At 40.8% G+C, this 288,358-nt stretch overlaps 2 protein-coding genes, 1 non-coding gene and 4 pseudogenes across 6 annotated transcripts; 2 read left to right on the forward strand and 5 right to left on the reverse strand.

The window, feature by feature from the left end:
* Nucleotides 1-25,133: 25,133 nt before the first annotated feature.
* LOC107516869 lies at nucleotides 25,134-25,852 on the reverse strand (annotated as a pseudogene).
* A 4,354-nt stretch (nucleotides 25,853-30,206) lies between these two features.
* UGGT1 (UDP-glucose glycoprotein glucosyltransferase 1) lies at nucleotides 30,207-137,545 on the forward strand. Of its 4 annotated transcripts, none has more exons than XM_036235965.1 (41): nucleotides 30,207-30,373; nucleotides 35,307-35,442; nucleotides 42,262-42,344; nucleotides 44,277-44,407; nucleotides 49,816-49,928; nucleotides 51,501-51,675; nucleotides 52,771-52,867; nucleotides 53,778-53,856; nucleotides 55,945-56,045; nucleotides 56,710-56,809; nucleotides 57,909-57,969; nucleotides 61,486-61,577; nucleotides 62,954-63,104; nucleotides 65,125-65,244; nucleotides 66,270-66,355; nucleotides 70,399-70,534; nucleotides 72,528-72,659; nucleotides 84,611-84,775; nucleotides 89,165-89,285; nucleotides 95,944-96,042; nucleotides 96,812-96,835; nucleotides 97,337-97,431; nucleotides 99,222-99,428; nucleotides 100,523-100,654; nucleotides 101,448-101,578; nucleotides 104,086-104,181; nucleotides 109,237-109,339; nucleotides 110,238-110,317; nucleotides 111,456-111,645; nucleotides 115,369-115,527; nucleotides 116,030-116,115; nucleotides 117,789-117,873; nucleotides 119,202-119,290; nucleotides 119,847-119,951; nucleotides 121,137-121,221; nucleotides 122,246-122,428; nucleotides 123,074-123,234; nucleotides 124,296-124,410; nucleotides 128,248-128,364; nucleotides 128,736-128,904; nucleotides 129,938-137,545. In XM_036235965.1, the coding sequence occupies exons 2-41, from the start codon at nucleotides 35,321-35,323 to the stop codon at nucleotides 129,976-129,978; spliced, it is 4,617 nt and encodes a 1,538-aa protein (XP_036091858.1). In that variant the 5' UTR covers nucleotides 30,207-30,373; nucleotides 35,307-35,320; the 3' UTR covers nucleotides 129,979-137,545. The 4 variants fall into 4 exon arrangements, with proteins under 4 accessions (XP_036091858.1, XP_016012550.1, XP_036091856.1 ...); XM_016157064.2 differs by having other exon boundaries at nucleotides 30,247-30,373; nucleotides 129,953-135,206; XM_036235963.1 differs by having other exon boundaries at nucleotides 30,252-30,366.
* Nucleotides 38,646-38,764, reverse strand: LOC118614761 (annotated as a pseudogene).
* LOC118614397 lies at nucleotides 85,375-85,493 on the reverse strand (annotated as a pseudogene).
* On the forward strand, nucleotides 88,283-88,401 carry LOC118614766. Its single transcript, XR_004956143.1, has one exon. It is a non-coding gene; the product is annotated as a 5S ribosomal RNA (ribosomal RNA).
* A 38,542-nt stretch (nucleotides 137,546-176,087) lies between the features above and the next one.
* HS6ST1 (heparan sulfate 6-O-sulfotransferase 1) lies at nucleotides 176,088-225,275 on the reverse strand. Its single transcript, XM_016157074.2, has 2 exons — nucleotides 224,407-225,275; nucleotides 176,088-179,363 (listed from the first exon to the last, which is right to left on the reverse strand). Exons 1-2 carry the CDS (start codon nucleotides 224,931-224,933, stop codon nucleotides 178,655-178,657), a joined length of 1,236 nt encoding a protein of 411 aa, XP_016012560.1. The 5' UTR covers nucleotides 224,934-225,275; the 3' UTR covers nucleotides 176,088-178,654.
* A 53,011-nt stretch (nucleotides 225,276-278,286) lies between these two features.
* On the reverse strand, nucleotides 278,287-278,405 carry LOC118614691 (annotated as a pseudogene).
* Between the last annotated feature and the right edge of the window lie 9,953 nt (nucleotides 278,406-288,358).

Below are 288,358 nucleotides of genomic sequence, written 5' to 3' on the forward strand. Positions count from 1 at the left end.
AGACTTAAGATGTCCACATTTCCATTGTTGACCATCAGTGGCCATATGGATCATGTCTACTCCCACATCTGCCAGTTTACAATAATTAGGATCATCACTCTCTGTGTTTTCCCCATGCATACAGCATTCTCATTCTGGCTTGTCCACCTGCCGACATTGGGGGAATTCAACATTCCCACAAAGAACAGAAAACCTTCCAGTGGTGGGCAAGAACCACTACTAAATCTCCTCCAATTGCCCCCTTGGTGGGAGAGATTATCCTAAAGAAAACAGTGTGCAGCTCAGCTCCTATGTGACCCATGTGGCAGTGGCACACTCTGGTCTCTAGGGAAATATCCATAATCAAGGAAGAGGAGGAGGCGTAGCTCTGAGCCTTCAGGGAATGCAGGTCTGGGACCTCGAATCACCAGCTGTCCTGGGGAATAGGGCTCATGTCTTGACCACTTATCCTAGGTACACTGATGTTTTTTAACGTCCTTTGGGCAAAAGTGCCCTGCTTGATTTACCCTGTCTGGTATGTCTTCCCATTAGCCTCTGTCCAATACCTATGTTTATCTGCATGGTGGTCACAACATAGATGGATTCTTGACTGCTTAGGCTCAGCCTGGCCTTGCCATCAGCACCCAAGTACTCCCTTCATAGATACTTCAGATGTTGCCAAGCAGGTACAGTGGTGGATCTGGGACAAATGTATATATGTATCTCATGTAGGCTTCTATCTAGGAATAAACAAGGATCTGTATCATTTTGGTTTTGCCCTTTAAGCTTGTTGTTAAAAGCACTTCAGTATATTATTTTTATTTCCTCACCTTTTTATTTAGAAATATTTAAAACACAGAGTTGCATAATAAACAGCTATATTTCATCCATCTAGATTCAACAATTTTAACACTTAGCGCAACAATTTTTTACATCTTGTTTTCTTCGAGCCCTCACACAGACCTTCGCATGTATGTGTGTGATTATGATTGTTTATATACACCCACTTTTTCCTCTTTGGACCATTGGAAATTAAGTTCAGGCTTTAAAAAGCCTCATCCTAAAATACGTCAGTATGCATCTCCTAAGAATAAGAACTTTCTCCTACAAAATTTTAATACCATTAACAGTTGCCCCGATGAGCTCTAAGTCCCAAGAAGACCTGGGCCTTTTGTTATTCATTTGGGAGACTGGACTTCTCAACATGTGTGTCAGCAGTGGCAGGCAGCAGGTGCCAGGCTGTGGCTTTGGGCTGTTCCCAAGGGCCAGACACCAGGGCTGCCTTCAGCTGGTCCGAGTCCTGATTCTGATTGAGAAGCCAGACACTCAGGGTCTGAGCTTCCCAGGCACAATAACCCACTAGTTCATCCATTTTATATTTTAAATTTTGGGTATTTTTTAAATAGGTAATACATTCACACATTATAAAAAGATGTACAGTGCAAAGTCTGTACATCCCATTCCTTTCTCTCTGCCCCTCAGTTCTCCTGCCTAGAGTAAATCAATCTTACTAGCTACCGATGCATCATTTCTGTTCGATTATATGTTTATAATATGTTTACAAACAAATATATGTATATCGATGGTTCCCTTTCATTACAGAAATAATAGCACATTATACACTGTTCTGCATCTATTCCATCAATACTTTAAATATAAATAACTAAAATATAGACAAAAATCTTATATTTGAAAGTGATGCCTAAATTCAGAATGCTGTCTTGTAATAAAGCTTCAGTAGCTAGCTTTATGTCCAAGGGATAGAATTTTTGGTACTTTAAGAGACACAGTCTGGTGGCCACAGAAAGTGGTGTTTGCTGTCTTACAAAAGGGCTTCTCTTGAGACTTCTGCCATAAATTGTCAACTGTCGAATATGAAAGACAACTTTAGGTAATATTAAACATATTCCTAAGTAATATAGCGCTGACACCCTATATTCTCAGCACAATGTTTATCATATTGACAAGTTCCCTTCTAACATGTAACTTAACGTATTAGAAGTAGTAAACAGCCCCTACACCTAGACCTACTGAAATTATTTCAATCTGCCAGTCCTAAACCTTCTTAGCTTACTTTGCCTTGCCCATTCTTTCCCTGGAAACCACAATTAAAGCTCTTGCCCACGTCTTTCTCCTCTTCCCACTCTCTCCTGACTGACCCCAGGGATCCCCATGTGTCCCTGCATGGTGTGGCATGCCCCTTCCTCCTGGAATCTATAAGAAACAAACTATCTTTTCAATGGCACTTTTTTCCTGATCTGCTGGCTTCACCATGGCTGAACAATATTTAAACCTATATTTTAAAAACAATCGTGTGGTTTTTATAATTAAGAGAAGATATGGTAACATCTCGAGTGAATGTTGAACTTAGAAATTATATATCTGTGTAGGTGGAACATGGGAGAATTGCAATGGCCTGTCCAATACTAGATTAGATTAAATTACCTCAAGATAATGGCAAAATGAGATCCAAAATCAATGAATCTAATGCATGCTGATTTATCGGGTAAACTGATCATTTAAAATAGAAAAAACAGAACAACGGTTTGATTTTTTTTTTTTTTTACTCACAAATGGGAAATTTAACTATTTCACTTGCAGTCTTCAGATTGTCTCTCTGTTAAGTTCTGTGAAGCAAATGGCATCTGGTTCCATTTAGAAAAATGTGTAACTTACATATTTAACACAATATCAAAATCTTAGCTGGATTTTTTTTATAGAAATTGATAAACTAAAATCTGTATGGAAATACAAGAATAGCCAAAGCAACTTCATTTTATTTTACCTAATTTTATTTTTATTTATTTTGGTGACATTGGTTAATGAAATACAGTAAGTTTCAAGTATACAATTCAACAGTAAGTCATATATATATGTATATTGCATTGTATGTTTACCGCCCATAGATTTTTTTCTGTCATCACATATTTGGCCCCTTTTACCGCTATCTACCTCCTCCTCCCCTCTCCTCTCTGGTAACCACAAGCCTACTATCCATGTCTGTGAATCTCTGTCCTATTCATTTGTTACTTTTAGGTTTACATCCCACATATAAGTGATATTATATGGTTTTCAACTTTTTCTGTCTAGCTTATTTCACTTAGCATGATTATCTCAAGATCCACTCATGTTGTCACAAATGACAATATTTCATCTCTTCTCATAGCTGAGTAACATTCCATTGTATATATACACCACTGCTTCTTTATCCAATCTATTGTAGGACACTTCAGCTGTTTCCATGTCTTGGCCATTGTGAATAATGCTGCTATGAACATCGGTGTTCAAATATCTTTTTGGATAAATGTTTTCAAGTCCTTCGGGTAAATATCCAGAAGAGGAACATATAGTAGATAAATTCTTAGTTTTTTGAGGAAACTCTATACTGTTTTCCATAGTGGCTGTACCAATTTGCAGTCCCACCAGCAGTGTATGAGGGTTCCTTTTTCTCCACATCCTCTCCAGCATTTGTTATTCCTTGTCCTGTTAATCACAGCTATTCTAACAAGTGTGAGATGGTATCTCATTGTGGTTTTGATTTGCATTTCCCTAATAGCTAGCGATGTTAAGCATCTTTTCATATATTTGTTGGCCATTTGTTTATCTTCTTGGGACAAGCGCAGGTCCTCTGCCCATTTTTAAATTGGATTATTTGTTTTATTTTCTTGTCATTGAGTCATATGAGCTCTTTGTATATTTTGGATATTAGGCCCTTATCAGAGGCGTTGTTCGCAAATCTATTTTCCCATTCAGATGATGTCTCTTTACCTTATTGATGGTTTCTTTTATGTGCAGAGGCTTTTCAGTTTGATGTAGTCCCATTCATTTATTTTTGTTTTTACTTCCCTTGCTTTTAAGGTCAAATTCATAAAAACCTCTTTAAGTCTAAGGTTCATGAGTTTTGTTCCTATGTTTTCTTCTGTGTGTTTTATTGTTTCAGGTCTTATATTTAGGTCCTTAATACATTTTGAGTTAATTTTGGTGTGTAGTGATAGACAACAGTCTAGTTTCATTCTCTTGCAGGTAGCTTTCCAATTTTCCCAGCACTAATTATTGAAGAGGCTTTCCTTTCTGCACTGTATGTTTTCAGCTCTTTTGTCAAAAATTATATGCCCATATAAACAGGGGTTTACTTCTGGACTCTCAATTCTGTTCCACTGTTTCATTGGTTGGTGTATCTGTTTTTCTACCAATACTATGCTGGTCTTTTTAAAAATTAAGTTTATTGGGGTAACATTGGTTAATGCAATTATATAATTTCCAGGTGTACATTACAAATTGACATTTACATATTTTATTGTGTGATTACCACCCAAAGTCCAGTTTCCTTCAGCTACCATGTATTTGATTCCCTTTATACATTAAACCCTCCCCCTAACCCTCTACAGTTGACCCCTTTTACTCCATCTACCTCTTCCCTCCTTCACCACACCCTACCCTCTGGTAACCACTAGTCCATTGTCTATGTCCATGAGTCTCTCTTTGTCTCTCCTGTTCATTTATTCCTTTAGATATATATCACACATATAACTGATACCATGTGATTTTCACCTTTTTCTGTCTGGCTTATTTCACATAGCATGATTATCTCAGGGTCCATCCATGTTTTTGCAAATGGCAGTATTTCATCTCTTCTTAAGGCTGAGTAATATTCCATTGTATATGTATACCACATCTTCTTTAGCCAGTCATCTATCTTAGGACACTTCTGTTGCTTCCATGTCCTAGCCACTGTGAATAACACTGCTATGAACATCGGAGTGTAAATATCTTTTCAGATGCGGGTTTTCAGGTCTTTGGGGTAAATACCCAGTAGAGGGATTGCTGGATCATATGCTAGATCAACTCTTAGTTTTCCGAAGAACCTCCACACTATTTTCCAAAGTGGCTGTTCCAATTTGCAGTCCCACCAGCAGTGTATAAGGGTTCCTTTCTCTCCGCATCATCTCCAACATTTGTTATTATTTATTCTGTTGATTATAGCTATTCTAACAGGTGGGAGATGGTATCTCATTGTGGTTTTGAATTTGCATTTCCCTAATACCTAGTGATGTTGGGCATCTTTTCATATATTTGTTAGCCATGTGTATGTCCTCTAGGGAGAAGTGTCTTCAGGTCCTCTGCCCATTTTTTGATTGGATCATTTGTTTCTTTGTCGTCATTGGGTTATATGAGTTCGTAGCATATTTTGGATATTAAGCCCTTATCAAAGGCGTTGCTTACAAATATATTTTCCCATTCGGATGGTTGTCTCTTTACCTTGTTGATGATTTCTTTTGCTGAGCAGAAGCTTCTTAGTTTTATGTAGTCCCATGCATTTATTTTTGCTCTTACTTCCCTTGCTTTTGAGGTCAAAATCATAAAATCCTCTTTAAGTCCAAGGTCCTTGAGTTTTGCTCCTATGTTTTCTTCTATGCTTTTTGTTTTTTCAGGTCTCATATTTGGGTCCTTAATCCATTTTGAGTTAATTTCAGTGCGTGGTGATAACAACAGTCTAGTTTCATTCTTTTGCAGGTGGCCTTCCAGTTTTCCCAGCACCATTTATTGAACAGGCCTTCCTTTCTACACTGTACGTTTTTAGCTTTTTTTGTCAAAAATTATTTGCCCGTATAAATATGGGTTTACTTCTGGACTGCCAATCTGTTCCAGTGGTCTGTGTGTCTGTTTTGCTGCTAATACCATGCTGTTTGGATTACTGTCACTTTGTAGTATAATTTGAAGTCAGGCAGAGTGATACCTCCAGCCTCATTCTTTTTTTTCAGGATGGCTTTGGCAATTTGTTTTTGTTTAGTTGTTTAGTTTAGTTTAGTTTAGTTTAGTTTAGTTTAGTTTGCTTTGCTTTGCTTTGCTTTGTTTCGTTTTGTTTTGTTTTGTGTGTGTGTGTGCTTCCATGCAAATCTGATTTTTTGTTCCATTTCTTTAAAAAATGCCGATGGGATTTTGATGGGGATTGCATTAAAGCTGTATAATGCTTTAAGTATTATGGTCATTTTAAGTATGTTGAGTCTGCCAGCCCAAGAATATGGACTATCTTTCCATTTCTTTGTATCTTCTTCAATTTTGATAAAGTCTTATAGTTTTCATTATATACGTCCTTCACATGTTTCGTTACGTTGATTCCTAGGCATTTGATTTTTTTTGTTGCAATTGCAAGAGGAATTATTTTTTCCACTTCTTTTTCTGACACTTCATTATTAGAGTATAGGAACGCTATGGATTTTTGAACATTGATTTTGTATCCAGAAACTTTATTTATTGTATTTGCTTATTGTTTCTACTAGTGTTCTTGTGGAATCTTTAGGGTTTTCTATATAGAGAATTGTGTCATCTGCAAATAGCAACAGTTTGACTTCTTCGTTATCTATTTGGATGCCTTTTATGTCATTCTCTTACCTGATTGCACTCGCTAGGACCTCCAATGTTATATTGAATAACAGTGGCGATAGCGGACAGCCTTACCATGTTCCTGATGTTAGAGGGAAGGTTTTTAGTTTTTCACCATTCAGTATAATGTTGGCTGAGGGCTTGTCATATATGGTTTTATGAAATTAAGGTATTGTCCTTCTATACCAATTTTGTTCAATGTTTTGATCATAAATGGGTGCTGTATCTTGTCGAAGGATTTTTCTGCATCTATTAATATGATCGTATGATTTTTATTTTTTAATTTGTTTATGTGGTGTATCACATTAATTGATTTGCATATGTTGAGCCATCCTTGTGCCTTTGGGATGAAGCCCACTTGATTGTAGTGATTAATCTTTTTACTATGTTGCTGTATTCAGTTCACTTGTATCTTATTTAGGATTTTTGTATCCATGTTCATGAGAGACACTGGTCTATAGTTTTCTTTTTTGTCAGTTATCTTTACCAGGTTTTGGTATCAGGGTAATATTGGCCTCATAAAATGAGTTGGGATGCATTGCTTCCTCTTCGATTTTTTGGAAGAGCTTGAAGAGACTAGGCATTAAGTCTTCTTTAAATGTTTGGTAGAATTCACTGGAGAAGCCATCTGGTCCTGGACTTTTACTTTTTGGTAGGGTTTTGATGATTGTTTCATTTTCCAAACTGCTAATCGGCCTAATTAGATTTTCCAGATCTTTTGATTCAGTCTAGGAAGGTTGTATCTTTCTAAGTAGTGGTCCATTTCTTGTAGGTGATTAAATTTGGTGTTATATAAGTTTTCATGGTATTCTTGTATGATCCTTTATATTTCTGTGGTGTCTGTGGTATTTTCCCCTCTTTCATCCCCGATTTTGTTTGTATCCTTTCTCTTTTTTCTTTAGTAAGTCTAGCTAGGGGTGTGTCAATTTTATTAACCTTCTCAAGGAACCAGCTCTTTGTTGCATTTATTTTTTCTGTTTTTTTTTCAATTTAATTTATTTCTGCTCTAATTTTGATTTTTTTTTCTTCTGCTGATTTTAGCCTTCATATGTTCTTCCTTTTCTAGTTTTTTAAGATGAAGCATTGGATTGTTTATTTGGGCTTCTTCTTGTTTTTTGAGATTGGCACGTAATGATATAAAATTTTCTATTATTACCACTTTTGCCATGTCCCAAAAGATTTCTTATGTTGTACTACCCTTGTCTATTGTTTCTATGTATCTCTTGATCTCTCTTTATTTTTTATGAAAGTCATTCTTCAGTAGCATGTTGTTCAATCTCCATGTATGCGGCTCTTCCTGATTTTTTTTGCAGTCGATCTCTAGTTTCAAAGCATTATGATCAGAGAATATGGTTGGTATGATTACAACTCTGATGCAGTATTTTTTTTTTGTGCACACAGTGAGTTTGCATGGCAGCTGAGAAACACTGAGCTTGGGGAGCCTACTATTTTATAGCAAGCAGTATGCAAGCCTGCTCTTTGTCCCAGTGTGAAACACTGTCATATCCCTCAAGGCTGCTTGCTGCAAACACAATCCTGAGAAATGGCCTGGGGAAATGGTGGTCAGGGGACTTGCATTCTTGGCATACCCAACAAGATGTGAAAGACCACGGAGGACTGTCTTTCCATATACGCTACTCCTGTTTCACATGTGTGTTTATCCACCTTAGAGAAACCTGCCCAGTCTCCCGTGAAAATGATCTACCATCCAGGAATTTACTGGATGGCTTTGCTAATGGCAATCGACACCAAGCATAAAAGATAAAACTTTATTAATGCTCACACCAGTGGGCACTCTCAGAAGAGAAGGGGCTTTATCAGCTGGAGTTAAACAGTACAGAATAATGGGAGAGGTTGCAAGATTACAGAGCAAAAGTATTGATGTGTTAATTAGGGTTAGGCTATATTTTCTATGAGTTGTTACCTATGAATTGTTTAGATTTGAGTCTTAAGCAGCTCTTGTGTGTGTGTGTGTGTGTGTGTGTGTGTGTGTGTGTGTGTGTGTGTGTTATGTGCCCTTGAGTCAGCTCTGACTCCTGGCGGCCCTATGAATGACTGATATCCACAAAATCCTGTCCTCAACAGCCCTGCTCAGCTCCTGTAGACTCATGCCTGTTGCTTCTTTTATGGAGTCAATCCATCTCTTTCTCTTTTTCCTGCTGCCTTCTGCTTTTTCCCAGCAATATTGTCTTTTTCAAAGAACCCTGACTTCTTGTGATGTGCCCAGAGTAGGACAGCTTCAGTTTCATCATTTTTGTCTCCCCTGACCTTTCGGGCTTAATTTGCTCTAGAACCCACTTGTTCATCTTTCTGGCGGTCCAGGGTATTTATAGAACTCTCTCCCAACATCATATTTCAAGTGAATCCATTTTTTTTCCTGTCAGCATTCACTGTTCAACTTTAGCATCTGTACATAGTAATTGAGACTATGAGGGTGAGGATGATCTTAGCCTTGATCCCTAATGACATATCGTTGCTTGGTGATTTTTCCTAATTCTTCCATTGCTGCCCTTCTGAGTCTTGGCCTTATCTTAATTTCTTGGCTCTAGTCTCCATTTGAACTGATGATCAAACCAAGGTAAGAAAAATTTTTGATAATTTCAATGTCTTCAATGTCTATGTTAAAGTCATGTATTTCTTCTGCAGTCATAATTTTTGTCTTCTTGATGTTCAAATGCAATCTCGTTTTGGCACTTTCTTTGTTCACTTTCATCAGAAGTCATTTCAAATCATCGCTACCTTCTGCCAGTAAGATGGTGTCATCTGCATATGTTAAGTTATTGATATTTCTTCAAACAATTTCACTCATCCTTCCTCTAAGTCTAGCCCAGTTTTTCATGTGATATATTCTACATACGGATTAAATAAACAGAGAGATAAAATGCACCCCTGTCTGACACCTTCACTTGCTCTGATATTGGCTCCTGCCCACAATACAGGTTATGCATTACAACAATCAAATGCTGAAGCATGTCCATTTCTTTCACAGCAGCCCATAGCTTTTCATGATCTATATAGTCAAGTCTTTACTATAGTCTATAAAACAGACTAACCTTTTGAGATTCTTAGGAGTACTTCAGTATCCAATGAATGTTTGCAGTTAGATCTCAACTATCTCTTTCTTTTCTGAATCTAGCTTCAACACCTGGCTATTTTTTTTCCCTCTGAATAAAGTAAGAAGCCTTTGTCGCATCACCTTGAACATTATTTGCATGGGAAATTAGAGCAATGTTCCTGTAGTCGCTACACTCCTTGGCATCTCCTTTTTTAAAAATTAGGATGTATATTGAATATTCCCCGACTGTAGGCTATTTTGTTTTCTATATTTGTTGACATAGTCTTGTTAGAATTTTGACAGATTCAGTGTCTGTGACCTGAAATAATTCCATCACTATTGCATCTACCTAGTGATTTATTTCTTCCCAATACTTTCAGGGCAGCTTTCACTTCACTTTCTAGAATCGCAGGTTCTCTCCCACAGGAACCTTCTTCGAAGGTTTTTGTAATCCTTTTATCTCTTCTGTATAGATTTTCAGTATACTGTTTCCACATTTCCTTTATTTTCTCCTGGTCAGATAATGTGCTTCCTCCTTGATTGCTCAGGATTCTTAGTCTAGGTTTGAATTTCTTTTTCATTTTTGGAATCTTTTGGTAGAGATCGCTTGTTTTTCTTTTGTTGTTGTTTTCTTATATCTCCTCACATTGACTATTAAAATAGTCCTATTTATCTCTATGTGATAGTCATAAAAAAAAAGTGTTCTGGATTCTAACTCTGCTTTCGTCACCTTTAACTCTGGCCTCTTGCCTGACTTGAATAATTTTTAGTGTTTCTTTTGTCATCCATTGACTTCTCTCATTCCTCCCTAATATTTCTAGTTTCAGTCCACAGTTCTTCTGGTTCTCAGTCAATTAAGTTTAACAGTGCAAATTTGTTTTTATATGGGCTTTAAATCCATCAGGAATGTTATTTACATTTTACTTTGGCACTGTGAATCTTTTGGTGCTCGTCTTCAGCTTTCCTCTGACATTTAATATTAATAGTTTATGGTCAGTACCACAATGTGCTTCTGTTCTTGTTTTGGCAGAGATAATACAGTTTCTCCGTCTCCTGCTTCCAATTACATAGTTTGTTTAATTTCTATATTGACCATTTGGCGATGTTCACATGTATTCTTCTGGTTGGCTGTTTGAAGCATGTGCTTGAAATGCACAAGTTGTTGGCTTCACAGAAAACCAGGAGCTGATCTCCTGGTTTATTTCTGACCCTTAGTCCAAATTTCTCAACAGCATTCAGTTCTACTTTATTTTCTACTTTTGTGGTCCAATCACCTACAGTTGTTAGCATGTCTTGTTTTGGTGTGTGATCCATTTTTTCTTGGATTCTTTCATAAAAGCTTTCAATTTCCTCTTCTTTAGCCTCTGTAGTTGGAGTGTAGACTTGAATAACTGGTTAGTGGGTTTTCCTAGAAGTCTTACTGATGTTATTTGGTCAGACCGTGCAGTGTGGCCCCTAACTGCCTGTGCTACATCTTGCCTCAGAATTAAACCACTTAGTTTCTTCCAAGTCTGTCATTTCTAGAGTAGAACACTTTGTAATTGCCTGACTGAAAAGGTCCATTTCAGCTCACTAACACCAAACTCTGTGATGTTTAGATGTTCCATTTCTCACTTTACGATTGCGAGTTTCCCTTGGTTCATGCTTCTCATGTTCCATGTTTCAATTGTATGTGTTGCACAGCATTGTACTTTCACCTGCCTAGACAGAAAAAAACAAAAGAGCTGGCAGGAGTGCTCAGAAGCCTCACACCTCACACAGAAAGATAAGAGGGCCACTTGGCTTGTGACCATATTTCTCACCACTGTCTATGCTCACAAACCAAATGCTTCTTTATGGCAACTGTGGTTCTCCCTGCTGCTCCCTGTTTTTATAAATGAGATCACAGTTACTGTTGTAAACAGCAAGCATAGATGGACCAGTAACCAGTAATGAGAAAGATTAGTAAGGGTTCTGGACTGGAAGAATGAGGAATGGAGGATCTGGCTTGGAGTCTAAAAGAACTCAAGTGGCCAGAGGCTCTTCCATGGCCCTCTGTCCAAAGTAATGCTGTATTATTTTAATTCCGTGTGACCAAAGCTTCACTCCATCACAGGAGATCCAGAAACTGCATATCATCAATACTGAAAGATCTCAGTGATAGTTACCTGGGGAGAAACTGCAACTGAATGCCAAACCTACACTGCAGATTTGCTGTCTTTTACCTTCAGGTTTCCTTTTCACATTGAACAACTTACAGGTAAAGACTGGCTGAGATTTGTCTTTTTATTTTTGGTATTCTTCTGAGCTTACACCTAAATGTGAGTCCTGTGTGCTATTGTATGTACCCAGATTTATGTAGAAACATTAAACATCATCTGGAAAGGCACATGGTTTTTTGAGGTCTGTGGAGAAAGCACCAGATGGAAGCTTATAAGGTTCTTGTTCCAAAAGCCCTGTGTATAAAACATCTTCAAGAACGATAAAACAAAATTCATTCAGCAATCCTAGGCTTTATTAATAAAATGTACATGTGTAAACATGAGTCTATATGTTTGTATGATCAGCAGAATAACAATCCCTAAAGTTGTCCATGCTCTAATCCCTGAGATCTGTAAATGTTGCCTTACATGGCAAGTGTGACTTTGCCAGTGTGATTAAGGGTATGGTGCTTGAAATGGGAAGAGTCTTCAAGTAGGCACAATCTAATACATGAGTTTTTAAAAGTGGAGAACCTTTCCAAGTTGCAATGGGAGAGATGCAACAACAGAAGGATCAGAGAGAGAAGGTAGCACGAAAAGGATTCAGCGCCTTGGTATTGGCTTTGAGCTGCAGGGAGCTATGTGCACAGACTGAGAAGAAGCCTCTAAGAGCTGAGGGAAGCCTGAGATGACAGCCGGCAAGGAAATGGGGACCTCAAGTCCAACAACCACTGGGAATTAAATTCTGCCAAAGCCTGGATGAGCAAGGTATTGGGTGCTTCTCAGAGAGGAATGCAGCTGGCACTCTGATTTTAGAACAGTGAGATCCATGTTGGGTTTCTGACCTATGGTACCGTAAGATCGTAGATTTGTATTAAGCATGTGGTAATTTGTTATAGCAGCAATAGAAAACTAACACAGGTAGAAAACCACATGTTGCATCTATTTAAAAGGTTAAAGCTTCTAAACCTGCATTTTCAAATCTTTGGATCACAACACATTAATCTGTGGGCCATGACAACTATTAAAAATTTTTGAGGTATACTTGTGAGGTTTACTTATTATACCTGAATTTAAAAAAAACAATAAAAATATCACACTGCATTTCACAGATTCCTACACCCAAACTGTACCTATTTTGATAAATAATGATGCTAATTTTGACAAGTTAGTGAGTGAAACAGTGTAAGGGATGTGCATGTGCTACAAATGATGTTTCAAGCTTTTGTTTACAGGTATCACTTGATTCACTGGTAAATGACAATTGGTTCAACCATTATCAAGATGGAAGGGGTGGATCTGAAGAGTTTAATTTTAATATTTACATAATTCACAGCTGTGAAATGCAGGAGAATTTAAGCTGCAGTTAGAAAGTATGAGATTGTACACTGAGATTTTGTTATGAACATTCACATAAGTCTCAACCAGACATACGCACAGTAGCTTTGTCCTTGCATGTTCTGGGCTGGAATAAATTTGTGAACAGGCATTAAATAAAGTCATTTCTAGTTTTTTGTTTTTGTTTTTTTATTTTGCCCCCCCACAGGTTATATATACACACAAATAGAATAATATTTGATATAAACAATATCATATTTTTAAATAGATTTTTAATTTTTACTCATATTTGGGATACAATATTATATTAGTTTCAGGTGTACAGCATAGTTATTAGAGATCTATATAACTCGTAAAGTGATCACCCCACTAAATCTAGTACCCTTACACACCCATACATATTGCAATATTATTGACTATATTCCTTATGGTATACTTTGTATCCATAACTATTTTGTAACTATCCATTTATACTTCTTAATCCCTTTCCCCTTTTCTGCCAATGCCCCGCAGGCCCCATCCCATATGGTAACCTTCAAAATGTTCTCTGTATCCATGAGTTTGTTTTAGGTTGTTTATTTTGTTCTTTAGATTCCACATGTACGTAAAATCATATGGCATTTGTCTTTTCTACCCGACTTACTCCACTCAGTACAACCCTCTAGGTCTATCGTGCAATATCTTTATCCATCCCCTTAGTTTTAGTCTGTGTGTGTCTTTTATTCTGAAGTGAGTCTCTTGTAGGCAACCTATGTAAGGGTCTTGTTTTCTCATTAATTCAGCCACCCTACCTTTTGATTGGAACACTTAATTCTTTTTCATTTGAAGAACTTGTTGATAGATATGTAGTTATTGCCATTCTTTATATTTTTCTTCTTCTTAAAGAAGTCCTTCCAATATTTCCTGTAATACTGGCTTGGTGGTGATGAGCTCCTTTAGCTTTCTCTTGTCTAGGAAGCTCTTTATCTGTCCTTTGACTCTGAATAATAGCTTTGCTGGGTAGAGCAATCTTGATTGTAGATCCTGAGTTTTCATCATGTTGAATATTTTGTGCCAGGCCCTTCCGTCCTGCAAAGTTTCTTTTGAGAAATCAGCTGCCAGTCTTATGGACATTCCCTTGTAGGTAAGTAATTGCTTTTCTCTTGCTGCTTTTAAGATTCTCTCTTTGTACCTATCCTTTGGCATTTTAATTATGATGTGTCTTTGTGTGGGCCTCTTTGGGTTCATCTTGTTTGGGACTATCCAACCTTCCTGGGCTTGTATGTGTTTCCTTCACCAGGTTAGGGAAGCTTTCCATCATGATTTCTTCAAATAGTTTTTCAACCTCTTGCTCTTTTCTCCATTTGGTATTCTTATGATGTGAATATTGTTATGTTTGATGTTGTCCCATAAACTTCTTAAATTATCTTCAAATTTTTGGATTTTTTTTTCTTGTTGCTGTTCTGATTGGGTGTCCTCCGCTACCCCATCCTCTATATCGGTGGTTCGATCTTCCTTGTCATCACTCTGTTGATTCCCTCTAATACTCTTCATCTCAGATATTATATTCTTCATTCTTAACTGGTTCCCTTTTAAAATTTCCATTTTCATTTTCATGTTTTCTATCTTGTTGTTAAAGTTCTTACTGAGTTCATCTATTCTTATTGAGCATCTTTATACCCAGTGATATGAACTCTGCATCCGTTGGCCTGTTTGACTCCACTTTGTTTAGATCTTTTTCTGGAGCTCTGGTCTGTTCTTTTATGTGAGACATGTATCTTTGTCTCCCTATTTTGGCTGTCTCTATGTACTAGGTAAAGCTCCTAAGTCTCTCAGTCTTAGTCATATAGCTTTGTGGGGCTCAGTGGCACAGTCCTGAGGGGGTTCAGCCACAGGCCGAATATAGCCTCAGCCTGTGCCCCTCCAGAGCAATCTGGTAAAAGTCAGGAAGCAATTCACAGATGGCTGCCACCTGGGCTGTGATTGTAGTTGTGAGAAACCAATTCTGGCTGCCACTAGTGTGGAGCTTGGGGCTGCTCACCAAAGGGGCACAGGGCATGCCCAGGATCCCACCGGATGTGGCTTGTGTGGGGCCGCAAGTAGAAAGGGTGAAGTTTCAGGGAGTTGTCTGGGTGGAGCGACCTCTGTTATCTAGTTTGATGATGTTAGCTATGATGGTGCCTGCATCCACACACTGGGAGTGGTGAGGGCTCCACCAAGGATCAGGGGATACTGCCAGCACTTCTGCCCAGGAGAAGGCCGCCTTTCCAGCCCTCGCCATGAAGCCTTACAACTCAGTGTCTCCCCCCAACTGCCCATATGTCCCTGGCTTCCCACCTCCCCATTATCTGCTCAGGGTGAGTGAGTCCTTCACCATGAAAACCCAGTTGTGGTCATGGCCCCTTTAATAGGAACATCTGCACCTGCCTGCTGCAGCTGCTGTAGGTTCTGTCTTGCTCAGCCTGTGTGGGACCAGGTAGCCTCATGTCTCTGCTCCATCCTGCCCTTCCAAAGTGCTTCCTTATTTCTCTCCCTAGATGTAGCGCCTTTGTTCATCCAGACCCCAGGTGACTCTGCTTTCTATTTGTTCCATGCTTTTGTCATAATTTAGTGTGGTCATAAGAGGAGCTGTACAAAGCCTCTATCCTCCAAGCCATCTTGATCAGTTGTATAAACTTTATTATGTTTTTACTTGATCAAATGTGCAAGAGTATTGTTTCATGAAATTTTTTTTATTTTTATAGATATGTTTATGAGTGTTATGTCACAATGTGAAATGTGTTACTTATTCTGTGTTGCAGTCTCAACGCTGTTCTAGATTGATTTATTAAAATGGAGTTGCCATGGATAAATCTTATCTCATGATCAATCTAAGGTATTGGAGTTTTTTTTTTTCCTACAAGACTGTTTAGAAAGACAAAATATTAAGGAATATCAGTGAGTAGAGGGTTTCTTTTTTAAGGCATTATTGAACTTTAGGCCTCAGAGTTGCATGTGCGGTAGGGATTTCTCAGAATCCATATAAAACAATCAGAGACTCTTCCCCTCCAAACATTTATTTATGGTCAGAGTAATGAGGATATAATTTCCAGCTGCTCCCAGAATGGGGACCTCTTGCTCATCCAACTACAGGTATGCCTGTGCTGGTATACTGAGGCCACTCTGTGCACACTGGCAGAGGACCACACCTTTTGTGACCTTGGGCTATGTAACAAATTAAACTAAAACATAGTTTCATTAAAAAAACAACATCTTACATAGTTTCTTTAACTTAGGAATTGGAGAGTGGCTTAACTGGGTGGTTCTGGTTGAGGGTCTCTCATCAGGTTGCAGTTAACATATGGCAGGAGATTGCAGTCATCTGACAGTGGGAGGAGGATCTACTCACTTGACTGCAAAGTTGGTGATGGCTGTTAGTTGCAAGCTTCATCTGCTCACATTGACCTCAATATGAGGCTGCTTGAGTCTCCATGCCTACATTGCAGTTGGCTTGAGAGAGCAAGTGGCATGAGAGAGCATGATGGAAGGAGCAATGTCTTCTATGACTTAATCTCAAAAGACATACTCCATGCTTTTTACAATATTCTATTGAACTTCAAAACCCTAAGAAGGCTGGCAGTTTTTGCTTTTGCTCTGAGGGTCCACCTTTCTATGAAGGAAAGTCCAAACTAACTTGCTGAAGAAAGAGGCCATGGTTTTAAAGTGCAAGTTGTTAAACATTTACCAGCACTGGAAGGAGATTTTCACTCTATATCCTTTTGTAGCCTTTGAAACATGTAAATATTACTTGTCTAAAAAAAAGTAAATCCTAGAATGACACATGCATAGCATTCTCATGATTAAAGAAAGTCCAAGACCTAGATTTAAGGGGTAAGGAGAAAGACTCTACCTCTTGAGGAAATAAATGGCAAAATTACACTACAATAGGGAGGTGTGATTCACTGGGGACCACCTTACACAAATTGGATGGTACTAGGTGTCACTGTTGCTACTCTGTAGCCCAGGACAAAATACACAGTGAACTTGACAACAGAAGTGAGATTTTCTACAATGTCATCCTATTTGCTAGAAGGCATATGGATCTTCTAAGGGAACTCACTTTGATAAGAGAGCCTGTTTGCCAGGAGTTACCTCTTGTCTCCCTCAAACTCTAGAAATTTCAGGGAACCTGACCTTGCAAGATCTCAGTGAACCATTATCTTGACCTCAGTGATCTATCCATCCCCATCCCCCCTTCTCCCCAAAACAAAACCTCCCTAATAAGGTCATCTCTCCCTCTGGAGTAGACTTTACTTTTCAAGCTGGATAAGTTTCCCTTGGGGTGGGCGAAGTGCAGAGAGTAATATTTTATTGAAAGGAATATTTCGTGTGAGACAGTATTCTGTCTTACAAACTTGGAGTATGAGTGACGGCCTTCTCACCTATCACCTTTGTCATACTGTACCACTGTAACATCTGTTGATTTGTGCTCCTTTTATGTCGAGGAAACAAACATTTAAAAATACAACTTTGCTTTCCACAACCTCAGATTCTCACAGTTCCTAACAAGTTTCACGTGATACCTTCAATTTTATCTAAAGGCACATATAGAGCCTCCTTAGCAGTGAATCCAGTTTTCTGCAGACTTGTATTGCAGGTTCTACAATCTCCCCAACCCTCCCAACCTTACAATAACCTTTTCTCATTTTTGTAAATTGGGTTTATCAGCTATTTCTCCCTTTGGAACCTGGTTTCTGGTTAGGATGCTGTCTGAATGTTATTCCCATCCTTCTTTAAGCATATTCTTTGTTTCACCTTTCTTTTCTGTTGGTCACTGGCAGTTCAATGTTTAATTTATTCCTCTTTTTTAACCAGTCTCATATCATCCTCTGACAGTTGAATAAGATTGAACAGCTATGTGGCACTGTTTAGTAGTAGCTAAATAAGTGGTAGCTAAATTAGTAATAGCTAAGTAAGTGCTAAAGTTCTGAGGACAAGTACAGACTATATTTCCTTAGCAATAAATAGATGTCCCACTGCAGCAGCACGTGTACATTGTAGTGAATGTGTGTTCATATTCTCACGAGGAACCAGTAGTTAGGAAAGGTGGGGGAACAGGGCTGACAAAGGCTTATCATAAAGCAGGGCTGAAACAAGTGATACAGACCCAGACACTGCCTTCAAGTTCTCTGAAGTGGTGAAGTGAGCAACTGAAAAGCCCTTAAGATACTTCAGTTTCTTTATATAAGTAAGGGGAGGCATTATGGTGCCGATCAACAAAGACGAGAGAGTAAGATGCTGGGTGAAAGATATACAATAAGAATTGATTTGATTCTTCTCCAACTAAATCTAATGGGTCTCTGAATATAGCTTAGGAATGCTAGAAACAGGCATTGAAATAATAGTGGTTTACACAAAATAGTTTTTCTCATTCTTGTAAAACTAATTTAGAGGTAGGCAGTGTGGGTCAGCTACGTCCACTACATAAAGACATAAGAGACCCACCCTCGCTCCTTATGGCTTTCTGCATTGCCATCCTAAATGTATACTTCCTAAAGTCATAACATGGTCACTGGGGTTCCAGTTATTGTGTAGGAGTTCCATGTAGGAAAAAATGGAAGGGCGAGAGACCAGAGAGTTTTCCTGGAAGTACTACACAAAGACTAATGCTTATTTTGCATTGGCTCTCATATGCTAGGGAAGCTGGAAATGGAGTTTTCTAGCTGGGCACATTACTTAGTATTTTATTACTGAAGGAAAAAGGAAAAATGGTTGTTGGGTAGACTCAGTCACCATCGGGTACTCAGATGGTCAAAGGCTTTTGCTCAAATAGAAGAAGTGTTCTAGAGCTCATAATTTACAAAATAATAAGCATTAAATGATTCAAAACTAAGGAAATGAACCAAAAATACATATCTATCCAATGATTTGCATTTTCTTCTGCTGAATATTATAATGCTAAAGTGTACAACATTCACTTGATTATGTAAAACGTGTTAAGTAATAAATTAAAAAAAAAGATTTCCTATCATGATACAAATAGATAAATCTTCCAAAGGAAAGATATGCAAATGTAGTCATAGATATAACAGCGTAAGATACTTATAGTTAAGCATTAATGTTTAACTTATATGGCTATTTTTAGATTCCCTCTATTACATATGAACTTGCTTTTGGGAATTTTCTTTTGCCAGAAATTTCTTCATTGGGAACTCTAGTGAGGCACTGGTTGGCTTACAGGGGTTAGGTGGCTTGGGTTTGACTCCTGGGTCAGCACCTCTGCAGGACTTAACTTTCACATTTGGTCTGTATACTCCTGACCCCCCTCTAAAGGAAAAAAGCACACAGAGTCAATAGTAAGCTTTAGTTTTCTAAATGAAAAATAGGGCTTAAAACATGAAGAATTCTATGCTGTGTCTCTCCCAGCAACTAAAGGTGTTCACTAGCTTAAGGCAAGCCCTTTGCCCACAAGCCGACTGAGCGAGATCAGTAGCAGGGAGAGAACATCTCCTTGGCTGAGCGTGTCCTCATGGACATAGAGTGATGCAGCTGGAACACAACACTGAACTATATAATGTCTCTTTCCTCATGGAGTGACATCGAGTAGGGGGATGCAGACTATAAACAAATATAGAATGGAAAAAAGGAGAGTAGGTGAAGGAGAGCAAGGGTAACAGTTTGGGGGACAGATTTTAGATGAGGTAGTTAGGAAAAGCCCTCTGAAAGTGTGATATTGACAGAGCCCTAAATGAAGAGTATGAGCAAACCTGTGGGGAGAGGGGAAAAGGGCCACTCAGGCTTAGGGGAAAGGCACAGTGGTGTGCCTGTGTGTTCGAGAAATAGTCCTGGTGAGGGTGAACTCAGTTTGTTAGTCTTTTTTTTTTTTTTTTTTTTTTTTAGATAAGCGATGGGGTGGGTAGTGAGAGTCTGTGGTGACTGAGCACCTGAAATGACCAAATTAAGATATGCTGTAAGTGTAAAAGCCATACTAGATTTCAAGCACTTAGTACAAAAAAGCAAAATTTAACTTTTAAAAATAATTACATATTTAAATGATATGTATTAGATATATTGAGTTAAATAAAATGTTATTTAATTTCACTTATTTCTGTGTACTTTTTGAAGGTGGTTACTATAAAATTTTAAATTACCTATATGATTCATATTTCATTTCCATTAGAGAGCATTTGTCTTGAGAATTGGGTTCTGCTACCAACTTCTCATGAGTGGTCTGAGTCTTGGACTTCTAATTTCTGCTCTATATGTAAAAAGTTTGAAAGTCATCTTTCTTGCCCTCCAACAAGAAAAATGGAATGAATTAAATATTGAGAGAGAATTAAAGTCAGAGGACAAACCACCCTCCAAAACTGAAGAGGTACACAAATATAGAGAATATATATCAGCTTACCCGAGTCAGAAGCCACTGGAACTGGTAACTGGTAGGAACACTTATCAGGTAATTAGGGTGACTTTCTAGAGCCTGAGTCTAGATGAATGTGAGAGTTAAATAATCCTGAGGAACCAGAGTAAGGTGAGAGGACTTCTACACTTTTGTGGGGTTGCCTCCAGGTTCTCACAGTGAATATTCTAGAAAAACCTCTCATGTTTGGCCATCTTTAGGGAAAAAGCAAAAAAATTGGTTTTTGAAATAAGACCAGAGAATTCTCCATGATAAAGTCCTACTCAGTAAGGAAAAAAGCCATTACCATAGCTTTATCTGACTTGGAAGGAGGAAAATTATCCAACTCCACCCCCGTCTAGTCTTCCTTCCTCACATAAATGGGAAAAACACTTGTGAAAGTCACAGCCCAGGGGAACAGGCCTACTAAAAGACTGAGACCTAGTGTTGACCTTGAGAAAAAATATACCTGTCAAAAAGGATTCCTAGTGGTTAAATGGGCCCAAATTTATAATCAGAGTCTAGCAACCATTGTTTACAGGGCATCTCTCATGCATGCTGTATTTCAGAGAAAAGCCACAGACTGGGCTGCATAGCCCCTGCACTGTGTTCCTTCTGTCTGAGCAGATTCTTATAAAGAAGTTCCTAGAATCATATTTTAATCAATGGGCTGAGATCTTCCCCGTCCAATTGGACTTGCACAGCTTATATCTTCATTTGCATCCATATCTACCAATCAGAGTGGCTTTATAACGACCAGTCAGGATTAGTGACTCCAATTAATCAGGTTAGTGCTATTTGGATCAATTAATTGTGCAAATTTAGATTCCTTCTTTACATAGAAATGGGCCAATCGGGGACCAGAACAGGAACTTCTTCTATGTCAGTGGGCCTCCACATTATCTCAGGGAAGCACATTTTCAGTTTTCTCTGGGGGCTGCTTTTTCTTGGTTTGCAAACTGTTCACCAGAATAAAGTCTCTCCTTTTTCTACATATCAGATTGGGGATTCCTATTGGTATTTGATAGTGGCACTGACCTTTTGTTAACAGTACTAATAGAATTATAGGATGCTTTCCATCCCATCAGCTTTACCACCATATTGACGGTGCTCTTTTATAACAATGTAGCTTATAGATGAAAAAACTGTAATGCTTTGATTTTATTTAAGAAGCTATTTCTAGGGAAACCCAAATACAACAGAGGAGACAAAACTAAGGCCATTAGAGGAAAGTGAGGTCTCTGACACAGCTACAGCAAAAAGTAAACACAGACTAACTCCTGGCCAGAAAACACAAAACTTTACACTAAAATCCACTTATCTCAGTTCCTTTTACATCATGTTTGGGTTTCAAGAAAAATTACAGGCATACTAACAGACAAGAAAAAATAAAATACGAAGAGATAGCCAAAATATCAGAATCAGACTCAGATATGGTAGAGAGTTTGAAATTATCAGGCCGGGATTTTAAAGTAACTGATTAACATACTAAAAATGCAAATAGAAAAGTAAACAACATGCGAGAACATAGGAGTGATGTGATCAGATTTATGGAACCGCTAAGAAAATTAAAAAGTAATGCTAGAAATTAAAAACACTGTAACAAAAATGAATATCTTTGATGGGGTAATCAGTAGATTGGCTATAACCGAGGAAAGGATCAGTGAGCTTGAAAATATGTCAATGGAAACTTCCCAAAATGAAATGCAAAGAGAAAAAAGTAATTTAAAAATCAAAACAGAATTTCGAAAAACTGGAATAATGACAAATGTTTATCATTTTTATAAAGCGAATACTAGAAGAAGAAAGAAAGAGGTAAAGGAGCAGATAAAATATTTGATATAGAAATGGCTAGGAATTTTTCAAAATATGAAAGAAACCAATCTAGGATAATCAGAGAACATGCCACAGGATAAATAATAACAACAATGACAAAAAAACTACACCTAAGCATACCATATTCAAACTTCAGAAGCCAAAGGGAAAGAGAAAATCTTGAACAAAGCCAGAAAGAAAAACAACTTTACCTATAAATGAACAATGATACTAATTACTTCAGACTTCTTTTCACAAATTATGCAGGCAGGAATAGAATGGAAGAAAATATTTGAAGTTATCCTATGAAGTTATCTTTCAAAAGTGAATGAGAAATAGACTTTTTCAGACAAACAAAAACTGAGAGAATATGGCTACAGTAGACCTGCCTTGTAAGAAATGTTCAAAGAAGTTCTTTAGAGAATCAGAAAATGCTATAGTTCAGATGCTTGGATCTATAGAAAGAAAAGAAAAGCATCAGAAAAAAAATAAAGGTAAAATAAAATATTGATTTTTTTCTATTGCTATATGATTTAATAAATAATGTTCTCCAAAGTAATAACAGCAACAATGCATTGGTTGATTATAGCATATGGTGAGTAAAATGAATGGACAGAAGGGAGGAATTGGGAACATTCTGTTGAAAGATAGCAGTACTACCCTGAAGCAGTATGGTGTTATTTGAAAGTGGATATGGATTAGCTGTAAATGTATGTTACATACTCCAGGGACTCCACTAAAATTAAAAAAAAATTTTACTTCTTGTGCTAAGAGAGGATATAAAATGGAATCACATAAAATGTTCAATTGAAACTAGAGATGGAAGAAAAAGAGGGGAAGATTAAAAAGAGAAACAGAGCAAACACAATGACAAAATAATTACAAACATAAAAGAATAAACTGTGGTAGATTCACATAATGGAATATTATTCAGCAATAAAAAGAAATGAGTGCACACAGTACAAAAAAAAAAAACACATGGAGGAAACTTAAGCGAATATACTTGAGGAAACAAGCCTATCTGCAGGCTACATACTGTATGATTCCAACTATATGACATTTTGGAGAAGGTAAAACTATAGAAATGGTATCATAGTCCATTCAGGCTGTTATAAAGAATAGCAGAGTCTGGGTGGCTTATGGACCACAGAAATTTACTTATCATAATTCTGGAGGCTGGAAGGTCTAAAATCAAGGCTTGAGACATTTAGTGTCTGCTGAATGGCCACTTCCTGCTTCATAGTCAGCTGGCTGTCTTCATTGTGTTCTTACATGGTAGGAGGAACATGGAACTCTCTAGGGTCTCTTTTATAAGGGCCCTTAATCCTATTCATAAAACTTCCACCCTCACGACCTCTTAAAGACCCCATCTACAAATATCATTGCATTGGGGATTAGATGTCAACATATGAAACTTGGGGAGGAACATAAACATTCAGTCTATAGCATATGGTGAAAAGGTCAGTGGTTACCAGAGAGGTGACTAAATGAAGCACTGGGGTTTATATGTTTTTATGCACTTGTGAAAACCCGTAAAACTGTGTGATGGTAAGAGTGAACCTTAATGTAAACTATGGACTTTAGTTAATAATAACATAATAATACTATTTCCACAATATTGAGTCTTGACAGTCTTTTATATATTTTTAGATACAAGTCCTTTGGCATATATGTGTTTTGGAAATTATGTCATTTGAAAATTATTTCAAATACTTCATTATATGGATATAACTCTAACGTACCACATTGATGCAAGATATTAGTAATAAGAGAAACTGTATTGGGTGTTGAGTGTTGGGTGTTGGGGTCAGATGGGTAGCTGGTACTGTATGTACTATCTTTTCAATTATTCTGTAAAAATTAAAACTGTACTAAAAATAAAGTATATTAATTATTTTAAAAGTCTGAGTCTCATTTTTCTTCATTTTTCATTGAGGATAGAGGATTTAGTTATCTTTTATGTTTCTTCCATCTTTAATGTTTATGATCTTCCCCTTTTAAATGTTTTTAGTGCTCACTTTGGCAGAATACATACTAAAAATTGGAATGATACAGAGATTTGTATGTCTTCTGCCCAACGATGACACAAATTCATGAAGTGTTCCATACCCTGAAACTGTATCTATACTTTATTTTTTAGTGCAGTTTTAGATTTACAGTAAAATGAGCAAAAGTATGGAGTTCTTAGACATCCTGCCCCACATATCCTCCCTTACTATCAACACCCCAACATTAGAGTGGTACATTTGTTACAATCAATGAACCTACATTATCATCCAAAGTCTACAGTTTATATTAAGGTTCACTGCTGGTGTTGTAGGTTCTATGGATTTGACAAATGAATAACATATTCGCCACTAGAATATCATACAGAGTAGTCTCTGTGCTCCACTTATTTTCCTTTCTTCCCCCTAACTCAACGGGGGACCTTTGTGGTGCTAGAATAGTTCTGCATCTTGATCTTGGTGGTGGTTACACAAATCTACACATGTGATAAAATGACAGAACTATACACGCATTGCACCAATGTCAGTATTCTGATTTTGATATTGTGCTATAGGTGAGTAGTCATTGGGGGAACCCATTGAAGGGTACATGGGAACCCATTGAAGGGTCCATGGGAACTCTCTGCAACATCTTGTGATTCTGTAATTATTTCAAAATAAAAAGTTTAAAATATTAAATCTGTCTTTGTTCAAAGAAAATAGTGGCCGTGGCTAGGATCAGGGAGCCCGATTGTTTCTAGTCTGATTATTCCTCAGCCTGGCTGGGTGAGCTCTTGGATGACTGGCTCAGGCTAGTTTCTTAAATTCTTTGGCCTTTCCAGTGTTCTGCTATGACGAGGGCACTCATTTTGCCAATGGCTAGCCTCTTTGCAGTTGGCGCATTGGTTGTCACAAAGTGGGGGTTTCCTTTTGGTTTCTCTCTTCCGTGAGGGAACAGCAGTCTGCTATGCTGGACCTGGGTTCCCCAACTGGGTCTTTTGACCGTGGTTTACAAACATCTTGTTTGCAACTTCTAGTAACTAGGTGTTGTTCATCCCAGCAAAGCCCTCTAATTTTGAAGCTTGTGCTTCGGGGTCAAAAGGGGTATACACCTGGAATACCTCACATAGTGTCTCATAGAACTCTGTGGGTAACTCCTCTGGCCTCTGGAGTATCTTTGCCATTTTTGTTGTTGGCTTACTAGACCCAGTTTTTACCTTTAATTTGGACTTTTCATGTTTTCCATGTGGTGAGGATCTTACCACCTTTTTAACAAAAGGGATGGGAATCATCCTAACCCAGTCGTCCATGTTCTGGGCACTCCACTGCTGTTCTTCTGGGTTCTTGATTATTACTAGGATATCACCCTTCTTAAAAGGCAGGTCTTCAGCATCATTTCCAGGAAAATCATAGAGAGTTCGTACACATTCCGAAGCACTTAGATACCTGGGCACGGGCTCCTTCAGGGTGGTGGTGTTCAGGTGGTGGATGAGTCTTGTAAAATTCTACCAGGGCTGACAAATGGTCAAATTCCAGGTCCCCATCTTAAAACAGTGGTTGGATAGCTGATGATGTGGGAGACTTGCGCATTCTCGGACATGGACCGTACATAATCCTTGGGGCAGGTGGAAGAGTCGTGGACTAGGAACATGCCATTGAGCTGGCCCTGGAGCCAGGTCTGCACCTTCTCGCAAGACAATGACCTCATATACCAGGCAGAGTGATTTGAGGAGTCGAACTTGAGCCTGACAGAGGGCATGGTGTTGGGCTGGGGCTCTGGGGCAGGTTGGGTTGGCGAAGACACTGATGATGGAGGTTTGTTGGCAATTGTGAGCACAGTGGCTGTGTGGGGACTGACGGTGCTGCTGAGATGTATGGTGGTGGGAAGAAAATAACTCTTCCTCAATTAATTTTGCTGGCACCTTCTCGTTCTTTTCTTGAGTCGGTTGGGCCACAAGTACCTTACTCTGTCCCTGCCTATTCACACTAAACTGGACCCAAGGGAGCATGACAGTAGCGGTATGCAGCCATGTGTCTATGTATGAAAACTGGTCTGAATATCCAGGGGTCCCTTCACTACCCACTATACTGCCCTCACTGTGGGGAGGTCTAGAGTCCCTTTTGGAGGCCAATTTACCCTGAAGGCAAGCCACTCAAACTCACGAAGAGTACGAAGCTTTTTCGAGGTCAGCTTGGCCCCTTATTTTTCTGAGAAACCCTCCTTAAAATTTTCAAATATATAATCTAAGACAGTTGAGTTAGTGGAACCTCCCCCATATTTGCAGGGACCTTCCTTTGAAAACTGGGTGCACAGGCCAGTGTTAGTAGTATATTTTCTAAAGCCCCAGGAGGGGCTTTAGCTGGTTAAGGCAGCATAAAACACTGAAATTATTTTGATGAAGTACAGAATCCTTGTTTTCTACCCAGAAAACCTTTTCATAACATTAGTCTAAAACACAATTATAATTTTTGAATTCCTCTTACTTTTGGCACTTATATTTCCAACCTTATTCCACATAGAATTTCCTCTCAGGATTTCCCCTCATAAACCTTCTTTCACATTTTCTTTATTCCCTCAGTTTGCCTCTTTTCACTCTTTCAGCAATAACCGTCTCTGAGACAAACACCTTTCCTTCAATTACCTTCAAAATAAGTCTCCAGACCTTACACACACACACACACACACACACACACACACACACACACACACCTCAGGAGTACCTCCTGTACCTCCCACGACAGACAACAATCACATGAAGGGTTGGGGGATAGGATCAGGGAAAATGTGGAGGGGATGCCACTTGCTTCACCCATCTCTGGCTACTCCTCCCATGGGGGTTTCAGGTGCTTCTTAGCATTGGTGGGTTGGTATAAGCCCCTGACCCGGATCACTGGAGTAGACTCCTTATGGAGATCCAGTGAGGCCACCGTAAGCTGCATGAAGTTTGCCATGGCACCACAGATTGGGGCTCAACTCTCACTTCATAGCAAGACCACATCTCAATCATTCAGTACTCTCTTTTGTACAACCTTCCACCACCATTCCTTAATCTGTCTGCTGGAGAGCATGCAGTCGCTCCCCCTAACTTGTGGAGGGTGCTTGGTTGCCCTCCAGAGGGTGATGTTATTCTCTGCTTTACTTAGTGTTGAACAAATCCATTCCACCCTACAATGGTGATGCAAAGATAAACAAGGGTGGGGGCCCCTTCCACAGAGGAGACCATTCAGATACACATCTGGCCATGTCCCAAAGGAGCTTAGGTGATGCTTAGCCATAGTGGACTCAGCTTTGTGACTTATGATCATATACTAGTCCAATGCCACCCTGGACCGTATGCCATTCACCATGAAAATGCAGAAAGAACCCACACAATCTTCGTGGACTTTAGGAGACCTTAAAGGTGCCCAGTATGGAGCTACAAACTTGTACCTGACTGATCAAGCTGGCCAAGCCTCTCATTTGTTCACTCATTTATACATCAGGTTAAAATAGTGCCTCTCCCCTTTATGGAAAGCCTAAACCCTAACCTGACACCTTCCCCACTGGGGAGACTCTGGTGTCTCAGCCCCCACTTTTGGAGACTTTGATGTCTTCTCCCTAAAAGGAAGACCCTAACCAATGTCTTCTTACTGAAGACTAGGACGTGATCAAGCTTCTCTTCTGTCTGACAGATGGGACCTTAATGGGGGCTGATCCTGGGATTGATCTTACCTTAGTATCTTTTCTTGTGGACATTTCTGGTGCGTTGTTCCGTCCCTCCTATGAGTCTTGTTGGTGGGCTCAGCCAACCCGGGAGTAGGGGCACCGATCCAAAAGAGAACCTGAAATACTTTGGTGGCACTCCTCCTCAGTCATCTCTTGCTGGAGCCTCCAAAAATGTTGCGGTAAAGCTCCAAAATCAGACCAGCAAAAAACCAAGCAGTAACTCGGAGAATTGGAGAACTCAGGTTTATTATGCATGGTCCCAGAGGAGCTAGTGCTCTGAAGATCTGGCCCTGAGCTCAGTTGCAACATTCCTTATAAACAGGCTTTTTACAGAAGCTGATTGGTTGATTTGAACTCAGACCATTGCAAAGGGTGGGAGTTGCTAGTGTTGTAAGTAGTAACACTGGTAACATTATGTTGAGGAGTTGCTATTGGTTACCAGGAGTTGCAAGTGTTGCAAAGTGTGGGAGCTGTTAAGGGGTACAGTTACATTTGTGCAGCAAAGGGCAAGTGAGCCTTTGCAGCAAGCATATTACAGAAACAGAACAAAAAGCCGATTAGCTTTGAATCAAAACTCCAAAAGTTCCTCTTCAATAGCACTGAATTTTCTAAGACAGGTTTAAAAAAAGAGAAACTTAACTTTCTTGGGAGCTCTGCACTTAGTTTTATGTTATAACTAAGAAAACATTGGTAGCATTAATTAAAGGTCTCTGCCGTCAATTCGGTGCCACCAGTAGTCTCCAACCTAGGATTTGGTTAAGAGAACCTTTATTCCAGTGAAGCAACTCATGTTGCAGCTCCATTGTTACAGCTAACTGGGGACGTGCAGGAGAAAGCAGCCACTGAGACGAAGGGGAGACTGATTTATAGAGAGAGAAGTTCCTGCCCCTGTCCCTGATTAGTCCATTTCCATGCAAAGGAGGACTCCAAATCCAAACAGTTTGACTCAGATAGTACTGTCCTAATTGGTAGGCTCCACATGTTCTGACTGGTTGTTCTGGAGCCACACTAATTGGTCAGTAAAAATGCAAATGAGAATATAGCTACACAGTCCCCAGTGGATGAGTAGGGTCTCAGTCCTATTGGTCAAAATTGGATTCCAAGAACTCCTTTTTAAGGGTCAGCTCAGAAGGCAGGAACACAGTGCAGGAGGCTTGGCAGCCCAAGTCTGTGGCTTTTCACTGCAATGCAGTGTGTATGACAGGCCTGCATTAATAATGCTGCTGGACTTTGGTTATGAATTTGGGCCCAATTAAGGAGAACTTCCAACAGGTACATTTTTGCTCATGATTGACAGTGGTGTTCACGACTCAAGGAGCAGACAGAGGTAAAACAAACACTACCCCCCTCCCAACCCCAACCCTGTAATGTGGTGAATTAAAAAAACATTTCCCTTTTTGTGGAAGTATTGCCTTAAAGAGTGGTAGAGAGCACACATCAGAAGGATACTATTGCAAGTGTTTATTCAATAAATGAATTTTAAAACATTTATTTTCATTCCTTAAAATTATTTTAACTCCATTTGTTCTAGCAAGGAACAGAAGCCAACAGTCAGCTCTGAAGTTCTTAAGCACAGTACAGACGTATAGCTAACTATTAGGTTAATGAAAGTGTTTTCACTCCTTGTTCCGGCATTTTTAGGGGATGAGCTATTTGTGCCATTTAATCAAAAGTCAGTCAAAATTTTACACTTTTTATGTAATTTTTAATGTATTTTTGTTTTTTTAGTACACTTTTACTTAATAGTTAAAAATCGCTTTTAGTTCACGTTCACTCTAAAGACATCTTCATTTTGGGTGGACAGTATGGTCTGTTCAGTGTCACATAGTCTAAAACAATTTTACATAGTGATTTATATTTGCCAGTAAATGAATAATTCGAAGAACAAAGTAATCCTCCAGATTAAATTGCCACCGCTGGTATAAATAAGCAAATTTCCTCATAAAATTTAAAGCTCCCTGGAACAGAAGCTGCTAAAGTTTATGATTCCAAATAAAGTCTAGGATGCTAGAAACATTGTCCTTTATTGTGCAGCAGTGCTTTTAACAGGATTTAAGAACGCAGACTCTGAATTGCCCAGAGTCCAAAACAGAAAGAAGGCTGAAACCTCTGTTTGGCCTCACCATCTGGTAAAGCGCCGGGTCTAAGCTGTCGGTCCCGCACGCCCTACCCCACTGGCAGCACAGACCCTCACCCACGCACCCACGCGGAACCGGCGGGAGAAAGCGGAGAGGCGGGGCGCCCTCGGATGTAAGATGGCACCGCCCTCGCTGTGGCGCTCTGGGCTGCCGCGGCCGAGACTCGGTGGTCGGAAGTCCTCCGGCCCTGTCAATGGGAAGCGGAAGTAAAGGGCGGCCGCTAGGCTCTTACTCCGCGAGGCCGGCTTGTGAGTTGAGCTGCGGAAAGGCGCGTGTCGGTCGCTCACTGGCGCAGCCTCCACCGCCGCCGGCCCTCCCTCCCCCACCCCCGTCCCAGCGTTGTCGCAAGCGCCGTCGCGGACCCTGCGTGGCCCCAGCTTGGGCAGGAAGGGGGACGCAAGCCGCGCGCGTGTCGCGGCTGCACGGCAGGTGACAGGTACCCCTGGGGTGGCGTGGGTGGTCTCGTGGACGGGAAGAGGGTCCGGGGCGCGAGGCGACCCAGCGTCCGGATTTCCTGGGCTTCCGCTTATTCCTTGGCACACTTTCCCCGGCTCAATTTCCCCTCCTGTGCCCCAGCCCTTTTGCGAGTGGCCAGAGTTGTCCCTCAGTGGTCTTCTGTGCAAAGTATCATTTCTGCGAGGTTGGCCGCGGGCTCTCCAGCCGTTCTGAGCCTTTATTGAAGAGCTTTGAGACCCATGTAACCAAGTGCTCTAACATGAATTTAGAGCAAGCCTGACCTTAAGTAGGTTGAGAACCAGCAATTTGCAGGACTATGGAGAACGACTTGATCTTTTTATAGATTTCTGTTTTCCCTAAAATGAGTTCGGTTAGTGCATATTGGCTGCCGTTTTTCATTTAAGAGGATCTGTTGTCTGGAAATTGGATGATCCGGTTTCACTTTTAGTATGGGACCTGCCAGATAATAAGATCGGTCTACATCGCCAGTAAGTTATGAATGTGAACTGTTCTCGTTCCTTTGAAAGAATCTCTAGATTGTTTTGCGTTTCTTGTCAGGTTTGAGAACTAGCATATTTTGTTCATTTGAAGTTCTAGGGTCTTATGCCTTACCGTGCTACATTAACTATTTTGGAAACATTCATCACGCACTTGCCAGCCAATTTTAGCTTGGATTTGAAGACATTTTAAGTAGCTATTTAAGAATACAACAAAGGTCGGGATTATTGTTGTCTTTTTTTGGCTTGTTGATAAACTTAGCTGAAACTCGTTTTTATTAAAGGAAATGAACATTGCTTTGTACAGTAGCATGGCACCTTTACAATGCACATATAACTTGAGGGAAATAAATTGAACTATGGAGAAAATTGTCTTAGATTTTTTCTGCAGTTTCCTGCGATCATTTTCATGTTTGATGTATCAAACATGAAAATGTTTGATTTATGAGGTTCACAGCAAATAGTTTTGTGAAACGTATAAATGTATATCAAGTTTAATTATTTGAGAAGTAAATTTATTTCAAAAGAAGGGTACTTCCTAATATTTTTCTTCACTATTATTCTATATGTTGAAACTCAAATGGTTTTCTATAAACTTGCAGGGTGCAAGTTTTTTAAGAGTTTGTTTGATATTATCTTCGGTTTAAAAATGGAAGAAGAAAAGTTGGTGATGGCTTAGAATTTTATGCCTCTTTGTTTTCCAAAAGGTGGAAAGCATTTTACCTATTATAATTTTTTAACATTTTCAGCATCTTACTCTAGATTAATGAGAAAGAGATAGGCTCTTTAATTTAAATTGTGGAAAATGGCCACAGACTAGATCTTACCAGATGATAACATTTGGGCCTAGACATTTTTAAGGAGTGGTTTTATTTATTCATTATGCCATAAGCATGATGTCTATGATAATGCAAATACCACATTGCAGATTCTGACAGCTATTATTTCTCCAACTATTAATCTGTATAAGCAACATTTAAAGACCACTAGAGTCAGAGTGATAAGGGATCTTGTAAAATGAAGGCATCTGCAAACAAAAGGCCACTTCAGTGATGTTCTTACCTTTGCTTCTCTGGACAGCCTTTTCCCCTGGTAATACCTGTGGAATCAAGGAAGTGAGGTCAGGGTGGGAAAGCTCTTCTTTAATGTGAAGCTCATCTCTAATGGTGCTATATACCATGCCCCAAGAACTCTTTCTATTGTTCTTAAAACAAACAAACAAACAAACAAAAACGGTGCAAAGGTATCTCTGGTAAGTCACAGTGTATAGTTTTCACTTTAGCCTTCTTAAGTTGTAGACTTTTCGTAGTCTCTTTGCTCTTATTACTCTTAGTGCCATGCTTCTTTCCAGTTTCTTTCACTTATCCCTTAATGAACGAAGCCTCTATTTGTTTATTTTGAGAACCTCCTATGTTCCAGGCATTAAGCTAGGCATGTGATGATGACAGACAAAACCCTCTGCTTTTGAGCTCACACTCAGTGTTTAAGGCTAGCTTAATTATGGAAATTTTTCAGGGTAGTTGGATGGTTTGCTTTGGTCCCAACTTCAGACCTGCACCCTTTGGTTTCATGTTGAAATTTTTCCTCTCTCAGTTGCCTGTGTCCCAAAGAGTCTGTTCCCTAGAACATCTTTAGATTTGCCTTAGTTCTCACAAGAAAGCTCTTTGTTTAATCTGGGTTTGCACAGTGTAGGGAATCAAGGGAGTTAGTATGGTATTGCAGAATTTTTAAAAGCAGGCAGATGTGGGGTCCAAGCATGGCTACAGATTAGTTGGTGAAGTTACTCAGCCTCTTTGAGCTTCCATTTTCTTATTTTTAAGCGAGATTGGTAGTGTTTCATCCATTATGCAGCATATTCATGGAATACCTACTGTTTGACTGGCATTGCTGTTTGCTGTGGTGAGCAAAGTAGACCTGTCTGCTACCCACCCTTAAGGAATTGAAGTTCTCGGTGTGGAAGGGCTGGGTAACAGTTGTATACAAAGCACCTGACACAATGCTCTGCCCAGAGTAATTGCTCACTGAATGTTAATGTTTCCTCAGGGGCCTGTCTCACTCAGTTGCCTGTAACTCCACTGTGTGGTAGTACACAGTTTTCTCACCCAGAATCCCTGCTTTTGGAGGATTACACATCTAGGCCTCTTCAGGAAAAATCATAAATGTAACTGTAGTGTAATACTGCTTCAGTATAATTCATATAGTCTCTTCAGTTTAGAAACTTAATTGACTTTGGGGAGGATTTATTTTATTTTATTTTTCCTAGCCACAGAAAGTAAGTTTCCAAGGCAAAATTTTGAGGCATGTAATAGTGATGATGTTATTAGTCTATAGCTTAGAAGATAGTTTTCAGTTTCTGTCCCTTATGATACATTTTACTAGAAGTTAATTTTGGTATAGTACTTGGTATTTTACAAAGTGATTTTCATGTTGCCTTTTCATTTACATAGTGGCCAGGTATGGGAGATACTGTTACTCCTATTTTAGAGTCTAGAGACTAATGCCAGAGAAGTTATTATGTAACATGGTTAAGCTGCTAGTAAGTAGCAAACTCAGGAATTGATCACAGTCAACTCTAAGAGGTTTTCTCTTTTTTGTCAATCATGTTTATTCTATCATGCAGGCAGGTTTCTAAGAGTGTAGTCCATGGACCTATAAGGGAGGGCATCTGTAAATGGTCCTAAGAGAGTTCTTGGGTGGTCTGAAATTGTATGTAAAAGTTTGGGTTCTGGCTGGCACATCTAGGACATGTCAGTAATTTCTGCTAGATTCCAAAAGGGAACTACATCATCAACTGTGCACCCCTTCAGCTCCCAGCAATCTCCCACCCATGATCCCTAAGTCAGGAATTACTGCTAGCAGGTTTCATTGTGAAAAATCTAGTTTGGTTAGCTCTGGTCTTTACAACTGTTGATTTTTAAAAATACTTATAAATGGAATGTTCATATTAATTTTTCTTTCCAGAAAAATTAAAATTAAAATTTTTCTGACAGAGCTTGAGCTTAAAACTCATCTAAAAGCAACTTTTCTATTTGGTGTAATATATTTTGCTTTTGACCATTGTCCTTTAGAGATACTATGTGTTACATGAACAGGATGTTGGCGTAAATGATAATGCTTTTTATAAAAAGAAAATACTGACTGGTTCTTCACAATTTGGACTGTCTCGTCCAACAATAGATTTTATAGCCAGTATTGAGGAATTGGGGTGAGCCTCTCTGGTTGTTAATGTTAAGAAGCACAAGTTTGGTTTAGTGTTTCCCACATATTCACATCCCCTGTGGATTCCCATTCAAATAGGTGGAACTGGGATGTTGACTTTTATATAGCCCAGGGGGATATCTGATTAGGGTTCTGATTCTGGTAGACAGACTTCTGGGATGAAAAATCAAAGAAGTCTATAGCTGGACACCTTTTTTCTGATATGATATGTACACAGAGGACCTCGTTGTGCTTGGTGAGGCTGCTGCTGAGAGTTCAGGAGGCCTGCATTCTATGATCATGCCAATATACCAGTGACCCCAGCGTCTTTATTTTGTAGATGATACTTACTGAGTTCTTAACATTTCCTCATTCCAGAATCCATCTTTGAGTTTTCTTTCCAGGCCCATCATATTTATAGGGCTCCCTTAACAAAGTACCACAAACCAGGTAGCTTAGAACAACAGTTTACACTATAATTTAGGAGGCTAGAAATTCTAAATGAAGTTGTCACAGGACTATGTTCACACTGAAGTCTGTAGGAGAGGGTCTTTCCTGTCTTCTTCTAGCTTCTGGTAGCATCAGGCATTCCTTGGCTTGCAGTATAATTCTAATGTCTACCTCTATCTTTGCCTGGCATTCTGTCTTTTCATATAGTCTTCTCTCTGTGCTTTCCTGACTCTGTGTCCAAATCCCACACCCCCTCCCCCCCACATTTTTTAACACCAGTCATATTGGATTGGTGCCCACCCCCATGACCTTATTTTAAGTTGACTACCCCTGTAAAGACCCTATTTCCAAACAAGTTCATATTCTGAGATCCTGGGGGTAAGGACTTCAACATCTTTTTGGGGGACACAATTCAATCTGTATCACTTACCATTTATGTTTTCATCTGTCTCAGCTTTATTTACTCTGCTGCTTCATAAAGTATGGTTGTATGCAACCAGCTATGCCACCAACTGACTTTTATACCTCCGTGTATTATAGATGCCCAGGAAATGAACTGGAGCCTTTGTAGAAAAGTGTGTATGTAATGAACTCTACACCTTTAGTTATGTGTCCGTCACTCAGCAAATCTGTTGAACTATCTAGATGTTAGGTACTGTTATATTTTGGAAGCATTTATATTTCTATAATATGTTATTTGGTATCTCTAAGTATTAAGATACATGTTTAAACATTTTCTTGTAGCAAACTTTTTTTTTCCTTTTTTAGGGGTTTGCTGTAAAATGGGACTTCTGATTGTATTCACTGGACTGTGGCTGTTTTCCACAGTAAAGGCAGATTCAAAAGCCATTACAACTTCTCTTACTACAAAATGGTTTTCTACTCCATTGTTGTTAGAAGCCAGGTAAGAAGACAGTTTTTCCTTTCACATGTTTGAGCAAGAATGTAGGCTTTACTAGTGATTATTCAGGAGCTTTTTAGGAATAAAGATTACCATCATTAAATGCGTTTAGTAAGAGCCTCTTTTGGCATACACTTTGCTGTTATACACAGAATCTATTAGTAGGATAGGACTGATTGATTCATAGGGATACTTAGGGACTTCTTTAGACAGGTATACTGATTGGTTAAATTATTATGCTACCTTCCAGGAAAAGTATAAATGTGGTAGTAAGGGAAGAGAAGTTGTACTTAAAAGGAAATTTTCTATTTATTTAAAAGGAAGAGAAGAGAGCTTGGCAAGGTGGGGTAAAGAGCACATGTTCCTCCTGAGAACTTAGAAGAAGACCCCAAGATAAGAGAGTAAAGGGGAAAACTGTGGAAATGGCCAGATTTTCATCTGTTTAAGATGTACATGTCCTACATTTTAACATCTCTAAAAATCAAGATGCATTCTAATGAAATTAAGATGTTATCTTACAATTAGAATTGGTAACATCTTTCATTCTTAATATTTCTTAAAACAATGATAAGTCTTAAAATCTAGAGTGTCTTCAAATCAATAAAATACAATATAATCAATGATTTTTTGGGGGGAAATTTTGTATTCCACGTGTACTTATTATATTTATAATATACATGTAACCAAATACTTCTTTTTTAGTCAGTTTTTTAATGTTTTTAGATGGAAACTAATAATTTATAACAAGAACTTGCAGAGAATCTTTCTAAAGCATAAATTAGGGAGGTTGAATGGCAAGTGCTTGGTAAGTCTCAGAATTTGATAGTGCTAGAAATTTGAACTGTTGCATTACTTCAGTTAACTTTGTGGTCTTTAGTTTAGAGTTTCATCTTCTAACATTTTCTCCTTAATCCCTAGAAAAATGTGAATGAAGAGTTTTGTTACTTTGCTTGTATATATGAATAGTTGCATCTCCTAAGGAAAATGAAAGGACAAGTGGGCAAGTGAGCCACTTAGGAGCTGGTCTTGACTTGTCAAGGAGCCCCCACAGACTTTCTTCTATTGCTTCTCTGTGTCTTCCTTCTCTCAGCTATAAATTGGCAAATACACACACACACACACACACACACACACATATGTGTGTGTATATATACACACACATATAATAATAAGAACTACTGCATGTACTTCAAAGTGATGTCACAATAACTAATTTGATAAATAGAGTGAGCTCCTCAAGTGTTAGGACTTTATTAGATGTAGGATAGGTGTAAAAGTGAAGTGACTGAAGGTCTTGAGATCCTAGTCTGCCTAAATCAGAACTCTAATAACTGTTTTCCTTTCCTTTCCTTTCCTTTCCTTTCCTTTCCTTTCCTTTCCTTTCCTTTCCTTTTTTTTTTTTTTTTTGCTAATATTTTTGATGATTTGTTTGATGTAAATATAGGTCATTGAGATTTACTATCATGTTCTAAATATTTTTGAATAGTTAACTCTAATGGATGTTTTATGATATTCTGCTTAATATTCTTAACAGAGTTACATTCCATTACTCTCACACTAATTTCTTGGTTTTTGTATATCATCTTAGAAGATTCTTACGCATATACCTATGGACTTTTGAAAAAGTACGCTAAAATTGTCAGCCTTGATTCGTCAATTTTTTTTAGTTTATTTGATGTTTGTGAAGGATACTTCACCAACTTGCCCATCACAGACATCTCCTTTACATGATATCCTGGCCATTGCCATTTTGGTTCTCTCTTATTAGTCCTCTTCTGTGGCGATTTGCAGATGTTTTGCCAAGATAAACTGGACATATAGGCAACTCAAAAATGAACTGTGCTTTCTTGAAACCACTACATATTCACCTCTAGAGCTAGCTGAGATCATCACTCTTTCCTCTTAGGTTCATGGCAAGCATTGATGGTGGGTTGGAGCACTGTTCATGTGGGTGAAGGTGAAGGGGCAGACTCTCCAAACATCGAGGCATGCAGCTACAACATACCTTTTCCCTTCCTTGCACCTAGACTTTAGGGACTGAAGCTATTCCTGTGTATATTTTAAGACTAGACCTGACACTAATGAAGTTGTAGCTTTGGAGTTATCCATGAAGCGATGTTTGTGTGTGTGTGTATTTGTTTTTGTTTATTTTGTTATTTAGGTTCCACATGTACGTGAAAGCATGCAATATTCACCTTTCTCTATCTGACTTATTTCATTTAGCACAATACCCTCTAGATTCATCAAGGCAATATCTTTTTCCATCCCCTTTCTTTCAGCCTGTGTGTGTCCTTTAATCTGAAGTGAGACTCTTATAGGCAACATATGTAGGGGTCTTGTTTTCTTATCCATTCAGCCACTCTATCTTTTAGTTAGAGCACTTAATTCTTTCCATTTCAAGGACTTGTTGATAGGAATGTGGTTATTACCATTTTTTATTCTCGTTTTTGATACATGTTTTTTCTTAAAGAAGTCCCTCCAACATTTCTTGTAATACTGATTTGGTGTTGATAAATTCCTTTAGCTTATTTTTGTCTGGGAAGCTCTTTATTTGTTCTTTGACTCTAAATGATAGCTTTGCTGGTTAAAGTATTCTTGGTTGTAGATCCTTGGTTTTCATCATGCTGGATATTTTGTACCAAGCCCTTCTGTCCTGCATAGTTTCTCTTGAGAAATCAGATGCCAATTTTACGGATGCTCCCTTGTAGGTAACTAACTGCTTTTCTCTTGCTGCTTTTAAGATTCTCTCTTTGTATTTATTAATCTTTGGCATTTTAATTATGATGTGTCTGTGTGGGCCTCTTTGGGTTCATCTTTCTTGGGACTCTCTGAGCTTCCTGTGATGGTATGTCTAATTCCTTCACTGGGTGAGGGAAGTTTCTCATCATTATTTCTTTAAGGAGCTCTTCAACTTCTTGTTTTCCTTCTGGTACCCCTATGACATGAATATTTTTACCTTTAATTGTGTCCTATAGGCTCCTTAAATTATTATTAAAGTCTTGGCTTCTTTTTTCTTGTCATCCTGATTGAGCATCCTTGGCTTCCCCATCCTCTATATTATATTAGTGGTTTGATCCTCTTCTTCATCCACTCTGTTGATCCCCCCCACTCCTTTTTTTTTTTTTTTTTTTTTTTTAGGTGAGTCAACTCTTGGTTGACCTCAAAGATTACAAGGACCTCGTCAGCTTACAATTCCTTTTTTTTTACTCCTACAGCACTTGGTCTTCCTAGGTGGTCTCCCATCCAAGTACTAACCAGGCCTGACCCTGCTTAGCTTCTGAGATCAGATAGGATTGGGCTTGTTCAGGGTAGCATGGCTGTAGACAGTTGATTTCCTTTAATATACTCTTCATCTCAAATGATGTGTTCTTCATTTCCAACTGGTTCTCTTTTATAATTTACATTTGTGTGTGTGTGTGTGTGTGTTTATCTCTTTGTTAAAGTTCTTCCTGAATTCATCTACACTTGCCCTAAGTGTAGATTGAGCATCTTTATAACTAATGTTTTGAAATCCGCATCTGTTAGATTGCTTGACTCCATTATTCCTGGATCTCTGTTCTGTTCTCTCATATGGTTTCAGCTTCTTTGTTGTCCTATTTTGGCTGTCTTTCTGTGTCTGTTTCTATGTACTAAGCAAAGCTCCTAAGTCTCCTGGTCTCATTAACATGGCTTTGTGTAGTAGGTGTCCAACAATACAGTCCTGAGAGAGGTTTATCTGCAGGCCAAGTTTAGCCCCACTGTTTGCCCCTGCAGGGCCACCTGTTAAGATTCAGCAAGCAATCCATGGATGCTGTGGTTATAGTTGCCTCAAGAGGCCTCACCAGAAACAGAGGTCAGCTGCCACCAGTGTGAGTCCTGGAGTTGGCTCAAAAAGGTGCATTAAACTCTTCAAGGACACACCTGGGTGTGGCTTGTGTGGGTCTGAGACTTGGGGGAGGTGGGGTTTCAGGGAATCCTCTGGGCAGAGTGACCTCTGTTATCTGGTTTGATGACCTCAGGGCTATGGTGGTGCTACCCCCACTGGGAGGGAGGAGCGCTCAACAGAGGAACAATGGATACCACTGGCCCTTCTCCCCGGGAGAGAGCCTCACCCCCAGCCCTTGCTCTGACAACCCAGAGTTTCCCTGTAAGTCCCTCATGCCCTCCACACAGCCAAACCAGCACTGGTGCTCAGAGCGAGCAGGTCTGTCACTTTGAAAGTCCGCTTGTGGATGTGGCCCCTTTAAGAGGTGTCTGCTCGGAAGCTAAGCAGGGTCAGGCCTAGTTAATACTTGGATGGGAGACCGCTTAGGAAGACCAGATGCTATAGGTGTAAAAAATAAAAAATAAGAGATTGTAAGCTGACAAGGTTCTTGCAATCTGTGGGGTCAACAAAGGATTGCCTCGCCTAAAAATTAAATAGAGAGAGAAAGAGAAACAGACACACAGACAGACACACAGACAAACAGACATCTGGCCTCCGTCCTCCTCAGTCGCTGGAGACTGGGCAGCCTCGCGTCTTTGCCCCCTCCTACCTCCAACCATTGCAGGGTGATTATTTCTCTTTCTAGTTGTAGGGCTTCTGTACATCCAGACCTCAGGTGACTCTGCTTGCTGTTTGCTCCATGTTTCTGTCACAACTTTGATGTGGTCTCAGGAGGGATGAGCAAAGCCTCTATCATCTATGCCATTTTTTCCACCTCTCTAAAGTGATATATATTTAAGTGAAGTAAAACTATGGATATGTTTTTAACAGCTGCAGTTACTAACAAATATTGTGTAAAAAAAAAGTACTGTTATTAAAAACAAAACTGATAATTATTTATTGAGTGTTAGATATTATAATGGCCCAAGAATGTAGCATGTTAGAGCTATAAATGAAATAAATTGAAGTTTATATTCCAGATTTTTCATTTATTAACTCTGTGCCTTTAAGCAAGTTAACCTTTCTGAATTGCTGTTTCTTTATTCTAAAAATGATTATAACTCAGAGTTGCTATGAGGTTTTGGGAACATGGGTTACTATGCCGAGCATAGTGTTTGTCATGTAGTAGAATCATTTCTTTTCTGCTTTTAGTTCTGTATAGAGGGGAGACCAGTTCTGATCTCTTATAAGAACTTTGGAAATCTAAGAAAACAAATTTACTACCAGAGTTATGCTGTCCGATGGACATTCAGGTTGTTTCGAGCTTTTTTTTTTCCTTTGCCAAAGATTAAAAACTTTTATTAGTGACATTTCAAAATACTTTTAAGTGGAGAGAATGGTACGATGTTCTCTCCCTGTACCTGTCACCCCGTTTTTACAATTATCAACTCAAGTCCAATAGCCATAACCACTATCACTTTCCTGTCTTCCTCCACTGGAATATTTTAAAACAAACTCCAAACTCCAGAGATTATATAGTTTGATCTGTAAAACTATAGATGTTTTTTTTTTTACTCAATGGAATAGGTATAAGAAGCTAAAAAAACAATCGATATCAAAAAGCAGAGAAAGTTAAGTGTACTGTAAAGAAATGTCAGTGTTCTTTTGAATAGTATCTTATGTTCTTATAGTCCCTGGATTAGTTCAGTGGATCTAGTAATTTTCTTAAGACTTTGAAATTTAGACATTATAATACTTACTTATGCAGTGGTATGAATCAAGCTTTAATTTGTGAATTTAGTGTTTATTTGCATATTACCATTTGCATATTACTATCTGCCTCAAAGCCTGCCTTCTTAGACTATAAACTATTATAAGGTTCATATGAAGTCTATTTTTCTAGAAAGCCTAGAAAAATACTACACTCAAAGAAGCTCCAAATAATTTAATGCATTATGATAATGAGTGTTTTCAGAAATGTATTATTAGAGAAGCTATGTATTACCAAGAAATGTTCTTTGGGTGGGAGACCACCTTGGAATACCATGTGCTGTAGGCATTTATTTTTTTATTTTAAAGAAATGTTCCTTATTTTCCTCATATTTCTGTGTCTAGCTATGGAGTAGAGTGAGAGTTGTGTACTTCAGTGTTGATAAGTAATGGGAAAGTCTTCCTTTGGCTAGGTAAGCTGAGATCCAGGTCTGTAGTTCACTTGAAGACAGTGAAGAATCACCACTACATTAGTAGTATGGCTGGGAGGAGAAGAGAACCAGTTTATGCGAATCATTTAATTAGGATTTGCATTTCCTTTTAGGGATAAATGACTCTTGAATGAAGAGAAATTTAGTGTAGCCGTTGTTTTAGGTCAGTAGTGTAAATTCAAGAAAAAAACTAAGATGGCATTAAGATCTGATTTTATTAGGTCAGTGTTAACTTTAAATTAAAACTTGATCATCTCGAAAATTTGGATTTATGGATATTGAAAGATTACAACACGTTGGCCTTAGTCTCCTAGAAAATTTTCTGGGGTTCATGTTTTCCTTGGGAGATGCTTAGCCAAACATTTTTTGTTCTTTATAAGGTCTTTCAGAAAATAGGTGAGAAGAACTAGTGCTAGAATTATCAATTTCTAATTCTGCTTCTACTACTGATGGCAGTTTCACAAATGGGGTTTCATAAGCCTTCTTTATATTGGGACTTCTCTGTTGTTACATTTTTATTATTCTATATTTTAAGCAATGCTCAATAAGTTATTAAGTGAATAAGCTACTAAGCTAATTAGTTATTAATAGCTAATAAACGAGTAAGACTTGCTTATTATTAAAAATATATATTGTGCATATTAGTTATTATGTTATAAATTAAAAGTCAAACTCTGAACATTTAGAAACTTAAAAACCAGTTTTATTCTCTTATAGAGCTTATATTAGATTTTTATTAAGTTGTTTTATTTCTGATATTTTCCCCTTTTCTCCCAGTGAGTTTTTGGCAGAAGATAGTCAAGAGAAGTTTTGGAATTTTGTAGAAACCAGTCGAAATATTGGATCATCAGATTATCACGGTAAAATTGAAGCAAATGCTTTTTTGACTTTGATGTCTGGGAAAATACTGGAAAAAAATGGTCTCTTTCAGTGAAATTGTAGCATGGTAGTTAATGGGAAACATTTTTATCTGAATGTCTAGAGTTGTGGCGATAACCAGCAGAGCCAATACAGACTAATAATTATTTTTGAGATCGTAAGTACTACTTTTGGCATTTTTCCCCTTTGTTTTTTCTTTTGTGTGTTCTTTTATCAAAGTGTGTGCATATTTTGTAGGAGTCAAATTCATTTAAAATCATTTAGTATTAACATAATACAATGTATATTTTGTCAGTGTTTATTTACAGTTTATGGTTTGTTTTCATAAACATTTTCTAATTCAATTTAAGCTATATAGAGTATAAACATTACTGTCAAAGATGCTGATATATGAGCACCTAAAACTTTAATATTAGTTTGACAAGCATAAGTCCTTATTGAAGAGGAAATGTATGAAAATTATGTGACTACCGCTAATATTAAACTAAATTGATTTTTAACTTTGATTTTTATTAATATATATTTAAAAACTTAGGCCTGAATTTTTTTGTAATGTAAGTACATAAAGATTTTGAACAAGCATCTGTAAATTTTAGTTATATAGAATCAACTAGAATTGTTTGAGTTATCAAAAAAATTATTTTTCTTTTAGTTTATGATTTTGTAAAACAAATTTATTAAAGTTGGTTTGTAATGAATTTGAACCCTGACATTTGAAATGAATTTCTTCAATGTAAATGATAATATGTTCTTGGTTAGATAGAATTAGAAGAATATGAATTCTTGGAAGTGATCATAAAAGTATATTAAACATTTTAATTGAAATACTGTTTTAGTCCCTCTACCCATAGATATTTATCATTAACATTCTGGCAACATTTTGAGGTATTTCTTTCTGATCTTGTTTTGTACTTAGAAGGTGCTAATGCAGTGTACAACCTTTTATATTTTGCTTTTTAAAATGTTAATATTTTTTTTAAGAAAACTATTTTTTGACTAGAAAATACATGATTTAAAAGCCAAACTATATAAAAGGCTATACTTACACAGAAAAATTTTATTGCCTCCCTGTCTCTGTTCCTTTCTGTTTCTCCCCTACTTTTTATAATCATTTAAATTGTGTAGCCTTAAGTGTTTTTTTTTTTTTTTTACAACAAATGCCAATGTATTCTTATTTCTTATTCTTTCTTATAATTAAAAAGATAGCTTACTATATACATTGTTTTGTACCTTGCGCTTTTCTCTTAACAACATGTCCTGGGAAGTTTTTCATATTGGTACATGTGTTTTTATCCCTCAGATATTTCGTGCCAATTGTTTAAATGCTTTGCCCCAAACTACAGTTCCATTGGTATCCTTTAATCCATTGTAAACCTCATTCATACTGCTCAGTTTTATTAAGTTATTTGAGTAGATAACATCTGCTATGCATTGGGACCACAAAAATAATTCATAGGTACTTCCTGTGGGGGCTCAAAGACTATTTGGCGTAAGGTAGACAGTGAATAAATAGTTAATGATGTGATAAGTGAAAGGGGTAAGCAAATATTGTGGGAGCAAAGAAGTGATGTACTTGGTCCAGTGAGGCATGGATAGGGCTTGGGGCTGCCTCCCTGGAGCAGGTGATCTCACAGGCAAATTCTTCCTCAGTAAGTAGGTAGGAATTAGTCATCCCAGGTTAGAGGGAAAATAGCAATTCAGGGGAGGGAAGAGTCAACCAGGGAAGAAGAGAGGAAAAGTCCAGTTGCACTGTGTGCTTCAGGGAATTCTAAGCATCTGACAGCAGTTCAAGACAGTGTAGGGGGAAAATTTTGTGATTGTATGCCTTTGTAACATGTTTTTATACTTTTTAAACTATCTTATTTGGATAATTCTGGTCATATATAATGTTAGTTCATGTTCTTCCTTGACAGGTACTGATTATTCCTATTACCGTGCAATATTGGAAGCTGCGTTTCAGTTTCTGTCACCTCTACAGCAGAATTTGTTGAAATTTTGTCTGTCTCTTCATTCCTACTCGGCTACAATTCAAGCCTTCCAGCAGGTGAGTTCAGTGCTTACACATAACAGTATTTCTTAGGGGTTGTATAACATGATAATTGAATATATTTCAGTTGTCCTGACATTGTGTTACAGAGCTTTAACTTTTCTGCCTGAATTTTTTTAGGATTTATGATTTGTTTATAAATAACAAGCAAAGTCAATGTTAAATCCTCAAAGTACAGATTTAAAAAAATATAATTGCACTTATTTTTATTTAAGAAATAATAAAAAAATATATGCATACAAAGAAGAGACGACCAGAATTCATTTATACAACACAGTCTAGGAGGTGTAGTCTTGCTAACCCAATTGACCCTGAATCTGATCACAGCTTATAGATCTCAGAGCAATTCACAAGAAATACAGAAGGTGGGAAATGTGAAGCAATATCACAGGGATACAGTCAGGAAAATCAAAATGCAGGAAACTTTGTGGTAAAATAATTTCATTTTTTTAACATATAAGTTTTAAAAAAGGAGAAGGAAGAACTTCAAGAGAGACTTTAAAAATGTGTCAACTTAATGTAATTTGTGGATCTTTTTGGATTTTTGAGTTGAACAAACTCCTATTGTAAAAAAAAAGCAGTGAGAAACAAAGATTTGTGTACACTGATTATGTATTTGATATAGAAGATATGTTAATTTAAAACCATTTTTTAATTATAAAAGAGGTATAGAAAACCACTCACAAGAAATATACAGTATAATGATTTATGGTAAAGCAGATATTCTCGTGATTTTCACTCAGGCCAAGAACTAGAACTTAGCTCACCACCCTGCAAGGCCTTCATGTACTCTGTCCCCACATTGCAGTTGATTTTCGCCCTCCTAAAGAAACCACTTTCTCAATTTTTGTTGCAATCATTTGCTTTGTTTTTCATTTTATTGCCCAAGAGTGCATCTCCACACTCTAAACCCTAGAGTTTAGTCTTGCCCATTTAAAAAATTTTTGAAATTTTTTTTTGTGTGTGGAAGTCTTTTAGTTTATAGGTTCTTTTTCTATTCCTTTCTTTTCTGTTGAGTAACTTCAACTGTTTACCTTGTAAATTTTTTCACAATCTGCATTTTATTGATCACATACTCATAATGCAGTTCAGTTTATTCCTCTGTCTTCTATTCCCTGCAAATCGGCAGCTGGATCCAGGGGCTTGATCGTAGCTGTGTTTCATCCCTTTCGCAACTCAGTAGGTAGTGTTGCTGCCATTAGGAGGCATGTAATGTTTGATTTCTTCTCTTTGATTTAGCAGTCATTACTGCTCTATGCTTAATTCATTAATTCTTGGGGATTATAAAGTGATCCTCTGATTCTCTTGTTTCTGTTTTATTTGTTCTTGGAAGATGGGTATAAAGAGGCACATACCCTCCTCATCTGGTACTATTTTGTGGTACCATTCACACAGGATAGGCAGAATACATGTTTGATTTTTTTTCTTTTATTTTCCAGGTTTTGAATGAGTTTGATTTGTTAGCATCCTTTTTTTGACCATGTAGTATTTTTCAACTTTGCTTTTATTGTGGTAAAATATACATAAAATAGAATTTATTATCTCTCCGTTTTTAGGTGTACAGTTCAGTGATGTTTAGTACATTCATATTGTTGTGCATTCATCACCACCATCCTTTTTCAGAACTCCTTTCATCTTGTAAAACTAAGACTCCCTTCTTCTCCCCCCTCAACTACTGGCAACCACCATTCTATTTGTTATCGCTATGAATTTGCTCATTCTAGATACTTCATTAAGTGGAATCATGCAGTGTTTATCCCTTCGTGTCTGGCTTATTTCATGTAGCTTGATGTTGTTGTAGCATGTATCAGAATTTTATTTCTCTTTATGGCTGAATGATAATCCATTGGATACTTATAACATTCTGTTTATCCATTCATCCATTGGTGGATATTTGGATTGTTTCTGCCTTTTCATTATTGTGAATAATGCTGCTATGATACATCGGTGTAAAAGTGTCTGGTTGAATTCCTGCTTTCAGATCGTTTTGGTATGTACATGGCTGTGTAATCATTGGATCACATAGTAATTAAATGTTTAACGTATTGAGGAACTGCCAAGCTGTTTTCCATAGCAGCTGCACCAGGACTCCACTTTCTCTACATTCTTGCCAACACTTGTTGTTTTCTGTTTTTTAAATAATAGCTATAATAATGGGTGGGAAGTGGTATCTTGTGGTTTTGGTTTTTCATTTCCCTAATGACAAATGATGTGGAATATCGTTTTATGTGCTTATTGGCCATCTGTATATTTACTTTGGAGATATGTCTATATGAGACCTTTACCCTTTGTTAAACTGGACTGGTTGTTGTTGTTGTTGAGCTGTAGGAGTTCTTTATATACTTTAGCTATTTATCACTTATCAGATATATGCTTTCCAAAGTTTTCTCCCATCTCGTGGGTTGCCTTTTCACTCTGTTGATAGTGTCCATTTATACACAGAAGTTTTTCATTGTGATGAAGTCCAATTTATTATTCGTCTCCTGTGCTTTTGCTGTCTTACCCAAGTAATCATCACCAAATCCAATGTCATGAAGCTTTCCCCCTATATTTTTTTCTAAGAATTTTATAGTGACAGTATTAGCTCTTAAAATTTAGGTCTTTGATCCATTTTGAATTGATTTTTGACTATGGTATAGAGTAAGAGTCCAACGTTGTTCTTTTACACGTGTATAACCAGTTTTCCCCACACCACTTTTGAAAGACTGTTCTTTCTCCATTGAATGGTTTTGGATGCCCTGTTGAAAATCAATTGACTGTGTATGTGACAGTTTTATTTCTAGGCTATCTATTCCATTCCTTTGGTTTACATATTGTACTTATGTCAGTACTACAGTTTTGATTGCTGTAACTTTGTATTGATTTGAGAAATCAGAAAGTGTGAGTCTTCTACTCAGTTCTTTTGTTGCCACCCTAGTAGTCCTTGATTGCTCCCTTGCTAGTTTACTAGAACATGCTTAACAGTGGTTGTTCTGGGTCAGTATTTTCAGATATACAGTATATTCTTTTAATATAGAGTTTCAAATCATTCTTTATTTCAGGTTCTCTTAAAAACATATAAATATTCTCTTCCCTTGCTTTGGATTTCATATCATCTATATGTTGAATTTTCTTTACCTATCATCATCATTTGTCACTTTCTCTTGAATCTCGAATCTTTCTTTTCTTTATTTCTTTTTTGTTCAAAAATTTTTCCTCCTTTCATCTTGTTTCACTTAATCATTGCTTATGTTTGTGCTTGTGCTCATTCCAGTTTAGGTTTCATTTCTAAAACAATTTTTCTTTTACTTGTAATTTTTCCTTGAGTCTGTCACCTCACTCCTGTGTTTCTCTAATTCTGACTAAGGTTATTTTTTACATTTTATATAATTCTCTTAATGTATTTTTACTTGCTTGAAATAGTAGGTTACATTTTTATCTGTCTTCTGGCTATGTATTTCTGACATGGTTTTATTGACTATACCTATGCTGTTCAGATGTGTGGCTACTTAAATTTAAATCAATTAAAACTAAATGAAATTAAAAATTTAGATTTCAGCTGCCTTAGACACATTCAGGTAGCTACTATATTGGATAGCGCAGATGTAGAAAATTTTTATTATTGCAGCAATTTCTCTTTATAGTGCTCATCTATAAGAATAAGTGTGCTAGTCTGTTTTTCCCCCACCCCTTTTCTTAAAATAGCCTTGGAAAAATAATGGCTAAAAAAAAATGGTGACTTGCTTTATGAAATTTTCTGACTCTGTTCCCCTCCTGCACTTTTATTTGGACTTTCTCTTTCATTGTCTCTATATATCTCTGTCTCCTACTCAAGTTTTATTCTACCCTCAGGAATTTTCCTTAGAGTGGGGCTTCAGCCACTCTAGAGTTAGGCCACTCTGAACTCTCAAACTCACAACCCCCTGAAAGTTAGGGCAGTTCAGCCACCCTGTTCTAAAAGGGAATTCTTAGGTTGTGAGTTTGAGAGTTCAGAGTGGCTGAACTGTCCCAACTCCTTTGAACTCTGCTATGCACCCTTGTGCTCACCCGTAAGATTAAACAAAACCCATTGGGCCATCATACTTTCCAGTGAAACCTGTTGGCCGTTTGGGGTTTTCCTGCTCTCAGGATCATCAGAGTCTCTTGTTTTTCTCAATGTACTTCTCCATGGCATTCTGATAACGGTGGGTCTTGTTTGTGTTTTGTGTGGGGTTTTCCTTCCACCTGGTTTTGTCATAAATGTGGTCCATTGGTTTTTACTTTTTGCAGTCTAGTTGCTCTGTTTTTATGAGGAACTTGGAAAGAGTGAAAAATCATGCAGTCAGTTACCATCTGTGCAGAATTTTTTTACTTTTTAATGATAATGGTATTATTTTTTAAAACTCTTTTATTAAGATATATTGAAATTATGTCTTAATTATGTCTACTGAAGTTAGAAATGAAATAACCTGAACTGTTATTTAGAATTTGTGTCAAAATCGTTCAATGGAGTGTGATAGAAAAGTAGATGCAATAAGATTGGCCATGAATTGATAATTATTGAAGCTAGGTCATGGGTACATGGGTTTTTTTTATATACTATTCTTTGTTCTTTTCTTGTATTTTTAAGGTTTATAATAATTTAGAGAAAAATAAAGAACATAATGAAAAGTTTTAACATCAGTTTTCTAGCAAGTTTTCCATTTCTCCCTTTCTTTTCTTATTTTTTTGTGTTCCATCTATAGAAGAGGACATCTTAATACATTACATAAATGACATCAGTGCATATACCAGTGCTTGTCATTGTCTCCTTTCCTTTTCTCATCTTTTCATACTTGCTCTTCTCATTATGCCTCTCATTAAAGTTGTGGTTGACTTGTCGCATTGTACATTGGCATTAATGCATTTCTCTCTAAACATAAACTTACATTTTGATCAGCCCTTACCTTGACTATCTTACTCTGCTCATTAGATAATCTTACTTTTCCCTCTATACTCTATTTTTTAGACCCTGCTATTTTTTTAGATACTACATTATTATTATTTCAGCAAGGAGCTTCAGATTAATTTGCATCTTATACTTAATTGTGACTGCATCCTTGTACTTTAGCACTTAAAATTGACATTTGTAAGCTTAGTTTTCTACAAAATATACTGTATTCCCTGGATATCTTTTGAGATAGAATTTTTAAAGTTCTATTTTGGAGATAATAATAACATCTTCCTCATGTGGTGTTATTGGGAGGAACTGGATGAAATAGTACAAGGAAAGCAGTGACATTTAAAGCTCTTACTTTCTGTCTCATAATGGGTGTTCAGTAGATGTTAATTTTCGCTTTTATTAATGTTGTTTTAGTATTATTTTATGATCTATTTAGAATATTCATGTCTTTATCTTGTCTTTGGTTAGAAATTATTTTTTAAAAGTCCTGTGTCTTAAATGACAGATAGCAGCTGATGAACCTCCACCAGAAGGATGTAATTCATTTTTTTCAGTGCATGGAAAGAAGACTTGTGATTTTGATACTCTTGAGACTCTTGTGCTAACAGCACCTGAAAGGTAGATTGTGTATTTCTTTTTATAAATGTCATACATTCATTGTGTTTTCTTCTCTGTCTAGTCAAACTTCTGATTTAAAAAAAAAAATTTTTTTTTATCAGTTTTGTAGTCTGTAGATATAGTGATCTAGAGTATGGATTCTGGAACCAGGTTGACTAGATTTGAATTCCACCTCCGTCACTTAAAATGTTTGGTGAACTTATGCAATTTACTTAACCTCTCTTTTCTCTTCTCACTTTAAAATGGAGATAATAAGAGTCCTTGACATTACTGTTATTATTTAGTAATGACTGTGTCTTAGAAATCATGTAGACTTTGTCATCAGCTTAGTAAAGAATATTCTGTGTATTAAAGCCAGTGCCTGAAGTAATGATATTAATGATAATGATCACAGGAGATTATTAGTTTCAGACAAAGTAGACTATTTAAAGGATAATTGCAAGCTTCATTTGGATAGTAGATTAATGGGCTGGCTTTTGCTTAAAGGCCAGTTTCCTGTAGTGGACAAATGTGGTAGCATCTCTTGTTGTCTGGCAAGGGCAATGCCCTTTGCACCCCCTCTAGTGGTCTTAGAAATAAGATAACAATGCTCTCTGTGGTGTTGCTGTGCTGTATCAGAAGTGCTAAAGGTGTTTTAGGTGAGCGTAGTTCTTCTTTGGTGAAATTATCTGCCCAGCACTTGTCCTCTGCCCACCAAATGGCACAAGTGTTACTTAGGGTGCATTCTAGCCATCTCAGGGCTGAGGTGGCTGCATGATTAAGTGGTGATCCTTTGGGAAAAACAAAATTGATTAATTTAAAATACTTTGTTTAATTTTTTATAACAATGATGCAAACTTTGTAAAGAAAAGAGATAGTACAGCCTCTTCTGAGAGGTGATAACTATTTTTAATGGTTTGGCATTTATGCTTTTAGAATTTTGTCTGTACTTATAAATTTATACAGGTTTTTACAAGAGTTATCTTCCTTTAGTATAGATAGGTATACCTCATTAAGAGGGGTTAGTAGGTTAGAAAGTCTATGTGTTAATATCTAGATGCCATTCTTAGAGAATTTTTTTTTTGGGGGGGGAAGAGTAAGTTTGAAAATTTATGAGGAAAACATAGATGTTAAATTTACTAATGGGAAGTTCATAGTAATTGGCTAGTTATATGCTTAAAGAATTTCCGTTTTTTTTTTCCTTCATTTTTTTTGTACTTATGTTTTTAGGTAAAAGGATAATTATATTCTGTCTATAAGATAGAATAATTTATTAAAGTTTTAGTACTGTGAGATCTGGATATGTATTGTTTTTCTGGCTTTTCCCTCTTCTAGGAGTTGGTAACAATTATTTATCAAATTCTGCATTTTATAGTTAGTACTTATGTATTGTACTTTTATTATTATTTTTAATGATGAACAAATAAGACATACGTGATAGCATTCTTACTAACTGAAAATTATTGAAGATTTTGATACTTTTTAAATATTAAGATGCTTATAATCTTTACTTAAATAATCATTGCTGTAGCTGTATTTTGTTTAAAAACTTTTTTAAGTTTACAATTTTAAGCTTTTAATATTCGTTTTCAGACCCAAACCCTTACTGTTCAAAGGCGATCACAGATACCCCTCATCTAATCCTGAAAGTCCGGTGGTGATTTTCTACTCTGAGATTGGCTATGAGGCATTTTATAATTTCCACCGCCAGCTTATATCAAAAAGCAATGCAGGCCAAATCAATTATGTATTCAGACATTATATATCTGTAAGTATTGACTTATTCTGTAACTTTTAAATATTAATATGCCCGGCATGACCTTAACACATAAGCTAATAATTTCCCTGTTTATAAAATTATTCGAATTATTTTTTGAGAAGTGTAGTACTTTACTCAGATCTGTTATTTGCACTTGGAGGTACTTTGGTTGCCTTTCTAAGGAAATGTAAAATAATTATGCTTAAAAAATACCTTAATAAGTTTACATTCTATTTTAAAAAATGAACCATGTAAATTATATTTAATTTAGTCCAGATTTAATGTAGTCATCATACTATGGAACTGATCCTTTAGTTCGGTTCCTTTCTGAACCTTTTATTTTTTTCTTTTTGAAATTTTTTCATTAGATGGAAAAGGAAGGATTTCTAAAGAGGTATAGTCAGGCAGAATTGATTGAAAATTAAGCTTTTAAAACCTTGTGTTACATTTAGCATTTGTATTTTTATGTAAAGATTGTTAGTCTTAAAATCTGTGTTTTAAGTTCGATAAATATTGGATGCTAAGTCCATGCAACTAAAATAAAAACTTTAAATGAAAATCTAAATATAAGCAGAAGCAGATTTATTATTAAGTTTTGATAACTGTTCTTCCCTCTGCCCTGCAAGCTCTATTGCTGGTATTAAAGATTAAAATGTCTAAAGGGCCATCCTCCTTCAGGATGGTGGTAAGCCTGTGACATTTGGTCAGCCTACCCCGACTGAAGACGTTTATTTATATTCAATAAAAACATGCACATTCACAAAATTACACACATATTCCCCACAAAGCACTTATAGGTTTGAAACCTCACTAGTTTTCAACTCTGCTAAGGTGTATAGGTTCTGGAACTTCTTCTCTTCATCTATTTCTTATGTGGTTTGGTTACCTTTTGCCCTTTCAACTGTCCCTTCTGGTTTTGCTTCTGCCTTGGATTCCTCATTCATATACTCATGGCAAATACAAAATCTAAGGGAGGCTAGGATTCCCATGGAAGTTTAAGCGTATTTCGAATGCACCAACATGATCACATACTGTACACTGTACAGTACATTGTAATATGCGAAGAGCTCAGTGGTAATGGTGGAATACTTGCTCTGATTGCAGAATCCCAGGAAGGAGCCTGTTTACCTCTCTGGCTATGGTGTGGAACTGGCCATTAAGAGCACTGAGTACAAGGCCAAGGATGATACTCAGGTGAAAGGTGAATTTATAAATTAGACCAATGCGTTTTCTTTAAATATGAGTTAAAGAGGAACTTGTTTCCTTAATGAAAAAGAGTAGATTTAGGAATATGTTTGAATCCTGGTTCTGTCGCATCTGTGTTGGGTGACATGAAGCAAGTTCTCTGTGTCCTAATTTTTCTTCTGTAAAGTGCAGATAATGATATATGCCTCTTACAGTATTTGTGAGGGGAAAATAAGGTGTATAGGTAAAGAAATTAGTACAGATTTTTGCACACAAATGTTCAATAAGTAGTAGCTATTGTTATTGACAATATATAGTTCATAAATAGCCAGTGTGAAATTATAAACATCCTATAATTAATGAATGATATAATGTTTTTTTATTATTATCTACTCTTGGAACAGTTTACTTTTTATACTTATGTTGTCATACTCTAGAGTTTTGTATTATTTCAACCCCAAGTTTTATGTATAGTTTACAAAAATTTTTTTGAGCTCATTTTAAAAATAAAAATGATTGGCTTGGGTACATGGAAGATAGCCTTGTAACTCATCATTCTGTTCTCAATAATTCTACTTCTTATTAAGTTGCCTGGTTATGATTTCTTCAGAATTTTGATATTAAAAAATCTATTGTTCATAATCTTAAAGGTATCAATTTGGAAAATTTTAACATATAATTCTCCAAAGTTTAAGGGAAAAATATATTCTCACTTTATCCAGGAACATAGGATTTATTAAAAACATATTTGTTCTGCCTGTTTGTTACCAGTGCAGAATGTTAATTGAGGTAGTCAGCATTTTAAATGCTATCACAATTTTAGGTGTTCCTGTTTTATTTTTTTATATTATTCAGACTTTATGAGGTTAATAGTATTTTTATTTCTAATCTGAGTGATTAAACATATATTTTCTGTACTTTTATAGGAACTGAGGTAAACACCACAGTGATTGGTGAAAATGATCCTGTTGACGAAGTTCAGGGATTCCTTTTTGGAAAATTAAGGTATATATGTTCTTTTGGATATTGGTTTTATTCTCTTTAAACCTTCAGACTTACTTGAATTATAAACACCATTGTTCTTATTACCATATCAGTTATAGATCTCACAACAGTATTTTATATATATGATCTGATATGAAGACATTACCACTTAATTTATAGTACAGTTTATGATTTCTAGTCATTCTGAAGCATGTATTCTTAAATGATGCTCTTGTTGGCTGCTTATGTCTTAAATTGATTTCCTTTTCTGGGCCTTGCAGTTGATGGCATAACGGTACATGCCATTTTTGATTGATGTAATAGGAGAAATCTAATTGTTTCACCGAATTTTTTCCCCAAGAAAATCAAATGTATTTTAAGTTAGAGAGGTTATGGTTATTTACTCATGCTAAACATAGTCTGAAAAAAAATGCAGAAGAGATATAGCAAGAGGGGTAGTAGATTTTTTACATGTTCAATTGAAATACATTTTAGTATCTGCTCTATATGAAAGAGGATAGAAAATGGGGTTTTTGAAGAAAATTTCATAATCATTTTATGAAAGCATTATAAGATTTTATAGTTGAAAAGTCTTCTTAGCTGCTCTTTTAAATATTGCAGTTGTTTCTGATATGACTTGAGAATTGTTTAGAGCCCTAAATTCTGCTTAACCTGGAAATCTTAATTAGGACATCTGTAGTATGCTGATTTTCTTCTTCTTCCTCTTCTTCTCCTCTTTCTCCTCTTCCTCTTTCTCTTCCTCCTCTTCCTGCTCTTCCTCTTCTTCCTCCTCTTCCTACTTCCTCCTCCTTTCTTTCTTTTTTAAAGAAAAGGATCATATAGAAATATAAAAATAATATGTGTAGGCCCAGTTTTATATATTTCAGCTTTAACATGCGGCCAAGTGAAATGACTTAACCAGACTAACAGTTTAGCAGAGATGATTTAGTTCATGCTGAATTACCATGGACATGTTAAGTTCGTCCTGTGCATATGTACATGTCTTCGTGTTTAACATCAGCTTTGGTCTCATTAGTATGCAGTCAGGTTCCATTTTTTATGGGCCCTAGGTTTCCAGAATTCCTTTAAATATTCACTTTTTTTATGTTTGCTTTTTGGGTAGCATTATGATCTTAGGTATTTACAGCACAAGGAAGTATGTAGAATATTGAAGACATTTACCTTTTTGAATATTCAGAATAGTTATTTAGCTATCTAAATAATGGGACTTTTTGATATTTTTATCATGAACAGGAGTTTTTAGTAACTGATTGGAAGTGAATTTGTTGGACAGTTAAGGAGCTGAGTAAATATTTTACTTTCTGCATGTTGTATTTAAGAAATTTTGAGTTTCTAGCATTTAAAAGAACAGAATGACTCTACCAGCCATCTGTCTGTCTGATCTAAATGGTGTATGTCTGCTTCTGTTAACTTCTGTTGTACTAGCTTTAAGTAGACTACACTATATTTCAAGATAAAACTAAACAAAACCCATAATCTTGATTAGGTTGAATTATATTCATGTGGCCAAAGGATTTATGAGCATGTAGCTGAAAGAAATTTATTTTGGGACCAGTAGCAATAAATACCCAATTTTACTTTGAGAAATAATAAAGATAAGAAAAATATGAATAATAACACACCCAGGTACTTACCACCCAGAAGTGATTGTTGCTATCATACTTGCTTTTATGTACCAAAGAACTGTTTATCAAGTTCCCCCCCCACAACATATGTCTTCTTTTACTTAAAAACGAAAGAAAGAAGAAGGAAAGGAATAAGATGAGTAAAATACTACAGGTAGAGTTAAGGTACCCTTTGTACCCTAGTCCCAGTTCCATTCCTCTCCCTCCCTGCAACATAGAGAATCGCTGTTGTAGTGATTCATTATTTAATCTGTAAATCTTATGGCTTTTAAATTAACTTTCACATTTCTATATTAACTTATTTTTTAAGAAACATAATTATACTTAATTTTTTCCTCTATATTATAGTAATTTTTCTAATGATAAGAGGGGCAATCATGAAGAAAAAATTGGAGCCAACTTTTAAGTGTGCTTGAAGAAATAAAAGACACATGAAAAGGACTGATTTTATGTTTCTTTTTAGAGACCTGCACCCTGACCTGAAGGAACAGTTGAAAGAACTTAGAAAGCATCTTGTGGAGAGCACCAATGAAATGGCACCTTTAAAAGTCTGGCAACTGCAAGGTAATAAAAATAAAAACAGGAATCACTAGTCTGCTTTTTGACTAAATTCTATGGTATTAGAAAATGTAGAATTTGAATGTAGAATTTGTATTTATCAATGTGATTCTGAGGATACCACAGATTTTAAAGATAATGTGATTAATTATAATTAATCAGAAAAGAAAGGAGGAGTCTTTTTGTAGATAGACAACACTGTGCAGAAATAATATATGTAAACGAGTACCAGATCTTTCTTTGTGTGTCCAGATACATAAGATCATATATAGATTATGTATTTGGTCACACAAATATTAGAAACATATTTCTCTTGGTCCTTATGTGTTTATATGTATACATTTATTAAACAGCGTATCTACCCCATGTTAGAGGCATGTCAGTGTAATAGAATGTATGGGTGCTTTTCTGATCCAAAGAACTATTATTTGGGGTGGATTTATCCTGTGCTAGATGTGTTAGTATATGCTTGAGTGTTTAATGCAGGTAGATCAAGAAATGGTTACAATAAATATTCTGCAGTTAAATAAAACCAGAAATGAAATCATGGGCACTCTGAAATGGTTGCATTCTTAATTACTAAGAAAATAGTAGGAAGTAAACGTGGTTTTTCCCTATTTCTCATTACATTAGAGTAATACATTTTATATTATATTTGACATTGTTGCAGATCTAAGCTTTCAGACTGCTGCCCGAATCTTGGCCGCTCCAGTTGAATTAGCTTTGGTGGTTATGAAGGATCTTAGTCAAAATTTTCCTACCAAAGCCAGGTAATATAGAGTAATAAGGTTTTGAGGCATTTTTCTGAATAGATGCCTTCATATTATCTTCATGTTTATACACAGAATGAAGCAGTTAAAGTATGAAAATGCTTAGAAAGTAAAAGTTATCTCACTACCAGCACCATACTGCTAATGGTATACTCTGAGAGGTGGTAGGACTCTGCATTGTGTTGTTGAAGAAACCCTTCTTGGTTGTGTTCCTAGCACTGCATTTCCTAGTTGTGTAAACTTTGTAAATAAACACTTTCCTCAGCAGCGAAATGGAAATAATGATACCGGCCTTTTGAAACTGGATGAGTCAACAAAATCAGAGTATGCAGATGTAACCTATCTAGGGCCTCCTATGGATGATAGTGTTTTTTTTCCTGAAGAGTTTTGTATATATCATCTTATTTAATCTGATGAAGGAAATACGTTATAGAGCCTGACTTGTTTATAGTGGCAGATTAAGATTTTGAATGCAGCTTTTCTGATATTGCTTTCAATTGTATAGTAACCCTCCATATCTCATAAATGCAAGGCAAAATTGTTATAAAAGCCAATTTTTTAGAGACTAATGACTTAAATAGTGTCTGTCTTTCTTGAGTCACTGAATGAGATATTTCGACTTATGAGCTATTTTGTAAATTTGTTTATTTGATTAGTCTTGAAAATACTTATTAGATAGGACTTATACATCATATAGTACATTCTCCTTTAGTCCAGCATGCTATTGAAGATATATATGTATGATTCCACCTCTACCGTAAGTGTTTAGATAGGACGAACAATCTGTTGCCTTAATTTATTTAACATTACTTTAGCCTGTGGGCTGTAGAGATCATATACTGGAATAGAATTACACATATTTAATGTAGACCTTGGAAATAACTGCACTTGTATTAAAATGCTGCCATTACTGCATTGTATCTTGTAATGAAAAAAATATACACATCTGAAAGGAGAAATGTATTTATCGATTATAAAGATTTAAGGTTTTTTCCATTTAGTTTTTTTGTAGTTTATTAAGCAATTTGTTTTGTACTTAAATTTATAAAATATTTATCAGATATTAAACCAAGCACTGATAATGTTTTTCTTTCCTTAGAGCGATAACAAAAACAGCTGTGAGTTCAGAACTTAGAACCGAAGTAGAAGAGAATCAGAAGGTATTAACTAACAGAAAAGAGTAGTCTTTCTGTTTTGTATTATACCTTTAAAATGAGGAAATCTGAGTAAAATCAGTGACATTAATAGTTTTAATCTCCTATCAAAGATGGTAGTATTTTGATTCATTTCTGTAATCTTTTTTATATTTTTAGTTTTTAATCAAAGTTGGATATGAATATAATTCAAAGCATCAAATGGTGCCACCAGTTTATTTAGAAAAATGGCACTCCCTTAACACATCTCACTCCCTATCATGTCCCCCTTCCTAGAAATATCTGCTTTCAACTCTTAGCTGTTTCTTTTGATTTTTATCTCCAGACTTCTAGGAGGCTTAAATTGGTACTTTATTTTTCAGTTTCAGACCTTCTGATTTGGCCTCCTATTACAAGTTTGAAGTTTAACTTTCTTTTACTGACCCTTCCCCTATATGTACCACAACTCCATATTAGCATTTTCCCCATCACTTTACTTTCTCTATATTTATATGTCATGATTTTATCAATTTTTTTTTTTAAAGGCAAGGCAACCCTTGGTTGACCTCACAGATTGCAAGGCCCTTGTCAGTTTACAATCCCTTATTTTTTATTTTTTATGCCCATAGCACCTGGTCTGCCTAGGTTGTCTCCCATCCAAGTACTAACCAGGCCCGACCCTGCTTAGCTTCCAAGAAATTTTAATCAATTTTTGATTTGCTCACTATGTATTGGGTGTTCTTTATATCTGGGGCATATCAGTTATCCTGGGATCTTTCTTTAACCTCATTTATTGGATCTCCTCTTTCTGAGATTTCCAGTCTTCTTTGTTTTTGGTTTATTCACTTATTTTGGTGTAGTAAATCATTCTTCATGAGAAAAGTTGCATGCAAGATAAAATCAGACTCTGCGAAATCAATTTTCCATTTCTGTTTTTATTGATCACTTGGTTAAGTATAGAATTTTAGATTGGAAGTCATTTAGAAGTTTGAAAACATTGCTCCTGGTAGTTTTTCATCGTGGCTATTGAGAAGTCTGAAGTCTTTGTATGAGATTGATTTTTATTTCTGGAATCACCTAGGATATTTTCTTTGACTCTAGTAATCTGAAATTTCACAATGATATGCTATTTTAAAAAGTCTCTGGACTGTTGGGTCGTTGATGGATCCTTTAAATCTAGAAAATCATTTTTATTTAGTTGGAGGAAATTTTCTTAAATTACTCATTTGCATTTCCTCCATTTGGTTTCTCTTTTCTGTTTTCCTACCGCTCTTCATTTATTTTTAAGTTTTCGCACCTTCTTGACTAGCATGGCCTAATTTTTAAAAATCTTCCCCTCCCCCCCATTTTTCACATTCTTTTGTCTTTTATTTTTAGACTTTCCGGAAGGGTTTTAAACCTCATTGTTGAGATTTATTCTGTAGTTGTCAAATTTTTAATTTTCTAGGGTTATTTTTGTTTGGAGATTCCTTTTTTTATATTGTTCACATGTACACAGTGGTACATGTGTGTATTTTCTTCTCTCTGCATAGTCTGTTTCCTCTTAAGTTGCCTTTTTTATCTTGGTCTCTTGTCTCTAATGGTAGAGGCTTTCCAAGATGTCTGGTGATCTGTGGCTGGCTACTCATGTGGAAGAATGAGGGAGTCAAAAGCTGTTTGAAAGCCCTAAGGATAAGACTTTCTGACTATAGGCTATCCTGGAATGGCCATTTCCTAGGAACCCCAGTGACAGTATGTTTAAATCTTTCCCTTTGAACTGTTCAGTCTCTAGAAAAAGAATCTTTTAGTCTTCTGCCTGGAGAGTAAAATCTGGCTGCCAGAGATGTAGAAGCCCAGCAGGGAAGAATACTCAATAACTTACATTCACTTTTCTGTTTTCAGTGTAGGATCTCTACCCTCAGTTGTGCTTAATATCCCATAGTTCCCAGATTCTCTGTTTCATTCTTTCCAGAATGAGCCTCCATTTTTTAGCATAATAATTAGTCCCTCATACATGTATTCTTTGTGCTGCCAATTCCTTGGATTCTTGGATTTTTCCACTGTCAGCCTAGCATTCAGCTTTCTCAGGATTGCTAAGATAATCGCTATTACATATCTCCTTTCCAGGTTGCAAAATAAGTTGCCCTTTTTCTTTTCTGATTTCTTTGTTGTTGTGGATTTATAACTTTAAGAGAGTCCGTTGTTAAAAACTGACGTTTTAAGAGAGTTTGAAAAGGGAAAAAAATGTTTATGTTCAATCTACTATCTATACCCAAGATTTTCTTAATTTTTTACATATATTAGTTGCTTAAATAGACCTGAGGAAAAAGTAGACCAAATATATCTCAAATATTTGCTAAATTGAAGAAATCTATAATGGTTTTTATTTACCTAATTTTATTTTCCAGGATAACAATATCAAATGTTATCTTAATTTTAGCCCCTACCAGGAAGATAAAACATTAAATTATATAGGCTATATATTGGTATTTCCGGAGTTCTTCATTTTTTTGAGTAAAATCTTTTATTAAAGTATAAAATACAAAAATATAAAACAAATACAAAAACATGCACAGAATTTTAGTGTGATAAATTTTCAGAAGGCGAACCTACCTATGTTACCAACATGCAGATCTAGAAATAGGTATGAGCTATATTTACTAGCTCAGAGTCTTTCCTATAGTCAAAGTTGCTGTACTCGCAGCCTAGGAGTGAGTAGACATGGAGTTTTCCTCTCTTGTGTAAGAAATTCTAATTCTCATTGATGTACCTCTTCATTATCCTCTCATCTTGCTTGCCATTTAATCTGGCAGGGCAGAGAAGCATACGCCATGACCTCCTCTTTTGTATTTTTCCCATGAACTACTATATCTTAAAGTTTATTTCTCTTAGTCCACTGACTACTGGGAATGAAAGGAGCTCAGCAGTCCCTGTCCTTCCTCCCCTAGCCCTAGGAGAACCAGGGTGGCCACCATCTTATAGAGCAGCAGTTGAAGACCTCCCCCCAACCCCCACTCCTGCTCCCAGGCTAAGTCTTGGAGAGCTAGGTTGCATGTAGGTGTTATCCTTAGCATAGCAACTCAAGTTTCTTAGTGTGCCTTACTTTCAAGGTTTAAGGGAGGTGTAAGGTTTTGAAACCCTTTTGGATTAGATCCCCGGACTTCATCAAGAAGGCCAAGCTGTTATTGACTGCTGTCACAACCTTGGTTGGCATCACAAACAGAAGTCCCTTTTTATGAAAAGTGATTTTCAGCACTTGGCTTATATGAGCCCCCCTCCCCCCATAATAAGAAACAGTTGTAATTATTGTTGGAAGTGGGGAGGGATGGAAGGAAGAAGGAAGGAGAAGTATATGCCACATAAACTAGCTATTTTATTACAGTGAAGTAGATGCTAAGAAGGGTCTGTTGGAGTACATAAAAGATCTTTACCCAGCCTTAGGGTTTCCTATGGTACATAAGAGGATGTCAACATTTGTATATATAATAAAGCCAGAAACATGGAAATTTCTGTTAAGCATTCTCTTCCTGCGCCTTAATTTTTTTTTTTTTTTTAATATTTTAGTATTTCAAGGGAACTTTAGGATTACAGCCTGGAGATTCAGCACTGTTCATCAATGGACTTCATATTGATTTAGATACGCAGGATATATTCAGGTATGGATAACATTTGAAACTATGAAAAGTTTTTATAAAGTGTAGCTCCTTGCAATACATTTAGATTATGGTCCTCCTTGATGTGGCATGTTTCAAAGCCTGATGGCTTACCAGGTCCAGTGAGTGTGTTTGGGTAGGCTCATGTTTTGACTGGGATGGGTAGAATGACACTTTGCCATTTTTTATCATAATGTACATTTAAGGCCAAAGTGTCTTGAGAATGCCCTTTTAGAAACTATAGTTTTTCCTTTTAACCATGGAAACAGAAAAGAGCAGCTTCTTTTGCTTCTGGGAAGGTTGCGAAGGGGGTTTATTCAAAATGCTGCCTCTGATGTCTCAGAAGGTATTCTGTGTTACATGTTATTTGAATACCTACCTTTTTTGTTTTGTTAAAATGTGATTCAGGACTAAATTGCTCAAAATTGTCTTCATGAATTTTTGAAGGAGGGTGGTGGACATTCAGGTAGAATTCACATTTTACCCATGGGATTAAAATTGACACAGTTAACAGTATGGCTTCATAGTAAAAAAAGCTATTGCTAATGCTTCAGAAGAAGCAGTTTCTACAGTAAGATATTTTCACATTAATTATTTTAATTGAGCTTTATGTTCACATACTGCTTTACAGAGCTACCGAAAATTAGTAAAGGACACTTTAAAAGATTGCCCATTTTTTTTATTTCTTATTAAAAAATCTATCTATCTATCTATCTATCTATCTATCTATCTATCTATCTATCTATCTATCTATGTATCTAGCTAGCTAGCTAGCTAGCTAGCTAGCTATCTAGCTAGCTTTAATTTTTCAGAGTATTACAGAGGGACTAGAAGACTAGAAGTAAAGTCTCCATGCTGTCTTATTTCTCCTTCCTGTCTCGGCAAACCTCTCCAGACTTTTTTTGTGGTTATATGTGTATGTGCCTGTGTAAATTGATACTAATATTGAAACATATATTAAATGTATATAATCAAATATTTTCTCTTTTTTTTTGGTGTTTTTTAATAAACTATTTTGATGTAATTGTAGATTCATGTGCATTTGTAAGAAATAACAGATTCCTGTAGTGGTTTTAAAAACTTGCAATGTGAAACCCAAATTTAGGATTATTTCATCCTCAAATTATATATTTATATTTAGAGATAATTTTTATACACAATGCATGTATTATAAGTATAAATAAAGATGAACCAAGAAGCAAGTTCTACCTGCTTTGTTCTACATATTTGACAAGACGAAGCAAAGGGAAAAGCTCCCTTTTTGGATTTCTCAACCAGTTTGATACAGAATTGAGTTTAAGCTGATAATTTTTTTTTCATGGCAAGGATTTTTTTTGAAGGTTTTTCTACTAAATACTTTTTTTTTTTTTTTTTTTTAGTCTTTTTGATGTATTGAGGAATGAAGCTCGGGTCATGGAGGGACTGCATAGACTGGGAATAGAAGGCCTTTCTCTGCATAACATTTTGAAACTGAACATCCAGCCCTCCGAGGCTGACTATGCCGTAGACATCAGGAGTCCTGCTATTTCAGTAGGTATTCTGTTAGAGTGTCCAAGGGCATCTGGCCAGGCATTGTGTTATGGTTTCACAATGAAAGGTAAGTTGTTCCTGCCATCTCTTTTATTAGGAGCAAAGATTTACCACAACTGCTTATGTGGGGCTATGTGTATATAATAAAGTAGGTTCATTAATGCTCCAAAAAGTTGAGTTCTTATGTTTAATATGGTTAAGGCAGTGATTTTTCCACTTTTGTATCCCCCTAGGATTTAGCTGAGTATCTCTTGGGAAAGAATAATTAGTTTGTATTTTCTCAGTTGCATATAATTCTTGTGTGATTTTGTTACAAAATATCAATTTTTAGCTAATAACCTTAGAAGGAATTTGCTATTTTATATTTGGAGGATTTATATGGGTTAGTATCTCCTGTATGACATCTGGGCCTTTTGTCTTCCTATCCATAAAAGAGAATGGAGGCAATAGAGCTATCTTGGGCAGTTATGATAAAGGCGAAATCAGTGTTAGAGGTGTGCCTTGCACACCCTTGACACTCTAGTCCTTTTTTCTTGGTTTCTGTACTGCATTTATTTTAGGGAAATATTTTTGAAAGAAATGTGGAATATAGATAGTCATTACTTGAGTCCTTACTTGGTGATGTAACTACTATTTTGATGAATACTGTTGTGTTGTTTTTGTTAAAAAATGTTTTTATTTATTATTTATAATTTGAAGCTCTAATTGGCTTTATTAAGCAATTCATGAATCGGGCAGCAACTAGAAGGGAGCTCCTGTTAAAAATTTTTTAAATTACAACCAAAAAGTATGACTTGTTGTCATACTTACTAAATGTTAATATTTAACCATTTTGTGTCAGATCTGTTGTTCTCTTGGGAGAAAAGTATTTTAGTCAAAGCCCTCTTTATCTTTTTCCAGTTTCTTCTCTATGCTCTCTGCAGATAATCCCTCTTCCAAAGTTGGTGTTCATTCTTCCTATCCCTTGATTCATCATTTTAATTCATACTGTATGCTTTAAAATTACCAGTATCCTACATCAGTTTCCTTTATTATTCAACAATTTTTTCAAGACATGTATAAGTTGATACATATAGATTAGTTTTATCCTATCATGTTTATTTTATTTATTTTTAAGAAATCTTTTATACATTCATAGTTTAAAATTGAAAGCATACAAGAGTACACATTAATATCTCATCACCGAGCTATCCACTTTTTCTCCCCAGAAGCAACAGGTATTGTGTGCCTTTCCAGAAATATTCTATGTTTACATAGTAATATAATATTCTATGTTTACGAGGTAATATACATTCCCTCCTTGCCCTTTTTGTATGAATGATACATACTGTTTATTTACCCAGTGCTCTATTTATGGGCATTAAGTTGTTTCTAATTTTTTGCTGTTATAAGCAGTACTATATTGGCTTTCTTTTGTACCACTCTCTTTGTGCATACGTGTTGAATTTATCTGGGGTAGAGTTAGAACTGTAGTACTTAGTGGTAGGATAGTAATAAAGTAATAAAATCTTCACATTTATTAGGTCTTCTTCGATAAAGTGACTTCCAGACACTAGCATTGGGTGCTTTATATCTTTGCCTACTCTTGGATATTGACAAATTTTAAAATTTCTTTCAATTTAATGAGCGAAATTTTATTGTGATTTTAGTTTATATTTTTCACATGACTAGCATTACCGAATATCTTTCCTTGTGGTCATTGACCATTTGAATTTCTTCTGTAAATTTCTAAGTCATATTTGTGACTCAGTTTCACTTCTCATTTGTCGCATGCCTTTTTTTATTGATATATTAGATTTCTATACATATTCTTGACACTAGTCCTTTATTGCTTTTGCAAGTTGCAAATATCTTCTATAGCTTATGTTTTAGTCACTCATTTTTCTATTTGATCCTTATTATTTTGAAAATGGTCTTTTCCCATGTAATTTTTCTTAAAGTAATTTAAAGTATTATTTCTGCAAATTTCACTAACAATGACTAGAGTGTATGTAGCATGTTGTGTTTTTTTTTTTTCTAGTGGATCAACAACCTGGAGGTCGATAGCAGATATAATTCATGGCCTTCTAGTCTACAAGAATTGCTACGACCCACCTTTCCTGGTGTTATCCGGCAGATCAGGAAAAATTTGCATAACATGGTAAGTAAAACTCCCTATTGTCTAGCCATGAACTCTTTTTCCACCTTGTCTTCTCTCCTACCTCTTTGTCATATCTAGAATGTTCACTTCTCTCCTTTACTAGCCACTCTTCCCCACCACTACCACTACTCTATTCAAACTGAAAGGGTTTTGAATGCACTGAAATGTAGAGTTGTGAGATGTCATTGTATAAGGAAATGCTCCTCACCTTTACCTCGAAGATTCATACTCTGTTATTTTAGTGTTAATGTACCTCTTTTTAACTCAGAAGATGAGTATGTTGCTACTGTTTTTCTTAAATACCTTAATCCCTAAAATTTAATAGTTCAGTTTATTCCCTTAAATATATTTTTCTGTCATTTCCTTCTTTTAGTCCTTATTTCACTGCTTTGGAGAGATAGAGGAGTTGGCCCTCTTTTTCCCTCTCATTTCTTTCTCTTCTGTATGTAGCTCCTAAAGAGATAGGGCAGGTTAGTGCCAAGGTCAGCTTTCACAGAACTTGCAAGGGAAACTGTCATGTATACTTTCCTCATTCTCGAAACCAACTTTTTTCCTTCCCAGTCCACATTTTAATCTCTTTCTCTTACCATATGTCTGAATTTAGTAAATGAGATAATATTTTTTAAAGCACATGAGAGCTTAATACATGATAGCTATTATTGTCTAGAAATTGAGTTCTAAATGAATCCTTAATTCAGAGCTCCTTGGAAATCTAATATAAGTTTTCTAAAAGTGGGAGCGTTAATAAAACTTAGGTTTTGTTAGGTATAGTAAATGAATAGGTAATAGCAATCTGGGTACAGTTCCCATGTTATTATCATAAGACCATGAGAAAATCACTTATCCTTTCAGTACCACATTCTTTGAAAATAAAGGGAGGGTAACTGCTATTTGTATAATTCCTCTTTTATGTGGTTCAAGAATAGCTGGAAAAAGATTGCCTTCAAGTATAAAGACAAGGGCATTTTTATTAGCCTAGTGACATTTTAATAAGTGTCATTTCACTCGTTCCTTTTCTTCTACAGGTTTTCATAGTTGATCCTTCTCATGAGACCACAGCTGAGTTGATTAGCACAGCTGAGATGTTCCTCAGCAATCATATTCCACTAAGGTAACACTGGTATTGGTTGGATGATATATCTAATTTAGCTGAAGTTTTATTTGTCATTCTTAAATGCAAGTCTGATGCTACTGATTCGTAAGATAATTAATAGTGGGGATCACCAATGGCAATTCTGTCTTTTGCTCAGTATGAAGCAAAAGCTTACCACCACTGAATTTTTAATAAATAGCTCATGCAAAAATAGTTCATGATCTGACCTTGCTTCTCAATGAAAAGGAATTTTCCTGCGTGTCCTCAGCACAGAGCCTGTTTCTACTTTTAGTGGAGAAGAGTTTGGCAATAAGTTTTGTTAGACTGTCAAGGACAAATATATAGTATACAGCCTTGTGTAAGTGCAAACAGACACATTTATTTCATTTGTGTTGCCAGGGGGTACTTAAATGACTGGATTTCCACTATGCCTTTGAAGAACAATGTTTTAAGATTTTACATAAGTGCTAATATAGTCTCATTTACATTGTGAATAATATCTGGTGATCCTATGTGTTGACAAAATTTTAATTCTTAGAAAAAATGAAAAAAAATTCTTTGGATAACGAATGTTATGTGTATTTAATACCCAGCACTGGGCTAAATTCTGCGAATGGTATATAAGCCACATTACTACTTTGGAAAAAATTCTGTGCATATTTTCAGACACTTTAAGAGGATATTTGATCAAACATTAGGTTATGTCCTATTAATTATAATTACTTTAGAATTTCAGGAAAACAAAAGATTACCGACAGATACTAGGGAAGGACAAAGGCTTTATGGAAAAGTTGAATTTCAGATACGCTGTGAAGGAAGTAGAGGGTTTTCATTGATGAAAAGCAGAGATTTGAGTTTAATGAAATTTTTCATGTAAAACATGAATACCACTTTGTTAGATGGAGGAATAAACTACGGGATTATAGCTAGAGCTATGTTTCGATTAAACAAGTTGACTTATGCCACACAGTGGGCACTAATTAAATATTTACCGAATTCCAGTGAGGGAAAAGAAGAGGGATTGGGGTCTTCAGATTGCAGTGGTAGGTGAGAGAAAAGCACTTAACTCATAGTTAGTAGAGAAGCATGCTGTGAATAGTTGGTGGAGAACCCCAGGGCTGTTTTACTCTGAGTTGATGTGTTTTATGCACTAAGGTGTTGATGGGGTCTAGGAGAGGAAGGGACAGATCTGAGAGACTCTCTACTGATACTTGATGGGTAATTGAGAGAAACAGAAGTCTGAATTTTGAGTCTTAACTAAGGAAACTGATGCCCTTGCTAGAAACTGAAACTTGGGAATTACTTTGTTGAGGAGATAATTAGGCTTAGCTGTTATTTTCATTTTCACGAGAAGAATATTTAGGTCATTTCTGCCTGGAATCTACTCATGATTTCTGTCACAAGTGGGATTTTAAAAAAGAAGGACAATTTTCATCTAAAAACAAATCCTGTCACCACCCTCATTCATTTTTACACATATTGTACACGTACCTCCTTGATGTTTGATATAAGTTTTTATTTTCTTTTTCTATTTTTTGGCTATGCCTTTTTTAAAAAAATAATTAATAGACTGAATTTTTTTAGAGCAATGTTAATTAATTAAGCTGTATTGATACATTATTATTAAAAGTCCATAGTTTATCTTAGAGTTTGTTGTTTGAGTTGTACATTTTATGAGTCTTGACCAATGTATAATGACGTGTTTCCACCTTCACAGATTCATACAGATTAGTTTCACTGTTCCCAAAATCCCCTGTGCTCCACCTATTTGTCCCTCCCTCCCTGCAGACCCCTGGTGACCACTGATATTTTTATTATCTCCATGGTTTTGCCTTTTCCAAAATTATGACTTATGTAACTTTTTCAGATTGGACTCTTTCACTTATCAGTGTGCTTTTAAGGTTTGTCCATGTCTTTTTATGTCTTGATAGCTCATTTCTTTTTATCACTGATTAATACTCCATTATATGGATGTACCATAGTTTTTTTTTTTTTTTAATCCATTCATCAATTGACAAACATCTTCGTTGCTTCCAAATTTGAGCAGTTATGAATAAAGCTCTTATAAACATCCAAGTGCATGTTTTTGTGTGGATATGTTTTCAGCTCATTGGGTAAATACCAGGGAACATGATTGCTTTATCTTATGGTAAATGTATGTTTAGTTTTGTAAGAAACTACTAAACTGTCTTCCAGGTGCCTGTGTAGACTTTTTTTGCCCATTTTTAATTTTTTTTTAATTGTGAGCTTTAAGAGTTCATTATATATTTTAGATATCAGTCCTTTATCAGATAATGTATTTTGCACAGATTTCCTGCCCGTCTGTGGCTTGTCTATTCTCTTAACAGTTTTTTTTTCAGGCAAGGCAACCTTTGATTGACCACACAGATTGCAAGGACTTTGTCAGTTTACAATCCCTTATTTTTTTACTTTTCATGCCTACAGTACCTGGTCTTCCTAGGTGTTCTCCCATCCAGGTACTAACCAGGCCCGACCCTGCTTAGCTTCCGAGGTCAGACGGGATAGGGCTTGTTCAGGGTGGCAGTTTCTTTTGCAGAACAGACTTAACAGTTTCTTTTGCAGAACAGAAGTTCTTAAATGAAGTCCACTTTATCAATTCTTTTTGTCATGAGTCATGCTTTTGATATTAGATCTAATAAGTCATTGATAAGCCCAAGATCCTGTTCTGTTTTTTAGGACTTTTATAGTTTTGTATTTTGCATTTATGTCTGTGATCCATTTTGAATTCATTTTTGTTAGGGTTATAAGGTCTCTATCTAGAGTCATTATTTTGCATGCGAATGTCCAATTGTTCCAGCATCCTTTGTTAAAAAGACTATCCTTTCTCCATTGAATTGCCCTAGCTTCAGTATAGGCTAATAGCCTCTGTTGGCCATTGCAAGGTTTTTTGTTTTTGCTTTGCCAACCTGTAATGTGTAATGGTATCTCTTTATGGTTTATTCCTTTATTTAAGTTTTTAAACTAATAATCTTAACCTTGGTTGTAGCTTTTTGCCGAAGCCGAAGGACAGTAGTAAACATTTTTATGCTTTCCAATTACTTATGATTCTCATTGCCTAGGTTAAATCTCAGTCCCCCCCAATATATTTTCATATTCTGAAAATACATAGTTTTCATTTAAAAACAGAAAAAAAATTTTTTGTCAAACTGATTCAGGACAGGACAAATTCCCCTGAATGGCCCTGTACTGAGAGAAAAAGGTTCTTGACTGAGTGCAGGGAAGAATTCAAGTGCCTGCTGGAATTAGAGTTAAAAAGAAAGTTTATTAGAGAAGGACAGAGAAAAAGACCAAGACAGAAGGAGCAAAGACAAGAAGAAGCAAAGACCAAAAAGACTTGAGTGTTTGGGGAATTCAGTTTATATATCATTCTTAGTTTCTATGAATTATAAATTTAAAGACACCCATTTTCCTTTGATGGTATAGGCATACAGTGTGGAAGGTAAGAATATATAGCTTGAAAGGCCTTCTGGCAATTCCCAGCCTTTAATCCATAGGTTCCCCTTGCCCCAGGATTTTAGCCATAGAAAGTGAATGATTGTGTTTATTCTCTGTAGGGCACAATTTAAAGACTGTTTTTCTGTTTTCCCTTCATGGCATGGGTAAGTGGTTTGTTAGTAATTCCAGCAGAAATCTTCCTTTGTTTTGCAAGTTTCCTTTTGGTTTGTGGTTTGACCTTAGGGACCATCAGCATTTTGCAGACTCTGAATATAGCTCAATTTAACTTTAGTTCTCTTGCCTCCTTCCTATATTAAAACTATAGCAATATTTGTCATGGCAGTAAAGGCCTCATTTCACAGTGTGGAAATGGTTTCCTTTAACAGTCAAAAGTCTAAGCCACCTTTGGGAACTTGCTTTTTTATTTTGTAAGTGATGAAAGCCTTTGCCAATCATAGCAGACTAGGATGTGAATTGTGTTTTTCAGTAGAGGTTAGTTTTCCTTAATAGCTACAATATTTGTGTGGAATACAAGGATGCCATTCCTTTTAACTGGTTGCCTTCTTTGAAATAAGTTTCTTTTTCCCCTTCTTCCTCTTTCTCAGACTTGGCTTAATCTTTGTGGTTAATGATTCTGAAGATGTGGATGGGATGCAAGACTCTGGAGTGGCTATTCTGAGAGCATATAATTATGTTGCCCAAGAACTGGATGATTATCATGCCTTCCAGACTCTGACACATGTATGTTTTCATTTAAAATGGCAGATAAAATTTTAAATCTGACTTACTATAAGAAAGAATATGTGGGTAGGGGATTTGATATTTTTGTAAAGTAAGAAATTATTCACATACACTTTGTGTTTTATATTTCAAGAGTTGGCCTTTACTTTATTGATTCATCAATGTTAATAATAGATTGCTGTGATTTCAGCTAAGATAATTTTCTTTAGGAGCCCTACTAATGTATTTTAGTCTTCTGCCTTCTGTGGATATTTGAAAGCACTAATTAATGCGGTTTGGTAAACGAGATAGTCTCTACTTGGTTAAAAAAAGTTTGTTTTTTTCACCCTTTAAAACCATCATGAACTTTTCATTAGGATTCAGTTTACTGTTCAGGTCATAAAATTATTATTATCTATTTTTTCTGTATTAGCTGGAAATTTGGAAATGCCCTAATTTATATATATATTTAAGATACTTGCTTAAGTTCAAACGAAGAACTCTCCTTATTTACTTGTTTTTTTTCCATTTTTGAATACAAAAAACTTCATATTCAATAAATTCAAAAAATTATATTCAGAAGAAGTAACAGGTCTTTGTTTACAGATGAGTGGTAGTTATTGGAAAACTATCTTTAAAGCAATTGGTTTTTACCACTTTTATTTTACCCATAAACACAATGTCAGTCTGCTGTGTATTATATTTGTTATTTTTATTGTTTAGAGATTTAGTCAGGAGCATTTTTTATTAGTTAAAATGTGCATTTATTTATTCAGCTAACATTCACCAAAGACTTACCATTTACCAGACCAGATACTAGCCGCAAGGGATATAAAGAAGAATAAAATGTTACTTTCGTCCGCAAGGACCTTACAGTCTAGTGGGGACACCTCTACACAGATGATGTAGTACAGGAAACACAGCTGGCTATGGCAGCACTTGGACCTCACTCCGCTAGAGAAGTGGGCATTTTTGTGGAGTGGGAAGTTATCCCAGCTGCATGTAGGAAGAAAACGCGTCATTTGAACAATAGCTGCAAATCAAAGGTAGTTATTCCATGTCGTTAGTATGACTTGAGATTAGTGTAAGAGCAGAGTGGAGAGGGGAACTTGGTCATTGAAGCCATTAGGCTGGGGAACAGGTATGCAGTCACAGAGTTAAAATACAATTAAAAACATCATTCTGATGCATATATAGAGATGGATCTGGTGAAGGTTGAGAAAATGGCAGGGATACTAGTTGTCGAGCTGTTGCTGTGATCTCTGAGCAGTGATGGTGATGGGAGTTAGCAGTAGGCCTATGAAGAATGAAATAAGTTTAAAAGAAGTTGCCGAGGATAATAAGTGTTTTAAAGGCTGCTTTTTGAAGTCTGTAGCCGTGTGAAGAAAAGGATAATCTGAGCCTTATTTTCTTTTTGTTTAATAGCAAAAGTAAAAATAGATTTATTGTAAAATTTTTGAAATTTTTGAAATAGAATTTTATTTTTCAAATAATCTTAAAGTATATCAATTAAGTTTTTTTTTTGTCTCTCCACTCCCTAATCCTGCTCCTTAAAGTAGCCACTATTAAAAGGTTGCCTTATATCCTTCTAGATGTTTACCTGTACATGTTAAACAGTTTGTTATTGTTTTATGTCTTCTTTTTAAAAACAAGGATTATGCCATACATATTTTGCAGCTTGTTTCCCCTAAACATCAGGGACATGAGTTCTTATTTAAAGGATTACTTATAAATATTCAGATTTTTAAAAAATTAACATATTTTTGCATTTGGGACTTAATGTGAGTATAAACTGGATTAGGTCATTTTAAGAACATGTAGTCATCTTACGTTAAAAACTACATATTCTTAAAATGATGTATGGAAAAGGGAGAATTGCTATTCCCATTTGACCTCATTTGACCTTTTAAGAAAAATAGCCATGTTTTTTTCTACGTTCAGAAATCTTTTGTAAAAAACACTCTGGAACTTGAATTTAAAAGTGTAGTTGGTTACCTAGTTTTTCTTTCTTCAGATATATAACAAAGTAAGGACTGGAGAAAAGGTGAAAGTTGAACATGTGGTCAGTGTCCTGGAGAAGAAATATCCGTATGTAGAAGTGAACAGCATTTTGGGGATTGATTCTGCTTATGATCAGAATCGGAAGGTAAAAAATTCTTTGGCATTTCTTTGACTACAATACTGTACTTTTCTCACCTCTTTTTTTTTTTTTTTTTTTTTTTAGGTTGTCATTAATAAAGGTGGTGGTGGTTAAAGTATTTAGGTACTTAGCATTTAAAAATTTAGCAACCAGATCACTTTTCTGTGTTTGCAAATGTAGTTTGTCTTTCTCTTTCTGACTTATTCACAGTAGCATAAGCCCTCAAGGTCCATCGATGTATTCAAATGGTAGGAATTACTCTTTCTCATGGTTGAATAATATTCCATTCAATTGCTCACAAGACACTTAGGTTGTTTCCATATGTTGGGGATTGTAAGTAATGCTGCAGTGAACATGGAAATGAAGATATCTCTGAAATCCTGACTTTATTTTCTTCAGATATATAACCAGAATTGAGATTGCTGAATCATATCATAATTCATTTAAAAATTTTTGAGGAACCTCTGTACTGTATTCCTTCATGATTGTACCAATACACATTTATACCAACAGTGCACAAGAGTTCCCTTTTCTCCATTCTTCACCAACACTTGTTATCTCTTTTTTGATGATAGCCATTCTAACAGGTATAAGGTGAAATCTTATGGTGGTTTTGACTTGCATTTCTCTGATGATTAGTGACATTGAACACCTTTTCATGTACTTTTTGGCCATCCGTGTGTCTTCTTTGGCACAATATCTTTCAGTTCTTCTGATTTTTTAATCACACTTATTTTTATTACATATTTGGGATATTAACCACTTATCAGATATATGATTTGCAAATCTTTTCTTCCATTTCATTGCTTTTTTATTTTATTACTTCTTTTTCTATATAGAAGCTTTTAATTTTCATGTAGTCCCATTTGTTTATTTTTGCTTTTGTTGCTTATATTTTTGTTGTCTTACCTAAAAAAATCATTGCCAAGACCAATGTCAAAGAGCTTTTTCCATGTTTTCTTCTAGGGATTTTATAATTTCAGGCCTTATGTTTCAGTCTTCAATCCATTTTGAGTTAATTTTTGTGAGTGGTTAAGAAAGGAGTCCAGTCTCATCCTTCTGCATATGTTTATCCAGTTTGCCTGACACTGTTTATTGAAGAGACTATCCTTACCCCTTTGAGTATTCTTGGCTCCCTTGTCAAACATTTGTTGACTCTGTGTGTGAGGGTTTATTTCTGAGTTCTTGTTTCTGTTGCTTTGGTTTGCGTGTTTATTTTTATGCCAGTACCATGCTGTTTTGATTACTATAGTATTATAGTATCGTTTGAAATCAAGAATTTTGCCTTCAGCTTTCTTCTTTCTCAGGATTGCTTTGGCTATTGGGAGTCTTTTTTGATTCCATACAAATTTTAGGTTTGTTTTTTCTATATTTCTGTGAAAAATGCTCTTGGAATTTTTATAGGGATTGCATTAAATCTATAGATGGCTTTGGGTAGTATGGACATTTTAACAATATTAATCCTTCTGAATCATGAACATGGGATATCTTTTCTTGTTTTTATATGTGTTTCTGATCTTCATTTTTTAAATTCAAAAGTTCGTAGTTTTTGTACAAGTCTTTTACCTCCTCGATTAAAAATATTCCTAAATATTTTATTGTTTTCGGTGCTATTATGAGTAGGGCTTTTCCCCTTCCCCCCCAGATATTTTCTTGGTGGTGTGTAGAAAGGCAAATGATTTCTGTATGTCGATTTTATTTCTTGCAACTTTACTGAATTTGTTTATTATTTGAAAGAATTTTTTTGGTGCAGTCTTTAGGATTTTCTACATATAATATATCATTTGCAAACAAAGGGAAGTTTAATTTTTCCTTCCTGAAATGGATGCTTTTTATTTCTTGTTCTTGCTTGATTGCTTTTGCTAGAACTTAACAATAAAAACTATGTTGAATAGAGTGGTGAGAGTGGGCATACTTGTGTTCTTTTTTGATCTTAGAGGAAAAGGTTTTATAGTCTTTTACCTTTGAGTATGATGTTAGCTGTAGGCTTGTGATATACAGCCTAATTATGTTTAGATATATTTCTTCTGTACCCAATTTGTTATTTATTTTTATCATAAAAGGATAGGGTATTTTTTCAAATGCTTTTTCTATATCACGATTTTATCTTTCATTCTATTAATGTAGTAAATTACATTTATTGATTTGCATATGTTGAACTATCCTTGCATCCTAGGGATAAATCCCACTTGATCGTAGTATGTGATCCTTTTAATGTGCTGTCGAATTTGTTTTGCTACTAATGTGTTGAGAATTTTTACATCTATATTCATCAAGGATATTGGCCTGTAGTTTTCTGTTCTTATAGTATCCTTAACTGTCTTTGGTCTCAGGGTACTACTTACCTCATAAGATGTTTCTGAGAGTGTTCAGTCTTCACTTTTTTTGGAAGAATTTGAGAAATACTGGCATTAACTCTTCTTTAAATGTTTGGTAGAATTTACCAGGAAAACCATGTAGTTCTGGTCTTTTCTTTATTGGGAGGGTTTTGATTACTGATTTAAACTCCTTACTCATCAATATGATCAGATATTTCTCCATGGTTCAGTCTTGGTAGATTGTATATTTCTAGGAATTTATCCATTTTTTTCTAGGCTTTCCAATTTGTTGGTACTTATAATTCTTTGTATTTCTGTGGCATCAGTTGTAATGTCCCTTCTTTCATTTTTGATTTTGAGTTTCTTTTTTTCAGTCTAGCTAAAGGTTTGTCAATTTTGTTTATCTTTTCAAAAAACTAGCTTTAAGTTTCATTGCTCTTTTTTATTGTTTTTTTTCTAGTTTCCATTTTTAAAATTTTTGTTATGATGTTTATTTTCTACTGATTTTCTGATCTTTATTTCTGCTATTTTTGGGCTTTGTTCTTACTTTTCTAGTATCTGCTGGTGTAAAGGAAGGTTATTAATTTGTGGGTCTTTTTTTTCCTATTCATTCATTCATTTATTAATTTCAGGTATACAGTAAATTGGTTAGACATTTATATAGTTACTCTTTCACCCATCTGGCTCAACACATAGCCATTAGAGTAATATTGACTGTATTCCCAATGCTGTACTTTACGTCCCTGTGACTATTTTCTAACTACTAATTTGCATTTCTTCAACCTTTGACCCTTTTATCCCAATCCCCAACCCTCCCCACCTCCGGCAGTCACCAGATTGTTGAGGTCTTCTTATTTTTTATAATATTTTAAATTTTTCAATTATAGTTAAGATACAATATTATATTAATTTCAGGTATACAACATAGTGATTAGAATCTAACTCACAAAATGATCACCCCAATAAATCTAGTACCCCTGTACCCCCATACATATTTATTACATTATTGACTGTATTCCTCATCCGATACTTTGTATCTCTATGACCATTTGGCAACTACCCATTTATACTTCTTAATCCCTTTTCCCTTTTTCACCAACGCCCTCCCCCCCACAAGCTCCGTTCCATCTGGTGACCCTCAAAATGTTCTCTGTATCTATGAGTTTGTTTCTGTTTATTTTGTTATTTAGATTCTACATGTACGTGAAATCATATGACATTTGTCTTTCTCTGTCTGTCTTACTCCATTCAGTACAACCCTCTAGGTCTATCATACAATATCTTTATCCATCCCCTTAGTTTTAGTCTGTGTGTGTCTTTTAATCTAAAGTGAGCCTCTTGTAGGCAGCCACCCTACCTTTTGATTGGAACACTTAATTCTTTTTCATTTGAAGAACTTGTTGATAGATATGTAGTTATTGCCATTCTTTATTCACATTTTTGATAGATATTTTTTCTTCTTCTTAAAGAAGTCCTTCCAACATTTCCTATAATACTGGCTTGGTGGTGATGAGCTCCTTTAGCTTTCTCTTGTCTAGGAAGCTCTTTATCTGTCCTTTGACTCTGAATGATAGCTTTGCCGGGTAGAGTAATCTTGATTGTAGATCCTGGGTTTTCATCATGTTGAATATTTTGTGCCAAGCCCTTCCGTCCTGCAAAGTTTCTTTTGAGAAATCAGCTGCAGTCTTATGGACGCTCCCTTGTAGGTGAGTAACTGCTTTTCTCTTGCTGCTTTTAAGATTCTCTCTTTGTATTAAATCTTCGGCATTTTAATTATGATGTGTCTTTGTGTAGGCCTCTTTGGGTTCATCTTGTTTGGGACTATCCAACCTTCCTGGACTTGTATGTCTGTTTCCTTCACCAGGTTAGGGAAACTTTCCATCATGATTTCTTCAAATAGTTTTTCAACCTCTTGCTCTCTTCTCCATTTGGTATTCTTATGATGTGAATGTTGTCCCATAAACGTCTTAAATTATCTTCAAATTTTTGGATTTTTTTTTCTTGTTGCTGTTCTGATTGGGTGTTCTCTGTTACCCCATCCTCTGTATCGGTGATTTGATCCTCCTCGTCATCTGTTCTGTTGATTCTCTCTAATGTACTCTTCATCTCAGATAATATATTCTTCTGCATTCCTAACTGGTTCCCTTCTATAATTTCCATCTCCATTTTCATGTTTTCTATCTTGTTAAAGTTCTCACTGGTTCATCTATTCTTATTGAGCATCTCTATAACCAGTGATATGAACTCTGCAACTGTTGGCCTGTTTGACTCCACTTTGTTTTAGATCTTTTTTCTGGAGCTCTGGTCTGTTCTTTTATGTGAGACATGTATCTTTGTCTCCCCATTTTGGCTGCCTTTCTGGGTCTGTCTCTATGTACTAGGTAAAGGTCCTAAGTCTCGTGGTCTTAGCCATGTAGCTTTGTGGAGCCCAGTGGCACATTCCTGAGGGGGTTCAGCCTCAGGCCAAGTATAATCCCAGCCTGTGCCCCTCCAGAGCCACCTGGTAAGAGTCAGCAAGCAATCCACAGATGGCTGCCACCTGAGCTATGCTTGTAGTTGCCTCAACAGGCCATGCCAGAAACCAATTCTGGCTGCCACTAATGTGGAGCTTGGGGCTGCTCAGCAAGGAGCACAGGGCATGCCGAGGATCCCACTGGATGTGGCTTGTGTGGGGCCACAAGTTGGGAGGAGCAGAATTTCAGGGAGTCATCTGGGCGGAGCGACCTCTGTTATCTATTTGATGATGTTAGCTATGATGGTACCTGCATCCACACACTGGGAGTGGTGAGGGCTCCACCAAGGATCAGGGGATACTGCCAGCACTTCTGCCCAGGAGAAGGCCGCCTTTCCAGCCCTTGCCATGAAGCCCTACAACTCAGTGTCCCACCCCTCCACCACCACCCCCCGCCCACCCCCCAACCCCTGCCATGAAAGTCCAGTCGCGGTGACCGCCGATTTAAGAGGACATCTGTACCTGGCAGCTGTAGCTGCTGTAGATTCTGTCTTGCTCACCCTGTGTGGAACCAGGCAGCCTCAAGTCTCTGCTCCTTCCTATCGTCCCAAAGTGATTTCTTATTTCTCTCCCTAGTCGTAGGGCCTGTGTGACTCTGCTTGCTGTTTGCTCCATGATTTCAGCACAGTTTTGGTGTGGTCACAAGAGGAAGTGTTCAGAGCCTTTATACTATCTTGTCCAGAACTCTCTCTTTTTTTTTTAATATAGGTATTTAGTATTAGTATTTAGATCTATTAGGATTTGCTTAATTTATTTAGGTGCTTTGATGTTGCATGTGCATATATTTACGATTGTTTTATCTTAATGAATTGACCTCTTTATCATTATGTAATGACTTTTCTCTTGTTAAAGTTCATGACTTAAACTCTTGTTTTGTCTGATGTAAGTATAGCTACCTACCCCTGCTCTCTTTTGATTTCCACTTGCATAGAATATCTTCTTTCATTTTCACTTCGAGACTGTGTGTATCCTTAAAGCTGCAATGAATCTCTTATAGGCTCATGTAGTTAGGTCTTGTTTTTTATCCTTCCAGTCATTCTTTGCCTTTTGATTGGAGTATTTAATAGTTACATTTAGAGTACCTATTGATAGATAAGTATGTATTAATGCCATTTTATTAGTTGTTTTGTGGCTGTTTATATTTCTCTTGTTCCTTTCTTCTTTTCTTGCTGCCTCCCTTGGTGATTTCGTGATTTTCTGTAGTGGTATGCTTTGATTCCTATTTTTGTGTGTGTGAATTTACTGTAGATTTTTGCTTTGTGATCACTATGAGGCTTGCATAAAACACCTTATAAGATATAACAGTCTGTTTTACACTGGTAAAAACTTTAATTTTTACTCCATCCTCTTTTCTGTTTTTGATGTCACAATTTGCCTCTAATGTTGTATATTCACTAACAAATTATAGTTGTAGTTATTTGTAATACTCTTGTTCTTTAATCTTTATAATAAAGTGATTAATAGCACCTTATTACAGTGTTAGCATATTCTGAACTTGATTATATACTTATCTTTACTGGTGTGTTGTAGGGTTTCACATTAGTGATTCGCATTCTTTCATTTCAGCTTAAAGAATGCCTTTTAGCATTTTTATAAAGCAGATTTAGGTAATGAACTCTCAACTTTTTTTGTCTGGGAAAGTTGTCTTCATTTCTAAAGGATGACTTTCCCAGGTAGAGTATTTTTTGTAGGTGGGTTTTTTTCTTTCATCACTTTGACTATATCATCCCATTCTCCTTGGTCGCAAGGTTTCTGCTAAGAAATCTGATAGCTTTCCCTGGTAAGTTACAAGCTTTTTTTCTCTTGCTGCTTTTAATATTGTCTTTGTCTTTGAGTTTTGATCGTTTTATTATAATGTCTGTTGCAGAGGATTTCTTAAGTTGATTTTATTTGATGAGCTTCATGAATTTGTATATCTAAATCTCTCCAAAGATTTGGGAAGTTCTCAGCCATTCTTTTTTTCCCCGCATTATTTCTTTAAATAAGCTTTCTACCACTTTTCCAACCTGTCTCCTTCTGGCACTCCAATAATTTTCAAATTAGCCACATACCATTTTTTTCTTTCATTCTTTTTTCTTTGTACTCATCTAACTGGATAACTTCACAGTTCCAGTCTTCTAACTCACAGATTTTTTTTCTTCTCATTGATTAGATATTAATGCTATTTCATTTTTCATTTCATTCATTGTATTTTTCAGCTCCAGAATTTCCGTGTGGTTCTTTTTTATGATTTTTCTTATTTAGTTAAACTTCTAATTTTGTTTTTGTATTGCTTTTCTAATTTTCTCTCTCTGTTTTTTTTTAGCTTATTGAATTTTCCGAAAACAGCTATTTTGAATTCTTTGAGTAAATCACAGTTCTCCACATCTTTAGAATGTTATCATAAGATTGTGATACTTTGGTGATACCATGCTTGATTTTTCATATTCCTTGTACTTTTGCATTGCTTTCTTTGCATTTGGAGTAGCAGTCATTCCTCCAGTCTTTATTAACTGCCTAACTGCCTTTGGGAGAGAAATACCTTCCATCAGGCCTGTTAGGAATTCTGAGGCATTCTCAGGCTGTCTGTGGATATATCTGCTCCATGCTTGCTGTTCTCTTTTATACAGACTTCAGAAGTTTGTATAAATTCTCTTGATTCTCTAGCCCCAGGTTAGGTGCTAACCAGACCCCCTTTGGTTTTCCCCAAGGTGGCACTAAAGCTCAAGTGTTTTTTTCTTTCTAGCTCAAGATTTGGGCTAGCTTTCTGTGAGTGCTTACGAGCCATTGAGCAAAACTCGTTCTTGCTGCCACTGTCAGGAATGTACCCTGGGAGCTGGCCATGGGGAGGAGTTATGTGTGCGGGTGAGATATGCAGAGCACTGGGGGTGCCCGTAAGCCATTTGGGGAGATCTGTGGATGAGGTGTTCTGTGTAGCTCATGAGTATGCTTCTTGTTGCAGTAAGTACAACTTGCGTCCCTTAACTGCTCTCTGAGAGTATTATCACTGCTGTTCCAGCCTCTACCCTCCCCCAGTTATGATCTTACACTTCAGTACTCTGAATGGCGTGAGAGAGAAATTAGCCTTTTTGGTAACATCCCAGATAGCTGGGGAAGCTGGGTACATACTCACTTGCCCGCATATTCCTTTGCAGGAGAAATCATGAGTCTAGAAGATCTTTCTCTTGGTCTTAAGCTGCACTGCCTTGGGGGAGGGGTGATGTGCATAAAGTCAGCCTATTTCTCTTACCCTCTTCAGTGTGTCCAAATTTGTATTTTTTTGCTCCCTTGATATTCTGGAACTTCTCTCCTGGAACTTCTCTGTCCATAAGTGATTACTTAGACATTTTTTTCCAGAGGTTCCCAGGCTGTTGCCAAGAAGGCCCAGTCCTTGGACCAAGGCAGGGTCAGAGTGTGTATGCCTATCACCTGATGCATATGTGGGCGAGACTTATCCTGAGTCATTTGGTGGTTGGTGCTGGGTAGCAAAGCTCTCACAAAAGCACTTTTGTTCATGGATAGATGCCAAATTGTTGTTATGAGAGGGACACCAGTGAGGGGCATCTTATTCAGCCATGATGTTGACGTCACTCCTACTTTATTATTACACTTCCTTGTGTCACGTCTGGTTTGGCACCAAAGCTGATCGTGAGATCTACTCAGTTTTGACCGAAAATGGTTCCATTATTTTATTGCAGCCTTCTTTTCAGTCACTTACCTTTTACGATTTTTTGACTAAAATAATATTGATGTGGACATTTTCACATTTTCACAAACAGCAAGAATAGCACTCTGTAAAAAAAGAACAGGTGAAATAAGAGAAAAGAAGGGCTGCTATGGAAATACTGAAGGGTCAAGGGAATTAATGGGATTTTCTCATATTTCACATTTGGAAAAAGGTTTAATTCTAATTTTTTCTATCCTGTTGAAAAAGTTCATGTTGTCTTTTTATTGTGGATGTTTGCTATAGCAAAAGTATTTGCTTGACAAGTATTGAATACAGTGGACAAATTGAGAAAAAGGATATTTTTACTTGTTGTCTTTTATGTGTTGAAATTCTTATTTTGTTGAAGAATCAAATAGGAGTAACACAGACCTAGCTCCTCAGTAGTTTCCTAGATGTGGCCATTTTCCTCATCTGTACTGATTAGTCACCCTTCGCATATAAAAAGATCATATTTATATATGCCACATAATTTACTATTTGAGTAGATATATATTCTGAAGAGAAGGATGTATGAGATTCCTAGAGGTCCCAAGAATCTAGTGATTAGTAAGAATTTTTAAATTGCAAGAGCTATACCCCCACACAAAAAAACTCAAGAAAACAGATTCTTTTGAAAAGGAGGAATGAGTGCATTTAACTAATGTTGTTATACTTATAAATATCTGTACCTTTTGTTATAATTCTGAAGCTATGATATCTTCTATTTTTGATATTTGAAAGAAATAATCATTTCTATAGGCAGTACAATTAAAGTAGAATTTTAAAATTGAAGACAATTTAGTCAGATAAGTGTATATCTTTTGAAGCCAGTAGGATAATGGTAGGTAAGAAGAGTTCTCACTTATAAATGGAAACATTTTGCTTTTGGCTGTTAACTCTAAGTCTTATTAATCTTAGTTATAATTTGTGAGTGGCTCATTCATAAGACTTTGCCTGTAATTAATGTTTTAAAATAATTTTAACATTTTTAGTGATTAGTCAATAGAAGTTCTCATGTGTAATTTTTTTTATTAAAATTATTGGGGCGACACTGGTTAATAAAATCAAATAGATTTCAAGTGTACAGTTCAATAATACTTCACATATATTGCATTGTATGTTCACTACCCCAAATTAAATTTCCTTCTCTCACCAAATATTTGACGCCCTTTACCCCTCTTTACCTTCCTGCTCTCCCTTCCCTTAGGTAACCACCAATCCACGCTGTCCTTGTTCATGAGTCTATGTTTGTTTGTTATGTTTGTTTGTTGCTTTCAGTTTTATATGCCACATATGAGAAAAATCATATGGTTTTTAACTTTTTCTGTCTGACATATGTCATTTAGCATGATAATCTCAGGATCCATCCATGTCACAAATGGCAGTATTTCATCTTTTCTGATGACTGAGTAACATTCCATTGTATATATGTACCACAGCTTCTTTATTCAGTCATCTATTGAAGGACACTTTGGTTGTTTCCAATTCCTGGCCAAAGTGAATAATGCTGCCATGAATATAGGGGTGCATATATCTTTGTGGGTGAATGCTTTCTAATTTTTTGGGTAGATATTCAGTAGAGATATTGCTGGGTCATATGGAAACTCTATTAGTTTTTTTGAGGAAACTCCACACTGTTTTCCATAGTGGCTGTACCAATTTGCTATCCCACCAGCAGTGCATGAGGGTTTCTTTTTCCCCACAGCCTCTCCAACACTTGTTATTACTTGTCCTGTTGATGATAGCCATTCTTACAGGTATGAGGTGGTACCTCATTGTGGTTTTGATTTGCATTTCCCTAATGGCTAGTGAAATTGAGGATCTTTCTATATGTCTTTTGATCATTTGTGTGTCTCCTCAGGAGAAGTGTCTTTTCAGGTTCTCTGCCCATTTTTTAATTGGATCTTTTGTTTTTTATTGTCGAGTTGTATGAGTTCTTTGTATATTTTGAATTAGGCCCCTATAGGCCCTTTCAGATGGGTGCCTCTTTGTCTCATTGATAGTCTCACATGTAACTTTTGAACTTGGCTCTTTGATAAATGGGCTGCATTCTGTTTTGAGTCTGGTAAACTGTTTACAAGTTGTAAAAATGGAAGCTATATAGTCAAAACATATCCCTCCCACTCCTAACTTTTATTCATTTGCCATTTCCAGAGACAACTAATGTTACTTACTTATTATTGTCACTTAGGATTAGAAATTGGGCTTTATTTTGTTGAGGAATGGTTTTCAAAGCTCAAAGTATATTAAAATTGAGTTTTTACAAACTTGTTTGAATACAGTTGAAGTCAAAGAACATAATTAACATGTTACAATTTTGGGAGTATAAATTTTAAAAGTTTAAACAATGATATAGAGAAACAGCAGAGAAAAATCTAGAAGATCTTTTTGTCTTTGCCATATTTAGTCCCTCAGATAGGTCTGTACCATCAGTTACTGTTGTGGCTAGATCCGATTAGAAAGTAAGCAATATATGACTGATGACTGGTATTAGTAACTCAATTGACGTACTTCTCTATTTGTGCTATTTAAAAAGGTTACATGTAAGAAACTTCTGTTATTTTTCAGAATGTATCAGTTACAAGATGTTTAACAAAAAGTTTTAAAGAATTTTTTTAATATCTTGCATACAATATAGTTTTTTGTCTGAAAACTTAGTCTTGGGTTGGTGGTTGATATATGGAGAATGTACCTATGTTGACAGAGAAAAGTGCCAGGAAAAAAATATATTCATCTCAGATACATTTGCCATTTTGTTGGCCTGGCATTTTCCTACCAGGGAACCTCTTTTGACTAGGGGAAGGAAAAAGATCGAACTCAGTATATTGTAGAGCAGTTTTTGCACACTGTTTTCCCACCAGTCTTGTTTTGTTTTTTGTACATGTAATTTCTTTTTTAGTGATATGGATCCTTTCATTTAGGATTGGATGCAAATATTTCTCAGGCTTTCCGCACAGGATCACTAATAATTTATGTCCGTCTGTTGTTGTGCCTCTTGCCACATGTGATTTTAAAATGAAAATTACTTAATTTTAAGTGCTTAATAGCCATGTGTGGTTAGTGGCTACTGCATTGGGCAGTGAAAGTAGAATATCTCCATCATTGCAGAAAGGTCTGTTTATAGTTTGGCTTTTGCATGTATAATTCAGGGTAGGTAACTTGGGCTGCTGAAAATTACCCTAACCCCTACCCTCAAATCACTGTCTTTGTAAGGTTTCGTATTTTTATAAAAACTCAGTAACTTAATCTAAAATTTACTTAGTCAGATATTAACTATGATTTCATCTTTGATATTTTTTAAAAGAAATTTCTTTAGCTATATTGGTGACCATATTTCTGTTGATTTTTTCTTGCTAGGACATGTATTATGAAAAATATACTTTGTTCCATTTGTCTCATGAAGGACAAAGATGTGACATTTTGTGGTCCCTTGTGTTTTTAGGAAGCAAGAGCCTACTATGAGCAGACTGGTGTTGGTCTTCTGCCTGTTGTTCTGTTCAATGGAATGCCCTTAGAAAAGGAGCAGCTGGATCCTGATGAGTTGGAAACCATCACAATGCACAAAATTCTGGAGACCACAACCTTCTTCCAAAGAGCGGTATACTTGGTGAGTGGTATTTGATTTGAAAGAGAATGGTTTGTTTACATTTTTGTATCCTCCGTGGTAGGCAATAAGAACATTATCATTACCCTCAAAATAAACTCAAAACCCAGTGGTGATCGCTCTCCATTTTCCCCTACCCTGCCCTATGGTAACCACCAATCTGTTTCTCTCCCTATGTGTTTGCTCGATTTGGACATTTTATGTAAATGGATTCATACAATATGTGGTCTTTCGTGACTGATTTCTTTCATTTAGCATAATGTATTCAAGGTTTTTATCCTTACTGGAGCGCATGTCAGTACACACTTCTTTTTATGTCCAAATAATAGTCCCTTAAATGGATATAACATATTTTGTTTATCCATTCATCAGTTGATCCATATTTGGGTTGTTTCCACTTTCTAGCTACTATGAATAATTGTGTGCAGGTTGTCTTAGGTATATATCTAATAGTGGAATTGCATGTTTATATTAACAATTCGAGGACCTGTCAGACTATTTTCTTTTTTCTTTTTTTTCTTTTTAGGCAGGTCAACCCTTGGTTGACCTCACAGATAGCAAGGACCTTGTCAGCTTGTAATCTCTTATTTTTTAATTTTTTACGCCTACAGCACCTGGTCTTCCTAGGTGGTCTCCCATCCAAGTACTATCCAGGCCCGACCCTCCTTAGCTTCTGAGATCAGACAAGATCAGGCTTGTTCAGGGTAGCATGGCCATAGACTATCAGACTATCAGACTGTTTTCCAAAGCAGCTGCACCATTAAACATTCCTACCAGTGGTGTATCCGGATTCTACTTTCTCCACATTCTAGCCAACACTTGGTATTGTCTGTCTCTTTAAGTATAGCCTGGCTGGTGTGAGTGTTATTGTGGTTTCAATTTGCATTACTCAAACCTGAATGATATTGAGTTTATTGACAAATTTATATCTTCTTTGGAAAAATGTCTATTAAAATTATTTGCCCATGTTTAATTGTGTATTTATTATTGCTGAGCTATAAGAGTTATTTGTTCTGGATACTAATCACATTATATATTTTCAAATATTTTCTCTCACTTTATAATTTGTCTTCTATTTGGTGGTATCCTTTAAAGCTCAAATGTTTTTAATTTTGATTGTCTAATTTACTTTTTTTTTCTTTTGTTACTTGTGCTATTTGTATCATATGTAAGAAACGATCGCTTAATCCCAGGTCACGAAGATTTATATATCTGTGTTTTCTTCCAAGCATTTTATAGTTTTTTTTCTCTTAGCATTTAGTTCTTTGATTCATTTTCAGTTAATTTTTATATATGGTGTGAAGTAGGAGTTCACCTTTTTTCCCATATCCAATTTGACATGCAACCAGGTATCTTTTGGGAGAATTAGTTGTCCCAGTACCATTTATTGAAAAGAATACTCTTTCCCCATTAAAATGTTATGGCATTCATATAAAAAAAAAAAAAACCTATTAACATAGGTTTATTTTTGGATTGTCTTGTTTTCCATTGACCAATATATCTTTTCTTATGTAAATACCTCATAGTCTTGATTAGTGTCATAATCAAATGTGAATTTTCCAAGTTTGGGCTGGCCTGCCTACCTGCCTGCCTGCCTTTCTTCCTTCCTTCGAAAAAGGACTATTGGGCTTTTAATAGGAATTACATACGATCTGTAGATCAACTTGGGTTGTATTGATATATCTTTCATGCCTTTTAAAAATGTTGAATCTTCCAACCCATGAACACAGGATGTTTCTTCCATTTATTTTGGTCTTGTTACTTTCTTTCCACTATGCTTTGTTGTTTTCAATGGCAGAGTCTTACACTTTTTTCCTGAAATTTATTCTTTAGTATTATATTCTTTTTTATGCTATTGTAAATGAAATATTTTTTAATTTAATTTTTGGATAGTTCATTGATAATGAATAGAAATACAATTGATTTTTGTATATTGATCTTACATGTTGTAACTCGTTTATTAGCTCTAATAGTATTTTGTGGATTCTTTAAATGCTTTATATATAGAAAATGTCATCTTGCGAGTATGTCATCTATGAAGAGAGAGTTTTGATTCTTCCTTTTTAATCAGATACTTTTTACGTCTATTAATTTCTTCTTTCCTTGCTTATTGCCTACCTCCTAATACAATGCTGAATAGAAGTAATGTTGAGTTAACATTCTTGTTTTGTTGCTGATCTTAGGGAGGAAACCTTTTAGTCTTTCACCAGTAAGTATGTATTAGCTGTTGGTTTTTTGTAGATTCCTTTTATCAATTTATGAACGTTTCCTTCTATTCTTAGTTTTTTGGATTTTTTTTTATCATCAATGTGTGTTGGATTTTGTCAAATACCTTTTTAGTGTTTATTGAGATGATTGTATGGTTTTTTGTTCTTTACTTATTAATATGGTTTGGTTTTACATGTTGTATTCCTGGGCTAAACCCCACTTTGTTATGATGTGTAATCCTTTTTATATAACATTTATGTAGTTGTTAAATTTTTTATACCAACTTAATTTCAATAATATAGAAAAATTTTGCTCTTCAATAGCTCTGTTTAGTTCCTCCTTTATGTTGTTATTGTCATACAAATTATATCTTTCACATTATATGCCTATCTGCATCGATTTATAATTATGGCCTTTATAATTATCTTTTAAGTGAGAAAAATAAGAGTTACAAACGAAAATATATATTTATACTTTTTATATTTGCCTGTGTTGTACCTTTACTTGTGCTCTTAATTTTTTGTGTGGATTTGAGTTATTGTCTTTTGTCTTTTCCTTTTAGCCTGATTGATGCCTCTTAGTATTTGTTCCAGTTTAGGCCTGGCAGGGAAAAATCCTCTGTTTTTGTTTATCTACCCTTTATTTTTGAATGAAAATTTGCCCGCATATGGAATATCTTTGTTGACAGTTCTTTCCTTTCAGCACTTCGAATATGTAATTCTATTGCCTTTTCATCACTGTGATTTCTTTTGAGAAATCAGCTGTTAATCTGATTGAGGATCGGTTCTATGTGATGAGTCTCTTCTCTTTCCCTGTTTTCAGGATCCTTTCTTTAGTTGGTTTCAGGATCTTTCAGGAACCCCTTTTACTTTTGACACTTTATAATTATGTCTAGGTGTGGAACTTTATGGGTTTTTCCTACTTAGAGTACATTGCATTTCTGTCTTTCTGCTTGCTTGCTTGCTTGCTTGCTTGCTTGCTTTCTTTCTTTCTTTCTTTCTTTCTTTCTTTCTTTCTTTCTTTCTTTCTTTTCTTCCTTTTCTTCCTTTTCTTCCTTTTCTTTCTTTTCTTTCTTTCTTTCTTTTTCCTTCTTTCTTTACAAAAAACTGTAGTGGACCCTTGAGCAGTGTAGGGGTTAGGGGTGCTAACCCCACTTCCCCAGTGGTCAAAAACCTATTGTTGACTAGAAGCCTTACCGGTAATATAAAGAGTTGGTTAACATATATTTTGTATGTTGTATATCTTATATACTATATTCTTATAGTAAAGCTAGAGGAAAAAATGTTAAGAAAATCATAAGGAGTCTACAGCCATGCCACCCCGAACAAGCCCAATCCCGTCTGACCTCGGAAGCTAAGCAGGGTTGGGCCTGGTTAGTACTTGGATGGGAGACCACCTAGGAAGACCAGGTGCTGTAGGCATTTAAAAAAAAATAAGGAAAGAAAATCAATCATAAGGAACAAAGAATATATTTATTGAAAAAAAATTCACATTTAAGTGGACCTGTGTAGTTCAAACCTGTGTTGTTCAAGGGTCAACTGTACACATATTTCTATAATATGAGAAGTACAAAAGGGAAGAATAAATGATGAATTGTTTCTCCTTTCCCCAGCATAATTGTGACTCTGCAAATGTAGGGTTACTTGGATACCTGAGATTGAAAAAAGCTTGGAGTGATTTGTATTACAAAGTATATTTATTGCTTGAGAGAATGCACTTGCCTTTCGTCTTTGGAGAGAAACTAACAATAAACAGATTTCAAAATGGATTTCTGCTTGTGTTAACTCTAATATGTAGAGCTTACTTATTTTTGGGTAAGCACAGAGGTATGTGGAGAGATCAAATAAAGCTGGATTTACATTTCAAATTCACTTCTCATTAACTCTGTGATTTTCAGTTAGTTAGTTAACTTTTCTGTGCCACAGATTCCTCATCTTTAAACTGCATGGCAATAACATGTGCTTCACATTGTTGAAAGTTAGTGATCCTGTGCATGATGCGCCAAGCTATGCTTGGCAATGACAAGGACATAAATCATGGTAACATGTTTTTAGCTGTTAGCAGTACATAAAAAGGTATTATTAAAACAAAGGTATTATAAAGTTAATAAATTCTTAGTTTCTAATAAATTATTGATCGGATTTGTTTAACACTCATCCTGTCCCTGTCGTTTTTTTTCCATAGGGCGAACTGTCCCATGATCAAGATGTGGTAGAGTATATCATGAATCAGCCAAATGTTGTTCCACGAATCAATTCTAGGATTTTGACAGCTGAGCGAGAATACCTGGATTTAACAGCAACCAGTAAGGAGCAATTCAGGAACAGCTGTAGACTGTTTTTGATTTGTCTTTCAGAATCTTTACATTTATTAGATTGTAATGTTCAGAAGATAACCCAAAATTTTGACCCAATTTTAATTTGAACTCATTGCACCTTGAATTCATAATACAAGCTTCTAAATTCATAGGAGATTCCTCCAAAAGGAGAGAAATTCTTCCTAAATAAACACTTGTAAACTTTAAAAAATATTCAGTAACTTTTAAATAGGCATTAGATGATAAAAAGCACCTGTATTGTTGACTTTCTTAGTTATGAAACTCTTTAAGCAGCTGTCTTTTCTTCATCCTCATTCTGGAATCTGTCAGCAGTGTTGACAAATATCTTAGATAGTTTTATTCTGAGAGCGTGAGAATGCTTTTCTAAAAAATAAAGCTTCATTGAGGAATAATGTCATGCCATAAAACTAAATTTCTTAAAGTGTACAGTTTTAAAAGTGTATGATTTTTTTGTGTATTTTCAAAGTTGTGTGATCACTACCACTATCTCATTTAGAACATTATCATCACCCCAAAGAGGAGTGTGTACCCATTAGTAGTCATTTTCCATTTCCCCGTACCATTCTCCAGCAACCACTAATCTAGTTTCTGTTTCTATGGATTTTTCTATTCTGGATATTTCATATAATGGAAAGTTTTTGTGTCTGGCTTCTTTCACTTAGCATAATGTTTTTCAGGTTTATCCATGTTGTAACCTATTTCAGTACTTCCTTTTTATTACTGACTTATTAATACATTGTATAGATATTCTACACTTTGCTTATCTATTTCTCAGTTGATGGATGTTTGAGTAGTTTCGCCAAGAATACCTTTTAAGAGGTAGATATGTTAGGTCCAGGTACAGTTTGTTCCTTTGGCCTTCCAGTGTGATTCTGCAGGCCATTTTAGGAAACAGCTGGAAATAAGGTAGAGCTATTGTCACTTGCCTGGGGAAAATCTCACTGGGGGAGAAAAGATGTGTACTAGTGAAGTCAAAACCAGGTGTATTTGTTGTTGTAGTTATGAATAACAGATATATAGATCTATTTATGGTTGTTACTTTATGGCATCTACCTCTAATCTTAACTGGAAACTGAATTCTTTTTCTTTAAGGCAGAGGAAAATGTGCAGATATGCTTATATTTGAAAAAGAAAGCAGTCAGGATGTGAGCTACATTGTTTCTTCACAGCTAGATTTTAGCTTTTCACCTGAAGTTTTAATAGAGCAAGACAAACAATATTATGAGTCTTCGTCTTGAGTTTTTGTTGTTTTTATTCGTTTGATTTTAGCATTGTTTATTTTTTAAATTAAATTTACTGGGCTGCCTTTAGTTAATAATATAGGTTTCAGGTTACAGTTCAGTCACACATCATATGTATATTACATTGTGTGTTCAGTACCCAAAGTTAAATTTCCTTCTGTCACAATATTTTTTACCCCCTTTACCCTTATCTACCTTCTCCCTCCTTTCCTAACTAAAGTATTGTCTTTGTCTACGAGTCTCTGTTTGCTTGTCTTATTCATTTGTTGCTTTCAGTTTTATATCCCACATATGAGTGAAATTATATGATTCTCATCTTTTTCTGTCTGACTTATTTCACTTAGCATGGTAATCTCAAGATCCATCCATCTATTCCAAATGGCAATATTTCATCTTTTCTTATGGCCAAGTAATATTCCATTGTATAAATGTACCACATTTTCTTTATCCAGTCATCTATCGAAGGACACTTAATTGTTTCCATGTCATGGCCACCATGAATAATACTGCTATGAATGTCAAAGTGCATATGTCTGTGTGGATAAACGCTTTCAAATTTTTTGGATAGATACCCAGGAAAGGGCTTGCCGGGTTATATGGAAGCTATAAGTTTTTTCCCAGTTTTATAGAAATATAATAGATAATTAGTTTACATTGTACAATTAAATGAGTTTTTTTTCAATTACAGTTGGCATACAATATATATTAGTTTCACCTGTATAGCATAGTGATTAGAGATCTATATAACTCACAAAATGATCATCCCATTAAATCCAGTACCCCTCTCCCCCCTTACATATTTATTACAACATTATTAACTATTTTCCTTATACTACACTTTATGTCTCCATGTCTATTTTGTAACTATCCATTTGTACTTCTTAATCTGTTTGCCCTTTACTATTGCCCCTAACACCCTCCCATCTGGTAGCCCTCAAAATATTCTCTGTATCTACTTTATTTCTGTTTTTGTTGTTGTTACTATTTATTTTGTTCTTCAGATTCCACATGTACGTGAAAGCATGTAATATTCACCTTTCTCTATCTGACTTATTTTGTTTAGCATAATACCCTCTAGGTCCATCAAAGCAATATCTTTTTCCATCCCCTTCCCTTTAGTATGTGTGTGTCTTTTAATCTGAAGTGAGTCTCTTGTAGGCAGCATATGCAGGGGTCTTGTTTTCTTATCCATTCAGCCACGGTATCTTAATTCTTTTCCATTTGAGGTATTTTTTGATAGGGATGTAGTTATTACCATTCTTTATTCCTGTTTTTGATACATGTTTTTTCTTCTTAAAGAAGTCCCTCCAACATTTTCTATAATACTAGCTTGACAATAATAATGTCCTTTAGATTATTTTTGTCTGGGAAGTGCTTTACCTGTCCTTTGACTCTAAATGATAGCTTTGCTGGTTAAAGTATTCTTGGTTGTAGATCCTGGGTTTTCATCATTTTGAATATTTAGTGCCAAACCCTTCTGTCCTGCATAGTTTCTTTTGAGAAATCAGCTGCCGGTCTTATGGGAGCGCCCTTGTAGGAAACTAACTGCTTTTCTCTTGCTGCTTTTAAGATTCTCTCTCTGTGTCTAATGTTTGGCATTTTAATTATGATGTGTCCTTGTGTGGGCCTCTCTGGGTTCATCTTGTTTGGGATTCTTTGAGTTTCCTGGGGTTGTATGTTTATTTCCTTTACCAAGTGAGGAAGTTTTTCATCATTATTTCTTCAAATAGCTCTTCAACTTCTTGTCTTCCTTCTGGTACCCCTATGACATGGTATTTTTACCTTTAATTATATCCTATAGGCTCCTGAAATTATTATTGTAGTCTCAGCTTCTTTTTTCTTGCCATTCTGATTAGATGTCCTTGGCTTTCCCATCCTCTATATTAGTGGTTTGATCCTCTTTATCATCCATTCTGTTGATTCCCTTTAATGTACTCTCTATCTCAAATAATGTGTTCTTTATTTCCAACTGGTTCCCTTTTATAGTTTCCATTTCCATTTTTATGTTTTTCATCTCTTTGTTAAAGTTCTCACTGAGTTCACCTATACTTCCCCTAAGTTCATTGAGCATCTTTATAACCAGTGTTTTGAACTCTGCATCTATTAGATGGCTTGACTTCATTATTCCTAGATCTCTGTTCTGTTCTCTCATATGGTTTCTGCTTCTTTGTCTTCCCATTTTGGCTGCCTTTCTGAGTCTGTTTCTATGTAATGATCAAAGCTCCTAAGTCTCCCGGTCTTATTAGCATGGCTTTGTGTAGGAGGTGTCCAGTGGCACAGTCCTGAGAAGGGTTCATCTGTAGGCCAAGTTTAGCACCAGCCTGTGCCCTTGCAGGGCCACCTGGTAAGATTTAGCAAGCAAGCCACAGATGCTGTGCTTATAGTTTCCTCAAGAAACCACGCCAGAAACCAAGGCCAGCTGCCACCAGTGTTAGTCTTGGCTCTAACTCAGCAAGGAGCCGTGGACTCTTCAAGGACACACCTGGATTTGGCTTGTGTGGGGCCACAGGTAGGGGGAGGTGGAGTTTTAGGGAATCCTCTGGAGCAGCCACTGTTATCCAGTTTGATGTGGTCTTCGCTATGGTGGTGCTGAGTCCTGTGCACTGGGAGCTGGTAAGGCTCAAAAGAGGAACAATGGATACCGCTGTCACTTCTGCCTGGTAGAGAGCCTCACCTCCAGCCCTCCGTCCGACAGCTCAGTGTCTCCCTGTAAGTCCCTAGTAACCCCTGCGCAGACAACACAGCGCTGGTGCTCAGAGCGAGCAAGTCTGTTACCGTGGAAGTCCGCTTGCAGACATGGCCCCTTTAAGAGGTGTCTGCTGCTGCCACTGCCACAGCCTCTGTCCCACTGAACCACTCAGGGCTGGGCAGCCCGGTGTCTTTTGCCCCTCCTGCCTTCTACCATTGCAGGTTGTAATGCTTCTGCTCATTTAAATCCCAGGCGATTTTCCTTGCTGTTTGCTCCATGTTTCTGCCACAACTTTGATGTGGTCGTAAGAGGGATGAACAAATCTCTATCATCTACGCCATTTTTTCCTGTCTCTCTATTCTTAGTTTTTTGAGGAACCTCCATACTGTTTTCCATAGCTGCTGTACCAATTTATATTCCCACCAACAGTGCATGAGGGTTCTTTTTTCCCCATATCTCTAACACTTGTTATTACTTGTCTTGTTCTAAGGTATGAGGTGGTACCTCATTGTGGTTTTGATTTGCATTTCCCAAATGGCTAGTGAAATTTAGCATCTTTCTATATGCCTGTTGTTCATGTGTATGTCTCTTTGGGAGAGGTGTCTGTTCAGGTCCTCCTCCCATTTTTTAATTGGATTGTTTATTTTTTTAAATTGTTTAGTTGTATGACTTCTTCGTATATTTGGATTAGGCCCTTTGGAGGCATTGTTTGGAAATATCTTCTCTCATTCAGTTGGTTGCCTCTTTGCTTTGTTGATGGTTTCTTTTGCCATGCATAAGCTTTTTAGTTTTCATAATTTTAAATTAAACTGTAAGTAGTTAAATATGTAAATAGTTATCATGAATAAGGAGCATAAAAATAGTTCTGTGTTTTTAGATATCTTTCTCCACTAAATACTGTAGTAATCATTTGTGAACTGGTGCTAGTCCACAGTGGTAGTAAAGTTGCAATCTGTTGGGTGAGCATTTTAGAACTATCAGTGAAGGAAAAGCTGGCATCATCCTGACCCAGTGGTCCGAGCTCCGTCACCTACGTTGCTCTTGGTCTTTGCTGTCCTGGGACCTTTTTAATGAATGCGAAAATAAAGTCTTTTCCCATCCTCTGCATGATGTCATGGGCCATGTCTCTCTTATTCACCATTACTTTTCTTTATTAGAATATTGACTGAAGGAATAGTAGTCCCTCAGTGTACTTTGTTGAATAAAAGGGTAGATTGGGAAATGGACAGACAAACAGATAGATGGGAGGGTGGACAGGCACGTGGTGCCTGGAAGACAGTGAGAGAAGAATGGCATTTATGTTGGGGCATAATAATACATAAGATTAAGGAGATTGCTGGAGATAAAATGTTTATGAGACCAGGCTGGAGACCATTTTGTAGTATAAGAAGAAATACTGGATGGTTTAGAGCAAGGGAATAAGTTGATGAAACTGGAATTTAAGAAGAGTGATCTGAGAGGGAAATGATTAATAAGAGCATTGCCTGTGGGCACTAATCAGAGAAGATATATATCTGAAAATAACCTTGTGTTTCTGTTAGGGCTAAAAATATATTATTTTGTGACATATAAAAAACTTAAAATGAGATTTTTCTTATATTTTTTCTCCCATTCATGCCTTTCCACACCCAAATAAGATAGGTAAGAGCTTACTGTGGTGGATGTGTTACTGGCAATCGGATTTCTGTGTTGTGGGAGTCAGGAGTTTGGTTCTTGGATCCCCACAGAAGATTTACGTAGAAATCCGATGCTCAGAAAAGGTAGACTGAGCTGAGAAAAAATTGCAAACAGAGGTGATTTTATTGAGTAAAGTAGGCAGAGTAAAGTACATTCAGAAGAAAGTCCAAGCAGGCACCTCTATAGAGGATTGAGGGCCCTAAGAAGTTTACGGTTGCGTGTTACATAGGCCATAGGGTTTCATTGTTCTCCTTCTGTCCATCTTTCCTCAAAAGGTAGAATTTTCTGCTCCTGCAGTGGGCCCTCCCTCTCTGAGCTAGGGCCTGTGCAGTGTGTGTCCATTGATGGGAAGTCATACACCTAACACTGTAGGAATTTTGAGTGTAGGCACATGCCCAGTTAACTCATTTTTCCCATACCAGTTGAGCTTTCCTGGAATAAAGTTATATAAGGTCATTTGCAGTTAACTGACCAGGGTAAGCACTGGTGTGGGGGGTGGTGAGTGGGGGTGAGGAAGGCGCCTCTGACCGTGGGGGACACAGAGAGGCTTCACAAGCCTGCCAGACCCCTGGTTGTATGTTTTCTTCTGCTGAGCTTGTCTCAGGGCCTCGTTTTCCCTCTCCCTCCTGCTCATATCTGCCTACCTACCTATGGACATAGGGACAATGGAAGGGAGAGACGAAGTCAAGGGGATTTCTTTAAGAGATCATTCTCTAGTTGTAAAGTGATAGAAGTGGGAGTAGGATACATTTAAACTATTAAAGTGATACATACATTTATGAGGGTTTTATGAGTTATAATGTACATTTTTTAACTGTGTCTTAAAATGTGATTAATGGGGTAGAGGTCAATGGGGTTGTAAAGTTGTTCAGTAAACATGAAATATATTGATATTTCACTCATGCATTTTTCTAAAACTTGTATTATGGTCATATCAGATCATCAGTTGAATGTTAACATTAGATTGATTTTAGGCATATTAATTATAAAACTATTTCAACTTTTTTTTTTTTTTCAGATAACTTTTTTGTGGATGATTATGCTAGATTTACTGCCTTGGATTCCCAAGGCAAGACTGCTGCTGTAGCCAATAGTATGAACTATCTGACAAAGAAAGGTAACACATTCTAGGCTTGTCTTGGTTCAACATTTTTTTTTAGTATTTGCAAAAAATTCATATGTTAGTGTCCGTTGAGAGAGGAACTTTATAATTTATTTTATTAATTATTTCTTATAATGATTTGAGGATAGAAAGTATCTGTTTAAATGTAATTCTTTATATAGTTTTGAAAATTAAATGTTATCTTTATAAGTTTTTATTTTAGATATTAAAGTCAAAAGGAAAAATTTTTCATTTTTCAAAATGGGAGAACATTTATGATGTAAAAATGGGTTAATAGATTGAAAATTGGTTTGATTTTCCTCTTCAATGACAACATTGCATTAATTTTTTAAAAGATAAACTTGGTTCTAGAAATACTTGTGTAAGTTTTAAAGCTGATTTTTATGTAGACTTATTTAGACTGATATTGTGTGGAATTGATATCCTTTTAATGGCAAACAGATGCTTTTCTCCTCTGGTCCCACTTATTATCATTTCAGAGCACTGACTGTCAGTTAAGGTAGCTATTTTCAGCCCACTGTAATATCCTAGAGAAAATTTCTGGTTTCCTAGGTATATGTAAGTAAAGGCAGTTGCTCTATTTGATTCCTCAAAGAAATTGATTTTGGTGGGGTACTGGAACCGTGCTAAACTGTAATGGGGCTAAGAATCAGAAAGAAGCATAGATCATATTAGGGATTATGTAAAACTTGACTGATAGTAGGCAGTTATTTTAGAAATGACATTTTCTTTTCTTCTACTCTTTTCCTTTACCTTTGTCCAGGAATGTCCTCCAAGGAAATCTATGGTAACTTTAAACTTCGGAATGTTCTGTTCTTTTTCTCAATTTTCTTATTTCAATCACCGTTATAATTCAGAGTTTATTGATCCTTTATTGGGATGTTTTTGGAACCTGTGGGTAACAGTAGATAATTTATCCATGCAGACAAATTTTGTATAAATGTGTGCAAAGACTTAGATTCCAAAAAGTTACAAATTAATATGATTAAAGACTATAATGTTACCCATATGTTCAGAGGCTCTTTTTCATTTTATATGCTAACAGATGTCCAAACTATAATAGAATCAATAAGTGCATGCTCCTAGTTTGTAATTAAGCCACATGGATAGTTACCCCGCTTTCATTCTAGTATTGAAGTTTCACTACTTTTGCTTTGTATTTTTAATACTTGTCATTTTCTTTTTTTTTTTTGCATGTTTTTCAAAAATATTTGGCTTAATAACAGTATCGAAACATAGAATGTGTTTTCTTCCCTCCAATTTAATATGTTGTTTTGTTTTTCTACAGATGATTCTTTTATTAGGCCAGTAACTTTTTGGATTGTTGGGGATTTTGATAGTCCTTCTGGAAGGCAATTATTGTATGATGCTATTAAACATCAGGTAAGTATCTACAACTTTTTTCTGTATCTTTGTTTGAGCCTGCTGTTGTCTTCATGAGCATCTCTGTGCTGATACTCTTGTTCTAGTGGGGAGGCCAGAGTTCTGTCTTCTTAATGCTTGAGGGAAAAGAATGTTTCTTCAGAGGTCTGCCAGCTAGTATGCAAAGAGAAGATTGCAATATTCTAGCTTTATATAAGGGAATAGATTCTTTTAGAGGAAAAATAGGAGACTTTTATCATAGACAAGTTTTATATTTTCTTGGTTTGTGTTCTTGCTGCAGAGATGCTACAAAGATCATGTTGTATATTGTATAGGAGAGACAGGGTCCTTAAATCAGAGAGGTCTGGATGTGAGGGAACTACCACACAGGCATGTTATTGTGTATACGAGAGAAGTAGATTTAGGCACACAGAGGGATACAAATACCGATGGTCTGAAAGATACACAGCGCCGAAATCATAGAATGAGTGTACGACTATGATAAACGGTTGAGAAGATATTGACTCTTCTAGAGAGTGTCATTGTCAGAGAATGAGATGGTACGTTTCCTTTTTCTAAGCAGTTTGAGATTGGACTTACCCATATTGCACATCCCTCTTATATCCTCTTGGTACCCTATGTCCCAGGCTTTCTGAAATACGGAAATATCTGGGTGATTTCAATTTCATTAACATGCTGAGCGCCCTGTGGTCTAAGGGAATAGACTAGATGCTACAGTTAATTCAAAGTTAAATCAAGAATAGTTCTGGTGCAGGATGATAGGTACCTGAGTAAGTCACTCTCAAAATGGTATATGCTCAAGAGGTGGTAGAGTGGGAAAATACGGAGAGAGAGTTGAATATTTTAAATAAATATTTAGTTGAAGTAAAATATAGGTTCAAAAGAAGTACACAAATCATAGGATACACAGTGTCGCAAAGTGAGCACACCCATGTGCCCACCACCCAAGTAAAGAGAAGTATCAGATTCCTGAAAGCCCATCCCCTTTGTGCCCCCATCACTACCCCTGCCCTTTTCATCCTCTCATATCAAAGAGTAGGTCTGCTCTTTAGTACTTTATTTAAATGGAATCTGTTTGGTTTCTTTACTCGACATTTATCCATGATATTACAATTCATGGCGGGTAGTTTTTTTCATTGTGTAGTGTTGTATCATATGACTGTACCACAAAGTTCTGTTTGTTTAGTATATTTGATGGACAGTTGAGTTGTTTCTAGTTTGGGGCTATTCTGAAGAATGCTGCTATAAATATTCTTGTACATATCTTTAGATATACATAAGTATGAATTTCTGTTGCTTACGTTCTTAATATAAGCCCCTTTGTTTGGTTTTATGGGTCCCAGATATCTTCTCCCACATGGATTCTTATCTTTTTACCCAGGGAGAGATTAATTTTTACTGGAAATCTGGAAAGGCCATGTGAATAAAAAAGGGTTTGAGCAGAGCACCAAGGATGGTTGGGACTTAAGGAAGCAGAGATGGGTGTACTTGGTGTTCACGTGCCAATGTGAGACATGATGTTTATTAGGAGAATACAGAATGTGTGTGTGGGAGAAATACAGGACTCTGGTAGTCTATAATGTATGCTGAATTTATAGAGATGGTAAGAAATGAAGTTAGGCAGGCTAAGGGGCAATTTTGGTTAATTTCATTTTATAGGCAGGGGAGAACTACTGAAGAATTTTTAAGAGTGGTATTATTTGCTATTTATGGACTATGACTGATACTGATACCACTTTTTAAGTTCAAGACATCTATCATGTAACCCTTATTTTCCATTTTGTAAATAGAAATCCAGTAACAATGTTAGAATAAGCATGATTAATAATCCTAGTGAAGATATAAGTTACAAGAACACTCAGATCTCCAGAGCAATCTGGGCAGCTCTCCAAACGCAGACCTCCAATGCTGCTAAGAACTTCATCACAAAAATGGCCAAGGAAGAAACTTCAGAGGCCCTGGCTGCAGGAGCTGACATTAGGGAATTTTCTGTTGGGGTGAGTCTCTGTTCATTACCACAGTCGTTCACTCCCATGGGCCGGTGTGTCTTGTTCATAATCAGGATTTGTGATTTTAGTTTTGAGTCTCAGGATTTTTCTTCCTTTCTTTTCCTCCCTCCCTCCCTCCCTCCCTCCCTCCCTCCCTCCCTTCCTTCCTTCCTTCCTTCTTTCTTTCCTTCTTTCCTCCTTCCTTCCCTTTTTTTTTAAATTAAAAAAAAAATTATTTAATGTCACCACATATTTGACCTGTTTTATCCCATCTACCTCTCTCTTTCCCCACTGCCCTCTGGTAACCACTAGTCTCTTGTCCATGTCCATGAGTCTCTGTATGTCTTGTTAGTTTTAGGTTTATATTCCACATACAAGTGATATTAAGTGGTTTTCAACTTTTTCTGTCTGGCTTATTTCATTTAGCATGCTTATCACGAGGTCTATTGGTGTTGTTGCAAATGACAGGATTCCTTTTTTTGATTGAAAAAATCTTTCCAAGAATAATTCTGTCACATTCCCTTTATTAAGCTTTTAAACTTGATAAGTTTCAAGATGCGCATGATATAAGTTTATGTTTTAAGCACAAAGCCATTTGTTTCGTATAGTTTTTAAAAGGTAGCCAATTTTTCATTTGTTTATAGAGCAAAAAACTGAAATTTAAGCCACTTGATGGGTTAGTCTTATGTGTTCTTGATGCATTTCCAATAAAAGCCCATGTTTATTCATTTATATGTTACATACTTTTTACTGTGTTTTGTAGTTTTAAAATTTCTTTAAAAATGATGTTTACTTGATGTTTCAGTTAGAAAAAAGGCTTTCACTTGAAATTAGCAAGATTTGAAAATGCAGAATAAAGGTTTCATGAACACTAATTCGCCAATTGAACAATCACATGAAAGAACAGGAAAAGAAACTAAGCATTATTACTGATAAGCAGGAGGGTAGGAAAATGGGAGGAGAATGAAGACATCATATCATAATGTTAATTACTAGAATTAGTTATTTCTACTGAAAGAGCACTTTATGCTTTATTCATCTTGATTATTCTTTTTTATGGTTTAATAACAATCACTTTTCCTTAATAACAATTACTTTCCTAGGGCATGGATTTCAGTCTTTTTAAAGAGGTCTTTGAGTCTTCCAAAATGGATTTCATTTTGTCTCATGCCATGTACTGCAGGGATGTCCTGAAGCTGAAGAAGGGATGGAGGGCCGTGATCAGCAATGGAAGGGTGAGGATCTTGTCCTGGGACAAGCTTGGCTTCAAGTTAGATCAGTGAACAGTCTTGGCAGCATTCTCCTCTGAAGCTAGTAAACTCTTCAAACAGAGCCACTCTTTTTTCTAAGGTGATTAGGGCTTATGCAGTGCTGATGATCATTTCTGCTCCTTTATTTTAAAAGAAGTTTGCTCATTTTGACATAAATGTCCTTGTGTGAAACCTTCCTGCTGTTCAGTTTTGTCTTGCCATTGTACAAGGTGGTGAGTATGTGGTGGCTTTCAGAACATAAATCAGTGAGGTCTTTGAAACATAATCATTCCCTGTGGGGGCCATGTCTATAGTTTGAGAAGTCTGTATGAATTTATTTGGTTTAGGCTTAGACTATTTCATAAAATCTGCAGCCACTAAAATGAGACTATGGTGAATGTACCAGATTTTAAACTCTTAACATGTAGGATAAAATCTCTGATATCTACCACTACATCTCTACTTTGGCTTTGTTATTTATATTCAGTGAGAATTAATGAAAATTATATTATTTTACTTCAGTGTTTGCTTGCTGTAAAACTATTGTAAAGTATATAAGTCTACACTTTATGCAGTTGAGGAATTGATAAGTAAGTAAATAACTATCTGAGCTGCTGGGGTTTTTATTTCTATTTTTTTTTTTTTCATTGATTTTATTCAGATGTAAACATGTCTTGGGCCTTTAATGTGACTTAGTTCATGAGATAGCCTGAGGACGACAAAGGACTTTTTTACAGCCTATGGATTCCCACGATGACCACCCTGCTCTTCTTCACAGATCATTGGGCCACTGGAGGATAGTGAACTCTTTAATCAAGATGATTTCCACCTCCTAGAAAATATCATCTTAAAAACTTCAGGACAGAAAATCAAATCTCATATTCAGCAGCTTCGAGTAGAAGAAGATGTGTAAGTTTTGCACATAAGTTAATTTGTTCATGTCGTAGGGCTATATTAATTGGGCTTTCTTCGTGCTGCCCATTCCAAGACGTTTTATTTCCAGCTTTAAATATAGTAGTGCTCTTCAGTGCAGGTGTTTATTTATGCTTTTTTTTTGAAACAAATTATTTTGTAGCCAGCTATTTAAAGAACTGAATTAATTCTCTCCATTTTTATTTTTTAAAACTTGATTGTGGAAAATTTCAAACATATGCAAAAGTAGAGGGGTTAGTTTATTGATTACCTTGAAATACTAATGTGAAGAAATACTTCCCGTATTATCTTTTTAATTACCCTTCAGTTTTATTTTGTTTAGGAAGGGACAGGTTAAGCACTTCTTTTCTGTATTTACTAGTATGGAACCATTATACCTTTCCCGCAGAAGCTATAAGGGCTCCAGTTTTTCCACATCCTCACCAACACTTTTTTTTTTTTTTTTTTAAATAATAACCATTCTCATGAGTATGCAGTATCTTTGTGGTTTGGTAAGTGATGTTGAACATCTTTTCATGTGTTTATTGGCCATCTGTACATCTTTGAAAAAATATCCCCAAGTCCTTTGCTCATTTTTAATTGTTTATTTTCTTGTTATTAAGTTGCCGGAATTCTTTATATGTTCTGGAATGCAATCCTTCATACATATGATATGCAGATATTTTCTCCTACTCTTTGGGTTGCCTTTTCACTTTCTTGATAGTGCCCTTTGATGCATAGTGGACGATATAAAATTGAAAAGTTTTTCTGTTTTTTTTCTTCACTTTTTTTCATATATTATCATGCTGCAGATTCAAGATGCATGTCTTAGTGAAGTATTGATTTCAGTAGCTGCCAAAGTAGTCCCTTTGTTAAGTCTTATGTGATATAGGAAGGAATCTTTTTTTCTTACAGACAATAGGTTCCCTCTTACCTCAGCGGCTCTTGATTGCTGCCCCTTTTTCTGGCCTATGAAACAGTTTCATAGGCCAGGAGGTACCCCATGACTTGAAGCCACCATGTCATAGCCATAGACTTGATGTGCTATTCCCTTGGATCACTCCTTTCTCTGTGGAGTTTTTGGGGTGGGAGATAGTCCCTTGGACTCTTTATGGACTAGTATATAATTGTCAGACTGTGCCTGGAAGACTTGGCTTTTATCAATCAGAGATGGCTCTGAGTCTGTCCTGGGTGAATTTAGGGAGAAAAGGTATTCATGGGGCTGCCAAAAAATTGATTCTAAAACTATGAAGGTTCTCAGAATGACCTTGCATGCTCAGGGTCACTGCCATAGCTGTTCCACCTTGGAGTGCACCCCGCTCCCCCATTACAGCCACAGTTTTCTTTCACAACTCCGACTTACAACCATGAGGCTCTCCTCAGCTTTCTGCCGCTCAGCGGTGGGCTCTTTGATTATGGTGCTTCATGAGCCTTTATGAAGTTTCTCATCGGCCTGCTTAGCCCACCTCACAGAACCCAGTGTCACTTGACATGTTTCGTGATGCTATTGACATATCACAGGAAACAAATGGCCTGTATTCCGAATCAATATTGAGAAATACCAGAAGAAGTAATTCGGTATAGTTCTTTGGTTCAGTGCGAAGATGTATAGTTTGATTCCAGTTCAAATATCTTCACAAGTGCTCTTTTGGAATTTAGTTCTTGGGTCAACAGATGAGAGCATTTTTTTCAATCTCATGATTTAGTTCAAGATCTTCCTTGGTTAGAAATCAACTTTCGAAGGGCTCAGGAGAGTGGAAACACTTTTGTCAGTTGTTCATCACAGTGTTTATTATAGTAGTGATATAGTAGTGAAACAACCTCGGTGTTCGATAGCTGACTGACATAATAGATTATGATGCATCCATAAATATGATAGTATACAGTCACTGAAAATATTGATGTGCCCTTGTGTTTCTTAACTAACAAAAAGATGGTTATAATATATTGTTAAATGAAGAAACAGGTTACAGGGTAGTATAATTCCACTTTTGTATATTACTTATTTAAAAATATAAAACGATTATGAACCAAAATGTTTCAGTGCTTATTTCTTGATAATGGTATTGTTTATATCTCAGTTTTGTCCTTATATTCTTTTCTGAATTTTTTCCAGTGAATTATTACTCTAATAATCATAAAAAGTAATAAAGTCATTAAGAAGAGGGTGAGAGAGTATGTAAATAACTTAACTGACAGTCTGTTTGTTATGGGCCAGGCCCTGAGCTAGGCACTTTATGTGTTTAGCCAGTGCAGTATTTACAAGGGCCATCCAATGTAGGCATTGTCTCCATTTCACATGTGGAAAAATTAGTACCTTCCCCAAAGTTATAAAACTAATTACTTAGAAAGTCAGTACTTTTTCTTATGTTTGTTGGTACACAATTTATACTTTCTTCAACTATCTCGTTGGTGTTCAGTACTTTGGTTGATTATATTTTCAGCAAAAACTGGAAAAACCTTTAGTTTAAGGGGTGCTGAATTGTCACCAACCACTCTTTCAGGGCAAGTGACTTGGTAATGAAGGTGGATGCCCTCCTGTCAGCTCAACCAAAAGGAGATACAAGAATCGAGTATCAGTTTTTTGAAGACAGATACAGGTATAGAAATAATTGTTGAATTTGTACATATTCGTAAATAGTAAACTTTTTTTTTTAATGTAGAGGTTGAATGTATTATTTTCAAACTGTTTCTTGTTTTCTTGCATGGCTATTGCTTCACTGTATAAAAAGAGCACCAGCAAATGCAGTGTATTTGCAAAATTAAGATAGTATTATTCATCATCTGACAGTGCAATTAACAAAAGCTTTCCTCCATTGACAGTTATTTTCAATGGGAAGATCATTTTGACTCAAATTTGGAGACAGATATAAGCAAGTTACAATATTATATAAGGCTTAAAGTAGCAATGTTATTCTTGAATTATATAATTTTATAACCAGATTTTACCACAGATAATTTCAGGAATTCTGAATATTATAATTGTAGCTTAGCCTAAAAAATCACAGGGTGTTGAGGAAAAGATGCATATTGTGTTTATCTGCCATCATTAGAGCATTAAGGGACATTTTCTTCCAGTAGCATTGTTATAGATATTTTTCCCATCGATATTACTAAAAGTCGCTATTTTAAATCTTCTGTCCACCACTAATTTAAGACGACTATTCTAGATTAAGTTGTTTCATACTACTTTATTTAGGGGAGGTTCCATTTTCACTCTTCAATAGATTTTATGTATTTCTCATATGCTCCTTCATTCATTAATTCATCTAGTTCTGAGGGGTTACTCAGGTCATCTTGATCACCTAGCCATCTTCATAACAGGAGTTGTTGACAAATTCTGGATTTCTGCAAGAGCTTCATTAATTTCAGTTACTTCTCCTGATGGAGGAGCATAGAGTTTACTCACAGCTTTCACACCTTCCAAAGCACCAAACTCATCTTGTTTGTTCAATTTTTACCCAACTGCAGGCAGACTATAGTAAACAATATCTTCCAAAGCTTCCAGTGCAAAATTGCTGATTCCCACCATTCCAATGGTTCCAATACCATTTTTTGTTGTTATCCCTACCTGTTCCTCTGTGAATTTACATCCTGAGAGCCAATTGGGGCTGTCGTGTAGCGACCTGCAGGCCCTCAGCCTCCAAAGCCCAGGTAGGCCCTGAAGCAGCATGCACCCTGCACCTGTACCCTACATTCTCCACACTGCTTGCAGTGCCATCTTGCATATTAAACTCTTGAGGTTGTCTTTACCTCAGATCCTTTATTTTTTCTTATAAAGTGTGTAAGTTCTCATAGGAATGGAAAATTTGTCTGGCATATATATATTCATTTAAGATGTAAAATTCATATACAGATCTCAGTTGTATATAAAAGTTGACATTTATTTATAAATACATCTGAAATAGTTCTTTTAGAAAACAGAAAGCATTTAATGAAGTTGATCAGTTGTAATTTTTTGATACTCAAGACTAAGCACAGTTTCTTAGAGCACTTGTTTTGTCATCTTTATTGAAAACTGTCTTGTTTTCAATAAAATCAAAATAAGTTTAGCATTATGAGGAAGTCCTTGCCTTTTGTTTTTCAGGTTTTTATTTTGAAAAGTTTCAAGCCTAGAGAATGTGTTTAACCTAGATTCACCAGTTGTTAACAAATGTTACTTTGATGTCATCTGTGTGTATGTATGTGTGTGTATATAGTACATATAATATATATAGTACATATAACTACATATGATAAACATACATGCACACACATATTTTCTGAACCATTTGAAACTACATTGTGGACATTATTACACATCATATCTGAATTCTTCAGTATGTTATTTCCTGAGTGCCAGGAGTTTTCTTCACATTACTTATTAGCATGCCTCAGCAATTTAATTTTGATACAGTAATATTAAATATTACATAGTCCATATGAGAGTTTCCCCAGTGCCCTAGAAATGACCTTTTATGACTCTTTTGTTATTTTATTTTGGTTCAGATCACAAATTGTGGTTAGTTGTTATCTCTCTTTAGTCTCCTTTAATGTAAACAGTCCCTAATTTCTTTTCTCTCTCTCTTTCTCTCTTTTTCTTTTCTTTCTTTTCCTTCTTCCTTTCCTTTCTTGTCTTTTATGACACTGACTTTTTTTAGTCCAGGCCAGTTGTCTTGTGGAATGTTTCACAGTTTGAGTTGTTTCCTCGTGATTAGATGTAATATTAACTTGTCTTTAGGAGTAACGTTGCAGTTGGCATATGTAGCCCTTACCTTACCTGGCAGGTATACATCCGTATCGTGCCTTAGGCTCACCAGGGAAGCTTGAGATAGAAGCCTGTATTGTGCTCCTCTGTGATTCTGATTTAATTAGTCTGTGGTAGGTTGGACTTTGGTTTAGTTGATCTATATTTTCTCACACCAATTCTTGTGGAGATCAAATTTGAACAGACTGGTAATTCCAGGCTAGAATGGAACCCCTCTCTTTTCTCACTGCCTGTGTCTCCTAATTTCTTATGTTGCCAGTGAGTGAGAATTCTGTGGCTCCTTGCTAATAACCCTAATTGGATTTTGCCCATTAGTGCTCATCTTCTCATCACTCTGTATACTTTCAGGAAGTAACTCATTGTATAGTTACTGTTGTCGGAAACATATTTTCCTAACTGATCTGATATCGTGTTCGCCTTTCATGGCCAAGATAGTGAATCCTGAGCAAGAACACTTTCCTTTCTAGAGCATCATTTTCTCCGTGAGTCTTATTATAATTAAAATACCCTAATTACACATTCTACTATGGTACAAATTATAATTAGAGAAATTCTTATTGGGGTTGTGTTAGTTGAGTGTATCATTTAAATCAGAAGTTTCTTATTTTTGCAAGAAACAAAAAGGTCTGAATTATTGGCTGTGTGTACCCTTGCCCTAAAAGTGTGGTCCCTGGAACAGTAGTGGGGCATTGTCTGGGAGACTGTTGGAAATGCCATCTCTGGCCCCAAACGAGACTTCCCAAATCAGCATCTCCATGGTAATGAGGTCCCCTAGGTAGTTCCTGTCTACGTTAAGATTGGTGAAACACTATTTTTTCACATTTGCTCTACTCATCTCACAAAAATGTGTATGAGCTCCAAATCTTGATCCTTTGTCTGTCTCTTTTGGCCTTACTCTGGTCTTTATCTGACCAATGCAGTGGGTATATTTAAACATATTGTTAGTTTATATTGTTCTCCATTTCTCCACCAATATTTCTCTTTTCTGTTTTTGTCTTGCCCTCTTTTTTTTGTCATAGACACTGGGGTTGGTCAAAAGACCTCACAGAGTCAGTTTCTGGGTATGCCTGTTACAGATCACCTAGAACACTGGCTCAGAACATGACTCTGTCAAATAAAATGCTACCCCAAAAGTGCCAGGGTCTCTTGGCAGGCCTGACTCAGCTATCCTCTGGAGGACTGTTTGGGGACTCCATTTCCTGTTCCCTTTGTGATACTCTGTATGATACTATTCTCTAATGAGCTTTTCCTTCTAGAATTCTAGGGTCACACAGAGATCCAAATTATCCGAGGGCAGTAGCTTTGGTTTCACTTAAAGAGTTTGTTAAAATGCAGATTGCTGAGCCTATTCCCTGAGTTTCTGATTCAGTGGTTTGGGTTGGGGCTTGACAATTTGTTTTTTCAGATTTCCAGGTGAAGCTGATGCTGCTGGTCTGGAGTCACACTTTAAGAACAGATCTATCAGAGTAAAAATTTTTGTTGTATTGCAGTAGTTATTGGTAGCTGGAATTGTTAATATCAAAATCTGAGAGTGGCTGCTGCAGTGCAGTCATAAAACTGTTCTGCAGGTTATTTCCAAAGCAACTAAGATTTGAAATAACCTTTGCCACCATTTAAACTATAGTTACCCAATTTTATTAGTTACGTTCTGTTTTGTATTTTTGTTTTCGTCCCACTGGGGATGAAATTTTCTTGCATAAAAGTAGCGGTTATCATCGAAACTATGTTAAAGTGTTGTTCAGAAGAAAGATAAACAGTGATATAAGTAATTAATGTTTTTGGAAATTAAATGTATTTTAAATACTTTAAAGTATATTCCTTTTAAAAATGTATCAGAGGCTCCTGCTCCTCTTGAGTCACCTAAGTCAGTGTGACTTTAGAAGGAGGGGCTCGGTAGCTGGAAACTACATATGGGAAAATGCACACTCTCCCCAGAAATCCTGGAAGTATAAGCTCAGACATAACCAGCTGTTGTTTTTCATTTGTTGATAATACAAATTAAGTTACAAAATAGGTGTAACTTAATGCTGACAAAATGTGGTGAAGTTCATTTCTTGGACTTGTAAATTTGTTCGGTTCTTCTGGAAATGTAGTTGTCAGTATGTATTAGCCATAAAAAAATATTTGTATCTCATGACTCAGTAATCTTATACCTAGGACTTCATTGACTCTAAAGAAATTTCCAAGGATGAAAAAAGCTGTATATACAAAGTTATTTTACTGCTTGAAAGCCATCTAAATGTCCAGCAATAAGTAAACTATGGCAGATGTACTTGGTAAATAGATAATTACTTCTTATTCAGGATATTTTAGGTGTAACAACATGGAAAATCTTTATGATAAACTGTGGGGGAAGGAGGGAAATTGAATATTCTGTAGGTACAGCTGGTCTTTATACAGACATTTAAGAAGGAGTACATAGTATATACTACAAAGTAGTTCGATTGGATGATGAGATGTTATGATTATTTTCTTTTTATCTCTTTTGTAAGTTTTCTATAATGTTCTTAAATTCCTTTTATTATGTTAAAAAATCATTTTAATTTTTTCTCTCCTCATATCCCTCTTGCCAAGAAATAAAAATTTGTATAATGTTCTATAATTGTCAAAAACAAACATCAGAAGTTTTTAGCAGTTATCAGCTAAATACAATTTCAGGCTGATTCTCTTAACGTACATCTCTCAGTCCATTTCCAATGAATCTGAGTCATTAAAGGGTTTTGTCAACTCTGAGGTGGATATAATCACATAGTTGACTACAATGTAGCCATATTGTTCTAGATCTAAAGTTTTCTTTTTGAAATGCTAAGGAGGCTAATAGGTCATGCTAGACACCCCACCCCTGCAAAAAAATTAACTTTGTTTCCTATTTTCCTACAGTTAATGTTTTATCTTTTGATCTCTGTAGTGCAATTAAACTGAGGCCAAAAGAAGGGGAGACGTACTTTGATGTCGTGGCTGTCATTGATCCCGTCACTAGAGAATCACAGAGACTTGCTCCATTGCTCTTGGTAGGAACAGCTGCAGAGGCAGTTATCATTTCTATCTGAACTGGTCACATGCCTTGTGATTCTCTGAGAGCATGATTGTTCCCTTAGTTATCCTCAAAGGGCACTGGAAAATGCTACAGCGCATCTTGGGCGAGCAAATGTCTTCATTAAAGATTGGTAGTGGCTCTGAAAATAGCTTCATAACTTTAGTTGGTACAGTTTTGGATGGGTAGTTCATGTAATTAAGGAAAAAAATTATCCTTATTTAGAGGAAAATGTCTGAATAAAATTGACTTATGCCATATTTTAATTTATAATGGTAGAGTTAAAAAGTTAAAAGAATTTTGCTTTATCATTTTCCTCTTTCATAACTAGCATTTCTTTGGTAATATGTCTTTTAGATATGTATAATATATTTCAATCTTAAAGTTAAAAGAGCTCTGCCTAAAACAGATGCCACAACTTTCTTTTTCAGTTGTATTTTTTTAAGGACAAAGTTTTAATGTATTAAAATCAACTGACTTTTTGGTGGATATTTTTATATATATTTTTTATGCTATAGTGTATGTAAGCTGCACTGATTAAAATTTTCCTTGTATAGACAGCTATTCATTATCGTTTCACCACACATTTGGGGAGCAGTGATTTGCATAGCCTACTTTCCATGTTTTGGGCCAAATGATGTGTATGTATGATTTAGATTGTTCATTAGAGTTGTGATTTCTAGAAATTTCTCCAGTGCAGACTTTATGGCATTTATTACCTGTGTATGTTTTTTTTGAGATAGTAGGAAATGTTCTCTCTCTCAACTCAGTATCAAGTAATAAATTTCTGAAGAGAAAATGTAAATATTTGTCTCAAATATCATTTTCTATATAGGAAAAATTTTTATGTTTTGTCCTCTGGGTTGCTCTTTTAGGTTTTAACTCAGCTGATCAACATGAATCTAAGAGTATTTATGAATTGCCAATCTAAACTTTCAGACATGCCTTTAAAAAGGTAAAACAAGTGGGGAGAGAGGGGAGGTTGATGGGGTAAAAGGGGTCAAATGTGTGGTGACAGAAATCTAACTATGGGAGGTGAACATGCAATGCAATATATATATGACTTACTGTTAAATTGTACACTTGAAACTTACTGGATTTCATTAACCAATGTCACCATTGGAAAAAAAAAAAGGTAAAACAAGCTGTTTAAGAAATAAGCAGTTGAAAAAGCAGTATTAAATCAGAAAGCAGATGTTTAATGTTAAGGATCAAATGAATTTGAAAAGATCATTTACTGAATGTTTAGTTTTGCAAAATTTCTGCTCTAATCAGAAGTTCTAAGAACCTAACATGGACATGGAAGTATTTAGGTAGCATTAACTCAAGATCCTTGCTTTTCTTTTTTTGGGGGGTTTCAGAATTATATAGTTCTCTAATTTTAGAACATTTGGATCAGTGTAGCTATTAAATTTACCTAGATTGTTAAAATATTCAGTGATGAGGAAAGACACTTGTCTGTACTTTTTCATCTTAGAAGAAGAAGAGTTATTTCAAGTGGCAGCACGTATGCCGGTGGAAGCTTGCTGAGGGTTATTCCCATGTAGCTTGAAAAGGAGGGCAGCCTTAGCGGAATTCCTTCTGAGGTTTGGAATGATCATTTATAAAAAAACATTACATAAAAAGCAGCTAGCAGCAGCAGCATAGCACATGTTGGGGCTATGGGAAATTCCTAATTTATAAATGTGCTGTGTTCTATAGGTTAGATTCAAAATGAATTGAAACAGTGTTTGAAAGTGACAAAAAGGTTCATTCCCAGCTTCTACCATTTTCCCTGTACAGGAGAAATGTAAGTGAGTTTTTCTCACTGAAGGGAGGCGAGCTCTCAGGAAATGCTTGTAACCCCAACAGCAGCCATGCACAACAGTGCAGGAAGGAATGACCTCCTTCTCAGTCCTATCCCTCTTGCATCTCTAACAACTACAGGAGGTTTAATTAAGTCAAGACATGGTTTTGGAAACACTTCCCCATCTGAAAGGATACCCTTCCAAGTCTTGTTTGTTGTGAGCCGGTTGTTTACCTGTATGGATACCTGTAATCTCGACTATGGTTGTATTTTTAAAAACTAACATTTTTTTTTTTATTATTTTCAGCTTTTACCGCTATGTCTTAGAACCAGAGATTTCTTTCACTTCAGACAATAGCTTTGCTAAGGGTCCAATAGCAAAATTTTTGGATATGCCACAATCTCCTCTGTTCACTCTGAATTTGAACACACCTGAGAGTTGGATGGTAGAGTCTGTCAGAACACCATATGATCTGGATAATATTTATTTAGAAGAGGTAAGAATATCATTGCTTCCAAGTATCTAATCATGTGTAAAACCTATTTAAGATGTAGTAGTAGTGAGAGTCTCCGACTGAATAGACTGGATCCCAGTGTAGACAGGCCTTTGTGACATCAATGTTCAGGCATAATTGTATTTTTTTTTTTTTAAATAATTGTTTCATTGAGATCTAATTCACATACGACAAAAGTCACCCTTTTAAAATATACATTTCAGTAGTTTTAATATAGTCTCAGAGTTATGTAGCCATCATCACTATCTAATTTTAGAGTATTTCCATCACCTTAAAAGAAACTCCATACCCATTAGCAGTCACTCCCCTATTCTTTCTGACCACCACTAATATACTTTCTGTGTCTATGGATTTGTCTGTTCTGACGTTTTATCTAAATATAATCGTGTATTTTTATGACTGCCATCTTTCACTTAACTAATTGTTTTCAAGATTCATTCATGTGGTAGCATATATTAGTACTTCTATTTTATTGCCAGATCATACTCTATTGTATAGCTGTACCACATTTAATTTATCCATTCATTAATAGACATTCAAGTTATTCCTACTTTTGGCTGTTAATGAATATTGCTACTATAAGCATTCATTTACAGATTTTTGTAGATGTGCTTTTATTTCTCTTGGGTATATATATGCTTAGGAGCAGAATTCCTAGATCATATGGTAATTCTATGTTTGACCCTTTAAGGGATTGCCAAGCTGTTTTCCAAAGTAACTACCGTTTTCTGTTTGCTCTAAAGACTAATGACGAATGACGTTAAGCATTTCTTCATGCATTTATTGGCCATCTGTATACTGTCTTTGGAGAAATGTTTAGTCAAATCTTTTGCCTATTTTTAAAATTTGGTTTTCTTTTCGTTAAATTTTAGGAGTTCTTTATATATTCTGGATACAAGTCCCATATCACATATATTATTTGCAAGTAATTTCCTTCAAAGGTTGTCTTTTCACTTTCTGGATAATGCCCTTTAAAGCACAAACATTTCAAATCTGATGAAGTCTAATTTACCTATTTTGTTTGTTTGTTTATTTTGCATGTGGTTTCAGGGTTCTACTTAAGAAACCATTATTTAATTTCAAGTCACAAAAATATGCTCCTGTGTTTTCTTCTAAGACTTTCAAAAGTTTTAAACTCTTACATTTAAGTCTTTGATTTGTTTTGAGGTAATTTTTGTATATGACATGTGGTAGGGGTCTAGCTTTATGCTTTGAGTGAGTATCCCGTTGTCCCACCCAGTACCATTTGTTGAAAAGACTGTTCTTTCCCCCATTGAATAGTCTCAGCACCTTTGCTGAAGATCAGTTAGCCTTAAATGTGAAGGTTTCATTCTAAACTCTCAGTTCTATTCCATTGATCTGTGTTCTTATCCTCAGGCCAGTGCCACACTGTCTTCTTTATTGTAGCTTTGTAGTGAGTTTTGAAATTTGTATGTGCGAGTTTTCTAATTTTGTTTTTTCTTTTTCAAGATTGTTTTGGCTATTCTGGGTTCTTTGCATTTTGGAATTAGCTTGTTAATATCTGCAGAAAAGGCTGCTGGGATTTTGATAGAGATTGCATTAAATCCCTAGATCAGTTTGTAGAGCTGCCATCTTAATACAGTGTTCTGACCCATGAATATGGAATGTCTTTTCATTTATTTAGATCTTTAACTTCTTTCAACAATGATTTGTAGTTCTTAGTGTACAAGCCTGTACAAGAGCATGTTGTCTGCAAATAGAGGGAATTTTACTTCGTTATTTCCAAACTGGATATCTTTTATTTTATTTTCTTGCCTAATTGGGAAATTTAAAAGTTACTAATTCAGTCTTTTGCTGCAGGTCTATTTAGATTTTCTGTTTCATCTTAAATCAGTTTCTGGAGTTTATGTATCTTAGGAATTTTTCCTTTCTACAGAACTAAGTTATCTCATTCGTTGGCAAACATTTATTTATAGCACTTTTTAATGGTCTTTTTTAATTTAAGTTTATTAGTGATGTCTCCTTTTTCCTTGCTGATTTCAGTAAGTTGACTCTTCTCTTTTTTTTCCTGGTCAGTCTAGTTAAAAGTTTGTTAGTTTGTTGCTATTTTTGAAAAACCAGCTTTTAACTTTATTGATTTTTTTTCTTTATTTTTTTTTCTCTATTTCACTTATTTACATATACCTGTATTTTGAGTCATTAAGATAAATGATCTTTTCTCCCTAATCTATTTGCAAAGATAGAGAGCTCACAAGTACAGTTTCACTGATGTCTCTTCATAGCTCTCACTCTCTATACCTAGCTCAGAGTGTATTAGCAAAAGAATGAAAAGACATGGCCTTCGCTTCAAGGAGCTTAAAGCTTCTCAGAGCTTCCTTCTTTTTAAAGACATTTGTCTCTGTATCTACCTTAAATGTCTCCTGCTACAGTTGAAGCCTGTTTTCTAGTTCTTTCTTTTTGGGAATTAGGAAACCAGGAACTTAAAAATAGTTACCAAAGGATCTCTCAGCCTTCTTTTCATTAGGTTAAATAACTCTAATTTCTTTAAGAAGAGTCTCATAGGTACTAAGTTAGGGGGGAGTGTATGCACTTGCCTATTCCCCACCCCAATCCTGTCCACCGTATTTTTAAGGAAATGAAGTCTTTGCTCTTGAAGAACCGACTTTTGTTGAAGAGGTTATGAAATGGCCACAAAAAGCGCTAAAGAACAGTGCAAGGGAGTACAGAATCAGACACAAAGCAGTGTTTCTTCTATATCTTCAGAGCTTTTGGCTGCTCTTTTTTAGGCTTCCTCCAGTTTCTCTGCATTCTACTGCATATACAGAGCCCACAACGTGGTAAGCAGATGGAGGGTACCGCTTAGGTCTTATTATACTTTTGGAAGCTAGTTTTGCAGTAACATATTAAGCTCCAAATTGTGTATTATTAGCATTAGCTAGAGGTACAAAACCAAGTCAGAACTAGCCTGGGATAGAAATCATTAATTAGCTAAATACAAGCTCCCCCAAGACATTGCAGTTATATCATATTTGCTGCAAGGAATTGGTAATAATTTAGGCAGCTGGTATAGATAGAGCATGAATGGTTTTATGCCATTGTGGAAGCATAAGGTACATTTTGGACATTTGCACTTAGAACAACAATGTTTTCAGCTATGTTTTAAAGGCCAAGATGAATTTGAATTTATCTCTGATGTTTCTTGGATCTTTCTCTTTATTCCTCTGTTATCTCATGGAAATTAATCTTTCTAGGATTGTCTTTTCTATCTTCTTCATTGTTTAGCTTTTAGCTTTAGTCATTCTTTCGGCGGTTTTCTTTTATGCTTTTGCTGATACTACCTTCTTAGAGTCTTCTCATCTGTACTTTTGGAATAACCTCCATATTGTTTTTTCTGTGTCTTTTTTTCCTGACCTTCTTTTCAACCCATCTGAATTTTTAAAATTGTATACAATTTTGTTAACCACCAGCACAATCAAGATGTAAGCACTTTTCATCACCTGCAAAATTCTCTTTGCCCCTTTGCAAGCATTGTCCTCCCACTTGTGACCTCAGGCAACTGCTGATTTTTTTTTTTGTCACTATAGTTTTGCTTTTTTTGAATTTCTTATAAACATGGTTGGGGTTACATGGTATATAGCCCTTTATATCTGGCTTCATACACTTTGCATAATCCATATTGTTGTGTGTAGTGTGTTTCTTTTTATTGCTGAGTGGTCCTCAAGTCATTTAATTGTGATATTGCAGGTGGACAGTATAGTGGCTGCTGAATATGAGTTGGAGTACCTCTTACTAGAAGGTCACTGCTATGACATCACCACAGGGCAGCCCCCACGAGGACTGCAGTTTACATTAGGAACTTCAGCCAACCCAGTCATCGTGGATACCATTGTTATGGCCAATCTGGTAAATAATCAATACATCAGATGGTGATACTGAGTCATTTTAATTTGGGCACTACAATTTTTGATGAAGCACGTAGCGTTCTGAACATGAGTAAGATTAAAATTCATGATTAACTGAATTCTGTCAGTATAAGAAGTTTAACTTATAGATTGTAATTACATGTCACCTTAAAAAAATGTTAGAATTTTCTGCTCTGAACCAAAGTGGCCCATAAAAATGCACTGCTTATGAGCCGACAGTTGTAGGTTTGCATCTTACTCATACATCACACATTGATTTTTCAGTAAAGTACAGCTTAAAGGGCTGGCTTCTTGGCTTGACAGGCCTGTATTTTGTTAGTGTTTCTAATGCATAGATTTTTTTTTTAAGACTTGCACTTTATTGTTAACTATCTTATTTAAAATATGGGTGACTGATATGTCAGAAGAAGAAATAACTATCCCTCCCAAACACATTTTATGTTTCAAAGAGAATTAAAATTTGTCTTTTCTTCTTGTCCTAGGGTTACTTTCAGTTAAAGGCCAACCCAGGAGCTTGGATTCTTAGACTAAGGAAGGGACGTTCAGAAGATATTTATAGGATCTACAGGTAGGATTAAGTGCTGCATTTTTTTTTTCAGATCATTTTGCTCTGAAAATCAGCTTGAATTGAATACTATACTGGCAGTTAGCAAGGGAATAAGAATTTACTTTGTAATTGTATGTAAGATGAAATAATGCATTTCCAGGAAATTAAATGAAACATGGAAACATTGTTAGGGTATAATTAGATAATGAGCAGTAAAAATACTAATACTTATAGTCAAGTTTCACTTTTCATTCATTCCTTTCTGCTACCAGTATCACAGAATCAAATAATCTGTCACTTGATGAAAACCTTAGGCAGATGAGAAATTGAGTCATTTCAGGAAAGGAGAAAGGAATTGAAGAATGTTCTGACTTTTCTACCCAGACAGTATATTTCTCAACCCTGAGTGAGTTGCAGGCTCACAGTACATGTGAGCTTCAGCCACGAAATCTTGGTGCTCACACTGGCCCTTCCAGGCCGTAGCGGGATGGAAGCCCTCCCAAAGCACTTCATCAGAAGCCGCGCTTTTGTTTTAAGGTTTTGCTACGAATGACTTTAAGTTTAAAAAATATATACTGCCTTTTAAAAAGGTGTGGTCTGAATTCTGCTTAACACTGTTTGAATTAGTTTTAAACTGTGTGAAAAGACTTTGTGTCAATTTATTTAGGGAATTATTTCCATTAGAGTTTGTTTAAACACCCTCTTATTATATCCTCATCTTAGCTTCCAAAGGTTCTTACCTGACATGTGAAAGCAGTATGAATTCTTGCATATTTCTTACCCAGTATCTGCATTGTAAATAGTAGATTTGCCTCCAAATAATGTTTTTTTCCCAAATAGGGTTTTATAGCATTTTAATCCGTCATAAGTTTATCTGTCGCCCTCTAAACCTTTTTGCTTCTATGTGCCCTTTCCCTGGCCATTCTTTCCTATCCCTGGTGGTCTGGTATTCCCCTCTCCTGTGCTTCTCATTGAATGTTCCTATCCTTTGGAGTGTCTCTTGCTCCCCCATCAGAATCTTACCTTTTCCTGAGAACTGCTCTCTGTGAAGTGACATTGAATCCAGTGAATTCATATTTTATCATGGCTTTTTGCAGTTAACACCGTGTTAACTGGTGGCTGGAAATTTTAAGCATTACAGTTGATTAGTAGGGAAATATTTTTCCTCCTCTGTCCCATCTTCCAGAGTATAGATACCAGCCTAGACTTGGCTGATCGAGTACCTCCAGGCAGGATGCCTTTATGAAGCTCTGAAGTAGGGCCATGCATTGCTGCTTGCCATTAAAGAACAGAAGGGATGTGCTTCCAGAGATTGCGCAGAGTAGCCCATGTCCCAGGTGCTCTTTTATTGAAGGTGCTGGGCTTGGCTCAGACCTTGTGGATGCAGATGGGAGATAAGTGCTTGCCAGCACCAGGAGCCTCTCACTAAATGGAAGGCACTTTAAGGGGGACTCGAAGGAAGTCTGGGCTGTGATCGATTGGAATGCTCAATGTTTAAAGGACAGAGATTGTGACAAGTGCTTCTGTATAGCTTGAAAGGGCTTCCTGCAGGTTGTGATAAGATAATTTGTTCTGAAAAACTTCGTTATGATAAAATGATGGAGAAATGTGGTGGATTGATGTCAGACTATTTATTGCATTTTGAGAATTATGTTTTGTAATATCCATCTTTCTCCCTTTCTTTTCTCTCTAAGCCATGATGGTACAGATTCTCCACCTGATGCTGATGAAGTTGTTGTTGTACTCAATAACTTCAAGAGCAAAATTATTAAAGTGAAGGTGAGTTTGGTATATGAAGCCAGCCCTCTTTTGTAGCTGATTAAAATAGCAATATTCTGTTACTCGTAGCTATTATCTAAAAATATATATCTTGAAACTATGTGAGTTGATGAATGTGTTAACTCAAATAACAATGCTATTATCATAATTACTTCACAATATATGTGTATATGAAATTATCGCATTGTATACCTTAAATTTATACAATGTTATTTGTCAATTATTTCTTAGTAAATCTGGGGGTGGGGTGGGCAGGGAAGAAACCAGTTCAAGACTTTAATTCACCTTTGGAATTTTTCTATAGGGTTTATAGGAATGCTGCTTTAAATGCACAATGTCTTTTGTAAATATGCATTCATGGCTTTCTTCAGCTGAGAGAGTTGGATTCTTAATTATTCATCTTTTGTATAATCTCAGTGAGCAATACAAGTCTCATTTTAGATTAAATGTTTTCATAGATATGTTGCTTCTATAGCCACAATTCACAATATTATTAAAGCTTTTATTCTCAGAAAATTGGGGAGAATGCCAATGAAAATTTCAGCAATAGTAATAAATGGTAGCCCTATTTAATTTCTTCTCACTTTTGATTCCTATTCTCAGAATTTTAAATTTCTTAGTACCTAAAATTCAAGTAAAAAATATTGCAGAGTAAATACAGGCATGCCTTGTTTTATTGCACTTCTCTTTATTGCGCTTCACAGATGTTGCATTTTTGACAAACTGAAAGCAAGACCCTCTCTACCAGAAAAAAAGATTACCACTAGCTTTATTGAGCTACTCGCTTTATTGTGGTGGTTAGGAAATGAACTCACGATATCTTTGACATATGCCTGTTATCCTTATACACAATAAAATCTAAAGCAGACCACATGGTTGAGCAGAAAAATGGTCCCTGCGCTGTAGAAAAATTCAACCTGTCTTTGTACTAGTAAATCCTGAAAAAAGGCTTTGACATTAAATTACTCCTTCCTGACAGTTAGAACTCATGTAGGCTACAGTTTTTACCTAGAAGTAGTTGTTAGCTTGGTGAATTGTACTTTGTTTTTACTCAAACTATAGTTCTTACACTGTTTAATTTGAGGTTGTTTGCCTATTATTCAAACTCAAAACAGTTATTGTCTAATTAAAAGAGGTTACTGTCTTCTCACTTAAGGTTTTGTGTGATATGAAGAAGATACGTTTGTTGACTACGTCTAGCCTCTGAGTGGGTTGTACATGCTTGTGAGAGAATTAATTCCCTGTCATAGGCAGTGCCCACAGTGAAAATCAGTTTAATGCCTATTAAACCCAGTAGAAGGAATAAGATTGATCGTATGTGATTGCAGGTTCAGAAGAAAGCAGACATGGTGAATGAAGACTTGCTGAGTGATGGAACTAATGAGAATGAATCTGGATTTTGGGACTCCTTCAAATGGTAAATCAGCATTATTTAAAAAGTAATATTTTTAAGGAAAATTAGGATATAAGCCCTTCTTCCGAGTATAATAATAATCCTGTCTTGGGCCTTTCAGATTCTGCTTTGTGCAGCCAAAAAATTGCACATGTATTTAGCATAGTTGACTTTTTTCCACTAACTGACTAAAGGAAGTTAATGCCCTCTCAGTGTAAAGTTATTTCTGTCCCTTACTTCTTGACTCTTGTTGGGTTGTGCCTGCCCTTTAGAGGGCTCACTGATAATTACTCAGTTTACTTTCCATTATATTGAGTGCGTTCTGTGGAATAGCCTGTTTTCCATCTATTCCTGAAGCCATGTGGTGCCTTGTAGGAAGCATCCTTTCATTATCCTGAGAGATGGTTTTGCCTTGTGCTCTCTCCCTGGGTTCGAGAGGATGCCTCCTGCCTGCTCCCTCTGCATTGCCCTCTAGGGAAGGAATAGGAATGGGAAAACATTTTCTCTTTACTTATCCCCTTAAAGGGCTGTGTCTGTACCAGCATGTCACATGTGCTTAATTTTACCTTTATTATTTTAGGGGCTTCACAGGAGGACATAAGACTGAGGAAGTGAAACAAGATAAGGATGACATAATTAATATTTTCTCTGTCGCATCTGGTCATCTCTATGAAAGATTTCTTCGGTTAGTCACATTGATTATTTCAGTATATATGATTGAATTTCTTACAGTATTCTTAGAGAGTAAATGTTTCATGGGATTCTGCTATACTTCTGTATATTTGAAGCACTCTGACAGTTATAAATAGATTACCATATATAATTGTAATTTTTTTGATCTGGCCAACAGCATGAAGTCAAGCTATATAATAAATGCATCTATGTGGCTATTACAAGGCTATAAACTTTAATATCACTGTGTGCGCATTATAAATAGTGGTATTTAATTGGTCACCAAGCATTGCTTAAACCATAAATTAGGAGGTTGCCTTCTAAAGAGTCATAGGATTTTAGAGCCGAGGGATCGTAGTTCTTACGTAAGAACACCTCTATGTTTTATGGACAGACCGAGACTCAAAGGGTGAAGGGACTGTCCTGACATAACACAGCCAGAGCCAAGGAGAGGCCACAGGCTAGGGCTGGATGATTTAGTAGTCACCAGGGGAAGGCCCTCAGGAGTGCATTGTGGTCAGTAATCAGGAAGGTGCCTTTGCCTGAGAGTAACTTTTCTAATGCCAGGGTTCTTGTTACTTTTAATTTTCTACCATAAATCTAGTATAGCAAATAATAAGAATCTCATTTTACTCATGTTTTAGGTTTCCTATTTCCATGAAATAATATCCGACCTAAAATATTAATGTCAGATGTTAGTAACAACTGAATTTAATTAAATTTCTTGACTCAAAATATGTTGTTGTTTGTTTTCAAAGTGGGGAATCCTGAAACTATTTGCCATCCCCTTACCACTCCCTGCTCTTCTCCAGTACAGGCTGTGGAAGACAGGACAGTTACACAGAGCTGCTATGGCCTTTACAGGTTTTCTTTTCAGAGTGATGTAATTAGTTAACTACAACCTCATTATTCACTTTTATCATAATTAATATATTAATTCATGAAGCAGTTTATTTAAACATGTAACATAATTAAACATTTGCCTTTATCAGCGAGGTATATTTTTATAGGTGAGAAATACTCTTTCTCAGTGATAACTTTGTAAGAAAGAGTAAGTATAATTATCCATTACTAAGAGTCTGTCTTTGCCTGATTGAGCTCTGTCATGAAGTACATTTAGTGGTCTTATTTGCTGTGCTTGATTTTGTTGAGATTAAAAAGCATTGGAAGATTATTAATATTTGCTTTTCTTTGACAGCATAATGATGTTATCAGTACTGAAGAATACCAAGACTCCTGTAAAATTCTGGTTCTTGAAGAATTATTTGTCCCCCACGTTTAAGGTTTGTTCCTCAGGGAAAAGGAAAACATTCTTATTAAGGAGAAAGTATAATCTACTTTCTACTGCTTCTGTGTTATCTGTAAAATGTTTTAAATTTCTTTTTATTAAGTTACCCTGAGTCGGTTGTATATTTCTGTCTTGATGACTCTTCCAGACTGGTGTATTTTGGAGGAGCAGTTGTTATAAAATCGAACACAAAGTTATATCCTGTTTGAAGCTTAGATAACATAGGAGGGGAGTTCATATCTTTTACTTTGATGGAATAACATTCTCTTCCTCTGAGTGTGCATATCCTAGCTTAATTAGAAAGCACGGTGCTGGTTTCTAGAGAGTAGGATAATTCTATCATGACCAACTACACAGTGCTCTATAGAAGTAATGCTTTGTTTGTACAAAACAACACACTCAGAAAGTTTTCACCTTGATTTATATCAGTTAGTATTTGTTATCCAAACTGATTTATTTGCATCTTTTTCGTTGCTGTTGTTCTGTAGAATTTACTAAATAACTCTTAACTATTCAGTAGTAACTTTTCTAGATAAATAATTCACTCCTGGTTCCCTTGAAGGTACTTGTATATTTAGATTCTGTGTTTCTAAACACAACTTTTCTGTGTTTGTCATGTCATTCCCTGGGTTAGACCTAGCTGAGAGAAAGGCTTAAAATCAAGCTCAAAAAAATGTTGTACTGATTAAGTTTAGACAAATGAACTTAAAGTTCATTTCCCTTAAAAACACATACACAGAGCTCTAAATTAGTTATCTAAAAGCCTTCATTTAAAGATTTCTGTCATTTCATGTGGTGCTTAAAGGTCATAAAGGAAGGAGGATTTGAAAAAAGTTTATATGTATTCTTTTATGTAGTCACAAGTGATTCAGGGTCAGTTTTTTTTTTTTTTTATTAGACCATTGTTAAGTTAAATGTGTTTTATTTGTGCCGTAATCATGGTGGTTGGCTTATATTATGAAGTCTTTTTTCTTAATCTAAGTAAATGATTGTTTGTTGTTCCCTGTGTCTAAAAATAGGAGTTTATACCTTATATGGCAAATGAATACAATTTCCAGTATGAGCTTGTTCAGTACAAATGGCCTCGGTGGCTTCATCAACAGACCGAAAAGCAGCGTATCATCTGGGGTTACAAGATTCTCTTCCTGGATGTGCTCTTCCCATTAGTTGTTGACAAATTCTTATTTGTGGATGCTGATCAAGTAAGTCCTTAAAGGCCAGGTTTAAAAAATTTATATTAAAGTCATTAGGCTTCCTTTTCCTTTTTAAATGATTTTATTTTTCGAGTTGGAAAAGTACATTCTTACTTTACATTATTTAGAATTTATGGAAAGGTTATCACCCAGATGTGATCACTTCTAAAATTTACATTTGATGTGTCTCCTTTTCATATTTTTTTCTATGCCTCTTTTACATAATTGTCGTTACATTATGTGTGCAGTTTTGTATCTTAATTCATTTTGCATACAAACTAAAAATAGGCATTGTTTCACATATGTCCATATATTAATTCATGTAAATTTCTGAACAGCTTTGTGAGATCTCCATTTTACAAATGAGGAAACTAAGTCACAGAGAAACTAAGCAATGTAAATTTGTTTTATTCTACTCTTTTTGAATACTTAGACTACTGTATGCCAGGCACTATGTTAAGCGTCTTATGTGTTAGTGAGGGCAGCCAGCTAATCAGTGGAGGAATCCAGGTGCAAACTGGGTCTCCTGCTGGAGCCTGTGCCATTAACCACTGAGCTGCCCTCCCTTATGCCGTCAATGAGGCACGCTTTATTTTAAGGAAACTGCTACTGCATGGTTGTTGAACAAATGACTTGTGATCTTTTTTCCTCCAGATTGTACGAACAGATCTGAAAGAGTTAAGAGATTTCAATTTAGATGGTGCCCCTTATGGTTATACCCCTTTCTGTGATAGCCGAAGAGAGATGGATGGCTACAGGTTCTGGAAATCAGGGTACTGGGCCAGTCACTTAGCTGGGCGAAAGTATCATATCAGGTACTGGAAAAGGAGTACTCCTAACACTGTTTTTTAATTTACTTTTCTTTTAAAACCATGAATAGTTAATATATTAACATGTTTCATAAATAAAAATTACAAAAATGTACAGTGAAAAAGTCTTCCCAATCCTGGCTCTCTTCCACCTAGTTTCCATCTCACGACAGATAATCTCCTCTATTAATTCACTCAGTGTCCTTCCAGTGTTTCTTAATTCTTACATAAACAGCTATGAATTTTTTTTATACAAAATATGATGGATTTTTTTTATACAAAATATACCATTCTATTTACAGTTTTGTGCCATACTTTTTTTAACTTAATATCTCTAGTAGATCTTGTTATTTATATTAATATGTACACAGAGACCTTATTCCTTTATGCATCTACATATTATTAGAGTATATATGTTATATTTATTGTCTTTTGCTATGACATACAGTGTCGCAGTGGATAATTAAATACATTGTTTAGCTCCAGGATAAATTCCTAGAAACATAACTCCTAGGTCAAACTATGTATGCATTTGTCGCTTTTCTAATGAACATTATCTTCTCTGGTCAAATTGTAATTTGGAAGATTTGGAGGGTAGGGGGACCTGTAGGAAGCAGCATATACAGAGATAAATGTTGGGGTATAGTGATTTCAGTTTTATTGGTCCAAAAGAGCAATAACACTGTTCGTTTGTTTTTCCTGCAACATTTGACATCATCAGTATATCTTTGACTAATGGTTATTTAGCAGTTTCTAAAGTTTTTGTTTCCTAATATGCTAACTTTTGCTAGAAATTATTTGTCAGAGATTATTTCCTTTGGAAGGCAATTAAATAAGGAACACTGACAAACTGAGCCTGCAGTGGCAGAATATGGGGTTTGTAAGAACTTTCGTAGCTATCTTTGAAGTAGCACATACTGACCGGTCACTCTGCTCCACCGTAGGGCCTAAACTTACCTTTTCATGGAGAAACCAGAATGATTGCCTAGTGACTTTTTCCATTGTTCAATGAAGTTATTTTTTCTGCCATAACCCATGATTATAACAAATGGATCTTCTTTATCCAGTGCACTGTATGTTGTTGATCTGAAGAAGTTTAGGAAAATAGCTGCTGGTGACAGACTCAGGGGACAGTACCAAGGTTTGAGTCAGGATCCTAACAGCCTTTCAAATCTTGATCAAGTAAGTGGCTATTTTCTTTTGGTTAACACATTTGGTGATGAGTATACAATATTGTGTCAGAAAATGAAATATTATTTGCTGCTCTGTTCTCTCTTCCATTGGGACAGGGTTTGTTTCTTCATTGAAAGGAATTTTGTATGTGCGTATGTGACGTTTGTATCTGTCCTCAGGAGAAGACATACTAGTAAAAAATGTCATAGGCCTAATGTTGGATTGGGAAGGGAGATAGAGGATGCCGCCTTTCTGAACTATTACTATATCTTTTCGTTTTGTACCCAAGCTAATCTGATAAATTTGTTTCTCTGCCTACTAGGTCACTTTGTTTCTTTTTTTTTAGGAGCTAACTACCTCAGCATTCACAGTATACAATATAGTATCACAATATCCCTTTTATCTGTGTCAGAAATTATGATTTTTTTAAGTTTGCCTGAACCACATTTTATTAATACTAAACATTTTTCAGAGGTGAGATTATAGTTTATATGTTTTAGTACACATTTTTTTTTGCTAAAGGCTACTGGAAACATTTTTAAACCTTTATTGTGACATATAGACTAGCACCTATGAAGAAAACGATACAAAACAAAAATATACAAATATATACATATTCATATGCATCAATGAATTACCACAAAGCAAATGTCCACATACTACCATCCAGTTCAAGGAATAGAACATTACTGTTATCCTAGAAGCCACTCTTCTCTAACAAAAGTATCCAGCATCCTGACTTTTGTGGTAATCATCGCATTGCTTTTCTGTATAGAATTACTGCTTAAACATGTATTCTTAAAAACTATAGTTAAGTTTTGCTTGTTTTTTTTTTTTCTTTCTATCTCAATGAAATCATAAAAGATGAGCTCTTTCAAATCTGACTTCTTTCGTTCAGCATTTATGTTTGTGACATTCATCCATGTTGTTGTGTGTAGTGATACTGTGTTTTATCTATTCTACATTTGGGTTGTTTTCCATTTCTTCCTTTTGTGGATAATGTAGCTGTGTGCATGAATGATCACAGCTTTATCTTTACTAAATAATTCCGAACAGAACAATTTTCCAAACTAGTTTTAATTTATACTGCAATTAACCACATGAGAATTCCTGTTGCTTTATGTTTCGAGCAATACTAATTGTCAGTCAGTTAATTTGGTAGGTGTGAGTTGGCATCTCATGTGGCTTTCAATTGGAGAGTTTAATCCTTTTACACTTAATGTAATTATTAGAGAGATGGGATTTGCATCTGTCATTTCCTGTTTTTTTGTCAAGTTCAGGAGGAAAAAATACTTACTAGGATTTTCTATCTGAGTTGTGTTGAATTTCGCTCAGTAATGTAACTTTCTTTGTAGAGATCTGGTACATCTTTGTTAGAGTTACTTTTAAAAACTTTTGTTTTTTGTAACTGGTATCTAGAATTGCAGTTGATATTTGTTCACTGTTGTATTCAGCTACCTTGCCAATCTGTATGTACTTTTGGATTTTTACTTTTTGTTTTCCAATCTAACATTTTTTAAGATTTATATTTTTCTTGCTTTATTTGCTAGGGCTTCCACATCGTTCAGTAGAAATGTCGATAGTGGACATTCTTGAATCAGAAGGAAAGTTTTCAGCATTTCACTGCTCAGTATTATGTTTGCTGTATTTGTTTTGTCAATACTTCTCATTCAGATTAAGGAAATTCCTTTTATTCCTAGTTTGCTACTCTTTTTTTAATCTCTCGTGTTAAATTTTATACATTTTTGATATCTGCTGAGATTATATGATTTTTCTTTTATTCTTTCTATAGTTAATTACATAATTTCTAAAATATAATATCATGATTTATTATCCTTTTTTATATATTCATGGATTCTTTATGCTAGTATTTGTTTAAGATTTTTGCATTTACATTTTTGTATAACATTGGCCCTATCAGGTTTTGGCATCAAGGCTATGTTGGCTTAATGAAATGAGTTAGGTTTTGTTCTTTTTCATTTACCTGTAATTGGTTTGCCTGAGATTGGCCATATTCCTTTCTAAAATGTTTGGTAGAATTCACTAGAGTAACCACATAGAGATTTCTTTGTGTTTCAAGTATGACTCCAAGTCCTTTAAGAGGTATGGGACTGCTGACATTCTCTATTACTTCGTTTATCACTATTTTTGTTAAGTTGTATCTAAATTTCTTAACATATATTGTCACTAAATTGTATTATCTTTTCATTTTTTTGAGATATAATTTATATACAGTGACATGTGTAAGTACATGTCAGATCTTAAGTACTATTATTAATTGGTATATTTTACCTATCTACCACACAGTGTAAAAACATCAGAACAGTGCTTCTCAGATTTTAGTATATATAAAAGAATCACCCAGAGAACTTAGTAAAGCATTAATTTCTGGGCCCCATTCACCCAGGCCAGTTCAGTAAGTATACATTTGGGCCTGAGAATCTGCATTCCTAGCAAGCTCCTTGCTGCAGACCACGCTCTAGAATTCCTCAACTTCATTAATCCTCATCCCAACTTAGATGTCCTATTTTAGATCGCTCTACACTTTAAACCTCAGAAGAAGTTATTATTCTTGTTTAGTATAGTTGATATACTAGATTTAGATATACTCACATAGGTACCCTTTTGGTCACTCTGCATTCTTCCCTGAATTTCTGGGCTTTTGTATGGGTCATTTTCCATCTGCCTGAAGAATATCCTTTAATTTTCCTCAGTGTGAGTTTACTAATAACAGTTTTTTTTTCAGTCTTGTTGTCTGAAAATGTCTTTATTTTACCTTTATTATTTTTAATCGTGGTAAAATACATTACATTATGTAATGTAAAATTTACCATTTTAATAATGTTTAAGTGTACAATTGAGTGACAGTAAGTACATTCATGGTGTTGTGCCACTGTCCATCTCCAAAACTTTGTCATCATTCAGACAGGATCTGTGTACACATTAAACAATAATCCCTCTTTCACCTCCCCCCAGTCCCTGATAACCTCTGTTCTATCTTCTGTCCATATGAATTTGCCTATTCTAAATATTTTTGGAGTCATACAATATTTTTCCTTTGTGTCTGGCTTATTTCACCTAGCATGTTTTCAAGTTTTATCCATGTTGTAGCATATATTATAATTTTCTTTCTGTAAGATCAAATAATATTCCATTGTATGTCTGTACCATATTTTGTTGATCCATTCATCTGTTGATGGACATCTGGGTTATTTCCATCTTTTGACTATTGTGAATAATGCTTCTCTGAACATTGGTATAAAAGTACCTGTTTTGAGCCCCTGCTTCCTATTCTTTTGTGTATAAACCCTGAAGTGGAATTGCTGGATTATATTGGTTGTTTGTGTCTTAGGACAACGGAGCATTTTATTGTATCAAACTCAAAAAGTTTCTTGAGGAAAAAATGCTTCAAAGCATAGAGTATGTTTGTCTTGAAAACATGTGGGCTTAATCCATTTGGGATCAGGCCTCAGGTAGGGTGGATTCAGAGCTACCTTTAAGTAAAACTGCGAAATATAAGAAATATACTCTATTTTTAGTCGACTTTCAAAAAGGAGAAGTATTTTTCTTAGAATTACCCTCATGGTGGGAGGTCTAGGTGCAGGTTATTATGAATTTAAGCTAAAGGTTTTCAGGTGCTTATTATGTGTAGAAATTTTATGGATCATCTAAACTTTGTGGATTTTAAAAACACCATAAATAAGTATTTTAGCTTTTCTAAGGTTTTTGATAAAGATCCTTTTAGTTCTAAAATTTGTGATTGGTATGTGTTACGTAATTTGCTGTGTGTTTATTTAAATTTCCCCCAGAACTTTGATTGTCATGTTTTATTTTTTTGCCAAACAGGATTTGCCCAATAACATGATCCATCAGGTGCCAATTAAATCGCTCCCTCAAGAATGGCTTTGGTGTGAAACATGGTGTGATGATGCCTCCAAGAAAAGGGCAAAAACAATTGATCTGGTAAGCTCTTTGTGGTTCTTTTCTGTGCCATAGTCCAGAATGATGTATAACTAGATAATTATTAATGCACAGATTCCTATTTACTCTTGCTCTACAGTTATATAGTTTAGGGACTGCAGAACATCTTACAGTAAGCAGATCTCTTTTCTGCTTGCAGGAGAAACCAAATCCTATAGTGTCTGATAGGGCTATGTTCACTATTTGCAATCAGTGAAGGTATTACTTCTGCTTCTGCTAATATATCATATGGCTCCTCCATGTTGTTCTTTTTATCCAGTTTGGACTTGTCATCCAAGAACAGAAACATCTTTGAATTTTATATAATGCCCTTTCTTCAGCTCAGCTGAAGTATGTTATTTTGGTTTTCACAGTGTAATAATCCAATGACCAAAGAGCCCAAGCTGGAAGCAGCCGTTCGAATTGTCCCAGAGTGGCAAGTCTATGACCAAGAGATCAAACAGCTACAGATCCGCTTTCAGAAGGAGAAAGAAACAGGAGTGCTGTATAAGGAAAAGGTGACAAAAGAGCCACGCCGAGAAGGTGAGGACAAATGTTGGCTTTTGGTAAATATACCTTTGCAGTTCTGATTTCTGTTCGTTGCAATACAAAAGTGACCTTCTGTAAACTATTAATAAGCTAGGCTCTGAATTTTAACATTTTTCAGCTCAAAACTAATTTTAAAATAATTACAGACCATGGATTTTGAGTGATTCACTTAAACATCCTGAAGACTATATCATACTGTTAAATATCACACTGAAAGATTGGAGATTCACCATAAAAAAAAAAAAAGTTAATTCAAATTCATTAGTAAAACCTCAAGAATGTCCATAAGTAAATGGGCAACAAATGTAGACATACTGTTCTAATAAGAGGAGAACACAAATAATAAATAAATTTGAGGAAACAGATAAAAAGGAATCTATCATTAATGCGTACTACATAGAAAAAGTACACATACTGATAATGATTTGTTGGGGAGTTGGCGATGAAACTGTTCTGGGTCTACCTTGCTTTGTATATTAGAACAATCCTTGTTAGAAAGCAGTAAATCTGTCATCAGGAGCCATTAAAATGTTTATATTTTTAATAATTCCTCCCAAGAATTTACCTTAAATAATTTAACAGAAGAAAAAGTTATATATGGAAAAATTTATTTTACTGATATATATAAATCAAAAGTATTAAAAACAATTTAAATGTCCAAATATAGAGAATGATAAGTGAGCTACACTGCTACATTGGAAAATATTTATATGTCGTTAAGTGAAAAAAGAAGAATCCTAACTAAAAGTGTGCATTTTACTGGAGGTAAATACTATACTTTGAAAACAGTTTACATTGGGTGGGGATATATATAGCTAGTTTCAATGTTTGTAAAAATAAAAATGTTTTTTTAATTTTTATTTTTTGCTTTCAAAATACAATATAAACACGCCAAACCATAGTTCCTAAAAATTTAAAAAGAAATAAATTGGAGGTGTGGGCACAAATAATAGGTAGTAGTACCAATACTAGAAAATGCCCAGTCTGTAAATATGGAACTTAAAAACAGTCCTTTTTTTTCAATTAGTCTCTTTTTCCTTAGGACCTCAGAAACGTGAAGAATTATGATCTTCAGAGAAGGATAGGAAATTACACCATTCAAAAAACACTTTTTATATTAAATGCTAGTTTTTTTCTGATCTGTCTATAAAACTGCTGATGAACAGGCTGGGCAGGTGTGCGTGCCTTCTGATTCTGAACATTTGCTTGTGACTCCTGCACACTGGCAAGCTCTGAGTCTTTGAAGTTAAGGCTCTCTTGGATTCATACCTCAGAGAAACACCGGTGGTTGATTTTGGGGGACTCTATAAAGAGCTGTCTTCTAACCAAAAAGGAAAATGGCAAAAGCAAGAGGAGGAAAACGCGTCCTGCGTGCCCCCACCCAAGAGCGCATGGGTGTCAACACTGCTGCAGCAGCTGACGAGCCAGAACCACATGTTCTTCCTCACTTCAGCTGACTGGCAGAAGAGCTTAGTCTGCATCCTGCACTGTAGTGCGGCCGCCACCCTGAGTTGGGCCAGCAGGAGCTTTGTCCAACATCTACACACTGTGAGGTTTATGCCAGTGTACTCCTGTGTCCTTCCTGCGTTCTTTTCCCCAGCATAAGTTCATTGTTGAATTGAGACCCAGCTAACAATTCTGTGTCTTCAGGGTTGGCTTGGGGCAAAGGAATTTGGGGACAGGATAGGGGTGGGTTGGGGTGAGGGTGGGGATAACATCGGGGTAAGAGGGCTCTGGGGTGTTAGGGGAGGTGAGGAAGACCAGAAATTGGCCATTCTCTTTTATAAACCATCAGTACCATTGTGACTAAATTGAAATGAAAACATTATTCTTATTCTTCACCCAACCTCAGTGGACTTTTTAGGTAATTATTTTGTAAACAGTTTTGTATTTGTGAAAGCATTCACTTTTTCTTTCCACTTTCTAAAGAAATGTCATGACTGATTTCCTTACTGGATACAGCCATAGTAAGCCCTCTAGTGACCCATCATGGAGGCTCAGGGCTCCCTCAGGAAGGTTACCTTCTCATTTCCCTCCCCTTTGTAGGATTTTTTCTCTCTCAGACCCAGGAGAAGTTGCCTTTGACTTTTCTCTACAAAAGACTCTCAAGTCTGAGACCAGGAGGGGTTTTGACTGTGTAATTCATGGTTTTTAAAATTTGTTTGCTTTTTGATATACTGTTCCATTTTCCTTTTAGTTTAGTGCTTTGGTTTGCAGTTGCCAGCACTCTACCTTTTCTGACTACATAGTTGCATCTTGAAGTCACATGAGCCCTTTAGTCATTGCTTTTTGAGGCTTTACTTCAGCAGGTCAGTACGGCCTTCCAGAGCAGCCTGGTGAGTGGGCAGTGCTGGGAGGCTCCTGAGAGGAGTCCTGGAGTGTTGTGGTCCTGTGTGGTTACGAGGCTCCAGGTCCTTCCCTCATCATCCCTGGCTGTGGCGACAGCAAGAGCACACCCATGGTTGGCACCTCCTTCCAAAGCAAACAATTTTTGTCTCATATTTGACTGCTTTTAAAAATGTGAGGAGGGGTGCAGATGGACAGCTATGTCCTCTTCTAAGCCAGGTAACACAATAATTTACAATCTTTTTTAAAAATGAAAGTCTGTGACAAGTATCAAGTAATTTATTTTTTCCATATTCACATGCAGAAGTTAGCTTAGTCTCTCGAGCTGTCTGAAGAAGCTTTTGAGTTTGCTTCTTTGATTGCATTAAAAATTGGGGAGAGAAGAGCTTAAAAGATTTTTAGATAAATCTTTTTATCTAAATGTCCCTCAGAATTATTGCTGTTAACAGAGGCTATAGCCTGAGTTCCTGCTACCCTTCCCCTTTCTGGGTCAGAGCAGCCGAAGGGATAGAAACAATAAGTAAAAAACATTTGTTCAGCTTCATCTTAGATTTAATTACACCTTTAGAGAGGCTTCTGCTGCTGCCAACCTTTTCATACAATCATGGGCAGACTTGTGCATTTCCCCAAGTCATTTTCAGGGAGATTGCGTAGGAAATTACTGAAGTCACTAGGATGTGATTTTTAAATGCTGGTTCCCTTGGGACATGAACCAAATCACCTTTCTCCCATGTCTTTCTCTCCATCCCTTATGCATATTCCATTTAAGGAGGATATAGTGTGAAATCTGTTCTCTGTGTACTGTGTGTGTGTGTGTGTGTCCGCTTTGCCCCTTATCCATCACCACCCTAAACATAAATCTTAGTACTAGGTGAATCTAAATGTGCAAGACCCAGCTTGCTTTTAAAATGGCCTCGGGCCCTCTTTCTCCTGCCAGTGATTCTCGGTTCATGTGGCATAAGCGTCTTTCACAATGGACTTCTAATGACCTAGGAAACGATGCTACCACTGAAATTTGGTCTTGGTCAGCTTTGTCTGTTGTCTCTACTGTATGGAAGCAAATTGTCACTGGAAAGGTAGGAGAGATTTTTTTCCCCAAGAAGCAAGAATTGATTGCATTGAAACAGTCAAGCTTCTGGAAAATTTTCACAGTGTATTGTTTTTAACCATCATTTGTATGTAATAGGTTTTTTTCTCTCTCTCATCATGCCGTAATGGAAAATTTTCTTTCTGAATCAGTGCCAGAGTGATATGAAATAATATGACATGTCACAATGACATGGAACAGTGTGACTTTTTGTTCTATGAACAGTGGTATTTGATTGAGATCAAAACCTGTGTACACAGCCTGCGGCTAGAGCTGTGGGGACATACATGCCTATGTTTTGTTTTAAAACTGTACTCAGTACTACCACACTGAGAATGATGGCATGTTCTTTTTCCATAAGATTGATAAAATGTTGAAGCTGTCAAAATGTGGCATTTCAAGCTGAAACGAATTTGCTTGCCTATCTGCTAAGTGTGCATGCATCATGGTAAGCCCACATACTGTGTGAACTAAGCTCTTGGGAAAGCAAAGATTTTACATATACTAAAAAATAGTTTCTAAGAATGGAGCTTATTTTACTCTGCCGTCCTTTAAGTCTTCATGTTCTGAGCCTTGTTAAAGCTCTGCCTGAATGAACAACTTTTATCTGGATGCAGGGGCTGAGTCTCTGGAGGAAGGGTTGAAAGCTAGGAATGGCAGTGCAGGTTTTGAAAGAGACAGGCCCCGGCGATAGGGAGGAAGGAAATCCAGTTTCCTGTAAAGGGAATTCTACTTTACTAACACCATGATTTGGGACAGGTTAGACATTACCCTCATAGCAATGAGTATAAAATGATTCCTCTTCCCCAGTGTGTCCCCTATAAGTTAAATTTGGGTACTTGAAAACAGTCCTTTTCTAAAATTGCCATGGATGATTTAAAAAAATAATAATTCAACTCAAGGGTTACATGGGAACACCTAGTGCATTTTTTCTGAATAAACTGTTAAGACTAGGTTATCAAATTTTATGACAGTGTAAATGTTTTGGTAAAGCCACCTAATGGAAACTTTCTCTTGGTAACACAAATGAAAGGTGCATTGTCTGCAAAGTTATTTAAGTATATATTACATTGTCGTGCAATTTTAATAATTAGTTTTCTTAAATATTTGATTTTATGGGAATGTTTTTGTGGGACAATTAGAGTTCATCCACTTACATATAGCTGTTGTCTCGTTTAATGGGATAATATTTTTTATTTAAATTCATGTTTTTCCTGCCTTGATTTGGTGAAGAGAGCTCTTAATTGGGATTTTGGTAATTACATGATTGAATTCAAGCAAATTAGGCTCATTAACTCAGGTTATCGTTGATATTTCAAAGTATCTAGAAGATACGAATTTCTCTTTCATTATTTGGTCTTCAATCTCTCGATCTAATACAGAAAGGACACTTCTGGGTGACAGTGAGTCAGTGCACTGAGTAGAGGATCTCTCCCCCTCTGGGTATGCTGACAGTTTATAAACACAAACCACAAAATCAGCTTTAAGCAGCTGCATACTCTCCAGAAGTAGTCCATAAAGTTTAAACTTCATAGTAATGACTTTACAAGCAGAAGGCCATCTCCTGAGTCTTTCTCAATTACCTAGTAACACAGAAGCCAGATGTGGAAGATATAAGTAAGATACAGGTTAGGATAGGAGCCAAGGCCTTCATTCCATCTGTAATTTATACATTGCCTTAGTTGTCACGATCTAGATTTCCAGAGAAGTGGGCATAATTCCTCTTCAAAATGAAAGTATTAGAATACATTAACCTAAAGTCAGCAATTTGAGAAAAAGATGATCAAGTAACCATGTTTTCCAACTAGTTATCCTTGGTAATAACAAGTTAAACTTGGAAAAATGAAGAAAAATGTTAGAATTTTAAAGAAACTGTGTAAAAAAAAAAACCTTTATAAAAAAACTATTTTACTGTAATTCTGTTCTATTAAATGCAACATAGGTCCAGGTGCTGCCCTCGCTTGAAAATTGGGGCTCCAAATGTTTGCAAAGCCCTCTGCACCAGAAACAAACTGAGAATGAATTTCCTGGTACTGTAATGAAAATAAGGTTTGCTCAACACAATAAACTTCTCCTTCTCTTCTTTAAAACTGCCTGGTCAGTCATTCAGCATATATGTTTAGGAAGGGCAGATTGTTAGAATTCAAAGTTTCACCCCTTCATCTGACAGAAATGCAGGCCCAGACAGGAAGGAGAGCTTTTCTTGAATGTCTTATATGATGATGGAGCTGGGTCCAATTGCAGCCAGTTCTCTGGAGTCTCAGGATGGCACCCATGCCTCTCTTAAGTTCCCAGCCTTCGAAAACTGCCCCAGGCAGGATCTGGCAGACAAGCTGCCCCAGCAACATTAACAATAACAGGAAAGATAGCATGGACTTTATTCATTTTGCAGAATCTCTGAGCTCCTACTCTGGGACCAGATTTGGAGCTGGTAATGTGGTTCATGCTATTCTGATTCTCATTGGACAGTGCAAGCTAGTGTGATGAGTGCTGAGGTGGAGGTTTAAAAAGGGGACCTGTGGCTTTGAGAACACAACACAGAGCGCCTAAAGTGTAGTCAGAGTGGAATGTAGTCAGGAAAAGCTTCTACAAGGAGGTGATGCTTAAATTGAAGCCTGAGGAATAAGTAGGAATTATTCATGTAGGGTGAGGAAGGTTAGGATAGAGGGAGGAACAAAATCTAGTGTATCTCATTTAGGGAATTACAAGTGAGCTTGTGTAGCCAGAGTCATAGCCAGGAGAGAAGCCCCAAAGAGGGGGTCTGAGTTTGATTGCAGGGCCACAAGAAAGCCCTTGAGGGATTTTAAACTGGGTGCAAACATGAAATTGTCTTTTTCTTGTAATAAACTTTTTATTGACTTAACAACACATGTAAACACAATTACGTAAACATGTACCTTGATAGGTTTTCAAAGTGAACACAGTTGTGTAACCAGATAAAGAAATGAAAGGAAGTTGGATTTTATTTTATCTTACATAACATCTATACAACTGATTACAGCTTGGCGTCCAGTAATGGCAAGAGCATCTTGTGTTAAACTAATCCTATTAATCATAATTATATACACTTTTGAAATGCACTGGAAAGTGACTAGAGATTGGCAAAAACTGGAGAGGGCTCAAGCACTGATGAGAACACATTGGATAAGATTGCGTTTAGAGGATTATTCCTCATGTGGCCCACAGAGAATAAAAAAGTGGCAGTATTAACTGGGATAAGGAACCGAATCAGAGTTGGGGTCTGTCTGAGAAGCTGGAAATTAAAAAGGAGAAATCCTAGAAAGGAGGAAGCCTTGAATTTGCTTTATGTACTCCCTTGAAATCCTAGACGGATTCCCTAAATTATGTATGAACAAGGCAGGATTCCAAGAGGCTCAGCAGAAAGCAACAGTTGAAAGGCTGGAAAACCTCAGAGAGTTCAGCAGGTGTCTGGTGCTCAGAGAGGAAAGTTCGGAAAGTATGTCCTACCAAATTAGAGAATCGGAAAATATTTTGGGCTTTCCGTTGAAAACCTAAAGGGTCATACAACCTTAGGATTAGAACCACATCTCAAAACTCAGGTCTAGGCCTTAGGACTAAGGACAAAACTAAAATAGACCCACTGTAATAAAGCCTAAAATCAAGCCTTTAAAAATCAAGGCAATCCACTAGTAACTTAATTGCCTACTATAACAAAACCCAACAGTTTTCATGGAAAAAAAAAAAAAACTGAATCCAGAGTCTCTATAATGTGTCATTGAGATTGTCTAGCATACAATCACAAATCAGGAGACAGAAGAAACAGGAATATATGACATAACCAAGAAAAAAAAAAGACCCACAGACACCCAAGATGTTAAAACTATTGAATAAGGAAAGGATTTTAAGATTATAAATGTTAAAGAATCTATAATGTAGAGAATTTTAGCAGAGAGATGAAATTTTTGAAAACTAATTTCATAAGAGGGCTTAAAAGATTAACCACTGCAGAAGAAAGGCTCAGTAAACTTGAAGATAGGTTAAAAGAAATTCAAATCGAAGAGCAAAGAGGGGGGAAAAAGATTGAAAAATAAATGAACAGAAAAGAAATAACCTGTGAGGCAGTCTCAAGCCACATAACAAATATGTTAAATGGATTCCTAGAAGAAGAGAAAATATTTGGAGAAGTAGTGGCCCAAAATTTTCAAAGTATGATGAAAAATATCAGCTCTTAGGTCCAAGAAACTCAGTGACTCTCTGTAATATAGTTTCTTTAAAATGCTGTCTTCACCCAGCTTTGAGACCCTGACTTAAATGCAGTTATATTAAGCAGCTGATTGAATCCACACCCTCAACCACCTCACTTATTGGATTCTTATGCTCTGGGCTACTACGTACCCACCCTAATTGCCCAATACCAGATACCAGACAACCAGGGACAGCTCCTATGCCCCAGAGCTCACTGGAACTACGCAGTGAGCCAGTCTTAAGTCTCCTTACCTTGCTTCACCCATTTTACCCACAATTCCTACCTCACCTACTTTTTCATGACCGACCTTAGTGCTTCTGAGTGGGCCTGCATGGTGTGAACTGTGGATATAATAAAACTAAAACTCCTGGTTTCTCCCTCTTGATCTGTGTCTGGCCTCATTAAATGCCACCTCACACTTGAAAAAGCAGGATAAATATAAATAAGGCCATACATTGTCTCAGTCTAGTCCAATGCTAACTTTTCATTAGGAAAGTAAGAGAACAGATGCAGTGGAATAACATTTTTAAAGTGCCGAAAGAAGGAAAAGCTGTCAACATTCTATATGCAGAGGACATATTCTTCAAAAATGAAAATGAAATAATTTCAGAGTAACTGAATGCTGAGAGAATTCATTGTAAGTAGACCTGGACTATTAAAAATCAGCAGTTCTTCAGGCTACGAGGGAAATGATACCAGATAGAAATTCAAATCTACAGAAAGGAGTGAAGAGCACTGGAAATAGTAAATATGTGGGTAAATATACTTTTTCTTTATGAAGCTATTGATTGTTTAAAACAAAAATGACACCTACACATATATTTTGGGGTTTATAACATAGAAGTAAAATATATAACAATTGCACCAGGGATGGGAGTTATAAAGTTCTTACATTATATGTGAATTGGTATGATAGTAATGCAAGATAAACTGTGATAATCTGAGGAAACATATTGTTTTCCCTAGAGCAACCACTTAAAAAAAATAGTTATAGAAAAAAAAAAAAAAAAAAAAAAAGGAGATAGTAATGGAATGCTTAATTTTTTTAATTAAAAAAAAAAACTCCATTAATCCAATGAGAATAGGAAAGAAGGCTAAAGGAACAAGTACAGAGAGATAAATAGTAAACCAATGAATAATTAATGGACTTTGAAAAAAAAATTTGCATTATATATTAATGGTCTTAAATACTCAATAAAAAGCTGAGATTTTCAAATTGTATTTTAAAAAGCAATTTATGAGATATGCACACTAAATAGAAATAGGTAGGTTGAAATTCAGAAATATACCACACAAACACTAATAAAACTGGTGTGGCTATGTTAATATCAGAAAGAGCGAACTTCAATATGTGTGTTACAAGAGGAAAAAGGAGGATTTTCTATAATGAAAAAGTCAATAAATCAAGAAGACATTAACAATCCTAAATATGTATGCACTTAATGATATTGCTTAAAAATGCATCGAGCAGGAGTGAAGACATGCAAAATGGCAGACTATAAAGGTCAAGGACCTGGGGTCTATTACTCCACTGAGTCAACCACTAAACTGGAAAGAGCAATTGTAATAAATAATTTTGAAACTTCTGGAACATGTCTGGACACTTAACCAGGGGAGAGTTTCATGAAGGTAGCTGTTTCTGATCTGTAAGGGACATGCACAAACCAAGAACCACACCCCATTCCTCATCACTGCCCCAGTAATGGGTACAGCAGCCTATGTTCTTGGAGCAGCTAGCTGGTGCCAGGGTGGGCAGTGGTGACCTTGTCCTCAAAATACTTGGATTTGTGCATTCGTGCTGGTCTAGTGATGCCCAAAGAACTGGCACAGATACTTGCCTTAGTTTTGGCCCTCAGTAGCAGTGGCTTACCCTAGTGTCATCTATCAGAAGATGTAAAAGGCAAATACATAAAACAATAATTATAAATTTATGTTAATGAGCACAAAATATATACAGATATTTGTGACACAATAATAGGAGCGACAGAGGTGTATACTAAAGTCACTATCATTCAAATGAGGTTATTATATAAGTTTAAGATGTTAATTGTAATTCCTAAGGTAACCACTGAGAAAATAATTTGAAAATATCTCCCAAAACTGAAAGCATTTATCTGCAAGGATATATGCATCCTGCTGTTCATAGCAACATTATTCACGGTGGTCAGGACATGGAAGAAACCAAAGTGTCCTATGATAGATGATTGGATAATGATGATGTGATACATGAGAAAAGATGAAGTACTGCCATCTGTGATAACATAGATGGATCTTCAGATAATCATGCTAAGCGAAATAAGTCAGAAAAAGTTGAAAACTGTATGATTTCACTCATATGTGGGATATAAAACTGAAAGCAACAACAACAAAAAAAATGACAGACTCATGGATACAAACAGTGGATTAGTGGTCACCAGAAGGAAGTGGGGGAGATAGGGGTAAAAGGAATCAAGTATTTGGTGATGGAAGGAAATCTAACTTTGGGTGGTGAACACACAATGCAATACACACACACATACATTATATATGACATACTGTTCAATTATACACTTGAAACTTATTTGGTTTTAATCAATGTCACCCAAATAATTTTTAATTGAAAAAAATCCAGAAAAGAAAAAAAGGGAATTAAACTAATACACTTCAAAAATTTAAATAATTCAGTAATGGAGGAATTGAATAAATTGTATGGCATAAACCAAATAACTAAATGACAGAAATAAATCATTTATTAGGAATATTTATATGTAAATGGGTTAAACTCTCCTGTTAAAATTCAGAGATTGGCAAATGGGGCGGGGGGGGCATCTATATGTCGTTAATAAGAAACTCGCTTCAGATAAAGACACAAAGGTTGAAACTAAAGGGATAGAAAAAGATATTCCACACAAATAACCAAAATGGAGTTACAGTGACTATATTATCATTTGATAAAATAGACTTAAATTCGAAAATATTTGAGACAAAGGACATTATATATTGACAAAAAGTTCAATCCAGCAAGAAGATATAATGATGATACACTTGTACATACAGAACAAGAGGGCCTCAAAATACATGAAGCAAAAGTAGAATTGAAGGGAGACATATAGTTCTGCAATAATAGTTGGACACTTTAATGCCCATTTTCAAAAATGGATAGATCAGCCAGAAAGAAGATTAATGAGTGCAGAGGACTTGAACCACACTATAAATTAATGAGACCTAACAGACATAAACAGAACACTTCACACAACAGCAAAATATTCTTCTCAAATGCACATGGAATACTCTCCAGGACATGTGATAGGTTAAGTCTACAAAGACAATTCCTAGTGAAATTTAAAAGATTGAAATGCATAGTATTTTCTGATCACGATAATGAATTTCACCAAAATTAAACAACACTCTTAACCAATGGGTCCAAGAAAAATCACAAGAATAATTTTTAAAAATTTTTGAGATGGATAAATATGAAAACATTTCAAAATTTATAAGATACAGAGCTAAGGAAAAATAGCAGTAAATTTACATTAGGAAAGAAGTAATCTCAAATTAATAACCTAATTAAATCTTAAGGAGCTAGAAAAAGAAGAGAGAAGTAAACCCAAACAAGCAAAGGAAAGGAAATAAGGATTAAAGCAGAGGTAAATGAATTAGAGTCAAAAAACAATATCCAATGACACTAAAAGTTGGTTCTTTGAAAATATCAACAAAAATAATCAATCCTTAGATTGATGGGGAAGGGGAGACGAGGGAGACAGACAGATAGACAGACTCAATTAAAACCTGAAATAAAAGTGGGGACATTACTACTGATTTTACAGAAATGTAGTGGATTATAAAAGAATGCTGTGAACAATTGTACACCAACAAGTTGAACAACCAAGATTAAAAGGACATAAACTCACATATTACCAAAACCAACTCAAGAAGAAATAGAAAATAAGACTAGACTTATAACAAGTAAGGAGATTAAATCAGTAATCAAAAATCTCCCAACAAAGAAAGCCCAGGACCAGAAGGCTTTCAGTGGTAAATTCTATCAACTATGTAAGATAAACAAAAACTAATTCATCTCAAACTCTTCCACAAAAGTGCAGTAGAAGAAATACTTCTTAACTCATTCTGTGAAGCTAGCATTTCCCTGACACCAAAGGGTAGCATTACCTTTTACATCAGATAAAGATAACTACAAGAAAAATAGAGGCCAATATCACTCGTGAATATAGAAGCAAAAATCCTCAACAAAATACAATCAAATGAAATTCCATTATATTAAAAAAGACCATTCACCATGAGCAAATGATATTTATCCCCAGAGCAAGTATGGGTTAACATGAAAATTATTCATTATAATATACTACATTAATAGAATGTAGGGGAAAAAGCACATGATCATCTCAACTGATGGAAAAAATAAAAAAAAATGATAAAATCCAACCACTTTTATGATGAAAAACACACAATAAACTAGGAATAGAAGGGAATATTCTTTACATGGTAAAAGCCACATATGAAAAACCCACAGTTAATATCGTACTCAATGGTGAGAGACTGAAAACTTTTCCCCTAAGATCAGAAACAAGATGAGGATGCACACTTTTGCCACTATTCAACATAGTACTGCAGTTCTAGCCAGAGCAATTAGTCAAGAAAAAAAAAAAGTTACCCAAATTGGAAATGAAAAAGAAGTTATCTGTTCACAGATGACTTGATATGTAGAGAACGCTAAAGAAGCTACAAAGTTGAATTTAGCAATGTTGTAGGATATAAAATTGACACAAAATCAGTTGTATTTCTATATACCAGCAATAAACAATCTACGAAGTTTTAAGATTAAGAAAGCAATTTACATCGCATCAAAAATAATAAAATTCTTAGGAATAAACTTAACCAAGGAGGAAAGTATTATATACACTGAAAACTACAAAATATTGCTGAGAGAAATTTTAAAAGACCTAAATAAATGGAAAGACAAATTGCATTGATGTATTAGGAGATTTACTTTACTATTGACAGTACTTTCCAAATTTATCCACAGATTTAATGCAATTTTTACCTAAACTCCACTGGCATTTTTTTTTTTTGGCAAGAATCGAAAAACACATTCTAATATCAATATGGAATTTCAAGGGACTCTGAACAGCCAAAGCAATCCTGATAATGAAGAACAAAGTTGGAGGCCACATATGTCTCCATTTTAAAACTTACTGCAAAATTATGGTAATTAAAATGATGTGGCACTAGCATAAAGACAGAGACACAGATTGATGATATAGAATAGAGAGACTAGAAATAAACCTATACGTGTATAGTTAACTGATTTTTGACAGCGTGTGAAAACAATTCAATGGGGGTAAAGGCAATGTTTTCAAAAATTATAGCTGAGACAATTGCATAGCTCCATGCAGAATGAAGTTGAATTGTACCAAGTAAGTGATGATTTTTTAGTTATGATACCAAAGCGCAGTAACGAAAGAAAAAATAAGTTGGATTTCCTTAAAATTTTAAAAGCTTATGCACCAGAGTACACTATCAAGAGAGTGAAAAGACAATCCGCAGAACACGATAATACTCCTACAACTCAATGGCAAAAACAAAACAGAAAACAAGCAAACAAAAATCTACTTACTTAAAAAATAAGCAAGAGAGAAGTTTCAGTTAAGAAAATGCTGTGCTTGCCTCCTCCCAGACCACATAAAATTACAACTAAACTACAAAACAACTATTATTGAAAGCTGCCTGAAATCTAGCTCAATGGAAGTCCTACACCTAAGGATGCAAAGAAGAAGCCACATGGAGACTGGTAGGAAGGACTGAGATGTGAAATTGGCTGATCCAACACCCATGTGTGGCAGTTAAATATTGTGAGGGATATCTTGACTGTAGAGGTCTCCCCTGAAAAGTGAGGGGACCTAGCCTCACACCAGACTCCCCAGCCTAGGGTTTCAGTGCTGGGAAAAGAAGTCCCCATAACTTCTGCCTGTGAAAACCATTGGAGACTGTAGCTAAGTGAGACTGAGGGCTGCTGGAGTCCCAAGTATTCCTCTTAAAGTGCCTATGCATGGACTCACTCGCTGCCAGACTCACTCAATCTGAGCTCCAGTGCTGGGAAGCAGCTCAAAAGGCACAAGGGATATTTGGGGTGGAACTGAACTGTCTGGCTTTGAAGCAAGGGCTAGAAGGGCAGCTTTTTCCTAGACAAAAGTGCTGGCAAAAGCATTGTTACTTCGTTAAGTCTTCCCCTCACCAAGACTGCATGCACAGGTGGCCACCATATCTGAGTCTCCATCAGCCAGGCTAACACTACTCATCCCGCCCTAATGATTCCCTGAGACTCTGCTTCATTCAACTTGTAGGTCCACTCAAGCCACTTCCAGTGGTTTTTCCATCCAAATGGCCTGTCTTGGATCATGCCATAGACTTTTCTAAAATCTCTCAAAAGTTTGTAACTCTAAAAAGTAGCATCTGGTTTTGACAAGCCCTATATCTCTTGCTAAGCAGCCCCAAGCATGGCACTAGTGGCAGCCAGCCTCAGTTTGAAACTTAGCTTCCATCAGGTACTTCCAAGCCCAGTGTAAGTGGCAACCATTTGCATATCACTTTGTAGCTTATACCATGTGGCCCTGGACAGGGCACAGGCAACAGCTGACCTTGGCCTGCACCAGAGTTTCTCCCAAGAGGCCCCCGAATCAACACACCTGGTGGCCATCTTCAGACCACACCAGAGCACCAAACAACCACCTCCACAAATGATACACCAAAAGGGCAGACTTGGCAGGCACCAGAGCCCTGCTAAAGTGAATCCTGCTCCTTATCACCAGCCCCTGCTCAACAGCACTTTTATTCTAGTCATGGCTACTCCTTACAGCCAGTCAGCCTGAGAGTCAATTCCTTGCTTTGATGTGCCAACAACAATCGAGGCTCAACTACAGTATGAGAGCACACAAAACTGAACAAAATGAAGACACAATGTACCAGATTCAAAGTTCAAAACACTGGGTATGAGGATGCTCAGTGGTCTCAGTGAGAACTTTAACAAAGAGATAGGAAACATAAAAATGGAGATTAAAAAAAAACAGTCGAAAATGAAGAATACAATAACTGAAATGAAGACTACATTAGAAGGAATGAGCTGTAGATTTAATAAAACAGAGGATCAAATCAATGATTTGAGAAAGTAAATAGACATAGAAGCCCAGGAAGCAGAGTCCCAAACGAGATGAACCTAAAGAGGCCCACACCAAGACTCATTATGATTAAAATGCTAAAGGTTAAGACAGAATCGTAAAAGCAGCAAGTGTAAAGCAGTCACCTACAAAGGACCTCCCATAAGACTGTCAGCTGATTTTTCAATGGAAACTTTGCAGGCCAGAAGGGTTTGGCATGAAATATTCAAATCTATGAAAAGCGGTTACAACCAAAATTACTCTACCCAGTAAAGCTATCATTTGGATTCAACGCACAGATAGAGAGCTTCTCAGACACCCCCCCCCAAAAAAAAATAGTTAAAGGAGTTCATCAACCATCAAACCAATATTACAAGAAGTTTTAAAGAACATCTATAAAAAAAAAAAGAAAAAAGTGATCAAAAATATGAATAATAAAATGAACATTTTCTTTAAATGCAAATGGATTAAATGATCCATTCAAAAAACAGGGTGGCTGAATGGATAAGAAGACCCTAATATATGCTGCCTACAAGAGACTCACTTCAGATCAAAAGACACACACACACTGAAAGTAAAGAAATGGAAAAAGATATTTCATGAAAATGGAAATGAAAAGAAACCGCTGGGGTAGCAACACTTATGCCAGATTTAAAAAAAAAAAAAAGACTCAAAGACAAGGCTACATAATATTTCTTTTTATGTATATACATTTTGTCTATACATTCATATGTCAGTATACCTTTGGGTTTTCTTTCTTTTGGCTATTATGAGTAACACTGCTATAAATATTAGTGTACAGGTATCTGGTTGAGTCCCCACTTTTGATTATTTCAGGTAAATATCTCAGAGTGGAATTGATGCATCATATAATCACTCTATTCAAATTTTAAAGGAACAGCCACGCTATTTTCCACAACAATTACACCATTTTACATTCCTACTGCAATGCACAAGGGCCTTAATTTCTCCACATCTTCACCAACATTTATTTTCCTTATTTTAAATAGCCATCCTAATGTTGATCAAGTAATATCCTACTGAGTTTTGTATTTCTTTAATAATGAATGATGATGAGTACATTTTTATGTGCTTATTTGCCATTCGAATGTCTTCCATGGAAAAATGCCTTAGCCTTTTTTTTTTTAAATTATGGGTTATAAAAATTGAATTGAAAGTTTTTTGTGCATTTTAGATATAAAGCTCTCATTAGATATGTGATTTGCAAATATTTTCTTCCATTCTGTGGGTTGTTCTTTCACTTTGACAGTGCCTTTTGAAGAAAAAATTTTTCATTTTGATATCAAATTTATATTTTTGCTTTAATTGTTCATACATTTTTTCATAGCTCAGAATACATTGCCAAATTCAAGGACATGAAGATTTACTTTTATGCTTTTTTTAGGAGTTTTATAACTTTAGCTCTTACATTTAGATCTTTTATCCATTTTGAGTTCATTTTTGTTTATGGTGGGAGGTAAGTGTTCAAGTTCATCATTTTATTTTTTAAAAATTTATTTTAATTAGTTTCAAATATACAGTACATTGGTTAGACATCTATATAGTTTGTAAAATGATCCCCCAATTGCTCCCTCCTTCCCCTGTCCCTCCATCTAGCCCACGTATTCATGCTAACTGCATTTCCTATGCCATGCTTCCCAACCCCGTGACCATCCATTGGCTACTAACTTGTACTTCTTTAACCTTCAGCCCATTTTTCCAGTCCCCAAACTCCCTTCCCCTCTGTCCTTCACCAAATTGTCCACTATATTTGTGAATCTGTTTTTGATTAGTTTGTTCTTTTTATTCCTTAGATTCCGCATATAAGTGAAATCATATGGTGTTTATCTTTCTCTTTCTGACTTAAATACTGTCTAGGTTCATCAAAACAATCTTTTTCCATCTCCTTACTTTTAGTCTGTGTGTGTCTTTTAATCTGAAGTGAGTCTCTTATAGGCGACATATAGGGGTTTTGTTTTCCTTTCCACTCTATCTTTTAGTTGGAGTACTTAATTCTTTTCCATTTGAGGTACTTATTGATAGGAATGTAGTTGTTACCATTCTTTATTCTGTTTTTTGATACATGTTTTTTCTTCTTACAGAAGTTCCTCCACCATTTCTTGTAATACTGGCTAGGTGGTGATAAATTTCTTTACCTTATTTTTGTCTGGGAAGCTCTTCATCTGTCCTTCAACTCTAAATTATAGCTTTGCTGGATAAAGTATTCTTGGCTGTATATCTTGGTTCTTCATTCTGTCAAATATTTTTTGCTAACTTCTTCTGTACTGCAAAGTTTCTTTTGAGAAATCAGCTGCCAGTCTTATGGGTGTTCCCTTATAAGTAATTATCTGTTTTTTTCTCTTGCCGCTTTTAATATTCTTTCTTAGCATTTAACCTTCGGCATTTTAATTATGACGTGTCTTGGTGTGGGCCTCTTTGGATCCCTGAATTTTGGAATTCTCTGAGCTTCTTGGGTTTTTATATCAATTTCCCTCACCAGGTTAAGGATGTTTTCTATCATTATTTCTTCAAACAGCTGTTCAACATCTTGATTTTCTTAATTATACCAATCGGATGGATATTTGAACCCTTAATAGTGTCCCATATGCTCCTTAAATTATTTTTATAGTCTTGGTATCTTATCTCTTGCCATTCTGATTGTGTGTCTTTGGCTTTCTCATCCTCTAGATAGGGCATTTGATCCTTTTCTTTATTCACTTTGTTTATTCCATTTAATATACTTCTCATTTTAGATAATATGTTCTCAATTTCAGACTGATTCCCTTTTATAATTTCCATTTCCATTTTTATATTTATCTCTTTGTTGAAGTTCTTACTGAATTTAACCAAAAAATCATTGAGCATTTTTATAACCAGTGTTTTGAATTCTGCATCTAATAGATTACTTGACTCCATTATATCTGGATCTCTGTTCTGCTCTGTTCTCTCATACAGTTTCTGCTTATTTGTCTTCCCATTTTGGCTGCCTATCTGTGTCTGTTTCTAGGTACTAAGCAAAGCTCCTAAGTCTCCAAGTCTTATTAGTGTGAGTTTGTGAAGTAGGTGTCCAGTGGCACAGTCCTGAGAGGGGTTCGGCTACAGGCCAAATTTAGCTCAAGCCTCTGCCCCTCCAAGGCCACCTGTTAAGATTCAGCAAGCAATCCACAGATGCTGCACTTATGGTTGGCTCAAAAGGCCACACCAGAAACCAAGGTCACCAGTGTAAGTCTAGGTGCTCCTCAGTAAGGAGCACCTGACTCACTGAGGATAAACCTCTGAAGCAACCTCTGCTATCTAGTCTGATGACCTTTCGGAAGAGGCGCTGCTGTGTCAACACTGGGAGGTGGGAGGGCTCAACAGGGAACAATAGATACGGTGGCCACTTATGTACAGAGTGAGTCTCTCCTTGGCCCTCACGTCAACAATGTCACTCTGTAAGTCCCTGGTGCCCACTGCATGTGAATTGGTACTGGTGCTCAGAGCGAGCAGGTCCGTCATGGTGAAAATTTGCTCGTGGATGCGGCTCCTTTAAGAGACGTCTGTCTCTGCCTCCGTCTTAGCTGCTGGAGACCGGGCAGCCCTGCGTCCTTGCCCTGTCCTACCTTCTGCCAATGCGTGGTGCTTTATTGGACTTCTTCCTAGTTATGTGGCTTGTTCATCTAGGTCCCAGGTGATTTTGCCTTGCTTCAAGGTCGCCAGAGAAACAGAGCCTCTATCATCTACACCATTTTGGTTGCCCATCTTAAGTTCATCATTTTCCATGTGGCTTTTCATTTGTCCCAGCACTGTTTGTTGAGAAAACTATTATTTCCCTCTTTGGGTAGTCTCGATATATATATATTTTTAATTTTTAGATCACTTGACCATATATGTGATGGTTTATTTCTTTTCTTTTTCTTTTTTTAAAATTATTATTTATGCCTACAGCACCTGGTCTTCCTAGGTGGTCTCTCATCCAAGTACTAACGAGGCCCGACTCTGCTTTGTTCAGAGTGGCATGGCCTTAGACCATGGACCCTGGCTCCACTAGGGCGTGAACTCAGGACGTTCTGCATGTAAAGCAGACATGCTAACCACTACACTACGGAGCCACGTTTGGTTTATTTCTGAACTTATTCTTTTTACTGATCTATGTCTATCTTTATGGCAGCACCGCACTATTTTGATTACTGTAGCTTTATAATAAGTATTGAAAAGAAGTGTGAGTTTTAAAATCAGCTTTTTGATTTCTGCCTCCTTCACAAAGCAGCTGGCATTTTGATAAGAATTGTTTTTGAATCTGTAGGTCACTTTGTAGGATATTGCTATCTTAATAATATTAGCTCATATCCATGTTTTTGATCTTAGTGGGAAAAACATTCTGTCATTTGACAATAAGTATAATAATGTTAGCTGTTTGTTTTTAATAGACACCCTTTATCAAGTTGAAGAAGTTCCCATTTCTTTCTAGTTTGCTCAGTGTTTCTATCCTGAAATTAGTTGGGTACTGTCAAATATTTTTTCTGTTTCTATTGAGATAATTCTGTGGTTTTTGCTTTTTATTCTATTGGTATGGTGTATTATATTAATTGATTTTTAGATGTCAAACAACCTTGTATTCCTGAGATAAATCCCACTTGGTCATAGGGCATATTTTTTTTATACATGCTGAATTTGAATTGCTAGTATTTTGTAGGATTTTTTTCATCTATATTCATAAAAGATATTGATCTGTTGTTTTTTTCTATTGCAATGTCTTTGATTGGTTTTGGTATCAGGGCCTCACATTGAATGGGAGTTACAGTATTTATTATGAGTAAATAAATCCACATTTATGACACTCTTACCAAATAATATGAAATATATTTTTCATATATTTAAACCTAAAACAAAAGAAGTTTGACCATGAGCAAAGCAAATGAAGAGTGTGATAAAATTATCCAGTCACACAAATAATACCTGTTATTGTATAAAACCTGATAGATACAAAAGAGGAAAGAAAAAAAATACACTACCATAGATTACTACGACAGGCACACCTCATTTTATTGCACTTCTCTTTATTGTGCTTCACTGATACTGAATTTTTTACAAATTGTAGATTTTTACAATTTGTAGTGACTCTGTTGAACAAGTCTATCAGTGCTATTTTCTCAATAGCATTTACTCACTACATTCTGTGCTACACTCTTGTAACCTTTGCAAAGTTTCAGACTATTCCATTGTTATTATATTTGTTATGGGGACCTGTGATCAGCAGTCTTTGATGTTGCTACTGTAGTTGCTTTGAGGTGCCACGAACTGCACCTATATGTGATGGTGAACTTAACTGATAAATGGTATGTGTTCTGATTGCTCCTCTGACCAGATGTCCCCCCATCTCTCTCACTTTCCTGAGCCTCCCTATATGCTGAGGCACAACAATATCTAAATAACGCCAATTACTTATCCTCCAATGGCCTCAATAAGTGCTCAAGTGAAAGGAAGAGTTGCCTAGCTCTCACTTTAAATCAAAAGCTAGAAACAATTAAGCTTAGTGAGGAAGGCACGTTGAAAGCTGAGACAGGCCAAAAGCTGGGCCTCTTGTATCAGTTAGTGCAAAGGAAAAGTTCTTGAAGAAAATTAAAAGTGCTACTCCAGTGCGCAAACAAATGATAAGAAAGTGAAACAGTCTTAATGCTGATATGGAGAAAGTTTTAGTGGTCTGGATAGAAGATGAAACCAGCCACAACACTCCCTTAAGCCAAAGCCTAACCCAGACCAAAGCTCTAATTCTCCTCAATTCTATGAGGATGGAGAGAGGTGAGGAAACTGCAGAAAAGTTTGAGGCTAGCAGAGGTTGGTTCATGAGATTTAAGGAAAGAAGCCACCTCATAACATAACATAAAAAAGTACAAGGCGAAGCCGCAAATGCTGATGTAGAAGCTACAGAAATTATCCATAAGATGTAGCTAGGATAATTAAAGAAGGTGGCTACACTAAATGACAGATTTTTAATGTAGATGAAACAGCTTTATATCAAAAGATACCATCTAGGACTTTCAGACTTTCGTAACTGGAAAAGAGAAGGCAATGCCTGGCTTCAAAGCTTCAAAGGACAAGCCAACTCTTTCATTAGGGGTTAACGCAGCTGGTGATTTTAAGTTGAAGCCAGTGCTCACTCACCGTTCCAAAAATCCTAGGGCCCTTAAGAATCATGTTGAATATACTCTGCCTGTGCTCTCTATAAAGAGAACACCAATGACTAGATGACAGCAAATCTGTTTACAACATTGTTTACTGAAAATTTTGAGCCCACTCTTGAGACCTTTTGCTTAGAAAAAAACGATTTCTTTTAAAATATTGGTGCTTACTGATAATGCACCTGGTCACCCAAGAGCTCTGATGCAGATGTGCAAGAGTCATGTTGTTTTTATGCCTACTAACACAACATCCATTCTGCAGCCCATGGATCAAGAAGTAATTTTGACTTTCAAGTCCTATTATTTAAGAAATATATTTTTAAGACTATACCTGCCATAGATAATGATTCCTCTGATGGATACGGGCAAAGTAAATTGAAAGCCTTTTGGAAAGAATTCACCATTCTAGATGCCATTAAGAACATTTGTGATTCATGGGAAGAAGTTAAAATATCAACATCGACAGAAGTTCAGAGAAGTTGATTTTAACTGTCATAGATGACTTTGAGGGTTTCAAGACTTCAGGGGAGGAAGTAACTGCAGATGTTATAAAATTAGCAAGAGAACTAGAATTAGAAGTGGAGCCTGAAGATGTGACTGAATTGTTGCAATCTCATGATAAAACTTTAACGGTGAAGAATTGCTTCTTATCAATGAGCAAAGAAAGTGGTTTCTTGAGATGGAATCTACTCCTGGTACAGATGCTGTGAAGATTGTTGAAATGACAAAAAGGACTTAGAATTTACATAAACTTAGTTGAAAAGCAACAGCAGGTTTTGAGAGAATTGACTCTGATTTTGAAAGGAGTTCTACTATGGGTAAACTGTTATCAAAAAGTATTGCATACTACAGAGAGATTGTCCATGAAAGGAAAAGTCAATTGATGTGTCGAACTTCATTGTTGTCTTATAGAAATTGCCACAGCTACCCAGCCTTTAGCAACCATCATCCTGATCGGTTAGTAGCCGTTGACATCGAGGCAAGACTCCCCACACCCCAGGAAAAAGACTGTGACTTACCAAGTCACAGATGATATGTTAGCATTCTTTAGCACTAAAGTATTTTTTAATTAAGGTATATACATTTTTTTTAGACATAATGCTATTACACTTTTAGTAGACTACAATATAGTGTCAACTTAAGTTGTATATACACTGGGGAAAAAAATGTATGTGATATTTGCTTTATTGTAGTGGTCTGGAATCAAACCCACAATATCTCTGAGGTATGCCTGTATTAACATTTTTGCATATTTGGATATATATAAAAGTTGAGCCATAATGTATATACTACTTTTTAAAATACGGTTTGACTTTTAGTAATTGTATATATGAATGTAGTTTTATGTCTTAGGGTGCTTTAGGGTGCATAAAAGAGGAAATCCTCCTCAGGCTGGCATACCTGATAAGAAAACATTAGTTCATGCACCAAAAGTCAGATGGAGGGCAGTTTTCTAGCTCAGTGATTCAGGTGTTTAAAGATGTCATTAGGTTCCAGGAGTCCTGTCTCTCTACTCTGCCATCCACAGCATTTGCTTTATACTGAGATAGCCAATATTTGGCCCTGCCCATTTTCTTGCCCACATGGAGGGAGAACCTGGCTTCTCAAGGTGACAACTCTATTTTTCATGTCAGGAGGGACCTTTCCAGAGGACTGGGCAAGGCTCTCCTGTTTTGGAGCTAGTCACCGAGAATCAGTCTAGCCCACCTCTCAGGTCAATGAGGTCAATGAGCCCACCCCAATTGCTTTTTCAGGTGGGCTGGTAAGGTGAGAAGTGGCTTTTGGCAAGTCCATCACAGTGTTCACCATTAAAGTTTAAAAAATGAAATAGTGCTTAAAAACATGGAAAATCTGCAGGTTGTTGACCCATTCTGCTCCATCAAGAGGCAAATATTTTTCAATTCTAAGCTATTTTTTCCAGTATTCCCTTTCACATTTCTCAAAAATATACATATAATGTTATTTCTTTATATTTGTGGTACTTGGGGATTTAGCCCCCTTACAGCAACATCTCCTGCCCACTTTGCCCGTACATCACTGAGCATTTCAGCTTTTATCAACTAAATTGTGCCCCCCCCCCCATTTATATCTTGAAACTCTCTCAGTGTGACTATATATGGGGATAGGGACTTAAAGAGTTAATTAAGGTTAATGAGTTCATAAGAGTTGGCTCGAATCCAATGTAACTGGTGTCCTTCCAAGAAGAGGGAGAGACACCAGGGATGCACACACATATAAGAAAGGCCATGTGAAGATACAATGAGAAGGCAGCAGTCTGGAAGCTGGGAAGAGGGTTCTCACCAGATTCTGATGATACCACCCACCATCTCAATTTTGGACTTCTAGCCTCCAGAACCATGAGAAATAAATTTTTATATTTAAGCCATTCAGTGTTTTTGTTGTTGTTGTTGTTGTTGTTGTTGTTATGGTAGCCAGAGCAGATGATACAGCAATTTAACCATTTTGAATCAATAGTGATTTAATCACTGTGACTATGTACATGTTGTTTACTGCTGAAATAACCTACATATTAAAATTTTTCCTTGTTAAAATAACTTTAGAGTTTCTCTCTCTCTCTCTCTTTCTCTGTCTCTGTCTCTGTCTGTCTCTGTCTCTCTCTCTCATAGCTTTCTATGCATTATTTTGTTCCTCCAACTGGTCCACCAAATGTCTTTTTATCACCATCTTGGATATGCACACTCCTCTATCCTCTGGACATGTAATGTTTGCCCCGTAGCCCTCCATCTTCAAATCTGGCCCCCGTGCTGTCTTAGGTGACTCAAGGCCAGAGCCACTACCAGTTTCTATCACATGAGACCTCCTTTGCTTCTGCTTTTCAAACCTGTGTCCTGGATTCTAGGACTTCTTGTCTCTCAGATTCCCACCTTGCTTTGCCGAAAGGCACCCTTCCTAAGAATACATCAGAGGTATTTCTGAGTCCTTAGATGCCTGAACATGCTTTAATTCTGCTCTGACACTTGATGATATTTGGCCGAATATGGAATTTGAAGCTTGGAGTAATTTTCCTATATTTTGTTGGACATTTGAATTTTTTTACCCCTTTTTAATATTATAAATACTTCATTGAGTGCTAATTCTTTTTAACAGCTAAACTATTTCTCTCAGATAAATTCCTAAACTACAAAATACAAAAAGATTGCATATTTTTAAGGTTTAAAAATAATATATGTTGCAAAATGCCTCCCAAAGCCAGCAATGTGTATATGTGTATATACATAAACTTACATATATATAGCATCTGTGTGGTGTGTGTGTGTGTGTGTGTGTGTGTGTGTGTGTGTGTGTGTGTGTGTATGGCATCTTTATCAGCCCTGGGTATCAACACTTAAGAAAAAATCGTTTGCGTGTTTGATGAGGGAAATGATGTTTTAGACAGCTGGCTTTGGCAAGTGTCCGTGGGAGTTTGGCGTTGGCAGTGGAGGTGCTCAGAGGTACAGAACAGGCTGCCGAGTCTCCTTCCATCTTTCTTGTCAACAGTGGGAATCCCATAGAGAGCTGCTATGAGGGCTGGAGTGGCTGAACAGAGTTGCAATTTCTTTAGGACTAGGAGATGGACAAATGAGCTGACATCTGCACATGCCCCGGGTTTGCCGGGGTGGTGGGGAGCAGGCAAGGGTAAGTGCCCTTTGGCACCCTCCCCTAGATCTGCTCCACCCCTGCTCTGCTTCCTGCCCACAACCCTTTCTCTGAGTATAAAGTCTATTCCCATGTGAATATGGGAATAAAACTGAACTCTAACAGGGAAGGAATTCCAGTATGTAAGTTAATCCTCGCCCCTCACTGGTTGTGAGGCCCTTGTAACTTATCATGGTAGCCAGCTATCATAAATTAAGCCACTCAGAATATTCACATCTAAGCCTTTGTGTGGACAGATGCTGTCATTATTCTTGGGTACATGCTTAGTTGCGGAAAGTCTGGAGCATATGGAAGGTGTATGTTTAACTTTTTAAGAAACTGTGAAACTGGTTTCCAAAATGATTGTACCATTTTTTATTTCCATCAGCATGGTATAAATTTCCAGTTTCACTGTAACTTTTGTCAACACCTGCTATAGTTAGTCTTTAAATTTTAGCCATTCTAGTGAGTGTGTTGTGGTCTCACAGAGGTTTTTATCTGCATTTCCCTCATACTAGTGATGTTGAATGGTTTTCATATGCTCGTTTGCCATCTGTATATCTTCTTTGGTGAAGTGTCTGTTTGAATATTTTGTCTTTTTTAAAAAATTGAGCTGTCTGTACTCTTCTTATTAAGTTCTAAGAGTTATTTATGGGTTCTAGACACAAGTTCTTTGTCAAGTATGTTTTGCAAGTATTTTATCCTCATTGTGGCTTGCCTTTTCATATTTGTAATTTTTTTAGCTTTTAAAAAACTTTTAATTTTAAAATAACTATAGACTCAAAGGAAGTTGTAAATATAGTACAGTATTCCATTTACGCTTTCCCCACTATCCCCTAATAGTCCCATGTTATCACATTCTTTCTGTTTGGAGAATGTTTTTGGTCATTTTTCAGGAGAAATCTGCTGGTGACAAATTCTTGTAGTGTTTCTGTGCCTAAGAATGACTACTTCTCCTTATTTCTAAAGGATATTTTCACTGGATATATTTGGTGTTGACAGTTCTTTTCTTTCAGACTTGTATTACTTCCTTTGGCCTCCTTGGATTCATATAAGAAATCTGGTGTCATTTTAATTACATTGTGTTTTTTCTTTGTCTTTTTTAGTTACTTTTTAGTTTTTAGAAGTTTAATAATAAAATATCTTGAGGCAAATTTCTGAAGGTTCATTCATTTCTTGGGGGTTCACTCATCTTCCTAAATGAATAGGTTTATGCTTTTCACCAAATTTTGGAAATATTCAGCCATTATTTCTTCAAATATTTTTTTTTTGTTCCATACTTTCTCCTCTCCTTCTGGGACTTCAGTGACAAAAATTTTATACCTTTTGTTTTTTCCCACAGGTCTCTGAAGCTCTGTTCATTTTATCCCATCTATTTTCTCTTTGTTGTTCACAGTGTGTAAATTCTATTGATCTGTCTTTAATATTCTTTCATATCTCTAACCTATCATTGAGCCCATCCAGTGAGTTTTTAACTTTTCAATTTTTTGAACTCTATAATTTTCATTTGTTTTTTTTTTAGATCTATTTCTTTACTTAGATTTTTTTATTTTTATGTTTCAAGAGTATTTGTATTTGCACTTTGAAACAGTTTTCTGATGGCTGCTCTAAAGTCCTTGTCAGATAATTCCAACATCTGAATCATCTTGATTTGCCATCTGTTGTTGTTTTTCCCTCCTTCAGTTGTGATTTTCCTGGCCCTGGTACAATGAGTGATTTGTTGTTGTTGTTGTTGTTTTCTTTTGTATCTGGACCTTGTAGATATTATGTTATGAAACGCTGGATCCTGTGTAAATAGTCTATTTTAGCAAACAGTCATCCTATTTAGGTTAGTATGCCAGTCCTGGCCTACTTTTGTGAGCTGCAGTTCCAATGACAATTTCATTCTGTTTCCTTGTGGTGCTATTCTGGTGTGCTTTGTCTGAGGGCTAGTCAAAAGTTGCTCTGAAAATCTGGGCCTTGAACCTTTTGGTGTATTCATTCTGGTCAGTTTCTCATGTGGGTCAGTCAGCTGTCTGCCCAGAATATCCTGTACAGCAGGGGTCACCCCTACCGGCTGTGAGTGAACCGCTATGAGTGAACCGGTACCTGTCAGAAACTGGGCGGCACAGCAGGAGGTGAGCAATGGGTGAATTAGAGAAGCTTCATCTGTATTTGCAACTGCTCCCCCCAGTGCTAGCCTCAGCTCCACCTCAGATCATAAGGCATCAGATTCTCAGAGGAGCGCCCATCCCTGGTGCCAAAAGGTTGGGAACTACTAGTGTACAGGTGTAAAAAACCCCTTTACCCAGTTCTCTCCTTTCCAAATCCTCCCTCATTCCCTAGTTTGGAGGGTGAGGGGCACTACCTGTACTGCTGGGCTGGAAGAAGTCCAAACTCCCCACTTGTCCTCCACTGAGGCTGCCCACAGGGGAGGAAAGCTTTAAGGCCTCAGCTGCTGCTGGCTGGCGAGTGAAAGTCCGCACTCCTCCACTGGCTGACACAGTGGGCAGTGCTCCCTGGGTCATCTGCTGTTGCTGTGCTGCCATAGGCTCTCTTACTACAGGGGGGCTGTTGCGCCATCCTCGGAGGGGAAGAAACATTCCATGCAGGACCATTTGCTGCTGCTGGGTGGGAAAAGTTTTTCTGTTCCTTCTCCACTGACAGCGCGTTGGCAGAGCAAGAAAAAGCTGCCTCTGGGCTGCCGGGCTTGTCTTACCATTGAGCAGCCAGTCTACCCTCCATCTTTCACAATCCTCTTTCTAGACAGAATATTTCTGTCCTCCCAGAATTCACATGTTGGAGTCCTAATCCCCAAGGCAGTGGTATTTGGAGACGAGGGATGTGGGAGGTGATTATGTTTAAGTGAGGTCATGAGGGGAGAGCCTCCATAATGGTATTAGTGCTGGGAGCACACTCTCCCCACTTCCCCTGGAGCATGCACCAAGGAAAGACTGCGTAAACACACATCAAGAAGGCAGCAGCCCAGGAAGCAAGCTCTCACCAGAGACTAAATCTGCTGGCACCTTGCTCTTAGACTCCCAGCCTCCAGAAATGTGAGAAATAAATGTCTGTTGTTTACACTACCCAGTCTATGGCATTTTGTTACAGCAGCCAAAGCTAAGATAGTTCTCTTGTGATTGTCAGTTGTGTTATGTCCAGGGTTTTAGTGCTACTTAGTGATAAGAATAGGGAGAAATGGTGCTACAACATCTTGTCCGGAACCCCTGCAGCTTCTTTGAAAGAAGAAATGTTTTTGATTTTATAAAATCTGATATATAGATTTGTTTCCTGTTATACATCATGCTCTTTGTGTCTGCAAACTCAAGATCGCTGTATTAGTTATCCATTGCTGCATGATAAATGACTCCTAAACCTAGCAGCTTAAAACAGCAAACATTTACTATTTCCACATGAGTCAGGAGTTTGGGAGCAGCTTGGCTGGGTAGTTCCAGCTCAGTCTCTCATGAAGCTGCAGTCTGCTGTCAGTTGTTGTTCAGACTGCAGTCCTATTGAGGCTTGATGAAATGAGTATCTGCTTCCAAGCTCACTCATGTGATTCATCCTTGCATCATGTGATTTGGGCCTTCCATTCTTCACTGTATGGGCCTCTCTTCATGGCATTGCAGCTAGCTTCCCCCAAAGTGAATACTGAGAGGGAGGGAGAGAAAGAAAACACAAGTAGGAAGCTGCAGTCTTTTAATAGCCACTCCATCATTTCTGCCATATTCCATTTGCTATAGAGGTGAGTCACTAAGTCTGTCCCACATCACAGGGAAAGAAATTAAGGTTCACATCTTAAAAGAAGAAACATCAGAGAAGTTGTTAATGTTTCTTTAAAATTACTACGGCTACTATGTTTTCCTCCTATGCTTTCTTCTGGGAGTTTTATAGTTATAGTTCTTATGTCTATTATCCATTCCAGGTTAAATATGTATCTGATGTGAGGTAAAGATCAAGGCTCTTCTCCTTCTCCTTCTTTGCACGTGGCTATTTATTGAAAGATTATCTTTTCTCCATTGAATCGTCTTGGCACCTTTATTGATAATTAATTGACCATATGTATACATGGGTCTATTTCTGTAGTTTCTATTTTGTTCCATTTAACTATAGGTCTATCTTCACATTCATATTATATACTGTGTTGGTTTCTGCTACTTTCTAATAAGTCTTGAAATCAAGTAGTGTAAGTACTCTTTCAAGAGTTATTTGGCTATTTTAGGTGCTTTGCGTTTCTGTATTTTAGAATCAATTGTCAATTTCTACAAAAAAGCTTGCTGACATTTTGATTAGAATTGCATTTATCTTTGATCAACTTAGGGGGAAATGACATCTTAACAATATTGAGTCTTCAAACCAATAAATACGGTCTCTCTCTCCATTTATTTAGGTCTTAATTTATCTCAGCCACATTTTATAGTTCACAGTGTTGTAGCTTGTAGGGTATGGGTCTCACACCTCTTTTGTCATTTTGGTGGGGCTGGAGACAATGAAGAGCCAGTGCCAGGCATGCCTCTCTAGAATAGAGGGTCAACAGTAAAGCCAGATGGCTGAAAGAATGACAGAATGAACAAATGAGTGTAATTCTTGGGCCGAAGTTCACAAGTTTGTTCTTGATGATCCTTTTAGTTTGGACTGGTAGACTAAATCTCTAGTCATAGATTGTGGCCTGGTCTTTCGGGTGCATTCTGATATATCTACATAGTGATTGCTTATTAGTGGGGGTGCGGTTGGGAAGCCTCAACTGCCAAGCTTGGTCAGATGACAGAGTTCCTCTTTGGCTGGTTTCTCAGGTCCGAGGTCTGTGAACTCCTTTGAGAAGCCATTTTCTTAGGGTTCTAGCCCAGTTCAGTGTGGCAGACATTGTTCTAGACACCTGACAGGTGTTAATTCATTCACACTTCATGACATACTGTTAGGTACCTGATATTTTTATATCCATTTTTGACAGAAGAGGAAACTGAGACATAGAGATTAAGGAACTTGCCCACAATTACACAGCTGGTAGGTGGTGGCTGTTTAACAAATGTTTGTTGCACCTCGATATGAATAAAAACATGTACCAACACAAAATAATGTGCTATAGTTCACATTGGTGCGGTGTTTTATACTACATCTTTTTTGGAATTTGAATATAGTATTACAAAGAAGAATGCATAAAACACATGTACTCAGTTTAAAGATTCACAATAAAACAATTTATCCCACTGAGGTTAAAACAATTTATCTCACTGAAGTTAAGAAGGAGAACATTACAGGTACTTTAGAAGCAACTCTTCGACTCCCGCTGTGCCCCCTCAGACCCTCTCCCTCCCTACTAGAGATGATCATATTTCTGAAATTTGTAGTAATAATTCCCTTACTTTTCTTTGTAGTTTTCCCTCCTGCATATATAATTTAAAGCAATGTATTAGGCCAAACCATATGAAATTGAATACAGGTGATTTCATGTGGTTTAACCTGTGCATTTTCAGTGGAGGTAGTATTGTCTTAAGGGGGTTAAAATTGATTCTTGGTTGGGGGTGAGACAAATAAAACCCAGAAGAAGCTTAGACATCACAGAGGTTTGTGGTGCCCCAACAAGCCAAAATATGTGGACAGATATACAGTGTATCTGTGGAACTAAAATTTCATTGGAGGTGGGCACGTTAGGGAAAAAAAAATGGCTAAATAGATTCCTCTGGGAGATGACAGTGAAAAATAGGGTGAGAAACACTGGTTTAATCTAACATTATTTAGTTTTGCCTGTTTTTTAAACTTCATATAAATGGAATCCTATGCATGTATCAGGAATGTAGATATTAGGTTTTGAGATTTGTGCATGTGTGTGCAGTCCATTCTTTTCCTTGCTATCTACTGGGACACCATGGGAACACACCAGTTCGCTCACCCACTCCCTCGTCAGAAAACGACCATTCGGGTTGTTTCCAGTTGTTGTTTGTTTGTTTGTTTGTTTTTGCTATTACAAGCAATATTACTACGAACATTCCTTCACAGGGTCCTAGTACACATGTGCATGCATTTCTGTTGGATTAGGATCCAACAGAAAGGATTGGGATCCCGGGCCATTGGAGGCAGGTTTATTTGATGTCCATATTTATTAGATGCCAAACTGTATTCCAAAGTGATTATTCTGTTTTACAGTTCCACTAGACAGAGATGAAAGTTCTTTTTCTAAGTTTTTCCTAACACTCTATTTGAACAGAGATTTTAATTTTTGTTAATTTGGTGACCGTGTAATTGCATATCATTGTTTTAATTTATGTTTCCTTGGAAACAAATAAGGTCGGGCACCTTCACGCACATTTACTGGCCCTCCCACTTTCTTTCCTAGAAAGTAGGAATTTCTAGGTTTAAAGGTGTTGACTGTATCTTTTTCTTCTAGGTTTATGGACTTTTTTTGTTTTTTTAAAAAGTGTATTCTGGGTAGGAATCACTTTTCAAGTACATGCATTGCAAATACCTTTCTTTCCCAGTTTGTGGCTCTCTTCTCATTTCTTTACGGTGTCATTTAACGATCAGAACTTATTAATTTTAATGTAGACAATTAAAAAATATCAATCTTTCCCCCCCCCTTTTTTTTTTAATGCTTTTCTTGGTCTTAAGTAAGGAATCTTTCCTTACCCTAAGGTAGTAAAGATTCTCCACCGTATACCCTTTTAAATGTCATTGGTATGCTTTCCATACTGGTGCTTGGAGATTTTCACTCCCTCCCAGTTTCTTCACCTTCTCCCGCCCCCCCAACACCTCCGTGAATTTGCACAAGCCGGTACTTCTGTGCGAACCCAGGCTGGGAGAGACTGGCTGGGTCGGCCTGAGCGCTGCGCAGAGCAGGAGTGGGGTGAGGAGGGCGGGCGAGTGGCCCGGGAGGAGCAGGCGGCCATCGGCAGGTGGCGCCCGCGCCCCGGCTCCTGTGCGCTTGGCCCACCGCCTCCCTCCTGCGCCCAGCAGCTGCTTCCTGCGGCGTCCTCTCGGGTTCTCCCTCCCCTCGCCCAGTCTGGCCCAGTCTCTAAAATGAGCCTGCCCTCAGGGCTCTCAGGAGGATCGACGACTATCGCGGCGACAGCTCGAGGTGGGACGGGCTGCTCCTTCGGAGCAGTCCTCTGCAGTCCACACCAGGCTCTGTTGCCGAGGCTCAGCTCTGGTCTCTCGACTCAACTCCCAGGGCACCTGGAGGCATTTGGGTGTGAGACTTTAGTCCTGTTCGATGGAGAGGAATGCAGGGCTTCGTGAGTCAATCATTGCTTTAAAAAGTTAATTCTGGTGATTACCTACAATAGTTTAGAAAATCTGAATGGTGCAGTAAAACAAGAAAAATAACCTATATTGTTACTTCAAAAATAAATGCTGTGTATATTGTATGTGTAATTTAGTCTTCTTTCTGTGTAGTCCGTTCTTTTAAACACCGGTAGAGAGAGCACCTACTGTGTCCCCCAGCTATGTTCCAGTTTGGGCCCAAGGCTGGAGGGCTCCCTGGGACTGCAGAGGCCACAGACAGACCAGGGTCTGGCCCTAGCATGTGAGGACCTGTTTTATTGCTGGACCGAATATGGTCTTAGTTTCTGTGTCAAGTGGCCCAGGATGGGATTGCTTGCTGTCCCTGGGGTTTATCAGAGCCCGCCGAGGCGGTGGCCCAGGACAGCAGAGGTAGAGAATACAGCCGGCTCTCCTACCACCAGGTCCCTTCCTCCAGGCGGCACTGCTGCTTCACTCTCCTGTGGGGCTAAAACCGTGCGGGTGTCCGGGATATTACCCTGCACACATGGGGTCATGGGGCACAGACCCTGGAGCCGTGCTCTGCACTAGTAGGCAGCTCCAGCCTGGGCCCGCCTCTGCTTGCAGACCTTTCCTGATTCTTGAGGGCTCTGGGGCTGGGTGACAGAACCAGGAGGGGGAGCAAGTGGCAAGAGGGAGGAACTGCTAAGTGAACTTTACCCAGTTCCTGGGGCGTACAGAGCCCTCTGCTTGACACACAGTCGTGACAGACTCCACGCTAGACCACACGACAGCCTTTTTGATGACCCTACCTTCCAAAGGTTTTAGTACCATGTGGAAATCTCTGTGGGGCAAGCTGTGTCCAATCTGACTTCAAGGTTGAGAACCTGAATGCCCCCCACTCCCAAAGCTTATCTCATTAATAATAATGGGAGTTATTCATGAATGAAATAAAAATAGTTCTCTTTCAATGTATGTATATGGTGTTCAAACAAGTATACATACTTATTATATACATACTTATTAAGTAGTTTGGACCTAACTGCCTAATGAATGGACTCCTTAGGTGTCTCTGAGACACCAAGGGCTTTATGATCTGAAAGAGTTTGGGAACCACTGGCTTAGATGATTCTGCCTCTAAAACTTAACATCTGCCCTTAAGAGGAGTGGCCACAGATGTGTATGCGGTTTAGCAGCTCCTCTTGGACAAGCAGGACACTAAAGGGGCCTGGACATTAGGGGGAAGGGCTGAGGTGGAGGCCAGATCTTCTTGGAAAGCAGAACTCTGCAGTGCTTTGGGAGGTGGTTTTTATTTATACCTAGCAGTGCTGATGAAGCTGATGAAGTTTAGCTGGGCTTGAGAAAAGTTGGAGAAACATTGGGATGTTGGCTAGTCCAAGGCTTCACACAGAACTGTGGTGAGTGTGTGGTAACCTGGAGCATGGTGGTCCCCATGCAGCTGGTGACGGCCCTACACACTTGGGGGTCTGGCATTCACAGCAAGAGAAATGCTCAGATTTTTCTGGGGTTGGACGTCAGGCTACTTGGAAAGCAGTTGGGCAGCATCTGTTAAATTAGAAATACATGTTTTTAAGCCCAACAACCACTCTGGGCCATCTTAATAGAAAGGAAGTACAGTGACTGAGCTGTGCGCACAGGGGGTGCAGGCTCCAAAGTGGAAGCAAAACGACTACTCATCTCTAAGGATGGCTGGACAGATCACAGTTATCCACACGTGAAACATTATGCAGCCACAAAAAAGAGTGGATTTCACAGGCATTTCTTCTGCAAGATATCACTGAACAAGAAAATCCAGATACAGAAAAGTGTGAAATGAGATCCCACTTTGTAAAGCAAATGACCCAAAGCCTCCTCTTACACATCTGTACAGATGTACATATGTGTTAATATGCATATATATGCTTTATTATTATTACATGAGCATGGTAGAAAAATATGGAGGATATATGGAATACAAATTAGGTTATTAATACCAAATATGTGGGAGAAGTGGATGTGGAGCCAAGCAAAGAAGGAAAAGAAAAGGGATTAAAATAAATGAAAACACACCCATTCTTATGCATTTCTATAAAGCGTTACACATATACGTATATTTATACACATACGCACAGATACTTTTATGTAATTAAAGGTGTGTTTATTATATGAACAAGGCAGAATGGAATTACAAGCAGTTCTGTTGCAAATGTAGTGACGTAAGACAACAATATGTTATGCTCATAGAGTATGTGGGTCAGCACTTTCGTCAAGGCTCAGTTGGGTACTTGCTGTCAGATGTCAGCTGGGGTTGCAGTCATCTGAGGCTTGCTGGTGGAAGACCCCCATTCCAAGGTGGTGCACTCATGACTGACAATGTGGTGCTGGCTGTTGGCTGTGTCCTTGGTTGCTTTCTAAGTGGGCATCTCCCTGGGGCTACAAAGTATCTTCATGGCAATATCTAGGGCGGCCCCACACGAACCATTGTAGTAAGAAGGCAGCCATAGGTAGCAGGGAACCAAGATGGGTGGCTGCGCTCCAGCAAACCGTATTTGCAAAAATTGGCTGTGGGCCAGATATGGCCCATGGGCTGTAATTTGCTAACCCCTGGCATACAGTAAGCCATGCTTAATTTTTTGGTGTTTCCCCTGAGAGACATAAAGAGCTGCTGGAGGGTCCTGAGCAGAGAAATAATGAGCATGGCTCAGTTTTGACAGGGCCATGCTGGCTGTGGAGGACATTTAGAAGGTCTAGACCCAGGAAAGAGGTTCTCACCATGACCTAGGGGACCTCGGTGCTGGTGATCGAGGTGAGAAGGGATTAGCTATGCTTTGAAGCTATACACAGATTGGCTGATTGAATAATTCTCTTAGAAAGTAATACAAATCCAGACACCCTGTTGGCCCCCAGCCCTGTGTGGCTGTCCTGAGCTTTGGGGCTGATAGCCAAGAAGCTCGTGTTGGGGTGCACAAGTGTTGAGTTGGCCACTCTCGAGTATGACATGGCAATTGTACCTGGAGACAGAGTGAGCTCCTCCCACAAGAGTGAAGGCCAGTTCTCACCAACAGGGAAGCTGAGTGTGTGTGCAGTGAGGGCTCTGGGGCCAGGAAGCCTGAGCACTGCGACTGGCCCCCTAGGAAGCTGCCTGCAGCTTTCTGTTGAGTGTATGGAAATATGTCCAGGAGGCAGAGTGGCCACTCCTGCTGGGGCTGGCGGCAGAGCTGTCCAGCTTGGAGGGGCCACAAGTGGCTTATCTCTGACCTTTGAGCACTGCTCCATAAAAAGAAATATGTAAAAACATGTAAATAAAATTGAAGCTGTGGGTTTTTCGATCCAAGCTAGTGATTCGTGTTCTGTAACCGTCAGTGTTACATTTAAATAAAACTGCAAGATCTAGCATTTTTTCCTCTTCTGAAAATTCCCTAATGTGTATAAAAGTTGAAAAATTAGTTAAATTTACACCTTTACACTCACTACCTAGATTCAATACTGAGCTTTTGCTCCAATCGGGACACAACGAAAGTCTCCTCTTGTCCACCATAAAGCTTTCTCGCTCCTCTATCTGCCTTTGAGTCTCTTACTGGAAGACAAACACGTTTATGGGCAAACTCCCTTGCTATAGCAAACTCTGAATAAATAATTTTTGCCTATTCTCATTTGGGTGGTCTTCATTTATTTCCACAATGGGATTATACGCTCCTTCTGGGTAAAATTTATTAAATAAATCTACTTTTTAAAACCAAAGAGATGGTGGCCCCAAAATTGGACCAAGAGACCTGGAAGATGAGCAGATGTTGTTGGTGGATTGGGGGAGAAAGGGCTTGACTTGGGGCTGGCAGTGCTAGAGAGACCCTGTTCCATGAGGCCGGCATGCAGGAGGGACAGTTCAGCTATGTGAATAAGGATGCGCTCTGTGGACACCTCACTCACCTGCATTCCCACCCCACCCCAGCAGTGCAGAGCGAACCTCAGGCTGCATAGGTACTGTCTCAACTCTGCTCAGGCTGCTATAACAAAAATGCCACAGACCGAGTGGCTTGAACAACAAAAATTTATTTCTCACAGTTCTAGAGGCTGCAAGTTCAAGATCAAGGTGTGAGTAGGTTTGGTTTCTCCTGAGGCCTGTCTCCCTGGTGTGTAGATGGATGCCTTCTCACTGTCCTCAAGTGGCCTTACCTCTGTGTATGTGCATCCCTGGTGTCTCTTCCTCTTCTCATAGGGGTACCAATCACCTTGGATTAGGGCCCCTCAGTTAAATAACCTTGTTTAACCTAATTACCTCCTTAAAGGCTCTATGTCCAAATATAGTCACATTGGGGGTTAGGATTTCAACATAGATTTCCAAGGGACACAATTTAGTGTTTTCTTCTCCCTCCCTCCCTCCCTCCCTCCCTTTCTCCTCCTCCTCCTCCTCCTCCTCCTCCTCCTCCTCCTCCTCCTCCTCCTCCTCCTCCTCCTCCTCCTCCTCCTCCTTCTTCTTCTTCTTCTTCTTCTCTCTCTCTCTCTCTCTCTCTCTCTCTCTCTCTCTCTCTCCTCTCTCTCTCTCTCTCTCTCTCTCTCTCTCTCTCTTCCCCTCCCTCCCTCCCTCTTTCTAAACAGGTACTGAGGGTGGAGAGCTGCCTCCTATGACAGGCCAGCATCAGGGACATGAGCCCCAAGGCACAATCAGTCCTACTTCAGACACTTATCACCCTCTGGTTTATTCTCTGCCACTTAACAGGTTGTCCCACTGCCTGGAGTGGTTGCTGTCTCTGGTCCTGAGTGGAGGTGACACAACGTGGAACAGTTCTCACTTTAAGCTCATGGTGGGCTTCCTGGTGGCATTAACCCCTGAGGTGTGTGCATGTTTTGTGGGCGTGAGTCTGTGTCTTTGTGTTTTCCAGGGAGAAAGTCAACAGATTTCACTTGATTCCCTAAGAGGCATCTGGGTCCAAAAGATGATGTAGATGGTTGCTTCAGGTAATTGGAGGGCCTAAGCTTTGGTTTGGCAGCTCCAGGCAAATCTCAGAAGCTTGCAAGGCTGTGCACATGGCCCTTCAGAGTGCTGCTCAGCCCAACATAATCTTTTCAGGCCTGTGCTGCAGAAATGCCTGGAAGTGACATACGAGGCCCTTCGAAACCCATTGTCTTGTTTGATCTTCAACAATCTGGAGCTAGGTAGGTGTTACTTCTACTAGATTCATATTTTAGGGAGGAACAAGGCTCATGGAAGTTATAGTTCAGGGTCATTCCTCCGGGAGCCGAGACCCTCTGGCTCTTGAGCCTGGGTGCTGTACCTCCCACACTGTGTACGCACACAAAATGAGCTAATTTGTTTGTTTTGCTGGCTGACAGGTTTTGTTTATATTTTGAGAACTCATGAGTTTAGTTTTATTTGTACCTCATAAGTCTATTTTTCTTGCTTCATTTCATCACCAGAAGCCAAAGCTCAGTCACCTAGACCATTATGCCCACACTTTCAGGCCAAGAATAGAGGATTGACTTGAAACACCAATTCTCAACCTTGACAGCCCATGGAGCATCCCCCCCAGGAGACTACAGCCTATCTGAAAAATGGGTGTCTGGGCCTCCCACTCAGGCCCAACCTAAATCATGAGCATCTCCACTTGCATAAGTTCACTAAATGACTCTGATGGACAATGAAAATTAAGACCTGCTGACTTAGAGAAATTTTGAAACTGAAGTGAAAACAGAAGAAATTAGCGAGTTTGCTACCAGATCTTCCTTTATATATCAGTTATGATTAGGTTCAGCTATGAGGAACAAAGTCCCAAACAATAGAAGCTTATAGAAGTTTATTTCTTGTCTCATGTAAATAAAGTCTGGAAGTAGGCAGTTTTAGTGCTAGTATGATATCTTCATGATGTTTCAGGCTCATTCTATCTTGTGGCTTCCATTCTCAAGATCACCTCATTGTCTAAGACAGGTGCTATCATACCAACCATCACATTTGTATTCTATGCAGCAGGATAGAAAAAAGAAAGGTGAAGGGCATGCCCTATCCTTTTGGGGAGCCTTCCTGGAAGTCTTATGTAACATTTATGCTTACACCGATTTGGCCAAAAAGGCATAAAAAACACCATGAAACAAAAATTATTTAAGACTTTATTAAAATTGTCTTCATCAAAAGAGTTCATCAAGAGAGTTAAGCCAAAAACTGGGAGAGGTATTCAGAAGACATACATCTGATAAAGGATTCCTTCCTATCAAGAATATATAAAGAATTCCTGTAAATTAATAAGAAAAAGACAAATGACCAATTTTTAAAAAATCAGTGAAAGGCACATTTCACTAAGAATTGATCCAAATACCCATAGCATATGAAAAGATACTCAACATCATTACTTATCCGGGTTATAAAAATAAAAAAAACACATGTAATACAGTAAGTCCTAACTTAATGTTGTTGATGGGTTCTTGGAAACTGCAACTTTAAGCAAAACCAATTTTCTGGGGTGGTAAACACACAATAGAATATATAGATGTCAAATTATAATGTACACCTGAAAATTATATTATATTGGTTAACTGTATTAACCAATTTTATCCCAATAAACTTGATATTAAAAAAAAACATAGGCTGACATGTACAAGAATTAAGTTCCTACAGCATATTTCTGGTCACAAAAATCAAGCTGAATAAAGATTCAAAACACTTCTAATACTAAACATTGAAATAAATGTGAGCTATACATGTATTTAAGAAAGGTTAATAAAAACAAATAAGATCATGATTTTCCAAACCACTTATTGCAGCTCAGGGTCTCATGTGACAGGACCCACTCCTTGCAACTCAGAATGCAAGGCAGGAATCTACCCTGGACAGGGCGCCCATCCATCAAAAGGCTGCTCACTCACACACTCAGACTGGGACAATGCAGACACACCAGTTCACTTAATGCACACATTTTGGGGATGTGGGAGGGAACTGGAGCACCTGGAGAAAACTCATGCAGACCTGGGGAGAACATGCTGGGAATCAATTTTCTTCTCATCATCATCATTATATTGAAACAATGTTTAACACAACAATGTGATCCAAGGACCTGCTATACCACTATTCAACTACTGGAATGACTGATATGGAAAAGATTGATGTCAACAAAGGTTGGCAAAGATGTGGAGCAATGGAAAATGTCATTTACTACCTGTGGGGGTAGATTAGTTCAAACTCTTTGAAAAAGTGGAAGTTCGTTATAAAGTTAAAATGTTCTTTTATGGAGTGGCTCCATAGTGTAGTGGTTAGTATGTCTGCTAACCACTACACACAGAAGGTCCTGGGTTCGTGGGCCAGGTGGATGGAGTCACGGACCATACCTGGGTGCACCAGGCCCCGGGTGTGCGCCACAAGCATGTGGGAGGAGATGCCCCACCTTCAGAGATCCAGTTCTTAAGGGGATACAGCAACATCCGTAGGTCAGGGGTGGAAGTGGGTGGGGGGAGATGAAAAAGGGGGAAAAATGTACTTTTATATGGCCTAGAAATTTCACTCTTTACTCAATAAAAATAAAAATATATGTCCTCATAAATAATTTGGTAGCAATCGTATTCATAAATAACTACAAATTTGAAACAACTTAATGTCCAGTAACAGGAGAATGGATAGAGAAGTTATGATACATTAATATGACACAGATATAACGGACCATGGAGGCCACTCACTGCAGGTCACATGCTCATCAGGCCCAGCTAGCAGCACAGGCCGCCCGCCCTGCCCCTAAAAGGCTCTGGGCCTGTGCTGGGTCTCGAAGCAGCAACTACAGTTGGAAGTAAAGGGAGCTCAGAGCTAGAGAGGGCATAGCCTGCTTCACCATTGGTACCTCCTCCTGGGAGAATAGATTCAACTAACCAGTGTCCATATGGAGTCGCAGGTAACACACGTGGTGTATAACAAGTATAGCATGGAACACACAATATGTAACATGTAGTGTAAAAGGTGCACAGTGTGTGATATATAGCATGTGTACACATGTAACACATACATATAACATGTAACTTACATTGTATATAACATGCATGATGTGTAATATATAGAGAGCATGTAGCACACAGTAAATGATATTATAGCATGTAACATATATATCATGCAATGAATAACATAATACCTATAGCCTATAACACATACATGCTACAGGTACATATAGTATATAAGATGCATAGAATGTAACACATGTCAGTCATACATGCATACCATATAACATCTGTAACATATAATATGTATACCATGTAACATGGCACATGATACGTATGGCATATAACAGAATATGAAGCACATAGCATATAACATGTGTAGCATGGAATAGATACAGCGTGTGCACATATATAGCATGTAAGGCTCATAGCATGATTCTAAGCCTGTGGTTTGCCCTTCCACGAGGCACATCTCCCCTGGGTAGTTGGCCTAAGGAGGGAATAACATTTTCTGGTGGGTACAACTGGGCTTGTTTTGCTCCACCCCTCACCCTATACCTTTATTTTCTTCTTGGGGCCTGGCCTGAATAAGATGGGTTAAAGAAGGGGGCTTTTGTACAGTGGCTATGAGCAGAGAACAGCCTGTGAGGCCTTTCTCTGCAGTAGCCTCTGGAGCCACATCGGATGGTCACTCTTGGCAGTGCTCAACCTCTGGCTGCCTTGTAGTCCTAACCCCCCAGGCTGACTGTGTGGGGGAAGCTGGCTTCCCTCCCCCTCAGTCTTGCTGTGGCTCCAACATGGGAGAAGCGACTTGGAGAGAGGACTCTGGTAGCTGCCCTGGAATCAGGGTCTCTGGGTTCATGTTCCCCTAGAGGTGGACCTACAGTAGGGATTCAACTATAAGCAGTGTATTCAAGAGGTGGTTCTAAGAAGTTCCAGTATGTACATGAGGATGCGAAGAAGGACAATGACTACCTAGCAGGTCCCACCCGGCAACTGGGAGTCAATACCCCTTGGGACCCGAGGAGAAATTATTGTCTTCCATCCTGGAATCATCAATTCTCCGGCTATAGATGCCATCTCACAGGGAGGTTCATGCAACTAGGACCTACTCGTATATCAAATCTCATCTGACCCTTCATTTTACAATAGAAACAGATACTCAAGGACAAGAAGCATTTTTGCCCCAAAGCTGGCATGTGGAGGAGCTGGATGTAGGACTTTACACTAGTTCCTAGGCTGATAAGTTCAGGACAAGATTGACCAGCAAGGGTCGAGTGTGAAAGGAGAGAAAGGAGAGTATGTGAGGACGGGCCTGAGGGCAGTGGGGACAACGTGATAGATCCATCAGGATGTGAGCAGAGTCAGGGTTGAGGCAGGAGCCCATGGGGCTCCACTCCCTGGCTCGGGGCCCCATTCTGTCACTCTTGACTCCATCTGACAAGGCCCCACAGTAGGCCTAGCCCTGAAGGGAGACCAGTCCCCATGCAGGAAAAAACAGTTGCATACGGCTCTTAGCGGTCTTCCAAGGAGCAGTTACCCCAAGCGAGCTGAAAAAGAGCCAAAGAGGTAATTGCAGAGGAAAAAGTGGCAGTCATCTGGCTTCTTGCCTGGGCCCTTAAACAGATGACACTGGCTTTAAAAGGGGTGTCTTGTTCTTCTTGCTGGGGAAACTCAGAAATAACCTGTCAGGAGGGCATGGTCTGAGTTGGGGTTTGTCAGCAGAGGCCGGGAGCATAAGGGGCTTGATACAGTCACGTTCTGTCCAATTTTCTTGAGACTGTACCTAAGGTCTTTCGGCATGGAGCCTCCCTTAAGTGGACTGAAGGGACTGTTGCTGCCCATACGGAGTTAAGGGTGGCTGTGTCCAAAGGTAGCTTGGGTAAAATAAAAGTGATCCTCTAGAGAGGGTGCTTCTGCTTCTGGGGGTGCAGAGCAGACCCAGTTTTTCCTATTCCTCCTGCTAAGTGCTATGGAAAATCCTGGATGTTTTATAGAGATAGAGACACAGATAGAGAGATATTTCTATATCTGTTTATGTATATAGAATATCTATCTATCCACATATTATATATAACATCTATAATCTATCATCTATCATCCTCTACCTATCTATATCTATCATCTATCTATCTATCTATCTATCTATCTGTCTGTCTGTCTGTCTGTCTATCTATATCTATCTATCTATCTATCTATCTATCTATCTATCTATCTATCATCTATCTATCTATCTATCTATCTATCTATCTATCTATCTATCTATCTATCATCTATTTCTATTTATCTATCATCTATCCACCTACCTACCTACCTACCTACCTACCTACCTACCTACCTATCTATCTAGCTGTCTAGCTATCATCTGTGTATCTATCTAGGCTCTAAAAGTTAGAGAAAAGAAGACATACCAGTGATGGACTTTGAAACTCAGAGAATGACATGATGTGACTTCCTGGATTTTCTCATGTGTCCCAGAATTAGAGCAGAAGCAGCCAACAACTCAGAGATGGGTACACACAGAAAAGCCCCAAAGAAAGCCTGATCTCTTAGCCAGAAGACCAAAGAGAAAGTTCTTAGGCAATAACATCTTTACTGTAGGCAAATGACACCGAAAAATGTGGCAAAGGCCTAAGTAGGGGTTCTAGACTCTATAAGGCCCCAGTGTCCCTGCCTGTGGTGTCAGAGAAGGCCGCACAGGGAGCCAGGACTTTTATCCCCACTGGCAGTTATAAGCCCCTGATGGGTGTCAGTAATGGAGAGCCCCTACTTCAAGTGGCAAGAGAGGCCAAATGCAGAACCTGGATTTTTATCTACACTCGGGACTTTAGTGAAGGGGACAATAACTGTGTGAGAGAGGCTGGGCCCACGCTGAGGAACAGCATGATTACTCTAGGTTTCAACCAGCAAAATGACACAAAATGAATGCTTAGACGAATGTGGGGCAAAGATGTCCCTCTGCCCCACATCTCAGCCTGGGAGTTCTTGGGCCTGGCTGTCTGGCTGAGTCCCTTCTTGTTTTAGGAGCCTAAAGCCTGGGTTGTAGCCTGAGCTTCTACACTGCCTCCCATGCAGGCTTCTAATTTTGAGAAACATAAAACCACACAGAGGAGTACAAAGAATAACATGATGAATCCCCATGGATTCACCACCCAGAAATGACAGTTGCTATTCTTCTTTTTGCCTTGTTGTTTAACTATAATATGTAAAATGTCACTCCAGCCTGAGTCCCACCCTCTCCCTGCTCTTAGAATTCTGAGAAAATCACTGTTATGAATTTAGCATTTATTTCTCATTTTGCTTTTGTTTTTATTTTCAGCCGTCTATGCTTTGAATAGGCAGTTCATTTACGTTTCGAAATGCAAAAGGCACCAAAGAGTATACAGAAAAAAAAAAAAAAACTCTTTCCATTCTGCACTGCAACACGTCCACGTGTGTATGACGCCAGGAGAAGCAGGTGGGCAGTCTTGAAGCTGAACGTCCCTAGCAGTTGGCGGAATGAAAGTGTCACTTGGGTTGTAGCTTCCAGCTGTGTTCGCTTTGCAGGAATACCATCTTCAGTGGCCGCACCATGTGACCTGTCACTGTTAGGATTGGGTTTAGTTGAGAGAGACAGAAACTCCAAACAGCAGTGGCTTAACCTAGGTACATATTTGCTTCTCCCTTAAATGAATAAAGTATTTGGGTAAGCAGCCCAAAGCTGTTCGGGTGGCTCCATAATCACCAGCGATTTATCTTGTTGCTCTACCATCCTCAACACAAGGCTTTTACTTCATGGTTCAATATAGCTGCTTGACCTCCGGCCTTCATATGCTCATTCTAACTATTAGGTAGGAAGATGGGAGGAAGAGGCTCCCATTGCTTCTCTTGCAAGATTCTTTCCTGAAGTTGCAAGTGTCCTCTCCTCTGGCACACTGTTGGCCAAAGTTCGGTGGTGTAGCCACATTTCATCGTGAGGGGCTGGGAAGTATAGTCATGACCCCGGCTGGCTGTATTCCCATTGATATGTGGAGGGTCTATTGTTAAGGAAGGGGGGCGGGGAGACAAATATCAAGGGACAACTAGCAGGCTCTGCTGTGATGCTGAGTTTTAGATCCTTTGAAGTGGGAAAATTAGTTCCTGCATGGCGTACCAGCTGAGGACGGGCAGACTCCAGGCCACGTCCTGTACAGTACCTCTAAACATGCTCTGAAGCACAAGGTTGGACTGCGCTTTAAGCTGCTTCCTAAAGATGTATGAGTTATTCAAGCTGGAAATCTAATTCCCCTGGAAGCCCTTCTTGCCAGAGCCCAGGCCCCCTTAGAACAAGCACCCCCAGTATATGCGGTTGTCATACCATGGGTGCCTCCCTGGAGATGGCCCTGTGAAAGCATTAAGATCATGTGTTCAGCACCTTGAAAACAAGGCTGTTTAAAGCTCATAGGGCCCTGGATCCCGCCTCGAAGCTTCTGGGAAAGGGTGGCACCATCCAGAACAAAGAAGCACTGCCAGCCAGCTGAGCCTTGAGGAGCCGGGCTAGCTCCCTGGAGTCCCAGAGAGGCCACATCTTGAATGCTTGGCTTTTGTTTGAGAAAGCAGTGTTTCCCATAGTCCCTAGGCTTCCTTTCAGAGAAATCCCAGGGTTTCGATGAGTCACAGAGCAGGGCATGAAGACAGGACTGGTGAGAATAGGCCCATCAGAGGGGACAGGGAGAAGTTGCAGGGGCACTGGGATGGCGGGGGGCCCTCAGGCAGCTATGAGTGGGAGGCACCCTAGGCCTCAGCGCTCCATGCCATGGCCTTTGCCAGGCCTCGTAAACAGTGTGGATGGGAAGAAAGAAGCAGAAAGAGAGGGACAATACTGGCCCAGTTGTAGGACAGGTCAGCGCAGGGGCATGGAAATGGCAGTGTGGCAAAGTCAGACAGAAAGCAGCTGTCCGGCTGATCACTAAGAACCCCACAGCTGTGTGTGGGGGAGGGCTTTGTGTCAAGGGGAGGGGCTGGAGAGAGGGGCAGCAGGACCAAGAGAGCTGAGGTGGGACCAGTCAGCAGAGCAACAGAGAGGACAGACCGGCCCCTGCGGGGATCTCTGTCTCGCCCAAGCCAAGAGGGCAATGCTAAGTCCTGCCTGCCTGGACAATCTGCAGTGGAGGACAAAGGCATGTGGTCTCAGCTACGTCTGATGGCCTTCTTGACATGGTGGCAGGGGTACAGCAGAAGGGGCCATGTGTGGAACATCTTGCTACCCATCACTGGAGGATAGGGGTGTCCCCTGGGCACCGATGCCATCCAGAGATAACAGGGGGGCTCCTAACATGCTGGTTCTCAGCAGGAGAGACTGTTAAGTTGAATGAATTTTTAAAAATCACACTTCAGAGGGAATGGAAACAAAGTCAAGATGAGAGCAGTTCCTTTGGAGCAAGTCTAGGTTGGGGCTGTGTAAATTCAGATCCCTCTGCTGGGCCTGCCCAGGAACCCAGATCCCACCTAAAACCTGAGGCCCCGGCTGAGAAGGCCTCAGGCCTGAGTGGACCGGGCTGGGCATAAGCAGGGCGGCCCGTCTGGCATGGGGCCAGGAGGCCCTTCCATACTCATTGGGCAAGAAAGAAGGCGGGGTGGATGACCCTCCCAACTCCTAAGGGCAGGAAACAAGGTGGTGCTGACCAGGTGGGGATAGTTGGAGGATAGATGGCAGAGGGGGTACCTATAAAGTTGTCAAGGTCTTTTGAGGGGAAAAAAAGGAAAAAGAGGATAGTCTTAGGTGTGCCCACAGGAGAAGCTGGGGCCCTCCTGGCTCTGCTTTACCAGGGGGCAGCACGGTGGACGTGACCGAGCTGGTCATGGGGAGGGCCAAAGACTCTGCTTTTAACAAGCCCTCTCCCAGCAGCTTGTCTGTGGCAGGGCTGGAAACAGAAAGGAAGGTATAGCACGAGGTACGCTCCACCCGGGCCTGAAACCCAAACCCTGATTTGACAACAAGCTGTACTTGGAGGTTTCTCTGGCTGTAGCATGGAGGGGAGCCAGCACCCAGCTCCCTCCAGCAATGGGCTCCTTGGACCATGAGGTGAAGCTCTTGCCAAGCCAGGCCTTATTAAGGGGGCTGGTTGTTCCACCCTGGTTCACTGGGGCAGAAGATTGTGGGGAATGGACCTGGTCAACCAGAAAGGGTGCTGGGCAAAGGGTCCCCACATCAAAATATGCTGTGCCCTCCTGAGGCCTCCTGATTTTGGAGGTCGCGGAGAGCAGGTACGTGCCTCTGGAAGGGACTATGGGCTGTCCTCCCCTTGGGGTTGGCCAACGGCCCCCAGGGAGCCGAGTGTTCTAGGCGGGGAGCACGAGGGCCAGGGGACTGAGTCCTCTCTGCCCCATAGCTGAGGGGATCACACCCAGGCGGGGCAGAGCAGAACTATTTCCCACAGGAAGAGAAGCGGACCGGGTACAGAGCACCATGTGAGGACAAGCACTGGTCCCAAGGTTTTGGGAGTGAGGATCCAGGGAAAGGCATGCAGGGGTGTAGGAGCCAGGCCAGGAATGGGAGCTTCTTGGGTCTTGGGCTCAGGACATCTGAAAGTGGCCTTCCACTTAATACAGGTAGGAGAATGAAAACCCCTACCTTGGAGGGAGGTGTTTTCAGGACCAGTAGGTATTGCCCCTGTCTGATCACACACTGGCCCTGCAGAGCTGGAGACCCCTGAAGGTGGAGGGCACTTCCATTATGAGTTCCTGAGGGAGGGGCAGGGTGAGGGCTTCAAATGAAATGTTCCTGGAGTGGTCTCTGAGCAGGTCTCTCTATACTGGGGTTCCTCTTGGGATCTGCCTCTGCTCCCTGCTTGCAAGACTCTGCTTTGTTATTAAAAAGGGATGTTCCCTTGGGGACCAGATGGTCAAGAGTACTGTCTGGATTTGGACCTGAGAGAAGGGTTTAAGAGGCAGCCATGTCTGTCCCATGTTAGAGTGACACATCAGCTGACCAGGAGCTGGGACTTCGTGGGTACTGGCTGTGACCACTGCCTCCTGGGTTTCTGCTCTGCCCTTCATTTGCTTGGGGTGCCTGCCTCTCGCCTTCTCTGTAGGCAGAGTCGGTTGGAAACCTCAGATACCTGGCCTCTTCTCCCAATTCTTTCTTCTAAGCGGAGTCTAGATATTCCGGGAAGGGGGAGACCTTGAGGTCTGAACCTCTTAAAAGCTAAGGGAAAGAGATCACTAAGCAAGCAAGCACATGATGTTTGCATTTCTCTCACCCTTTCGGCTGGGTTTTTTCAAGTACTGTGGTTAATGCTTAGTAAGTTATTCTTTGTAGCAATGCTAATCATATTTTACCTCCACTAAATATTAGGTGAAACAATGTTAACTTCTCCGTCACTGGGACACCTGCACCTGAGGGAAGTCTCTCTGCTTCTGCACAGAGTCCTTTGCTCACAGATGCTCATTTTGAAAATCAAATGAGGTCCCTGCCACACCCTGCTGGTTGGACCACTATGTCAGCACAGACCACGGCACACCAGAGGTTCTTTTTCAGGATTTATTTCATCTGCTAACATTCACTCTTGCCCTAGACAAAAAACAATTAGGTGATTATGACTTGCTTTTCCATCAACTCATTTTTTGTATGAATAACCAAAAAAATTTCTTCCCAACATTTTTTTTTTAAAGAAGCCATAAATAAATAAAGCTTTAAATGCTCCTGGGTTCAAGTTAAACACTTCCAGTTCCCAGAAAGTTCACAGACTCATTGTTTGGGCAATTCTGTCATCCCTACTTCCTCCTCCGGGAGGGGACACTGCAGGCCTGTGTGGAGAGCGAGTGGCTCTCTCACCGTGTGTTTGCTTGTCTCCTCAGCCCTGGGAAGAGCCCCTGGATGGTGCTGCCCTGTCCCTTCTCTGGAGTTCATCAGAGGAGACACTGTAGGCACAAGGAACCTTGACCCCAAAGCAGGTGGTCTAAGTGGAGCTGTCAGACTGGAGACCGGTAGGACCAGTGGGGCACCTCAGCCTGGGTGCTGGCCTGAGGACTACTGCTTTCTAGATGCAGCAAAGAAACTGGGAGACCCGTGTTTCTGTGTGAACTGGGATAAAGGGCCATAAGTCAAAATATCCCAAAATGTACAGAACAGACCCAACGCATAGGCCTGCATCCCCAGGAAGCCGGCTGCAAGGAGACGTCTTGAGCCAGGCCTCAGGAAGGACAGACCTGAGCTCTCCACTTATGCCCTGGAGGTGGCCACCTCCTGATGGGAGCCCACAAGCCCCCAGAGCTCTTGTGAACACATCGCCCTCTTCCCTAGGGCACGCCTGCCACAGACACTGAGTATCCAGGCAGACGCCCCCTGCCCCCATGCTGTCCTTCACTTCCCTTTAACAGAGCCATTACATCACCCGGGTTCTTGCCTCCTCAGCACAGTGTGCCCACTCTGGCCTGCTGACTTCTCTGCCCTTGGACTACAAGGTGAAGTGGCCAGTGTAGGAAGCTGTAGGGTGGGGCCTTTATGTCAGACTAGCACAGACTAAAAGCTGCTTCCTCCCACAGTTACCTCATTGGACACAATTTAGCTTTTCCTGAGCTATGGAAGGTTCCTTGCTCCCCTAACTCCTCAACCCCTGGTGGGACGGCTGGGGTGGCAGAGGGACCTGGGACAGGGAACCCCACTGGTCGGATCTGGCCTATGAGGCTGAAGAATGGCCCCTTACCAGCCCCTCGCCAGGTGGCCCATGGCCCTCACTGCTCTCCTTGAAGCAGGACTGTGGCCTCCGGACACATGTGCTGCCTTTTCTGGAGAGATGGGGTACTCATCCATGTCAGTGTGGGGCTCGCATTGAGCTCACCAGAACTCGAGTCTTGGGCTTCATTTGGGGAGGGCACGCCCAGATGAGACACTAGCCTGGCCTCCTTTAGTACAGGAGACTGTGTATGGGGAAAGTGTCTACAACAGATATAGAACATGGCTTCTCCAACCTCCAGGGCTGCTGGAAACAGGGCTTGGTCTGCTTGTGGAGAGTCGGGGGTAAGGCAGGGAAACTCAGGGGGAAGCCTAGGGAGGAGGAAGGCTGTGAATCTAGGTGCCAGGGAGCTATCCAGAGCATTTCTTCCAATGCTAGCTGAGAACCTGAAAGCCTGAGTCCCCTTCCCTGGCCATCCAGAAGCGCCACAGCCCTGAAGTATGGCTCACTGGCAGCAGCTGCAGTCTGCCATCTTCCCACCAAGAGACTTAATTGGACTTTTATACATGGGGTGGTGGGAACAGTGGGGTATGAGCCCTGAATAAATGTCCAAGCGATGGGCTTGGGGCAGGGGCATTCTACTAACAAGTCCCAGAAGTCGCCATCTCTCCACGGGCTCCTCAGTCTGAGGACTGTGGAAAATGGGACGGAAGGGGCAGGTGGTGTACTCTGATCTCCTGAAGCAAAGCAGGAAGCCAGAGGGGGGAGGGGGCTTCCCAACGGCTTCCTGGCTTCGCATGAAGAATGGCCCCCCGACACTGAAGACGGTTAGCGTGGGGCTCCATTCCTGACAATGTCTCAAATGGCTGCCCATGCCCCCAAGGAGGGGGCTTCATAAAGGCCTGGGGCAAAGGGCCGGGGGGCTGCTGAGAGGCCGCTGAGATGGCCTGAGCCTGGCCTGTGCGGGGTTGGGAGGTGTGGGGGGAGCGGGTTTGTGCATCGTGGGAGAGGGATACATTCCTGGTCTGGCAGAGCCACTCCCCACTCAGCTCTACTTTCTTTTTCTTGTCTTCGAACTTGGGGCTGTTGTGACAGTGAGATGGGGGCCTACAGAAGAGGGACACCACCTGCCCCTGGTCTGCACAGGCTTGACTGGGGCGTCTTTCAAGTACGCTTTCATCTGAGCCAGAGGGCAGTACAAGTTGGCTTCTCAGACCTCTGGTCTGAGAGAAATGGCGAGAACCCACCCCAGTAGGCCAGCACTTCCCACTCCCTGGTCTTTGTTCAGGATGCCTCTACCCTCTGGTGAGCGGACCTGGGACTCTCTTCCTGTGAGTTCTAGGCGGGCCCGTGTGTGCCGGTCTGTGTGCCTTCACCTGCCCTTTTCTGGCCATCTCTGGGGGGCCACAGGGCTGCCACTACCACTTCTCAATGATGTGGCTCATGTAGTCCTCGGTGGGCGCCCGGCCCGGCTCCTCAGCGTCCTCGCGGGCCTGCGCTTCCTTGGTGCGGTGCAGCAGGCGTTCCTCACGGCTCCTGAGGCGCTGCTGCCTGCGCTCCAGCTGCCGCTTGTACTGGTAGCGCTGCTGGAAGAGGTCCTTGGCGTAGTCGTAGAGCTGCATGTCCAAGTCGTTGAGCTCCTCGATATGCCGAATAGTATCCTCATCTACCTCCACACCACCTGCTCTTGTGCTGTTGTACTGCATGAAGGGTCGGATGAACTTGAGGTTGAACGTCCGCTCAAACAGGTACTGTGTCTTGCGTTGGAACTCCGTCAGCCCGAAGAAGGCCATGCCCCGCAGGTTCTTCTTGGCGCTCTCCAGCAGAAGCTGGGCCCGCTTGCCCTCAGGAATAAATGACAGGTTGTAGCAGCCCACCAGGCTCAGGTCGGCCAGCATGCGCACCTGGCGGTTATTGGCCAGGTTGTAGGGGCAGTCCATGAACTCCTGCAGTGTGCAGCCCGACCAGTCTGTGCCCTCATAGCATGGCGGCAGCTCCTCGGGTGTGGGCGTGCGCCCATCACACATGTGCAGAGATGTTTTCCATGTGGCCCCCCGCTGCACATGCCGCCACTCACTCAGGTAGCGCGACACAGGGTCTCGCAGCAGGGTGATGTAGTAGAACTTCCTGCAATGAGACGGGGAGACGGGGTAAGGTGAGGGTGCAGGGCGGTCGGCACGTGCATGGGGATCCTCAAGGGAAGGATGGAAGGGGCTGGAATGCCAGGTCTAACTGCTCGGGGTCTACTCTGTGGTACTCTAGAAGCAACTTCACCTGTGATTTTGAGATCAAAATGGCTAATTCTGAATGAGAAACCCAACCACCATCACGGCTACAGTATGACCATCTCAGCACCCTGCAGTGCCCAGCCTCAGTGCCCTCGTAAAAGTCCAAGGTCTCCTCTGGGGGCTTTCCCCTGAACCCCAGGCATGCTTTTCTGCCTACTCATACGTTGTACCCGGTTTTGCTTTGCTTTGCTGGGGGTGAAGCCGGATGGCCTCAGAGGCCATGCTGCCTGGAACCGGTGATTTAAAGAGCTGTTCAGCGGCAGGCTCAGGATTGCCCAAGGGGCCACTCAGCATAAGGCGCTCAGTGACCTCCTCCGGGGCACACCGCAACCCAGTCTCCAGCAAGTCCCATCAAGGTAGGAGCACCACAGACCCCCAGCCCAGGACCTCTGGTGAGCTATCATTTGTAACTTGTACTGTCTCCCAAGAACTGTTCCAGCTCCCCGGAGCCAGGCATCTCCCAAAATGCCACCTTTCCACAATACATAAGAGAATGTCTGTACCATGGAAGAAATGACTCAGGGAGGCTCTGCCCCTTTCCCACTCTCGTGACAGGCTCTGATTCACAGCCCTGCAGGGCATGCTGTGACTGGCCGCATGGCACCAGGGACACTGTGAGCCATGGGGTGGCTGTCAGATGTTCCTGTGACAGGTCTGGTGTATGTAGGTCCGCCCCGGGGCGGGGAGGAGGGGGCTGGCAGCTATTCTTGTAGGCCCCTCCTCCAGGGCTGGCAGAACTGGCTGGCTGTGCATGGAGGGGTGGGTGCCAGGCCAGCCTGGCATGTCTTTCTTTGAGAGTGGGCAGCAGGAGTCCCCTTGGCCCCACACACCACTCTTGGGGAGAGAAGATCCAGGCTGGACCTCCCCCATCCCCAGCACGACCCAGACGGCAACACAGAAGTATACCCACACTGCGCAATAAGGTCCAGCACCCCTTACACTGCCCTCTGGGAGAGTCTTAGGGGCACGAAGTACTTTAAGGGGTCTGCAGGCATTGCCCTGAACTGACCATGGATAAGGGGAACCTGCAGGTTGGGCATGGTAACGGGCAAGGGCAAAGGTCACAGGGTACCAATGGAGATCACTCCAGCCTAAAGGGGACACATCCAGAAAACCAAAGGGATAGCAGTTCTAAAGCACCTCCTTTAAGGGGCTCGGGGTCCCCCAGGAGGGCCCAGGCAGGAGAGGCATCTAGCTGATGGCTCTAGGGGCCAGATGGGAAGACTGGTGCTGCTATGTGCAGATTGCTGAGGAAGAGACAGGGCAGCTGTCAGTCACTGGACAGTCCAATCCCTGTGGCACCCAAGGCTGGCACTGTGCCACTGGGGCTAGGCAAGGCAGACCCAGGCCCTGCCATGGAGAGGCTCCAGCAGACAGTAGGGACAGGGTCTGGACAGAGGGCACCCCAGGGGATGAGAGCCCTCTGAAGCCTGGGGGAGGGAGTGAGAGCTTCTTTCTTAGCAGGGAGTAAAATCGAGGTGTGCGGTATCTTGACTCCTGACCCCACACTGAAGCCTAAGTTTTTCCACCTTTTGATTTTCCACCCTGAAACCTGCGCTCTCCACCTCAGGTCCTGGCTCTACTTTCCCAGCTGCTGTCTGGGCTAGGCCAAGGGGTGAGCCTGATGGACCCCCACCTGCTCTAGAAGCATCCTCCCCATATGCTGCACCTCAGCCCTGGCAGTGACTACTTGCTCCTGGCCTCTGCAGCAGCTCGTGTTCTAGCTCCTCCAGAAGAGGTAGCTTGTGGCTAAAATCCGAACCCTCGGCTCCCGAACACACCTGCATACTTCAGTGACTCTTGCCACTCTCGGGAGAAGAACAAAGGTCCACTTGTGCCCTCCCAACCACTTTGTGACTGCTGGGACCTCCTCTCGGCCCTCTTGCTGGCTCCTGGAGATACCCCAGGGCCTTTGCATGGCAGTGTGCTCTTCCTTTTCATCTGCTGACTTTGGCTCATCCTCCAGACCTTAGCCAATGCCACCTCCTAGGGAAGCCTCATGCTGCAGACATGGCTCCTTCTGGGGCCTCTGTCATAGTGGTGACTGCACAGTGACTTCTCAGCTCACCCTGGGGTAGGGAGTGAGCAGGCAGGGAGCTGGCTTTTGTGTGTGCACTAAGCAGGGGCATAGTGCCTCTCTGGGGACAAGACTGAGGAAGTGTCTCAGGGCAGTCACCTCACACGGCACCTTCAGCCTCCAGTGGAGGTCACCAAGTCCCAAAAGGTTAAGCAGCTGCCTAGAGGCCTTTGGTGGCTTCAGCACTGGGGGATGAGTTGGCAGGAGGGGCGGGGGGGGGGGGACAGGTTCCTCTCTGCAGAGCCTGGTTTGGTGGCCTCTGGCCACAAGAAGCCCTTAAATGTGGCCAGGACCAGGGAGGTCAATTCATCTAAGGGTCAACTTCCTACAGACCAAGTATAAGACATTTATAAATCCTGAACACCACAACTGCTTCTAAGGAGGCCAAGACAGACAGGCAGACACAGCAACATAGGAATTGCCTAGAAACATACACATAAATAAGCTCCAAGTGCGACCTGATGGCACATACCGTGTTCACTGCCATGCCCAGCTGGGTCCTGCACTCTGCCCTCAGGCCCCACAGGAAAGCCGGGCTACAAAGACCTCCCCCACAGAAACAGTGTGGCAGTTTCTCCTAGACACTGAAAACCAGTGTGATATGTCAACTGACAAACCCTGGCCAGGGCCATGTGGAGCTCAACTTCGTCCCAAAGGTGACCTGAGGACAAGGACATAGCATGTAACGTGGAGCCCCCTCCCTGGCATCTGTGCCAGCAGTTTGCAGTCCTTCTGCAGTTGCTTCAGCCCCGGAGTCAGCACTTGCCACCACCCCACCATGATGGGTGCACTTGGCAGAGCCCAGGCTGTCCAAGGACCCTCACAGATACCTAAGCACTGGAGAAAGGCTGCCAACCAGTCCCAGTGTGGTGCCTGAAGGCCCTAGGGAGGTCAACTGGACCTCCCAGAAGCCCTTGGCTGTTGTATGGATGTGAGCTCAGAGAGTAAAGTCACCCAGTGACCTATAGCCGGGGCCTGGAGAGCCAGGACTAAGGGGAGCCAGGACTGAAGGGGCAGGCTACCTGTTCTCCAGATTCCTTTGTTCATAGCCCAGAGATGGTATGACTTGCTGGCTGACTAGAAGTTCCATAATGAGAGGTGCCCTGTGCCTGGTTAGACAACTGGAATGATTTTGTCAGAGGTCTCAGTGTTCGAGGGCTGAAGGCCCCACAGATGGGGTCACTGAGGGGTCACAGAAGGTGCTGTTGTCTGTATTGGAGTATCTGGTTGGTTCCAGGAGATGCATATGAGCCTTCTGGTCCCTGTTCCAGCTCTCTGGTAGAGCCAGGGGGGCTGACTGAGCCCCCGGGCTGGGCCTTACGCTGGGCCCCACAACTCCCTGTACACCACATGGGTCCTGAGTGAGGTGGACTCACTCCTCGCTGAATTCCCATATACTGGTCCTACCGGATGGGTGCTGGAGCCTGCCCATGGCTGGGGTGACTGGGAGGAGTTAGGATGGGGCGTTCTCTGCTTAGTACATTGCTATGCCCTGGGCTCATAGTCCCCCAGATAGGGCCTATGGTAGAGACAGAGCCCAGGCAGACTCAACCTGCTCATGGGGCCAGCAGCCCTGGGCCACTGCCCACTTCCTGCTCTGCTCCTGCCAAGATGATGCTGGCACACACATGGTGTGGGTCCCAGGCCTGGCTGCGACCCAGGCTCATGGCTAGGAATAGGACCTTGGATTTAAATGTTACATTAGTGTAGTAGGGTGCCTGCGCCTAAAATATGTAAACATGATTCAGCTTATTGTATCACGCACGTGTGGCTGAATGCCACTATTGTACTCTGACATATGTGGAGCCCATGTGTTCCCCTGACGGAGCTGGAGCAGAAGCGTGTTCCCTGCAATAGAACCATGCTCCCCGCAACAGAAGCATGCTCCCCGCAATAAAGTTGGTGCCTGCCGTTTCATTCTCTTATTGGCCCCTTGTGCATTCTTCCAACTGAGTATCTCACCACCGAAGCCTTCCCTTCTCCATCAGCTCCGCACTGAGACACACCTGCACTGATGGCCTTCCTAGAAGCTCATGCGCCTGACCCCCAACTCTGCTCACCTCATCTACTGCGACCCTTACTCACTCTACCACTCTGACACAGCAGGTACCTGCAGGCCTGTGCCCTGGCCACCCTGTGCCCAGAAGCCGCCATCCCTGTCTCCCTGACTTGGCTCTTTTGCCTATTACACACATCACTGGACGCACTGGCTATTTATTTTTTGGTTTATTGTCTACCAAAAGAGGGAGCAAGGGCATTGACCAGAAGTGAGCAGAGGGTGCAGCATAGTGTGAGGAACAAGAGCCCCCAGGTGAACAACCCTCATATCCAGGCAGGTCCCTGTTCAGGATGAGACCTATGTGCAGGCTCTGGAGGTGCTTACAACTCAGAGATATGAGGAACTGGGCAGGGGGCAAAACAACTGTCTGTGCACTCAAAGGTGTCCCCAGCCCCTGCCACCAAGCTTATTCTAATCCTGCCCATCCCCACCCCACAGGAAACTGGAGGGTCCCTGTCCCAGAGCATATTTCCTCCTACACTGACATGTGGGGCCTCCCACAAAACAGGTAGTTCACTGCCTGTCACTCTCCAACAGGATCTGTTCATCCAGGTTGTCCAAGTGCTAACCAATGTTTCCAGAAAGAGGGGAGAGAGGCAAGAGAGGGGAGAAAATGATGAAGGAAACAAGAATTGCAGGCAGCGGCGTTGCAGGCAGAGTGAGCATCAGAGTAGAGGTAAGAGGGACCCTTGCAATTTGGGCATCCATTTCTTAGTTTAGGAAGAAGCCTGGTTCACCTGCATGCCTAGCTGGGGCTTCTTGTGCTGCTCTAGATAATCCTGGTTTTGTTTGTAAAACCAAAAAGCTTTTCCTCATCATGAAGTGTCTGGGACATACAAAAGAGCATAATGTACATAAGAAATAAAGCCTGAAGATAAACATCTGTGGCCTCACTGCCTGGCTTAAGAACATGATCAGTGCTATGGAAGCCACCAGGAACTAGTGTCATTCCTGGTCTCCCACCACCCCAAAACTCCAGGGCTAGCCTCTGACGTGAGTGTTTGTGTGGATCACCTCATCACCTTTTTAGAAAGTAATTTCAATATATGTGTCTAAATAGTATTTTCTTCGGTTTTATTTTTTTTAGAAACTGACAATAGTACCATTGTACTCTGTTAAATATTCTTAATATACTTTTTTCCTGCAACATCCTCTTCATTGACTTTACCCGAGTTGTGAGCAGCTATAGTTAATGCATTGTTGTTGCTGAGTGGTGCTCCATGGAACACTGTACCACCGTCAGTGTGCACATGCCGCTGTGGCAGGCGTTTGGGGTGCTGCCAGCATTGTGCTGCACAGTCTTGTCCACATCACCCAGTGCACACAGATGAGGCCCCCTCATGTGTGCCTTCAGCTTTCCAGCAAAGACACTCCATAATGACTGTCTCCAATTCACACCCTGTGAGAAGCTGTGGAAAGTCGGCACTGCCCCTTTCTGTTTTGCCAATCCAGTGGGTATCACATTGTGGCTTAAGGTGACATTTCCTCAATGGCTAATGAAGTACAGCATCTCTCCATACATTTTTTAGCCAGTCTCCTTTTATTAGTTAAAGTAATTTATACTTAAAGACAAATACTTCCAAGAGTTTTGTTTATATTAAAACACCAACGGATGTGCTTCGCAAACTCTGCAAAGAAACACTTGCTGCTCTTCTCGATATTCTTCATGCATTAACCTCCATGTTGCTAAATAACACACAATGAATGCTATTTCTTGATTTATTTTTAAAATTTATTTAATTGAAGAAATGATTTAAATTTTTCCCATCTACCTCCCTCCTCCCCTCTGGTAACCACTAGTCCACTGTCCATGTCCATGAGTCTCTTTGTCCTGTTCATTTGTTGCTTTTAGGTTTATATCCCACATATAACTGATTATCATGTGATTTTTGACTTTTTCTGTCTGGCTTGTTTTGCTTACTATGATTATTCCAAGGTCCATCCATATTGTTACAAATGGCAATGTTTCATCTCTTATGGCTAAGTAATATTCCACTGTAAATATGTACCACAGATTCTTTAGCCAATTATCGTAGGACACTTCGGTTGCATCCATGTCCTGGCCACTGTGAATAATGCTGCTATGAACATTGGTGTGCAAATTATCTTTTTGGATATGAGTTTTCAAGTCTTTGGGGTAAATACCCAGTAGAAGGACTGCTGGATCATATGGTAGATCAATTCTTAGTTTTTTGAAGAACCTCCATTCTGTTTCCATAGTGGCTGTACTAATTTGCAGTCCCACTAGCTGGGAATGAGGGTTTCTATTCCTTAGCACACTCTCCAGCATTTGTTATTACATGTCCTGTTGATTATAACTATTACAACTATATCTAACAGGTGTGAGATGGTATCTCATTGTGGTTTTGATCTGCATTTCCCTAATAGCTAGCAATTTTGAGCATCTTTTCATACATTTGTGGCCATTTGTATGTCCTCTATGAAGAACTGTCTGTTCAGGTCCTCTGCCCATTTTTTGATTGGATTGTTGTTGTTTTTTTTTTTGTTATTGAGTCATATGAGTTCTTTGTATATTTTGGATATTAGGCCCTTATTGGAGGTGTTGCTTGCAAATATATTTTCCCATTCAAATAGTTGTCTCTTTACCTTGTTGACAATTTCTTTTGCTGAGCAGAAGCTTTGTAGTTTGATGTAGTCCCATTCATTTATTTTAGCTTTTACTTTCCTTGCCTTTGAGATCGAACTCAAAAATTCTCTTCAAGTCCAAGGTCTTTGATTTTAGTTCCTATGTTTTCTTCTATGCATTTTATTGTTTCAGGTCTTATATTCATATTCAGGTCCATTTTCAGTTAATTTCGGTGTGTGACGATAGACAACAGTCTAGTTTCATTCTTTTGCAGGTGGCCTTCCAGTTTTCCCAGCACCACTTATTGAAGAGGCTTTCCTTTCTACATTGTATGTTTTTGGCTTGTCAAAATTTATTTGCCCATATGAATATGGGTTTACTTCTGGACTCTCGATTCTTTACCACTGGTCCGTACATCTGTTTTGCTGCCAATACCATGCCATTTTGATTACTGTTGCTTTGCAGCATATGAAGTCAGGCAGAGTGATGCCTCTAGTCTCATTCTTCTCAGGATGGCTTTGGCAATTCTGAGTCTTTTGTGCTTCCATATAAATCTCATGATTTTTTGTTCCACTTCTTTAAAAAAAGCCGATGGGATTTTGATAGGGATTGCATTAAATATGTATAATGTTTTAGGTAATAAAGTCATTTTAACTATGTTGATTCTTCCAAAAACATGGAATATCTATTTCTTTGTAGCTTCTTCAATGTTTTTTAACAGGGTTTTACAGTTTTTATTATAGAGGTCCTTCACATGTTTTGTTAGATTTATTCCTAGGCATTTTATTCTTTTTGTTGCAATTGCAAAAGGAATTATTTTTTTCCACTTCTTTTTCTGACACTTTATTATTAGAGTATAGGCACACTATGGATTTTTGAACATTGATTTTGTATCCAGAAACTTTACTGTACTTGATTATTGTTTCTAGTAGTGTTCTTGGGGAGTCTTTTGGGTTTTCTATATAGAGAATCATGTCATCCGCAAATAGTGACAGTTTGACTTGTTTTCTATTTGGATGCCTTTTATGTCTTTCTCTTGCCTGATGGCACTCACTAGGACCTCCAATGTTATATTGAATAACAGTGGCAACAGTGGACAGCCTTGCCTTGTTCCTCATCTTAGAGGGAAAGTGTTTAGCTTTTCACCATTAAGTATAATGTCGGCTGACAGTTTGTTGTAGATGGCCTTTATTATCTTAAGGTACTTTCTTTCTATATCGATTCTTTTAAGGGTTTTGATTATAAATGGATGCTGCATGTTGTCAAAGGGTTTTTCTACATCTATAGATATGATTATATGATTCTTATTTTTTAATTTGTTTATGTATCACATTAATAATTTGCATATGTTGAACCATCCCTGTACTCCTGGAAAAAGCCCATTTGGTCTTGATCGTGGTGTATAATCTTTCTAATATGTTGCTGTATTCGGTTCGCTAGTATCTTATTTAGGACTTTTGCATCTGTGATCATGAAAGATATTGGTCTGTAGTTTTCTTTTTTTGTGTTATCTTTATCGGAGTAATGTTTGCCTCAAAAAATGAGTTTGGGAAGTACTGTCTCCTCTTCAATCTTTTGGAAGAGTTTGAGAATAGGTATTAAATCCTTGAATATTTGGTAGAATTCACTGGTGAAGCCGTCTGGTCCTGGAGTTTTACTTTTTGGTAGATTTTTGTTGATTGTTTCAATTCCCATACTGCTGATCAGTCTATTTAGATTTTCCTGATCTTCTTGATTCAGTCTAGGAAGACTATTTTTCTAAGTACTAGTCCATTTCTTCTAGGTTACTAAAGTTGGTGTTACATACTTTTTCATAGTATTCTTGTATGATCCTTTGTATTTCTGCAGTGTCTGTCATAATTCCCTCTCTTTCATCCCTGAATTTTTGTCCTTTCTCTCTCTTTTTTTTTTTTCAGTGAGTCCAGCCGGGGGTTTGTCAATTTTATTAACCTTCACAAAGAACCAGTTCTTTGTTGCATTTATTTTTCTATTGTTTTTTCTTGCTTTCAATTTATTTCTGCTCTAATTTTGATTATTTCTTTCTTTCTGCTGACTTCAGGCTTCATTTGTCCTTCCTTTTCTAGTTTTTTAAGATGAAGCATTAGGTTGTTTATTTGGGCTCGTTTTTGTTTTTGGAGATAGGCCTGTAATGATATGAACTTTCCTCTTATGATCGCTTTTGCCATGTCCCAAAAGTTTTAATATATTTTATTATCATTATCATTCATTTACATGTATTTCTTGATCTCTCTTTATTTCTTCTCTGACCCAGTATTCTTCAGTAGTATGTTGTTTAATCTCCATGTATTTGTGGTTCTTTCTACTTTCGTTTTACAATTGATCTCTAGTTTCAAAGCATTATGATCAGAGCATATGGTTGGTATGATTTTAACCCTCTTACATTTGTTGAGGCTATCTCTGTGTACCAGCACATGGCCAATTCTTGAGAATGTTCCATGTGCATTAGAGAAGAATGTTTAAGCAGCTGTTTTGGGATGGAAGGCTCTAGAAAGGTCGATTATGTCCAGTTGATCTAATATGTCATTTAAGAATGTCCTTTCCTTATTGATTTTCTGTTTGGATGATCTGTCCATATCTGACAGTCAGGTATTTCGGTTCCCTACTACAATAATGTTTCTCCCTTCAGTTCTGTTAGTAATTGCTTTACACATTTTGGGGCTCCCTGATTGAGAACATAGATATTAATAAGTGTTATGTCTTCTTGGTGCATGATTCCCTTATCATTATGAAATGTCCCTCAGTATCTTTCTTTGCCTTTTTTATTTTGAAGTCTATTTTGTCCGATTTTAGTATCACTACTCCTGCTTTTCTCTGAATGTCATTTGCTCGAAATATCCTTTTCCACCCTTTCACTTTGAGTCTATATTTGTCTTTGTAATTGAGATCTGTCTCCTGGAGACAGCATATGGTTGGGTTTTGTTTTTTGATCCGTTCTGCAACTCTGTGCCTTTTTATTGGTGAGTTCAGTCAATTTACACTTAGGGTGATTATTGAAATATGAGGTCTTCTTATAGACATTTTATTTTTTGCTTTCTCGTAGACTGGTGTTGTCATTGCTTCCTTGTCCTTGTGTTTCTGTTTTGTTTTGGTTGGCTTTTGTGGATTTTCCCTCTGGTGTTTCTTGTTTTATATAGTCGTCTTTTTTTCTTCTGTGTGTGCTTTATCTCCATTCCCCTTTGTGAATTTGGATATTTGAATCCTATTCTTTTCAGTCACTGTTATCTCAATTTGTCCCTATGTATGCTGAATGTTCATTACTACTTTGCTATAGCAGTTCTCTTATTATTTAAGCTTAAAATGCCCTGTTCTTAGTAAGGATTGCACTCCTCTGCTTCTATTTGCCTTACAGTCACTTTACTCCAAATTATGTGTTCTTTGTTATTTTGTTTCAGTATTTAATGTAGGGCAGGCCTCGTAGTGGAGAATTCCCTCAATTTCTGTATGTCTGGAAAAGTCTTAATTTCTCCTTTATATCTAACAAAAAGCTTAGCTGGATATATTATTCTTGGCTGGTAGTACCTTTCACTTAATAATTTAAATATTGGATTCCATTCCTTTCTGGCTTATGAGGTCTTCACTGAGAAGTCCGATGATAATGGAATGGGTTTTCCTTTATTAATTACCTTTTTCTTTTTCCTGGCTGCCCTGAGAATTCTCTTTGTTGTTGATTTTTGATAATTTTAATACAATGTGTTTTGGAGAAGGCCTTTTTAGGTTGAGATAATTGGGTTTCTGTGACTTCTTGAATTCCAAGGTCCAGCTCATTACTTAGATTTGGGAAATTCTCATCAACTATTTGTCTGAAGATGCTTTCTAATCCCTGCTCCTTTTCCTTGACTTTGTTAATGCTCATTATTATATTTCCTCTCCTGATGGTATCAGCTAGTTCTTGTATTTCTCTTCCGTTATTTTTCACTCTTCAGTTTCTCTCTTCTTCTTTCTAGATTTCTATCTCCGATATCCATTTGCTCAACTCTATTTCCCAACCTTGCTATTTCATTTTTCAACTCTTGCAGTTTGTTCTTTTATCTCCAGATCTATTCTGTTTTTTTGAGGGTTTCAATCTCCTTACTCTGCTCATCTAGTTGTTTTTTAAATTCCTGAAATTACTGATATGACCTTTTCGAATCTTACTGAATTTTTTCATAAGTACCATCCTAAATTCTCTGCCATTTGAGTCACATAGTTCTATGTCTGTAAGCTTATTTTCTGGAGATTTTTCTATTTCTTTCTGAGATGCCTTGTCACCTTGGTTGTTCATGGTGTTTAATGGACTATTTCTCCACCTGAGCATTAATGAAAGTGTACTCTTCTGTTCTTACAAAAAGATTATATAAAGGTCTCTCTTTAGCCTGCTGTGGAGGAGCTGCTTTTCTTTTGGTTTCCAGCAGGTGGTGTCTAAGCCTCTTGCATCCCTGCTTTATATAAAGTCTAAAGAATGCCTCATTTTCTTCAGATATTATTCAATGCTCGCTACCTTCAGTTTCAGTCCCTGTCAGTGTCAGTGACAGTCTGCAGCATTTGCTCAGATTCCCCTGGGGTTCTGCAGTGATTGGTCTCTGAGGTTATGGGAGAAGAGACCCTCTGGGTTGGGGGTTGCGGGCTGCAGCTCAGCCTGTTTTGCAACTGGGGCTGGTAAAAATCAACTGTTGTTTCTCTGAGGTCCTCTCCCGCTTCTCTGCTTTCTGCCCTGATGATCAGGCCCTGCTGTCAGCTGCGTGGTACACCCTGCACTCCCAGGCAGGGCTGTTCAGGGAAGGTGCCGCTCGTTCTCCCCTCCCCCTCCTCTTGCAGGGAGCTCCAGTGGCTGCGAGAGGCAGCTTCTTTATTTCTTCTCCCAGTCCACCATCCGACACCCAGGGTTCTGACCTGTGGTAGCTCTTATGCGCAGATCCCACGCTCAGACATGCTGGTGTGCAGTTTGGGTGTTTTTGTTGAGTTTTAGATGTTCAGCTTATTGTTTCAAGGGGAGAGACCTGAGGATGTCTCTCACTCCACCATGTTTCTGACATTCTTGCTTTATTAATTTAAACATCACTTGTTCACTTTCTGTTTTGGTAGATGAAGATTAAGTATCCCTACTCCTTTACACATCCTTTCCCACACCCCACCCATCCTCCAGAGTTAAAAAGCTCAAGTTTTTACTAAGCCAGTAATCACTTTACATTGTCATGTCTCTAAAACCACTGTTTACTTCTGAACCTAGGAGTACAGTTTATTTTTTTTTATATACTTTTGTTTGTTCCCCCCCACCCCCAGAATTAATGATTGCTCTTTTTTATTTTTTACTTGCTTTATTTGATGTCTTCATAGACTTAATTTTTTCCAATTATGCTCTTTCAGGATGAAAAGCTCCTGACGCTCTCTGTGAGCTCGTCCCTAAACTACATCCCAGCCTTAGTGGGTGCTCACGGCACCCTGACCTCCAGAGTGGGTCTTCATGCAGCACTCCTGCTGTGTACCGGGGTAGGCCAAGGGAATTGCCCAGACAATCCTGCCTGTAAATGGGGAACAGAGCTCATGGCACTGTCAACCCTGAACGGGGCACATGCTGGGATGGGAGGGATGATGAGGAAGCCCCAATGACGGCTATTCCTTTAAGCCTTCAGTGCAACTGGCTGCTCATCACCATCCATCCTGTCGGTGCCCTGCATGGTCCACTGGCAGCAGCAGGATATGGTACGAGGACCTCCCAGACGTATCCCCTCTGCAGCTGACACCATGTGCCAATCCAGGGTCTTCATTTCCCCATCTCTTGCCCCAATGGACTGGCTGCTCTCGGAAGGCAAGCTCTACTCTGGCCAGTGTAGTGCACTGCCAGGTGCTGAGACAAGCCACATCCTCAGGCAAGGAGAGACTGCTGAGTGGCGTGTCCACTCCCCGAGGTATGCTAGGCAGGGGCTGCAGGGGCCTGCTGTCCTCAGGAGGTAGCTAATCTCAGCCAAGGGGGCACACGGGGCCTGTGCAGCCCATCTGTGCCCGGGCCACAGAGCACAGGAAGGGGTGTCACGCTCTCAGTCCTTCAGCAAATAGAGAAGCTGGACAGGGAACTCAGTGCGTTTGGTGACTATCGTCTGGAAACTGGGAAGATTCACAGCAGGAATGACCAACATTTGGTAGAGGGAAATGGAGTGAGGAAGGGAGAAGGAAGCCGGTGGCCTTTGCCCTGCCATTAAAAAGGCCCCAAGACATGCCATAATGGTCAGCAAAGGATATGAACTGGTAGTGTGACCTTAGGTCCCTCACAAGAGCGACAGTGGCCATGGTTACTGAGGTTCACAATATGCTAGGCATAGCCCAAGAGGCAGGCATTTCTTCCTTTTCACAGAGGATGAGCCCTGGCCTCACAGGGGGTGGTCCCAGCCCTCTGGGCAGGAGGGCTGGGACCAATGAGGCGGGTAAAGAGGTAATGAATGGCGGGAGGGCCAAAGGCACCACTCCCTAATGGGCAAGGTCAGGGAGGCTTCTTGGAGATCTGGAGACATAGCCTTTTGTGACTTGATCAGGAGGCTGTGGAGGCTTAAGGTGCAAGCAAGCAGAGCTAAATTGAAAAGGGTCTTGTTCGTTTTATAAAAAAACAAGTTTGGATGGATAATGGCACAGAGTGCGAAATTCACATAGGTTTCAAAGATAAAACATGGGACTTCAAAAATTTCACGCCACGAAATAATTCTGCTCTGCACGGGCTACAGCCACTCCTGACAGCCCACAAAACTAATCACCTGTTTCATGCATTCTTGCATGCAATTGTGCTTAGTTTAAAAGCTCTCTGTGACCTTAGCAGTACTGACATTTTTGTGTAAACTGGTTTAGTGGGGCCCACAATCACGTAAGATCCTAGTGGGCAAAGAATGTGTTTTGTTTTGGGGTCCAAACATTGCTGTTAGGGAGTGGCCAGCCCTAAAGGTTTAAGAGTCTGCGTCCATATGGGACAGCTTCAGCAGTGGCCGGGAGCCCCACTGCATGGACCACACACAACCTCAGGCAGAGTTCTGCCAGGTGCAATGGATAAGCTTTGTGCTCCGTCCTTGGAAGGAGGGTAGGGTCAAGTGGGTGACAGCCAAGAGGTGGCTGAGTGATGAGGACTACAGGGACTGGCCTGCTCCAGGGCTGGAATCAGGGGGATGGCCTCCTGCACTCCTGCCACCTGCCTGTGGGTATCATCAGGCAAGTTGAAGTCTGCACTCTTGACTGGGAGGTTTACTGTATCACTCAAATTTTATCAGTGATGTGGAAACTGGACTCGCAGAGGTGAGGTGATTGACCCAAGACTAGAGCCCACATCTACACCGTTAAGTAGTAACTGCTGCCCATGAAGACCTGCCCCTCTCCCCTCCCACAGGCTACATCAGGGGCCAGAAGGACTTCATTTTCCTCTTCTGCCCTGAGGGTGTGGGTTTGACCCGAACCTCATGCCAAATGCACCCAGCTCCTGATCCTCCTTCTGAAAGCCCAGGACTCTGGCCAGAAACAAGACTTCAACCTGTCTCAGGCCATGGGAGGTCCAGGGCTGGGTGGGTACACGTTTCTGTGACAGATGAGAAGCCTGACCAGTAATTCCATTCCAGGACGGTGGCCGCCCTAAGGAAAAGGGCTGAGATGTGGCGAAGCTACTGCAGAATGCTGGCTAAGTGTTAACTCTCACAGGCTGATGTGAGGTGGATCGTGAGCACATAGCAGATTGTCCTGTAGTCAAGGGCAGAGATACCTACAAGGCTGGAGATATGAGAAGGGTCCATGCCCACCTGTCAGGTGACAAATACTCTGTGATCACCACCCAGGATGGGAATATACTGTTAAATGGCTATCTTAGGATGGCAAGATTATGAGTTTTCCCTAATATTTCATTATTTAAAAATTTCAAATTTAGAGAAAAGTTGAAAGTCCAGTGAACACATTTTCTTCCTTAACTATTTCTGTACTTCCTGCAATGAGCACACAAGATTTAAATAACTGAAATGAATAAAGGATATAAAACATCCCTATTGCCTACAATGGGGTACTGGCTACAAAGAATCGTCAGATGGGGCCAGCTTTGCAAGCTCTGTGTTCATTTGTCCTCCATGACAGAACGCCAGCTGGCTGGCATCTTATAGGGATGCACTGCCCCCTCACCTGCTCCCTTGGGCCACGGGCTGTCCCCCACTTCCTCTCTTGTGCCTTAGGATCCGAGGACAGGGATTTTGTGAACTAGGGTCTAACTCACAAGTCTCTAAACTCAGACTCTAACACAGAGGTGGATTCTTCTACCAGTGCCAAAAGAGCTGTAGCTCCTGAATTTCAGATATAAACACTGTCACTTAGAATCAGAATTATAAAGTCTTTTTTTTTTTTTTAAAGAAATACTATTACTTCCAGATAGAGTCATTGGGAGAAAACAAATGACGTGGGTCACAAATGAGCCCTTGAGGACTGGCTTCAAGGCAGCAATCTACGTCAGGATGAGCTCGGAAGGTCCAAGGGTGTCAAGGGAAGCTCCGTGAGGGGTACCTAAGCCCGTGGCTACCCCAAGTGTGTCCTTTGGTCTCCCAGGGCCCAGGAGTCCCTTCATGAGGACAAAGGCCACACAGTGATACCAGGATTCAGATGATTGTTTTTAAAACCATACTCTGAGAGGCATCTTTAAATTCAGAGAGAGAATGCGAGGCTGACATGCAGGCACCCTGCCTCCCCAAAGCCTTGTCCCTCACCAAGGCCTGGGTCTTCCTCACAGGAAGGAAATGGCAACCTCAGTGGGTGGGCCAAGCCAGGAGCCCAGGGCACGACCCATCTTGGTTAGTTCACTGGAAGAAGCTTCATCAGTGCTGCCTGCTGCCCAAGCAGGCAGTCCCAGAGACTGCTGCATGTGGGTCAGGCCAGCTCTGGGGAATGCGGTTCATGTGGGCAAACAACCCAGTAGGGTCCACGTGGGGATGTGAGGCCTTAGAAGACATGCAAGGCTGATTTTAGCTCTGATTCCCACTGCCTGTATGTGGCTGGCTGTCTCTTCCTCCTTCCTGGAGCAGAAAGGGGCCTGCAGGCACAGCTCCCCAGGGCAATGTCTGTCTGCTCTGTCACCTTCCCTCTATGAACCGAGGTCCTCACGCATGTCACTAGGTGAGCCCAGCTGAGGGAGCAGTGCAGGCGCAGGGAAAGGCAGGAGAGAGAGGCTGCACAAGGCCTGATGAAACGAACAGACCCCACACTGGCACCAGACCCGCTGCTGTGGAAGCAGCCCTGCTCAACCCGAAAGTGCCTCCCTGGCATCTGCAGGAAAAACCCAGGTTATCAAGTGCTGAACTGACAGTGGCAGGCTGAGGAGTCCCTTCTCCAAATGCAGTGCAGAAAATACTGGGATAAGGCTGTCCCTTCCTGGGCAATGTGACTGCAGACCAACTCTGAACTCACAGACGCTTGAATGACTTTGCTTCCAAATATGCTTGTCTTGGGAGAGCAACCCCACATCAGCGGCTGAAGGCATGGCCAGCTCCTGACCTCCCCTGCCACAGAGCCCCCTGTGCCTTGGGACTCCCAGAGCACATAAAGCCTAAAGTTGACCATCCCACTGTATGAAGCAGGGAGGCTGACGCCCAGAGAGGTAAATGGCAGGCTCGAGGTGTGAGGGCTGTGCTTGGAGCCAGGTCTGCTGAAGCCCATTCCCCAGGGCCAAACCCTCCCGCAGGGGCGGAGCTGCAGGGTGGCAGCACACGGCCATGCCATCCTCCTGCAGCAGGGGCACACTCGAGAGGCATCCGGACAGGGGCAGGTCTGGTGGATGGTGCTCAGCTGACCTTACAACTCTGGTTTCTGCCCCGCCATGTACAGCAAAGCAGGGAGGGCTTACCCAGTGAGCTGAACTCTCAGGGAGAATGGGAAAAGTCCAGCGACATGGCGCAGGGCTCACGTGCACCCCTAGGTGACACCACAGGTCTAGAAATCAGCATGAAAGTCCCCAAGAAGTCCAGAAAATGTTTTACAGCCAGGTGTGGCCATCGGAATGTCTTTAGAGACATCTGCCCCTTGTTTGCCTGCTGGCTGGAATGTGGATGTGACTGCAGAGTGCCCTGCTTTCTCGGGACGGCGAGGCAAGAGAAAGAGTCCCTGCGGCTGCATCATCAGCCTGGCATGCCTACGCTGGGCCCTTTCCACAAGGAGGGGGATAAAAGACATCTTGTTTCGGTCTCTGAACCTAATCCATTTATCAGAAAATGAGCTCCTGGAGTGGGCCAGCTGGGCCTGGCGTGGGGCCAAGGGTATTAGGGGCTAAGTAATAACTGAGTTATTTAATTTACTAAACCCTCAGTGCTTTACCCTGGTCATCCTTGACACCCACAGACACCCTATAGGAAGGAAATATTCCCACTTGCAGATGAGAAAACTAGCCATCAGAGAGGTTAAACATCAAACCTGGCCACAGAGCTGGCTGCTAGCAGAGCTGGACTTAGAGCCCAGGCCTGCCTGGACCCAGACTGTAACTGCCTGATGAGAAGTGTTCACCTGCCTCCAGACGGCACAGAAACACGTAGCCTGGCAAGGCCGGCTCCGGCTATCTGTTGACCACTTGTCAAATCACCAAGAGTGCTGGTGTTTTTTAAACCATGAACACAATTTACCCTCCCTTTGCTTTAAAGCAGTGAGTTACTAGAGAGTTAGAGGGATCTGCATAAAGAAGAGAACATACCCATATCTGCAATGAGGACAAAGCGACATTGAGCTGAACCAGTGTGCTCAACAACTGTGACTGTCCTCCTCACAAAGGTGTCGGTCACAAGGAGAGGACCAAACCGAAGCCCTGGACTTTGGCCAAGCCCAGGAAGGACCTGTGGGATGCTGGGCAGACTTCCCTATGGTCTCCTGGAAAGGCCCTCGGTCGGGTCATGCTCAGTGCTGCTTTGCTCCCATCCCCGATGGCGGATGGCGTAAGGTTGACGACACTCTTGCCAGTGCAGAGCTAGGTGCAGAGACAGGTGGAGTCCTAATGGCACTCCTGTCCTCACCAAAAAGCCAGATGGGCAGAGGTCCTGAACTAGCCGGACACAAGGGTTGGGGCAGGACTGATTCTCAAAGAGCGCCTGAATCTCTTTGAGAATGGGGATGGGGATCAGCAGGGGCGATAGCAGGACTGTCACGACCCCCACATTGGTGCCTCAGTGGCTCTGCCCCCTTCCCCTCCTCTGAGACTCAGTTACCACCTCCTGTACCTCCCAGGTTCCTGAAAGGATTTGGTAAAAGGGTGTATATAAAAAGCATTACAGTCTAGACCAGGGGTAGCCAAACCCTGACCGTTATTGGCACGTGGACTGTTAGGAACCGGGCCGTGCAGCAGGAGATGAGTGGCAGACCAGCGAGAGAAGCTTCATCTGTGTCTGCAGCCGCTCCCCAGCACTAGAATCACCACCTCAGCTCCACCTCAGATCATCAGGCATTAGATTCTCACAGGAGCACTGGTCCCTGGTGCCAACAAGTTTGGGGATTCCTGGTCCAGATGATCCACAAAGGTGAGGACCTCTCAGCTGGGCAGAGGCAGAACACTGGGCAGATAAAGACAGTATGAACTGGTGACTTCGCCTGTCTGCCTCATAGCTCAGCACCCTGCCCTGGGCTCTATGGTTCCCTGCAGTCTAACTTATCCTTTCCTCCTTCGCAGGAGTACTGGCTGTGTGCAGGAAAGGCATAGCCCTGCCCTCCTGGAGCACCTGGAAGGGCTGGAAATGTGGCCAGAAAACACCCAGATAAGCAAATGCCAGAAGGAAAAGGTTGTGCCCAATACTGATTTAGGGTCAGGCCTGGCTTCTGAGGTGTGACATCTGAGCTGGGATCTGAAGGACAGGGAGGAGCAGGCCTGGCGGGGGTGGAGGGTAGAGCAGCATTCCTGACAAACTGCCAGAGGATGAAGAGGAGGTGAGTAAGTGGGGGCACACCAAAATGCAGACTGCAGTTCATCTAAGTGCAGGGTCATCTAAGTGCAGGGTCGGTGAGCAGACAAAGGAGTTTGTGGTTTCAACAAGGAAAGGACATTGTTATTAAATGGGATAAAATGAAATTTGTCTTTGTTTCAAAATTCCAAGTTGTTGAAAAAACTATGAAGGGAAACAAGTCTTATCAGTTTAGACTTAGGAAATACCTCAACAGTCCTCTTCCTCCTCCTCTGACAATATCTACGGTTACATGGGCAGATGCAAATCTTCCCTCGATCTACAAACAAGTTTAGCTAAGTTTTAGGAAAACAGAGGAGGCCACCTCATCCCCTGATTCTACCTCACAGGAAATCCAGGGCACTACCTGGGCCCCTGGCTGTCTGGGGGGATGGTAGAGGGGCCTCTACCATGGCAGGTGGCCTCTTTGAGTACATTCCTGGGGCCTGAAGCCCCCATCTTCCTCCTTGGGGCAAGTGACCAGGAAGTGGGGCCCCATGCCTAGGAGAAGTTCAAGGTTTTTTCCACCAAGGCTCCAGACCTCTGTGATCCCTCACAAGGCCCATGGGAGACCACGGGGAAGGCGGGCGGGGGTGGGGGGATTTAATCATTAGGGCAACATGCACTGTGGGGTACTGTACAGGCCATACTCCTCTCTAGGCAGAGATGGGAGGGAAGGGCCCAGGGCTGGGGCGCTGTGAAGGGCAGCGTGTTCAGACACAGCTGCAGACTAGCCCTGCCTGCACCTCCTGCCTGGCCGGCCTTCCTAGCTCTAGCCTGTGTGCCTGTCACTCTCCATTCTTGTCCAGGGGGTGATCCCCCTGCAAGAACATCTCCAGGACCTCAGGCTTGCAGTGCTCTACCCACAAAGGTACAGGTGAGGCTACCTTCTCCATAAATCCACTTCCCAGCTGTGTGCAGGGACAGGTACTACTGTGCACGTCCAGAGACATCTTCTTCAATGAGTGAAAGACTGGCTGATGGCTTACTGGGAACTGGTCTGCTGGCCTTGAATCCACCACGGCTAGGGGCAGTCCTGGTGCTGGACTCCTGAGAGTGGTAGGCAGTGAGAAGCACCTCCTCACTTACCCCTCCCTCTCTGCCCTCTGACTGCTGCTCTGCGGTATGTGCACATTGACTAGGAGGTGAACCTCATCAGGCCTCTAGGGCCCCACAGTGCTGCTCACCCATGCACAGTGGCTGCCCATTCATATTTCACGCCTGCCCACCTGGCACTTTCTGGCTCCTGACACCTGGCAGTTGAGGCTTCACTTTCACATGAACATGCACACTCCCACCTCTGGCTAAAAGGAAGGGGCTGTGCCCTGCTGCTCCCTTGAGTGTGTAGCCATGTGCTTGCTGATTCAGTGAGATCTGCCTTCGGAGTCTTGGTTTCCTCCTGCCATCAACTTGAACCCTAAACTTTGAACCTTGAACCATCAACTTGGCCACACGCTCTCAGGCTTACTTTGTTTCCAGGCCTTTGTTGAGGCTCTTCCCTCATGTCCTTAGAGCCTGTAACTGCAGACCTGTCATGGCCGCCATGGTCCAGGGACAGAGGTAGAGGCCTGTGAGGCCAGAGGCAACGTTAGGCCTGTCAGGGCATGCAGCACCTGTATCTGCCTTGACCTACTCCTGACATCGCCATGTAAAGCCAGCTTCTGGGTCTCTATGCCAGGGACATAGCCTACACCAGGTGTCCCCAACACCTGGGCTGCAGACCGGTAACAACAGTCCGTGGGCTGTTAGGAACTACGCCACACAGGAGGAGGTGAGCAGCAGGCCAGCGAGAGAAGCTTCATCTGTATTTGCAACCACTCCCCAGTGCTAGCATCACCGCCTCAGCTCCACCTCAGATCATCAAGTGTTAGATTCTCATAGGAGCACTGGTCCCTGTTGCCAAAAAGGTTGGAGACCACTGTCCTATACCCAGCCAGGATGGAGTAAGAAAGGCCCATGCAGCACGATACAGCTCAGTGGACACTGTCCCTGCCAGGTTACAAATAGCTCAGGGCCTAATGTGAGCTCAGGGGCACAGGACTTGATATGTATGCCTGCTGACTCCATAGCAACTGGGGCATACTGCCCTTCTGGGAACTGTGCAATGACATCGGAGCACATTAATGTATACACAGTGAGCAAAAGCACCACATCAAAGCCTGTGCTACAACTTGACACCAGTTCTGGAAAACACATGAACTGGGTGGGCACAGAGGAAAGACGGGATGGAAACACAACTCATGCCACATGCCTTTGAAGAAGACTTGTCCCCTGGGCTGGAGCTCCGAGAGACTGTTTCTTGTGCTTTTAATTTTTTTGTATTTTCCTAGTTTTATATAACCAAACATATATTACAAAAACAAACAAGTAGACAAAAAAGATTAAAATCCCTTTACATACCAGATCTAATTTAATTCTTTCACAGGAGGTGTGGGAGTTAGAGACTGGGATCCTCTGGGACTCCCCCAAAGGCTGCTTGAATGTCTCCAAAGCCACAGGACCACCAGGTATCTGCTTTTCTGGGGGTGAGGGGAGCCAGAGCCGGTCTGACGACCACTGGGGGCATTCCTGGTACTCTCTTGCAGGCTCAACTTGCTGACTCCACAGCTTGTAGCTGGTTCCTTGCCCTACAACACAATCTTCTTCCTCCAAGGATCCCAGAAGCCTCTAAACAGAGAGGAGAGGGCTGACACTTTGTCCCCTTCCCTGAGTAGGCCAAGGAATAATGGTCTTGTGTGCTCTTGAACTTGAACTATTTTTCCCCAGAGAAATTCAGAGCCTAAACAGCACACTTCAGACAGAAGCCATTTGACACCCAAATTAACTGCCATGTCTCACTTCCTCCTGTCCTGTGGTCCCTGCTGATCCAGCTGTGTTCTCCCAGGTGGTGGTGACTACTTCCGGCTGATGAGTTGGGAGAGCTGAGAGACCTTTCCAGAACCAGGAATGCTCAGGCCCTTCAGAGGTGCCTCCATCAAGTGCTTCTGTGGCAGGCAGTGGGAGAAGAGGGGCTGAGGCTTGGTATAGGGAGTGCGGCCTAGCAGGCATTCTTTCGCTTTATTCCCACAACCTCTGGTGCTGGCACCACGGTTAGACACCCTCTGCAGATGGGCAAAGAGAGGCTCAGAAGATCCTTCTTTGGCCAATATCTCCCAGTTATCAGAGGCATCCATGCATGGCATGTGTCTGCCGCCGAACAGCCCCAGACATAGGGTCTCCCGGAGGAGTTGGGGCAGGGTGTCTGTGGGAAGTGCACATGCTGTCGTGTGCACTAGGAAGCAGGCTTCCCTGCTAGACATGGGCTTTATCACTTAGCAGCTGTGTGGCCCTGGCAGGTAACCTGAGGAGTGTGTCTAGCATCTGCTTCCTCAAGCATGGTACAGGCATCCGGCTTCCTAGAGTCCATAACAGCACTGCACATGAGGGGGTCCATCCCAGGGACCCCCAACCCAGCTAAAAGAGGAGAGGAGGGCCACTAGAGAAGGGAAACAGGCAGAATGGACTCACCTGCTCTCACCAATGGTGATTAGAACACGCACACACAGACATGAGACGGGGCGGGGGGGGGGGGTGGAGACGGGGGGGTTGGGTGGAGAAAGAGAGAGAGGGGGGAAAGCTATTAAATATGAAAACATAAGCAACCCTATAACCTTAAAAAAGTGAAAATAGTAGTTAAAAATATTCATACAAGTATTCAAGTACTGACGAACGCCTGCAACCTAATTTCAAATAGTTCTGCCAAAAAGGGAAAAAAAATGGTATGTACACATACAAGGACATATGTGTCCAGATGCCCAAAGATACGCAGAGAGCAAGAGCTAGCACACGTGCACTGGCATGTGCGCCGAAAAGGAGAGATGTTAGCCATCAGTGCGTTTCAGTGAAAGGTCTAAGGTTTCAGCACTATTTCAACTACTTTTTAGGTTTGACATGTTTCAAAATAAAAAGTGGGGGGAAAATTTCTACAAAGAAAATGCCAGGCTATTTCTACAAAAGAACAAATCATCCAACTTAATGCAAACTCTTCTAGAAAAAGAGTAAAGATGTGTAACCCACATCCTATGAGGCCAATGTAACCCCAATACCAAAATCAGACAAATGCATGGAAAGGTAAATTACGACCCTTTTCATTCCCAACACAGATGTACAAAATCTCAAACAAAAATCTTATCAAATCCAACCCAGTAAAGCCTATAGAAGACACTACACTATGACCAGGCTATTCCTGGTATGTGAGGGTGTTTTAATGTGAGGAAATCCACAAGGTAGTTTACAACAACAGATGTTGATCTCAACAGATGTATAAGAAGCGTTTGCTAAATTAAGTACCTAGTCACAACAAAAACTCCCAACAAAGTCATGAAACAGAATTCCTGTAACCTGGCGAAAGTATCCTAAGTAACCTAGAATCAATACAGTCCACACAAGGAAGAGTTGGATGCATTCTCTCTGAGAAGAATGGGGCAAAGACGCCCACTCTCCCTGCTACGAATCTCCACTGCAGGGTTCTCAGCATCTCAAGAGAGTGACAAGGAGCCTGTCCATCCACCTTGTCCTTGCTGAGCACTGACATGCAAGCACTGGGCTGGGGGCTCCACCCTCAGAACTCCAGTCAAGGGAGGGAGTTTCTCTACACATCCTGTGCCCTCATGCTAGATCCATCCCAGCATGCCTGACAGTTAAGGGTGTGGGCTGCTTGCGGAGGGCTGGAGCTCTGGGGGTTTGCAGCAGCCATGCCACTGGAGGAGCAGCAGAAGCAGCGCCTCTGCCAGGACTCACTGTCACTGTGCCAGCCTCCTGGGGGCTGGGCTTCCCGGAGGAAAGCCCTAGGCACTGGGTGAGCTCGGCAGGTGCGGGACAGCTTCCCAGTAAGCTCTGTGGCCCCAGGGAGAGCCACTGGTTGCTTGACCCAGGGTCTCCCACGTAGGCAGGATGTGGCGCCAGGGCCTCTTCAAGCCTCAGTTTCCTTGTTTCATGGCTCAGCCCTTGCTACACTAACTGGTCCCTTTAATGTCTGTGGGAGGTGTGGGTGTGTTCAGGAAACCAGTGTCAAGCAGAATCCTAAGGGAGTCCTCTCAAAAGACCTAGAGGAGGACAAGCCCAGCCAGGACTGTGCTAACACCTGTGCCCTGGGCCCTGAGTTCAAAGCAGCCTGCTCATATTTCCTTGTTAGCCAGGGGCCCACAGGTATTTCCCTAAGCACATACACACAGTTCCCTTTCCTCTGACTCCTTCACTGCTCAGGACCCTCCCAGGGCATGCTCCCCAGAGGCCCACCCCAGCGAACCCTGGCCAGCTCCTTGACCCAAGGCTGACTGCAGGAGAAGGCCCCTATGAGCCAATAAAAGAGCCCAGGGTTGTCTGGAGAAGAGGAGGCCAGCTGGGGGAATAAACTAAGCAGGGGTGAGGGAAATGAACTGGCGAGGGGCAGTGGGGGTAGGAGGCCAGTGGAATAGGGCCGAGTAATCCCCTGGCCCTCGCACTATCACAGGACCCAGCTTGGGTGAGAGAGGTAGAACCCGAGAGGGACTGTCCTCAGCTACCCACTCCTGTCCTTCTGTGGAGTCTGAGCCTGGCGGGACACTGGCTCAGGCAGGCTCCTGAGAGCAGGCTGATCAGAGGCTCCTGACCCATCTCTCCACCAAACACTCAGGCCTGGCATTTGAGGCAGGGACACACATACCTCATGCAGAGGGGTTGGCCCAGGCTCTTAACAGCCTGGACACAGGACAACCCAATGTTCAAGCCTTATACTGGAGGAGAAAGTGTACCCCAAAATTCAGGAAACTCGTTTCCCAGGAGAAGCAGGCAGAAAGTGCCCATCAGCAGGGCTTCCAGGCCCTGGTGACTGGGGTGTTCCAGAGGAGGATGATGGATGGTCTGGGTCTGGCACCCCATCCTTGGGGAACCACTGGGCACAGGGTGGGGACATGCCTGTGAGAACAGGCAGCAGCAGCAGCACCGTGGAGCCAGAACTCTCTCAGCTGTAGGCACCTAGCAGATACCTGGGCCATCCCACAGGGGATGGGGCTGGCACTTGGGTGGAGACAGCGATGACCCGAAGCAGAGGAAGTGAGTAGGGCCCCAGATTGGGGTACTCTGAATGTTGCAGGCCAGGGCATGTGCTCTGAGGGAAAGGGCAGTTGACTCACTGGGTATACATGGGTTGGGGGAAGGCAGGCTCAGAGGGCAGATAGGGTGTCACCAGCTGATAGATAGGTTCCAGCTGGAAAAGAGAGCGTGACTCACATGGGAGGGCACCTGAGACGCAGGAGAGTCTGAAAAAGGCAGCTTGAGGGAGTAGGCTGTGGCTGGGTTTCTGCCAGTCCACACTCATAGCCCTGGTCACTAGTGTTCCTCTTCTGTGAGAGGACACACCCCAGCACGGACAGGCTGCTCTCTGCTCGGCTTCTCTCCACATTGCACTCTCTTCCCCAAGGGCCAAGACCTGCTGTGCACCAACCAGGCACCCAGTGCCCACCTGCACCCCCTGAAGGGCTGGTCTCCCCAGTCTTGTGTCAGGGAACCTCTTCCCTATCTCTTTCCTAATGTACCCTCCCTACCCTGGCCCACCTGAGCCACAGGCATGTCACACACAACATGGTGCTTTTTTCCTCTACTAGCCTGGCTCATCTTCTTGAATCCCCAGGGCCAGCCAGCACGGGGCCCAGGCAGAGTGAGGACTCAGAAACAGCTAAAGCTTTGAGGCTTGAAATTATATTGACCAAGGAGTACAATGTTTCTTCCGTGAAACCAAGAGCAAAGGCAGTCAGTGGTGGTAACTTCAGCAACCATCACCCATCTATTGGGCAATTTCCTTGCACAGAGCCAGGAGGACTTCTAAGAAACCATGCTCCAAGCTACAGAGAGGCAGAGGCCTCTCCAGGTTGAAGGGACAGCAGTGGCAGAGGTGGTAGACAACAACAATGATAAGCACAGGCCTCATGAGACCTGGGGAAGGACCCCCCTGCTTGCTGAGTCCATAGCCTCAGGGTGTGTCCAGCCCAGGTGGCGAGCAGGGTGGGCCTGGGTGCGGATGACACCTACAGGACTCAGAGAAGAAGCCACTAAGATATGGGGTTGGAGACAACGTGTCCTGGAGGGCAATGCAAAGGCCTCTTTGCATATCTTCTTGGTGCCCATGCCTTCTGTACCCCATGGCCAATCCTACTTGGGGCTCTGGGATTCCACAAGAAAATGGGGGTGGGGGGCACTGCCTGGAAAGCTCATTAGGTTCCAGGAGGACTCATGGCCCAAACTGTCTGGTGGAGGGTTAGCCAGGATCATGGCCTCCAGCCACCCAGGGCACTGCCATGGCCCTTCCTACCAGCCTAAAAGACTTCCTTCTGTGTGTCCAGGGCCTTAAAGACACAGGCCCCTGTAAGTAGTGCCAGCTGGGCCGTATATATCCTGCCCGTGACCTTGGGGCCCCTGTGCTCAGGGGAGGAGTGCTAGCCTATTACAGTTCAAGACCCAGGAGCCTCCAGAGCCACAGAAGACCCTGTGCAGGGATCCCTCATAACTCCAGGATCCTGGAAATCCCGAGAGCTTGATGTGTACTCCCAGCCTCCTCTGGCCCGGCCTGCTTGGGGCCCATGGGGACAGACAGGAAAAGAGGATGTCAGGTTGAACAGGAACATGGTGCCTACGAGTGTGTAGCCTCAGGCCATGGGTGAAGGAAGGTAAGCCATACACCTGAACACAGATACATCTGATTCGCAACTGCCCAAGGGGTCTGAGAGGTTAACACAGGAGGCTAGTACCCTGCGAGCAGGGGTCTGTGGCCACCACAGGGCCCAGTTAGCTTTGAGCCATGCTGAGCCAGGCAGAAGCTGAACTGGCCATGAGGAGATTCACAGGGGTGGGGCCTGTCCCCGACTGGGGATCCACATTGAGACTACTGCAAGGACAAACGCACCGTGTGAAGAGGCTACTGTCAGCTCAGCTCTGACCCTGGTGTAAGGAGCTCCATGCCCCCTGAGGGCAGGACCTGCCCACTCCTCTCTGCGCCTGCCCAGATCCTCTGCTGGATAGCTACGCCCAGCTCCACAAAGTGGGTCCCATACCCCTGCCTTCATCAAGAGTGAAGTGAAAGCAGGTACTTTATCATATTTGTGTGCTGATGTTCCCAGCAGCATTGTTCACAATAGCAAAAGGCAGAAGCAACCCAAGAGTCCATCCACAGATGATTGGGTAAATAAATTGTGGTAATATGTAAAATGGCATATTATTCAGCCTTAAAAAAAAATGAATTACTGACACATGTATAGGGGAAAACCTTGAAGATGTTATTTCAAGTGAAATAAGCCAGTCACAAAAACACAAATACTGTATGATTCCACTTACATGAGGCACCTAGAGTAGTCCAAGTCTGAGAGAGAAGAAGGGTGGCTGCGAGGGGCTAGGGAAGGAGGATGGCGAGTTAGTGTTCAATGGGTACAATTTCAGTTGAGGAAGATGGAAAAGTTCTGGAGATGGTCTGTAGTGATTGTGCCACAATAATGTGAATGTTACTTAATGCCAATGAAATGTACTTAAAAATGGCTAAATGATGCTAAGTTTTATACTATGTAGGTATTACCACAATTTAAAAAAAAAAAAGGCTCTTCTATGATGGAGCATTTGTGGCCAACCCCAGCTGAGAGAGTCCTCAAGAGCAAAGCCATGGAAGGCTTCTTAGGAAAGGTCCATTGTTGGGGATGGCCACCCCAATGAATGCTCAGTCACAGGGTGACAAATGGAGTCCAACTGCCCCCAAGAGGGCAGGGTTCCTTCCTCAGTTCCCTGAGGGAATGACCAAACCAAGGAGAAGACTGAGGTCACCAGACACAACTTAGGGCAGGGCAGAAAGGCACCTAGATTCAGGGGTGATGTGAACAAGAACCTAGTCTCAACCTCATTAAGGAGACCTCACACTCTCAATAGCCCATTAGGTGGTGCTCTGTCCCCCACCCCCTGAATGAACAAACAGGGACTCCAAAAGGCTTCAGTCTTGCCCTCGGCCACAGGACCACAAGCAGGAGCAGGCCCTGGGCCCCTGGCTGGCTCCTCCTGGTGCAAGAAATCAGTAGGACACAGACCATGAATTTGATCTACAGCAATAGAGAAGTGACTGGCTGTCGTCCAGAGTGCCACTAATCTCAAACTTGTGACACGAGGGTGAACAGGATAGCAGGCAGTACCTTCTCTTTCAGGACCCCTCACCTGGGCACCAGGCACCTCAGCAGGCCAAATTTCCCACCCCCAGGAGAGCTGGAGAGACCATTACCAGCCCCATTTAACAGATGAGGAAAGTGAGACAGAGAAGTCACACTTGCCCAAGGTCACACTGGTGAAGAGCACAACGGAGCTTGAATTGGGCTATCTTTGAAGGTCCATGACCCCCTCAGCAGAGCTAGGACTCACAGGTGAATTATAGTGGCCCAACCCTACCTTGAGAGATTCCAGCTGCTGCTGTGGTAGAGAGAAGCTCATGGCCTCTCACCCACTCCTGGCCTTGCACACAATGCCTATGTGTAGGCATAGGCTGGGGGACTCTAGGCTGGTGGAGGAATGAGGTCTGCAGCAGCACAAACACAAGGCCCTGATCCCTCTCTACTCACACCTGACACTCAGGTTTCCCTTGAGAGACCCAGCCCCTGCCTGTGAGAGCTGTGCCAGCTCTGCCGACTTTACCAGGCAAAGGGCTCCCTCCTCACGTGGCTTTGGCGCGTGCGTGCGTGCTCTGTGTGTGTGTGTGTCTCTCTCTCATCATGACCCTGAGGTGACCGCAGCCAGAATCACAGCCTGTCTCTAACGCCCAGTGTGTGCTAAGGTCAGGGCTGGCATGGGCCCAGGGTGGCAAGTGGAAGTTTCCAGGGTATGGAGGCTGGGGCCCTGTCACCAAACAACCTAGGCGGATCCCCAAGTTGCTCGACTCCCTTTGTGGCAGCTGGGCCTACAAAGTAGAGATGGCTGCCAAGAGTGCCTGTGATCCCAGGACCCAGCCTTCCCCTGGACATGTAGATATTGGCAGGGTGGAGAGTGGGGGAGATGGGACAGGCTGGATTAGACAAAGGGCCCAACACCCTCCCCCAGCCAAACTCACACAAGGCCTTTCCCACCACAATGGGCAATGCCCAGGATTGGGTAGCATCTATGGGTATGTGCCCCTTTACCTGAAAGGAGGGCTCCATGTGGTTAATTGGGCCCAAATTCATAACCAGAGGTTCCTCAAGGATGCTACATATCAGGGAAAAGATGCAGACTCAGTTGCCAGCCTCCTGGGTCCCATACCTGTGTGCTCGCCATGTGAGTTGACCCTTATAAGAGCTCCTAGAACAGAAATTTGACCAATGGGCTAAAGACCTGTTCTACTCAATGGGAGCTGTGCAACTATATACTCACATTGGCATCTCTGCTGACCAATCAGGGCAGTGCTATTTGGACCAATTAAACTGTGAGAATACCACACCCTCACTTGCTTGAAAACAGACCAATCAGGGACCAGGGCAGGAAACTTCTTTCTATATAAGCCAGCCTTCTCACTATCTGTGTAGCATTTCCTGGCCTTGAGCTGTAAGCGGGTCCCCAAGACCTCTACTCCAGTGGGGACGAGAGGGGTAGCTGGGCCTCCAGACTCCGCTATCTGTCAGTGTGGCCTGTTTATAAATAATCTCTTCAGGTAGGCCTGAAAAACAACTAGAGAAGGGAGGACAAGCACACATGCACATACTTCCAGGCCACCTAGGCCCCCTGAGTGTCAGGAGCTCCCACAGTCATTCTGTAAGGCCATCCCAAGGATGAGCCTGAGATGGCCACTGCCGTACTAGTTCCACCCTCCAGAGCAGCCCAGCCCTGACACTGTCTGACTTCAGGCCCTTCCTTCTCGTAGGAGATCTACCACCATGTCTCAGGTATAGTGAGGACAGCCCTGATGGCAGACACAGGAAGTGCCCAGAGTACCCCACCACCACACATGGTTAAGGAAAAGCACTGCTATCACTGTCATTAGCCAGGTCTCTTATCCTGGGTAGGCAGGAGGGAGGTGCGAACCCCGAGGTCCAGCTGTCTGAGGACTCTGGTCTTTCGGTCCCGTGACAGCCTCCAGCAAAGTCCAGCAACGGCACTCCCACTCTCTGTGTGAGCAGGGGGCCTGAGGGGTTGCAGGCTGGCTCCAGGCTGCCTGCTCCCTGCATCTGCAGTGACAAAATCTTCCACGAAAACACATTTCCCTCATAATCTGGCTGGTCCTCAGGGGTGGCCCAGCCACAGAGTGGAAAATTGCTCAGCTCTTAAAAGGGGCTAGCAGGAAGGAATTTCAAAAGGGAGGAAATGTCCCAAAGTGCCAACCACTTGTAAGGAAAAAAGAAATTCTTGTTCTAGGATATTTTTGAGTCATTGCTGGCTCCACAGCATGAGCTGCTGCTGGGAGTGTGTATGTGAGAGTGCGGGTGAGGGTGTGGGTATGTGACTGTGAATGCGTGGGTACTTGTGCAGCCTGCGGCAAGTCCTGGGAGACCCAGCCCCTCCCCCTCTGGGAGAAGGGGCAAGTATCCCCAAGGCCCACACAAAGTCCAGTCCTGGCCTCAGGCCACAGCTCTGTGAGACAGAGGATGGCCTGTGGTTGGTGGTGACAGGAAGCACAGATCACAAACTTGACAAGGATCCGTACCACATACAGTCAACCCAAGAAAGACCGTTGCCCTCCCCCAACACCAGCTGTTTATTTCCTCTTACACTGGGTGGTGTGCATGGCCAGCGTGAGGGTGGATGGGGGCTGGGAGCCAGGGGAGACCCAGTGGTCATCATACGTGTGCATAATCTGTGCATGGGATAACAGTAGAGGTGCTTGTCCCAATGCTGGGGGAATTGTGTGTATAGGTTTGAGGCCTGTGGCTCTGCCCACTGTAGCCTGGCCCCCACAGGATCCTTGGTACCTGTGAAAACCATGGCTGAGTTTGTCCTCAGGATTCAGCTCGCCCAAATGGCCTGTTTGGCCACCAGCCCACATGGCTGGGAGCCACTGAGCTGATGGGGACAGCATTTCTGCCCTGTGCCCCCTCTTCCAAAACCACTCAAAGGTGCTGGCTTGGGCAAAGAGCAGAGAGCCAGGCCAGAGTCCAGCCCCCATCAGAAAACATTCCTTCTGGAGGCAAGAAGCCAGTCCTGACTCTCAGGAACACCTGCCAGGACCTGGAAACAAGGTGGGTGTCAGGAGGGCTGCCATCTGCCCAACCCTTCATTGAGTACAGAGTGGCCACAGTGAGAAGGCTTTCGGCCAGGCCCTGCACTCTAAGCTGGTGCTGCAGGCTTTGGAGAGGTGCAGCCAGGGGAGAATGTCTGGTTGTAGGCCCCAGGACCCTTGGCTGTCTCCTGAATAGCAGCATAAACTACTGCTATAGGAAGAACTGAAGATAAATATTTTAAAAACAGTGTTCAGGTTTAGCACTAAATTTTCTGTGGCCCTGAGCTTCCTCTTTGCCACAGGGGACAGACTGGGCTGGCTCTGGGTGACAACTGACATGACCTAGGATGTTGGCTGTGTTCCTACAGCTGCCCTTTCTCAGTAAATCACTCACTACTCCTTGGGGCAGGACCAGGGGACCATCCTGCGTACCACTCCCTCTATGAGGCCTAGTTCCCGAATGACAACTGCCAAGTGGCTGTAGCCAGGGATGTGGGTAGGGCACAGATGGGGCTCGAGAAGGTCTAGGTTCAAGTCCTAAGTCTGGTGCCTAAGCCATGTGACCTTTAGCAAGTTGTCTGACTTCCTCGAACCCCTGCTTCCCTATCTGTAACAGGAAAGCAGTAGCGCCCCTCCCCAGTGGATATGCCTACGTCCGGCCTCACTGGTCCCTGCAGGCCAGGGCTGAGTCCCTGGCAGAGGCTGGCCAAGTGAGTAGGGGTCCAGAGTGCATCCATACTGAGGCTAGAGCAAATGTGTCTGATATCACTGGCCTGGCAGATGAATAGCAGAGATACCACTGGGGGGTGTCAGGGCCCTCATATTGCCCCTGTGAACTCAAGGGGCCACCAGCACAACCCAATGGAGGTGTCAAGACCACTGAGCCCTCCCGAATCTGAGCTGACTGTCAGACACAGCTGGGGAACTTTGACAGGGAGGCTGGGGCTGGACCCTGTGTCAGAGCCCGTCCATCTCAAGACTGAATGAAGTGAGAGCTCAGTGAAAACCTACCAAACAAATTAAAAGATGCAAAAGGCTCCAGGACAGAACACAGGCTGGTTGAGGCTGGAGTTCCCATGTTATCTCAGCAGGTAACAGCCGCTGGCTGGCCTAGGGGGCCAGGCTCCTATGCCAGCTGATTGTGTGGTCAGGCCAGGGCTCAAAGCTGGGAGGGCTGGGGGAAGCCAGTGACCAGGGCCCAAACACAGCTGCAAGCCATCTCCCCCAGGCTCCAGGGTACCCACTGACCTCTTTCAGAGCATTTCCTCTGAAAATGACCCGGGACAGCTCATGTGAGGAGTTAAATGGACAGAAGCACTGTCTTGCAAGGTAGCTGGGTAGCAATGCCATCCTTGCCCTGCCTCTTTACTGGGGTACACTGTGAGGCCTGTGCTAAGTCACCCCCATCTGCAGCACTGAGACTATCCCCACCCCATGCCTAGTACCACCTTGAGCTGCCTCTGGCCTGGCCAGTAGAGGGACACAGTGACCAGACGGCAGGGCTCAGGTTGGGAGCAGAACACAGAATGAGGGTGGGCGAGAGGGACAGGAGGGGCCCACTCAGCCTTGCCATGCAAAGCAAGGCCCACGTACCCAGGTGGAGGGGTGGGGGGATCCCTGGTCCATAGGGAACCTCTGCCAACTTAAAGCTGCTCTACTGCCCAGGGACGGCCTCATGGGGAGTGCCGGCCCTCTGGACAGGTGCTGTGGTGTGTGAGGGAACTCAAAGCACTTGGCAGCTGGCCTCTTTCTCAAGTCTTCTGTGTATCTGACAGGCAAAGTAAGGGCTCCACGAGGCCAGACGGGGCCCAGGCTATGGAATGAGCCAGGAGGAAGCTGCCTCAGGCTGTCAGAGTCCCCTACGCACTCATATTCTGGGCTTCCGCTGGCCTGATGTGCACCCTATGCCCCTGAGCAAGCCCTGCCTGACATACCTACTGGGTCCCCTTTTGACCCAACTGCTTGAGGATGGGGTCTGCCCCTGCTCTGGAACAGCCTCACACCAATCCTGTCACCTGCCTTTCACCCACTTGGCTGAAACCTGCCTGCCTTTTACTTGATAAAAACAGTGTTTTCTGTTGGGCACACTGCCAGCCCAGCTTCCAGGAAAGGAAAGGAAAGAAACAAACCTCTCCTTACAGCACTGGGCTTCCTGACTGCCCGCCTGATGGTTTTAAAGCAGGATTTGGTAGGCCTCATACTTTTACAGGGTTCAGACAGCCTTCTATCTGGACTTAGATGAGCTAAAAGAACTACCCAGACCTGCCTGCCCGCCCACCTGCCACCAGAGAATAAAGGAGAGGAAGGGCCTGTACGTGGAGCTGTGGTCTCCCCTCTCTGGAATGTGGGGACTTAGGGTGCTTCAGTGGGCTGGGTGGGGAGGGCTATGGCAAGGGCTGGACAGGCGAGTCCCTGGTTCTCTAGGCAGGGCGGAAACTGCGCTCTCACACTATGGCCCACATGCTCCCCTCTCCTTATAGGTGACATTAGAACCCTCCAAACCTCCCGTGGAAGACCATCTGTTCTGCCTTCCTCCTTTCTACTTGCTCTGATTCTCTTCGGGGAGCAACGTATCACACCTAATAGCCGGGCTGTTTCCTGCAGGCAGCAGCCGTTCATTTAGCTGGGCCTCAAGGAGAGTGTGTGCGTGTGCGTGTGTGTGTGTGTGTGTGGTGGGGGGGTGGGGCATTCTCGAAGAAGCCATGCTGTCCTCTGCTACAGGTAGGCAGTGCAGCCCGGATAGCACCTGGCTCTCCCCTCCTAGGTGGGGACCCTATATACTCCTTGTCACTGAGGAGGGGTTAACAGGAAACCCTGGGGCCACTGGCTTGGGTATGAATCCCAGTTCTCCCATCTGTGACCTTGGGTGACAAATTATATAGGCTTTTGAAGCCTCAGTTTCCTCATCTGCACTGTGGAACCCCTAATAGCAAGGCGAGAACGTGGAAGGCCAGGCACTGAGGGCAGCGGTCGTCAAAGCCACTCTCTGCTCCCAGATCGTGCCCTTGGGCAAGCTCGCCCCGCTCCCCAACAAAGTGCATGCCTTATAAGTGGGGATACCTGGAAAACAGCAATGTGCCTCACAAAACAGCACCTCCCCAGGCCCCTCTATCAGCTGTGGTGTGGCTGGAGGACTTCCTCCTGTTGTTGAGAAATTTTCCCTGACAAGAACGTGACCCAGGATTCCAGAGAAAAACACTGCTATATCCCAAATCCTGGCCTCGCTACTCCAGGACGACACCCCATGCCACCTTTCGCTGTGGTGATACAAATGAAAAACCTTAACGCTGGCAGGTCCTTAATTTCTGAGGACACAGGATCCATGAAGGTAAACATTTACATGTGAGCCTTTAAAGCTCATAACTCAGAGGGGTGATGCTCAGCTGTTGCCCCTGGGCCACAAACATGTGCTCATGTTTATCCCTGGGACCCCGTTAAGTCCTGTGGCGACAGAGTTGTCTAATTCTCCGTGGAGGGGATTTATGAGCCCCTATTCTCAGGCCAGTGAGGGGAGGTGGTCTAGCAGCAAATGTTGCAGTATCTGGGGCTGGGTCAAGTGGGGTTGGCGGGGTACACTCCAAGGCTGCTGGAATAATGAGGGAACTCTGCCCTTATGCTCCTGTCAGAGAGGGGGCATGAAGCTCCATTAAACTTAGGGGGGCCATGCAGAGGCAGCCCCGGGGTGTAGCTGAGGGGACAAGTGACTGGGCACCAGGCTGGAGCACAAGGACACAGACAGGCCTCATTGTGGGGAAGCCCTGCCCAGATTCCCACTGGACGGTGAAGGAGGGTTCTATGACTTCAGAGCAGTAGGCTCCAGGCTCCGGTTTTGGTTGTAGGATCCTTTCTTCCAACCCAACCTCACTGGGACACCAGGGCCAATGGATATGAGATGCCAGGCAGGAGGCTGACCCACTCATCTGGCCTTTTGGGCTTGACTCTTGCAGTAGCCACACTGGGTGCTGCTAAGGACTTCTAAGGAAGGCCTTGGGGATGTCCCTCATGCAGAGAGGATGGCTGGTCAGCCAGCCATCTGTCTATACACTCAGTCTTCCGGGCCTTTGAGCGCCCACCACAAGGGGGTCCCAGAAGGGTTCAGAGGTCAGCAGGTTCACTTCCTTCTATCTGCTGCATGTGCATTTGGTGCCCTTGGCTAGAGGACAAGGATGTGCTGGCCCCCAGCCTCCAAGGGTGCAGCCTCTGGTAAACCACATGCCCAGACCACGTACAGGTGGCAGGACAGCTGGAAGGTGCCTGGCCTCATCATCTGCAGAACTTCAGAGGAGAAAGTAGCCCAGAGACACCAACAGCTAAGTGGTGGGGAGGAAACCTCGGGTACCAGTGACCACACAATAGGATGCCTGTCTCACCCTATCATGGGAAAAGTGGGCTACTGGCGTGGCAAAAATGACAACGTCTGCCAGGCCAAATGGTGAAGAACCTCGGGCATGGTGTGAGAGTGTCAGAGGAACCAGTCTGGAGAGCACTGGTCCTGTCCAGCAGAGCTGAGGATGGACCGCCCATCCTCCAACCCACTGCTAGGGATGAAAAAGAGGGGCAAGCCCAGTCACGGTCACCTGGTTGGTGAAATACTCCTCCCGTCTGCTCTCAGAACAAAGCACAGGGAATAAATGAGACGAGTCTAGAAAAACTTGATATTAAATCCAGCAGTCAACAAATTAGATATGCATATCATGGACCAATATGGATAAATCTCAATGACAAGGCTGAGGGAAGAAAGTGAGTTACAGAAGGTCAAGTATAGTCTGATGCAGGTTCTAGAAAGTGAATAATATCCAAACAGTGCTGTGCACTGATTAAGGGATACACATGTCTGCAGAGAAAACACACAACACAGATAGCTGTGATGGGGGAGGTGGGAGAGGGGAGGCCACAGCAGGCGTCCTCTGTGCCCTATGCTAAGCTCTGACACTGCAGTGGGGGCAGAAGTAGTGGCAACAGAGATCAGGGCAGTCAGTCATGGCAAGTGAAGCCTGCCAACTCATACCTGTCAATGCTCACAGGTGGGTGACCACAGCCCAGGCCCGGTGCAGAGAGGGGTTTAGGAAGGGGAAGAACCCCATCCCTAGGTTTCTGTAAGGCCTTGGGATTCGGCCAGGCAGGCCTCTCTGTGCACAGCCAGAGTCACCCACATTTTCACCTCTTCTTCCCCTTGCCATTGAGCTCCCCATGGTTGAGTCTTGAGAGGTCTCAGAAGGACAGGCGAGCAAGCTGCTGCCAACACAGGCCACAGACACTGGGACCAACTTGTACATCCCCACAGGCCATGATTGCATTGCTCCTGTCATCTGAGCTGCTGGCTGGGGGACGGGGGCTTTCCAGAGATCTAGGGAGCAAACACAGCCAAGCCCTTTTGTTGAGTGGGCACAGATAGGAAGGAACAGGGTGGTTCCCCACGCTACAGCAGGGGTGAAAAGGAGACACCCATGTGTGGCATGTCTCTGGCTGTCATGTGAAAAGGCCAGCGATGCTTGGTGGATATTCCAGACATGTCCTAGCTACCTGGGCTGCGGCTGCTTTGTGGGAAGTGCCCTGCTGGCGCTTGAGTAGATCAATTCAGAGTACAGTCAGGAGCTGAACTTCTAACTGACTCTGAAGGGCCCTTCCCTGTTGCCAGAGAGGGAAGTTCCCCATTTTACATATGGGGAAATGCGGCACAGAAGTCACTGTTTGTGAGTAGCAGAATCAGGATCCTACCCAGGTGGTCTGGCTCTAAGCCTGGGACCCAACCCTTGCCCCGCTGCCACCCCTGGTACAGTCACGCGCTTCCTGGCTCTGAGGAAGGCCCTGGCTGCCTGCTGCTCTTGCTCCCCCGCCCGATGTGGGCTGTTTTCTTCCAGCTGGCTTCCTCGCTGCCGGCCTGCCCATGGACCACCGCTGTCCTTACTTTGTTGCAGAGGGCATACAGAAGTATCAGGAGCTGTACTGGGGGGCATACTGGACACCAAGTCCTCCCACAAGGCAAGCAAGGAAAAAGAGGCTGAGAGAGTTGTGTGTACACAGGTGTAGAGTCAGGGCTGCAGCCCAGACTACCCTGTCTGGAGAATCAGGCCAGCACAGAGGGACCTGGGCTTGAGTGATGGGCAGTTTTCTGAGATACCAGGGTCCCCAGATCCTACTGTGACCAATGGATTAGACCCCACAGCCACTGATCCTCTTAACTCTACAACTTTATAAACAACCCTGGAGTTTTGACCTCCCTAGTTCCTGTCTTTTCAGACAATTACTGATTTGCGCTGATGCCCTTGTTGGGCCATTTAACGTTCACCAAGTAAACAAACTGGGGCAGCCGTGCTGCTCACACACAGCTCTCACAGGCCAACCATCAGAGAGCCGCCTGCCTCTCACTGAGCACACCCCAACTCCGCTCCCAAGCCAGGTCCCGGCCCCTACCACCATGGCCAGCCTCCCGCATTGCTATGGGAAGCCGCTGAAAGCCTGCTTATTAGATGAGCCCTTGGGCCTCACTCCTGGGTAGTGAGGCCTGTGTTCTACCACTGCACTGCAGAATTCTAAAGGGTTAGGAGTGGCCACAGCTCTGACAAACATGAACACAGACTGAGGCTGGAGAGGGACCACAAGGTCACAGACAGGCGTGGGTAACAAGTCACTGGTTCCTCTGTAGAACCAAATGACAAACTCCACATCCCCATTTTAGCGAAGAAGACTGAGGCTCAGAGAGTTTCCCTGTGTCCATGAGACCCCTGGCTCCAGACATAAGGTAAAAGAGTCTGCCCAGAGGGCTCCTCTCTCCTCCAGTTCCTAGCCGGACATGCTGAGGCCCAGAGTTCCTGCTTAGGCTGCCCAGAAGGAACCCAGGGGCTGAGCTCCCACACATCTCAGCCCTCCCCGAAGCCTCAGAGTCCCATCTGCACAGAGAGGGCCCAAGAGCCTTGCAGTGACCTTGTGGAACTCAGTCCCCATAGGTGGCCCTTGGTGAGCTGAGGTCCCAGATCCAGGGTGCTTGACAGAGTGAACACATGGACCAACAGCCGAGTAGGGGTGGGGCCCTAAACAGTCCAGCTACCCTGGAGGCGAACTCAAGAGGGGTGCCGCCAGGCAGCACTGCAGGTAAAGGCTGCCAGCCAGTCAGGCGGGGGGTAGTGGGGTGGTGGTGGTACCTGCACATCCTTAGCTGGCTGGGAACCTGGCCTGGCAGCTGGTGGCAGTGGTAGAGAAAGGCTGCCCTGGTTTCCGTTCTTCCATTAGGGAAAACAGGCCTCAGGCCCAAGCCAAGGCTTGGGTAGGATGTGTATGGTCTTCAGCAGCTGGACAGCCACCTCCCTCCGCCTGCTCGGCTGACCCTGATGTACCGACAGTGTCCACTCCAGGTCAGGCAGTCTGAAATTAGCATTTTAACTCTCTTTGCTGTGTGGGCATGTGCATGCAACACTATTCCAAAATAACAGGCCCCATTAGCTGGGGACTTGGGACAATGCCATAGAAGAAGGGGGCATTTTACCCAGGGAGGAACATACGTCAAGTATCACAACCAGAAAGTGATGGACCTGTATTCAGGGGCAGATGCGACACCAATGCCGAGGCCTCTGTCTGCCCCTTTGGGGGAGCCCTTCTCTACTCATATTGTCCCATTGCCCACTTTTGCTCCCATTTGTCCCTGACTGGCTGCGTGTCTCAGAGGACGTGCCTGAAATCTAACACTGGTTCCAAAGTACCGCTTCCTATCTTTACTTCTATTCATCCTGCAAAACTCTGTGTAGAGGCAGCTTCTTCGAGGCCCTCAGATGCTATAGGTCATACCTCCTGCTGTCACTACTCACATGCCTGAGTTTTTGTGGCTGTGGCAGTACCTCATCCTCTGTGGCCCTGACCAAACTTAGCACTTTTTTCCTGCATTAAATCTCCCCCTCCTCAACAAAAAAGAAAGAAAAACCAAAACAGCAATAACTTAATGGGAAAAGAGCCAACTGAGTTCTGAAAGAGGCAAGAACAAGTTTTGTGAGGTGAAAACCTTCTTGCAAATATGTCTCCTCACCTGTGAGTGCTGGCAAGTGAGCCCAAGGTACGGGGAAGGAAAAGGAGAACAGGGCTGCCAATGAGAAGTGTCCATGTGGTTACAAGTAATCACTAAGAAAAGGTCTCCGAAAACATGTTCACAGGAGAGAGGCAAGTCCCAGCCCATTCTGTGAGCTCTCCAAAGACCAGCTGAATCCCATGCTGGCCTGAATTACACAACGCTTCCAACAGGGGCAGGTGGCAGGGCTGGCAGCTGCGTGACCCTACTGTACAGGAGAGGCAGTGGAAGGTACCGGGCCTCCTGCTAAAAGCCCCCAAATGCTGCCACATGGACTAAGCTGCCAGCGGTGCTGACGTCATCAGCAAAACTCACCCAGGTACCTTCCTAGAGCCAAGAGGATGTGGCCCGATTAGGGTCTTGCTGGTACTCCAGTGAAGGCTGCTAGATGTTTTCCAGTTAACTGAACAAAACAGTGTGCCTGTAAAGTTGTCCATGTCTCCCCTGGGTCTCAGAAGCCCACACATACTGAGCCTGCTCTCCCACAATGGCTGGGGCTACTGTTCTTACCTACTGAAAGTGTCCTAGGCGTGGGGTGGTAGAGATGCAGCTGAGGGCTGGGCAAGCACAAGGGCTTCAGGACAGACATCTGAATGCCAGCTCCTGGCTCTCCAGGCTGAGGGACTCTGCAAGTTCCCCAACTTTTCTGAGTCCTGACTTTCATGTGAAAAATGGGGAACCAAATGCGATGACCCATTCTAAGTACCTACTAAGCACTCAAGGAACAAGAGCCAGCCTCCTGCCTACACTCTCCTCTCTTTGAACATAGGCTCCCCGCACAGGCCCGTCACAGGCCCGTCACCCCTCACCATACTTCAGATAGGAAAGCTGTACTTCACTCTCTGTAACGAGACCAGCTGGCATTTGGGGTGACTGGGTATGGCCCCTCCCAAAACTCCTGAAGTGATGGTCTACCCCCAAGGGTGTACTTGTCAGGTTTCAATAAAAACCACATATAAATAAATAAAAAATAAAAAACCATACACTGTGTTGATTTAGAAAAGTAAACTCTTTTAAACCCACAACAATATTCAGTACCAAAGGGTGCTGTTGAGCTGGGCACTCAAATACCACAGGTAGCAATATTATAGGTACAGACATTTAAACATTCAGACCACTCAACTTGGAAATTCCACTCCTAGGAATTTCTAAGGCAATCAGAGCTATGCAAAATATTCACACACAAGGATGTCTAGTGCAGCACTGTACAGGAGCCAGAGATGGGCATCTGCACTCTTAATGACAGGGAAAACCAATGATATGGCACCCATAAGGGGTTCATCTACAGCCCTTAAAGTATTTATGTTTAATGACAAGGAACAATATTTATGGAGAATTTATATTATGGTTTCAATTACAGAAAAAAAGTACGCATGGAGAAAAGAGTGACTTTTATACTTCGCTCCCAATTACCTTTTACAATCATTACTTTACAACAAAAAAAAGATGTGAAAGAGGAAGACTCAGGGCCCCCTAAGGACAACAAAGTCAGGCCCCCACCAATGGCCTGCCACTCCACAAGTGCAGCTGCCAAACCTCTCAGACCTCCCAACAAGAAAGAAACCTCTATTGAAGGGGCTTCATTGGCCCCCCAGGCCCCAAGGCTGGGAGCTGTGCCCACAGGGAAAGCCTTCCTCATCCAGAAGCAAACAAGCCCCCTGACCAGAGCCAGTGCCACAGCACAGTGGTCCACCCCACCCCACCTGGCCCTGGGCTTCCTACAAGGACAGGAAGCCCTGGTCTCCTAAGTCTTGTGGTGCTTCTGGACAACATGAGTTACAGAGCCTGGTAATTTCACAAGCTAGAACAACATTTAAAATGATTTTCAGTAAGCTATTTGAAAGTCTGCTTAAAAAGGAAGTACTCAAGCATTTGCTTTAAAAGGTTTTTGTTTTTTGTTTTAAAATGAAAATCTAATTCTGAATGTCTTGATTTCAGATTCTTTTTGTCTTAACCCAAGCACTCTCTGGGTAATTCAGGCCATGGTGACACCCCAAGCAGGTCCTTTAGGTGGCAGGGCCCTGTTCATTGGTCCATCACATGATCTGAGTGACATCTGCCCCATTGCAGGCAATAAGAAAATGATCGTGAAGGCAAGCTGGGAACTGCTGAGTACTGCAGAAAAAACCGTCACAGAACAATTCCAATCTAAATCTGCCTCAACCTTGTCGGGCCCATTGAAGAGCCCCAAGATTCTCTGGGCAGCCACATTGCAAACGCAAGGCTGATTCCTTAAACCTGACTCATCTAGGGAAAACCAGCTAAACGCAGCTCCTGGAGAGGCTGCGGATCCAGGAGGGGAATGTTCTTGTTGGTGCTGACATGTGGGCAGCACCCACTTGGCATCTGGCTAGGGCCAGCATGCTATGGACATGCCAGGAAGGAGAAGAGCCAAGGGCACCTAAGGCAACAAAGCCCTGCCAAGGAAGGCTTCCTGGAGTACGGGGCAGCAGGGCTAAGGCTGATGGGAGAGGCATGGCCTGTAGAGCAATGAGAAGAGATGAGGACACGGTGGGCAGAGGGCAGCATAGGCACATTTCTAAAACTAGAGAGGACTTCAGGATGGTGGAGGGAGGACACGTGATCCTATAGGGGGCTGCAGGATGGAGAGGGCACATTCTATTGATGCTAAGGCTTCTTGGCTCCTTGTAGGGGGCAGTCTTTGGAAGGCAATATCACAGATGCTGGGAGTCCTCCAGCGGCTCCAGAGGGGTGATGCCACAGAGAGGATGTGGCAGAGCCCAGGACCCCTAAAGATGGTCCAGAAGCCACATTTGGGTTCCGAATGCCTTTATTGGTTCCAAACGAAGCCTACATGATTTCAAGGGCATTTCCAGGGCAACCCAGGCAAGACTCCGACTGGTCTTCTGTACCCTTTGGGCACATGGGAGAGGAAGGAGAGACATTCTTGCCCTTAGGAGCACCACTCCAACGTTATGAGGTGACGCAGGAGTGCTGAGATACTCTAACCAAAGTGGCCCTTGCCTGCTGCCCATGGGCAGACACATCTCTTCGAGGCCAGTCCTTCCTGGGGGCCTTACAAGCACTCCTGGCTGATGTCAGCAGGTGTGGCAGCACCTCCGGCAGACACAGGACAAAACAGGAACCTGTCAATGCTTTGCTCACCCACCTGTTCTTCTCTTCTGAGTCAGGGAGCACCAAGAGCTGCTGGAAGCTCTAAAGCATATTCCAGGAAGGGACTGAAAACCTGTCCATCTCCATCTGTCTTCTCAACACATGCCCAGCTCAGAATGATCCAGGCTGACCCATGTGATGAAAGATGCGGTATATTACTCCTCACTTCCTGCACAAGACCCACCTCTCCTAGGCCTCAAAACACCACAGACGCTGGCACCAGGAGCTGGGAGAGGCTTGGTGGAGAGGTTCTAGAAGTGCCCCTCATGGCAGAAAGGCATCTGTCCAAGGTCTGCAATGTACTTGGCCCTGGGACCAGAGAGAAGACCACAAAGGGCCCCAACTTTCGGAGGCAGGGCCACCCTTCCTTCGTTCACCAGTCACAGGGCCACTCCGACACCCACAAGGACCAGGCCCTGCTGGGGGGAAAGCGAGGGTGACATCTGAGACTCATGAAACCAGGCACCACCAGCCCCAGGCACCCCACAGAGGCCGGGCACTGCCACTGTCCTGTGAGAGGTGCTGGGTCCCTACACAGATGGGTGAATTGCACCCCAACTTCTACAGACTAGGGAATCACTTGGCAGGTGCAGATGGCTCGTAAATGCACAAAACAAAGATTATCATGGCCTCTCGAGGAAACTCATTGAAAAAACAATCTACCTGGAGGGGGAGGGGAACAACTTGTATGGCAAAACTGTCACCTGCCTGGTGGCACAGAAAGATCCCAGAGTGGAAGGCAGAGCAAGGGCCCCCTGAGGACTCTGGAAACCCCTTCACCAGGGTTGCAGCTGCTGAGCTCAGCAACTTACAAGCCAGGAGTGGGTGCTGTGGGGGGCAGGCAGCCCACTGAAGCAAGAGGCATCTGGCTGACCGGGCATGGCATTTTCCATTCTTGCTATACACATCCACCCTAGGATGGGGCACTGAGGCCTCCCTAGTATAGCTCCAGGAGAGAGAAGGGGAGGGGACCAATCAGCTCCACTTGATCCTCCCACTTGTCTGTGAGGGTGGCTGGCTTCCTGTTCTGATGGACAAACTCCAGAAAAGGAAGACCAGGAGCCCTTCGCCCTAGTCGTCCAAAGGGAACATCAATCTCAGGAGGAGGGGCTGCAGGAACTGTCCTGGTTGCAAAGGAGGGCTGAGGCCATATCTACTGGGCAAGCTTGACTCAGGCCTTATGGCAGCCCCCAAAGCAGGTTATGCACACTCCCTAAAGGGGCTCTCCTGTATGCTAATTCCCTCTGGCAGACAGGACAGTGTCCCCAACACCTACTCCCCTAGGCACAGAGGCATCTACCTGGGCCAATTTGGCTTGGGCAGTGCCCAGTTCTGGGGGCCTACACCCTGGCTGGGTGAGTGGCTGCAAGTCCTCAAGCCAAGCTAAGTCTAGCACAAAATGGCTGGACCACAGGGGACAGGGGGAAAAGCACAACAGTGCGGAGCAGGCTAAGTGTGGGCAAGAAGCAATGCTTCAAGGGCCCTGGACAGGCCCTTGAACAGGCAGATCTGAAAGCCCTGTGGCCTTTAGAGACTGGGAACATGACCTCTCAGGCTGGAAACTGCTGTCTTGGGGATAGGTGGGACAACACAAAGACAAGGAAAAGTGGGAAGACACCCCAGCCCCACCAGCTCTAGGGCCCCAATTTCCTTTGTCTTGGAAAAAGACCTGAAGGGCTAAGCAGGGAGAGCAATGGACGTTGCTCCGCCTCTGGACTGGCCAGATGCCCAACTTTCATCTCCAGATGAAACTCACCAGAGACCCTGCACCTTCCTGACAAAGTGCAGATAACATGACTACATAGGCCACACAGGTCCTGACCCAGCCAGTCTGGGAATGCAGTCCTAAGGCAAATATGGAAGGTAAACACAAAGCAAGACCTCATTCCTTTCCCTTTCCAGCTGAGACATTCTGGGGAGAAGACCCCACAGGGCATCAACACCAAGAGGAGCAAAAGAATCCCAATTTTAACCACTGGAAACCCAGCGCTGCCTCCAGCACTGCCATAGAGTTCTGGCTGTGAAGTGCACAGGAGAGTGCTCCCCTAGGTCAGCCCTGTGCCTCCAACCTCCACAGTAATCTGTGCACACTCTCTCTAAAGGGGAGACACCCCAGGAAAGGAGTCTGGCTGCACAGGTACTCCAGACCAGTTCAGCTGCCCCCAACCTGGCTGTTGGCCAGCTTTTGTTCCTTTCAGAGAAAGCTCTCACCTGGTTCTGGTCCAACTCAGAGAGCAGGAAACTCTGCCTCCTCCTCACCGCCAGCCTCATGTCACACTCGGGCCTTTGTTCTACCTGCATATTCGGGCAGGCGGAGCCCACCCCTTTAGCTGGGAGCTCCTCCTCCCCAGCCACCTTAAAGCAGGCTGGCGGGATGGGGCCCCTACAGGTGTAGGGAAGAGGCACCCTACTTTCCACTTCCTCTTCGGGTACGAGAGACGCAGGAATGCGAACACTTCAGGTGCGCTACACACGCACAGGAACCCACTTTCCCACTCGACGACCCAAGGCCAGCCTGGGCCTATAGCTGAGGCCGGCCCTATTTTACACTGGCCCCGCGAGCCGTTGGGCGATGACCGCTGGAAGCTCAGGCATTGCGTAGCCCGGCGGCGATAGGTGGGGAAAATTAGGCGAGAAGCAGGAGGGGAGAGCGAGATTAGACTGCAGGGTGACAGCGGCCGCAGCAAACTGGGGGCCTCTGGCACCGGGCAAGCGGGAGGGGATCCAAAAGGGCTGTGGCTAGTGGGGGCCCCAAGAGGACAGAGAGAAGAACATGGAGGGAAAGCGGGCACGGCACCGTCCCCCGGGGCATGGCCCGGGGAGCCAACGCAAGCTGAGGCCCGCGCTCCGATCCCGACGATGCAGCCGCTTAGCAGGCGGGCCTCACCTGGGAGTGCGCAGCGCGGCGGGGTCGCGCCGGTCCAGCACGCCGGGCACGCAGTTGGTAAGCTCTGTCCAGTCGGCGTGAAGCCCACAGCTCCAACCCGTAGAGAAACGGGAGAATAGCCAAGTCTCGCGGCGGTTGGGCCGATAGCAGGTGCACTTCTTCTGGCCGGGCCGGCAATCGCAGGGCACCTCAAGGCGCACGTTCTGCACGAGGTGGCGGCCGAAAGTAGTGCCGCCCGTCTTCTGTATGTGCAAGAAGACGATCACGTCGTCGCCCTTCATGTCGAAGCGCAGGGAGCGCTCCAGCTCGCGCACCGGGAAGTAGTATTTCTTCTCGTAGTGTGGGTCAGGCGTGGGGAAGAGGTCCAGATCGTCGGGCGGCGCGCGCCCGCCGGGCGCGCCGAGGCTGAGCCCCGGGCCCGCGTACTGGTACAGGATGAGCATGAAGCACGCCGAGCCCGCCACCACCAGCACGAACTTGCTGGCGCGCTCAACCATGATCCTGCCGCCGGCGCGCCGCCGCCACATGTGTCACCATTGCCGGCAGCCGGGGAGCGGGGCGCGGGGCCTGCGAGGGCGGGGGGCGCGGCGCAGCTGCCTCCGCCGCCGCCGCTGCCTCCGCCGCCGCCCGTTCTCCGGCCCGGCCTCGCTACTCGGCGCCGAGACCGCCTGCAGCGGCTCGGGCCGCGGCCCTGCGCGGCGCCATGGCTGCTCTCCGCCCGCCCCGGATCCGCGGCCCGACCCCGGGCTCGGCTCCGGCTCGGTTCCGGCCCAGACTCAGCTCCAGCTCACACCCGAGTGGCCGCACACCGCCGCTCGGCTGCCTGCCGCGCCAAGAAGGCTCCGCACCGCCCCGCGCGCCACCACGTCTCCGCAGTCCGCCCGCCCCGCCCCCGCCCCGCCCCCGTGGTGCCTCTTGCCGTCGCCGCCCGCGCGGGTCCTCGGCTCCGCCTCAGAGCGCGCGGGGCAGCAGGCCCCAACTTGGCATTGATACCTGGTCTCTGGCTTTAGGGAGGCCTCTCCGAGGCGGGTTGCCACCGAATGGGAACCGGCTTCCTTGCGCAGAGGCGTGGGGGAACGGCTGGGGAACGTGGAGACGTGGAGCCGGGGGCGCAACGACTCTTCTGGGCAGAAGGGGTGCTCAACGGCCAGCGTCCCTTGGCCTGGGTTCTCCTACCCCCAGGTCCCAGTTGCTGGTGTCATAGCTCTTTCCCCACTTCTCTGGAGGAGAGGCATTGACTTTGTATATTGGTGCTCAGAAGTTTCAAACGCCAGAAAACTGGCTATACTTGGAGGGACTTGGGGGCAGTAAGTAAGGGCAAGGAGCATCGTGCCAGCTGGGGTGGGGGCAGCGGACAAAGGCCAGGGAGAGAAGGGAGGTTTGGGGACCCAGAGCCTGTGCCAGGGGCCTTGGTGGGCCTACATCCTCTCCTCCCCGGGGCTTTAGGACAATGAATCAGAGCCCCTCATGGAGAAATGCTTAAGTGTCTACAAAGGCCTTCTGGTGAGGTTTATGCAGTTCTTCCTTCTTTGCAATGTGCATTTCCCCCGGAATGTTTATTTTAACCCCAACGAAAAAGTTGTAAAAAGTTGAGCCAATATTTTAAAGGTGCAAAAATTCACAAAAATTCCAGCTTCTAGTTTTGTTGGGTTCGTGGTAAGGTCTGGTAGCCCTGGGTCAGTCTGGCCTGCGGTGGTGCCCTGGTGGGCCTTGCCTCTAGCTGGGTCCCTGTGCAGTGCTTCTCTTCAGGCGCCACCTGAATGCAGGCTTCTAGAGTGGGCCAAGTTCATACCCACAGCAGTGATACCTCCACAGAGAAAGAGGTGGGCTGGGTGTGAAATGACTGTCATGGAATCTCAGTGCAGGTCAGCCTGAGTGGCCCTATTGTTTTGACTCACCTAGAGTAGCCTCTGGGAGGGAGTACAGCTGACAGACTTGGGTTCAAATGCCTATTCCATATTCTGCCAGGGGGTCCTCAGTTTCCTTCTGTTGGGGGTCCTGAAAGCATGGGGAGAGGGGTTTGTGAGGCTTTATGTCAATTGTATCTCAGTAAAACTTAAAAATATATTAAACTACACCAGAAAGCCCTCCTGGAAGCAAACCTAGAGAAGTGAAAAAACCACACAGTGACACCCCAAAACTCACTATGAGGGGAACATGTGATTGTCAAAAGGGACTGAAGGAACAACCACTCCAGACAGAAGGGTGCAGCATCCTGAACACAAGGTAGAGTGACTTAGAACTGCCAAGGGTTGGGGATGGTGAGTCCTGGTGTGTGCTTGGGTCCCAAAGCCCTTGCCCATCCTTAGCTGCTTTTAAACTGCCCCTGGCTCAGGAAAGCCTGGGGCAGCATGATCAGACTTCCCCAGGAATGATTCTTTCTTGCCAGGAGTGGGACTGGCACAGGTGGGGCTGACATCAGCTGGGCTAGAAGATTCCCGCCTCTGCCTGCAGTCACTTGCCCCATCTTTAGGCTGAGTCCTGTGGAGTCTTCCTTCATGGGCCTGGAGGGCAGAGCTGCCCTGGGTCAACCGATGAGGCATCTTTATACCCTGATTACAATCCTCTGTAAAGTGGTAAATCACAATTGAGGCTGCTCTTCATTCGGAACTATGGTAGATGTGTCATTCCTAATCCCATTGACAAGCTGTTTTACAGAAAACAGGCTCAGTCAGAGCAGGTGAGGACCCTGGCCTAGGTCACATGGCGGACTGGTGCTTCCTCCTCCTGGCCCAGGAGAGCAGGGTGAATAAAGCCTGAGCAAAAGCCTCACGCATGGCTGGGCACCCCTGCCTTCAGCCCTGGCGTCAGCCTAGCATGGAGCCCATGGGTGTTCTCCAGGGTCAGCCAAGCTGCTGTCACTCCTGTGAGTCAGCAGGGATGGGATTCTGATCCTGGGCTGCCGCATTCAAGAGGCTGGCTCTTATTCACCCCTGCACTAACCTCAGCTCTCTCATGCCAGGGGCTAAGGCTGGGTTGGAGAGCTGTGAGAGGGTCTGGAGGGGCCACTCCTCAGCTCCTGACAACTGTCTTTCCTGACAGTTAGGAATATGGTCCAGAGTGTTCAGGAGAAAGCTAGAGTGTTATCGAAAGGCCACCAGAACCATTTGTGGCCCCATCTTGTGACAATCTCACTTTCCCAATGGGGAAACTGAGGCCCACATTGGAAAGAAAGACCTAACAAAGGATCCCCAGTGGGTGGCTGCCCCTCTCATGAGCTTCGATGGGTGCCAGAGCAGCCTGACCCACACATAAACAGTTTCCCCAGAGAAGCTGTTTAATCCAACTTCATACTTGCTGGAATGGCTGTTGGGAACCCTCTATTTAGCTGGGGAACCCTTTCTAGAGTTTTCTGAGGAGGAAGAAAATCTTCCTACTGGGCTATGAGATTTTATTCCATTTTCCTCTTTGATCTAAGTGCTGCACATGCACTGAGGCCCCCAGGCTGCAGGTAAGTTTCTCCTACCTCAAAGTCAAGTCAGATGAGCTACTAATCCTGAGTCGAGTTGCTTCAATCAGTGAACATGTGAGCAGGATGGAATGCAGACTACACCTCACTGGCTGGTCAGGAAGCTTTCATCAAGCTACTCCCTTCTTTGAGACTTCAGTTTTGTCCCCTGAAAACTTGGCAGAAACTTGCACATTAATGGGCAGTTGTAGATTTGAAGTGAGGTCATAGAGCACAGCTAACGGCCTGGCTGGCGATCAGTAGGTCCTCTTCACTTGCCGTTTCCTTTCTCCCCCTACATGATCTGTGAGGCTGCCAAAGTTCCCCTTGGTCCTAAGACCGTATCTGAATGTAAAGGAGGCCTAATCGTTTGTTGGAGGCAGCGCCCAGCTCTGTTTCAGAGTTCAGGCAAAAGCAATCGCAGCTCATCTGCCCTGTGACTATCTTTGTCTCATGAATATCCCACTACATAAATTCTTTACAGTAAGGTCTCTGACTTAACATCAAAGGAAAAAAAAAAAAAACCACACAGCTAGTGGTAGGAAGTGATGATCACATAAAACAGGTCATTGTACTTCTGCTCCGGGAAAGCGCAAGCCGCGATAAAATTTTTGCTTTAGGAATGAAATTTAAATTTGCTTTGAACCTAAAATAGCCTCAAAATCCAAATGCAAGCTTTCTCACCCTACCCACCATGCTTCCTCCAAGTCTGAGAACCAGGAGATCAACCTGTGCGCCCTCCCTCCTGGGCTGCAGTCCCAAGGAAGGGCGTGCGGGGGCACCACCGCTGCCGCAGGGTAGCCGGGGCGCCCAGCTGTAGACGTTGCGAGATAAGAGGATTTTCCACGCTCGGTTCCCTGATTCTCTTTCGCATGCCCCCCATTGTTTCCGAAGGAGAGGAGGGAGGCCGCGTCTGTCTGCAGAGCTTCCCCCGAGGATGGCCCCGCTTCCCACAGCGGGGCGAAAGACGGATTCGATTTGGGCAACAAACTTTTAAAGGGGACTCTGGATCGAAGCGGAATTGGAGTCTCCTGCAATCAGACCTTCCAGGAGAGCAGGCCGTGGGGCGGCGAGCTGCGCGCCCATACCCCAGTGGCTAGCACAGCAGGACCAGAAGGGCGGGGCGCCAGCGGGCGACACAGGCTACTCTGGTTCCATCTCTGTGTCCTTCGCTCTGCGGAGGCCTACCTCTCTTGGGGTCTCCACGCTCGCCTCCTTGCGCCGCCTGTCTGTATCATAGTACTCTGCCCCCTACTCCTTTGGGGCCTGCCTACTGTGTAAGGCCTCCTGCTCCAGGCAGCCCTCTCACCAGCTCCTTCCCACCGCATTGTGGCCAGATGCCCCTCCAGGAAGACCACTTGCTTGCACTCAGGCTCTGCGAGGTGGCCCATTCTTTCTGGCCCAGCCACACACACAGGCCTGCCTGGTGTCTTACTAGGGCAGCTCTCTTGTGGGTTGAAGGACTCAGGCTTTAAGCGTCCACCAGGGCCACTGGGACACTTGCCGCCCCATCTGTACCTGAACTTTGAAGGGCCCGGCATGCCAGGCATGTGGGAGGGGCCCTCTACTTCCTTTTGCTTGTTCTGACCACTAGTGGAGAGTGGGCAGTGGCTGGAGGGCATAGCGGAGACTCTGGTACAGCACTCTGCCTATGCGTTTCTGTGCAGTCTGAGCCTCCTGTTTATTTTCTCCCCTTCCTCACTTTTCTTTGTGTTCTTTCCAGCTGGATTTTAAAGCCTCCTTAAATCCTTTTAGGAAGAGGTGGGAGTATAAATTAATGAGAATCAGAGTAATTCAGATGGAAACCCTGAATTACCCTGATCTTCCACCCACCCCTAAGAGCTGAGGTTTGTGATGGAGTTGTGATCTGCAGGGGAATTTAGTGTGGCCTTTCCACAGGCCACTGCCCTGCAGAGCCTGGGTGACTGACCACCCTGGCTGGCCGCTGACACCTGGGAGCTTGGCCCTGCCCTCTCTGTGGGTGGTTGGGCAGGGACCCACTTGGCCTGCTGCCTGGTGTGGACTTCTTGTCCTGTAGTTGGAGGCCTTTTTCTGGGTCTCCCTCCCCACAGGGACCACAGAGGGAAGGGGAGCCCACCCTCCCTTTTGTGTGGGTCCCTCCTGGCTGGGTTGTTGACAGGTTTTGTCAGCTTCTGGATAAAGGAGGCGTGGACAGGCATAATGTTACCCTGAGGGCTTCAGTCCTCTTATACTTTGAACCTCTCCTAAAGGGACACGCCTTTATAAATTCCAGGGCAAAGTCAGGCTCACAAACCTGTGTGACAGGGAGGAGGGGTAAGGTGAGAGGTGAGGTATCTGCTGGGGTGTCCAGCTCCCAGCAGGACCTAATCTCAGATTTATATCATTGTTCTTCCCAGAAGGGGGCCCCAACCCAGCTGGAATGGGGGGAGCCAGCAGGGAGGGCAGTGGGCTGCTTTGGAAAGAGGTACTAATGGGAATATTTTCTGGGGGTCATAGTAACCCTTTCAAGGGTTAAATGGAATAGATTGAGGAGAGCCACCAGGACCACTGTGGTGCTTGCTGCATTGCCCTCTCACCCTGGCTCAATGAAGCCAGGCATGGGGGTAGGAGTGAAGAAGGGACTATCCAGGGCCTCTTTCAGAGCTGGGAGTGTGGTCAGCACCATCCCACGCAGCCTCCACTCTTTGTTACTCTTAGTTAGGCTTGTGACCAGCTCACACCTCTTTTTCTGTTTCCTGTGTTCAGCTGGTCACCCCTCAATGAGGTGGCTTACCCCCTACACCTACTTCTCTATAGAACTGGGGCCTGGATGGTAATGGTCTGCTCCCTCCCTTATCTGGCCTGACTCTTTTTAACTTGATTCATTTCCAAAGTTATTACAGTCACTTTTCTTATAGATTAAGGTGGGCATGACAAGTTAGCTGATTTTTCTCACGTAAGCTTCTTTCCTGGGCAGGGTCAGAGGGCCTCTAATGGGGTCTGGGCCCTGGGTGGGCACACAGGGTAGGGGATACTGGTGAGAGAGCCAGGTTTCAGAGCTGGCTGCCTCCTGTATGGCCTGCCTGCCTCAATGGCACTGTGGGGAAGGGGCTCATCTATCCTGGAGACTAGACCCTGTCAGGCACTGCCCCTCTGTCCCCCAGGGCCAGCTGCTGTGAACCTGACTGGCCATGGCACTTTATCCCAGCTCCACGGTGACCACCTTTCTTTTGCTCCAAATGAGAATGTTTTTGCCATTCGTTTCTCTTCCTTCCCCTCTTTAACCACCCTTCTTTATAGAGGAGGTTTTTATAATAATGAGACGCAGCTTGGTACAGGGGATCTGAGCAACCAAGGAAAGGAGGGAAGGACCCCCCTCTGAGCACCACAAGAGAGGTGGTGGCATGCAGGGAGCCTGACTGACAGCCAGAGCATCTATCTCTGGGCATACCTTGTTTTATTGCACTTTGCTTTATTGTGCTTTGCAGATGTTGCATTTTTTACAAAGTGAAGATTTGTGGCAATCTTGTGCTAAACAAGTTTATCAGCACCATTTATCCAACAGCATTTGCTTACTTCATGTCTCTGTGTCATATTTTGGTAATTCTTGTAATACTTCAAACTTCTTCATTATATTTGTTATGGTGATCTTTGATCAGTGATTTTTTTATAATAATATATTTTTTTATTTTTCAGTTATAGTTGGCATACAATACTGTATTAGTTTCAGGTGTACAACATAGTGGTTAGACATTTATATAATTCACAAAGTGATCACCCCAATAAATCTTGTGCCTCTCTAACACCATACATAGTTATTACAACATTATTGGCTGTATTCCTTATGCTATACTTTCTATCTCCATGACTATTGGTAACTACCAATTTGTACTTCTTAATCCCCTCCCCTCTGTTAACAGACCCCTTCAACCACCCTCCCATCTGGTAACCCTCAAAATGTTCTCTGTATCTATGAGCTTGTTTCTGTTTGTTTGTTTTTTTCTTTAAATTCCACATATACATGCAATCACATGACATTTGTTTTCCTCTATCTAACTTACTCCACTAGACATAGTACCCTTTAGGTCCATTAGGCAATATCTTTTCCTATACCTTTAAATTTAGTCTGTGAGTATTTTTTAATCTGTGAGTGTCTTAATCTGAGGTCTCGTGTAGGCAGCATATGTAGGAGTCTTGTTTTCTTATCCATTCAACTACCTTCTCTATTGATTGGATCACTTAGTTCTTTTTCATTTGAAGTACTTGTTAATAGATCTGTGGTTATCGCCATTCTTTATTCATATTTTTGCTACACATTTTTTCTCTTTAAAGAAGTCCCACTAACATTTCCTGTAATCCAGACTTGGTGATGATGAACTCCTTTAGCTTTTTCTTATCTGGGAAGCTCTTTATCTGTTCTTCTACTTTAAATGATAACTTTGCTGGATAGAATAATCTTGGTTGTAGATCCTGGATTTTTATCACTTCGAATATTTTGTGGCAAGCCTTCTGTCCTGCAAAATTTCTTTTGCAAAATCAGCTGCCAGTCTTTTGAGAGTTCTCTCATAGGTAACTAACTGCTTTTCTCTTGCTGCTTTTAGGATTCTCTCTTTGTACTTAACCTTAGGCATTTTGATTATGATGTGTCATGGTGTGGGCCTCTTTGGGTTCATCTTGTTTGGGATTCTTTGAGCTTCCTGGGCTTGTATGTTTATTTTCTTTACCAGATTAAGGAAGTTTTCCATCATTATTTCTTCAACAGGTTTTCAACTTCTTGTTCTTCTTTTTCTGGTACTCCTATGATGCAAATATTATTACATTTGATGTTATCCCATAGGCTCCTTGTATTATCTTTATTATTATTTTTCTTGTTGCTGTTCATTGGGTGTCCTCTACTACCCCGTCCTCTATATTTGTGATAGACCCTCTGCTTCCTCCACTCTGTTGACTCCCTCTACTATACTCTTCATCTCAGATATTGTGTTCTTCATTTCTGACTGGTTCTCTTTTATAATTTCCATCTCTACTTTTATGGTTTTTATCTCTTTGCTAAAGTTCTCACTGAGTTCATCTATTCTTTTCCTAAATTCCTTAAGCATCCTTATCACAAGTGTTTTGAACTCTTCATCTGGTTTATTGCTTATTTCCATTTCGGTGAATTCTTTTTTGAAGCTTTGTTTTGTTCTTTCAAGTGTGATGTGTTTCTTTGTCTCCCCATTTTGTCTGCCTCCCTGTGTCTGTTTCTATGTATTAGTTAGGGCTCCTAAGTTGCCTAGTCTTAGTAGAGTGACTTTATGTGGTAGATATACTGTGGGGCCCTTGGCACAGACCTGAGAGGGGTCCAGCTGCAGGCTTGGTTTAGCAGCAGCCTGTGTACCTCTAGGGCCACTTGGTAAGAGTTACCAATCAATCCAGATATGCCTGCCACCCATGCTGGGCTTATAGGTGCCTCAAGGGATCAAATCCAGAACTGAGGCCGGCTGCCACTAGTGCAGGGTTTCGAGGTGGCTCAGCACGAGGTACAGGGTTATGATAAGGCCAGATAATGCTTCTTTGGGTTTTGTGAGCCTTTGAGAGATCGTATGAAAGTTCTCAGCAGGAGCCAAGATGGCCTGTTTGAATGGAATAAAATCACTGGAAGCGGCTTGGTAGGCCCAAAAGTTAGGAGAGGCAGAGTCTCAGGGAATCCCCTGGGTGGAAAGACCTGTGTTATCCAGGTGGATGGAGTCTGCGTCTGCAGACTGGGAGTGGGAGGGTTCAACAAAGGAACAATGGCTTCTGCCTGCCCCTCTCTCCGGGAGCAAACCACCCCTCCAGCCATTGCCCTGAAGTCTGACAGCTCAATGCCACCCCATATGTCCCTGATGCCTTTTGAACAGCTGCCCCAGTGCTGGAGCTCAGAGTGAGTGTGTCTGTCAGTGAGTAAGGCTGGGCATTGGCCCTTTAATAGGAACTTCTCCACTTCCCGCAGCCCTCCTCACTCAGCCACAACCTCTGCTGGCTTTTCACAGCCAGAGGTTGTGGGGACTTCTCTTCCTGGTACTGGAACCCTGAGTTGAGGAGCCCAGTGTGTGGCCAGGACCATCGCTTCTCAGGTAGGGGAGGGGACTCTGCAGCCAAGATAGCACTCCCACAATAGCAATTGTGGGACCGGGCTGTTTGTCATCTGCACCCCTCCTACTGTTTTGAAGTGACCTGTTATTCGAGGTGACCTAGTTGTAGGGCTTCTGTTCAGCCAGGCCTCTGGTGACTCCTTGTACTGGTTGCTCTGTAGTTTTGTTTAAAATTTCTTTTTTTTCAGTTATAGTTGACAGTTGACATTACATTAATTTCAGGTGTATAGCATTGTGGTTAGATACTTATATAACTTACAAAGTGATAACCCTGTTAAATCTAGTCCCCCCCGACACCATACATAGTTATTATAACATTATTGACTATATTCTCTACGCTGTACTTTACATCCCTGTGACTATTTTGTAACTGCCAATTTGTACTTCTTAATCTGGATCGCCACCCTTTTCACCCATCCTCCCAAACCCCCCTTCCGTTTGGCAACCATCAAAATTTTCTCTGTATCTATGAGTTTATTTCTGTTTTATTTGTTTATTTTGTTCTTTAGATTCCAGATGTAAGTGAAATCATATGTCAGTTGTTTTTCTCTGTTTGACTTACTCCACTCGGCATAATACCCTCCAGGTTCATCCATGTTGTTGCAAATGGTAAGATTTCATTCTTTTTTTATGGTCAAGTAATATTCCATCACATATATGTACCATGTCTTTATCCAATCGTCTATTGATAGACATTTAGATTGTTTCCATATCTTGGCTATTGTAAATATTAATGCAATGAACATAGGGATGCATGTAGCTTTTTGAATTAGTGTTTTGAATTTCTTTAGAGAAATACCCAGAAGTGAGATTGCTGGGTCATATGTTAGTTCTAAATTTTTTTTCAAATTTGTAAAAAAATTTTGAGAAAAATTTATACTTTTTTTAAAAAAAATTATTTTCTATAATGGCTATACCAATGTGCAATCCCAGGAACAGTGCACTAGGGTTCCCTTTTCTCTACATCCTCGCCAACACTTATTTTTTGGTTTTTTGATGATAACTATTCTGACAAGTATGAGGTGATATCTCATTGTAGTTTTAATTTGCATTTCTCTGATGATTAGTGACCTTGCGCATCTCTTCATGTCTATTGGCCATCTGTATGTCTTCTTGGGAGGAATGTTTATTCAGATACTCTGCCCATTTTGTAATCAAATTGTTTGTCTTTTGATGTTAAGTTGTATGAGTTCATTACATATTTTGAATATTAACCCCTTATCTGATGCATTGTTGGTAAATATCTTCTCCCATTCGGTAGATTGTCTTTTTGTTTTGTTGATGGTTTCCTTTGTTGTGCAAAAATTTATTAGTTTGATAAAGTTGCATTTGTTTATTATTATTATGTTGTTGTTATTATTATTTTTTTATGTTTCTCTTTTCTAAGGATGCAAATGTTGTTACATTTAATGTTGTCTCTGAGGTCCCTTAAACTATCCTCATTAAAATTTTTTTTTTTTTTTTTTGCTTTTCCATTCAGTGTTTTCTGCTACCTTATCTTCGAAATCGCTGATTGATTCTTGCTTTACCTAATCTGCTGTTGATTCCATCTAATGCATTTTCATTTTAGTTATTGTATTCTTTGTTTTTGACTGGTTCTTTTTTTTTTGTATTTAATATCTTTTTGACTAAGTTCTCACTGAATTAAGCTATTCTCCCTTATGTTCATCGATCATCCTAATAACCAGTGTTTTGAGCTCTATATCTTGTACATTGCTTGCCCCCTTTTCATTTAATTTTTTGTTTATTTGTTTGCTGGAGTTTTGTCCCATTCTTTCATTTGAGATGTGTTTCTTTGTCTCTTCATTTTGGCTGCCTCCCCGTATTTGTTTCTATATTTTAGATAGATCTGCTATGTTTCCCAGTCTTGATAGAATGACTTTATGTAGTAGGTATCCTGTAGAGTCTAGTGGCACAGTCTCTCTGGTCACCTGTTGTGGATCCACCAGGAGTGTCCCTTGTGTGGGTTACATGTGTCCTGTTGTTGTAGTTGAGCCTTGATTGCTGTTGGCAATCAAGACCCTCAGTCTGACTGGCTGTGAGGACTGGCCCGTGAACTACAGTGGATAAGCTGTTGTGTAGGGGCTGACCCCATAAAGTAGGATTCACTATGGTCAGACTCTACCCACTGAGTCCACCCTTTGGGTATGTTGTTTGTGGAAATAATTGGGTGGTGCCCTGGTGTGGTCTGAAGCTGGTCACAGGGTGTGTTGGTTCTGGGACCTCTTGGAAGGGGTACCAATACAGGCCAAAGTTAGCTGCTACTTGTGTCCAGCCAGGGGTCACCTGGTAGGAGCTACAAAGTGATGTGTAGTTGATTGCTGTCTGTGCTGGGCTTTTAGGTAGCTGGGAGAGGCTATGTTGTGAACCAAGGCTGGCTGCCACTACTGCCAGGCTGGAAGCTGCTTAGCAAGAGGTATAGGGCACACTGAGGCCAGGCACTGCTTGTTTGGGACTTTTACCTTTCAGAGATTTTAAGGAAGTCCACGGCATGGGTCCATGCCAGGCACTTGTGAGCAATAGCTGCTAAAAGAGGTTTTGGCCTGTGTGGAAGTTTGGTGGGGCAGGTTTTCAGGGAATCACCAGGGTTGAGTTTGATTGAAACTCAGATTTGGCTCCTTCCTGTGCGTACAGATTGGGTTGGGGGAGAGCTCAGCAAAGGAACAAAATGGCAGAGAGAGCTGCCTCTTCAACCCTTGCCCTGAATCCAGACAATTCATTTCCTCCCTGTATTTCTCTGGAACTTTTTAAGCTATTTCCCAGCATTGGAGCTCAGAGTGAGTGCATCTGTTAGCAAGAAAGTCTGTGCACAGACCCTTTAAGAGGAAAGCCTGGGACTTGAGCAGCTTTCTATCTCACCGGGAAAGAATCCCTGTTGGTTTTCACAGCCAGTTGTTGTGAGGACTCCTCTTTCCGGTACTGGTGGTCTGGGCTGGGGCTACCCAATGTGGGGCTGGGACCACTTATTCTTGGGGGAACCTTCATAGCCAAACTATCCCTCTGGATTCTTAACCACCACACGCAGGTATCTCCATCCCTCTTACCACTCTCAACGTGGCTTCTTCTTTATATCCTTAGTTATAAGAGTTCTGTTCAGCTAGTTTTCAGGTGGTTCTCAAGGGTGGTTATTCTATAATTTAGTTGTAATTTTGATGTGGTCATGGGAGGAGGCGAGCACAGCATTTATCTTCTTACCTGAGGAAGGCACATTGAAAGCTGAGACAGGCTAAAAGCTGGGCCTCTTGTGCCAGGCAGTTAGCCAAGTTGTGAGTGGAAAGGAAAAGTTCTTGAAGAAAATTAATTAAAAGTGCTACTCCAGTGCGCAAACAAATGATAAGAAAGTGAAACAGTCTTAATGCCGATATGGAGAAAGTTTTAGTGGTCTGGATAGAAGATGAAACCAGCCACAACATTCCCTTAAGCCAAAGCCTAACCCAGACCAAAGCTCTAATTCTCCTCAATTCTATGAGGACGGAGAGAGGTGAGGAAACTGCAGAAAAGTTTGAGGCTAGCAGAGGTTGGTTCATGAGATTTAAGGAAAGAAGCCACCTCATAACATAACATAAAAAAGTACAAGGCGAAGCCGCAAATGCTGATGTAGAAGCTACAGAAATTATCCATAAGATGTAGCTAGGATAATTAAAGAAGGTGGCTACACTAAATGACAGATTTTTAATGTAGATGAAACAGCTTTATATCAAAAGATACCATCTAGGACTTTCAGACTTTCGTAACTGGAAAAGAGAAGGCAATGCCTGGCTTCAAAGCTTCAAAGGACAAGCCAACTCTTTCATTAGGGGTTAACGCAGCTGGTGATTTTAAGTTGAAGCCAGTGCTCACTCACCGTTCCAAAAATCCTAGGGCCCTTAAGAATCATGTTGAATATACTCTGCCTGTGCTCTCTATAAAGAGAACACCAATGACTAGATGACAGCAAATCTGTTTACAACATTGTTTACTGAAAATTTTGAGCCCACTCTTGAGACCTTTTGCTTAGAAAAAATGATTTCTTTTAAAATATTGCTGTTTACTGATAATGCACCTGGTCACCCAAGAGCTCTGATGCAGATGTGCAAGAGTCATGTTGTTTTTATACCTGCTAACACAACATCCATTCTGCAGCCCATGGATCAAGAAGTAATTTTGACTTTCAAGTCCTATTATTTAAGAAATATATTTTTAAGACTATACCTGCCATAGATAATGATTCCTCTGATGGATACGGGCAAAGTAAATTGAAAGCCTTTTGGAAAGAATTCACCATTCTAGATGCCATTAAGAACATTTGTGATTCATGGGAAGAAGTCAAAATATCAACATCGACAGAAGTTCAGAGAAGTTGATTTTAACTGTCATAGATGACTTTGAGGGTTTCAAGACTTCAGGGGAGGAAGTAACTGCAGATGTTATAAAATTAGCAAGAGAACTAGAATTAGAAGTGGAGCCTGAAGATGTGACTGAATTGTTGCAATCTCATGATAAAACTTTAACGGTGAAGAATTGCTTCTTATCAGTGAGCAAAGAAAGTGGTTTCTTGAGATGGAATCTACTCCTGGTACAGATGCTGTGAAGATTGTTGAAATGACAAAAAGGACTTAGAATTTACATAAACTTTGTTGAAAAGCCTCAGCAGAATTTGAGAAAATTTACTCCAATTTTCAAAGTTCTACTGTGGATAAAGTGCTATCAAACAGTGTTGCATGCTATAGAGAAATTGTCCATGAAATGAAGAATTGACTGATGTGTCAAACTTCATTGTTTTATATTAAGAAATTGCCACAGCCACCCAGCCTTTAGCAACCAATACCCTGATCAGTCAGCAGCCATCAACATTCAGGCAAGACCATTCATCAGCAAAAAGATTATGACTTACTGAAGGCTCAGTGATGGTTAGCACTTTTTTTTTGGGCAACAAAATATATTTTTAATTAAGGTGTGTACATTGTTTTTTTAGACAGAATGCTATTGCAGAATTAATGAACTACAGTATAGTGTAACCATAACTTTTATATGCACTGGGAAACTCATATGACTTGCTTTATTGCAATATTTGCTTTATTGTGGTGGTCTGGAATCAAATCTGCACTATCTCTGAGGCACGTCTGTATTTCAGTCTCACAACTGCCAGAGGGCAGGGTCATATCACAGGTGTGGGGTGCACCAGGGCGTCTACCTAGGCTGATGCCAAGGCCTTGCTGGGGCTGTGCCCACAGTAGCGGTGGGTGGTAGGCATGCTTCTAACACAAAGAATAACAGGTATGGGCTCCCCTTGGGCAGTGGGGATGGCAAGCACACTCAGACCCACTTGCTCAGTGGTGGTTGGCTTAGAACTTCATGCCACGTCTTGGACAAGAAGTAGCTCTATTGGCTAGTGCTATGCAAAAAGCTTCTTATTTAATCAGTCCGTAGGCATAGCAACTCTGTGGTCAGGTCCATCATCGACCCTTCTTTACAGAGGAGGAAGCTGACTTAAGGAGGCCAGGTCACTTACCAAGGCTACAACCAGGAGAAGGCAAGGGGGGAATGGAGGCCTGTGCTTCTAGAACTGAGGCCTGTAAGGCTGGGAGAGGCAGCACCTCAGATAAGGAAGGGGTCTATACTGCAAAGCCTGCTTTCCAGGTCCTGGTCCATCCTGGGCCAGATGAGGGCCTCCTTGTGGATGTTTGGCTCCTGACTTTGGCTGTTGGATCGCCAAGGCTGGATACTCCCTCCCTCCCTCCTCTGGCTTATCCCTTGAGGCCCACCTTGGGTGGGGGCCCAAAGAAGAGGGTTTCAGCCTCAGCCACATAAAAAGAAAGTTGCATGGGCTGTTAGGAGCAAGAGTGCAGTGTTCACATCCTAGCTTCATATCACTAGCTGTATGACCTTTGGCAAGTTAGTTAACCTTTCTGAGCCTCTGTTTCCTAATCTGTAAAATGATAATAATGATAATAGGACTACTTTATAGGATCATTGTGAAGAATAAGGGAGTCAATGTAAGTAAAGGGCTATAGATACTGCTGATCCATAGTAAACACTATAGTAACATCAGTGTATTAAATAGTAGTCAACCAGCTCCTCTCCTGTGCCAGGCCCTGTGCTGGCCTCCTCTGTGCATTATTTTTTTTGGGTCTCCCAGCTGCCCTATGGGCATTATTCCTTCATTTCAAAGATGAGGAAGTTGAGGATGAGCAAGTGTAAGTGACTTGGCCAGGGTTATATTGTCCTTACCTGGTGAGAGCCTTGGCTTCGAGTTCTCTTCACCTTTCCCCTTTCAGGCAGCCCAGCTGTTGGGTAACCCAAGAACCAGATTCTGAAGCAGAGCCCAGCCCCCTGCTATTCCTTGTTGGCCTGACTCTCCTTGGCCAGGGTGGGTTTGGGACTTCCATGTATCCACCTGGGGATCCTCCTATGTGTGCCTGTAGACCCCTTGTTCCCTTCACACTGCCTTCATTACTTTTTTATGGGAATACTATTTTTGAAATATGTTAGTACACCCATCTCATTTTCATCTCCTGGTCCTGACATCTCCCTTTTCTATTGGAGGCATCCATTTGCCTCAGACACTTTGGGCTTATAACGGTGAATATTCAGCTTCAGAATTCCAAAATAAGGTTTCTGAGTTTGCAATTGGGCAGTAGGCTTGAGAGACAGACTTTGTTGGTAGACAAAGGTTTTCCTAAGCCTCTTCTCTTAACATTTCAAGATGGAAGTAGGTATTTTTGAATACGAAGGTGTCTGTGAAGGGCCCAGTCACTTTTGAGTTGTTGAAAGTGGTCTGTTCTGCAGGGCAGCTTGTACCAACAGGAGGAGGCCCCAACAGGATAAGCATGGTGGACTACATAGTCAGATGGGTGAACAGGCTGAGTTTGTTCTCCCAAGTGGGGATGCAGAAGGTGACTGCATCCTGGGCAAGGTGGCTCCCTGCGGAACCGCCGGGCCAGGTCATTCCCTGACAGCCAGATCAGGGGGCTGCTGTAAGGCATGTGACCATGCATACTGGGGCAGGCTTAACCAGCCTCCGCACACGGGACAGTGGCCTGCTCACACCCAGCAACTATCCTGCTCCCCATGAATCTCACCTGCACCATTGCTCTGGGCCCTCTCGGATTGCTAAAGAATTAAGAATTCTGAAAAATCAAACATTTACTTGAGCCATGCAAGTAGAGACCACGCTGTCAAAGAGAGGGTTTGAGGATCACTCTCAGAGACATAATCTGAAGCACTTTTGGAATTTGCTTTAAAATACTACAGTGAGGAGTGGTACGTATGAAACATGATGGGTGTGGGTTGCTAATTGTAGGTGCTGGGGAAAAGCTGGTATAGGTTCATTATGCTATCCTCCCTATTTCTGTTTGAATTTCCAGAAACCAAAGTGAAGAAATAAAATAAAGCCTTAAGGATTATTGGGTCAGATTGGAATGATTGAATGGGACTGAATCAGGTTTTGTTTGTTGGAACACTGGGTTGGGATTGTTAAGCAGATCAGAGCACAGGGAGAAATAAAAGTAATGTTTCAGGTCTGGCCAAGGTGACATAGCCCCATTTCTCCTTGTTCCTCCCTGCTAAGTACAGCTACAAACCCTGGAAATGGCAAAGAGACAACCAAGGGAAAACTCTGGAAGGTAGAAGAGAAAAGCAAGCTGATTTGAGTCCCCAGGATTGGAAGAACAGCAAAGAGGCAGGGCAGTTTATAAACCCACCCAACAGAAGAAGAGGCCCAGGACTAGTGCTTCCCATGCCCAATCTAGCAACATAAGAAGGTCCAGTGGGCTCATTCTTTTCTCAATGGGCCATCAGTATTGCTGAATACACAGGTGAGCCAGGCAGTATCAGTGAGAAGGGTCAGTGTGGAGGTCTGATTACAGTGAGAGGCTACAGGAAACACTCTCCTTCTCTGCTCAGCCTGAGACTACCCCTCACTCTACCCAGAAACAATGGCACTAGTAAGCGGGACCCCATTTCCACAAGTGGCCCAACCCAAGAAGCCTCTTTATCCCTCTACCTACCTAGAGGCACCATGTGGCTAAGCCTGGGGAAATTCCATTGGCCCCTTAGGCACCAGCAGGGACTGTGGGAGCTCCAGCAGCACATTTTTTCTTGTCAAGAAATGTACAGAGTATATTATTGTTCTTAATGCCTGTATAGAATTCCATTGTATGGCTATACCACAATGTAAATAATCACAAATGTTTAAATAATCAAAATATTGAAAATACTGTGATGAACATTTTTGCATGTATACCTTTGTGCACTCATCTGATTATTGCCTCAGGAGAAATTTAGAAATTTCGAATTTGGTGTCAAAGGATACGTGTGGCTTCAAGCTTTTGATAAATATTATCAAGTTTTTCTTCAAAAAGATTTTCCAATAAATACTTCTGCCAGTAGTGTATGTGAATACTAATTTCCAGGAAAACAAGGTCTCTGACTCCATATTACGTGCTCTACATGGTTCCAGACAAGATGGCTTCTCTGCTGTTATCCTGTTATCCTGAGTGCACCTAGCATGTTCTCCCTTCAAGGAATTTTGGCTAACTGATCCTTCTATGTTAAATGTTTTTCCCCAGACATCCAAATGGTACTCACTTTCTTCAGATCTCTGTTCAGATACCATTTGATTAGAATTGCCTTCCCTGTTCATTTTTGTGAAAGAGCCATTTCCTTTCCCCTATTATTCCTTAGCCCTCTTACTGTTTCTTATCTTTCTCTTTAACACTTATCACCTTGTCTCTCTCACACTAGGTCTTAGGGCAGTAAGAACAGAGACTGTCAATTCACTTCTGGATTTCAGCTCCCTGGAATATATACAAGGCCAAATATACAAGATGCTGATCAGATATTTATGATGTGAATGGACTATTATTATTTTTAAACTGTAGGAGATTGCTAAGTGAAAAATGGTATCTCAACATTGTTTCAATTTGCATTTATTCAATTACTAACTAAAATAATTTTTTTCATTTATTTGTCCATTTTTTCTCTTTTGCAATGTATGCATTTATTTCCTTAGTTTATATTTCCATTGAGGTTTTTATCTTTTTGTTTTTAATAATTCTTTAAATATTAATATTATTAACTCCCTGTCAACCATAGCTTTTAGAAATAATTTCTCAGATTTTTATTTAATTCATACTTTTTGCCATCTATTTTTCATCCATTTTGCTTTGTTTTCTTATTTTTGTGTTGTGTTTAGACTCTCTCTATACCACTAGACTATATGAAAGTCATAGGCACTTCTCTTAGTGCCTTTATTATGTCTGTTTTAATATTTAAAATTTAAATCCATCTGGAACTTATTTTGCTATAAAATATGAGATAGAGATAATTTTTTCAAATTATGAGTCAATTTTCTCAATAACATTTTTTGAGTAATTCATTCTAACAGAACAATTTGATAAAGTACACAAATCATAGTTTTTAAAACCTACTAGAGAACTAAGGTTATAAAGAGACTTAAATGTACCAAATTTCAGAAAGTAGTAGACGCCATGGCTGCTTTTATTTCTGGTGGAGTGGGGAATGGAGGGAAACCTGTTATAAATGGGGGTGAGAAGCAAAGAGCTGAATGAATAGAAACATAGAATAGAACAATAAACATAAATGAATAAGTAATAGGAAACAACAAAATATGGGGTAAAAAGAAAATACCTCTGGGCTGTCAGAGTGGATGAGAATCCTGAGAAGCCCAATCACAGAGTAAGTCTGCACCTACCTGTCAACTAAAGCTTCACTAAAAGCCAAACTTAGCTCCACCCTCCACAATAGTGGCCTGATACAAGGAGGGAAATGTCCTTTACTAAGGGTTAAATGCCATTAACTTCAGTCTCAACTATTATTTTACAAAGTCTAGTGTACCAAAAAAACAAAACAAAACAAACAAACAAACAACAAAAAGTGATGAGTCATACAAAGAAACAATGTAATCCATGGCCCAGAGAGAAAATAATTAATAGAAATAGGCCCAAAGATGGTCCAGATGTTGGAATTATCAGAAAGGGATTTTAATATGACACATATGTTAGAGAATCCACCAGAAAAGAGATACCTGTGTACACACATGGGAAATTTCAACAGAGGTATTGGAACTATATTGGAAAACCTACTGAAAATTCTGGAAATAAAAATACCTTATCAGAAATACAAAATTTATTTGCTGAACTTATTTACATCAAGGAAACCAATTAGTGAACTTGAAGATAAGAAAACAATCTCCAAACTGAAATATAAAGAGAAAAGAATATAAAAAAACAAAAGAGAGTACCAAAAATCTGTGGGACAGTATCAGATGGTCCAATATATGTGTAAGTGGAGCATCAGAAGGAGAGGCGAGAAGGATTGGGGAAAAAATATTTAGCAGAGATACTAGCAGAGAATTTAACAAGATTGATGAAATATATCGACACACTAGTGCAAGAAACAGTGAAACTCAAGCAGTGTAAACAAATAAAACCACACCTTGGCACATTTTAATTAAACTACTGAAACCCAAAGATACAAATAAAATCTTAAAAGCAGCCAGAGAAAAAATGACATTATATACAGAGAAACAATGAAAAAAATGTATAATGACTTTTCATCAGAATGAATGGAGGGCAGATGACAGTGGAATGATAGTAAGTGCTGGAATAAAAACCAAAACCTTGAATAAAAACCTTTTCCAATGCAGGTCATACAGACATTAAAGTGATAATGAGGAAATGTTATGAACAACTTCATGCCAATAAATTCAACAATTTAGATAAAATTGACAAATTTCTCAAAAATAGAAAATTACTGAAATTCACAGAAAGATAGAAAGTCTAAATAGCCCTATGTCTATCAAAGATAGTAAACTGAAAAACTTCCTTCAAGGAAAACTCCCAAAGTGCTTCTTCACAAAATTCTATCAAACATTTAAGGAGGAAATAGTACCAATCTTATGAACTCATTGGAGAAAACAGAGAAGTAGGGAATACTTCACTTATTTTTTGAGGCCAGCACAGCCCTGATACTGAAACGTGACAAGAAAATGATAGACTAGTATCCCTCATAAACATATATGCAAGTATTCTTTAAATTAAAATAAAAATTATAGTCGAAATACAATGTTATGTTAATTTCAGGTGTACGACATAGTGATTCAATATTTATATACTTTATGAAGTGATCAATAAGTCTGGTAACTATCTGTTACCATATATAGTTATTATGATATTAATGATTATGTTCCCTAGACTGTACAGCCCTGTGACTTATTTTATAACAGGAAATTTGTGCTTCCTAATCCCCTTCCCCTTTTCTGCCCACCTGCATCACCCTCTTCTCTGGCAATTATCCGTTTGTTCTCTGTAAGTTTTTTTGTTCATTTGTTTCCTTTTTTAGTTTCTGCATATAAGTGAAATTATATGATATTTGTCTTTCTGTCTGACTTATTTCACTTAGCACAATGCTCTCTAGGTCTGCCCATGTTTATGCTGTCACTAATGGCAACATTTCATTCTTTTTAAGATTGAGTAAAATTCCATTGTATGTATGTACCACATCTTCTTTATCCAATCCGTCTATGAATGGAATCTATAGATTGCTTTGGGTAGTGTGGACATTCTAATGATGTTAATTCTTCCTATCCATGAGCATGGTATGTACTTTCATTTACTTATATCTTCTTCAATTTCTTTCTTCAGTGTTTTATAGTTTTCAGAATACAGGTCTTTTACCTCCTTTAAAAAATTTATTTCTAAGTATTTTATTTTTTAGCTGCAATTATAGATGAAATTGTTTTCTTAATCTTTATGATAGTTTGTTATTTATGTATGGAACTGCAACAGATTCTGAATATTACTTTCATATCCTGCTACTTTCCTGGATTCATTTATTAATTCTAACAGTTTTTTTGGTGAACTTTTTAGGGTTTTCTATATATATACTATTATGTCATCTGCAAATAATGACAGTTTTACATCGTTGTGAATTTGGATACCTTTTATTTATTTTTCATGTCTCATTGCTCTGGCTAGAACTTCTAATAGAAAAGAAGTAGTGAGAGTGGACATCCTTGTGTTGTTCCTGATCTTAGAGAAAAAGCTTTCAGTTTTTCACCATTGAATATAATGTTAGCTGCCCATCCTGCATCACCCTGTCCTCATATATGGTCTTTACTATGTTGAGGAGATTCTCACTATACCCGCTTTGTTGAGAATTTTTATCATAAATGAATGTTCAATTTTGCCAAATGCTTTTTCTGAATATACTGATATGATCATATAGCTTTTATCCTTCATTTAGTTTATGTGGTATATCGTGGTGATTGATTTGTAGATGTTAAATCACCCTTGCACCCTTGGAATAAATCCCATTTGATTATAGTGTATAATCTTTATAATATTTTTTATTGCTGAATTCAGTTTGCTAATATATTATTGAGGATTTTTGCATCTATGTTCATCAGAGATATTAGAGTATAATTTGTGTGTGTGTGTGTGTGTGTGTGTGTGTGTGTGTGTGTGTGTGTGGTGTCTGTTGGGTTTTGGTCTCAGGTAATGTTTTCCTAATAGAATGAGTTTAAAATATTTCCCTCCTCTTCAATTATTTGGAGTAGTTGAAGGAAAATAGATATTAATTCTTCTTTGAATGTATATGAGAAGCTGTGTAGTCCTGGACTTTTGTTTGTTGGGAAGTTTTTGATTACTGCTTGAATTTTATTATTAGTAATTGGTCTGTTCTGATTTTCTGCCTCATCCAGATTCTTGGAAGATCATATGTTTATAGGAAGTTATCCATTTCTTCTAGGTTGTCCAGTTTGTTGACATATAATTGTTTATTGTATTCTCTTAAAATCCTTTGTATCTCTGTGGTGTCAGTTGTCACCTCTTTTCTTTCATTTCTTAATTTACTTATTTGAATTCTCTCTCTCTTTATCTTGACGGATCTGGCCAAAGGTTTATCAATTTTATTTATCTTTTTAAAAACACAGTGCTTAGTTTCATTGTTTATTTCCATTATTTTTTATTCTCTGTTTCTTTTATTTCCACACTGGGCTTTATTATTTCCTACCTTCTACTTACTTTGATCTTCTCTTACTTTCCTTGATCTTCTCTTTCTAGTTCTTTTAGGTTTAAAGTTAGATTGTTCATTTGAGATTTTTCTTATTTCTTGTTACAGGTAGGCCTGTATCACTGTGAATTTTTCTCTTAAAACTTCTTTTGCTATGTCCCATAGATTTTGAATCATTGTGTTTTCATTTTCATTTCTCTCAAGAAACTTTTTATTTCTTCTTTGATTTCTTCATTAACCCAGTGATTGTTTAGCAGCATGTTGTTTAGTCTCCATGTGTTTGTATTTTTCCCCAGTTTTCTTCCTGTAATTGATTTCTAGTTTTATACCATTGTGAGTGGAGAAGATGCTTGATGTGATTTTAATCTTCTTAAATTTATTGAGACTTGTTTTGTTGCGTAACACGTACTCAGTCTATCATGGAAAATATTTTATGTGCACTTGAAAAGAATGTATATTATGCTGTTTTGGATAGAATGTTCTGTAAATATTTATTAAGTTCATCTGATCTAATGTGTTATTTAAGGCCACTGTTTCTTTATTGGTTTCTTCTAGATGATGTATCAATTGATGTCAGTTGAATGTTAAAGTCCGGTACTATTATTGTAATACTATCAATCTCTCTATTTAGGCTTGCTAATATTTGTTTTATGTATTAGGTGCTCCATCATAGTGTGTATAGATGTTTACAAGAGTTATATCCTCTTTTTGGGTTTATCCCATTATCATTATGAATGCCCTTCTTTGTCTCTTACTATAGTCTTATATTTATTTATTTATTTAATTAGTTTCAAGTATACAGTACATTGGTTAGACCCCTATATAGTTCATAAAATGAACCTCCTAATTGCTCCCTCCATCCTCTGACTATCCACCTAGCCACTGTATTAATGCTAACTGCATTCCCTATGCCATGCTCCCCATTCCCCATGACCAACAATCAGCCACTAATTTGTACTTCTTTAACCTTCACCCCATTATCCCAACCCTCAAGCTCCCCTCCCCTCTGTCCATCACCAAACTGTACACTATATTTGTGAGTCTGTTTTTGATTAGTTTGTTCTTTTTTATTTTTAGATTCTGCATATAAGTGAAATCATATAGTGTTTATCTTTCTCTGTCTGACTTAAATACCTTCTAGGTCCATCAAAGCATTATCTTTTTCCATCCCCTTCCTTTTAGTCTGTGTGTATCTTTTAATCCAAAGTGAGTCTTTTGTATATTTTCTTCTTAAAGAAGTCCCTCCAACAGTTACTGTAATACTGGCTTGGTGGTAATAAATTCCTTTAGCTTATTTTTGTCTGGGAAGCTCTTTATCTGTCCTTCAACTCTAAATGATAGCTTTGCTGGATAAATTATTCTTGGTTGTATATCCTGAGTCTTCATCCTATCGAATATTTTTTTTGCCAAGCTCTTCTGTCTTGCATAGTTTCTTTTGAGAAATCGGCTGCCAGTCTTATGAGTGTTCCCTTATAAATAATTACCTGTTTTTCTCTTGCAGCTTTTAATATTCCTTCTTTGTATTTAATCTTTGGCATTTTAATTATGATGTATTTTGGTGTGGGCCTCTTTGGATCCCTGATTTTTGGAATTCTCTGAACTGCCTGGGGTTTTATGTCCATTTCCTTCATGAGGTTAAGGAAGTTTTCCATCATTATTTCTTCAAACAGCTACTCGACCTCTTGATTTTCTTCAGTTACACCAATCAGATTGATATTTGGACCCTTAATCATGTCCCATATGCTCCTTAAATTATTTTTATAGTCTTGGTATCTTATCTCTTGCCATTCTGAGTGTGTGTCCTTGGTTTTCCCATCCTCTAGATAGGGCATTTGATCCTTTCATTTATTCACTTTGTTTATTCCTTTGTTCCATTTAATATACTTCTCATCTCAGATAATGTGTTTTTCATTTATGACTGGTTTCCTTTTATTTTTCCATTTCCATTTTTATGTTTTTTTATAATCTCTTTACTGAACTTATCTACACCTCAAAAAAGTTCATTGAGCATCTTTATAACCAGTGTTTTGAACTCTGCATCTGTTAGATTGTTTGACTCCATTATATCTGGATCTCTCATGTGTTCTGTTCTCTCATATAGTTTCTGCTTCTTTGTCTTCCCATATTGGCTGCCTCTCCTTGTCTGTCTCTATGAACTAAGCAAAGCTCCTAAGTCTCCTAGTCTTATTAGTGTGGATTTGTGAAGTAGGTGTCCAGTGGCACAGTCTTAAGAGGGGCTCAGCTACAGGCCAAATTTAGCTCAAGCCTCTGCCCCTCCAGAGCCACCTATTAAGATTCAGCAAGCCATCCACAGATGCTATGCTTATAGTTTCCTCAAAAGGCCACACCAGAAATTGAGGCCAGCTGCCTCCAGTGCGAATTTAGGTGCTACTCAGCAAGGAACACCTGACTCACTGAGGATAAACCTGGATATGGCTTGGGTGGGGTCATGAGTTGGGGGAGGTGAGGTTTCAGGGAATCCTCTGGAGCGACCTCTGTTATTCAGTCTGATGACCTCACGGCAGTGGCGGCGCTGTGTCTGAGCACTGGAAGGGGGTACAGTTCAACAGGAACAATGGTTACCGCTGAGACTTCTATACAGAGTAAATCTTGCCTTGGCCCTCACTCGGAAAATGTCTCCCTGTAAATCCCTGGTACCTCCTGCCCACAGCTGATCAGCACTGGTGCTCAGAGTGAGCGGGTTCATCAACTGGAAAGTCTGCTTGCAGACGCAGCCCCTATAAGAGGCTTCTGCCACTGCCGCAGCCTCTGTCTCACTCAGTTGCTGGAGATCAGGTCGCCCCATGTCCTCGCTCCGTCCTACCTTCTGCCATTGCAGGGTGTTTTCTTGGATTTCTTTCTGGTTGTATGGCTTATTCATCAATATCCCAGGCAATTTTTCATTGCTGTTTCTCCTTGTTTCCATCACAACTTTGATTTGGTCACCAGAGGGATGAACAGAGCCTCTATCATCTACTACGCCATTTTTTTGAATCCTACCTTCTTATTTTTAAAGTCTATTTTGTTTAATATAAATATTGCTACCAAGCTCTTTTTTTTGTTCCATTTGCATAAAATATATTTTCCATCTCTTCACTTTCCATCTGTAAGTATCTTTCAACCTAAACTGAGTCTCCTGTAGGTGGTATAACAGTATATGCAACTGTGTTAGCTTTTTTTAAAAAAAAAATTGTTTCAGCCACCCTATGTCCTTTGATTGGAGCATTTCATTCATTTTCAAGTAATTATTATTGACAGATATGTAGTTATTGCCATTTTATTATTTGCTTTCTGATTGTTTTTGTAGTTCTTTGTTTCATTCTTTTACTCTTTTCTTGTACATTCAAAATTTTCTTTAGTGGTTTGTGTGGGTTCCTCTCTATTTTTTGTGTATCTATTTCAGGTATTTGGTTTATGGTTACCGCAAGATTCTTATATAATAAACTATGTTTATAGAAGTCTATTATAAGTTGATGATCACTTACTGCTATTGGATGCTTTCTCAAAACACAATATCTTTTACTTTACCCCCCACATTTATCTTTTTGACATAATATTTTATACCTCATGTGTATATGTCCATCCCTTAATTTATTATTGTAGTTATATGTGAACTTACTACATTTGTCTTATGACTTTCATACTAGTTTTTATTGATTTAGTACTTTTACTAAATGTTTGCATTTATCAATGAGATATTTTTTCTTTCCTATATTTAAACATTTTTCATTTTGACTATTTATTTTTTGCTTAAAGAAGTTTGTTTAACAATTCTTGTAAAGTTGGTTTAGTAGTTATTAACTCCTTTAGCTTCAGCTTGTCCGGGATACCCTTTTTCTCTCTTTCAATTCTGAAGGATAACCTTGTTTGGTAGATTATTCCTGGCTTCAGGTTTTCCCTTTAATCACTTGAATATATTGTGCCATTCCCTCCAGTCTACAAAGTTTCTGCTGAAAAATCCATTGATAAGTCTTATGGATTTTCCCTTATAATGTAAGTAGCTGCTTTTCTCTTGCTCCTTTTAAGATTCTTTATCTTTAGCTTTTGGCATTTTAATTATGATATGTCTTGGTCTGGACCACTTTGGGTTCACTTGTTTGTGACTCATTGTTTCCTAAACTAGGATATCTGTTTCCATTGCCAGGTTCAGGAAGTTTTCAGCCATTATTTCTTCAGATAGGTTTTCTGTTTCTTTCTCTCTCTCTTCTCCTTCTGTGTGAGTCCTATGAATCTTCATAGTATGCTTCATGTTGTCTCAGGGGTCCCCTAAATTATCATCACTAAAAAAATTATTTTAATGTTCCTTTAATGTTCGTTTAGCTGTTTCTTTTTGCTTTTCTGATTGGTTGATTTCCACTACCTTGTCTGCCTGATCACTGATTTGGTCTTCTACATTGTCTAATCAGATGTTTATTCCCTCTAATGTAGTTTTATTTAAAATTATTTTTTAAATTTTTTTCTTCAAAGTTTTTAATTTTTATTTCAAATAATTTTTAGTTTTCAATTACAGTTGGTAGGCAATTTTATATTAGTTTCATGTATATGACATAGTGATTAGACATTTATATAACTTATAAAGTGATCACCCTAATAAATCTATTATCCATTTGACACCATACATAGTTATTACAATATTATTGACTATGTTGCCTATGCCATACTTTATATCCCTGTGACTATTTTATAACTACCAAATTTAACTTTTTAATCCCTTCCCCTTTTTTCACTCATCCCTCAACCCCCTCCTATCTGGCAATCATCAGTTTGTTTTCTGTATCTTTGAGTTTGTTTCTGTTGTTTATTGATTGATTTTGTTTTTTATATTCCGCATATAAGTGAAATCATATGGTATTTTTCTTTCTTTGACTTATTTTACTTACCATAATACCTTCTAGGATCATCCACATTGTTGCGGATGGCAAAATTTCAATCTTTTCTACTGCTGAGTAATATTTCATTGTATATATGTCCTGCATCTTCTTTATCCATTCATCTATTGATAGACACTTAGATTACTTTCATATCTTGGCTATTGTAAATAATGTTGCAATGAACATATGGATGCACATTTTTTGAATTAGTGCCTTGGGTTTCTTCAGATAAATATCCAGACTTGGAATTACTGGGTTCTCCTTTGTTATAGCCTTCATTTTAAAGTCTACTTTGTCTGAGATAAGTGTTGCTCCCCCAGCTTTTTTTTTCACTTTCCCCCCATTTCTTTCAGTATGTATGTGTCTTTTGATCTGAAGTGCATTTCTTGTAGGCAGCATATGTAAGGGTCTTGTTTTCTTATCCATTCTACCACTCCATGTCTTTTGATTAAAACATTTAATCCCTTTACATTTAAAGTAATTATTGATAGGTATGTAGTTGCCATTTAATTCTTCATATTTATGATATTTTCTCTCTTTTTCTTAAAGAAGTTTTTAAAATGTTTCTTATAACACTGGTTTGGTAAGGATGAACTCCTTTAGCTTTTTCTTGTCTGGGAAGCTCTTTACTATTCTTTAATTCTAAATGATAGCTTTGCTGGGTAAAGTAATCTTGTTGTAATTTCTTCCGTTTTTCATCACTTTGAATATTTCCTGCCAATTGCTTCTGGTCTGCAAAGTTCCTGTTGAGAAATCAGCTAATAGCCTTTTGGGATCTCCCTTGTAGGTAACTAACTGCCTTTCTTTTGCTGCTTTTAAAATTCCTTGTCTTTAACCTTCAGTATTTTACTTATGATGTGTCTTGATGTGGGCTTTAGGTTCATCTTGTTAGGGGCTCTCTATGTTTCCTGGGTTTGTATGTCTAGTTCTTTTGCCAGGTCAGGGACATTTTCTATCATTATTTCTTGAAATAGGTTTTCAAGAAATTCCTTGCTCTTTCTCTCCTCTTTCTGGTACTGATACGATGTGAATGTGTGCTTGATGTTGTTTCAGAGGTCCCTTAAACCATACTAATTTTTGTGGTTTCTTTTTTCTTACTGCTGTTCTGATTAGGTGTTTTCTGCTACCTTATCTTCTAAATTGCTGATTCAGTCCTCTGCTTCATCTAATGTACTGTTGATTCCCCCTAATGTATTCTTCATTTCAGTTATTGTATTCGTCATTTCTGATTGGTTCTTTTTTATGTTTTCTATCTCCACTTCATGTTTCCTATCTCTTTGCTGAAATTCTCACTGAGATCACTTAGTATCCTTTATAACCAATGTTTTGAACTTCAAATCTGGTAGATTGCTTGTCTTCATTTTGCTTAGTTTTTCTTCTGGAGTTTTGTTTTATTTTTTTTTTCTGTTTGGCACGTGTTTCCTTGTCTCCTCATTTTGGCTGCCTCCTGTGTTTGTTTCTATGTATTAGGTAGAGCTGCTATGTCTCCCAGCATTTATGGATTGGCCTCATATAGTAAGTGTCCTGTGAGGCCCATTGGTACAGTCTTCCTGGTCACCTGAGCGTGGTGCTCCGGGTATGTCACTTGTGTATGTGTCCTCCTGCTGTAGTTAAGCCTTGATTGCTGTTGGCATATCAGTAGGAGGGATTGACTCTCAGGTGGATTGGTTGTGAGCACTGGCCATGACTATAGCGAAGAAGCTGTTGTTCAGGGGCTGACCCTACTGAGTGGGGTGTGGTTCCTGTTGAGTCTGCTCTTTGGGTGTCTTTTGAGGAAGTGGTTGAGGGTGCTCTGGTATAGTCTGAAGCTGGAAACCAGGTATATAGATTCTGGGGCCTCTTTGGAGATGCTCTGGTGCAGGCCAAGGTCAGCCACTGCCTGGGGCCACTCGGTATGAGCTACAATGTAATCTGCAGAGGGTTGCCACTTGTGCTTGGCTTGGAGGTGCCTGGAGTAGGCTAATTTGCAAACTGAGGCTGGCTGCCACTAGTGCCAGGCTTTGGGCTGCTTTACAAGTGGCATGGGCATGCCAAGGTCAGGTGCTGCTTGTTTGGGTTTCGTAAACCTTTGAGAAATTTTAGGAAAGGCTGAGGCATGAGCCAAGATAGGCCATTTGTATGGAAAAGCCATTGAAAGTAGCCAGTGTGGGCCTGCAAGTTGGGTGTGGTGGTGTCTTAAGAATTTACCAGGGCAGAGAGATCCATGTTAGCTGGGTTGGTGGTGACTGAGGTATGCACTTACCTGAGGGAAGAGCTCAATAAAGGAACAAGTGCTTCTTCTAGTATTTCTCTCTGGGAGAAAACTGCCCCTCCAGCTCCTGCTTTGAAGCCAGTCAGTTTATTTCCTCTTCTAGAGTCCCTGTTACCTTTCGAGCTAGCGCTGGAGATCAGAGTGAGTGATTCCGCCAGCAAGTAAGCTCATGCACAGGGTCTTTAAGAGGAATTCCTGGTACTCCAGCAGCCTTCTATCTCACTCAGCCACAATCCCCATTAATTTTCACAGCTAGAAGTTATGGGGTATCTCTTCTGGCACTGGAACTTTGGGCTGGGGAGCTGGGCTGGGGCTGGGACCCCTCATTCTTTGGAGGAGCTCTGCAGCTGACATATCTCTCCCAATTTTTAACTGCCACATGTGGGTGTGTGACCAGCCAGTTTTGTGTGTCCACCCTCCCTACTGGTCACATCATGGCTCCTGTATATCCTTATTATAGAACTTTTGTTCAGCTAGGCTTCAGGGGATTCTCAATGATGGTTGTTCTGTAGTTTAGTTGTAATTCTGAAGTGGTCATGAGAGGAGGCAAGCACAGCATTTAGTTACTCTGCCATCTTGATAAGAAGCCCCTACAGTTATTGTATTCTTCAGTTCTGATAGGTTCTTTTTATTTTTGTCTCTTTGTTGAAGTTCTCTTTGAGTTCTTCTATTCTCCCAAGTTCATTGGGCATTTTTATAACCAGTGTTTTGAATTACTTATTAGGTAGATGCTTGTCTCCATCTTATTTAGTTCTTCTTCTTGAGGTTTGTTTTGTTCTTTCATTAGAAACATACTCCTCTGTTTCCTCATTGTGGCTCTCTGTTTATTTCTATGGATTATGTAAAATAGCAACCTGTCCCAGTCTTGAACAACTAGTTTGTGGGAATTTCTCCTTTGTACATTACATTTTCCAAGTGTCTTTGGTAGGCTAGACATAGCTGGAGCTAGAGTCGGCCTTGGCCATGGAGTGTCCTGGGGTCAAGCTGAGCTGGGGCTGCTTTGGTGAGACAATTGCAGCTATTAGTAAAGTAGGCTCCTGTCATGAGGAGTTCCAGGGGCAAGTTACGCTGGGCCCTGGAGCTGTACCTAAGCAGGCATGGGCCTTGAGAGTCCCAGGTAAAAGCTGTGCCAGGGACTTCTTAGATGGTTATCTGAGGCTATAGCTAGAATGGGTGTGAGCCTCAGAGAATCCCAGGTGGGACTACCAAGCCATGGTGGGACTAACTTGTGGGTTGGCTGGAAGCTGTGGTTGCAGCAGCCTGAGAGGAGTCCTGGAGGTAAGCTGCACTAGCCTGGAGGTGTAATCAAAGCAGGTGTGAGCTATAGGAAGCCTTAGGAGGAAGCGTCAGCCATGCTGGGAGCTGTGGCTGGTGCAAATGCTCGCCACAGTGAACTCTAAGGTGCAAGCTGAGGAGCCGGTGTGGGCCTGAAGCCTTGGGTGCACTGGGATGGCCTTGGTTGGCTGGCTAGAGTATCTCGATTAAGCTCCTGCCTATGTAAAAAGGTGGAGGAAAAATGCAACAAATGGGCTCTTTAGCGTCTCCAACCCTGGAGAGAGTTTCTGCAGTTTCTTCCCACTTGGCAGATGCTCTAGGGTTAGTCAAAAGATTTCTTTCCTGTATAATCTAGCCTACTCTTCTCTCACTGTGCCCCGGGGCATGTGTGTCTCTGTGTGTAGCCCCTCAGTGCTTCCTCTCCACTGCTGGTTGGTGCATTGAGGGTGAGATCTCCATGATACCATATTTCTGTTTTTCTATGTGGTCTCTCATTTGTTGTGCAGGAGCTATTCAGTCAGCCCTCTGTAAATGTAGATGTGTTCATTGGAGGAGGTGAGTTCAGGGTCTTCCTATACTGCCATTAGGAACTGGAAGTCTATGCAAAAAAATCTTTAAAAAATATTAGCTAATTGAATTCAGCAATATATAGAAAGAATAATATGTAATGACCAAATGAGATTTATTTGAGGGATAAAGAGTTCGTTTAATATTCCAAAATAAATCATTGTAAGTCACTACCATAAAGTAGTGACCAAAGGAGACTAAATAATTAAAGGAGAAATGGCATATCATTATCTCAATAAATTCAGAAAAAGCACTTGATAAAATTTCACACATATAAAAAACTCAGCTAACTAAAGATAGAAGGGAATGTTTCTAATCTTATAAGGTAGGTAAACAAAAACCTACAAAGTGAGATCAAAATAACATTGAAAATACTTATGATAGATCTGATGAAAGATCTACCATACTGAAAATTGCACAAACATTATTGAGAGAAATTAAATAAGAGTCAAGTGAATGAAGAGATACACCATGTTCATATACTAAAGGTCATGCTATTGAGATGTTAATTTTCTCCAAACTGGCATATAGAGTCAACACAATGGCAAACAAATTCTAGCAGTCATTTGGAAAAAATCTGACTCTAAAATTTATTTGGAAAAGTAAAGGATACAGGAGAGCCAACATGTTTTTGAGAAAGAACAAGGTGAAGGACACGTACAACCTGGTTTTAAGACTTCCATTAAATTTATAGTAATCAAGATGAGATAGCACTGCCATAAGCACAGACAAATGGCTCTGCGGGACAGAACAGAGAGTTAGGAGATAAACCTATATAATATATGTGGTCAATTGATTTAAAAAAAATCTTTCTTTTTCCTTTATGCCCCAGCCTCTGGTAACCACGATTTCACCCTCTTTTACTGTGAATTTTATTATTAGTTTTAATATACTACATATAAATGAGATCATGGGTATTCATCCTTCTGTGTGTGGCTTATTTCACTTAATGTAATGTCTATCACTCTCATCCATGTTGGAAATGGCAGGATTTTCCTCTTTTTTATTTTTTTAAGGCTGAATAATACTCTATTGTATGTATATGTATATATATCTATATATCTCATGTTTTATTTATCCATTTATCCATTGATGGATATGTAGGATGTTTCCATATCTTTATTTATTTGTTTGTTTGTTTATATTTTACGCCTATAGCACCTAGTATTCCTAGGTGGTCTCCCATCCAAGTACTAACCAGGGCTGACCCTGCTTAGCTTCTGAGATCAGACAAGATCGGGCACGTTCAGGGTGGCATGGCTTCCCTATCTTGTAGACTTCCATATCTTGACTATTGTGAATATGGGAGTGCAGATATATCTTTCAATTGATTTCTGATCAAAGAACCAAGTTAATTCAAAGGGGAAAGAAAAATTTAAACAAATGGTACTGAAACAAACTGGATAATAAACAATATCACATAGAAAATAATTCCAGATAGATCATTCATTTAAACAGGAACCTAGAACCATAAATCTTTTATAAAAAATGTATGAGAATATTTGCAACTTTGAGGAAGACAAAAGCACTAACCAAATTAGCACAAAAAGCATAAACCATAAATTAAAAAATAATAATTGGACATCACCAAGACCAATATCAAAATATAAAGAAAATTAACAGTTGAGCCTCAGATAAGAAAAATATACTCTTAATAATGATATCTGATAACTCTTATAATATATATAAAGAATTCCTAAACATCATTAATAAAGAGACAGACAACCCAATTAAAAATGGGCAAAGACTCAGACAATTCACAGAAGATATATAAATGGCCAATAAACATATGACAAGACTCTCAGTATTAATAGTCATCAGGGAAAAGCAAATTCAAAGTACAATGAATTATCACTATATGCCTACTAGAATGGATAAAATTAAAATAACTGATTGTATTAGATATTGGTGATGGTGTGGAACAACTAGAACTCTTGCACATTGTTGTTGGGTGTGTAAAATAGGAAGGCAGTTCTTTATAAAATTAAACATACATATATCCTATGATTCAGCAATTCTACTATATATTTACCTAAGACTTGTATGTGAATGTGCATTGCAGCTTTATTCAAATAACCAAACACTGGAAATATCCCCAATTCACCAATAGGTGAATATATTAAATACTTTGACATATTCAAACAATGGAATACTACTTAGCAATAAAATGAACTATTAGTACACACAATTATGTGGTTGAATCTCAAAAATATTATGCTACACAAAAGAAACCAGACACAAGAGTTTATTCAGTATGTTTCATTTATAAAAATTTCTTGAATAAGCACAACTAATTTCTGGTGATAGAAATAGGAATAGTGACTGATTCTGAATGTGTATGTATAGTAGCAAAAGGAAAAGCATGAAGAAACTTTCTGGGATGATGGAAATATTCTAGATTTTGATTTGGGTGTTTGCAACTGTCAAGATTCTTGAACTGAGAGTGGAGATCTATGCATTTTGTGGTATGTAAATTATTCATCAATTAAAGAGAGCTGTACTAAAAAGAAGGGAAGTTTATATCTAGATTTTTTTTAAGCATTGTTTTAAGTATAATACTTTTGTCTATTGTATTTTCTAACTGGTATAAGCAATTTTATAGTCTAAGTCTATAAAACTTTTAGTAATTTCCATCAAATTTCTTTTATGTCAAAACTTGGTAAAGTTAGTACCTACGCATGTGTGCATACATGCTCACATAGATGCATGCATGTACACAACTGTAGACAAAGTTCACTTTTGAGTATAAAGTAAAAACACTAAATGGTAGAAATTGAAATTCGATAACTCTACACCATAACAAAATAGGATTTATTCTAGGAATACAATGAGAAAAATCACATAATTATCTTAAAATACTCTCATACACAAAACTTTTGTAAAGATCAGGCATGGGATGGGAAGGAGACTTGCTTAACATTTGAAGTCTGAGAGTCTCATACAACAGTGAGAATCAGCTCCAGAGGGTAGGATCTCTGCTCGCCTGGCCTCCTCAGGCACTGTGGAGCAGTGCCTGGCATCTATTAGATGCTCAGTAAGCACTGACTTGGCAAAGAAATTAAGTCAACAACTATCTTACTGTAACACGACAGTTGTGTTTGACCTCCCAGAAAGTCATCTGCGTAGCCCCATCTATCCTCTCCTCAGTTCTTTTTTAAAAACTCTCTTAGTATTAGCCAACAAGGCTTGAACAAGGGCTTTATATGGTTGTGCTTATTAAATCCACAGAACTGCCTCCCAGGTAGGCACTGTTCCTGTTACACGTTTCCTGGCCCCTGGCAGTTGGGGGAAATGTCTGTATGGTAAGGGATATTGTGGTCATTCATGCTGGCCAGGCCTTTTTCACAGGCTGGAGGCATTAGGTGGAAATCCTATCCCACTGAGCCATAGGAATCCCTAGAGAAGCCCTGTCCAGGGGAAAATTGGAGAATCATACCTAAGTATTATAGGTGGTGAGAAAAAAAGATAATGGTGAGAACCGAAATGACATTTATTGAGCCCCAGTCTGGGTGGGCTCTGAGCTTGGTAGCCTTAGGAGCATTAACTTATAACAGCCTTATAAGGTGAGACTTTTCTTGTCCCAGTTTACAGAGGATAGCACTGAGGCCCTTGGAGTGACTGGCCCACATATGCAGCCCACCAAGTATTGGCCTGTGGTGGCCTTGTATAAGGATAAGGGCTATGGACAGTTGAGGATCATGGTATAAGAGGAGCCAAGGGGTTTTGGAGAAGAGGGTCCCTGCCACTGGCCTTCCTTGGGGTATCTGCTGGGCTAGCCCCATGGCCTGGCAATTCAAGTCAGTAGCACGGAACCACAGCCACCAAACGTGCCCTACTCATTACTCCCTGTGTACCTCCTTCCATCCTCGCTGCCAAGTACAAAGCCTGGAGGCAGCAGGAATGCAAGGCATCTCAGCCCCATGAGGGACCCCTCTTCCCGCACTCTCTGCTGTAGGAAAAGCAGCATACAGCCTGGGTTTGGCTGCTGGTTCAAACTCAGTCGTGCAACCTTGGACAAATCTGCCTGCCTCAGTCTCCTCCTCTGTAAGTGGGGATAACAATAATAATACTTGCTAACACATTTGATGCTTCATATGTGCTAGGTTCTGTTCCAAGTCAGCTGCACAAATGCCCTCAATAGTAAGGAAGCCCTAATTTACTGATAGGAAACTGAGGCTAAGAGAAGTTGGGTGTCCTGGCCAAGTTTCCCACTAAACTGTGCCAGGACTATCTGTGTATCTTGGACTCCATCCATCTCCTTCAGCACCTCCTGCAGAATGGGGTGGGATAATGGGGAGGACAGGTAAATCCTTTCCATAGAGAAAAGGACAGGCTGCCTAAAGAAAGGGGGCTGGGACACAGAGGAAGGTGTTCTCTATTCTGCCCACCACCCTCATCACCTCTGAGGCAGTCAGAGCTACTGAACCATGCTGCTCTTTCTCGAGGCCCATTCTTCTAGGCCTCTGGATGATTTCCTGGGCACCAAGGGAGCATACCTAAGACCAATTACAAGCCTAGGAAGGGAAGCCAATATCTGACTTTTTGCCTACACCCGAGTCCCTCTTTCCTGCTGCTGTTTCCCTCTTCCTGCCCCTCGCTGGCAGCACTGCTCTCTCCCACCATCAGCTGGGAGTGGTCTCTGTGTCTCTTGTTCCTCCCTCAGTGTGCAGGGTTCCTTTCCATTATCAACCCTGGCATCACCTGCTATGGAAGAAAAGCCCCAGCTCCCAGAATTCCCCAGGCATCCAGACTTATAGCCATGGTCATGAATAATTGCCTTTTTTTTTTTTTGCTTGAGTGACATTTATTTCAAGTCTTGTTTTTTTTTTAAATTTTTTCCTGGATTTATTGAAATATAATAGACAATTAGTTGCTTGTACTTACATTGTACAATTCAAAGTTTTTTTTTTCAATTATAGTTAGCATACAATATTACACCAGCTTCAGTTGTATAGCATAGTGATCAGAGATCCACATAACTTGCAAAGTGGTCACTCCATTAAATTAAGTACCCTTCTTCCCTCTTACGTATTTATTACATTATTAACCATCTTCCCCATGCTGTACTCTACGCCTCCATATCTATTCTGCAACTATCCATTTGTACCTCTAAATCCCTTTGCCTTTTTTTTCATACCCCCCACCTCTGCTCCCATCCAGTAGCCCTCAAAATATTCTCTGTATCTATGAGTTTATTACTGCTTTTGTTGTTGTTGTTTATTTGTTCTTTAAATTCCATATGTATGTGAAAACATATGATATTTGTCTTTATCTATCTCTTCCATTTTATTCGGTGCAATACCCTCTAGGTCCATCAAGGCAATATCTTTCTCTATCCCCTTCCTTTTAGTCTGTGTGTGTTTGTTAATCTGAAATGAATCTTTTGTAGGCAGCATCCGTAGAGGTCTTGTTTTCTTATCTGTTCAGCACGCTATCTTTTGGTTGGAGATCTTAATTATTTTCCATTTGAAATATTTATAGATAGGAATGTAGTTATTACCATTTTTTATTTCTGTTTTTGATGCATGATCTTCTTAAAGAACTCCCTCCAACATTTCCTGTAATACTGACTTGGTGTTGATAAATTCCTTTAGCTTATTGTTGTCTGGGAAACTCTTTATCTGTCCTTCAACTCTAAATGATAGCTTTGCTGGATAAAGTATTCTTGGTTGTAGATTCTAGGTTTTCATCATGTTGAATATTTTGTGCCAAGCCCTTCCGTCCTGCACAGAGAAATCAGCTGCCAGTTTTATGGGTGCTCCCTTGTAGGGAACTAACTGCTTTTAAGATTCTCTCTTTGTACTTAACCTTTGACATTTTAATTATGATGTGTCTTGGTGTGGGGCTCTTTGGGTCCATCTTTCTTGGGACTCTGAGGTTCCTGGGGTTATATGTCTATTTTCTCCACCAGGTGAGGGAAGTTTTCCATCATTATTTCTTCAAATAGCTCTTTAACTTCACTTTTTCCTTCTGGTACCCCTATGACATGAATATTTTTACATTTAATAGTGTCCCATAGGCTCCTTAAATTATTGTTATAGTCTTGGCTTCTTTTTTTTTTTCCATTCTAATTGAGTATCCTCAGCTTCCCCGTCTTCTATATAGGTGGTTCAATCCTCTTCATCTACTTTTTCTTCCATCTAATATTCTCTCCAGCTCAAATAATGTGTTCTTCATTTCTTATTGGTTCCCTTTTATAATTTCTATTTCCATTTTTCTGTTTTTTTTAACTCCATTGAAGTTTTCACTGAATTCATCTAAGCTTCTCATAAGTTCATTGATCATCTTTATAACCAGTGTTTTGAACTTTGCATGTTAGATTGCTTGACTCCATTAGTTCTGGATATCTGTTCTGTTCTCTCATATGGTTTCTGCTTATTTGTCTTCTCATTTTGGCTGCCTTTCCATATCTGTTTCTGTGTGCTAAGCAAAGCTCCTAAGTCTCCTGGTCTTATTAGTGTGGTGTCCAGTGGCACAGTCCTGAGAGGGGTTCAGATGCAGGCCAAATTTAGCCCAAGACTCTGCCTCTCTGGAGCCACCTGTTAAGATTCGGCAAGAAATCCACAGATGCTGTGCTTATAGTTTTCCTCAAAGGCCATGCCAGAAACTGAGCCCAGCTGCCACCAGTGTGAGTCTAGGCACTGCTTAGCAAGATGCACCAGACTCCCTGAGGACACAGCTAGATGTGCCTTGGGTGTGGCCACAAGTTGGGGAAGGCAGAGTTTCAGGCAATTCTCTGAAGCAACCTCTGTTATCCAGTCCGAAGACATCTCAGCTATGGCAGCAATGCGTCCATGCACTGGGAGTGAGGAGGGCTCGACAGGAGAACAATGGATACTGCTGGCACTTGTATCCTGGAGAAAGCCTCACCTCCAGCCTTCACTCTGACAACTCCGCGGCCCCCTGTAAGTTCCTGTGCCCTCCATACAGCCGAACTGGCACTGGTCTGAATGATCAGGTCTGTCACTTCGAAAGTCCACTCAAGGTTGCGGCCCCTTTAAGACACATCTTCCACTGCTGCTGCCGCAGCCTCGGTGCCACTCAGCTACTCAGGACCCGGCAGGCTTGTGTCCTCGCCCCATCCAACCTTCTGCCATTGCAAGGTGATTTCTTAGTTCTCTCCCTGGTTGTATGACTTGTTCATCTAGATCGTAGATGATTTTCCATGCTCCTGCTCCTTTTTTCCATCACAACTTTGATTTGGTTGCAAGAGGATGAAGAGAGCCTCTATCATCTATGCCATTTTTTCTCTATCCTCAAGAATTATGTTTACATGGCCTTTTTTTTTAAATTATAGTTGACATATAATATTATATATTTTAGGTGTACGCATAGTGATTCAACATTTATATATCTGTCTCGATTTCTCTCAGTTGTTGAAAGTAAATTTTATTTATCACCAAACAGAATTCCATGAAATTTAGATTAAAAAAATGGAAACAGTAAGAATTTCGAACATTAGTGGAGCTAAACATGCAAATATAGAAGTTGCAGTGTCTTTTCTAACAGACTTTTAGCATTTTTAGCAAGTGCATTTTTCTCTTTGAACTTCATTTGTTCTATCCTACTAATAGAGTTTGTTCTGTGTTTTATAATAAAAATCGAACTGCTATTTAATGATCCAATGGTTCATCGCTTAATTCTGTGCAGATTCTATGCTCCTACACATCTCAAAATAGCCTCGGGTTCTATAGTGAAATTCCACCAGGCACTGTGGCCTAGACACAAGTGTAGCATAGACAACTTTTCTTATCACCAGTGGTACTTGTGGGACAGCTACCATCACCACCATCACCTTTATCACCACCATTAGCTAGTGGTCATAAAGGTGATGGTGGTGATGGTGGTGTTGGTGGTGATGGAAATGGTGGTGGAGATGATGATTGTGGTGGTGGTAGAGGTGATGGTGGTGGCTCTGAGGAAGTGCGGGGGCAAATGTAGCTGGCTCTTCACTCTTCACTTTTCCCCTGGTCACATGATCCCTGGTGTGGCAGCTGTTATCTCATAACTATGAGGGAGCAAGGATGAGGGTAAAAAAGTGGTTTACTACAGGAGGTCAACTGGAGAGATGGAAGCCTGGGCCCTAGATGTTACAGCTGAACAGTTGAACTGGTGCCAAGAGAAGTCCTCCACTAAATTTGTGGTTATATGAAAATCAATCATCCTGATTCGTTTTAGCCACTATTAGTCAGTTGACTTTTCTGTTACTTGTAGTCAACACAATACTATTGACAGAAGAATCTTCCTGGGAAAAGAGAAATGCCTGATGTCAATACATGAAGGATTCAATATTTTATCTGAGTACCTGCCCTCTCTTTTTACTCAATGCTCTTCTCTTTTCTTATAATTTCCATTTCTTCCTTCATGAGTTTAACAATATTAAACACTTTATAGTGTTTATCAGCTATTTCCATTATATGAAATATTTGGAAATGTGATTATTTGTTGTTTCTTTTGACTCTTGCTCCTAATGGCTCACTTTCATGATTGTTTTGTAATTTTAGCAACAGAGTTCAGGCTCTTTCTGTGGGACTTCTTTGTGGCCTGGATTGAGAGAATTGACATTGACTTCTGCCAGGTATCCATAGTGTGTTACCAGCTCAGGAATACTTTTTATGTTAATTTCTTGGTTTGTCTGATACTTAGGCCATGAGGTACAATAAACTTGAATGCTAAACCTATGCAAAGTGCATCTTCAATTTACAAAATCTTAGGGCTTATCTGCCACCCCACTTTGGAGCTAAAATAGACAAGCATCCTTGTTTTCCCTCTTTGCAAGGTACAGCCTGCCCTTTTACCATATGTGGAGCTTCTAATGTGCCACCTTATCCTGGAGTCTCAGCCACAGCTCCTCACTCTGTGTTGGCCCATGACCTCTTCTCTTGCACATGTACATCTCTAAATTGACACCTCAGTGGTCATAAATGAACCCTGTTGTCCTTCCTACCTCTACCAGACATCTGAAGTACAGCACCTACTTAGACCTCTTGTTTCCATATCTTTTTTCATTTTGGGTTCTTAGTATATACATACTATCATTTCTTTCTGAACTCAGTCAAGCATTTAAGATGTTTATTATGTTTCAGCTTACATCCAGCACAATCACAATTCAGGCATGTTGGATACAGAGTTAAATTTAAGAATATTGTCTGGACCCTTCCCCCAAGAGTAAGAACTTGAGCTTGGCTTCAAAGAATAATCACCATCCATCAGCAACTCTCCCCAAGTATGGCGAATCCCAGCAGGAGGAGAAAGGAAACCAACTGCCTGGAATGGAGGGCTGTTTGGCTCACTGGAATGGGGGATAGGGAGAATGAGAAGAGTAGGGTAGGGGCAGTGGATACAATGGCCAGCGGATTTGGGGTTGATTGATCCTTGCCCCTGGACCCTGGCCATTCGTCTGTGAGTGCACCATCTCCTCAACAAAGGAGACAACTGGAGCTGGACACAGAACAGGCAGAAGGAGGCTCTTCCACAGGAGTTAGGGGGGCCTCTTTGACTTCCTTGGAGGCCATGGTATGTAGTTTGGCTTTTTTTGAAGTTAGAGGAAGCCACGAGAGAATTGAAACTGAGAAAAAACTCCTCTCCTTTCCTCTTTTATTATCCCTCTCCCCTTAACAAAGATCCTTCTGGGTACTGTGTGAAAACTAGGTGGAGGTAGGAAGAGTGACCAGGAAGAAGCTGTTCCCAGTAAGTCATCCTTCAGGTTAAAGGTGGTCATGCAGGGAAGTGGCGGTGCAGGCAGGAATGTGATAAGATCTGGGGACTCTATGGGTGAGGGAATGAGAGGAAGTGAGCAAGTGTAAACTCATTTATTCTCAGACATGGACACTGGTCCCTGTGTGCAGTGGTGAACAAGGGAGAGGTCTGGATTGGTGTGCTAGTCAGAGTCCTTGGGAAAACCTGGATACCTTTCAACATTGTTAGCAGTCACAGAGGACTGACTACGCAGCATCTTGGGAGGGGCACCCAGGGGTGCCGCCAAGCTGCAGTGGTCCAGCAAGGAAGGGACTGGCAGAATCAATATGCTGACCTTTCTTTGCCTGATCCGTTGGTGCCTCCTACTGGCTGAAGGCAATAGGAAGCTGGAGGTCAAGGGACATGGGCCATCTTCTTACTCCCTGCCCATCTGTTGAGCGGAGGAGGGTAATCAGGAAGGCTAGACAGAAAAGGCTGTCATACTGGCTGCCACATTTTGGGCAGGGTCTCTGCACCCCTTTTCTCCCTGTAGAGCTGCCTTTTCTTTTTCGTTTGTGACCTGTATGGTGGACTCTTGGCTTCTGCATTTACACATCTGAGGCCAAGAATAGAGAGAATTAGAGCAAATAGCTCTGGCTAGGTATCTGGCCTACTCCAAAGAATACCAGCAGGAACAGGGGGCAGGTCCTGGAGTTTCTGGGGCTAGATATTCCTCTCAGACAATGGAGCTTCTATGGGCTCAGCATAAATGCCCAGTCATCTATAGGAGTTTGGGCAAATCCAGAGGGCATTACCTGGGCCGCTGACCTCTCACCTTGGTGTCACTCCATCACCCATATCAGGTCTGCCCTTAGCCCTGGGCCACAAGCTCTGGCCTCAGCTGGCCTGTGGGGAAAGCCATGCACTTTCAGGATAGAAAGGCCTATCGGTGTGGCCCAGAGTCAAAGCCAGAAAAAGAGGCCCACACCCCAGGTACCATGCTATCCCCTGAATTGCTGTCTCTTTTCTTTGGATTTTCTGTTTTTGTTTCTCCCAAGAATATTTTGGCATGAACCTGTCATGTATTTGGATCACTATAAGTCTCCCTATCAAGGCCCACTTCCTCTGTCAGGGTAGGCTGCCCAGGAGGCCACATCTCCTAGCACAGTGTGTGAAGTGGAGTCTGAGGTTGATTACAACAGCCTTTGGCAAGAAAGCTAGGGCAGGGATCAATTCGTTGGGTATCTGTGTTGGGGGATAAAGTGATGAGGCCTTTCATATGTGTAACTTCGCTGAATCCTCACCACTACCCTGTATTATAGATGAAGTAACTAAATTTAAAGAACTAACAAAACTTTTTAGAGATCCAGGTAGCAAGTGGTGAAGCAGGGTCACATCGCACTTGCTTCTGACCCCATCTGACTCTGCCAGCCATAGGATGGACTTGCAGATGGATGCCCTGCTGACATGCACTGGGCCTGCTCCACCTGTGCACATGTACCAAGATGTGCACATGTGTACACACACACACTTGCTCATGTACACATCCACCTTCAAACTCCCCATGTCTGACCCCTATCCCATGAGGCTCTGCTTTCTAAGCCCACATTCTCCATCCCAGCCACCACCCCAGGTATTTGCAGGCAGCCTGTATGCTTTCCCAGATCCTGTTCCTTTTTCTGGCCCTCAGTGCCTGGTGTGGCTATAGCAGAGACATGGGGTGTGGAGTGCAGAGGTAAACATTTTTCCTAACTCGAACCATGTCCAAGCCATTGTGTGCAGATGCAGCCCTGCAGCCACCACATTTTTCACAGGCAGTGCCTTGCCAAGAAAAATAGGTGCCTCTGCCAACCGTTGAGGGGGAGGAGAATACTGGAGCAGCTCCACGGCAGGGCAGGGCTAGTTTCTACTGTGAACCACAGTGAAGGGAAAATAAGCACTGGATTATAGGGAAAGTCAGTGGCAAATAGGTATTCAGAAATCATGTCGTAAAGCCTGACACAATTGTTGAATTGTGTCAGCAAATTTGAAGGCTAATTTCTGGGTGGCCAAAACAGAACATCTTAGAAAACTCAAACCTGTGAGTATATGCACTCTTGACTTATGACAAAATTGGAAAAATAGTAGGAAGGGAAGGGCTTTTCATTTTATTATTTATTTTTTCTTTTTTGGAGGGATTAAAGTTAGGGTTAGGGTTAGGATTGAGTTTATGATTAGGTTTAGGATTAGAGTTAGCTTTGGGGTTAGGGTTTTAGTTTAAATTAGGGTTAGGGATAGGTTTAGGGTTAGGGTTAAGTTGAGGTTTAGGTTCAAGGTTAGTGTTAAGTCTTGAATTAAGTTTAGGGTTAGGGTTAGGTTTAAGGTTGAGTTTATGATTTGGGTTAGTGTTAAGAAAGGGCTTTTAAATAAACAGTCCTGGGATTATTGAGTATCTAAATAGAAGAAAAAAACAAACCTTGACCCTTATCTTATACCACACACACACACACACACACACACACACACACACACACACACACTGAGTTCTCTATGGATTTATATTTAAAAGGGAAAGGCAAAACATTATGTCGTTAGAAAATAGTACTGGTGTATCATTAAGGGTTCAACCAGAGCAGCAGAACCAGTAGGTGATCAGTGTGTGTGTGTGTGTGTGTGTGTGTGTGTGTGTGTGTTTATTACACAGCTTACACAACTGTGGGGACTGACTAAGCAGGCCTGAAATTTATAGGGCTGGTGGTGAGGAAGGAAGACCCAGCAGCTTTTGGAGTTTGGGTCAGGAAATGGTTTAGCCCCTTTAAAAGGCCTTCCAGTTGATCGAGTAAGGTCCATCCAGGATAATCTCCCTTTTGATTATTTTAAAGTCAACTGACTTGGGACTTTTATCACATCTGCAAAATCCCTTTCCAGCGGCACCTAAGCCTATGTTTGAATAAATGATTGGGAGATGTTGTACACTCCATGGCTGCTGCCTCCCTTTTCATTCCCCGGCTCTCAGAAGAGACTATCCCTTGTCACCCTCAATCTGTATGTAGCCTTCCTAGCTGAAACCATTACCAGAACAGACATTCTTTGAGGACTGTAGTTCAGTCCAGCCAAATTGACATATCAAAAAGTCATCATAGTAAGAAAATGGCTTTATGACTTTGGGTTAAGGAGAGACTTTTTAAGCAGAGTATAAAATGCACAAACCATAAAGAGACAGACTGATAAATTGGACTACATTAAAATTAAGAACACCATTCAGAGTGTACAAAAGCAAGCTAAAGATGGGAGAAGGTTTTTGCAGTATATGTAACTAATAGGTGTTCATATCCAGAAATTATTTTTAAAAACTCTTACAAATCAACGAGAAAACACAAACAACATGATAGGAAATTGTAAAGAAGGCTTTAGTAAGTACTTTGCAAAAGTTCATCCAAATGGTCATAAACACATGAAAAGGTATTCAACTTAATTAGTTGGAGAAATGCAAATAAAAACCACAAGGTATTCAACTTAATTAGTTGGAGAAATGCAAATAAAAACCACAAGACATACCTCTAGTAGTTTTAAAATATGCTCATAAATTCTTTAATACTCCTCTTTTCAATAGCAGAACTTAATTGCCCTCTCTCTAAGTATGGGCTGGAAGTGACTCACTTTTAATGAACAGGATACGACAATGGTAATTGGGTGTCACCTCCAACTAGGTAGTTAAAGTCAATGTAGCATCTCTCTCTCTCTCTCTCTCTCTCTCTCTCTCTCTCTCTCTCTCTCTCTCTCTCTCCTCTCCTCTCCTCTTCATTCTCTTCCTCCTTCCCCTTCCCTCCCTCCATCTGTCTCTCTCTTGCTGGAAGTCTGATGCCATATCATGAGGACAGTCAAGTAGCCCTGTGGGGAAGAACATGTAGTAAGAAACTGAGGCCTTCTGCTGTTATGTGAGTGACATATAAAGAAATATGTGGACAAGTATATGTAAAGATGCAGGTTGAAAGCATCTGATTTCCCCCAAATTCCACTAACGATATAATAAAAGCTTTTTTTTTTCTTAAAAGCTTAAAGCTACAAAATTTTGAAAATTGCAAAGTAAATGGAAAATGGAAACCGGTAATTGATTTAGCAAACTGTAGGAAAAAACACTGATAATATCAAGTATTTATGAGAATGTAGAGCAACTGAAATTGTCATATACTACCAATGAGAGCGTCATTTGGTATAACCATTTTGGAAAACAATTTGGTATTATTTATATTTCTATTATTTTCTATGTGTTGAAGGTATCCATTTCCAATGACCCATCCCCAGTGACCCAGCAATTCCACTTATAGGAAGGAGTATACCCAACAGAAATGTGTATATGTATTCACAGCAGAGTACCTATACAGAGTATTTCTAACAGCATTATTTGTAATAGCCTCAAAGAGGAAATGGGCCCACAAATCTATTCACAGTTCATTCATACAGTCAAATGCTGTAAGCTTTAAAAATTAATAAATTATGGATACATGCAATAACATGAATAGGTCTGTCTCATAAGCATAACTTTGAGCGGAAGAAGCCTAATATAAGAGTGTACATTGTATAATTCCACTTAAATGAGATTACCTTTGGTGAGGTAGGCAGGCCTCGGGCTTCTAGGGAGTTGACAACATTTTATTTTTTTACCTGGGTGGAGGTTTCATGGGTATTCACAATGTTATCCAAACATTTTTTGTTCTATGCCTTTTTCTGTGTGGATGTATACTTTAAAAAAGATTTTTAAAACCTTAACAAACCAATAGCATAAAAATACCAAATCTTGGTTTCATGGGTGGGTCCATCCTAACAGCCTTCCATGTGGCTCAGCAGACAGACTATTCTAATGGGCCTTTAGCTCTCTGGGGGACATGACCTCCAGGAGTTCATGGAATATGCGCTCTCCCCTCAATCTTCCATGAACAATATTCCTTGATCAAAGCTGGAGAATAGAGAGTTTGTGCTATGTTCTCTGGTGAGAGCTTGAAGTACTGCTTCTCAGCTTGGCTGATGAGAGGTCAATGCACCCACTTTGGAGAATGAATGGTAAAGCTGACATCATCTTAAGAAGGCCAAGGTGTCTCAGCTTGCTTCTCATCTGAATTCATATCTATGTCCCACCCTGGACGGGAGATGCCGAGGATGTTTCTACTGATAGGTCAAATGTTCCCCAGTTGTCTGTTCTCATGCTGTGGATGAGGGGATCTGAAAGCTTACTACCATGGATCATGGCTGTGGGCATTTAGGCTTGACATGTTCAAAGCTGGAGTTATTTATTGCCCCAAGGCCAAAGAAACAGCTTAACATGCATGCCCTATTATGTATTTAAACAGTGTAACCAACCCTCTTTAGGATAAGGTTGTGGAATAAGCAAAGGTGACTATGTGGCAGGTGTCAGTTATGGCTCAGTCACCTCCCAAGTTCATGGAAGCTGCACAAGCTGTTCTGGCCCAGGGGAGACCATTGTTGTACTATATGGGCATCTGACCACATGCGTTGGTCAGCGACCTATGGAGGTATGGATAGTGGTTTCTGATCATCTGTTGGAACCTCTTTGTAGTCTCTGCTCCTGTAGGGCCTGAGAGGGCAGACTTTAGGCAACAAGACCCAGGAAATTTGGGCAAGAACTTGGGACTTTGTTTCTTCTTTGAAGCTGGGCAGGGAGGAACCTCTGGTCCTGCATGCTCTCCCAGGCCATTCCTGATCCCAGTGGCCTAGGTCATCACAGCCAGGCTTCATCCTCATCCAGGCTCTAAGAGAAAGCAGGCTACTTTTGTGACAGAAAAAGGCAGAAAGCAGGTTGGGGCATCCCCATTGAGTATGAGAAAGAGGGCTTTTGTTTGCAAGAAACAGTAAATCTCCCTTAACAGCTTAAACAATAAGGATCACTTTAAAAAATTGGGATATAATTCACATACCATAAAATTCACCATTTTAAAGTATATAATTTAGTGGTTTTTAGTATATTCACAGAATTGTGCAATCATTGCTGTTAAGTACAGAACATTTCATCACCCCACAAAGAAACCTTGTATTCATTAGTGGTTACTCCCTATTCCTTCCTTCCTCCAACCTTTGGCAACTATGAACTTACTTTCTGTTTTTTTTTTTTTAAATTTACCTATTCTGGACGTACCATGTAAAATAGAAGAGTTCTGTATCTGCTTTCATTCCCTTAGTTTTAAAATTTCAAGGTTCATACATGTCGTAGCCAATACCAGTACTTCATTCCTTTTTATTGATAAGTAATATTCCACTGCATGGATATACTACACTTTGTTCATCATCATTTCTTGATGAACATTTGAGGTGTTTCTATTTTTTTGGTTATTATGAATAATGCTGCTATGAACAATTTTGTACAAATTTTTATGTAGGCATGTTTTTATTTTGGGGAGGTATATCCTAAGAGTGAAATTGCTCAGTCAAATGGTAACTCTATGTTTAGTTTTTTGAAGAACTATTAGACTGTTTTCCCAAACTGACCATATTATTTTACATTTCCATCAGTAGTGCAAGAAGGTTCCAGTTTTTCCACATGCTCATTCAAAGTTTTTATTGTCTTTCTGATTATAGCCATCCTAGTGGGTATGAATTGATATTTCATTGGTATTTTGATTTACATTTCCCTAATGATTAGTGATGTTGGGCATCTTCCTATGTACTTATTGGCCATTTCTATAACTTCTTTGGAGAAATGTCTATTCAAATACTTTGTTCATTAAAAATGTAGGTTATTTATTTATATTCTGGATATAGACTCTTATCAGTTATATGAGTTATAAATATTTCTCCCATTCTGTAGGATTTCTTTCTATTCTCTTAATAATGTCCTTTGATGCACCAAAGATTTACTTTTGATGAAGGTCAATTTATCTATTTTCTCCTATGGTAGCTTGCTTTTTAGATGTCATATCTAAATAATGTTGCCTAATCCCAAGTTGTGAAGATTTACATCTGTTTTCTTCTAAGATTTTTATAGTTTTAGCTCTTACATTTAGTACTTTAATCCATTTTTGAGTTAACTTTTGTATGTGGTGTGAGGGTCCCAATTTGTTCTTTTGCATGTGGATATCTAGTTGTCACAGTAATATTTGTTGAATTGTCTTGGAATCTTTGTTGAAATTGAATTACCTAAACATGTATGAATTTATTTATAAAATCTAAATTATATTATATTGATCTAAATGTATATCTTTATGCCAGTACCATATAGTCCTGATTACTGTAGCTCTGTAGTAAAAGTGTGAGTAATTAAAATTTGTCCTCTTTCAAGATAGTTTTGGCTATTCTCAGTCCTTTGCATTTCCATATGAATTTTAGGATCAGCTTGTCCATTTCTGTGAAAAAGGCAGCTGGATTTTTTTTAAATTGATTTTTATTATGATGACATTGGTTAACAAAATTCAGTAAGTTTCAAGTGTACAATTTAACAGTAAGGCAGATTTATATATATTTCACGTGTGTCAGCTGGAATTTTGATAGGGATTGCATTGAATCTGTAGAGTAATTTGGGGAGCATTGACCTTTTAATGATATTAAGTCTTCCAATACATGAATACCAGGTGTCTTTCCACTTACTTCAGTCTTCTTTCATTTTTTTCAATAATGTTTTATAGCTTTCAATATACAAGTCTTATATTTTTTGTTAAATTTATTCCTAAGTATTTTATTTTATTTGTTTTTGTTGCTGTTAATAGAATTGCTTTCTTTTATTTTTTGGATTGTTTATTGCTAGTGTATAAAAATATAACTGACTTTTGTATATTTATCTTATATCCTGCAACTTTGCTGAACTTACTTATTAGCTTTAGTAGTTTTTTTAATGGATTTTTTAGGGTATTGAATATACAAGAACATACCATCTACAATTAGATAGTTTTACTTCTCCCTTTCCAATCTGGGTACCTTTTATTTCATTGTCTTGCCTTGTTGTCCTGGCTAGACCCTTTAGTATATTGTGGATTGAAAGGGCCCTACTTTTGAAAGAAGCTTTCCTAAAAGACTTGTGTAAGAACTTCTACCTATATACCATTGTCCAGGATATAGTCACATGGTCACCTCTATCAGAAAAGTAGGCTGGGAAATGGAGTTTTCCTAATGGGTACGTTGCTGTACAAAATAAAGTTTCTGTTGCTAAGAATAATAGAAGAAAGAATGGGTATTTTTATAGGCAACTTGTGGTCTCTGCCACATTGTCTTTCATAAGTAAAATTTAAGAAGAACTCTGGCTTTATTTTTCTGTTATTCTCCTGCTATATTCAACTCTGTGGCCAATCTCACCCCAGGCTATCTTCCAACATGGTAGCAAATGACTGCTGTAGTTCTATGCCTCACTACTGCACAGTTACATGATCTAGAGCTAGAGAAAGCACCTGTGTTATAGAATTCCTGCTAAAGTATCCTGAAATTTGCTTTAATCTGATAAACATAGGTTACATGCTCACACCTGAACTAATCATCAAGGCCCAGTGGGTGAAATGTGCTGTTAAGACCAGCCTATGTCACACATTTCACATCCTGGAGTTGGGGGTAAGTTGAGGTGTTGGTCTCCCTATGTCTACTTCACTTCTGTGACTCTTATAGGTCCTGAGAGCCTGGGGGGCTGAGTGTACACATGAGCATAGCCTTATTCCCTTTCCCACCTATCAAATCTGGTGAGTTTAGGTTCCAAACCCTTGCTCCTACCTCCATCAGAGAGGAGTCTAGCCATCCTTCTAACTGTCAAGCTATTCCACAGCCCTGGGACAATAGTGAGGGTTTCCAAGTTCAATTTGAGTGAAATAAGCATTGATTGTTTGGTAGTACCTTACTTTTCCCAATTAGCGTAGCATGCGTTGAGGATATGGAAATCCCATTCTGTTTTTTCCATACTTCAACTTTTTCAGAAGAGTATTAGTGTTGTTTCTGATGGTGTGTCTGAGACTCATGGGTTCTCACACTTAACCTCCAGGTTTTGGGGCTGAGAGCTGTGGAGTCAGTCAGGTCTGGGGCAAATCCTGGCCTGGCCATTTACCAGCTTGGTGACCTTGGGCACATTACTTAGCCTTTCTGAGCCTTTATTTTCTCAATTATATTATATGTGTTGGAGGGATGTGTCTTGCTTTTCTTATGGGGATTGGGGAAATTAAATGGGATGGTTCGTGTAAAAGGCACTTGACACATTTTAAAGTCAGTAGATGGGGTCATGATGACAAAGATGAAGGTGATGATGCTATGTCAAACATTTACTGTTTGCTAATTCACTCTCAGCCCTGAGAGCTCCTCACTCCTCCTGCTTAATGATCTGTTTCTTCATTTCCCTATTGCTGACTATGCTCCTGCAAATAAAAATGTAAACTGAAACCAAACTGGAGTCATCCTGTTTGGGTAAAAAAAAGCATTTATTGGTATTCACCTGGGACACCCAGGACTTGGAGGTAAGATAAACTCCAGAGACGGCTTATGTTCACTCTAGCCTTTGACTTTGCTTTCTCCTTTGTGTTGGTCTCGTGTCTTCTTTGTAGGGAAGAAGATGGTCATCAACAGTTCTAAGCTTCCCTTCTTTCAGCCTAGCACCCACAGGAGAGACTGCAGTATGTGTCCCAGGACAGGGAGAGGGAGGTGGAGCAGCCTGGTCACACCTACCCTAGCAGTGGGGCCTGAAAGAACTTTCTGGGCAGAGCATGTGAGAGATAGAAAACCTCTGCAGTTTGGAGTTTCTAGCTAGATGATCAGAAGGAATTTACACCTAGCAGCCGTTGTTTTCTGCACAGAATTCCCCTCAGGGTATGAGGGCCATGGTTTCATCCTGTTGAGGGATTCTCGGAAGGAGAGCCAGGACACTGAGGCTATAAGCAGGAAGCAGCATTTTATGAGGCCAGCACAGGCTCAGCAGATTCTTATCCAAAGGCTGAGCCCTGATTGCAACATAAGGGGCAGTTTTATACAATCTTGTACTTCTGCATTCCTACACAGCTATAGATATTCCATATAAGGAAGGAGAACATAAGGAGAACATTGATTGGCTGCCAAACTATAAGAAAACCGGCTTAATCATTCAAGCAGATTTTTGGACTGCCCTGTCAGCCAGAGAGTCCTGGGGAAGTGGGGTGGTGAAGTTAGGAACTAACTCATTGGAGCAGGAAATGGTCAGGCAGGGTCAGGCTGCCACAATTCTACTACCTTTCTAACCTCTGGAAACTCAGAGGTCCTTCCTTATAGTTCTAAAGCTGTTTTATACCTTTGCCATTGCTATTTCCTTCCCCAAGGACATTTGTTCTTCCTCATGGATGTGAGGCATCCTTGCTGTACTTTCATAGCCTGTCACAAGTTTCTTCCATGAAAGATCCCCCTCAGACCACCCTGACCAATGGACTGGGCCAATGCCCTCTTTGGGCTTTGCTGCTGTCAGCACCTTGTGGCTCCTCCAGGCCTTCTGAGTTTCTCTGTCTGTCTCCCCATCTGCTCAAGAGCATAGGAGCATTGTTCTTCTTGGGTCTCCCAGATCCTAGATCAGATCTGGGCTGGTGGAAATGCTAGGAAAAAACCTGGTAGGAACTGGCAAGATCAGAATGGTCATGGAGCCCATTAGGCCGTGGGCTCTGCAGCTCCACTACTGTTATGGGTGAGTTTAAGGGGTGGTGCACAAACTCCTGGGTAATCCGTTTGGCTTTGTCTGGCTGCCTTCTGGACTCCGGCTGCCTTCCAGAAAGGTCTTTTCCCCTGTAAATCACTCTTAACACTAATGCAGGGAGGAAGCAAGAAAGTTAAAAATGTTAATCAAGCCACATTCAGAGACTGTAATACGCTGATCAGCCCTGCAGCCAGCCTAGGAGGACACCCTCAGAACTAAGGAAGATTTCTGCTGGGATTGCTAATAACCCATTCTCCGCACCTGTGAAGGGGAAACAGGAACTGTTGTGGTTCACTCAAATCTAAGACCCACGGAACCAATTAAGATGAATTGTGAGCTTTCACGCAGGGTTAGAGAAGATCGGTCCGAGCTTCCAGAGGAGGTAGCTTATAAAGCCTAAAACCACATCAAACAAGCAAGCAGGTTTACAGAAGCAGAAGTTGGCCATTAGCATATTTCCTAGACCTACACCCTGGTTAACATTGAACAAGCAATCAGATTATAGAAGCAGAAGTTGGCCATTTGAAAATTTCCGCCCTTAACAGAACCATGAGTCATTTCCTATGGCTAAAACCATGGGAAACCAATGGATTAAAGGCTGGGAACTGCCAGCAGGACTTTCAGTCTACATATTCTTACCTTTTCATGCTACATACCCTTCCCCTTCCTCACTGTAAGTCCATATCAAAGGAAATGGGTTAACAAAATCTATTAAACTATAACTCACAGGAACTAAAGAATGATATATAAACTGAATTCCCCAAACACCCAGGTTCCCTCTCACTGTCCTTCTCACTCTCTGCCTCTGAGAGGAGACCACACTCTGTGTAGTGTCATCTGTTTTCTAATAAACTTTCTTTTTGACACTAACTTTGATGTGTGTTGAATCCTTTCTACACTCTGTGCCAAAGGACCTTCTTCTTCTCTCAGTGAAGGGCTTGGTTTCCCCTGACTAAGGGAAATTTGCCCTGTCCTGCATCAAAACCACCAGTCTTCTTGCTGCTCCATTTGTGTCCTTGTTCAGCATGTCATCAGCAGTGTGTCTCTGGGGTCCTTGGTGAGGAATGTGACTCAAAAACAGTCCAGAGAGCAGTGCCAACGACTAATTATGGCTGATTTCATTAAAAACCAGGTTCACCTGATAACAGAAACTAAGCTCTCCCCACCTGCCTCTAGCTGTGGGATACCTGGTCTCCATCCCCTTTCTCAGCCCTCTTGCCACACTTCCTGATGGAATTGACTCTTCAGTTGCTAGAGTCTTCCACCAGGGACTCCCCAGTTAGGTTGGAGCATTCAGAAGATGAGGACGAAGTCCTCTGCCTCTTCTGTCCCGATGGTGCCTGCAGTCCTCTGCACGTGTTTTGATCAGGCGTCATGTAGAGTAGTGTTTCTCAAACTTTTTGATCTCATGACTCTTTTACACTCTTAAAAATGACTGAGGACCTTTTTATGTGTGTTTTCTCTAGTGGTATGCTGAGCTGGGCTGTCTCTCACCCGCTGGTAAGAGCTGATTGTGTACCTATTTGCCACTTCTGTGTTTAGGACATGACTTTGGCAGCCTAAAATTGGCCGTGGTGAGAATATTTACACAATAGAAATTGGAAAATACTACATATCACAACTTTATTGATGGAGATCTGGTTGTTTACATTTACCAGCACACCATGGTTATATTTATCTATGTTCACTATCACAATTTTAAATTGAGAAATTTGTAAAACATAAAATACACAGTGCACATTTCATTAGCCATCAGTGTCCTTGAGTGTGCTATGGACTCCCACAAGAGTGCTGGGCTCTGATGGGAGACTGAAAGAGTAGATGGCACAGACAAGGGTGGGGAGAGTCCACTGGGACCACCCTCCTGAAGAGCGCCCCTATGCCATGGAAGTAAATTTGCCTGGCACGTCTGCAGAGGGGTGGCCACGTCTGATGAGAAGGTCTTTTCCCTTAGCCTACCATCTCCCTGTCATGTGAGTGGAGCATGGATAGGAGAATGAATTTTTTTTTTTAAGTGAGGCAAACTTTGGTTGACCTCACAGATTGCAAGGACCTCGTCAGCTTACAATCCCTTATTTATTTTTTATTTTTTATGCCTACAGCACCCAGTCTTCCTAGGTGGTCTCCCATCCAAGTACTAACCAGGTTCGCCCCTGCTTAGCTTCAGAGATCAGATGGGATTGGGCGTGTTCAAGGTGGCATGGCCATAGACAGGAGAATGAATTTTAATGAGACTAGATGCATATGATACAGGACAAGACAAATTTCCCAGAGTTGGTGGAGGGAGACAAGAGTTGCAATGAAAGAAGAGGGTCTTTGGTGGAGAGTGTAGAAAAAATTCAACACACACGTCAAAGTTAGTAAAAAAAAAAATTATTAGAAAAGCAATAACATTCCACAGATAGAGTGTGGTCTCCTCTCAGAGTCAGAGAGTAAGGGGACAGTGAGAGAGACAGTAAAAGCACTGAGAGGGACAAAGTACAGAATACTAAGAGAAAGACAGTGAGAGGGACCATGAGAGGGACAGAGAGAGTGACAGTGAGAGGGACAGTGACAATAGAGAGAGCGAGAACAGTGGAAGAGATAGAGTAAATGCACTGAGAGGGACCCTGAGTATTTGGGGAATTTAGTTTATATATCATTCTTTAGTTCCTGTGAGTCATAGTTTAATAGACTTTGTTAACCTGTTTCCTTTGATATGGACTTACAGTGAGGAAGGAGAAGGGTATGTCGAGTGAAAAGGTAAGAATATGTAGACTGAAAGTCCTGCTGACAGTTCCCAGCCTTTAATCCATAGGTTTCCCATGGTTTTAGTCCTAGGGAATGACTCATGATTCTTGTTTCCCCTTCACAGGTCAGGGAATGGGTTGTTAGTAATCCCAGCAGAAATCTTCCTTTGTTCCGAAAGTGTCCTCTTGGCCTGGCTGCAGTGCTGATCAGTGTATTGCAGTCTCTGAATGTAGCTTGATTAACATTTTAATTCTCTTGCCTCCTCCCTACATTACAGGGACACTATTCAGTATAACTAGATTTTTTAATACTGGGATATGTCCAAAGACATTTGCCACATAGGCTGAGAGTAGTGACAGGAGGAAAAATAAAACCATTTTGTGTTAGAACCACTGCCACCAAACTTGGAGGTGAGCTCGATGCATGCATTTTTCTCCTCCCACTTCCCAGCATAGACGAAGAGTGCTGGAGGGTTTCCAACAGCAGAGGTGCCAGAAAGATGACTGTTGTCTAATGTGTTGTCCCTGCCTACCATGTCTTATCTGCTTTCCCCTCTTTACCATGTCCTGTCACTGTCTACTATCTACTGTGTCCTGTTGTTGTAGCTGCCAGCCCCTGAAAGACACACAGACCACCAGAACTCAGTGAGTTATAGGAAACACACTCTTTATTCAGCCAGCTGGTTTGCCAAGGGTATGCAGACCCCAAATTAAGCAGCCCCAAAATGTAGAGGTACAGGGTTTTTAAGCCCTAAATGCCTATTCTTCATTCTGTCTAAACACAAAGATCTGTTTTTCTTCTATTCATTACCTGTAGACCTACAGGTCAGTTGTGCAAGCGAGGGTACAGAAACAGAAAGCTTATTGTTAGAATGTTATGTTCCTATGGGCGATAGCTTATGTTCCCATGGCGATAGCCATGTTCCCATGGGTGATAGCCAAGCAGTAATTTCCTGCAAGTAATAAATTTCTAGCAGTCATTTTTCAGTCACCATACCATCTGCTATGTTCTGTCTGCTTTCCCTGTCTACTGTCCCATCAGCTGACCTTGTCTGTCATGTCCTATCTGCTGTGTCCTGTCTATTGTCCTTGTGCTCTGTATCTTATCTGCTGTTTTATGTTTGTTGTTCCCTGTTTTCTGTCCCTTGTTTGTTGTATCCTGTCTACTCTGTCCCATGTCTGCTGTTCCTTTCTGCTGTCCCATCTGTCATCCCATCTGCTGTCCTTGTCTGCTGTGTCCTGTCTGTTGTTGTTGCTGAACTTAAGGGGTTCATTTTGCCTGCATGAATCAAAGCCAGGATACATGGACAGGAATTTGCAGCAAAGAAAGTAGAGGTTTATTTAAGGAAATGGCACCAAGCTTGGAGACACAGGTAAGCTTGTGCTCTTGAGACCTGGCTCCCCAATGGTGTGTAGGTAATGGATTATATGGGGGCAAAATCACAAGACACTGTGGGGTAAGGGTCTGAGGTTATGCTGGTGTTACTGGAGAGTGGGGTCCTCTCCTGGTGCATTGTCCAGATTCTTGATGTCTCGAACAAAGAATTGAGCAAGTCACTGAAATACAGTAGAAAAGAAAAGTTTTATTAGAAAGGAAAGTACATTTCCAGATGTGGAAGCAGGCCTTGAGCAAGAGAAGTGTGGCTCAAAAGGCCTGATAACAAAGACTTCAGAGTTTTTATCCCTTTTTGCTGTGGGTGGTTACTTTTCTTAGTTGATTGACAACTAAGATTGACAGGGCTCAGTGATTCATCATTTTGCTTTCTGTGCATGTTTGTTCTTAGAATTCAGTCTGTTATAATGATATTAATGAACTTCCAGGTATATGCATCACATTATAATGATGGTATAATGAGACTCAGGTGAGCTGAAGGTTGTTGGGGTCTTCATTGGGCAGGCGCGAGTGACTGGCTTAAACTGGTACCTAAATCTTTGCCTACTGATTTCTTCGTGTGAGTTTAAAAAAATGCCTTCTGTCTTGCTTAATTGTGGGCGGATTAGGGTGGACCCCTTCTAAAATAGGATGCCTCAGTGTCTTTGCAGGCAGACCCGAAACCCCCTAACTAACTTTCCTGCCTAGCTCTTTTCTAAGAGCCCCGAGCTCCCTTATTATTAGTATGGATTTTGAGGGACAGGATGTCTCTTCTTTTGTATCTGCTTCCTGCTGAGAATGGCCATAGTCCCTGCCTACAGGGGTTTCATGGAGCTCTTTCCCTTCATGCCTTGGTCAGGGTGGGGTCTTGAGTTTCCTGTTGAAGTGCCGCCTCAGTCCCTAGACAAGGAAAAGAAAATACAAACTCGTTATTTAAATTATACATCTATTAATTTCTATTATTGATTTGCCTATTAAATGAGTAAAGGGAAACAGGCTTGGTTAATATAATTCTTAAAGAGTAAAAAGAAAGGCCTCTGGCTTAAAGTCCCCTCCACCCAACAGACTCTTAAGGGTCCTACCTGGTTTAACACAATTTCAGCTTAACAATGGGCTGAACACCCTTATCAATAGCCAGAGGATCTAAGTTGCCAGGTCAATTATCAGGATTTGAGGGAGGGAGCCTTTTTCCAAAGAAAGGAGGGAAGGAAACTTAACTAGGTTTACTAAAAAGATTACTGCAAGAGATGTCCCATTTCATTTCCCTCTAAAAGATTAAGAATTTTACAAGGGATGTCCTGTCTCACTGGGAGGGAGCTGATTGGTTGGAGGTGAGGTAAGGGTAATGAATCTTTTTTTTTTTTTTTTTTTTTTTTGGATATTGAGGGCAGTTCTGAGGTATTTTTCAGACTCCCTCCATCTGGTCTCATGGGAAGGTAGCCAGGGGGTCATTCTACTTCAGGGCACAAGAAGTGAAACATATCTTAGGTCAAGATGTTTTCTTTAGCCTGCCGAAGGTCATGACTGTGTGACCATTAGTCAGGTCTGGGCTACTGTGTCTTCTGCTACCTCTGGGGTTACCAATTACCCAGGGGGGAGGTTAGGTCTCTGAGGGGCAGAGGGGGTTGAGAGAGAGGGAGAGGGAGGAGGATGGGGAGAGGGAGAGGATTTCTACAGCTAAGATTTAAAACTAAATTTAATTAGTCATAAGGACCCTTGGTTTCACTGTGTCCTAATTCCCACGTCTCCTGTCTCACTGTGTCCTAGTTCCCACGTCCTATCTGTTGTCTCCTGTCTTTTGTCTCTTATCTGCTGTGTCTTGTCTGCGGTCCCCTCTATGCTGTATCGGGCCTCCTGTTCCTGTCTGATTTCCCTGTCTGCTATTCCCCATATGCTGTCCCTTTCTGCTGTGTCCTATCTGCTGTGTCCTATCTGCCATCTACTGCCTGCCATTCCCTGTCTTTTATCCCTTGTCTGCTCTGTACTGTCTTCATGTCTTGTCTGCTCTTCTTTGTCTGCTTCCTCCGCTTGTCATGTTCTGTCCGCTGTACTCTATCTTTTGTGTTCTGTCCACCATGTCCTGTCTATCATCTGCTGTCTGCTATTGTGGGCACATACTTGCCTGCTGGAGGTAGTCCAGCTGGCTCTCAGATACATAATCTTTTCTTAGTGGTTGATTCTTCCCAACCCTCAATACCAGACCAATTTTTTGGAGTTCGTTATGGACATGTGTATTTTGTTGGGTGAGCCCCCTCTTTCTACCAGCCTGTGACTTCTTGTGACAAATGTCATGAAGGGCCGTATTTCTGGATAGAATGCATTCAGAACTCTTAAGGAAAAACAGGAGTTTGCCGGGTATCAGTGGGAGGGGGACTGACTAAGGTTCACTCCTGCCTCCTTCTGTCTGGGGGGTGGAGTTGGAGGTGGGAGGAAAGGGGACTAAAGATCATAGCCCTAGGGTGGGTCATTGAAGGCTGCATTATCAGGAGAGATGGGGTCCAGCATTCCTCCTTAGAGCTGGCACACAGGCAGCTTTGGGGATATGCAGAGGAAATCTCAGGATAGGCTGGAGTGGGGAACGAGTTTCTCCCTGTCTTTTAGAGCGGTGGGGGTCAGGCTTGCTTTCCCAGCCCCACTCTCTGAGTCCTAGGAGGCCTGAGGAAGCAAGCAGAGGCCTGAGAAAGGACTGCATTTTTGGAATTCCAAGCATGTCTGCTTCCTTTCTGGCCTGGTTCTGCCTGGAAGCCAGGAGCTATGTAGAACTGTTGGCTCCAGGTTCCTTTTAGTCCTGCCTCATGGCTCTAGGAGTATGGTCTTCCCAAAATGTTGCCAGAAGAAATTTGCTGGGCCCTGCCAGGCCTTCCTAGTCCTCTCACCAGGGGTGGGAGTGGGGATAGCACTCCTACCGGGGGGGACTGTGCTCCAGAGCACATGGTGCTGAAAAAAGGCCACAGAAAACAATATCACTTAATTTAGGGACCAAAATATCATAGGGAACTATTTGCTTGGGATATCATATTAAAATGTTAAATGTAAACGTTTTTTAAAAGCTCAATCTTACTTTATTCTTGAATTTTGGTTATGATTACTCCTATGCAAAGATGATGATGATGATGATGATGATGATGATGAATGCGCGTGTGTGTGCATGCTGCTACTGAGAAAGCTGGACATCTGGTACTTGTGATATGATCATGGAAAGGGTCCCTTTTGAAAAGAAAATTGCTGATTCATCACGTTCCTGAGAACCCTGGGAGCCTCGGTGCTCAGTTGGTGGCCCGCTGTCCCTCCTTCTTGCTATGGGGCAGGGGTTCTTCCTCTTCAGCTAGTCACCTGTCCCCCTCCCCACACTGATCCCTCTTTCCAAGGGTGTAGTAGGGATGCAGCTCTCCACCAACTTTCTTTGATTTTTTCACATCCTGCATTTTCCTTGAAAGACTTGCCATTTCCATGCACAAAGTCTCTTTAGGGTATGTACATTGATGAGACGGGCAGTGAGAGAATCTGGGATTAAGACTACAAACATCTGCATGTAATTACAAGTTCTTTTGTGAGAGGGTTTTCCTGAACTGTGACCTTGGCTTTTTTGCCCACCTAGAGGAAGGCAGGTGCTGACATTTAGATGATGAGGGCTTGGGGTCTGTGGCACCTGGAAAATTCCCTATGCTCCGTTTTTCTATGCCTGGCCAGGATGGCACCCAGGCTGGAATGCCATTCCAGCTTTCTCCTCCTTCCTTCAGGCCAGTCTGAGAGCCGGAGTCTCTGTGGCCTAGTCTACACTTGAATGTCTGTGGCAGCTGTCCCCAGGCAGCGCCCTTGGCGTGAGAACTCTGACCTTCTCTCCCTGCCAGAGGGGTGATCCTCTGCAGCTGAACTTGGATGTGCATTTCAAGTCAGGTCCTGCTCACTCCAGCCAGGCACATGCACCCAGGGGAGCTGTCATGAGTTCCCTGTAGAGTGTTAGGCCTGCCCATCATGGCCTTCCACTGGGCTTCGGACTGCTGCTTGAGTGACCCTCCCTACAACAGACTCACACTTCTCAGGGTTCCCAGACCCCAGGTGAAATCTCATCCCCTACTCCAACAGACTCTTGTCTGCTGGAGTCACAGACTGGCATCGGTGAGGCATGGCATAGCCACTCCTACCTGGACGGTTTCATGGGTTCTTCCTGCCAGTGCTGGCCTGGGGAGTCTCTCAGCCTTACCCCTCAACTGGGAGGGGACTTTTGGGACTTGAATTGATTATCTATCGCTGGGTAAGAAGTCACCCCAAGATTTAGTAGTTTAAGAATAATAATTTTTCTTTTTTGTGAATCTTCTATTTGGGCTACTCATGGCATCACCTGAGGGGTCCCTTCCAAGATGGCATGCTCGCATGGCACGTTGGAGCTGGCTATCAGCTAGAGAGTTAGCTTGGGCTTTGGGCCTGAGGTCTCGGCTCCTCTCTGTGGGATGCTTGGGCTTCTTTAAAGCAGGGCAGCTGAGTTCCAAAAGTGAGTGTCTCCAGAAAACAAGATGGAATCCTTTAAAGTCACATGACATCACTTATGCCCCTCAATATGGATTAAAACCTTCAAAAAGTCTTACCCAGGTACAAGGAGTGGGAACATTGGCTCCACTTTCTGATGGGTGGGTGGCAAAATTATAGAGAAGCAGAGTTCTAAAAAAGCGTATGATTCTAGAGGAGCACGTGGTTCTAGAAGAGTATATGGTTCCAGAAGAGCATGTTATAGACAGTTTTGGAAAATAAGATCTGCTATAGAAACACAAATATGGTAGGCAGCCTCTGAGATGGCCCAAGACTCCCCTCTTCCTGGGATTTGTGCCCTTGTGTAATCCCCTCCTCTTGGACTTATGCACTTCTAATGAACATACTAATGGCCGAAGTGGTGGGATGTCACTTCTAAGATCAGGTTACAAAAAAGCTGTGGTTTTCATTTTGGATGCCCTTGCTCTCTGTTGGACCACTCATCCTGGAGGGGGACACCAACTGTAATGTCAGGAAGCAGCTCTGTGGAGCAGCCCACATGGTATGGAACCATGGCCTGACAAGACTATGTGAGAGATTGTGAAGGCAGAGTTTCCAGTTAAGCCATCAGATGAGACCACACAGCCTACTCATAGCTTGACTACATCTTCATGAGAGACCCTTGCCGGAAGCCCTCAGTCAAGCCAAGTCCAGATTCTGACCCACAGAAATGGTGAGATAATAGATGTGTATTAAGTTGCTAATTTTGGAGTAATTTGTTACATAGCAGTAGGTAACATAAATAGTTTTTCTATAAAAAGTAGCCTGAACCCATGGTGCCCCATGTGTCTTTTCATTCCAGAGGGGATGACGCCCATTTCCTTTCTGAATGTTCTCTTCCTTTGCCTTCCCCATAGCTCCAAACAAACCATAGGTCATACTGATAGCAGCTAAAGATCATTTGAATAAAGAGTGAAGGAAGGAAGGAAGAAAACAGTTTTTTGGTGAAAAGATCTTTGCATCAGGAAGTAGATATTTTATCAAGCTCCCTGCTTTCCACCTATTTGCTAGGTTATTCATGTGATCTACCCAACAACTGTGGGCACCATCCCAGGCTGTGCAGTGCTGGGGATAGAGCCACATTTCTCCAATGTCATTGGTGAGACAGATGGATGAGGTCCTATGTGGGACAGGCAAGGGTTGTAAGAGGAAGGCAAATCTTTCCTGGGGAAGGCTGCAGAAGAAGAATGTGTGGGCTTGCAAGAAGGCACAGATGTTTGGAGAGGCTGGGAGAGAGAAGGCAGACTTAGGTGGGAGACTGTTCACTGGTTGGCTAAGGCAAGTGGCTGAGACTTTCCTGTTTTCCTGTTACAAGAGAGAAGCTGGTGGGAGCTGAAGGTGTACTTTCTGGTCTGCAGTGAAGGCGATGATTTTGGAGAATTTTTGGCAGCCAGTTCTGGGCACTGTATCAGAAGTTGTCATGGGCAAGTGAAGATGCAGCAAGTACAGCTCCTCTCCACAGCCTGAAAGATTCTTTTTGTACTGGGAGATACTGTGAGGGCTTGGATGGTCCTGAGAATGCCTCCCATTTAAGGGGAAGCCCAGACTCTTGTGAGCTGTGAGGTTCTGAGGCTCTAGTGACAGCCTCTCCCTGTCCTGCACCATAGTCGCTCACCTGCCAGCTGCATTTGCATCTTGAAGCATGTGCTTTACTCAAAGCAGCCAGGCTGTTTCAGGTGCTCTTTGTGGATACTTTCCCCTCTTCCTGCAGTGTTCTGTCCCCAGTTGTCATTGTTCAGGCTTCTCCTCCCTTCAGAGTTAAAGGGGATCCCACCCCCTTCTTCCCTGCCTGGCAGTATATCCACTTCCTGCCCCTACACTCTAAGCTCTCCTTCCAGACAAGTATTTCTTAGTTGCGCAAAGGCACTGGGGGCCATGTTCAGGCCTCCCGACCCACTTTCCTGCATCCTGATGTCCTAGCTTAGCTGTGCAGACACTCTGACCCAGGAACCTCCCACTGACTCATGGTGAGGTGCTTCTTTGCATGAACGTGAGTGTTTCGGAACTCAAAGCCGACCAGAACTAAGACAGGATTCCAAATCTCCCAACTCCTACCACACACCTCCTGGAACACTCCTCTCTACCCTTGGCAATACTACTTTGCCTCTCCTTTTTTGTAGTTTGGACCTTGAAACAATGTCCCCACAGTTCTGTGGTTCAGTGTCCGAGTCAGACCTTTTCTACTGATAGAGACTCCAAATTTTGTCAATCACCGAAACTCCCATGCCTGAGACCTCCTGAAAGGATGTTAATCTTTGGAAAGATTCCAGGGGCCCTTGTGGAAAGGTGCTACATGGAAGAGATATTCTTTTAAAAATTGATTGTAGACTCCCTCCTGAGATCTGGTAATTAGGCATCTGTTGCTGCACTTGAGTAGCTACAGCTTTAATATCTAACTAGATTGTAATTAAGTTGGGTCTTCTGGAATCTGACATGAGTATTGCTTTGCAGTTGGGGAGAGAATTCCACCCGGGTAGCAACTCATTACAGAAATGTATTGGATTCCAGGAATTTTGCCAATTATTTTTTCTATAATTCAAATGTGGTTTTAATCTCCCTCCTTGCAATTTCCTCTTAGGTAAATATAATGTCTTCCTGTCCCTTTACACTTCTCTGGTATTTAATTAATCAAACATCCTATAACTAAAGCTACATGTAGGGGTTTCAGTTTGAAGTCTTAATTCAGTCCCTGTCCTAGGAGTAGGCTCAGAGAGGACATGTGTGGGGAAACCCAATGGGAGGGTGGGTAGTAGGGTTCAGGGAGCCAGAACCTGGACATCTAACCTGGAGCATGTATGAACTGCCAGATGCCCCCAGTCCCAGTACCTCTTCATGGGCACACTTGAGCTACATTTCCAAGCTTCCCTTGCATAAAGCTGGGGTCATGTGACTGTGTTTTGCCAATGGAATATGGGCAGAAAGGCAAGGTGTACCAACAAACTTCAGGCCTGGCAGAGCCTCATCCTGTGTGTTCTCCACACCTTTACTCATTGACCAGTAGAATGCAAGGGTCCAGAGAAGGACCCCAAAGACCCTCACAGACAGTGCTCTCAGAAAATGGCAGGAGCTGGAAGCCCTGAACTCCCAGGAGAGCCACGGACCAGAGCACCTGTAATGTGTTTGCATGAATGAGAAATATGCTTATATTGTGTTAAACCAAAATTTTTAGTTCTTATAGCAACCAGTATTAATTACCCTGATTAATATATTAATATTTGGAGATTTAATTTTCTCACCTGCCAAATGGATAAAATGACATCTTCCCCAAACCATTTCAACAGGCTGTTGAAAAGGCAGACAATGGATGGGAGAATACTTTGAAATGGGTAATTGTCCTCAAAGGCAGGATTGTGTTTAGAGTTCAGAGATAGTATTTACATGCTGTGCTTTATATTCAAAATGGTGTTTCATGTAGTGTTCATAGGCCGGCTATACAGAAATCTGGAGCCTGGCGGGGGAGGGACCAGCCCTGAAGCTGACAGCCTAGGTCCTGACTGGTCAGCTGGAAGGCATCTTTTTGGAGGAGACTGTGAGAAG

The sequence above is a fragment of the Rousettus aegyptiacus genome, unplaced genomic scaffold (assembly GCF_014176215.1).
Source record: "Rousettus aegyptiacus isolate mRouAeg1 unplaced genomic scaffold, mRouAeg1.p scaffold_m13_p_2, whole genome shotgun sequence".
NCBI classification, from domain to species: domain Eukaryota; kingdom Metazoa; phylum Chordata; class Mammalia; order Chiroptera; family Pteropodidae; genus Rousettus; species Rousettus aegyptiacus.

Bases quoted from the DNA above. Each gene is read 5' to 3' on its own strand.
- HS6ST1 (XM_016157074.2), bottom strand. From the start codon at position 224,933: ATGTGGCGGCGGCGCGCCGGCGGCAGGATCATGGTTGAGCGCGCCAGC. The intron at 179,364-224,406 runs GTGAGGCCCGCC...GTCTCATTGCAG, and splicing joins GCCGCGCTGCGCACTCCCAG to GAAGTTCTACTACATCACCC.
- UGGT1 (XM_036235965.1), top strand. From the start codon at position 35,321: ATGGGACTTCTGATTGTATTCACTGGACTGTGGCTGTTTTCCACAGTA. The intron at 70,535-72,527 runs GTATGTTTTCAT...TTCTTTCTTCAG, and splicing joins CCTTCCAGACTCTGACACAT to ATATATAACAAAGTAAGGAC. The intron at 121,222-122,245 runs GTTTGTTCCTCA...GTCTAAAAATAG, and splicing joins ATTTGTCCCCCACGTTTAAG to GAGTTTATACCTTATATGGC.